Source organism: Nomia melanderi, chromosome 8 (assembly GCF_051020985.1).
Source record: "Nomia melanderi isolate GNS246 chromosome 8, iyNomMela1, whole genome shotgun sequence".
Taxonomy (NCBI): Eukaryota; Metazoa; Arthropoda; class Insecta; order Hymenoptera; family Halictidae; genus Nomia; species Nomia melanderi.
The window spans coordinates 14,191,048-14,479,405 of NC_135006.1; the positions used below are offsets into that span (position 1 = coordinate 14,191,048).

The 288,358-nt window shown below is 42.2% G+C and overlaps 9 protein-coding genes and 1 long non-coding RNA gene across 35 annotated transcripts in view; 3 read left to right on the plus strand and 7 right to left on the minus strand.

Annotated features, from left to right (window-relative positions):
• Positions 1-4,922: 4,922 nt before the first annotated feature.
• Tnpo (transportin 1) lies at positions 4,923-20,551 on the minus strand. Of its 4 annotated transcripts, none has more exons than XM_076369612.1 (15): positions 20,371-20,551; positions 19,187-19,262; positions 18,928-19,107; positions 18,499-18,847; positions 18,228-18,429; positions 17,754-18,147; positions 17,353-17,664; positions 17,054-17,291; positions 16,687-16,976; positions 16,486-16,584; positions 16,300-16,395; positions 14,709-14,784; positions 13,379-13,553; positions 13,163-13,289; positions 4,923-6,688 (listed from the first exon to the last, which is right to left on the minus strand). In XM_076369612.1, the coding sequence occupies exons 1-14, from the start codon at positions 20,473-20,475 to the stop codon at positions 13,182-13,184; spliced, it is 2,700 nt and encodes an 899-aa protein (XP_076225727.1). In that variant the 5' UTR covers positions 20,476-20,551; the 3' UTR covers positions 4,923-6,688; positions 13,163-13,181. The 4 variants fall into 4 exon arrangements, with proteins under 4 accessions (XP_076225727.1, XP_076225726.1, XP_076225725.1 ...); XM_076369611.1 differs by lacking the exon at positions 4,923-6,688 and adding an exon at positions 12,257-12,472; XM_076369610.1 differs by lacking the exon at positions 4,923-6,688 and adding an exon at positions 12,257-12,475.
• A 422-nt stretch (positions 20,552-20,973) lies between these two features.
• Positions 20,974-23,948, minus strand: LOC116423802 (F-box/WD repeat-containing protein 9). Of its 6 annotated transcripts, none has more exons than XM_031969408.2 (7): positions 23,637-23,948; positions 22,839-22,998; positions 22,434-22,576; positions 22,136-22,365; positions 21,591-21,840; positions 21,246-21,521; positions 20,974-21,181 (listed from the first exon to the last, which is right to left on the minus strand). In XM_031969408.2, exons 1-7 carry the CDS (start codon positions 23,718-23,720, stop codon positions 21,113-21,115), a joined length of 1,212 nt encoding a protein of 403 aa, XP_031825268.1. In that variant the 5' UTR covers positions 23,721-23,948; the 3' UTR covers positions 20,974-21,112. The 6 variants fall into 6 exon arrangements, with proteins under 6 accessions (XP_031825268.1, XP_031825271.1, XP_031825269.1 ...); XM_031969411.2 differs by lacking the exon at positions 23,637-23,948 and adding an exon at positions 23,429-23,602; XM_031969409.2 differs by lacking the exon at positions 23,637-23,948 and adding an exon at positions 23,313-23,420.
• Positions 23,949-24,079: 131 nt separating this feature from the next.
• Positions 24,080-26,415, minus strand: LOC116423800 (solute carrier family 52, riboflavin transporter, member 3-A). The gene is made up of 2 exons (XM_031969406.2): positions 26,265-26,415; positions 24,080-26,178 (listed from the first exon to the last, which is right to left on the minus strand). Exon 2 carries the CDS (start codon positions 26,133-26,135, stop codon positions 24,792-24,794), a length of 1,344 nt encoding a protein of 447 aa, XP_031825266.1. The 5' UTR covers positions 26,136-26,178; positions 26,265-26,415; the 3' UTR covers positions 24,080-24,791.
• Positions 26,416-27,161: 746 nt separating this feature from the next.
• On the minus strand, positions 27,162-28,543 carry LOC116423801 (solute carrier family 52, riboflavin transporter, member 3-B). The gene is made up of 2 exons (XM_031969407.2): positions 28,320-28,543; positions 27,162-28,246 (listed from the first exon to the last, which is right to left on the minus strand). The coding sequence occupies exons 1-2, from the start codon at positions 28,529-28,531 to the stop codon at positions 27,163-27,165; spliced, it is 1,296 nt and encodes a 431-aa protein (XP_031825267.1). The 5' UTR covers positions 28,532-28,543; the 3' UTR covers position 27,162.
• A 426-nt stretch (positions 28,544-28,969) lies between these two features.
• On the plus strand, positions 28,970-37,693 carry LOC116423803 (uncharacterized). Of its 11 annotated transcripts, none has more exons than XR_012999276.1 (5): positions 28,970-29,196; positions 30,257-30,470; positions 30,549-37,003; positions 37,074-37,196; positions 37,556-37,693. It is a non-coding gene; the product is annotated as an uncharacterized LOC116423803 (long non-coding RNA). The 11 variants fall into 11 exon arrangements; XR_012999283.1 differs by lacking the exon at positions 37,556-37,693 and having other exon boundaries at positions 30,549-32,918; positions 34,718-34,798; positions 35,610-37,269; XR_012999285.1 differs by lacking the exon at positions 37,556-37,693 and having other exon boundaries at positions 30,549-32,901; positions 34,718-34,798; positions 35,610-37,269.
• On the minus strand, positions 37,200-38,934 carry LOC116423832 (uncharacterized). The gene is made up of 2 exons (XM_076370377.1): positions 38,615-38,934; positions 37,200-38,521 (listed from the first exon to the last, which is right to left on the minus strand). Exons 1-2 carry the CDS (start codon positions 38,932-38,934, stop codon positions 38,482-38,484), a joined length of 360 nt encoding a protein of 119 aa, XP_076226492.1. The 3' UTR covers positions 37,200-38,481.
• On the minus strand, positions 37,200-198,693 carry LOC143174153 (uncharacterized). Of its 2 annotated transcripts, XM_031969468.2 has the most exons (5): positions 198,457-198,693; positions 141,256-141,288; positions 41,635-41,889; positions 39,787-40,598; positions 37,200-39,421 (listed from the first exon to the last, which is right to left on the minus strand). In XM_031969468.2, exons 3-5 carry the CDS (start codon positions 41,800-41,802, stop codon positions 38,947-38,949), a joined length of 1,455 nt encoding a protein of 484 aa, XP_031825328.1. In that variant the 5' UTR covers positions 41,803-41,889; positions 141,256-141,288; positions 198,457-198,693; the 3' UTR covers positions 37,200-38,946. The 2 variants fall into 2 exon arrangements, with proteins under 2 accessions (XP_031825328.1, XP_031825331.1); XM_031969471.2 differs by lacking the exons at positions 141,256-141,288; positions 198,457-198,693 and adding an exon at positions 102,113-102,879.
• On the plus strand, positions 44,183-49,807 carry LOC116423825 (outer dynein arm-docking complex subunit 4-like). The gene is made up of 5 exons (XM_076370021.1): positions 44,183-44,420; positions 45,178-45,456; positions 47,080-47,506; positions 48,209-48,472; positions 49,180-49,807. Exons 1-5 carry the CDS (start codon positions 44,183-44,185, stop codon positions 49,805-49,807), a joined length of 1,836 nt encoding a protein of 611 aa, XP_076226136.1.
• Positions 198,694-232,506: 33,813 nt separating the features above from the next.
• kcc (solute carrier family 12 member kcc) overlaps positions 232,507-288,358 on the plus strand; it is a 209,700-nt gene continuing 153,848 nt past the window's right edge. For 3 of the 4 annotated variants that reach the window (XM_076370242.1, XM_031969492.2, XM_031969494.2), the window contains exons 1-4: positions 232,507-232,621; positions 233,171-233,250; positions 245,993-247,335; positions 268,497-268,559. In XM_076370242.1, coding sequence (XP_076226357.1) covers positions 247,260-247,335; positions 268,497-268,559 — 139 coding nt within the window. In that variant the 5' untranslated portion in view covers positions 232,507-232,621; positions 233,171-233,250; positions 245,993-247,259. The remainder of the gene's footprint in view (positions 232,622-233,170; positions 233,251-245,992; positions 247,336-268,496; positions 268,560-288,358) is intronic. The other variant, XM_031969516.2, reaches the window with a different exon arrangement.
• Positions 233,332-240,128, minus strand: Brd7-9 (Bromodomain containing 7/9). Of its 4 annotated transcripts, none has more exons than XM_031969520.2 (4): positions 239,592-240,126; positions 237,415-237,525; positions 234,880-236,577; positions 233,332-234,802 (listed from the first exon to the last, which is right to left on the minus strand). In XM_031969520.2, exons 3-4 carry the CDS (start codon positions 236,468-236,470, stop codon positions 234,156-234,158), a joined length of 2,238 nt encoding a protein of 745 aa, XP_031825380.1. In that variant the 5' UTR covers positions 236,471-236,577; positions 237,415-237,525; positions 239,592-240,126; the 3' UTR covers positions 233,332-234,155. The 4 variants fall into 4 exon arrangements, with proteins under 4 accessions (XP_031825380.1, XP_031825379.1, XP_031825381.1 ...); XM_031969519.2 differs by lacking the exon at positions 239,592-240,126 and adding an exon at positions 238,221-238,482; XM_031969521.2 differs by lacking the exon at positions 237,415-237,525 and having other exon boundaries at positions 239,592-240,128.

The following is a 288,358-nucleotide window of genomic DNA, read 5'->3' on the forward strand; positions in this document are numbered from 1 at the left end:
TATTCATCTTCACGACGACATTGAGAGACACAACTATCGAAAATAATCAAAATTCAATCGAGCTACGACAGTTTATTGTATTTCGTCGTTACATTCGAAGAACATAGATCGCATGGATCAAGTATAAAAGAAAGCAGTTGATGATCGTCCTTTCGGGAACCGTATGAAACATGAGGTACAATGTTTGTCTAAACAATTCACTAAAATGTACAGACCTCGCGGCTACGAGCTACTAGTACCACTAGCCCATCCATCAGGATAAATTCCTTGGGGTTCGAAGTCCGTTTATACACAGCCATGGAATAATTAATCGTTCACCGTAATCACAAGTTGGAAATCCCACTCGAATGACACACGATGCGTATTGCTGTGAATATTATTCGTTTCTTTTTAATAATAATCAAACAACAAGCTATCGTAATTGAGAATATACACTGGTTCCGTTGATACACGTCATCATATATATGTATATATGTATATAAGTAGCTAAATATATAAATATATATTCACAAATGTGTCGGTCTAAACGCAAAACAAAAATAAAGAAAAGTTGTACAAGCGCTGATAGATTAATTTCTTATCTATGTGCGTAAGACATAAACATAAACATAAACACTCCACGCATTCGATTCATCGACGCAATCTTCATAAAATAAATAAAAATCAAGTAACCACCATAGTTTATTAAATGGTTTGTTAACGACGACCGTATCTCACGAAAGTTTCGTACCGTCGTCTATCGACAACAGTAGTTAAAGGATTAATGATAAAACGATGAGTGGATTTGTTGTGTATTAGGCAGTTGTTTCGTGATGTGGAGTGAAATAGTGGATGAAGGATTGTAGTTGAATTAGACAGATAAACGGAAGATAGAATTCGTTCTTGTTGGAAAAATTGAATTTATTAGATCGCATGTTGTATTAGTTTTACAGTATAATGGATGAGAGGAATAGTGTAACATAAAGTTGTCATAATTAGCCTCGCGTATACGCGCGTAAAGTACATTGAACAGATTCGAGGGGAATCTTGCATTCATCGGTAATTGTCCCAGAAGTTCGCTGGCTGCTGAGAATCGAGAGCAAGCGTAGCGCGGGCGGATTCTTGAACTACCCGGTTCTACATCGGTGTAAATAATTTACCGTCACGCGGCGGCTCTTAATGAAAAATACCGTGTTACCCTGGAACTACGTGGCACAAATTAAAACACCGTTCCATGCTTTACAGCTCCGTTGCAGCTATAATTCGTTTAAATCGTTAGATTACACCGGATAATCAATGGAGCTGAACTCGCAGTACTCTGCTGTTGTTCTTTAACAAATTGGTAGATCAATCTTAGGAGTTTCAAGATGCGTATCACGTTCCTCGACAGAAGGGACCTTCGCGCTTTATCCTCTAAAGTAATCTATTATCATTTTCAACGAATTAAATTCGAATTGAATTGAAATCTAAGTTCGGAACATCTTCCTATATTCTTCCTTTAATTACGTACACTATCGGAGAGCGTGTATAAACGAATTTTGTACAAAAACACTCGATTTACCGGTCAAATCAAAATCAATCTCCCTTTTAGGATTATCGAGAACACGAACAGTTTTCGAAACTGTTTAGTAAAAACTGCACGGGTAGTTCTAGTGTTAAATTTCCAGGAGTATATAGCAACCAGCAAGTTGATTCTATAACCGTGATTTATTCCCATTGTTGAGCGTGTTCACAAGACCATAAGTCGATTACAAGCGCGAAACAATGGAACCACGAGCGGCGAAGATTAAAACGCAGGTTCGACTCGGTCCGGCAGAGCGGTAACTGCGATATAATGTCCCGCGAAAACCGGCGAGCATCATCAATTATCTACCCTACGGCGAAAAGTCGACGAGTCGAGCGTAGAATGATCACGCAGGGAATGAGAATGGATCGGCGCGGTTTTGCGGGCCCCTTATGGTTGATCAGGATTTATGTAACGCGACATCGTTACGCCGAGAGTCATCGTTGACTCGCAGTCGTATCTAATTACAAAATAATTCGATTAGAACGCAATCAGATTCGTTCGAGAAGAAACCAGTCAACGGAGAAATCTTCTCGTTCTCCCGTTGAGAAGTTCCCTTTAAATTTTATAATTTAAATCCTGCTCCGCGAAGCGAGATCAATAATCGACTGGAAAGTTTTTTCCCCGTTCTTCGTTCATTACTCGAAAATTCCGTTTGCAGAGAGATGAACGTTCAAACAGGGAAGCGGCGTTCCCAGCGGTAAAAGCGGATTTTTCCGATTTTCCGCGGGAAAGTCTGCGAGAGTTAATAAATTAACGGGACAAATTAATCGTCAGACCAATAATTCCTGATTCGATATCGCAGCGACGTCGGCGGCGCGCTGGCCGCGCCTCGATTTCGTTTCCGTCGACACTGGAAATAATTACCTACCTGCCGGGCCCGGTGCAGGGCGTCCGGCAACCGACCTACTCCGCCCCGGTTAAATCGACTATTTACCCGGATACATCGACGCACGCCGGGCAGGATAATCAATCGGTTAACCGAGCAGCCCATGAACACGTAATGAGCAACAATTCGGTTTGTCGGCTCGAATGAATTATTCAAATTACACCGTCGATTAACTCGATCGCGCGACTCCATTTTCGGCGACGCGGCGAAGATGATAAAGCAATTGTATCGACGGCTTTCGTGCTTCGGCCTAACGAGACGTTTCGCTTGACAATTCGATGGACATCGACTTTCCCCTGACCTTCCTCTAATCAACGAACAATTATCGAGCTACAAACGTTACAAGTATTGATAATCGAAACCGATAGAGATCGACAAAAGTATTATCCTTATCGTCGACTAACACAGTAGACTTTTACCTCGATCGTGTAAAATCGAAGAAACACAGGGAAAACCCGGGACAAAATGTTACGGTTATCAAGTCGCGAGGATTGATAAATAGCGAGGCCGCGCGATATCGCGATTTACCGGAAGGCGAACCCGTACCCGACCGTGATGCATTAAATAATAATGCCAGTGATTGCGAGAAACTCGCCGGTAGACCGTGCGATAGGTACGCCGAGGGGCGGCGGAACGGACGGACGGGCTGGCGGCGCGCGGAGAGGGCGAATGGACCGAGGGGTGCGAGAGGGAAGACGGTGCCTCCACACCCCCACCAGATATATCATCGCCTGGCAGTTATGTGTGTCATGAATTTTAGATTATCCTTGGATTAGATTAAGGGGCGGGGAGGTGGGGGGCTGCCGGTGGCGGCGGATGCAGCAGAGGCAACCAACCAGCCCCTTGGTCCGCTCTAGCCAGTGCCGTAGCTTGAATAGCGACGTTCTCGCGTGAATTATTTTCCGGTCCTCTAACATCCCTTCCGCTTCACTCTTCCGCGCAGCTATGGACGATTGGTTTCTTGCTTCTCGCCTGGCCTCTTCAACCCTCGCAGCGTTCCGCTGGTCGTTCGTAGTTGGCCGAAGGAAGTATCTGGTTCGTTGTCTTCTATGTCTCACTTTTTCGTGGACTAGATTCAGTTTAGTTTTAACACGCTGTAGCAATGGGAAACTTAATGTTTTCAAATAGCACTGAGGGTGAATGTTAAAATATAGTCTTTAATAAAGTGGCTAAAATGTTTATAGAATTTCGGGTACGAGAAGCTACGAGGAAACGATATAAAGGACAATATCACTGACGAGGGATCAACATTGAGAGGTAGTTTTATTAGATAGGTAAAAGACGGATCTTGACTGATCTACGTAATTGAACTTAATCGGGCGAATGCAATCTCTAAAAGTTACCATTACTGTCTCCTGTTGTCCCTTTAAAATTAAGATCGCCAGGCAACTCCATCGTCGTCAATGACAAGAAGCAAGGGTCCATAAAAATTGACAGAGAACGGAGCGTTCCGAGCGAAACAATGATAGCATCGGTTAAACGAGCAGTGGACGCTGGGAATGGCAGACCGGTAGCACGGGGAGAGCGGAATAGAGAGGCGGGCAGTTCAGAGTGGAAGAAACGAGGAGCTAAACGGTGTTTCCTCCCTCCAGGTCCGATGCCGAATCAATTCGCGTAATAGTCTCGAGGGCTCCGGGCTGGTGGTGGGACGGCAGGGGTTAAATCGACTGCAACTAGCTCTCCGCAGCCCCTTCCGGGTCCGGGACGAGGGCTCGGCTCGGATACGGGCCATTACCGCACCTGTCCCTCAAGTTTTGCTCCGAGGAGGATCAGTTCGAACGGAACGAGCCGGCCTCTAATGAAGAGAAGCAATCACTTAAGCTGGCCGTTAGACCGATCGGACGTGGGAACGCGTTTTATCGGGGCTTTTATGCGATACTACGAGGAAACGTTCGCAGGGCCGCCTCCGGTATGCGAACGGGAACGGGACACGCCAGACGGGGCAGTTACTCGCGCGACTCCATGCAACTCGCGTGTCCTTCGTCGGAAAAGCCTATAAAATCGGACTGCATCGAGGCTAATTCCATTCATCTTGATCCTCGTCGATCGTTTCATCCGGATGGATCCCGCGCGTCTTTACGGCCGCCGGCAGGTTCGTCCCTTGGAACTGAAATAACGAGAGAGAAAGAGACACCGCCGTTCGCTTTCGCAACAAAGTTTTATTTTATTTATTTTTCTTCTTTTTTAGAAAACAATTCGGTCGATCGGTCGGTAATTGGTATACTTACGGAAGGTAGGTACACACCTGGTTATCGCACACCAACGAACGTGGCTAAGTTCTAAAATCAGTCAGATAGAAAATCAATAGAAAAATATGTCCACGGTACGGTGGTGAAGTTGAGAAAACTGTTTTAACGTTATATCTCTTTGTTGATTTCGCTTCCCTTTTTGGTTTTGATCGTTATACTTACTACGGCACGTCGAGATTCGCTAACGGATTAACTTATAATGCTGCGTGTTTAACGGAATGGAAAATGAATGATCGACGGAGAAGCTGGAAAGAAGAAGACTCGCACGGTTTAGCGTTACACGCTGCGTTATTCCTCATGATTTATTTCGGATTGTTTCGAGTCACGGATTGTTTGGTACACACAGAGAGCCAACGGCGAACGGCGTGGACGCGGATCGGCGTAATTGTGCGCATGCTCTATGTGCACCGTGTGTACTGGCGTCGGTGCTGAACCGGAAGTCATCGGCATCGAAGACGACGAGAGAGTCCGTTCACTCGAGATCGTGAACGACAGCGTTGTACACACGATGGGGCTTAATACTATGACAGAGAAGAGAGGAAAGGGCCAACCCTTGTTCTCTCTTAGTAGCCGGACAATTGAAGTATAAAGGTCTAACGGAACTACTCGAACACTCGAAACATTCAGTTTTAATTAGAACGACGAAGCAACAAATAGTTTCTCTACTTTTGAATCTCTACAATGAATTCTCAATAATCAACACTAGGTTTACGGGCATTTATTGTACAGTTTATTCTATTGTTCCCGGAGAAGATATTCGTTCATTTAGATTTTGGAAATCGTAGATGTAGAAACAGACGATCAGGATTCATATTCGCGTAATTGGATCAACGAAAACCGATTGAAACATTTACCAAATAATGTTTATAAAATTCAATCTGCGTCAGATTGACGGGTTCCGTGAACCTAGTGTTAACTGTCATTCATAAAGATACAGTTTCGAACAGTTAGACTCGGAAATTTTGTACGATTTGCGAATGCTTTGTCGAACGTTCGAATAGTTCCACGGGATCCGCAGCTCGGTCGCCGGAAGTCCTCCCCCAATTGGTCTCTGTGTGCTTGTACATGACTTTCCTCTTTCTTCGAGTCTTTGATTGTTGTTCTCGTTTACAATAAAAAGCTGATTCGTTCGATCATGGGATCCCGAGGATCGCAATTCCTATCGGTGGTAATGAGCAGAAGTATCTCGACGCGGTAGCGCCTCCTCCATCTATCAATTACAACAACAACAACAATAATAATAATAATAATAATAATAGTAATAATATTAATAATAAAAAATTGTCAACCGACAGCGTAAAATAAATTCAGTGATCACAATGAGACGGTTGCCAGAAGCTTATACCGATATACAATACTGAATAGCGGCCTTGTCCTTTAAATTCAGCTTCGTCCCCTGCATCCTTCCCATCTCTCCGCCTCCGTCAAGCTTTTATCCGCGTTTCGCCGCTTCGCCGTTATTCGTAACCGACGAACGCCGTTGCTCCGAGCGACGATGCAACAAAAAAATCACGATTCGCTCTCGAACGTCGTTCAACTCTCTCTCGTCACGCTTTAGTAGGATCGCGTACGTTCACGCGGATTCGAACGATTCGGAAGCTAACTCCGGGCAGAAAACGGAATTCAACGGAAACTTCTCTCTTCGGCTACAAGCTCTCTTTAAACCTAAAATTAAAGGAACAAGTTCGTTAAACGTCCGACGTAAATGCATAAAATTCACAGTCTAGCGATGAGTTTGCGTGAGAACAGTGCTGTCCAAATGTACAGATTGATTCCAAATAAATTAAGCGATTCCGAATATGGAATCCATTTTCTTTTCTCAGTCCCATTCCTTCCATTCATCGTGGTACTCCCTCGCTGCCTGTCACTCGAATGGAATCACCGTCGAGCCTATATCGAGAGGCGTCCCCCTTTTCCGTACCCTTACGATCGCCGGTTCTTGCGACCTAACGCGTGTCCAAGACGAACATCCAACGAGGGAGTACCGCGATCTCATCGCGGACAGCACTGGAAAAGAAAGAATAAAGATCGTTAAGTACCTCTTTGCCTGTGGAGCACTTCCTTTCTCGTATGCTTTCATTCGTTCTCTCTCTCTCTCTCTTTTCTCCTATCGTGCTCAAGCAACTTACTTTGCGATCGGCGGGCGTGTGGAGACGTCTTAGAATCATCTAGGTGCGCGCGTGCTTAATTAAATGCTAGGCAGTCAAGGTGGTATGCGACAATAAAAAAGAACAACGTGTTATTTTTCATTCCTTTTACGTTTTTCTCTATACCGAGTGTGGAGACACTGGACAGAGGGATTTCGCTGGCGCTTGCGAGACGCTCGCTCGAGAGAACAGAGAGCTCCGGTGTTTCGAGATGGTAGTGGCGACGGTAGCTCGACGGACCGCTCGGGAAAGAGCGTATATTTTTCGTTCGTGCCGCAAGGATAGGATAATCAGGTACTAGGAACAGCCCCACGAGGTTTCCCATCCTTTGAGCGAACATAGAGGATAACATCGCTTTCGTTGCATGCTCCAATCGAGAAGAACTATCTGTCTTTTCTTTTTCGATAATCACAGTCGCCGTCGTCGCGACGCGCCGAGGTCGCGAATGAAACTTTCAAGGTGTAACCTAATGATTCTGGACTGACGTTGCTGAACTTCCAAGATCGCGTCTCTGTCGACTCGCTTATTCTGTCGCTTCAAACGCGTTTAACGCTTGAACGATTTCACGAGCCTCGTTACATCTCGACGACGTCTATGCTAAAAAATGTGAAGCTCTGATCACGCGTCGTTGCACGCGGCTTTGAAGATCGACGTCGAAAGGATACAGTATCAAAAGTACTAGAATTCGAGCGAATAGCATTTGAATCCCCGAACAAGGCTCCTATTGAATTCGAAAGCCACGCGAAATTTCCCTGTTCCCGCGCACGCGAATCTCATCGGGTTTCGAGTGCTTCTCGATTGGCGTGACCCGGGAACACGTAGATTACGTATACATACGTACATTCATACACAGATAGACACACGCGCGTTTACATACGTATATAACTGTATGTACGAATTAATTGTATCATACAATTCGGAGAGAGTCGTGAGACTCTCTGGTAAAAAGCAGCATTCAAATCGCGTCCCTGACCTTTCTCGTTTTGATCTCTTTCTAAATTGACCTACGATCCTACGGCCGCCGTTCCGGTGTAGAACGTGAAAGCGTTCAGATTAAAAGAAAGATACCGGTACGAACGATTTAAGAGTCTACTCACGTTTTTTCGGAATGTCAAAGGACGGGACCTCGCTCCTAACACTGCCTGCACGAAACGTTACGATTAAATATAATACACACCGTATAATAATTACAATAATATAGTATTAATTAAGAAATATTATGTTAATAGTTATTATTTAACCACGTGTATGGCTCAGTCTATTACGCTAGTCTCATGCAACAACAACAATAAAGATACAACAATATATTTACTTCGTGTGTTTGTCATTTAATTCTTCACTCTGTGTCTGTGTGTGTGTGTGTGTGTGTGTGTTTTTGTTCCTTTCTCAACCCCCCCTTTTTTTCTCTCGTCTGTTTGCAATTGTTCCGTGTGTTCCTCCTATACACTCGCATGCACACCCCTTTCGCACTCCCACGCACAGAGACACACGCCGACGTTCTCGCCATTCGCACGCATTCTCTCCCCCTCGGTCACGCTAGGCCTTTCACTCAATAGAAAAAACTTGGAAATTTGTCAAATATCAATCAACTTCGTTTCACCGTCGTTATATAATTATTATATATTGTATAAATAGATGATTCTTTATGTTTACGTTCATTTATAAATTTATTTTCATTCTTATCTTGACTGAGAGCTCCGAGCATAATAAATAATTGCGAGCCACGTGAAATCCCGACGGACGCTTTCGGGCCACCATGTTTGAACGTCACCCGGCCGGCACCCGTTTTGCTTTTCTGTATGAGCGCGCGTATGTTCGTGTTTGCGTGCACGGCTTATCTACACGCCGTTCAATTGAAATTATATTTACAATGATAAGGAGGACGCGTACGGAACGTTCTTTTATGCGTGATTCACGATCGTAGGAAATTCAACGCGATAACCGGAGTACTACGGGCACGGAGTCGCACCGCTGAAAAACATTCTTGCTTAGGAACTATTTAAAATGCACGTACAAGATGCCGTTTTTAATCGACGAACATGAATGACGCCCGTTACTCTCTCTCTCTCTGTTCTAAAACAGACGAAAAATATTCAACAATTTCCGTTTCACCTGTGGAAACGCTGCCGCGTTTTTCATCGATTTACTTAAAACGAGGAATCGTACGAAAAAAATTACGATTCGGGAACATTCTTTGTTTATCCCGTTACGATCAATTTTGACGCCTCGTATACATCGCGTACAAATGTCTTTTAAACACTAGTCAATTCTGCGATAAAGTGAGACAATGATCTTACCCGTTAATTATTTACACATGAGATATTTATATATATATATATATATATAAAAAAAGAAACAGTCAGTGCGAGAAAGTAATACACGTGACAATATTGCTCTGACGAACTTGATTATTTTTTTTCTCCCGTGGAAGGCCCTATGCGTGAGGGGATCGCGCGTGGCTCAATTTTCTATTTTCATCCAAGCCCTTAAGTAATTATAAAAAATAGTAATATCACAAAAATGGCGCAGGCAGGGCAAGGAAAGGACCAAAGTATTGGGATTAAAATGTAATGGCAATGGATCGTTGCCAATTGACGTGCATGGATCGAGTCAAGGAGCGGCCACGAACCGTTCTTGTCTTCCTGTTCCCCGTACGCGGTTCCGCCCCGAGTGTGTTCTTCGCCACGAGAACAAACAGGGCTTGCCCGGAAACGCGCGCGCATCGTTGCAACGGCGTGCGTCTTTCTCTCTTTTCTCTCTTTCGTTATCGTTTCTTTTGTTTTTGTTTTTTTTTTCTAGAAATAGAAGAACGGTAAAATAATCATCTTTCGCGTGTCGTAGTCTACGGATTAACGTTAAAAAAATATTCTCGGATCCTATTTTATAACTCACTCGAGAATTTGTCTCGCGCCGTGTTCGCGTCGCGAACATTCGCCTTTTTCACTTTTCTCTCTCTCGTGCTATGTTTTTTTGTTGTTGTTGTTCTTTTTCCTTTTTTTGGTCGAAACGAAATTCAACGGCGGTACACACCACTATCCCCGATTCCTCTCGCGTCTCTCTATCTCGCCCGCGCTAGTTCATCCCGCCAGCTCTTTCGTTCTTTTTCGTTTTTTTTTTGTTTTTTTTTTATTAATAAACTTCAAACGTTTGATTGACAACAGTGACTTAAACGACGCTCAGCACGACCTCCGCGATTCAACGTATCTCCCCTGGTTTTGAGCTTCTACACTTTTTCTTTTTCTTTTCCTCACGGTTTCAACATTTATGCCTCTACGATCGTTTCGTTTCACCGCGCTTTCGCGAGAACAGAATGCGAGCAGAACGTAACGTAAACATGAAAAATTACGAGAAAAAAAAGAGAAAAAAGAAACAACAAAAGCTTGATACGTCGCAGGAGTTCCTAAGGAATCGTTTCGGCCGACTTTTACAATGCTTTCGCGGTCGCGATTACATCAATACATTCGCACGGTTTTTGAGGTGTTGTTGTTTTTTTTGTTTGTATTATTCATTTTTTTTCCGCTTTTCTCCTATTTTCTTTCGCACGTTCTTATCTTGTTTCTGCCCCGCCCCGGTTCGCTCTCATCGTGTCCGAATATACGGGAGGCGCAATCTTGGTTACGATTAATGTATAGTGCTCGCCTTTCGGACTGGCCCAGAGAGAAACAAAGACGATTGGAATGACAACGCGCAGTCTGCGCTCGGATTTTCGAACACGAATGAATGCGAAACGGAGCGAGTTTGTTCGAAGAAAATCGGCGCACGGTGTTTGTGGCGCGTAGAAAGAAATTCGTTTCTCGCCTGTCGTTTTCAACCCCCTTTCACCCCCTCACACTCTCTCTCTCTATCTTCTCACCCCTAGCGTTTCCCCTGTCGCAATAGATTTCACGTCATAGATTCGGAAACTCTGTGGAATCGTTTCCCCGGAAAGTCACAGCTACTACAATGTGCTTTTCCCCCGTCTCGTTAAATAACAATTAAACCCCGAAGAGATGGTACAAAGCGAATTTGACACGTTCACCCTAATAACTCTCGATGTGGATAACAAAAACGTCCGCTCTAAAAAAAGTTGTTCATTATCTATTTACACTAATAATGCTAACATGATCCTAATTTAATACCTTTAACAAAAAAAAAAAAATAAAAAAAAAATAAGAGAGAAAAAAAGGAAGAGAAAAAGTGATCACAAAAAGATGGTCTGTCGGTTAAAACATCGTTATCCTCGATTATACATTAATATTAATAACAGTAATATATATGTACACACGCGCACGATATGTACGTATATATTAAATATAAGTATTTGAAATATTTATGTTCCGCGTACACGACGGCAAGAAGGCTTGCCGTATAACCTAATATCACAATGTCAGCGCGCAAGGTAGAGAAGAAAATCGTGAAAGCAAGCAGATTAAAAAAAATAAGAGAAAGATTAAAAAGAAAAAAAAATATAAAAAAAAAACAAATGTGAATTTTGGTTCGTAACCGAACGGAATGGCACTTTCTGCGTTTTCATTGTACTCGACTGTGTCCCTGTGTTGTGTAATGTGTATCCTCAGTGTGTATCTCTCAACGTATAAAAATACATTATTCTCAAAAACCTTCTGTACACTATGAAATTTCTAATAACATACTCTCTATTCTGTAGCTCTATCAAATAAGTAGTCTATTCTTTGTCCTTTTCTAAAGCTCCACGCAAACTCATTGTATGACAGGAGTTAGTGTCTCCTCTTGCACACCTCTCTCGAACAAATTAATACTCTACAATATTATTTAATAGAAATTTTTGATCACAGCAGTTTAGCAACCTCTATAACGTGAGATCTACGCTAGTTTCCTTCCCTCCATTCCCCCTTCGTTCACGTTCTTGTTACTGATATCGGTTTTCGGTTCTCTCACCCCTATACAATAACCCCCCCCCCCATCCCTTTTAGTTTTTCTTTGCTTTTTTTGTTTTCTTAAATACGTTTTAATTCTTGTTTCTATCGCGCGTCTTCCTGTACACCTGACCAGGAAGAATTATCGGATGGTGATCGCGATAAACAAGGCTGGTCTAACGTCGACGATCGCCCAGCATCTTCTTCTTTTTCTTCTTCTTCTTCTTGTCACGTTTCGATACGCGAGAATTAAACACTTAAAAGTGTTACACAGCGCTAATGGAAACGGAGTGTACAGCGTGTAGGTATTGCTACGTTAAGGTATCATTTGTTTTCGTTTAATGCGGTTCAGCGTTGAAGTACGATACCTTCGCTTTAAAGTGGTCGGTGACCCCAACACAATTCCTCCCTCCCTTCCCTCCCTCCCGCCCGCCCCCCTACCCGCCCACCCACGCGTTACGTTTCGGCCCATCACGTTTATTTTGTCGTTCTCATATATGTACGTGTATGTTCTTTTGTCTGGTTCTTCAGACCATTCTTCACTTTGATATTACTTTTTTCTTTTTTTTTTCTTTTTTTTATTTCCGCTTTTATAGCATGCCCGCTGCATAGCTAATGACGCGATTAGTTCCCCCGGGAGCCTAACGATGACCATAACACGGTAACGACAACGATGTTGATGAGAAGAGGCCGTGGTTTCACCCACCCACCCTGTCCACCCATAGTTCTGTTTCCCGCCCAACCCCGTTCGGCCTGCCCCGTTAAGCGGCCTTCTGAAATAGACGAGATTACTTCGTGTTATCTTCACATTCAACTTAAACGAACAAGGTAGAAACATTTTTCTCATTGTAAGATTCAAGAAGAGTTCGACATGGAAAGTTCTACTACTACAACCCCCGTAATTTCCTTGATTCGCAGCATAAAGTGTTTCAGTATCTAATCATTCTTTAGAATTTTCGTGTACAGATTAACATTAAGTTTGTTTCACATTTGGTAAAAGAACTGGAGCATTTATTATTTTGTTAATATTCTATGTAAATATCTTCAACTTCTCGCAACGTTGTTCTGTTTTCAACACTTTATAGAAGGTCACTTTTTATTGGAAGATCGTGATCGGAGTAATATGTATGCAAATCATTTCTTCAGCGGTCACGTTCATGATCTTTAACATTTTTCAGTACAGAGGTGGTACTAGAGAAATGCTGACCGAGTCGATCCCTTCTTTTATATTAGATAGCGTTAATGGGGAGAAGATACGGAGAAGTTGTTTCTTAATTAACGGTAACTCTTTAGTGTGAATGAATAGCTGATAAGATAAATAGATAGAACGTATAGGGAGATCGATATTGGGAAATACATTGTAGTTTCTTGCGTTTCCTAACTGTGTGTTCTGAGTAAATTTCAGTGGAATGGATCCTATTGTGTATGATTATCTTAGTAATGTTTTTATGTAAACTTACCGCATTTAGGGAGGGCTGCTCAGACACCATACATGTTATGGAGTCGTTCACTGAGCTGTGGTGGGAATTGATCTGAAAATCGTTTCCAATTTTCCGCACCAACCTGATTTTTAAACCCATGTAGTATCTGTTGGATAGAAATATACAGATATTAAATTGAAGAGACAAAGTAGCTGATGGAGGTCACTGACTTCAATAATTGGTTTTTCTCTGTACCTTTTGAAACATGTCTTTAAGATCTTCTCTAGGTGTGACCCAAGACGCGACAGCATCACAAAAGAAGACAAAGTCTTGCACAACTCCTGCTGGGTTCACCGTTATCATCTGACACATACCTCTGAAAGCCGAGTCCTTCTCTTCATTGTCTCTTATGCTCCGCAGGGAAGTACACCTAACAAAACGTTTGTACACATTATTCGGTTCTGATGGCCCACATTTAAGGTAGAAGGTATACTCATTGTAAACGAATAAAACAATACGCGTTATGCGTAACATTTAAGTACAGCGATTCTCTGAAATTTTTGAATGAAATATATTTCCATTAATGAATATTTTATAAACAATGAGTATACCTCCTTCCTACTTAGTATAATTGGTTACATTCATAAGAATGTGATTATGGTAACAATGACAGCTAGTCACTTCGTATAATATTCATTCCCACAAGTTATACAGAAATAGATTCTTATAACTAACATTTAATGAGGCAAAACTTGGCTTTATTGAAGGCCAGTCCTATATTTGCTTCCTATAATTGATTCTTTTCTGAGAGTCAACTAATTAAAGAAAATAAATTAGTATTACAAAAATTTTACGAACAGTACTAATATTGAATCTTACTTAGTAAAACCTCACTCTATGTTGACGATTCTCTTAAGGTTTGGTTTACATTTGACATCTCTTTTTATCTTTTTAATCTCTTTATAATCGCAAGAAAAGAAGGTATTAGATTACAGCAAGAATATAACTAAGAGAGTGTATCTGATTAATATTAATACTGTGTTATTGCTGACATGCAAAGGACACTTCTGACTGAAACTACCTATACACAGTGAAAGTATGTGGAAAAAAAAAAGAGAAAGGTATGTTTCTAGTTTTCAATGCAAGGCAATAATACATAGGCGAAAAATAGTACATAGACCTAAAAAGTGACAAATGTAAACCTACCCTAGTCTCTCGAACTGCATAATTAAAGAGCCCATAACATACTTGCACGGTGGTAAATGAAGGTAAATATATTGTATAAACAATTGAATGTAAAACCTTCAAAGTACTGCAAACAACTATTGGGCAAGTTTAGTAGAGGTCACAAGTCAGTATCATTTAAAATCTGTTTTTTTGAATTTTGTAAAAAAAAAATCAAATTCCTTATGGACTCAATTACATAGATCATGAATGCTATGGCAATATCCTTGCGCAAAAGTTCTCAGCAGCCCCTGATGCAATGTACTGAATAATCGGGATAAATATATAATAATAAAGTGCTAATAAAAATAGAAGGTAATATAATAATTAATAGAATATAATAATAAAGAAATTTACACACCACTGTCGGACAAACTGCTGTAACATGGGGGCGACGTCGTGGGGACACACATAACCTAGGCGACCGATCGTTATGGCTACGGTTTCATTTTCATTTCGGTAAGTAGACAAGTGAAGTGTAGTGAAGTGACCGGAAACACAAACAATAAGACAAACTGATAGCGAACCAACGATATCAACTCAGGCGAACATGTTGTCGTTTATAACTTTCAATTAACTTGTAATTAATCATTTAATCAATAATAATCAATTTAATATCAACAATCAATAGAGACAGTGGGAACAGAGGTGAGAACATATGAGATACCGACAATGAACATAGGCAATACCGTGCTATTATAGCTGCTGAAACAATAATAAAAATTAGATAGCAGCGTGCGAGCCCATGATTCGATAAAAACCATCATGAGTATGATATCTCTACCAATATATATATATATGTATATATATGTATACAGAGTGTTTTCGAATATGCAAACATAACTTTACTGGCATACTTAACACACTAAAATAATGCTATGCCTGATGTGACCTTGCTTTCCGAGATGTAACCAAATTTCAAACTAATCCCATGTATCATGTACAGTAGTATAAACATTTTATAACATTACAATGTTTTACTGCGAAACGGTAGATATGCACAAAATGTATTGTCTTATTGAATGTAACGTTGTATTGGCAGTCGCTTGGAGTAATTTCAACGAAAGGAGATAAATAATTAAGATAACATAAAAACAGTCGTATCTCGGAAACAAGGTCGTATCGGGCATGTTTATATAAACGTTTTTTCCCCTATTTTACTGTAATGAATACACCAGTGAAGTTAAGCCTGCGTATTCTTAAACATCCTATATATTTAAATAATGTTAATACAAATAAGACAACCAAGAAACACAAAACGAAAATTTTTGGTCGTGAATTTAAGGCCAATTTAAATATAACACTGGTTGAAAAAATATCTGGGGCTTATAGATGCAAGCAAATAGTATAATACTGAATCGCAGTACGTTTTCATGGCAGTAACAGCCATATAAAGCCTGCAGGCAATCGCACACCACTAAATTAGGTCCAATGTACAGATACTAATTATTTAACCCGCTGATAAAACGTGCAAGCGTGGCCATGTGAAGAACCACCCGAAGTCGTCAATCTGTGTGGTCATTACCTTTGATAATAATCATTTACAAGAAAATGCACCTAAACTTAAAATGCCACCGAATGCTGAATCTAACGTGAGGACTTTTCTTTTGTTCATATATTTCGGAGACTTCTCATTGGAAAGTTATTGTTTCTTGCCTAAAATGCATGGCTAAGATCTATACATGTACTTTTCTTCGTAATATACCGCGAACGTAGGTGTAAAACAAGATGCCACAAATGAAAAGTTTCCCCTCATGTGCAGAGCATACTTCTAAGAAAAGGTATATTACTTCTACGATATGGGTGAACAGTAATAACGTAGTCGATGTTATTGCATTACTTAAAAAATGAAACTTTACTACTCATTACCCCCTACCATTTAAAAGTATGCTCCATATGCTATGCTGTATAAAAGAGACTATACGTTTTGGGTATATAGCAGAACTACTCACCCGTATTTTCCAATAGTGTTTTTGGCGTATTTAGTCTATTGATTATGTCGATCAGATGAGTCAAAATTAATGGAATATATACACTTGTGTCAGATCCTGCGAAGCAGAAACCAAATATGTTATTATAGCAAGCCAATGGTAAGAAGTGTTTTCAAATATTTCAAAGAAATTCCAAATGATATTTACCGAGCTTTATAGCTATTTCACCGATAGCCCATGTTGCATTATTACATACTGATATAAATTCTGGATTTAAGTTCTGTCCAAGTATAGGCATAAATTCCGCTACAATCAAATAAAAAGAATGTTAGTTTAAACCATACCGTGAAAGCTACTGCAATGTTATAAAATACAAATTAACTTTATAAACAATTGCGCAATACTCACGTATACATGGGAGAACATGTTGGAAACACGCTTTCGTAAGATCTCCTAGCAAGGCGAAGCTACTCTGTCTAACTTCAGGCATAACGTCTTGCATACACTGATACAATAGTTGCATTACATTGCTGTTCATTACTAAGCGTTCCATGTGACCATCCAATCCTTCTGCTAAGCCACTAAGTAGGTCTAATGCAACAATCATAAAATCTTTGTCAGGCGCCTCAAACTGTTCTGGACTCTGAGTACTTGCTATATGTTGATTTAGCGTCTGCTCTACGAGAGATACGCATCGCCTAGTGAAAAATAAATGCACATAAGCGCTTCAAATACATCGAGATACAAATCCTGATAGATCGACGGAAAAACTCACCTATACACGGGTTCGCAGTAAGGAAGGAAACCTGATCGCAATGCAGTTGCAATAGAAGAAAGACATTCTAACAATGGAAAGAGATCTTTGTCTTCGTCTTTCAATACGTTCCATTTATTAATTAGCGGTGGCATAAGAAGGTTAATGTAGTCTGGTTTATTAAGATGATGTCCCACTGAATCAGCAAGCGTACCAATTGCGTCGTACAATATTAAAAGATTTTTATGTTGATATTTGCCTAAAAGCATCACTTCAGTTAATAACGAAAATCAAAGCTATGATATTAAGTTACCACTTACCGAAAGCAAAAACAAGCGTTTCAAGAATAAATCCAAGGTAAGGGACTAATTCCGTGCATGCTTCTTCTTCAAGCGTTGCGAAAGCAGAACACGCGGCTTCTTGAACTCGTTTATTGCCATCAAGTATTCTTTTGAGTAATTCAGTCATTAATGGCTTCAAATGTGTATCGTGTGGTTGCGCACAAACCCAATGTGCGTAACGACTTAGTGTCCAGCATGTAATAGCCCGTACTAGTGCCTTTTTGTCGCTCAAGCAATTAATTAGATATGGAATTAATTCGGACAAATGTGGAATCATTCCACCCATACAACCTGTAATAAGAAATGAAAGATTAGATCAGAATTTCGGGTTGCATAACAACAAATTTTCTATCACGAAAACTAACGAGAATAGGATTTACCTTCAGCAATAGCGCCTAACGCTAATATTCCAGATTCTTTGATTTCCCAACCTTGATGGAAAAGTGTTTCTTTTAAAATTGGTATTAGAACGGGTAACAACTCTTCTCTGAATACATTTGCTAACATATCTAGGGCAGCTGCAGAACACTTTCTCAAATTCCAATCACTAAGCGTTGAATCGTCGTCACATCCGTCTTCGGGTTCTACGTCGTCTTCGTCGCAACCACCATTCTCGTCTCCATGTTTAGTCATAGTAGTATGGTGTGAATGGTGTGTTTTTGATTTGTGAAATCTTGGCCTGATATCTTCATCCCGATCTGGGATCATTTCATCTTCTTCTACGTCTCCTTTTAGGAGTATTATATCAATTTCGGAGTATTTCATTCCTCTCACCTAAAAGGCAGAATTACAGAATTATAGGTACAGGGTATCACATAAATATGTTATGTTTTTTTTTCACACTGATCACTTACTAATATAGGTACTAAATGAGTTAAATGTGGTGCAAGTGCATCTTTACAAATTGGTTGCTCTGCTAGAGAAAGCCAAAATTCACAAGCTTCTAAAGCAACTCCTTCATCTGGATCCTGAGTCCTCATTAACATATATTCTATTATATTGTGCATATGTGGTATTAATCTATCCATTCGAACTTCAAGCAACATAACCAAAGCTCTGCAATGAATAATACATAATAAAAATTATAATTTACAATCCCACTATATTATTTTATTGATGTAATACCTGCAAACATTTTTTCTAACTTCAGAATCGTCATCATTAGCTAAATGGAAGAGATTCTCCAGGAAGCTATCTATGTGAATCATAAGAGCCTGTGCGCGGTTAACAATGAATTGATTAACACAGGCAATAGCATGTGATCTAATTTTAGGGCTTGAATGTCTGAAAAATTGCAGGAACTTCGGGATCAGAACATTTAAAGGTCGATTGAGTGCATCCGAATCTAAAATTTCTGCAGAATCTTCACAAATCTTTTGAAGAGCACCGAATGCACCTTCACAAACATTTAAATCTTGCGAATCCAACATTTGGCAAAGTGCAGGCAGTAGCTCTGGCCATGTTGTCAATTCACCTGTTCAAAAATGAAATTCGTATTAGGATCATGAATATTTAGTAATCGGTCATTATTATATTGTCTTTTAAAGTATATACCTCTGGATGCAACTGTAGTTATTAAAATACCAACAGTCGCACGGATCAGAGGTGATGGGTCTCCAACAGCTGATAAACATTCTTGCTTGATAAAATTTGTAACTTCTGGTAAAAATTTATGAAAATGAGCTTTCACGTTATTCTTCAATATCAGTCCACTAAGAGACCTCGTGGGTTCATCTTAAAATATAAAAACACGATTAACAATTAATCCTGTATAATTGACACATCACAGCATATTGTTATTTAAAATACATACCCTCTGATGTGAGCTTTGTTAAAACAAAAATAAGATAGTTGTTGAAGTCTGGAAATTTATTTAATTCTTCCAATTTCTAAAAAAGTGTAGTTAAGGAAAAATTGCGAAAGAAATACGCGTAGCTTAGTAATAGATCGTGTACTTCTTAATAACGAAAAAAAAAACAATTTGTCATTTATATAACACGTCTATAATTATTTATAGCAACTTTCGTTATTATGTAATAAATATAGACAACATTATTAATATACAACATATTAAACACAAAAAAGTTTCAATATGCAACATGAAAATTATAGGCGAATAAATCTTTCTAATAAACAATATAAATTTACATAAACATAAAAACAACATCATCCTCGTGTAAGGAATCATACGTACAAATACAATACAAATACAAAAAGAGAGAAAGAGAGAGAAAAAGAAAAAGTGTGTATGTAAAAAAATTTAAGTTCTTCTAACTGTACATTCTTGTGCCAGCTGTAATCCGCAACAAACACATTTTAATCGTGAGTGTGTTTGCGCGCATCGTTACTCGGAGCCTGTTTAATTAACATTACGGCCGCGACTATACGCAAAATTTATCGATTCCATTGTCAAGAAAAACAAACTCGACGTTAACGGCATTTCGGACGCGGTCCGCGACAGCGATCACGGGTATCGTTCACATATTTCTTGGCGCTTGAGTACAGCTCACGTGTTATTCGAGAAAAAGCTGTGAACTTCTGTCGGTCTTTTCCCACTAGCTCTACCATTAGGCCGAATGATAAGGCCACGGAAAAATTCGCGAGAACCGTCATAATGTAATACGTTCGCGTATATACAAAATTTATGTTTCCCGTGAAACGGTGTCCTAACAGCTTTTCAATCGAACCATAGACGACAAAAAAGAGGGCCCGTGACAGGCTGCGCAAAAGCGCGCCGAACGTTTCTATGCCCTGGACTTTACGAAACGGCTTGGTAGCCTTGGGACAATTTTTAATGTCGATCCTCGTATTTCTTCGTGAAATATAAGGCCCCTGATCGAAATGGCGAGCTTCCATGGGGAAAAGCACGCCCCTCGATCGACCTATTCTACCCGCTTCACTTGTGTTACCGCGTCGCGGGTGTACTCACCGGGAACAAAACCTACGGACGTATTTTTCAGAACACGAAACTATTTCAGCTTGATCGGAAAAGGATACTTGTTGCACAGTCCGTTGAATAGCCGTATCCGGGCTCTGGGACTCCTTGAGGAGCGTTAAGATTTGTCTAAGTCCTTCCTCTTGCGGTTGCCACGCCATTTTCATCGTGTTTTTCAACAGCACCACTGAACGCAGCCAGCCTTCTCTGACCTCGCAGATAAACGGAAACTCCCCACGGTTACCCCCACCACCGCGCCACGAAAGCATTGGAATACCGGCTAACGACAACCAGGATAGTTCAATTGCTTTTTGTCAAATCGCGCCACACGACACGGATTTAATCTTTGAGGGCTATTTCGTGGATATTAAGCATCATTTCGGAGCGATATATCGTTTTTCCATAATTCATACGGACGGACAATTGAATGTTTTTCAGGCTTAGCAGACGAACACTTCCGGCGACGGCAGAGACATCGATCGGCTTATGGCTACGAACTCAGACTCGAGTGAAATTTGAAATACAGCGGGGATACTCTTATGAATAATGAACGTTAAAGTATTTTTAAATGCCGCAAACAGATTCCGGAATGAGAATAACTTTTCTCTGAGTGATCATGAATGTTTTAAGGTATCTTGAAATTAAATATTTTTGTATAGGTAACCTCAGAAATGTAATTTATTTTATGTGGAAAATTTTTAGAAATTAAATGTAATACCAAGGTATAATGTATACATGAATTGTTTTTTTTTTTATTAAGCCTAGTAATTTGTTATTGACATTTTAGCAGTTGTTTATCAAAATTTATTTGGGTCTCCAAATTTCAATTCCCTCTGTACCAGAAACAGCCAGTACTTCATTTGAATAATCAATCTGTGGAGTGAAATAAATTGTAGGAAGATATTTTATATAAATCAATGTTTTCTTGAATACTTACACTAGCTATTTCGCCATAGTTAGAGTCTAAAGTAACAAGGTGTCGCGGAGGATCTGTGGGAGTAGCGATTCTAACTGTCCCATCCGTGGAACTGGTGATCAAACATCCTGGTGCAACATGTACACCACTAATAGCTTTTCTATGTCCAGTGGGGTACCACTTCACCACTTTAAAATCTTTTTTTGGGTCCAGTATGTGCAAATATGACCTATTGTCTCCTACATAAACTATGTCTTTTTGCATAAATATACGCATGGGGAATCTTGTGTGCGAAATCTGTAATATATTCGTGTAAATCATTAAATTACTCTTGCCTAAGATGATTTCTTTAAATTCATATCTTACAGTAATGTTGTTTATAGTCTTTCTTGCTCTTTGATCCCATACAGATACTGTCTTGTCTTCACTGGCAGATAGAATAAACTGGGAGTTCATGGCCAATGTAACAACAGCCATTTTATGCGGTTCGTACCTTGCAATCGGGCTGTAACCCCTTCTTGCGTCGTATACTAATACACTTTTACAAGATGATCCTGTAGCGAAGAGGTCTAAATCCGGGCACGATGTGATACACAATAGGGCGCCAGTGACGATCCTAAAAATATTCATTGCTCATGTAAAACGTTATAATCTTCAAGAACAATACATCTCTTCGCATAATGATTTCTGGCAGAGCGAACGAAAGCATGCAAAAAGTGCTAAGCCGTTTTCCTGCATAATTTCGATTTGATTTAAGAAGCTTTAAAAAATAGTACCTGCCGTTTAGCAATAATAATGTTCTAATAGTATATTATTAGACAGCTATTTGTTAAAAACAAACACTCATGCCTTCCTCGCTCGACCTTTCCATAACGAGAGCAGCGAAAATAACCACATTAGTTTTCATGTACATGTCATAAGTCATGAACTTGACAAGACCAGTGTTTGTAAGTCTCCACGCTTTAACACTTTGGTCCCAACCGCAACTGTAAACTATATTATCTATTGATGTTAAGTCCCAAATCCATCCATCGTGAGCTAAGTCTACCCGTGTAACATTTTCTTTTTCACTGCCTTCTCCAGGAAGCTTCCAACATACTAAAGATCGATCTCTTGCTCCAGATATACAAATACTTCCATTCTACATACAAAGAAATCAATAATTATTTACCATACAATCATAGGAATCATATAAAATAGCCTACTGACCTGCATTAATAGCAAACCATCAATAGTACTATACTGTACATTGCTAAGAGACAGTTTTTCTATGGAATCTTCTTTCCTCCATAATGAAGTTTGTTTTTCCAATGCGACACAGGATAACTTCCAAAACAGTTCATTATCTTCATCTGAAAAAAAAAGTAAATAATACAGTTCAATCAGAAGTACAAACATTATTGATACTATTAGTAAGAATTATCAATGTGTACATTCTAAGTAGTGGTGTGAGATTAGATTTCTTGTTAAATTTCTGGAAAGTAGATAAATATATTTGATACATAAAACATGTTAAAGGATGTCTAATTATTTTGTACTATAATAGATGGAATTTTATTTATTTACAGAATAATTGGTCATGCAAAGCTCGAGGTGCTATCAATTTGAGCTAACCAGGAGACAAAATTGGGTAATCCGTATATGGACACATGTGGCTAATTCTCACTTTCCATAGTGAGTCGTCCTTTAAAACATCATTAAATTGTTTACAAACTAAGCTCAAACCATGTACTAAGGTAGATGCATCTAGGAAGGAGCAGATATGGAGAAATATCTGAAATAATAATAATACAGTCATGTTAATTTTATTTTGTCATGACTTTCTAAAGAAAAACATGAATTATTTTAAAATACTTGTACTTGAATTCATATATTATTTTATTAAAAATATGACGACTAAAATTGCAATGCGTATAAAACTATTTAAAAAATTTTTTAAATGGACTCATCATCATATGATTGAATGTGCTATATAAAAAATGGCGACCGTGTTCCACTGACGTTGCGATGAAATTCTCGAGATGTTCTACTTGCTTTAATAGTATAACGTTACAGTTCACTGCCTACAGAGTTTATTCAACTTCATACTTTTACTTTGGATATATTTCTTCGTTTATTGTTCATGAAAACGTTAATCATACGAATGCGCTACAACTTCAATGACAGATATTCCATTGTTTGTAAACACGTAACATTGTACTTACTGTATCTATAAATCTACTTTGGTGATTGAATAGAATCGGTAAAATTTCTTAAAAATTAAAACCGGTGAAAGTTAATTGAATAAACTTTGATATTAGAAGCTTCTTGACAGGTATTGAAGTATAATATACTGTTAGTTCTATTTGTGCAATCGATAAAACTTTCACACGTACGTATTAGTAAATAATGAAAAGAATTGACAATACAAACCTCGATTGGAAGATCCAATAAAGACAATCGAAAGTCAGTTTGATCATCTTCAACTTGATCACAACTTTGTCCTTCATCACACATTTTAATCGAGGATGGCCAATATCGAATGTTATACTTTTAAACAATATCATTCAATTTACACTTAAGCGATACGATGATTCAACGTGCAGTAAGAATGATAAGAGATCACTGTTGTTTTTTTACTGACGTTATTATTTACTGTTTTGGTCCTCGTGCGCGATGCGGCCTTGCATGGGCACATGACTCACTTACGATCTCCGTTTAGCGCACTTGAGGACCAACTCCCAAGTAGCAGGGCTGACAACAAGAGCTACATAAAATTTGAAATAAATGTACAATTCGAAATGCAATAAATTTTAATCGAAATAGACTTTTATTTCAATTATACAATAATAAGAAAGTAAATAAAGCTAAAGATGTCTTTTTAAATAATAAATCAGTTTATTAAATTATAAATCAATGTGCAACATTGTTTCATATCAGAATAATAGAGCAGGCAATTTGGAATTTTAAAATCAATTCTTTTATCTCACTGGTACAACAATTGACAAAACGTAATTAATAACTATAATACAAAATATATGCTCCTGACACCAGGAAATATAGTTTCATATTCACAATATTACATACTATTTTCAAAGTAACATTTTTTACATTTGTTTTACATACATGGCAATAAGGAGATACCATCATTCATTATGAAGAAGCAATTTTAAGTTAGTCAGTGTATAAAATCTTAAGTACATTGCATTTGGAAGGCAATACTTAAAGAGAAATAAGATAATGATCAGACCAGATTGTACAGCATTATCGTAAAATATTTCTCTCCATATATATTGTGGTAACACTTGGTTAATATTTATATATTGTCGTTACTATGTTGTTTATTTATCTCTGATTACAGCAACTTTATTCGTAAATGCAAACACTTGTGTACAAATACAAAAATATATTTTTGAACAAAATATATCTGGGTATCTCACTTTTTAATACAATGGTATTATCATGATTTGTAATAATTACATTTTTGTACACAAATGAATGTATTAAGTAGACGATTTGTCAACAATGTTATAGCAATCACCAGTTTTCGTACAAAGTATACAAAGATATCATAACTGCAATATGATTTCATGGATTACAATTGAATGTTTTGAAATAATTTGTAAAGTTAATTATCAAAAATGAAAATATAGCCCCACTTGCAGACCCTATTTGCATAAATGCACCTGCCCTTAAGAGCATTGCTGGTAGCATTGTATTTTTAAGTACTGATACAATGGTCAGTTTTAAGTAGGAAATAAAAGCTACCAGACTTGTCCATGCTATCACAATTAGAAAAACACCCAGTGTTGTTTCTTGCAATGGTGGATCAGGTGACATTAATGCTAAATATGTAACATAACTTCCAATAGCTAAGCATACTATAGATAAATAAGTAATATGTTTTACGTCAGATACCACAAACCAGTATGCTAATAAACAAACTAATGGATTTGCAAACTGGGCAAATGTAACTGACAATTTGTATGCTATGTTTCCATAAGGTAAGCAAGAGTAAGACTGTATGCTAGGAAAAAATCCGTTGCTGAAAAAGCAGCAAATAGTTAACAGTATAAATAAATAATATTGCATTTGCGGTATCAGGCCGTTCGCATTATTGTTACATAGATCCGAGACCTTGTTAGTTTCTTTTGCGTGGTTTATACTTCGCCTATTGTCCAATTCGTTAGAAATGCATGTAGGTGTTTCGTTAGACAGTGTATCGTCAGACTTATCAACATTTGTTGTACTTTGTACTAATGACGAATACTCTAAAATGATAAACGCAGTTAACGATAAAAACAAGACGATAAAAATAAAAAGAAAATACTCGCTCGAAGAAAATTTTAAATTCATTTTAGAAGAATCTGTAGTATTCTTATTATAAGTTGTACATTCAGAACTATCTGCAACTCCCTGAATTAAGGCAACTATACTTGGCAGTACTCCACTTAATCCTTCACCAATGAAGAATGATACTAAGTAATTTTTCTTAAAATTTCGGAGGTATGGCATAAATAATACAGAACTAAAACAGCCCACTAAAGCATTGAAGAATGTTAAAATAAATAAATTCAAACTATATTCAACTCCATTTATAACTGTCTTCTCAGAATGGAAAAACGTTAGAAAACCCATCGCGCAACTGCCTAAAAACAACAGACATAATATCCACCAAGATTCATTTATCTTCCATTGAAAATGTTGCAAAATCAGATAAAGCAAAGGTCCAACATTTGCAGATTGTACCACCAGCACTAGATAAGATGGTAAAGTCCAACCTTCAGGCGAGGTACTGATAAGCACTGGTAGTTGCACATATATCCCATTGATACCAATCCAAGTAGATATACCAAATATAGTTATAAGAAGATGTACAATGATGCTACTTTTTCTCTTGCGTCTTTCTGAACCTTGCAAAACATTTGTCATGTTGCCATTTATATGTAAAGAAAAACGAAACGTGGACTTGTTCCTGAATAATAATTAAGAAGAAATTGAATGTACAATTAAATAAATTTGTCTTTTAAGAATTACACGTATAACCAATAATACTCTCACCTAAGTATGTTTACAAAGTTATTTAAGTGATATAATTTTCAAGACAATCTCACTAACAGTATCACTTCATATTATGCCTATGCATGTAATAATTCTCGAGGTACTAAATTGTTGATTGTAGTTCTACTACATAGTACACTCTTGCCAGAGAAACTGATGTGATGAAATCGTATTACCTATGTCTTCAACTGTTGCTTAATCTGTACAATAAAATTTATCAGATAAAATACAAAGTTTGACTAACTCAAATTGACAAAATGACAGTTAAATTTACAATGATATATGGTTACATACTTTGTAGCTAGATATAAATTCACATAATCGAAATTTTGATTAAACTGCTACAGAACTGATGACTGCAAAACACTAGTGTTTCTTTAGACATGTATACACATGGCAAAATTGCACATTTTCAGCTGAGACATTTGAAAATATAATTTACAATTATGTATAAAATATTTATGTTTAAATATATAAAGCCTTTTTAAGTCAATTTTCTACTAAATCAAATTGAATTTCTCTACACTATTGATTTAAAATTTAAGTAAAAATGCATTATATATGTATGCATATATCTTGAATTTAGTACTATTTCTGTATATTTTTTTATAAGTTACTTTTTACCCTGATGTCTTCTATTGTACGCAATTATAATACCAATAATGTATGTATATAAGCCAACACTGTACTTGAAATGAATTTATTAGAACTAAATCCACCTATGTTTATGTAAGTCAACTATTTCTCACTATACTGTTTCTTTCCTTTACACAATACTCACTAACATCAGAAACCAAAAGCAGTGACAATGTTTTATCTTTTCAACTAACTGTTCAGAATTCTTTGCATAATTATGTAACATTTATATCATTAAATTGTTCAGTTATCATACAAGCTGTCAGTGTCCGTCAAGTACTGAACATGGAGAATAAGAATGAAATACCTTTACATGATTAACCAAGACAAATGTAGCTACTGCTCCAATTAATGAGCCAACTTGTGTTGCCACACCAGTGTAATACAGACCTCTGCCTGGATCAGGTCTGAATAATGTAGTAATACTCAATTTTATGAATCCTATTAAACCATTAATTAAAATCCAAGATAACACAACTAAAAATTCACCAACCCATGAATTCTGTAAAGGTGGGGTAGGTGATGCAGCGGCTAAAAAGCACACAAAACCAGACAGTAATAAAAGAACAGTCGTTAAAACACTAAGAAGGCTTACTTTTGGTACTTTAATAACAAAACCTAAACACATTGCTAATGGTCCAGCCATTGAAGACAATGTAACAGTTAAATGGTATGCAACATTTCCATATGGTAAACAAGAATACGATTGAATACTTGGTAATGTACCATTACCTAAGAAACAAACAAGTGCCATCATAACTAATAAGTATGAGTACACCTGTCTAGACATCGTCCAACCAGAGTTTGTTTTATAACTTGGTGGTGCTCTTGTGTCTGTTGGTAATGTCTCCATGCTTCCTGGCGGCTTAACACGCTCTCCAATAGCAACAGACAGGTTATTTAATCCTAAGAAGGACAAATAACTCAGGAACAATAAGCTACCAATGAAAATAAAGAATGCTTGACACGAAAATCTAGGTTCTGGATAGACAGAGGAAAATTTCAGATTCAGTGAGTCTGATGTAGTAGTGTTCATGCACTCTGGATTTCCACCAACACCTTGGATTAATGCTACCACACTAGGTACAAATCCACTAAGTCCTTCTCCTACAAGATACGATATCAAATAAATTTCTCTGTAGTTCCTCATATAAGGCATGAATAGAACTGAACTCGTACATCCAACAAAAGCCGTTACAAACATTAGTGACAAAAGGGCAGTGGAATGCTCATTGCCAAATATGACTGATGTTTTCTGATATACGAAAGCCAATATAAAAGTGGCTAACGATGCTGCCGCTAACAGCATATAAGTAATATATTTATCACATGCCCACGCACTATACCTGTAATATAAAATCACATTTATATCACTACTATTATAAAATTCATAAATTTTATATTATATCCAATACTTACTTTATATATAACGTGTAAAGTATTGGTCCCAAGTTGGCAAATTGTACTAATATTACCATGTGTGCTGGAAGACGCCATCCTTCAGGAGCATTATTTACTAGAAGAGGTAGTTGAACATATATACCGTTGACACCAATCCATGCACCAAGACCAAACATTAGTGCAAACAGGTCAACCAGCAACCTTCTGTTGCTTAATCTTTGACTTAACATTTTTGGTGCTTTTTCATGTATTAACAGTGGATCTACATAGGTTGACCGACCTTGTCGGTAAGTTTTATCCTGTTCTTTCGCCGTTTTTCTTTTTTGTTGAAATAAAAATTGGCAAATGATACACCTTAAACAAGGTAATGCGGTAGGCAGTAAAAACGTATGTCAAACGTTCCTTCCTTATATTCACTATTCTTCGAATTGTCTTACGCAACGACAGTCTAATTAAAATATGTGTCAAAAGGAAAAAAGTGTATTTTCTTTGATATATCAGCTATCTAGATAATTATTCAATACTGCTTCGGTGTTGCAACACAGCACTTGTAGTTGGTGTTTCTTCTTTCCACGTAGGCACTTTACGGGTTTATTCATCTGGCTCAAACACGTTCCGTATTTATTTAACAGCGTTTCAAGACATTTTTCTGCCGTTTTCTTGCGTCAAACATAACCTATCAAACGTTACGGGACATAAGATAACCCTCAACGAATTCAACGAATTCCGTGGACGCGCATGTACGTTTGAAATTCGCGGCTGCGTGTACTAGATTAACGGGAAACCGTTAGAAACAACATGAAACTACGACACGACGACAACGTACATGCAAATTGTATGACGGTTGCCACACAATTGCCGTTTCCGATGATTAATCGTGACTCGGAACTGTTTCGTAAGTAAATACTGAAATTGTTACCGTTTTAGTTTCTTTGACGGGGTTATCAATATATTGGCAGATATATCGGGCTATACGTAATTAAACGACGATCCTACTCAATCCCAATCGAGAAGACGAGCACATTGTCCTATTTAATAAAGTTGATTGCCATGTGACTTTCTATACCAGCTCTAATTGTTACACAGTTTAATCCACGTCTTTAACGGATTCGTTGCGGTTCTTGTGGTATCTATCTTTTTCAATGGATCAAGATAATATTTTTTATTTCGCGGGTGCAGTGTAAAGTAATTTATCACTATCTACGTTCACTCTGACGAGTGCAATAATTTGCACGCTGAATTTTTTGCTGACCTATTCAACGGTTTCATATTTCATCGATAAATGTAGCATTGAAGAAGGTAACGATTCATTTGCTTTAAATGCTTGATAGAACGATAGATCTGGTAGAAGTGCTAATGCGAATAATATGAGAAAATAAATGCAACAATATTTAATTAAATTCTCAATTTATTCTGAACTACTCAAAGCCTCTAATAAAAAAAATAATACTATATTTATTCAACTTTCTAGAACAACAAAGAAAGGTTTGAGACATAAAAATAAAATCGCGAGCTACTTCAAACGGATATTCATAATTGACTTTGAAAAAAAAACCATTTATTGACTTTCTTTATTGTGTGTGTTCGGTAGTCCGTTACAGAACATTCCTGTTGAAATGGTAGTGGTGAAAGTTTCGACGAAGTGTAACGTGAATCAACGTCGGATTAACTTACAAAACACATAACAGCCCGACGCGGTACACATACAGTACATAAGTCACTATATAATTGAATGTAAACATTTATTTATTGAGTTACAAGTGGATAGGGGAGGAAAAAGTAAGAACCACCATCAATTGAATATAGCAAGAACTTTATAAAAGACGAGGCAGACTCACAGATGGTTTAAGTACATTAGTATATATAATATATAATATATCCTCAAAACTCTTTGGGAAACATGTGACGGTTGCGATCGCATATATTTTTTTGTTTTGTTTGTTTCTTCTGAATAGATCACACGGATGAAAAGAGGGGGTCTGTCGTTTGCGTTAAGTAGGTGCGTTACATCGTGCGTAAAAAGTTTACGAACATACATCAATCGAAAAAGAGTCGTCACGAGGGTTAGAAGCTTGAAAAAGGAAACACCGGACTCCCTCTGGTCGTAGGTGCCATTAATTACCGTCAAGGAAGGAACGCATTTGTAGCATCGTCGAATCATGATTGATCGTAAGTCACCGACTTAATCGTACGCGGGATACAAATGACAATAAAATGTTTATATTTCCTTTTCTTTTTCTTGTTTAGTTCTTTCGCAACGTCGAGTCGTTTATCATCGAAGTTTGCGGCGAGGCTACTGCCTTTCCCGTTTCTCTTTCGACTGACGATAAAATAATGGCGGTCGGGCGATACGTCACCGGAAGCGGCGGCGCTCGTACACGAAAGAGGAAGTCCTCGTGTCGATAAGAAAGAACGTGTATGCCCGAACCGGCGTCAAGAACACGGAGAAAACATACTTTGCGATAAAATTCGCCGCGATTCAAATGATCACGAAGTGGTAAATCGTGTCTCGGACGATCGAACTAACGTGGGCGGACGTCACCGTGAAAATAGCTAAAGGGACCGTTTTATTGTTTCATGGTGTCGCCGTCTGCCAGCGCGCATATGATATTACATATTATCTTGTAAACCGTTGAATTTCGTTACTTTTTCTATTTTTTTGTTCGTCCTCTTTCTCTCTTTTTTTGATAGAAACATTCGATGGGAGTGATGGACCGGCTTCGATGATTCGATCGGAATGCCATCGATCGGTTATCATCGTTCGCCAAGCGTCGGATTATGGAATTTCTCCCGAACACGATCGAAGCTAGAAGAAGCGTGAATAGAAGAATCTCTTCGCGCTGTTAATTAACACACTCGCAGCCGGCAATTCTGTCTCGTTCCGCGAAGGATGTAAGAAGACCCGGTGTTACGTCAACGGCTGCGAATGTGTTCGCCATTCAAGTCGCTCGAGGAATGCAGAAGTTATGTAAAATCGCAACGGGAAAGGAAATGGCGGAGCGAGCGTCTGTTTCGCGACCGAATATTCTATCCACTTTATGATATGAATTCTGCAGGGCTGCTCCCCCCGTTCCACCCGTTCGCTGTATGCCGATAGTTATGCCCTCCATATTTCGGATCTCGATTTTAAGGAAAAACCGATAACCCGGAGCCGGAGCGGCGATATTAACGTCCGTCTCCCTCGAACCCTGAAAAGAGTTACAGACGCGGAATATCGATGGACAGAAATTAATTATGCGACGTCTGGAGTGGGGGATAGCAATATCGGGCCTGGCCCGTAGAATCAGGTCTGGGTTAGAGGCCAGATATTTACATAGCCGAACAAAACCCTTTCGTACTTTTATCCGGCCGGATCGAAGCGTTTTAACATCGCACGGCGCTGTTTAAACGTCTGCAGCCCCCGAAATTATTTAGCAACTTTGTTTGACTGACAACAAAAACTTGAAACCGCGAACTATCGGCTAGCGAATCGAGTCTAATGTCTCTTGAACCATCGAATGACGATGTTTAGAAAGATCGGCTCGTTTAGAAGTATTTCAAAGGCATATCTAAAAGGATCGATGAGTAACGGGTGCGACTGGACTTTGGCATGGCCTCTCGCGCAGTCGTCAGAGACGTCTGTCCTTCGAGGGTTAACACGATTCGGAACAGTTCTTCACGATTTCAAGTGATCGTGGTAATAATCAATTACCTCGAAGGCCAATCTGCTACGAGAGGCTGACGTAAGTAAATGGGATCGCGTGGCGGTTGTCGTTTCGTCTCCCTCCCGTATAAATCTCCGCGTGGTTGCGAGGCAGCGGGAATGCTCGAGCGATAAGACGCGGGAGGAGAAGCTGGATCGGCAAGATAAGGGGAAATGGACGAAAGATGGGATCAGATAGGACACCGGGATACAGGACTCCTTGACCCGACTGGCATGGCGATCCGTCTGATAAATCCCGAACGTGTCCATTCCGCTTCGTGTTCTGCGTTCCTAGGCGACGTTTGCCCACGCTCGGCCCTCGTGAGAGTGAATTTAATTGACTGAAGTGCCGAGCCGAATCGCGGGCACGAGGATCGCGAACGCGCGACCTCCTTAACTCGCCGGCACAACACATGGAAGCAGAGACGCGTTTCATTTCGGTCCAATTCTGGCCGCGTTCGTTTGTCATCTCGAGAGCGCCCACGGTTAGCTACGTTCGATCCCGCATGAATTTTGATTACGGGAGTGTAATGGTCCGATCATGATCAGAATAATCTCGACGGACGCGCGTTCGTCGTGGCTAACGTTTCTCGTGTTTCCAGGTGTTGCGCGGAGATCCGGAACCGAATCCCACCTATCAACATCGCGACGAGACTCCGAGCGGAACTCCGTGTGGATCGTCGCGCTGACAGACTTTCAATTGTTTCTTCCTTGATCGGATTGGATGCGATTGTCAGAGCTGCTGTCACGCCTGCCGCAAAGCGTATCGATAGAACATTTCTGGGAGTTTTGAAATCGTGAGGCGGATGGTTGTTCGTCGGACTGACGGGGGCTTGGGTGCGGGCATGGTAACACTTCCGTCTTGCTCGCGGAGGAACGGCGCGGAAAGAAAACCGAGCTTGGCGGGACGCTGTCGCGGTACGCTTCGTTCGCAAGTACGATCGATAAAATCTGACAAATTACACAACGATACAATTACATTAGATACAATCGGGCCTGGTCGCCGACGATTCCGCGAACTCGGCTCGCTCGGCGTCGGCACGTGCGGCTATCATCGGAGCCGAGTTCGAGGATCGTCGCGTTTTGAAATCGGAGACAAGCTTCGGAGACGCATTGATGCTCACGCGCGCATCGTCGTACAATAAGACGAGAAAGTTTTGAATCGAGGACAATGCGATAAGTGCGGTCTCTGAGCCGTGGACCGCCTCCTCTACGTTTCCTTTCCTTTTAAACGTCTGCGGGTCCTCGGCCATCGTCGTAAGCATAGGAGTAACCGTCGAGGATCGGAAGATCGATCTCCTTTCCGCGATTTTCTCGCCTTTGATCGCGGTGAACCCAGAAAGATTCAATTTTTCTCTAATCTTCTCAACGCGGGCGACTTTGCGGCCCTTTGTCGCCGCGGCACGGCGGGGAAAACGTAATCTTCGCGGCGATATGAATTTAACCGACCGCCATATTAAAATGGAAATAAGACGTCGCGCGAGTCTCTCTCTCTCTCTTTCTCTCTCTTGCTCGGCCGGAATTGAATAAATTCCCGCTGACTCGAAAAGTGAGTTCTCCGGCGACGGGAAGATCATTCTGCGGGGATAATTACGGCCGAGGTGCTATTTGTTAGCTTTATCTCGCGAGTTACGTTTCCTCGGGCACCTCGGGGAAACCCCGAGTCCGACCCACAAACTATGATTAGGATATCGTTAGCGCGACACCGCGGACTATTATTCTTTTGCGATTAGAATATCAGTGCGTTAACGTATTTCGTTTGCCGAGCAAGAGGGCAACAAGCTTAAAGCAGAAATTATGGGCGACGTTACGGCGGCGAGTTGCAACACATAGCAGATAGGATAATTATATCCGAAATAGTGGCGCGAACTGTTACGCGATATCTTAACGCGGCTCGCTGGAAACACGTTGAAGTTCCAAGGGTAATGCATATTTAGGCGGGCAACCGAGGAGTCGAGGGACATAACGAAAATGGCGGCCGACCGATCGTTCGCGGCGAACGGAAAGGAGACTTGACCGTGCCGATCCTCGTCAGATCACACTATGCTTTGCACACGTATATAGGCACAACTCTCGTAATCTTCTTTCGTAAATCTTCAACAGTTTAGTACAGTTATATACAAAGTATACAGACTCCGCTACATCAGAGGAGGGATAAAACTTTCATGCAGTGTATTCGTGTCCCGCGGTGCGCTGGCGCATTAACATCACCGATGGGAGGCATGATTTATCGCTGAAGTGTCCACTTTGTTGACTCGGTGCCTCCTCTTTGTAACACTTGAGACGATATCGGATCGATACAAATTCGTTCGAGTACCGAAGATGACTGAGTGGGCGAAACATAAACTTGTAGTCAATCGCTTACGTATACTACGGCGCTCGGTGTTGCGCTGGAGATTAATCTTTATAGTACGATATCAAACAAGATGGTTTCAGATAAATCGCCCGTTGATTAATTTCTGTTTGCGGTATTTCTACTATGTCTGATAACAAGATTTGCGTTTCAAAGAAAAATACGATCGCGTAGCACGATTACGCGTAGATCGGATGTTTACTTTCGCTTTAGATAGAACAGTATTTGGACTCTGTGTCGAAGTTCCGTGATATTACCTCGAAACGTTCTGTCTGAAGTTTAATAGTAGATAACGCAGAAAGAATTGAAATAACGAGTCATGAAAAATTCAATAAAATCAGAGACACTTTGAAACAATTTAATCGAGATGTACGATTCTAGGATGGATGGGTGTCATCAGCTTCCAGCATCGAATGCTTGCAGCCAGCCACCGCGGGACTCGACGAGTCTCGCGTGATACAGGTGCGCACGAATCACCTGCGGGCACACGTGTGCCGTACACGACGAAGACGACGACGACGACGACGACTTATGGTGGTCAATTAAACCACCGCGTACACGGTTCTGGACTGACGGTGCCGTATCGATCGTTAGCTACCGATGTGGCGGACCTGCACACTGGCGTCGCACGTATTGCGCCCGTACACGTGTCGCAGTGTGTGGCGTCGCTCGTGAGTACGATTAGAGAGAAACGGAGAAAGGTAACGCTAGAAGGACCGCTCTCTCGGAACGGGAACGGAGCCTTTAACGGGACGCCATGTTGGAATCTCTGAAACGCGTTGGAGGACCGTTGAGAGGATACTCCCGAGTACTTCGACCCTTTCAGTTAAGATGCTTGTCGCACTGTCGCACTCAATCATTTCCGAGACTTCTTCTACTCGTGTCCTGCATTTTAAATCGCGAGTCCGATTCGTTCGTAACGAACATCAATTGTAGATGAAGCAACTTATACGCTCGCGTAATCGGTCTTAACGACCTTCCCTTAAAATATACTTCTACGAGGCTAGAAGGAATCCTTTGTTGTCGGTTGCGAAAGGATAAATGTCAAAGATTCCGGCAATGTTTCCAGTATTCGAGTCGATTCGTCTCCGTGAACAGGGCCACGCAGTCATTCGGAAAGGGTTTCGCGATTGCATCGGCACGTTGCATCGCGGTGATCGATACCGGGAGGAGGATGGGCTCGAGTTGTAGAAATCTCACAGTGTCGAATGTCGGAATTGAGTTGTACAGTTGCTTCTCGAAACGAGACAAAGATTGATTTTGTTATTTTCAGGTAAACGCGCGCGCGCAGTTAGCGTACGAGACGCGGACCAGCGGTTCCTGAACTTACCTTCGCTCGAATCACTTCACGGCGAATCGATTCAGCGGGGAAACGGGGGAACGTAAACGTGGAGAGCCGCGTGTATACACCTCTAAATAAAACATTCTTGGAGAGCTCGAGCTTCTCGAAGATTAGACAAGATAGGATCCTCTCGCGAACAGCTTCTTCGAGATCGAAGTGGGAAAGGGTCCCTCGAATACTAAGAAAACAAGATGCAGAGGAATTCGGGAGCAGCTGGAGGATCGAGAAACCAGGAAATGGGATGCGGGATTTTTCGAAGAAGTTCTGAAGATTCTTCGAGGGGCTCTCGGGAAGCTGCGGGTCAAGGTTCGCGAGACGTTCAGGAGCCTCTGGTACAGATTCGTGTCCCGATTTCGCTTCGACGAAATGAAGTGTTAATTGGTGCGCTTCCGTCGGGCGAACGAGTCAGGGGAAAAAAGAGAATCTCGACGGGCGGTCCGTACGGTAGCCAGACAGCGAGACTAAAGTTAACATCGAAACGTCGATCCCGGAGTGCTCGGCGGTATGGGACGAGCAGGAAATTAGGTGACAAGCATCGCGACCCTAAGGTTCAAAGCGCAATATCGTTCCGAGGCCCTGCGCGTGTTCACACGGCGGAGAACGTCGTCTGGTTCTCGCCGGGTAAAACAAGTGAAGCTACCTTCGACGAGCAATAAATTGGCTGGCTCTTCGATCTAGGTCTTACACGTGACGCGCCGTTCGTGTCTCTATGGTCTGCACGGGGGATATTTATTAATTTCGTTGTATCCGACCGCGTCTATTTCGTTCCTTTGAAACTTCCATCTCAAGACAGGGGTAGTATCACGAACAGGCTATCCTGGACTTTATGTAATTATGATAGAGTTCTTTAGCCTCAATTCAAACTCGATACTGCGAATAATGCTTCGCAACAGGCGTTGCTAAAGTTAATAGCGATACTTTCCAACAGCTATTGAACGCATGTTCATTTCAATGTAATTCATTATTTACGTTCCCGTAAGTTTCATCGTGTACGTTTTGTTTCAAGGGCGTTGAATTCGTCGTTCATGGAAAGAAATATTCATCGGGCTTCGTAATATGGGTAACTGTCGCTGATTAGAAAGAAAAAAAAAACGGTAACAGTCGAGTTAGAATATTGGATTGGCCCGTGCAGACGGCGAATCGAACGCGTGTTTCGCCACGTTTTTCACCTAGATCTTTCGGCGTGCATCGAGGAAACTAATGGCCGCATCTAGCCGAACACCGACGCGCTGCTCGTGCACCACGTTAATTGCTCCGCAACGAGATCGAACAACGCCCCTCCGGTTCGCCTACTTTCGGTTTATGTAACATCGACTGTACTCTATGTATTTATTTTATCATTTTTTTTTCCCTCTGTTTTTCTCCGTTTTTTCAATGTTCTTTAATTCGTTTTAGGATGTGTACGTAACTACGATAAATTTACGCTGCTTACGAGTTCGCGGCGACTACGCCGCACGGATCCATTATTATCAAAGAAGTCGCAGACGATAGGTGAAAAAAGTCTTTAGAGGAAAATAGGTATTCTTGTTTGTTTGCTCCATTTTTTTTTCATCGTTTTTCTTTTTTAGTAAATTGACAAGTAGATAGAATCGTTATCCGTGTTTAAACGTGTAGAATCGAAATCGAGGGTGGACGAGACCGTTCTTTCCGTGTTCCGCTTCCATTCCCGTATGTGTTCAGCCGTCGAAACCCTCCTTGGTTCCTACTCTCTGTGTTCTGTGTGTGGTTGGTACGTGTGTACATGCGTGTCTGTCTCTGCGCGAACTTCGACCGGACTTCCAAATCGATTATCGACGCCCAGAGCCATCCTGGTTCCGTCTTCCGTTGGTTTCCCAAGCACGAACAGTTCCGTTCAAAGTTTCTTGGTTCCTTTTCAGCCGGGCTATCGTCGTCGAAGGACAAGACGCTGTCGCGATCCTTTTTTCGTCGTTCACCTTCTTGGACTCCGTCAGCGGAAAAATGGACGAAAGTGTGTGATCAACCGGCTGTCCCCGTTAGTGAAACCATTCCAAGCGGTACGATGCGTCATCAACATCATCATTATCATATCTCCGTTCTTCGTCGCTCCCAGTCGCCATATTGTCGATATCATCAGAATAATCTGGTTGGCGGGCGTATATATATATAGCGCCCGTGCAAGAAAAGAAACACCTTTGTATGCCACTGAACATCATGTTAGGGGGAGCTTCTTTCGGTAGCATCATCGACAGCCAGGGTCGTGACGTAGCGCGACCGACGATCCGACCAGCCCTCTACGAAAACATGTAACATCGTTCCGCGGCGTTTGTTTTAACCGGCTACCGTATACGTACACACACACACACATATATACATATACATATACACACATAGATATATATGTGTATATATACACACACATATATACACATATACATATACGCGTGAGTCGGGTTCCATGTATACATATATAGTAAATATATATACTCGCGTCCGTCGTCGCAAAAAATGGGAATCATCGACGAACTGGTTCGGGTGCGCGGGATCATCGTATAGCCCCTCTCTCTCTGCGTGTGTGTACGTGTGTGTGCGCGCTTGTGTGTGTGTGGTCGACGCGGGTCACAGGCATGCACCGCGAGAAAAATAGAATCCGGTCGACGGGCGAGCGGACGATTTCCTTTTGGTACTCTCCGTGTCACTCCGTGTGTCACACACGATCACAAATTGGTCACTGGGTGCATGTGCGTGTGCGTGTGCGCCGTGTGCGCGAGCTCGCGAGTTCCCGTTCCGGTTCGCGGATTCCCGGACTCGCGTCGGTCCGCTGGTCCGTCGCGTACGCGATTCTTCAGAGCGGCTCGCCCCGTCTGGTGGCCATCTTGGCAGCCCTGGAAGCCAAAGCGCCCAATGAGCACACGAGACCCGTCAGGGTCTCCCAGAAAGTGGTCCTACGTCTTTTGTGCGCTGCCTGACCGACGTACCCCAAATAATAGCCGGCGTAACGGTCTGTCCCGCGGTCCGACGCGCTGTCCGATCTGCCGACGCTGGAACGCGCCGACTTCGGCTGCTGCACGATGCTCCGCCGATGCTCCTGATGATCGACGCTCTGCCTCGGCGATCCGTCCCCGTACCTTTGCTGGTAGTACTGGTTGTCGTCCGTCTCGTAGAGGTGTTGCTGCAGCTGGACGTTGCTCAGCCGCCGGTCCATCATCCTGACGAGATTCTGGTGGACTCGGCGGTCGTTTTCCTGCACGATCGGCAACTGCCGTCTGCAACCGCCGGCCCCCGGCAGCTCGTTCATCTGTTCTACTTGTCAGGCATATTCGGTGTCGGTCGACGCGGACCTTTCCAGGTGCGGCTGATGGCCGGCGTGGTGCTGCTGGTTTTGGTTTTGCTGTTGCTGCTGCTGCTGCGCTTGGGCGTACGCCAGGCTCTTCTGGTAGCTGAACAGCTGCCTTTCCAGGCTGTAGTTCTCCGCCTGGAGGGAGGCGATCTCGCGTCGCATTTGCTGATTGTGGATGCGGCACACGTCGTCGTACTTGTGGTAGGTCGCCTGGAACAGCAAGTGGCTCTCGTTCCATTCCAAACGGATCCTCAGTTGCCCTTTGTCCGTGAGGAACAGGGACTGGTTGTCCTTCACCTCGTTCGTATCGAGGTTCGTCTCCATGATTATGCCCTCGTCCACGGGCTCTTGAGAGTAATACCGACTGAACGGGCCGCCGGGCAGGCTGATCGCGACGGTGTTCGGCTCCTCGTCCCGGAGTAGGTAGGCCGACCAGCTGACGTACCTGGTGACAGATCAAGTTACCACTGGTTAAAGAACTTCCGTGTCTCCATCATTGAATCCGTTTACGAGCATTTAGAAATCGATGTCTCTAAAATCGTCTACCCTAGACTCGCCTGAGTACGGTTTCGAATCGACAGGTCTCATAAGTATTGCATACATTCAGGCGTCCAACTCATTAGTCTTAAATATCTAATACGCAGCGAGTGGTAAGTGAACTACTGTACAATCTACATAAATGATTAACTACAATTATCGCTGCCTTCCCCAAAGTTAACGATGCAAACATTGAATAATCTTCTATGTATCCTTACAGAACCCACCCATCATCGACAGACTTCAAACGTGGTACGTTCGATCGGTACAAACCTCAAATGGTTCCGCGGAACGTTATGAATATCCTTGTACACCAAGTGCAGCCTGACAGTGTCCGAGTGCAGATCAGCGCGGAGCGTCCAAGCTTGCTTGTCCCGATCGTAGCAGGGTATGGTAGGCAAAGTCGCGGGTCCCCGGGCTAACACGGCGACTTCGCAGATCGTCCTCGCCTCGACCAGCTCGAGAGACACCCTGACCACACCTTTATGAGCGATGTCCGACCACCTGACGCGCGGATGCCAGCCGAAGCTGCAACCCTCCACGTCGGACAGGTCCTCTATCTGGCCGGAGTCTATCCTGCGATCTCCTTCGCCGAGGGCGACGCTGTATCGCACCCTGCACCGATGATCGAAACCGGTCAGCCTCATCAGGTAGACGCTGACGCAGCTCTCGTGGCCCCGGTAACTCTCCGACTCCTTGTTCCCGTACGGATAGACGACCAGGTTCCAGTCGCAGCCACCGAATGCGAAGTAGTCGGTCTCCAGCTTGTTCGGCTTCGACTTGCCCGCGGAGAACGTGCTGCTCGCCACTTTAAGCTCGGTCATGTAGACGGTCCTCACGTTCGACATGGTCAGCTCCAGCTGGAACTCGCCGTTCGTGTCGGCGAAGTTTCGGTTGTAGAGGTCCGAGACCGGTATGTAGTTCCGGTTCCCCTGGGCGGGCGCCTCGTACGTGAACTTGACGCGTTTGCCCGAGAAGCCCTCGTTCATCGAGAAGTGCTCCCGGTTCAGCAGGGTGAACGTGAAGTCCACGTAGACACGCAGGTTCCTCGAGGCACCTCGCCATACCAGGTACGCGCCCAACACCTTCGCAGAGCAGAGACAAGCGTTGTTTCTTTGATCGATTTTATTGGTTCTGTTCTGGGCGATTGTGACAGGGAAGTCGTGTCGAACTCACGACCGCTGGATTCGTGACTTTCGTCTTAGACGTGTGTCTTTCTTAGGCTTTTACCATGTTGGGATACGTTTACAGAGCTACGATCCGAGTGAAATGGAGGATGAAATGGAGATGTCACGGCGTATCATTGTACTTGTAGGAAGGAAGGGAAGAGAAAATGATACTTGACGGTTTGTTTGGTTATTGACTCGGTACTGTATTCAATACTACAGAGTAAGATTCTGTCTCAGGAGCTTTAATCGCATTCTCGTCGTCTCATTATTAATGTATCCAGTTTCAAATATTTAAATAAAGTTGCAGTTAGGACCCTCTTTTTAAGATAATTCCATTCAATATTCCTGCCAAGATCTCGCGATTTTATTCCCGACGGCGCTCGCAAATGCTATCCTCGATATCGCATTATCACCGGCGGGTTCATTAATTCCCCGATACGATCGTTATTCAATTACCGAGATAATCGTCGCATATTTCGTTGCGCGCGCCGCGCCCCTCCTCCCTTGGTATTTACAAAAGTAATCCGGCAGTCGTTAATTGAATTTCAGCCGCGTCACGGCCGACTGACTTGATGATTTATAATTCAACAAACGTTTTCTTTTATGAACTCATCAATCAATGGTCGGGTCTCGAAGCAACGGCGGACGAGAATTCTTTAAGCTTCTGAACATCTGAATTATGCATCGGAGTTTTAAATATTAGGGAAAAGGAAATGGTATAAACCCGTCGTTATTTGATTAATCGAATGATCCGTTTGCAGTTTTCAATTTTATATGTCACAGCTCGAAGTTGCCATTAATGTGTCATTCGATCGCATAGGATTAAGCTTTGCCTTTCTTAGCGAGGATATCTCTTTCCCGAGCGAAATTTAGTAGTTGGATTTATTCCGAATATTCGCGCTAGTTCAATGGTTTCGTCCGAATCTATCAGGTCGAGTGACCAATGCGTTACCTTGTTGCCTCGCGAGAACGCGACGGACCATCGCTGGAAGCCGCAGACGAGCTCCTTGCTGGTGACGTCTCTTTCGGGGTCGCGTATCACGCTCCTGGTGACGATGAACGAGAAGACCCGCGTGCCACTGCTGTCAGGCAGCTGCGCGAATCTGTTTAGCAGAGCCATCACCGCATCTCGAGGGTACAGCTAGATCCAATGGCCCACGATTGTTCGACTGGTGTGCTCCGTTAAATGCTTATAGCTGACTGCCCCCTGCAACACCAACGAAAAGGTTGCGCCAGTGAATACGTATTCTCTATCCCGGGCATTGTTCAGAGGTGAAAGCCTCTTGCGGGCCATTATCCTGTTCTCCCCTTTGCGATACATCGCTCGCTCTGAATTGCGGGGGTGACAATTTGGTAATGAATATAGTGTATCGTATAGTGTGTATACAGAACTAATGAACAATGCATCGAACCAATGAATAATATAGTACACTAATGAACAATGTTGTAAATACAGAGAAGTAATTAATAGTACAGCGTACGAACGAACAATGTATCGAATATACAGAGGCAATGAATAATACAGTGAATGTATAGAAGTAATGAATAATATAGTGAATATATAGAAACACTGAATAATATAGCGGACTAACGAACAATGTAGCGAGTAGAAAGAAACGAAGGACAATATTGTGAGTAGGCATAGCGAACTAATGATTATACGGTACAGAGGAAACCGCGGAAACCGTTTTTGAAGAGATTACAGGATTTCCCAACGCTACGCGCGTTGACCATTTTATTCCGCTTACGAGAATGCTCTTGTCCAGCGGCCGCCGCGCGGCGCTGCTCTTAAAATTCGCTTTCAGCGAAATATTAACGCATTTCGTGTCCTCCACGTGAATGCGTTCCTCGGACTATTACTTAACCGTCGGTTACGAGCGAAGCTGCTCGTACGCTTTGCATACTTTATTAGATTCCGTTGTTACATTTCCGTGGATATATTCAATTTCCCCTTGCGTAGCGCAGTATCAGCTCGAATTCCACGTGGAAACGTTAAGTACGGTCTCATCGGCGACCTCGTATAGTCGGAGTCCACGATGGCACAAAATGTCCCCACGAACTTTTCAGTGTGATTAAATTACGAGGATTATTACATATTTCCAGTTGGCTTTCATAAATGTGCCACGCCATTAGAGCCATCGGCGTTGATCGTCTTATAATCAATTACAAAAGTGCTCTCTTAATTAACCAACTGCCGTTAATGGTCACCACCGGTGTACTATTTAATAACACGAAAGGGAGATGAGAATTAAAAACGTCGGATCGTTGCGTCGTCCATTAGAAGATTCACTCTTGGCAACGGAATTTGTAAGCAGAAATTGATTTGGTGGACATCGACGTATCGTTCCATCGCGCGCGAAACGGAAGATTCAGCGATTCGATGGAAAATAAATCCACCGACGGCAAAATGTTTCGAGAGCACTCCATCCCGGGGAAGATAGAGCTTCGCGATGCAGCGCATTCGCTTCAGTCGTTTCAATATAATCCTCCCCGGTGCGTGACAATTAATGCCACAAGGAGCTTTACGCTGCGCGACAGTATTTTCGAGTTGAAAGCGGATTAAGCCCAGCCCGCTAGATCTCGAGGCACGCTCAAAGAACCTCTGCGGTAGCACGCCGTTCTTCCTCTAAATACTTTGCCAATATTGTACTCCGGGACTTGCGAAAGGCTAATTAAGCGCAGCAACAATTTCCCTCGCGATGCAGGCTTGTCGTTTGCACCCGCTCTATTCGTCATTAGCTATCTCGGGATTTCGAAAATTCTCTACTCAAGGTAACGACCGCGGAACACCTTCATCCATCAAACTACGGATTGAAGCGTGGAAAATATACCGTCGACAGATATAAATGATTCCCGCGTTCAATAGAGTAGAAAATATTCTCATTCTTTACCTTTTCGAGGCTCTTTAAATGATTATTTATTAGAAACCTCGATACGATCGTAACTCATAATTTTCTTTCGATTTAACGTACAATCACTCGCATTGATATCTTGACAGTTGGAAATATATCGCTTGGAATTTACAAAAGCGAAAGGTAGTGATCGAAAGAGGGAGTAATAATTCAATCGAGATTCACGGAAACACTCCAGGAATAGCTGGATAAAATTTGTTCTTCCGCTTCTCTGAAACTTGGCGGACCTCCCGAAAATTTCAAGCGAAACCGGCCTCTACAAGCTTCAGACTTCAGGTCAGTAAACACGAACACGTCGGCGTTGTTATTCGTGTCGGAGACGTCGGATCGTCGGACAATCGCGTCACGGATCTCCGTGTCGATCAAAGAGGTCGACAGTTTACGGTGAAGATGTGACCATAAAGGGATTCGGTTCCGGCGGCCAAGGTGCAAAATTCATGAGTGCAGGGCAGCCTCTGATCTCCTCGGGGGTATCTTCTCGACCTGCTGAATTATATATCCGCTCCCACGTGGCCGGTTAACCGCGACCACGACAGGAGAAATTTTCCGAATAATTTTTCCCTTTCGCGCGAGACGCCGGGCATCGAAATGGCGGCCTCGAAGGACGTGCCACCCTTGTTCTTCAGGGACGGCACGGTGTACAGGGAATGGGGATATTACTTGGCCAGGTTGAACAAGTTCAACCTCGCGGAAACTTATTTCAACAAGGCGATCCAACAAGGCCAGGACGCTGACCTCAGGACTTATCTAGGCCTTTGCAGGACGCAGGTCGATTACGCAAGATATACCAGGGCGGCGGAGACTACTGAGCAATGCATGAAGATAGGTGGGTTCTAATTCTTTCCTTTTTAGGACTTTTTAGATATTTGCTTTTACAGAAAAGTCGTGTCTTTTCGTTTTTGGCATGGAATAAGTGATTTGTAGATTTGTAGATTTGCAGATTTGTAGATTTGTAGATTTGTAGATTTGTAGATTTGTAGATTTGTAGATTTGTAGATTTGTAGATTCGTTGATCTTTAGATTTCTAGGTTTCTAAACTTCTAGACTTCTAAATTCCTAGATTTCTAGATTTCTAGATCTATAGGTTTCTAGACTTCTAGATTTCTAGATTTCTAGACTTATAGATTCCTAAATTTAAAGATTTATAGATTTCTAGACTAAACAGACTTTTAGACTTTTAGACTTCTAGACTGCTAGATCCCTAAATTTAAAGATTTCTATATTTCTAAACTTCTAGATCCCTAAATTTCTAGATTTCTAGATTTCTAGATTTCTAGATTACTACATTAGCAAAAAACCCTAATTTAACGAAGTGAAACAGCTGTCTCCTAGAAAACCAAGTATCACTGATTTTACCAACAATCCTACGTATTTACAACGTAGACAATCGTAACGTAGAATCGACTAAAGTTCTACGATGTTTTTGTTTGATCGGTGACAGCTAAACAGAACTTCGAAGAGTAATAACGGCCTGTATTTGCATAAACATCCACAGTTTAATTAAGTCGAACTGCTATCCCTTCGGTCTCGGTGAATTGGTCGAATCAGGGGCCGCGTTCACGGGAAACGCCGTTCATTTTCAGACCCGACCTACTCTCACGTGAAGCAAATGCAACTGCTGACCCTGTTCCACGTCGGCGAGTTCGAGTACAGTCTGGTCCACGCCCATCAGGGCTTCAGGAGGCACCGTAGGACCGCGTTGGAACACGGGATCCTGCAAGGCAACGAGATCGTCGAGGACTGTGTGGGTAGGAACACTCACCCCAAAGCGTTGCAGCTACTTTCACCGTGGATACGGAACCTCGAGGAACACCGGAAGCTCATGATCGAGAAGCTCAAAGAGGAAGTGGACGAGCTGGCCGGTAAAACTCCGAAATTTTTTAACCGGTTTAACTGTGGAACTTCGTTTGAAAAATCTCTCGTGTACTGTATTACTCACGTTTTACTAATTTTTCTACTATTTCCTTTCATTACATCAACTAATGACGAATATACACGTCGAACGCGAGGAAAATGCGCTATACATTCAAATAAGAAACTAAAGCAAAATAAAACATACCATGTTTATTTGAAGAAGTTAATTGTTGAACATATTAGCATTCTTTTGGGTTCTAAAATGACGGATATATTCGTTACGGTTATTGATGATCATAGGGGATAGTCCTAGCGAAAGGTAGGGCAGTTTCATCTAGAATTTGCTAGTGGGCTCGTCAGTATCACTTCCCTACGGTTAACTTTGCCAAATAGCAGTTAGCACTCTAGTTTTCATATCAAATACTTGAGTGTTTGATGTTCGATATTAAATTTCGAGTACCGCGATAGTAAGCGAAATATCGATGTACGAAACATTGGAAGCGTCGAAATTAATCACTCGGCGTTTACGTACAATTTTTCCTCGTGTCATTGGGAAAAGTGTAATCGATGTTTCGTCGGAAAAGTCTTGCAGTCTTTAGATTTTAACGGCAAGATCTCTTTCGTGCACAAAGGGTGAACTTCAAAGAAATTTCTGTTTATACGGTGAAAATAACGGGGGAAGAATTCCAGTCGGGATTTTCGCGAACTGCCCAATTCATTTTCCGATTCGTCGAGCACCATACATTTTCCTCTGGAAAAATGAACCGGCGGTAAACTAATTTCTAAGTCCCGGACTGAACTTTCTGATATACCGATTTTCATTTTCCGGTGGATCCAGCCTCGCGGAAACTGAGTTAGTTCCGTCACCGTTTGGAACTTTCTGTTTCCGCGCGGACTAATTGGACTGTAACTCGACGTCCCGGTTACGGGGACAGACTCGCCGCGAAAAAGCTCGTTACAACTTAATGTTGTCCGTTACATGCTTTAATCTTCCAGCGTGGCTGCAATCTGCTTCGGGGGTGTTGTTCGTAAATACTGTACGATGGGTTTTTTTACTGGATACTGTTTCATTGGAGTCTCGATTCTTGTCGAGCACTGTAGCTAAAAAAAAGACGAAACATTAAATTTGTGACTTTCCGAACGAAACGTTGATTACTTTTCGATTGCACTTGTAACCAAAAGAAAAGCACTCGCGTAATTTCTGCGTGAATTTATTACCGGAAGCGTAGATATGGAAATGTTCTGTGATCCAAGCATTTAACGAAACGCAAACCGAAGAATGGAAGTTCATCGGTAATTTCAAGAAATTCCCTTCCTTCGTCAATCAGGTCGTTGAACGGCATTAAGTCTTATAATTCACAGTTTTTCCAAGACTTTCACGAAGCTCCGCAGTCGAGTGATTACTCTTTCAATAAAAAGATTAACCTCGCACTCGGAGTGTAAATATTTCGAAAAAGGCAAGATCACGGGAAACTCGAGGGAGTTGCTCGAGTAAGAGCGATATTTTTCTTATTTCCAAAGTTTATTAAATGTAAATGAAACTCGGAGGATTTAGCTGAGTTTCGATGTTTACCGTCGCCTCCGGGACGGTTTTTCGAAGAGAAGTCAGCGGTGGTTAACCGGTTTCACAGGTATAGACGAGGAGCAGGCCAGATTTAAGGTGAACGACCCGGAAGCGAAAGCGGAGAACGGTTTCCGAAAGCTGCAGAAGGTGATCGCGAAACTCTACCTGGGACATTTGGCCTGCGACAAGAGTTTCCTGCAACGTTTGTCAGAGCAGGCGGAACTGTTCGAACATCCGTGCAAGAAATCGGCCGAGATACTGCATTATCACGCGTCGAAGAATTATCAGAGGGCGTTGAAGAGGTTGCAGATCCTGCGAATGCGCAAGCCACTGTACACGATACTTTTCGAGAAGAGGGCGGTGCCGAAGGGGCATAAAACGATGATCGAGGCGGAGAAGAAGCTGAAAAGGGACCTCATCATAATCGAAGCGGACTTTTTGTTGCGTCGCTTGCATCACGTCAGGATGAAGAAAGATTATGTCACGTTCTTCCAGTGAGTATACGAATTTTATGCTCTTTTCTATATAAAATACATAACATTAACCATTCGCGCGCCGTTCACTCCTAAATGTGATCTTAATAGTTGTGAAATGAGAACACGTGGAGTTTAACGTTTAAAGTTTCAAGATTCAACAGTTCCATGTTCAAAATTTCAAAATTTCAAAATTTCAAAATTTCAACAGTTCAATAGTTCAACAGTTCCATGTTCAAAATTTCAACAGTTCAACAATTCAACAGTTCCATGTTCAAAATTTCAATATTTCAACAGTTCAACGTCCAACAGTTGCATATTCAAAATTTTAAAATTTCAACAGTTCAACAGTTCAACAGTTCAATAGTTCAACAGTTCCACGTTCAAAATTTCAACAGTTCAACAATTCAACAGTTTCATGTTCAAAATTTCAAAATTTCAACAGTTTAACGTCCAACAGTACAATATTCAAAATTTCAAAATTTCTACAGTTCAACAGTTCCATGTTCAAAATTTCAATACTTCAACAATTCAACAGTACCATGTTCAAAATTTCAAAATTTCAACAGTTCAACGTCCAGCAGTACAACATTCAACAGTTCAACGTCCAACACTTCAACGTTCAAAACTAGAACGTCCAACACTTCAACGTTCAAAACTTGAACGTCCAACAGTTCAAAGATTATACACTTGGTCTATTACCCTTCCAATTTCTCTTCCAAGGATGGTCGACCGAGTGAAAGACAAGTTCGACAGCTACCCCCCGAAAATGTTCCCATTGAAGCACAAGTGTTTGGACGCGGTGTACAATATGGTCGCGTGGGCGTACATCGACACGCGGAATTTGAGGCGGCTGCGGTCCAGCGAGCTGAGGAAAACATACCTCAAGCATCACCTCGGAATACGAGTAGCGGAATTGCCTCGCGATTGCGATATCGGTTGGGTGCACGCGCGCAGCGGAAAAGAAGCACTTAGGATTTTCCGCAAGTAAGATCGCCGAACGCCGGAAGCGTTCGCAAGTCGACGGTGTCCACTAAAGCTACGGCTTCGGTGGATTTAGCTTTAGAGACGCACCGCGAAGCTCTCGGGAAGACGTTTCCGGGGTTCTAAACTGGGTCGGGATTTTTGGCAGCCATAATTCTCGCGTTAAAATTCATCCCCGTTGCTTGCTCCACGTGAATTTCGTCACAGCTAACTCGTCGTTACGGCCACGACGGGAAGCGGTTCCAAGGGGACCACATTTCTGAACAAAGAAATGAAATATCAGCCTGTCGAGCGAGATATTGTTATATATTTTTCCGGATCCCTATCTTCTCAGGCCAATTTACGAAATGTTACCAGGGAATGTTGTGCTGTCGCTTGATTCACCCGTTTCATCGCTTGTTCGGCGATGCTTGAATTTGTTTATTTTTTAGTAGAATGAATTGTATGCCGGTGTTTGAAACTTTGTTTTACGAAAGCTGCTGCTATCTTTCTTTATCGGTATTTGAGAGCTTAGAAGGGTCTCAAGTTTCCGGAAAATAGTCGCGACACTTGTGAACAAGTGTTTGAACTGTAATAAGAAGACAATTATTTAAAAGATATATTTAACGTTATATACAATATATTACAATATAAACAGATACATTTAACAATTATATAAACTATATTATACCGAGAATTATCTACATTTATTCTTTTAACTCCTGTAACAGGAGGCTAGCAATGGCGTCCGAGCCACTCGAGCTCGCTTGGCTGTTCCACGAGCTGTGCAAATTCCTGATCGACATCCGCCGCTACGACCTAGCTAGATTTTACGGGAAGAAGGCGCGCGACATGAGCGAGGAGGCGGATAGTGAGCAATGGACCCTAAACGTCCACCATCTAATCCTCAGGATCGAGATCAGCCAGAACTACCGGAACGAGGCGAAAGAAGCGGCAGTGCTGGCTCTGGGCAGCGCGAAGAAGCTCGGCCTCGACTTCCTGACTGACTTTTACGTCTGGATTCTGGACATGATCGACGAGACCGACATGGAGAAGATGTCGGATCAGGATCCGATCGCTACCAGGCAGCAGCTGATCCTGGACCTGATGCCCGAAGACATGAAGCCAGAGGTGGACTACCTTTGGAGGAGCATGGACGCAGTGCCAGCTAAACGCAGGCTATCCGTGATGCCCGGTTGCAAACCAGTCGACAAGAAATTCAAATTCCCGTGTAAACGAGTCAGCATCCTGCCGGTAGCTGCGAAGGACCCTCACAAGGAAGCGAGAAAGGCGTTCCTGGCGAAGTACGAGCTGGCAAAGGAGCGGCCGGGTTACATCGACTTCAACGAGTTCGATTGATACGATACTTTTTCGACTACTGCTCCTCCGGATCGCAGTTTGATGCATCGATGAAGAATTTAGTATCAAAAGCTGTACTAATCGATGAAAGTCAAACGAAGGATAATGCCGGAACACTTGAAGAATCATCAAGGATGTTCAACGAAGGATGCTGGGAATCATTACTGCAGCGTGAACCATCTTTACAGCCTTCTTCCTGACAGTCGATTTCCACTGTAATTGAAGTTGCGCTCCATCTATCATCAATCTCTCTTACGTTCACCTCCAATCCTAGCCGCCGGATTGAGCCTGTTTTTAAACTTCCAAAGATTCAACAGCTAACCCGGGATCCGAAGACGGAGATCCTTAATACTGATCGAAGGAAACATCCGGTTGCATTAACTCCAAAGGGGAATCTCCAGTTTCGTCTTAGCTGTGTACAGCCGCTGGCTATCCCCTGCTGCTGATGGGTGTTTGATGGGGTAGCGGAAGGAACCACTTCGCGCTTGCAACGAACAGCCGGCGATCTCAAGCCCGGACTGCCGAAGTTGCCTCGGGGAAGTTTTATGCGTCGAGCAATTAAACTTTTAGGGCGGGTCTCCAGCTTGTTGACCCGGCAGCTTTCGGGCTGACATCGCGGAGGACGCGTCTCTTTCGTCTCCCGGCGACGACGACTTCGCAGCTTGGACTGGATTTATCGGCTGGAAGAACGCCGACGAGATATTCTATCTTATTCACTTTTTGACACGCCGAACGGACGCCGGACGCTCTATCGGCCCCTCGAAAATCTCTTCTAATGGGATAACTTGGCCGTCGCCTGCCCGAGCGCCGTTAAATCGAAAGTTCACCGGCTGGCCGGTCCCCTCACCCCCGAGGAGACTGCGTTACCGAATTCGTCTAAGAAGTTCGCGAGGAAATTAGATTCGCTTCTATCGGAAAAGTCCGAGGCCTCGGCCGGCTTGTTTTCTAATTAGTCTTCGTGCGTGCTGCGCAATTTTCTTTACGATCGCGCGACAATCCGTTGAACTAGCTCGGTATCCGATTTTATGGGACTCGATTTTTGTTTTAGATCAACGGGACACTTCGATAGGGGAAATATTTAATGTTTAATAATTCGTTTCTAATACGTTTGTTTGGAACTAAATGTATCGCGTTTTATACGGTCGAGAACCTTGTACGCAATCGATACGTGGAGGCAAAACTTCTGGACATTGTTGTTCATGTAAATGTTTGTACCTGAAGTACAGGACGCGTCGTGTTTCCAAGTTTGAGTTCTTATTGTTGAAACGGTTCTTCTTCTACGGTCTTCAAGATTAAGGAGCAAAGTTTCAGGGAAGAAACTTCCGTTTCTTAAATAGTTTACTGCCGGACGCTAGCAATGTCGAAGGCGGTATGCAGCAAAAGAGATCACTGTATTCCGGTTGTAAGCGCGCATTAATTTATAATCCGTTTCAGTACTCAATTGAAACTAGTTTTTCATTCCGATCGCATTCTCATCATTCAATTGAATCGAACAACACTTTGCTTCAATCATAATCGCTGTTCCTTCCAGACAAATTTTCCTACTCCTTATCATTCCTAGATAGCCTTTCCACTGAAACGTCTCTAACCCTAAAAAAGACGTTTCCCTCTCCACTTTCCCGTCAGCACACTGAATAACCTTTCATTTAACAGATTAAAACCGAGGAACCCAACGCTACGTTCCATTAACACGAATGGCACGATATTAAGCTGCAGAGTCTGCTAAATGAAAAAGATACAATATTAAATTATTTCATTGTGTCATTATCGCAAGTTTGTTCTGCTAAATGTCGCCGCATTAGGTAGCGTTATTTACAGTATAGTAACGTTTTCAAATATTCATCGCATCAATCGAGGGAATTACGGTAATTGAACTTGGACGGGGGTCACCGGCGACCCCCGTGGTACCCGACGTGTCAAATATTTCCATCGAAGCCATAGCGAGTCGTGAAAGTGTGGAACGCGAAGAAGCTCCGTTTGATGCTCGACGGCTCTCGAATCGGGAGAAAGCTTCACGGCGAAGTTCAGGCAGGCGCGACGTCAGTGCGTGCCGAAGCCACGAAAATCGATGGCTGTCCTCGCGAGCGGAGGGCCCAAGGACGAGCTGCGCGGTCTGAACGAGGTGAGGAAGGCAGTGGAACACGCGGAAATCCGCGCCCGTTCCGGGCAGAGGAGGAACCAGGCGAAATCCGGCCGAAAAACCGGTCGGGACCTGGCGGCGGCCATTCATCGCGAAGCCGATCAGCTCTATCTGAGGCAAGATACACTGGCACTCCACCAGCAAACTATTTAGACAACATTGTTGTATGCTAATTGGCATAATCCGAAACCGTACACGCCGCATTGAGCCTCGTGATGTTACGTTTATGCAAAGTGCGCTTTGCCCGCTGACTGTCAGCGCCCGGCATCGATAATCGATCATGAATTGCTTGAAATCAATAACAGTGTGTATATAGGACGATCGGTGTCGAATAGAAACGGTTAATCGAGTAGGTAACGAGATAATAGTGTGAGAATTGTACTAATTATGTTGCGGATCCTCATGCGGATTCAAATGTTTCATTGTGTCGTTGGAAAGTAGGATTTCTATAGAAAATGGATTTTTCCAAGGAAGGTTCTAAAGGGTACTGTGCAATTCTGCAGTTTCAAATTTACCGTAAATGCGTGGAAGTTTATAATATAGTCAATAACAAACCATTTGTTACATCGTTCACAGTTCTCAGCAGTCGACGCAACAAATAATGTACGCGGCAGTATCACGAACATTCTCTCTCAGCGATTCTGTTTCTCGATAAATCCGGAGGCTAATCCGACGCCGCGATCTTGCGCCATTCGATTTTTATTCCTTGCCTTTTTGGGTCCAGATAGGAGTTCCCGTTTTCTCCTGCTCGCGAAAGCTTCCGTGAACTAGTAGGATCTCGGGTAATCTCCTCGTAGGATACAAAGGCTGCGTTTAAAACTGTTTGAGATTCCTTTTCCGAGGATCGCAGAGCGAATATCATAACAATAAGAAGCTTTTCTGCCACGCAAAAATCCGTCGTCTTGAATATTCAACGTGAACAGCGTGGATTGCCAAGAATCTTCTCATGACAATCCCTAGAGCCACATATTTATCCCTCAACCCTTCACATCTTTTCTCCCAGTAGAGTGTCTTTCTTATATTTTATCAATATTTCAATCCTCCCTCGTTCCTCGTACATTCGCATTACTAATTACTCTACGTTCGACATATCGCGAAACCGTCTGGTTCCCGATTTCTCTAACGCTCCCGAATAAAATAAAAATTCGAACGTTCGAAACGTTAAAGCGTCGAGCACGTCGAACATTTCGGTCGGCCATAAATGGGAGGGCACGCTAATACGATTCCGCAGTATTTCAAGTGAAAAGAGTGCAGTTGTTGCGATAGTGATCCCGCAATTCCGATGGAAAATAATATTATCGCCGGCAATTGAACCGCGTCGCGCGGCGTACGCTCGCAGCGAGTGGGCGTTGGTATTGTTCCGGCGCGGTTTTAATGATTTGATCAGCGGAATTAATTTATTCCTTTGGAGCGGCGGGTTCAATTATTCGACCGACCGTACGGTATCGTTTAATCACTTTTGCATAGGTAATTACAGAACCGTCCGGCCACTCTGCTCGCCGTCCAGCGGCGCGCGATTCGATAGACGACACGCGAATCTGAATAACTTCCTGCAAAGTAATTCCGATGTCGCTGCAACAATTTCGTTTCGCATTCGATTAACCCGGCCCGCGGCGGTTCCGCGCGACGAGCTCGCCCGCGGTTTGATTATTATTTACAAAACGTCGTTCCCGGAGTGTCATTAACGCGCCGAGCGCGATGACACACTTTTCGTTTCGAATTAAACGTTAATTCGTGTAACGAACTGCGCCCGCGGTATGGAATGAATTTGGTCGGAATCGACGGGTTAATACACACGATGATTTTACACTTCGAGCGAGACAGCGTTCGGGGAATGGAATAAATTTAGTTGTGATCAATGGATTGGCGCGCAACGAGTTTGCATTTTGAATGAAGCACGCGCTCGATATTATCTGACACGTGAATTTCGGTTGAAACGGAGCTCGTCCCTGTTAGACAATTAATTGAAAGAGATACAGAAATAGAATTCTCCGATGGAGAATCGGATGGAATCTACCTTCGATCAATCTGCGCGCCAAAGAGGGGAACAAAGCGAACGGTGGAATAAAAGAGAAATCCTTTGGACGAATTCACAGGGAAACGAGAGATTCGCTGTCGGCTTCCGTTGTCGCGACGACAGCTGGGAAGCTGGGGTGCCGGAGTTTTCGAAATCGTTCGTTAATTGTAGAATTCTATGGACGTTGTACGTTCCTCGCGAGCAAATCCATTTCCCGGCCGGTTAATCGGCCGTTTGAATCGTCAGGCTGCCGAACTAACCCCCTGTCAACTATATTTCATCGTCGGAATTATACAGACGGAATTATCGCTCGCTATTGCCCGGTCCTTCTCGCGCCCGTCGACATCATTAACGTCGCCGTTTCATACAACCTGTCCACCAATTGGACGGCTGTGTTCAGCGGCCGTGCGAGTTTCGCGGAACAAGCGATTGTGCCACCCGCCGCGACCTATCGAGCATAACTGAAGCAAAACCGCGGGATTATGGTCCCAGCTGTGTTGTTTAGATTCTTCACCCGTGAATATAATCCAATGGAAACGTAATGGCTTCGGAATTTCCGGAAACGACCGCTTGACGCTAATTGCACCGCGGACCGGTCAGTTCACTGGCTTCAACCTTAGATGATTAAACATTCGTCTAAGTAGTCTACCGACTTCCGACACTTTTGCGAACTCGAACGCGGCAGCATCAAGAGTATGAACATTCATTTTGTACGATTTTCTATTTTCTAGTTAAATTCTAGTAATACGTATTTTAAGCGGTGCTACTTTGTTGGAAATTCTGTGTTTTCTTGTTAAACTTCATCTCAATTCCTATATCGTCCGACTCAATCAGTTCTTCAATTTTCGTCTTTCCTTTTATTTCTATCTCTACTGAGAAAATTGTATCTAATTTGTTTATCTTTATTCTGCAGCTAGTTGCTTGGGAAACAGTTATTTAGAAATATTCGAAGTTTTCATCAATTCAAGTACATTGTTGAAGAATTAATTATCGCTTGGTATGTTGACTTTCAGGGTATATTTACTTTCATTACGATTCGGAAACGATGTCTAAGCGAGCGTTTTTCGTCACGGTAAATTCGAGTAGCTCGAAAGATACCTTGCGAACGTAAGATTTAATCTTCGCACCTATTTGTCAGACGTAGCTCGAAATTCTCGAACGTAACGATATATACACAAGATATTCTCGAAAACGAACCAATTTCTGTTACCGTTCGTTCCTTATCGCGAAACTCTCCGCGAGATTTCCTCGGGTGTCGGTAAATCGTGTTTCCCTTAGTTCAACGAAAACAGGCGTTCCGCGGGAACCGTTCCAGTTAATTGCTTCCCGTTTCGGAGTTCCCTCAAAAGGAGGTATTTGGTCGACCATAATTAATCGCCGGTTCATTTCGCGGCTGCCATCACTTAGCTGGACGAAAAGCATCAAATTCTCGCAAATTGCAGCGGTGATTACGAGTCAGCGCTGGTGCTGTACCATCGAGCAGCGAATTTGTTCCCGCGCGATAGCAGTCACAAGGTGGCAGTGATGAGGGCAACATCTACGATAAGCTCCTGTAACGATCCGCCGAAAGCTCCGCGGAGAACATCGACGAGTAACGAATCCGAGGAGAATTTGGTGGCGAGCCTGTGTCCCGAGACCGCCGCCATTTTGGCGAACGAGAAACTCAAGAAGACACCGAATCCTGCTTCTGTTACCGAAGTTCTGAGGTATACGCATCATTATAATAATCAATTATTATTATCAAAGTAAGAGAATTCCAATTTTCTCACTGCAGTTTGTAACTGTAGCTTTAAAGTCTACACTATAGTTTCGAAGTTTCCATTGCTTCCTATGGTTACGCTGTAGTTTCCAAGATGATTATACTTACCAGGTTCAGACAGAATCGGAGGCAGACTAGGAACACTCTAAATTCCTAAACTTATACTTCGTTACTACCACAGATACATAAATGCCCATTATAGTTCCTGCGAAACAGGACTCGGGTTCTGCAAGCCTTTGATACTGTTGCAAAACAGTATCCAAGGATCTTTAGGCAAGGATTAAACTACTCTAAGCGACAAATCTAGCAGCTCTGGACATACAACTACGGCTTATAGTTTCAACCGGTTTCGGTAAGACTGTACACGTAAAGCCTTAGGATCGAATATATTTATTCGAACGGTAGACTTGACTCAGATCCTATACATGAAAACAGTTGCATGGGTGAGAGAGTCTTTATATTCCAAGAGTTACTGGATGTAACTTATATTGTTACAAACTTTCATCCGTACACTTCAAGTTAGAACATAATTATAAAATCTCATGCTTACAGTACAATGTATTATACATATGAACATCCGAATACTTTCTTGAGTTGTGTATAGAAACGTGTACTAGGTTCAGTAGAAACGAGAAAAGAATTAGGTTCACCGTCTCAGTCCTCTAACATTGAACGCGAGAGGGGCCAGCTCGATCTGATTCCTCGAGACTAATCCAACGGGCGTCCCCTGAAATTCCTCGTGTCCCATAGAATTTCGGACGCTGTCCCTTTAATCCTGCCCACGCGAGTTCTCGAGTCGTCCCAGTTCTCAAAGGATCCTTCTCCGTGGCTCTCGTTTGCAGCTACTTTGACAATCACAAGAGGTTCTGGAAGACTCTGCCTAGCCCACGACCCACGAACACTCGGCTGGCGCGATCTAAATTGATGCTGCGCCAACTGAGCAACGCAGCCGACAGGTATCTCGCGGATCTAGAGTCTGCCTTCAATGCCGGCAAGATGGCCGCCTCGGCGAAGGTTGCCCAGGAGCTGCTGACGGTGTCCGAGGCCCTGGAGGACCCGAGTCGTTACCAGATCGCCTCCTATCATTATTTATCCCTGATCCACGTGGCCCTGAAGAGGCACGACCTGGCAGTTTGCAGCGCGTCGCGTCTGATACGCCTGTCGAAGAGCACCGGCGACCTCGTGCAGTTCTGCAGAGCGCTGGTCACGCTCGGCAAGGTGCACCTCAGCTTCGGACACCTGAACGCGGCTGCGAAAGCTTGGGAACACTTGGCTGTTCACCTCGAAGAGCCGATACCCGCCGCTTGGATCAGGCACGAGATCGGCCGGTGTTACTTGGAGACCGGCAAGTACCCGCAGGCGATGAACATGGCGGCGGGATGCGTGCAGGCTGCGGAGGAGGCGAATTGCGGCAAGTGGCTGCTTCACGGGAAGCTCTTGCTAGGAAAGTATCGATCTTGGTTCTGCGTTGCGGTTGTAAATTGAATTCATCAATTGAACTCCGTTGTCTTCCAAAGGCCAAAGTCTAGCCAAGCTGGGGAGGTTCGCGGAGGCGTCGCGGGAGCTACGGATAGCCGCGAGGATCACCGAGGAGGAAGGCGACACTCCGATGCAGTCTTACATCCGCGATCTCATTGCTCGCGTGACGAGCGCTCTAAATAGAGCCGAAGAATCGAAGATTCGATCCTCGAGAAGCGACGAAGTCACCGACCAGCGTCTCGGACGATGCAGCCGGCTCGTCGATAGAACGGAGACTGTAATCACTTACTCGCAGAAGAGGATAATCACGGAATACAAGGGCGACGGGTCTAGCAGCGAAGCGTCGGTCGATGGAGAGACAACGGCGCGGCTCGAGCACTCAACGAGATCTGATCTGGACGAAGAGAATTCAGCTTCTCGCGGCGACGGCACTTTCAGAGTCGAGGAACCAACGAAGACATCCAAAGACGAGGAAGACGTATCCTCTGTCTGCAGCGAACAGTCTTCTTCAGCTGCTTCTTCGGCTTCCTATGAACTGGAAGAAACGGGAAACCTTGGAGAGGACTCGGACGAAGTTTCGGAGGTGCGCGCAGCTGAGACTGATGGAGCAAAGGGTGTACCGAAGCGCCAGACGAGCGGAACGTCGATGAAGACCGTGAACACCGACGCTACCTACGTGATAGAGGATCGAGATGATGACGGCGTGTCAGGGAGAATGGGGACAGACGACGTCTGCGGGAGGACGGCGGCTCGTAAAGAGGACGACGCGACGGTAAGCAGCGTCCGGATGATCGAACAGCTGGCTATGGAAGATCCCGAGCTGCTCAAGATGGCGAGGAACCTGCTGATGATGTCGGGAACCGGTGATCGATCGCGCGATTCCGGGGACGCGGAGCGCTTCGGGATTTTCTGGGCCGGGGCTGGGCGGGACTAGGTCGGGCAAATTATGCCGCCCGGCGAGACGCTGATCGAGATTGCTGGGAGACTGCGAAGAGACTTATCGCTGCACCGTCGATGAGGGTATAATGGAGTGTAACTGCTCTCTTCTAGATAGAATCTTAACGAGATTTTAACTTCCTTTGTGATATCTCTTCTGTCCAGTGAAAAGTTCACGTGGAATGTCCTCGTCGTATTGAACATTTCGATCTTTCGAATTAAACTATTCTATTGCTTGTATCCTGCCACTGAAGATCGAATTACAGCTACTCGGGAGAATGCGAGTAATCTTTGAATCTTCTAGAAACTTTCCACCTCGGAACTACAAACTTTTACGAACTTCGATAAAACACAAGACGACTGTGAACAGCTTCACTGTCGCTCTGCACGAAGAGCAGACTATAGCTACCGGTCAACGCTGTCTCCTGTACCGCAGAGTAGTCATCGAACAGTAGTTGGGTTCTACAAATTGCGGGCGACGATCGGCGAGTAGAAAACCAATGGTAACCCGGCCGTTAGGCCTCCATATTTCATCGTCAGCGTAGAACGAAGAGGGATGAGGGGGGGATGAAGGCAATCGAGTAAACCGCGATCCTCCCGGAATCCTCTTTCAGCGCCGCGGATCCCGGCTATTTCGAGCGCGAGGGATTATCAGTTATCAGGCGGGCTCCGACGGTCGATTGAATATTCATTCGCGTTCCCCGTTGCCCGAATAACGGATTTCGACGGGCGTGCCCGGGCATCCGTGAAACGTCAAGGAGGGCAGCTGCCAGGGCTTTTTTCTCCGCTCGTCCCAGATCGCGCTTGTTCCGCACGAATTCGCCGGGCCGGGCGGGAATGAATCGCGGCCGGCTGCTTATTTAATCACGTCGGACCTCGACAAATCCCCTGGTCAGGCTGCCGATAATCGAGCACCGAGGGAAATTTTTTGAAAATTCGCAGAAGGAACGGAGCTCGAGTCTCCCTCCGACAACGTGCGTCGCCCATCGAACGTTAACCCTTCGCACTCGAGAGGTCAGCCTAGCATTCCATTCCACGTAAGTAAATTCTAATGAGAATCAACATTAACACTTCGGTTATATTTTCCTTATAAGGCACATTGACTGTTTAACCCTTTGCGGTCCGAAGTGCTCTTGGTTTCTCACTTCGAGGTTCACGTCGACGTTAGTTCATTCACTCACAGCTTAATACGACGATCTATTTATTTATTCAAGAATATTCGGGAGTGATCGAAGTGTTACCTTTAAATTGTAGAATTGTGATACTACAAAGAAATACAGAAAAAATTGTTAGCAGGTAGAGGTTGCAATAAAATAGAATGTCGAGTCTGCCTCGACATAGGACTGCTAAGGGTTAAATGATAGATTAAGTTACATTCGAGCTTTTGCTGGCTTTTAATATATTTTGATATATCTTCACGTTTTTATTGCTTCACGACGTGTACCATTGTTCTTTGACACATGTCACAAAAACTGTTTCCTTACAAAAATTTACAGATGAAACATTGAAGTAACATTGGTCTGTCTCTTTATACATTTAAGATTCTTCTTCGTGTGAATTGAGAATAATTTCATGAGTAATGAGAGTTTACAATGAAAAACATTGTCGAAGGATTAAGTCTTCAAGTCCTGCGTTATACAGGATGTTAATCACTTCACTTCATCCCACGGGCAGTGTAACATCGAAGAGTTTTGTTCAAAATTTGCATTTTCGATGAAGCTAAACGCACTTGTCACGAACGTATAAAGGTTCGTCAATTGATTCGCGACCGCGTGGAATCGTTAGACGAGACCGTTCTAGAATAATTAGTATCGAATTGCAAGATAACAATTTCGTATATCTCGTAGACCCTTCGATTATTTAAATCGAACCGATTTCAATCCACTCTTCTCAATTTCCGTAAAGATATTTCCACTATTTTTAGCTGTTCGAGGGCTGACGCATCGCTGCCATGTTTTCGGCTGTATCGAACCGGAAGTTCTGAGCGTGGAGAATTACCGCGGCGGCAGTTGCGTGGGAAAATGTCAATTCCAGGGTGGGATGTGCGTGCGTAGACACGAGGGAGGCTTGTCGAGCATAAAAGGAGCGCGGGCCGGGAACAGGGGGACGGGGGAAGGCACTTTCCGAGCTACCTGTTGAGCTACCTATGCGTTCTCGACAGGCCTCTTTTGTATGGTCATCAAGTCAGTGGTAATGGCCTTCTTCGCGGATGGATTTCCAAGTAATGCATCCTGGCCAACGTCTGGACGACGACCGCTTCAATTACCATTGTCTCGTGCTCAGCCACTCTCGACGCACCTGACACTCTTCTCGTGAAACGTGTTTGTTCTGTCCCGCGTCTCCTTGCGCGGGCACACTTTATCAGAGGAAATGACGCTCGCAGCCCACGCCTTCGTAATTAAAGTTATTTCAGTATACTCTGAAGAGAGAGTACTTTGTTCGTGAAATTTTCGGATATTTCATGTATCGGGATTATTGATGCAAAGAATTTGTCGTTTTGGCGGCTCAAAAGTGTCTCCTTCGAAATAGGTAATGACAATGTGAGTAATTAATGAATATATTTGGAGTCAACGGTGAAGCGCTTGATTAAACCGCTAGTCGATCGCGTCGAACATCGAATGAATGAAGTTGATTTTGCGGAGCAAATGTACAAAGTAGGAAAATTTATATCAAATTATTTCATTGAATTGCGTTATCGTTGTTGCACGGTTACTTTACTAAACGTCATCGCCTTAGGTTGCACCGTTTCCAGTATGGGACAGTTTCTAAATAATCATCGTTTAACCGAGTGAATTACAGTAATTCGATTTGATATTAACATTCAACGTGTTAATATCAAATTAATAATAAATATCCAAGTAAGAAATTCTGAAATTTATAGAAAGATCGGTGCTAGTGAATATTTAGGCTACGAGATCTCGCGAGATGGAATGCAAGCTTGACACTAAACGTACCGGCACAACTACCGATTACATTGTTGCAAGAGGAATGTAGGTGATCGATGATTTAATACGGAATCAATGCACAGAGTAACTGTTGGATAAGAAGAAAAAGATTATACATGTTTTCATCTGTTTCTAACGGGAAAGGGAAACCAGAGATGCACTTTTTTTTATATCACAGTACCGGTCATTTACCGGGTACGTTTAGTGTAAACATACATCACCGAATCGGAACGATCGAATTTATTAACATTTTCATTTTATTCTACAATACGTTCCAATTTTCGCTCGGAAATTGTTCAACGACCCCCGCGTTCACCGGCTACGCGTGAAGTTTCGAGCGGTCCGCAACAAAACACGCATTTCCATGCGACGAGTGTTCCCAGAAACTCAGGCGAACGCGTTTAAATGGCGGCAACTTTCCCGAGAAACAATAGGCAGAAGTTCAGACGGTCCCTTGCGGTGAAATCATCGCGGGGAGAGTCGGGTGGCGCGCTCCGCGCTGGGAACCGAGGATCGCGGTCGGTTTCATTTCAAGCGTTTTCTTGTGTCTCGCAAATTACCTGTTTAGCGGGACAGTTGGGCGCGAGCGGCGGATAATATCGATCCCGGAAACCGGAGAGAGACTTCCGAGCTACAGTTTCGGTAAAACAAAGGGGAGTTTCCGGAGAGCCAAGGAGAAAGAAGAAAGTACTTCACTTTCCTCTTACGAAGTAAGTGTTCGTTGGTTAACACTTTGACCGCCGCGGCGGTCACCGATGACCGGAGACTTCAAATGACAAGAAAATAATTATTACTTGGAGGACAATTGATTTCTAATGCTAATTTTCTATAACGTAAATGAATAGATAATAGGGTAATATAAGAATTTTCGTATCAAAGAATTAATAATTCTTGCTTTGTATCTTTGCTGTAGAATGGATGATACATAAAACACTGATGTTTCTCGTGGCAGTCAACGCGTTAACACCAGAACTGCCGTACCAGTCGAAATGACTGGTTTCGATTTTTTCGTTTAGCAATTATCGATATCTTCGAAGCATTGAATATTCGAAATGATTTTGAAAATAAATAGTCTCATTTCAGTACTATAATGAAGTCTGAAGAAACTGAGAATAATCTTTTGTTACAATTTTTATAGGAATTGCGTATTAATCATATTAAATGCTCGGTAGTTCTAGTGTTAAGGAACTGTGCTGGATAAAATTACTTCATTGGTAACGATTAATCAGACAGTGAAACGAATTCGATATTTATTCTACGTCCACGTTTACTCTGAAGGTTAAGGATTGATAATAGGACGTTAATATATAGTTTGTTCAATGGGTTAATTATTCTGTATTAGAACACCAGACGATTCCGAGTAAGATTGAGTAGCAAAAAGCAATGCAGGAAGTTAATGTTATTATGCAATCGAATTAAGGTTGATCGGTTTTGTAGTTAGTACATAATAATCGCTCTTTGTTCGTTACTCGATTTGAATTTCAGAAAAATCGGGAACTTTTTTGCAATATCTTCGACGACTACTTTCCATGCAAATGCCTGTAATCTCATTAATCCGAGCTTAATAAGTAAAATACACCGCGAAAATTTGACTGTCACTTCGCCGGTGTCAAAGGTATCGGAGCCGCCATTTTGCGCCGTGCCGCGGGTTCATTAAAATTCAAACGGGACCGCGGCTGTGCCGGGTATCGTCACGTCGGCCGTCATCGGTTAATTATTTTCGCGCCGTGATTCGATAAAAGTTGACTCGTTCGTGACTCTCGCGTTAATCGAATACGAATCACGTTCTCCGAGTGAAACACCGTTCGTTAAACCCGCCGACGTTTCAATTAGCACGCCATTCTATCGCAACGACAGATAATTATCATTTTTTTGTTGGGGAATTAGGTGCTGACTCGCGTGTACCGCGCGACGACGTTAACGGAAATCTAGATCGCGCGTCCAATGAGACAGAGAAATCGTTCGACGAACAATTCCCCAATCATGAATTCAGCAAATATTTATTCGATTATTCCCATTTACCGATTCAAATTCAACAATCAATATATAACAAAATTAAAACGGACAACACATTCTCTCCGAATAATTCTATGCAATCACCGATATTCAGAACATTGAACAATTATTCCTAAAAATCCTGATTCACAACCAACGCACTCAAGTCTCAAGTTTTTCGAACATTTTAGTTAGAAATCTCAATCTCTGTTCATCCAGTTCACTTTTCGTAAACTGTTTCACTAACAATCTCAACTGATCCGTTGATATAGTTTTATATAATTTTATATAGTTTTATATATTATTACACCTTTTTATATTGTTTTATACAGTATTATATAGTTCTAGAAAGTTTTATATAGTATTTCTGTGTTAACCACTTGCGTTGGAAAGACGTGCACGCAAAATTCTGTTACAAAATTCTCAATTATCTTTCGCACATTGACAATCTCGTTGCGTTACATCTATTAGATTGTTTCGAGATGTATCACTATACAGAATGATTAACAAACAAAATTGGTGTACATATCCGCGTAAAATGTGTAAAAGCAAAATTCATCGCGCGAGACTGCCAAATATCTGAATTCATTTCCAGCGCAAGTGGTTACAGAAACAATTTTCACGATGTTACATAAAGGCTCCACGAGACAAGGCACCCGTTTCCGATTTCGTATCTCCGTGTATCGCTTTCCACGATTTCAGATCGAGGCAGACCGCGGCGTCCGACCAGCGATCAAGGATCTTTCAGTTAGAAACTCGTTCCCGAGTGTCCTTTGTTTTCGCATCGGGATCCTTCGCGATATAATAGGAGCAGAGTTCGTCGAAGGAGCGGGACGCGGCTTCCCGTCGACGGAAAAAGCGTCTCGTTACGCTCTCGCCGTGAACGAGCGCCTTTCACGGGACAAGAAACACGATCCCCGTTACTCATCGTTATTACCGCCGCCCTTGCTTACGGCTCGCAGCTTCATCGTTCGAAGCGCATTTCGGTCTATCCGTGTTTTTAAAACCTCCTTTTCCCTCTTAGAATAATCGGCGGATGGGAGGCAGTCGAATCAACTCGCGGAAACTGGTTCACGATCCCCGTCCTTCGTCTCTTCTTCGAGATCGATACCTCAAGTTACCGATTTCCCAGCAATATCACTATTTCCCTCGAACTCAATGGCTTCCTCTTTATACCAATACACTCCTGCATTAGTACAGACCTTGTAATTATAGAAACATCAACCCTTTACGGACGAAGATTCTGTCAAATATGCGAAACCTTCAGCAGATAGCTGAATGATACATCAGTTGCTAATAACAGTAAAGAAAGGAAACTACGTGCTCTCGTTGCTCGAACATTAAAATATTCGTTTGCGACAGTCCTCCATATGAAAATTTCATCTTGCCGACATGTCGACATTCGTTCGCAAGGGGTTAATATTGCAACGCGTCGAAGATTTCCGTGCGAATTTAAGATTGCAGTTAGAATTTAAGTAGCGGAGAGAAGCAACATTAGATGAAACGCGAGCTGTTCGTTCAATGGAACTTTATTCTTTCGTGCAGTAGCATCCAGTGCAAGAATCCATACAATAAACGAATTTCTCCGTCACATTGTTTTAAGTTTCTTATAAACAACGCGTGTAGAAACGTTATAACGGCGGAGCAAGGTGTTCCGCGGCGAACGGCAGCGAACGTATAAATCCGTCGTTTCGTTGACATTTAATATTTCCGCTTCGAGTATCTTCGCGCGTGTGTCGCGGAAGGGAGCAACGAGGCTCCGGGATAATTGAAATCCGCGAACAGCCCGGAATTCGGTAAGCGACGAGTCTCCGCCGAGGATTTGTCTCTCGGCCGCCTCGGCGCTGTTGTTTTTTCAGCGGATCGAACGCACTTAGCTTCCCGTCCCTATCAGCGTTCGGGGAATTTTCATTGATTGTTTTCAATTCCCGTAGCGAATCTCCTTGATCGGCTGGCAAAGCCTGGGAAAGATTCCGGATTATTCGGAAATGGCGGAATAAAACGGGTGTACGTAGCCGGGATTCACCTCGAATCGGATCGAACGAGGCGAATCCTCGTAAAAGTTCATTTTTCAGCGATTCCTGCCGACGAAACTACAGCCCGAATGCTCGAATCATCTTTCTATTCTCGCCTCCTTATTATACGAGTCGTCTGGCAACCGCATAATACAAATATTCGACGATAACGTGGATCATTGAATATTTTATAACCGGACCGTGGATTTTTATGCATTTATGGGGAATCCGGAGGCGCAGGATCGCACGCGGTGCACGCGATACGGAATATACGAAATGTTTAAACTCTAATGCTCTTCGCGGTGTCTGTTAAGGAAATCTATGGTTATTCTATTTTTATAATTATCTTAGACATTTGAATTTTCCGTCGGTATACTTAAATTCTTATGTCTACGGTTTGTCGCTTTGTTCGTGACAATTTGGTGCTAACGCTTCGAGATCTTCGTTTATCGAATACTTGCATATCGGTTTGTGCTTTAATAATAATAAGGTGAATGCATAAATATCGTAATCATCGATTTTCATGAAACTGGAATAGTTTCGTCGGAATTTTAGCCACTCTCTCGCGAATCAACGTTGTATTTTATGATGCTAGAACGTTAATGTTTGGAGGGAACTCGTCAAAGAAACTCTCGAAACAATTTTTTCCTCTCTATTTAGCCGGCGAGCTCGCTCGCGTTGGATTACCCGCGAACTTCCCCGTATCCGGTTACCAGAATCACGGCGGCTCGTAAATTTTCCAGCGATATTCACTCTCGACTCCGGACCCTGTAATTACGTTACGCGGCGCGATCAAATTTTCAAAAACTCCCGTTTCATGCGTGCTTTCTGTATGGCTTTTTGGCACTGCTGAGTCCATTGTTTAATGGTGGTATCGTCGAAAGCGATTTCAATAGTAGAACTACCGAACGATGAATTGACTGTTCCATGTTTTATTCGGTCTCTATAAAAAATGCATTTATTGGAATTTCCATTCACTTATATTTTCGTTTAAACGCCACTAAATCAATTTATTTAATATTTTATCAATATAGTAGCTGTACTTTTTGTTAAAAATGATCATGATAGAAGGGAAACGAGATATTTTGTAACATCCAGTAGCTACACGTGTGGACTTTCGTGTCGCCAAGCGATTGTCGCAGTCTGTAACACGAGAAATTGCGAGAAAAATCTTCGAGCAGTAGTCAGACACCAACTACAATGCAGTATTTTACGAAACTCCTCTAAAAGATTGTCTGAAAGTTTCCACAATTTATCGTCGATTCTGTGGAAAAGATAAAAAGCACCAAGTATAAAAGACCAGTTATGGTCAGACGTATTTTACGCTGCGCCGAGATTCTTCGTAAGCGACCCTCATTTAGAATATTCTACATAAGTTTCCTGCAATTAGCATCTTGGGTAATTTTAAATAATATATTCTTTCTTCCGAAGGTTTTTAACAATTCCGTGGTATTATCTGTTTTATCTCAATTCGAACAAGAAATTGATATATCAAATTCTCAATTATTATTTCAAGAGAAATAAAAGGCAAATTCATATTGGTATTATCAGTCTTATCTCAATTCGAACAATAAGATTATATATAAAATTCTCAAGTATTATTTCCAGAGAAATAAAGGCAAATTCATATTTGTATTATCAATCTCTCAATTCGAACAATAAATTAATATACCAAATTCTCAATTATTATTCCAAGAGAAATAAAGGCAAATTCGTAATCAAATTGTTTTCGGTTTGGTACGGTTCACAGTTCAACTATTCAAACGAGACACGCAAGCTGCTGCTTGATTATTTTCAATAAACAATGGAAAAAGGATAATATTTCCCAACCATACTTACAAAACCTTCTCACCGATATTTACCAGACTGCATTGCGCCCCGTTCGCAGAAACGACCTGATAATTCCATTGGAATTTACGTGTCGCGCGTTTTTGGACACGTTGGAACAAGCGCGTTTCGTTCCGAAAATCCTCGTTCGTTTACCGGAGCAGGCTGAACCGCGTCGCGTTCCGCGGCGACATAATGGCGGACCGAGCCCGGCAGAGAACAGAGCAAATATTATTGCGGAACGGTGTCGCGAGCGTTCGACCGATTATTCCATTAACTGATCGAGCGCGTGGAATCGTTCTTCTCGCAACAAAAGGAAAAAAGAGAAAAAACGGGTAAAAATAAAACGAGCGGTAACATCGCGATGGCGATATCGCGAATTCAAAAAACCTCGAATTCGCTGTTATCGGATTGCGCTTCCATTCTGTTCCGTTTCATCGTTATCATATACAATCATTGAAAGTACTATTAATCAACAAAATACATATACAATGATTTAAAATATCAATTTTAATCCATTGCGTACGAGGATTTTTTGAAGTATTGGAAACCATTCGCAGAGGAAGTTAAATTGTACAAATTTCTGAATATCGGAGACAGAAAACTAATCACTGATTTCTTGTTATCCGAATGAATGAATTGTTCGTTCAGAACTTCGTATTCTAAATATGAAAGCTCGATGTCGCCAAAATGACGCCATCAAAGGGTAAACCTCTGTATCTCAAAATTGAAATTTAACCTTTACATTCGCAAGTGGCTTCACATTTCGAAAGTTTCTTAGGATCAATGTTGTTTCGATGAAAGTTTGACGAAATTCCTTTGGATGACCGTTTCTCAAGCACGTCTGCGTCGACGTTCGTTTCAAGAGTACAAAGGTTGCGTGAAAATATCGCAGTAATAAAACTCGTGTAAATAGAGATTATATTTCGGTGTCCGACGCGAGAGTTAAGCCGCGCGGCCATCGATGTCGAGCAGCGATACGATCATCGAATAAATCGCAGTCGCGAGAAATTACGGCGACCGGCTGTAATTGTTTGCGTTGCTCGGCCGAGTGGCCGGCAATTTTTTCCGGTGCTTTTGTCTCGCGGCGCGGCGCCCTCTCCGAGTGCTCGTGTTAAATTTATCGCCCGGCGCGAGACCATCCCGCCCTCCTCGAGTTAATGGCAGTTTCATTTTGCAAGCGTAATCGTTCGCTTAACAACGCTCGTCTCGGCGAGTAAACCATCCGCCGCGGGAATCAATCTGGCACGTTCTTTCCCGGCATGCGACTCGTCTCGCCGGTTTCACGCGGCCGCTTTTCAATCCTGTCTCGGCCAACGATGCTCCGCGGAAAAACGGACTCTGATTCTTCGACGGAATGACCCGCTGACACTTCGCGAGCGAGGATTTATTCGTACAGCGAGAACATTTTGTGCAAAACGTGGAATGATGCGTGGAAACACTTAACACTGGATTTACGGAACGATCAATGACTCATAGTGAGTTTTATAAACATTTGGTAAATGATGTAGCTGTATAAATATGTATTTTAATTATTTACTAAAAGAAACTCTGATTCTTCGACGGAATGACCCGCTGACACTTCGCGAGCGAGGATTCTTTCGAACAGCGAGAACATTTTGTGCAAAACGTGGAATGATGCGTGGAAACACTTAACACTGGATTTACGGAACGATCAATGACTCATAGTGAGTTTTATAAACATTTGGTAAATGATGTAGCTGTATAAATATGTATTTTAATTATTTACTAAAAGAAACTCTGATTCTTCGACGGAATGACCCGCTGACACTTCGCGAGCGAGGATTCTTTCGAACAGCGAGAACATTTTGTGCAAAACGTGGAATGATGCGTGGAAACACTTAACACTAGATTTACGGAACGATCAATGACTCATATTGAGTTTTATAAACATTTGGTAAATGATGCAGCTGTATAAATATGTGTTCTAATTATATACTCTCAAATCTCTAATTTCTAAGATCCAAATGAAGTATCGATATTTCAGGAAATGACAGATCAAACTGTTCAGTAAATTTCCGTAAATCTAGCGTTAAATATTGACTTAAATATTGACGAACGAGGCTGTTTAATTTCAATATTTCTCAAATTCATGCATTATACGGGGTATAATATTAAATAACAAATTTCATAGTTTTACTGTATGAAATCGAATGGTGAGTGAGAGGCGTCTCCCGAGTGCAGAGGGTTAACCATAAAGAAATATATTTTTTCGGAGTGAACCGTAAACGATCGTCGAGGAGCACGAATTTTCTGATGGACCGTCGCCTCTCCCCTCCGCCCTTCCCAATTCCGTCGCTTTGAAAGGAAAGCGTCTTATTTGCCGAGTCCCGGGACATTAGAAGCTTTAGCGGAATTGGGATTCAAATAGGGAATAGGCAAATACTTCCTTTGTTCGGCTCCGCGGGCGGACGCCGCGCGCCGTTCCCTCTGCTCGATATTCGTCGGAGGAAATCGAGGAAAATAATGGACGCTCGAGAAGTTCCACGGAGGACATTAAATGCTTTATAGTCTACCGCCGCTCGGAAAAGTTATTACACCGAGAATTTTGTTTGCGCGATCTTCGCCGGGCGACCCGCTTCGCGTCCTCGGTCGTTGTACCTGTTTTTTTCAGAAAAGTATCCTTCGCCTGCAGGGAAATAATACGCGAAGAATTCGCTTTTATATGTAAAAGAAAGTTTACTCTCGCGCTTCGCCGATCCTTTGTAACGAGACAGAATTCTTACGAAATTCGATGAATCCCGAGAATGCGAAGAGAAGGGATGCGAAGAAAATGATTTTGATCTCGCGGAGTTTGTCGAAGCGAGAACAAGTGAAAATATTCGGTTAGTTTTAGTGTGATAGACTACTTAGAAATTGGATTTGATGGTTTAGAATACCTTGAACTTGAATTTAATTATTTGATCAGTATTTTTCTATCGTTGATTATTTTTACTGTTTCCTTTCGAGTTGTGGATTATTTATGATAACGTTGAAGATTGTTTCATGAGATGTGTAAATAATTAGTGGTTCGAGAAATTGTGTTTCGGTGTATTCCAGTGAAACATTTTACGTGTTTTTCGGTTACCTATACGGTCTCCGTCGCGTCTGGCGTATCTGCATCTCGACCGCAAAGCCCGCCTATCGATTTCTGCGTAACGTTATCCGGGTACAGGACCGCCGACAGGGGAACTAAGGACTGCAGCCGTACGGTGCATGCATTTTAACCCTTTGCACTCGAGAGCTGACTCAGTCACCACCTGATCTGATGAAGTAAAATTGTAAAATTTGATATTTGATATTGGATGTATAATGCATCGGCGCGTGAAATATTGGGATAAAAGAGCTTCGTTTCTCAATTTACTTGTGATTTATATTATAATTGAGTAATTTGGTATATTATTTATGATTAATTTGAAATACTTCCGAGTGCAAAGGTTAAGTTCGTTAAGAACACATTTTTCGTCACTCGCAACAGCAGTGGAATCTCTCTATTCTTTCGATTAATTTATCTTGTTAGTAGTGTACGAGTCATTCATTTGTCTAATGGACTCAATTAATTTTCTCGTGCATATGATTTCATTAAATTTTACTATTTCTCATCTTGAGTCCATTACTGGGATATTCTACTCATAATTATATGTGTCATTAAAACCGATTAGTTTCACTGTTTTAATGGTTAGAAATATCAGTGCTAAATGAGTTAATTATTTTTCTCGTGCATACAATTCCATTAAATTTTACTATTTCTCATCTTGATCCATTACTGGGATATTCTACTCATAATTATATGTGTCATTAAAACCGATTAGTTTCACTGTTTTAATGGTTAGAAATATCAGTGCTAAATGAGTTAATTATTTTTCTCGTGCATATAATTTCACTAAATTTTACTATTTTTCATCTTAACTCATTTAGCAGTGATATTTGTAACCATTAAAACAGTGAAACAAATCGGTTTGAGTGATACGTATAATTATAAGTAGAATACCCCAGTAATGGTCAGACACAAAGGTAATTTCCAACGTATAACGCAGTTCTAGTGTTAACGACAATGATCACGATAATAGCACTATTTTCAAGTGCATAATGTTTGCAACAGAAACATGAAAAATTATGGGAAGAAAAATACAGGATTATGAATAAGTTTCTCTCTCACCGTTCTGGAACTTTCATAGAAGTTGCATGAAGTCTTCCACGGGCAGGCATCATCTATAAGGATTCTCCTGACAGTGAAAGAGGATCTTGCAGTGCTTTAGAGAGTGTCTGATCATTACTGGCAGATTTCCCTTCGACCTTCTGAGTCTCCTTAATGAATACTCTTTGGATAACGTTACTGAGATAAATTGTGCGATGCAACTTTCTTTATGCGAATCTTTCCATTGTTATGCGTTAGAAATTTCCTTTGTGTCTGGCCATCACTGGGATATTCTACTTATAATTATACGTATCATTCAAACCGATTAGTTTCACTGTTTTAACGGTTCCAAATATCAGCGCTAAATGAGTTCATTAATTTTCTCGTGCACATTTCATTAAATTTTAATATTTTCCATCTTCAGCCAATTAGACAAATGACTCGTATACTACTAATAAGATAAATTAATCGAAAGTATAGAGAGATTCCACTGCTGTTGCGAGTGACGAAAAATGTGTTCTTAACGAACTTAACCCTTTGCACTCGGAGGTATTTCAAATTAATCATAAATAATATATCAAATTACTCAATTATAATATAAATCACGAGTAAATTGAGAAACGAAGCTCTTTTATCGCAATATTTCACGCGCCGATGCATTATACATGCAATATCAAATATCAAATTTTATAATTTCACTTCATCAAATCAACTGGTGATTGAGAATCACCTCCCGAGTGCGAACGGTTAATAATGAATATTTTTCGATTCGTAATTACAGATACCGGTTAATACGAATTCCTGTTGATGAAGTGCCATCATTATTACGTTGTTAGCGTGACGAACGAAGGAATCGATAATCGATTCATCGCCGTGAACGGAATAGCGGAGTCGTTATTGTTGCTATAAACCAACCGGAGAACTGACAGTTCGTGACGACTGACGCAGCCAATTTTTCCTCCTCGTCGGACGGTTTCTGGAACGACAGCGGCGGCGGTTGACAGCCGTAACCGGAAGCGTGACGGGTTTATTGAGGTCCCGCAACTCCCGTGATTCGAGAAATCGAATGTTTATATTCGCCCCCTTTTTCCCGCGCGGTGAATCATTGTCTCCTTGGGCGATACGGAGCTCGCGGGACCGTGACCGAGGCCGGAAATAACGTCGATGTATCATTCCGTTGTCTTAATTCCCTGGCGTGAGAGGCGACGTGGATAAAATTGTGGTCGTCGCCACTGTGGAACTTAAGAGAACGAAAGACCATCGAAGAACGTGTGTATTTGTTTTATCCGGGTCTCCTCCATTCGTGTTCTGTCAGAAGTTTAAAGTACACCATCTTACTTGTTCCTTTTGTCGAGAGACAAGTAGCTTTTAAGCGAGTAATATATAAGACAGACAGATAATAAAAATTGAAACAAGTTGAGGAAACAGATCAAATGACCTGATATCTTCTTTTCGCAATTATTAGAAAGGCAACAAACGTTTCTACGAGAATTGATTAAATTCATTTACCACTACGCAAATTGAATTCTAAATCAATCAAAGTCCGATGCACTCTTGTAGTTTCTATAGCGAAATTTTCAAAAGTCTGAACTGCTCGGTAGTTTTAGCGTCAAATCCTTCGTTCAAACTTCGAAAACCTGAGTATTCTCATTATTTAATAGAAAGAATCAAGATCGCTTTGGTCTGAGAGTAACAGAACTAATTTAAACCGAGAATCACTAACCCCCAAAGACGTAAAACGTTCAAGTCTCAGAAACCATCATGGAAATGTTGATATAAAATATTTCCGCAAAGAGATAACACTGATCTGACACCGGTGGAAAAACTCGGGTAACTCGAGAACCACTGTTCCAGCTCGAATAATACATTCCGTTTCCCGGTTCATGATCCTCATATTTGCTGGAAGCTGCTTTTATCCCACGAAGATACACGAACCGGGAGAAATCGTTGGAAAGGTGATTCGATTTATGCAGGTAGTTTTTTCTCAAGACACCCCGTAAATGCTGTTTCTGACGGATCTTTTCTAAGGGAATCCAGATTCGAGAGAGAAACATTGGAAGGAACTGGGTGGCAGGATTTATTCGACGCGAGGTTTAAGTAGTAACGGCCCGATATGGTCAGACGCCGTTCGAACTTCCAAATTTATTTTCAACCGTCGCGCCCCGTACGCGTCGAGAATATTCCCGAAAAATCTCTGGGACGTCCCGGCTCGTTCCTGGAGGGAATATACGTAGTCGTGAGTACAAGGGATCGCGAATTGCCAGACGATACAACGTACAATACAATACAATCTTCTTTAACTTTCCTAGGACTTCTTATACTTGATCCCCGCTGTACGTACCGTGCACGGGTTGCCCGAGGATTCTCGTAAAATAAATAATACCGCTCCTGTTCCATTTACCGAGGATTTATTCGTCATACACTTCCATACATTTTTAAGTGGAAATAAAACGGTACGGCCAGGCTCGCTGCGAGTATACGAAATCGGAGGAAAATTTCAGGGAGACGTGACACGCTGATGCTTTGACGTACAAGCCACCTGTGATTTGCGAAATGTTACGCTGTATGGTTCGTGAAAAAATTCAGCGAGGACTGTGAATAATGTAATATTGACGGTTGATTAACCCTTTGCGGACGAATGTCGATATTTCGAGATGAAACGTTCATATTTGGAGGACCGAGTCGCAGGCGAATGATTTAATTGCTCGGACAGCAAGAGATTAGCATGTAGCTTCTGTGTTTGCTATTATTTAAGCGATCAATATATAATTTAGCTTCATCTGTTGAAGGTTTTCTACATTTCAAAGAATCTTCGTTCGCAAAGGATTAATATTATCACTTTCACCGTATTCAACTGTAGGTTTGTTTGACTGAAATATACGGTACTGCTTAGCCCTTTGCAGTCCTTTTTCATTAGAAATACTCAACACAAGGATTACAAAGTATCAAGTAGCAATTTCGATCAAGCGCATAGCACTAGAGTCAAAGTCCACTTCACCTCGTACTCATTTCTAAGTTTTGTTCCCGATCTTATCGGGTGGTCCTTCGAGACATAAGTTTATTAGTCGGCACACCACGTGCAGACGCCTACAAAGCTCGACCGCCATTACGGTAACCACGAGTACCTAACAGATGCATTGTACAAAGTTTGATATTAAATATCAAAGTTTACAGTTTTCCTGTGTCGAATCATTTGGTGACTTAGAGACGCCTCTGGAGTGCAAAGGGTTAATTATCGAGAAATAGTCTCCAATCTTTAATCCTTCGATCTAAAACATCAATTAATAAAGACACTCCTAAATCAATCTAAAATCAGAAAGCATCGGTGAACTAAAACTGCAAGTGTCTCGATGGAAAAAGAGATTGAAAGGCTGAAAGCTGCGTGGGAAAGAGGTCTCGGTCCCTTTTCCTTTGACACACCCGGTGAATACCGAGTCCGCGATAGACCGAGTCCGCCCACGAAAGCGAAAGACGGCCGAACTGGAAACGAAAAGTTACAGGAAGAAGTTTATCCGGTAAAAGGAAGAGCGGCCCGGTTTCCCGGGGAGTAAAACGGCGAAACGGGAAGGAAGTTCGCTATTGGTCCAGCGAAAGGCGTCGTTATCGGCCGGGCTGAGTGCTTGTCGGGCAACTATAGAAATGCATTACGGCGTGCGCGCTCCGGCCAAGCGACGCGACGTATGGCTCGATAAGCATCGTTAAGGTCGTTGTTGCTCATGCTCGGCTCTCGGCCCTCCGGATAACTAATTAACATTGCCGAGGCGCGGCGGACCCTTTTGTTCGGCTTCGAGACCCGTCGAAGTTGCCACGTGCTACCAATTAATACGTTGAACTGTATGCATGCGGGATATCGGGTTGTTTCATGGTGGAACGGCACGATACAATTGTTTTAACCAATCGCCTCCTATAAGAAATTACTCCTTTGTAGCATTTAGAATTCTTAGCGTAGGTTATGTCATTAGTTCGTTTGAAATAGTGTCTACGCCTCGTCGGAAAGTGTCGAATGCTTCCAGTGAAAAGCTTTCAAGGGTTTCCCATCGCACCAGTCATGCATTCCACATTCAATGTGCGTTGCGTTTCTAGCTACGTATAAATGATTTTTATACCTTTGGGATGGAGTGGTAAAGAAGTAGTCAAGCTGGGGTTGTTGATGAAATATCGTGAATAAGTGTCTACGGAAATGTGACTAAAAGTGCAATATACATGATTAAAGCTACTATAAATTAGTAAAATTACTGCGAAACAGCGTTTAGGTTAGTGCTTCTTATAGAATATTGTAGGATCTAGAATTGTTAGCGTAGGCCACGGCACGCGGGGCCATGGAACACAAGGGAAATTACGTGTAACACATTCTTTGACTGATAATTGTTGTCTTTTCGTTATCTGTACTATAGTAACGCTGTACTCTTAATTTTAGGAAAACGATTTCTTTCTATTGAGAACGTTTTCGAGGAATAATGTATTTAAGCTTTTTAGTCACTAAATTTAGTTAATGAATAAGTGTACCAATGTGAATGCAACTTGAATATTTGCGATAAAGAATTAGTGGCATTTGGAAAAATGTGGCATTATGAGTTAAGAATTGAAAATTTGAGATTGTAAATTGTGAAGAGAGGATTGCTGAGTATATTGGTTGGAATGTATTAGAATGTATTTGTGCAGAATATTTAATAGGAATGATTGAAGCTAAGGGAGATGAAGAGAGATTTCTAATTAGAAGCAATTATAATATATTGGAAGTATATTACTTGTATCGTGTGGAATGATTGATAGAAATCGTTGAAATATGTTTCAGTAATTATAGTGTCCTTGAGAAAATTGATACAGAAACTTAATTAGTCCTCATTAATATTATACACGACTTGTATACCCCATAAATGTCTAATGATCCGTAGACTCATTACACTCACCTCGTTCTTTTTCGAATCGATACACGATTCCTTCACGGTCGAGTCATCAATTATCCACCCGACTATCGATATACCTCAATGTATCGATTTCCCTTCACACCGGAGGTATTATTTTTCAACAATAGCGTCGGAAATGAATGGTTATGTAACGTACTATCTCCTCACACTATGTACTACATCGCGATAACAAAACTTTGATTTTCCATGTAAATTTCTAACGGTAAAAAATTCAAAATAGAATCACTCGAGCTGATAACGCCACGGCGATCACCGATGCTTCCAAATTGCTTCGGAGTAATTATAACAAAAATACTGTCGAATGAAAATATTTAGTAACGCGAGTAACTAGACAACAATCTATCGTAAGATCTCCGACACCACTTTCCTAATAATTAATTCCAATGCCATTAATCTTCGCTATAAAAGAATAATATTATACATTAATCTAGAGTCAGGCGTTGAGATTAACAATGTTCAACACTCAAAGTCAATAACAAAATAATAACAAAAACAGTTTATCAATAGCTGTAACGAAGACTACACAAAACAATATTACACTTTCACCCTTCTCACTCTAACCTTTCGTCCATAGTCAAAATTCACGCAGTCACGTGCAATTTCATTTCCACGGTCCCAAACACTCTTCTCCGCACTTCTCCAGTCATTCGGCTATTCCTCACGCAATCTTCCTCATTTTCAAACAAACAATCTACAACCCGTCGCAAAACGACACCAACAACCCACAAACGCGCTCAACCATCTATTCCCACGTTAATATTCGGCTAGTAAATAACAATATTGCACGAAACTGAAGAATCTCGTATCAGTGAACGCGTTAAGCACCGAACAATAGGCGTAGAAGGCAGCCGACCGAAAAGCAAACCGGGATCCACTCAGCTTAATTGGCCGGCAGGACTGCACGAAAGGCTTTGTAGAATAAACAGTGATCAGAAGTGAATGGCGGTTCCGATATCAGCAATTTCGTCGACCGTTTAGCCGTAGAAACGAACGGCTGGGACCGGCGGCAAAGGAAAACGGTGAAAAACACACACGCGCGCGCGCCCAGGCACTGATACGAAAAGAAAAAAGAACGAAAACGAACGATCGTACGGAGGACAGATCGAACGCGCGTGGCTCTCGCGATGGAACTCTGCCGCAGCAATGGCGGCGGGATCGTCGATCGCCGATGCTCGTTTCGGCGTCCCCGATTCCCGAAGCTCTATTGTTTCCCGCGCAAATATTTAGTTTCCGGCGTTTTCGTTTCCCCTGATTTCCGGGATCGCGGCTCGTTCACATGGAACTGGAAGCTGGGCAGGAAATGCGGGAGCATTCCTGGGAAACAGGAATTTCTGGGATACTTGCATTTTCAGGGGTTTTCGAGTTTCCTTGGGTACCGGGCTCGTTTGGCTCGTTTTAACGAGTTAAGTGTGGAATTCAGTTCGAAAAATCTCTCATTGTGCGCGCAATAAAATCAAATAATGAAACGTGTACTCGTTAGATGCAGGCCGAATGCACTTGAAACATATCCTAACGAGAAACTGAAGCGAAACGAGGAGGAATTACATGTTTGCCTCAAAAAATAGATAATCCATCGTTGAAACAGTTAGCACCATACTCGTCGAACACGGTTAACTGGTTAAGTAGCTTAGAGTTGTTTCGAATTTGAGGAATGTACGAGATATTATTTTGATGTTTCGAGTGTCTGGATCGACTCGAGAACTAGGAAAGTGAAGTATTAACCCTTTGCTGACGAATCTGGACATTTCGCCAACAAATGACCTAATTATTCAAACAGCAAGAGATCAGCGCGTACTTTCTGGTTTTTCTATTATTTAAGCAATTGGTATATAATTTAGCTTCATCTGCTGACAGTTTTGTATATTTCAAAGAATCTTCGTCCGCAAAGGGTTAATACGAAATCAAATTACTATAGTTCATTCAATTGAAAGACGATTATTTGACATTTCTATATTATAAACAATACTGCCGAATGCAGTGACATTGAGCAAGATCAGCGTGCAACAATGCAATTCAATCAAATGACTTAACATTATATTTTCTCCATTTTGTGTATTTTGCTCTATGAAATCGCGTTCAACGTGTTAAACTTGGAAAAACACTTGTAGGATTTCTATGTTGATAATGACCAACGTTGAATGTAACTCGAAAAATTCGAGTCGGATTCGTAAATAGGAAGTTTGACGAATGTCTCTCTAATGATTCCCAAGAAGCCACGGTAAAATATTAACTCCTTGACGTAATATTTATTTTCGGTACTAAGCTCGTAACATTTTACTATTTTACTATTCTAGTTATCTTTTTTACTATTCTAATTTAGAAGAAAAGCAGCAAAATTTTCCATTCTACTTCAAGCGGAAGTTTCACTCGAAGATAATACATTCATAATAGGGAAACAGTTATGTGCTTTGATCCGTGGATAACGAGCAACATTGATTGTTGCCAAATTAGTCTGGAAATCTTCATCGCGAGTCTCGCTCGTCATTGTACGGTAAAACATCAACTCGCCTGTCACTTTCGCGTGTAATGCGTCTATCGCGACAGCGAAACGGAAAGTTTCAATTTACGGGGAACACGACGAGGAGCACGGTTCCCGTAAGCCACGGGGATAAACGAGAAAATTCGCGCGACTAATCGGAATTTTAATTGCGCGCGGGATCATCGATATTCTCCGTGCCGGAATTTTATTGAAGTTCGCCGGCGAGCGGGCCTCGGTAATGTCTAAAAATTGAGTTTCCCACGCGCGCGGGTATCGCGATATTTATTGAACAACGTCGGTGATGTTCGTCACTCGGTTCCCCAGAAATTCGGTTGCCGCTGTTATAACTCGGGCCATCGGCGAATACGGGCGTGTATTATTTAAAAGTTTCCGGTGCAGTTGGATTCCGCGACAGCGCCGGCAATGTTCTCGACAAAGCTACTCGTTGTTCCGATGCTAAACCATTGATCAGGTTAAAGGTGAATCTAATGTATCAATTTCACACAAATCTGCTCCGATAATCGTCGGTACAGATAAATTCCGTGGTACGATCGAATCGAAGGGAAACGAACCACGAAATATGAAGTAAGTAACTTCGAATTGATAAGAAAATTGATAGGAAAATTGATAGGAAGGCTATAGTAACTCGTAAGACACACTTTTAGTTTGAATTACTTTGTAAGATATAAACAGTTTGTTGTCATTTAATGAGAGAGTAATTCAAACTAAAAATGTGTCTTACGAATTACTATAGCCTTCGTATCAATTTTCTTATCAATTGAATTACTTTGTAAGATGTAAACAGCTTGTTGTCATTTAATGAGAGAGTAATTCAAACTAAAAATGTGTCTTACAAATTACTATAGCCTTCTCATCAATTTTCCAGTGAATCTCCGAACAATTTCGATTCCCCAACCCCCGAACAATTCAGAAATACTCTCAATGCTGCGTTAAAAAATTTCGCCGACGACGCGACCCCGGCTATCTATGGAATTTATCGAAAATTACTTGGATTAAGTGGAGGATCGTCACGCGCGAATAATTGATGGCGGATCTGGTGCAGCTTTTAAGGGCGGGACGGTATTAATCGTACGTATTCAATCTTTCGCGTTAATATGCCGAGGTCACAGAGCCGTTCGTGTCGCGACGGCAATGGGGAAGATCGGAAAGAGACGGAGGACGGCGTTGTATACGGACAGGAAGGACGGGAGACGAGGAAAAAAGAATCCGCTCGGGGGTGGAGCGAAAAAAGGGGAGCGGATCATTTATTAAAGGACGGCCGGGAGCCGGTGGACACGGGTCACGAAAATATTTTTCCGTGGGAACGTTTTTAACAAGACACAGTTTATTCCGGCCGGTTACAAGCGACGGCTTAATCCCCTGTAATCGATGAGCTTCCCGATGCTGTCGATTTCCGCGCGAATTAAACTGCGTTCCTATTCGTTATCGGATTTCCCCCCGGACGGAGGATATTTTGTGATTTGCTATTCATGGTATTCTGGTTAATTTCGAAGAAATTGAGCGCGACTCGTAACTTTCGATCGGGAAGGTGGGGTGGGGAAGATGGAGAATGTTCATTGTCGGTGTTTTCGTTTTTCCGTCTCTTTAGCTTTATCGTCGCGTCGCTGGAATATTTTTAGGGAGAGACGGTGTTTCGAAATGTTTATTTTAAGATGAGGGTAGGAATTAGAATTTTGTAGTTTTGAGGAACTATTGGAATTCTAAGGACTGTAGGGATTGTAAGGGTTATGAAAATTATGATGGTTGTAGGAATTATAGGAATTATAGGAATTATGAGAATTATGAGAATTATGAGAATTATGAGAATTATAAGAATTATAAGAGTTATAAGGATTATAAGATTTATAAGGATTATAAGAATTATGAGGATTATAATAGTTATAAGGATTATAAGGATTATAAGAATTATAAGAATTATAAGAATTATAAGAATTATAAGAATTATAAGAATTATAAGAATTATAAGAATTATAAGAATTATAAGAATTATAAGAATTATCAGAATTATAAGAATTATAAGAATCATAAGAATTATCAGAATTATCAGAATTATCAGAATTATAAGAATTATCAGAATTATCAGAATTATAAGAATTACAAAGGTTGTTAGAATTATAATAACTACACCACTTCTAACTCTCCCCTTTAAACAGAGTCAAACCAATTACTACGAACAACCAAAATCGAGAGATAAAGCTTCAAATTCTAAAGAATTCCACTATTTCCAAACGAGTGAAGCGTTCCAAAGCGATAAACGTTTCACAGATAAACATTACTACATCGCAATTAAAAGGGCAGTCGCTGCGTCGACAGGGTAATCACTGCTAAAAGCAAAAGTACCGGAGCCATTATTCTCAAAAATAATATACGATAAACACAAGCGGAAACTTCCGAAGCGTTCGGAACTTTCCAGCGAGACAGCGTACACAATCGAAAGAGAATTTCGCTCGTTTAATTAAAATTTTCCCGGGGATTTGCATTGAAGGCGTACAACGGGAGAGCGTTTAACTCGCGTTACAAGCTTTTTACCATTGAACGGGGCGCGAGTTACAACGGCGAGTCGTGCAGAAACGGACGAACAAGGCTGTCGTCCTTTCCCCTCCGTTCCTGACGGAAACTTTCTGTCGTTTAACGTCACCGGCTCGCGCTCCCAACTTTCCCGGCGAAAAAATATGTCCCGCGCGCATTTGCATTAAACACGCGGGCCGCATTTACATCGAGTGGCGTGCTCGAGACACTTTAATCCCCGGGGACCCTGCTGGGTCCGTTTGGACCCGTATTTTCGAGAACTCGTGAAAAATGTGAATTTAATCGTAATAATTGTCAAATGCTAGAAAATGCATCTATAAGCGTGTAAAATATATTTTCGAGTATTACATTATTTTATGAAACAAAGTAAACAGCTTTTATTTATATTTTATTAATATAAATAGGTTGAGAAAAATATAGATACGTAGATTAAATAAAACATAATTTCCTTCGTTTCCTTCGTCAATTTTCTCTGTTTAACTTTATTCGTTCGAGAAAGAAATTCCAGAGCTAAATATCAATTCTAATAAGCAAAAGGGTCACGATAAGAATAAAATAACGGAAAGATTTTTTTCCCTTTTCTCCCGATAGTTACACAGTAGTCGGTTCCTCGATCGAGGTCCTGGCCGAGGCTCGAATTGGAATTTTCGCGACCGAAACTCGATTACCAGTCGAATTTCCGTGGGGCGCGGCGCGAGAATAAATACCTTACTTTCTCGTGGAAGTGTGCCACGTTTTAATCTTCGAACGGCCACTGAAAAATCGACGAGACCGTTTTTCGAGCGCGCTCGACTCTGTCGCGGTCCCGATTGTGTCCGCACGTTCGGAACGTTGCGCCGCCGCATTGGTACGTTGGCTCGCGTTCGGTGAAATTGGAAAAAATATTTATCCTCTTTCAGCCCGTCTTTTTGTCAAAACGATTCCTAAATGGTCCGCTACATACTTCACAGAAGAGGAGACCTTAGAAGATTCTTTTCAGACGTTCCGTGCGCATTGTCCTCGCCGGATCGATCGTAACCGTCGGTTCCAACGACAATTTTCGATTTTAATTCCTTTCTCGTTCTCCTTGCGGAAACGTAGTGCTACACGGAATTCCGAGGAGATTTAATTCACCAGTCGATAGTAATAATAATAACAATAGAATGTACACAAAAGTAATATAGACCTTCGGAAATTCGAAATTTCGGGTAGGAAGTAGCTACGTTCCCTCGAAACCTTTTACTCAAATTGTACCGTTGTTTATCGCTAACGATTCCGAGCTGTTCAACGTTTTTCCATTAACTTGATTACACGCCGGCCTGATCGATGCGTTTAATCGGCCGGCGTATTAATTATGGGTCATTGACCTCTGTCACGCGAACGTGTCCTCGTCGCTCCATTTTATCGGTAATAATGTAATCTAACCCGGCGGAAACATCGATGAAAGGATGCGTTTCGAGTACTCAGGAAATCGAACGAATTAGGAGGATTAAATTCTTCGATGAACATCATCTTGCCCTTAATAAAATCACCGAAGTGTCAACTGTTTGCCTAAAGTCGAGTCAGAGTCGGAATAACATGAACATCGAAATGAATACATCAAATGTAAATATTATCAATTTTCGATGAGAATAAAATACTCTTTACGCTTCTTTTATTAATGTTTAATATTTACTTGCAGCAAATATAACTTATATTGATAAGGTACAGTTTATCAGTGCTGTTTTCAGTAAAACATCCAAGATAACGTTGGCACGACAAACAAGCTGCGAAAGAAGTTGCGCGGAAAGGGTCTCGAGAATACATCAAATATAAATATTATCAATTTTCGATGAGAATAAAATTCTCTTTACACTTCTTTTATTAATATTTAATATTTACTTGCAGCAAATACAGCTTATATTGATAAAGTACAGTTTATCAGTGCTGTTTTCAGTAAAATATCCAAGATAACGCTGGCACGGCAAACAAGCTGCGAAAGAAGTTGCGCGGAAAGGGTCGGTGTCTCGAGAACAGTGAATAGCGAAACGAAGACGAAACCTTTGGATGGGAGACACAATATCCCTATCGACAGAGGGTACTCGAAATTGTTTATGTCAACGTGGAAGCAGCCTGCGGATGACAAGGGCAGAGTGTGCAGCGTCTTGTCAGCTCCTTCCGGAACGAGCCGGGTTGAAGCGGCGCGGCGTCGCGTCGGGGCTCATTCGAGGCGAGGATTGCGCGTAGGCACGTCGGGGCGACGTTATTCCGTCGCCGTTTTCCACGAAAATATTCTATTAACCGTGTCAACACCTTCCTCAGACCCGGGATCATAATATTTGCTCTGCTCCCGAGGCTGGAATTTACGTTCTCCGAGGTAACGCGGATCAACGGTTTGCTCGAGTCCCCTTCCAGTTATTATTTTTACGCCGAATTAAGCATTTCTTCGGGCAAAGTAAACATTGAGGCATAAAGTTGCCAAACAACGTCAAATGCGGAAATTATTGGAAGATAATTAATGCGTGTGACAGTTGTAGATATGAGAGAAAATTCAGTGGATATGGTTCGAGGAATGGGAAAGTAACGATTATAAGTTAATTAAACGTACGTGTTTGTTTCACCGATTAATATTAGAAGTACAAATTTTATATTGATGTTATAGTATTAGAAGTGTAGGACAGTTAGTGGAAATAAATTTTAAGCGATGATATGCATGATTTCTATGATTCATATCTATGATTTCCTTTCGACTAATTTTTACGTTTTCGCCGCTGTAAGCCTGCGCAACATTTTCCTCTAAATTAACGTACGAATGTCGGTTAAAAGGGTGCAACGTTAAGCCGAAATTGCGACGTGTACCGTAGGCAATTATGAATATTTTATTCGAGGCTTCGCAGTTTCTGGGATTTTGTTGCATTTGCGGGACATGCTCTATACGTACTCGTTTAATTCCCGTTTTAGCCGAATGTTGTCCGCGGATGTGACGCGCATCGTTTAGAAGGGCAAACCAGGTCGATATCAATGAAAATTATGTAATTGTCCGAATAAAGCTGCCCGTGTAATAGCGCAGGGAAATTACCGTCCGGATTCAATTTGTCGGAACGTCAATTTGTCTAAACTGGTTGGTGTTTATCGTACAGATACAATTTACTCTGTTAATAGAAATTATATATTATTATATTATACATTGTAACGTAACGTGACCGAATTATTCAAATTAATTCGAAAAAGATCAACGTCTTAAACTTAACCTACAACCGTAGAAACTGTTTTATCGACTGGTAACGTTGACACCGCCATTTTGTATCTTTCTCTCAATCCGACTGAAATATTTGCGATTCCAACGTTGGAACGTCAAAAATAACAACGAAATCTATTCTAAAGATCTAACTATCTCAAAGAATAGTTGATAAACCGTACAGATTACCCGTATTTTAATATTTACGAGTTACGTGTCGATTTCTTCCACCGATTGTCTCTCAGTCAGGAATGCAAGAATTCTTGGTATCTGAAAAATGCTTTCTCGTGTTCCCGCGATTCCTGCATTTCTGCGGAGAACGCGAACACAGCAATACGATACGCATACCGGAACCGCTACAAATTAAACGGCAGTTGCGCGGCAAAAATATGAAACGAATACCGGAAACGACGTTGGAACACGTCGCGTGCCGTGCGGATGTTTGGAACGCTTTGACGTGGATCGGCGCGCGATTGGAATAAACGACGAGAGGGCATTCCAGCGGCCGAGGAACGAAAACAATCCGGCGGACGTCCCGATGAATGGCTGTCGCGCCCTTTGTCCTCCGCCAGCGAAAATATTTATTCGCGGCGCGGCGTAGAAAAAAAGCGACGGACCCAACCGAAAAGAAAACGAGCGGACAAAATGATCCTGGCGGAAAACGAAATGTAAAGTATCGAAACAAAAGCGTCACCCTGCCGCCGGCGGAAAAATGCGAGAGGAGAAAATATGAAATTCGGAGGTCGCGCTCGTTGGAATTTGAGCAATCGTTAATCGAACGCTGCCGATCGAAAATCGATGGTCGAACGGTTGAAATTTTTCTACGCGCGAAACGCGTGTAATTGCCGCTTCCGTTCTGTTTGTATAAAAACAAACATCGACAGGACGTCTGTAAGCTTCGAAACGTTTCCCCGCGCTCGGCATTTGTAATTTGTGCGCCGTGTATTTATTTACTCCGGTACATAATGATTTCCCTTTGTTCTCAGTTTCGGAACTAAAATCGAGCGGATAGAACGAACGTAACGATGCGAGGGAAATGGAAATGTTATCCGATTGATATCGTTATAATATTATTCCATCGAGAAGCAACCTAGATATAATATTTACTTATTCTTCCATATCAAAGGTAAATAGTAGATATTCGGAATAATTGCTAACCATTTGGTACCACGATTCCATCCCTCCACTATCCAATTACGCTCTTTACTAAATATTTCTATCGTCAATCTTCTTACTCCCATTCCAATCCAAATATCAACAAACTCCGACGTCGTTGCAAACATCAAAAAGCATTCAAAGCTCTACAACATCCAACCGAAACTACCCCCAAGAAAACAAACCAATTATTTGCCAAACACGAAATTCCAGAACAAACCTTCACCTACAAAATCCTACTCTAATAAATACAAATCCTCCGAATCAACTTGACACAATGCGCACCGGTAACGAGAAATCTCGTTTTTATATGAAGACACTTAGCTATGCAACTTCGCTAATTACCGCAGCATTGGAAAAATATAAAATTTGATTCGAATCTATTATCTATTTAGCACTCCAGAGGCTAAGTCACCAAATGATTTGACACAGCAAAACTGTAAACCTTGATATTTAATATGAAACTTTGTATAATGCATCGATGCACGAAATATTGAAAGAGAATACTTCTCCCTCGATGCACGTGAGATTTCTCAATTCAAATTAAGAAAATGTCTGTACCTCATTAGAAAATATTGAATATTTCCGGTGAAAAACTTCTGGAGTGCAAAGGGTTAACCCTTTGCGGACGAATGTCGACACTTCGCCGAGATCTAACGTTCACGTTTGTAATATTAAGTAACAAACAATTAAACTACTCAAACAGTAAGAAATCAGTACATAACTTCCTTATTCCATATTATCTCGACATTCGACGTGTGATTTGTAATCTACAAAAGGTTTTATATACTCCAGAGAATCTTCCGCGAAGGGTTAAAGATCCCAACGTCTGCCGATGTCCGCATTATCCGAAAAAGCGTCGACCAATCGTGTTCCACCCGACGCAGGACACTCTCCTGAGGGATGCACGCAAACCTGCGCAGTGCGTGTGTGCACCTGCGGCCGGCCGGCCATCCGAGCCGCGTGTATATACGTCAGTCAGGTGAGTATTGATCGTCGCGGCGCGGCCGTGCAGGGACGAGCAGGGAAGGAACGGACGAGCAGAAGCTTCCGCGCGGCAATGCCCGGGCGGAAACGCCGCGGGCGTGGGAGCGGGAGTCGCATCCGCGGACGGAAATCGAGGACGCTCCGCTCTGCCTGTCGTCTTCGCTGCAGCCGGAGCAACAGGCTTCGCGGAAGCGGAACAGACTCGCAGCGTTCCTCTCGCGTGTCTCGGCTGTGAAGTCAACCTTATCAGTCCTTTCCGGCACAGAGTGAGCTTGAGTCATCGCGCAATCATCGTCTCCTGACGAAAATCCACTCGATCGATCGATTCCACGTGCAGATATTATTTACCCATAGCGATTTCGCCACAGATTGCCATCGAGATCGTTCTCGTATCCGATGTCAAGGTTTGTTTACTATGAAAGTTGCGCTATAGGGTCAAGCTCGTCGTTCGTTTGAAGCGTCTCGCGCACCCCGGAGACGCCGTATTCAATGATGCAAGGGTTAGAAACCGTAAAGAAGATTCCGCCCGTGCGTTCCTCATGTTTATGGTGATGCAAGACAAGTTTGAGCGGCGCTGGTTGATGCAACGCGCGAACGGATTTCAACGCGATGAAGATAGATCCTCGGCAGATCTAGATCCCGGCCATTTCTCGCGCGGCGGCGGTCGCGTTCACGGGCCGCGATGTTTTATTCAGAGCGGCGCGAGGCTTTTAAATTGGCCGTCGGACGCTGGCTGACCCTGACGATGCTAGGAGTATCGATTCCGAAGTTACGTCGCCCGGAGACACTGAATAAAAGGATCAAGGCTGTCCCAGTAACGCCACGCAGGAGCGATTCGGGTCAGCGACGCTCCTAAGTATAGTCGCGTCGATCGCGACCGTCTTCCTTCTCTCGATCGTTCTATTTTTACATCCGATTCCTCCATTTTTTTCTCCTTCTCTCCCCCTTGTCGCCCCCTTTGTTCCCCTTTATCCGCCGCTGCACGGAATTCCGCTCGCCCTTTCAAGGGAGAGAAAATGGAGGAGCCGCGGATCCTTTGATCCTCGCAGAACGTTCCGTTTGCCAGCCTCGGAAGGGCGGAGGAAATTAATGGTAATCCGATATTCCTTTAATTTCGCCATTCGTTTGTAGTCTTTCTTAATAGACCGCGGAGACCCGATGCATTTATAATAGTACCTTGAAAAATTCTTCCCCGGAAGTTCGGGGAATAATTCTCAATGTGATTTCATTTCTCAGTTTCTTCTGGCGGAGAATTTCCCTTCTCTCGATGTATAAATGTTAGAATTGAGATCGTTCGTTGAGACTTGACGCAATCGTAATTGCCGTACTCGTAGAAATGCATTAATATACTTTACAGGCTCTTATAAAAGTCTTTGTGATTTTGCTGATGGTAGATGGAAATTTTCAAGTGATAGTTGAATAGTTGCAGTGTGAACCCTTTGTATTCTGGAAGTTTTTCACTGGAAATAATTAATATTTCCTAATCGGATGCAGATGTTTTCTGGAATTGACGAAGCGAGACGTCGAACGTATATTGAGAAAACTATTTTCTTCTAATGCTTCACGTATTAAATATCGAACTTGACAGTATGAAACATCGAGCTTCACAATGTTAAACATCAAATTTTTCAATACGAAATATCAAGCATTACGATGTTTCATGCTGTAAAGATTGATGTTTAATATTGTAAAGCTTGATATTTCGTATTGAAAAGTTTACAATATTAAATATCAAATTTTTTAATACGAAATATCAAGCTTTACAATATTAAACATCAAACTTTTCAATACGAAGTATCAAGCTTTAGAATATTAAACTTGAATCTTTACAGCATGAAACATCAAGCTTTATAATACTAAATATCAAACTTTACAATACGAAATATCAAGCATCACAATATTAAACATCAAACTTTACAGCATGAAACATCAAGCTTTACAATATTAAATATCAAATTTTACAGTATGAAAAATCAAGCTTTATAATATTAAATATCAAACTTTACAGTACGAAACATCAATCTTTACAATATTAAATATCAAACTTTACAACACGAAATATCAAGCTTTCGAATATTAAATATCAAACTGTACAGTTTTAAATATTAGACTTTACAATATTAAACATCCACCTTTACTATTTCGCTATGTCGAATCAGTTAACGAATGAGAGGCGCCGGAGTGCAAAGGATGCACCGATTACAACTTCCCTCAGCGAAACAGCAACACCTACAAAGAGCGTACGGCCAATAAAACTGCATTCCGCCCTAAGTAAAAATCTTTGGAATTTTCGCAGCCGTGAAAAGGCGCCCTGAAAATCGCTGATCCCGAAAGGGTTAACGGACGCTGGGTCGTGGGGTCGGTCGATCGGCGGGGTCGCGACAGAACTGGAACTTCCGGCGCAGCGGCGCGAACCGATGGGCGGTCCGACGAAGGAGCCACGCTCCGAAGGAGCTAGAATCAATTAACTGATAAGAGGGAGAGACTAGCCTCGCGTGATCGAGAGTATTACCCCGAGCGGGGGGTTCGGTCACGAGCCCGGGGAACTTCGAAGAAGATTAAAATCACTTTAATATCGCGGACCCCGTCTGAATAAACAGATGAGACCGGGGATCGCGTGATCGTGGGAAGCCCAATTAATCTTTTGACGTATAATATCGAGCCAATCTCGCGGAGAACACTCTTGCATCGCATTTAACCCTTTCGCGACGACCTGTACCATTCTTCGCTACTTTTCGCAACAGTGCGACTGATCGTACTTTGTCGTTGTTAGGTACTCGTGGTTACCGTAATGGCGGTCGAGCTTTGTAGGCGTTTGCACGTGGTGTGCCGACTAATAAACTTGTATGTCTCGAAGGACCACCCGATATGATCGGGAACAAAACTTAGAAATGAGTAGGAGGTGAAGCGGACTTTGACTCTAGTGCTACGCGCTTGATCGAAATTGCTACTTGACACTTTGTAATCCTTACTTCCTACTCCGTACTCTGTGCTATGTACTATGCGAGTTGATACTTGTCTAACTATGTGTTTCCAACTTGTGTTTCTAACTATGAGTATCAACTGTGTGTATCAACTCACCGGGCCTCCCAGAATCGTCTTCGATGACACCTCCGCAATGTCGTCTTCGCGGGGTGAAGACGTTCTGGTTGGCCCTTTTAGATCTAGATGGTTGTGGAAGGGAGACACAGTCCCCTCCCTTCTTGGGTCTTCCAAGTTGCTAATGTTAATAACTAATTCGTCCCGTTTGCGATCGTCGACCGTGGCAGGTAAAAGCAAGAAACGCTTTGGCCTTAATAACACATGCTAACAGACGGGCTAGAGAGTTAAAAATGCTGGTGACTGGACGTCAGATGTGAACAATAGACAAGGAAAATCTACAGCAAGAATCGCGGGCCTTATGGGTTCAGGGATTCATGGCTGCCACGGTCCCTTCTCGTAATACGTAAGGACGATTGCAAGTTGCGGCGGGACGAAGGCTCTTATTGTTACGAAAAACTACCAAATGTACAATAAGTCTTAGAAAAAATAAAAAGTGTATACAAATTAAAACTACGGTGGTTTAAGGACTCGAACGAAACGATAAGGCTATAAGTGGCCTTATATGCTCCAATGTATTTATAGCTTTATTTTGAGTTCGCCACTGAAATAAAATAATAATATTATAGTGGCGGCTGTTATTATTATAGATATCGAAAAGGTGGATCTTCAGTAATCGAGAACTAGGAATAAATATATGTGTTCAATGAAAGGATTGAACAGTTATTTCAGAAATGAACAAAATTGCAATGGAACTATAGTTTCTGAATCAGCAATCGATTGTTAGGTAAAGCTCATGAATATTTAAATTGAAATGATAGGTGTTCGTAGCATTAACCCTTTCCAGTATGTTTTAATTATGAAAAATTATGCATGAGCATTTATGTGTGATTATGCATGATCAAGAAGTTTATTCTCAATTAGGAGCTGCATAACTTTTGTGCATTCGAAAACGTGTTACCTGTAAGAGGTTAAACTGTCACGTAGAGGAAGATGTTCAATAAACAGTGTAAATGAAAGTATATGAATAAATTATTCCCTCGCGACTTTCGAATTCTCCTACGAATAGGTGTTCAGCAGTTCACGCAGGTATTATGCGCGGGTCAAAGTTATCCAGCGACAGCGGCCGTCCTCCGTGTGCTCAAGAATGTATTCAGCGATTCCAGACGAAATTGGCTCGGGTCCCGGTGAAATATGGAATAATCGATCCGGCGCGGGACGTAATTCATTCGTTCCGTGACGCGGAAGCCGATATACGATTAGATACTAAATCACAATGCGGTGCACGCCGAAGGGGCATCAGCTGCAGGGAAGACGCATCGGAATAAAAACGCATCCGCCGCGGATGTAGCTATTACCTGGCCGCCCCATAAATACCTAACATCACCGGTTCCATCTCGAAGCTGGTAGCGCCGCTACTTTTCATTCCGCCGCGATCAGTTGAATACTCAGTAATCCTGTATTGTAGAGTTGATGAACGTTAACATTGAGGAATTTTTATCTTTTGGGTTGTACGGAGAGAGTTCCAGGAAAGGAGTTGCGCAGTATGTTTCATTTACATTGCAGCTTCTATAAATTTTGGAGATGCTACTTTTTATTATACTTTGAGTATAATAAAATTTTTTTATCTTGAGTATAATAGAATTTTTATTTTTTGGGTTGTATAGAGAGAATTCGAGAAGAAAAGTTGCACAGTATGTTTCCTTTATGTTGCAGCTTCTATAAATTTGGAACTGCTACTTTTTGTTATACTTTGAGCAGTTGAATACTTAGTAATCCTGTATTGTAGAGTTGATGAATGTTAACATTGAGGAATCTTTATCTTTTGGGTTGTATGGAGAGAGTTCCAGGAAAGGAGTTGCACAGTATGTTTCATTTACATTGCAGCTTCTATAAATTTTGGAGCTGCTATTTTTTATTATACTTTGAGTATAATAAAATTTGTTTATCTTGAGTATAATAGAATTTTTATTTTTTGGGTTGTATGGAGAGAGTTCGAGAAGAAAAGTTGTACAGTATGTTTCCTTTATATTTCAGCTTCTATAAATTTTGGAATTGCTACTTTTTGTTATATTAGATTGGTGTATATGAAACGTCGGTTTTTCTTTACATATGAACGTTTGTCTTCCTGTTTTCGTTATGTTTTTGTTTTTGGCATAACCTCGCTCATAGTCGCACTGTCCATTGCCAGAGTCACATTTCAACAAAGAAAACTTTCTCAAAAGTGTTCCCTTTTGTTATTTGTTTTGAATCTTATACCGATATGAATCCAACTGATATTCGTGTAATTTGTTTATACGAGTATAAACTTGGTAATAATGCTGCAAAAACTGCACGCAATATAAACCAGGCATTTAGGGAGAATACTGTTAACGATCGAAAAGTGCAGCGTTGGTTTGAAAATTTTCTGTCTGGTGATTTTTCCCTACAAAATGAACCGCGTGGAAGACCCAAAATGACTGTGAAAAATGATACTCTGAAAGCATTGGCGGAAATGAATCGAACTGTATCTACCAGGAATTTCCTAACAGAATGAAAGTTAATCATACAACAATAATTGCGAAACCTTTCTGTAATTGGCAAGGTGAAAAAAATATAATATTTCACAAACAATCGAAGATGAAAAAAATATAACATTTCACCTTGCCAATTTCAGAAAGGTTTCGCAATTATTGTACGGTCAACTTTCATTCTGGTAGCAAGTTCCCTCGTAGACACAGTTGGATTCGTTCCCAGCAATTCGTTATGCCAAAAACAAAAGCACAACGAAAACAGGAAGACGAACGTTCGCATGTAAAGAAAAACCGACATTTCACATGCACCGACCGAATACTTTAAGCGGTTGAATGCTCAGTAATTTCGTATTGTAGAGTTGACGAACGTTACTGCCAAGTACCTATCGAAACGTGGGTTCCATAGATAGAACAAGAGTAGAAACAGAATGCAAAAGCATCCTTTCTATTGCTCCTATAAATAGCAACATCGCTACTTATTCCTGCGTTCCGATCAATCCAATATTCAATTTTGCATTGAAAAATTGACAAATATTAACCATTCAAAATACATGCACAAGAGTTCAACTACATTTCTCTCCCGTCGGAGTTTCAATAAAAATCAATCGTCGCTTGTCAAATCATTGATAAATTATTCCACGAGGTACAATACATACTCCCGCGCCTCTTGTATCGGTATATTTCGAATGATTTCACGGATCAACCGACGATTTGCCGCGCCGTTAAAGTGAACTGCCGCGGATTCGCTCGCGAGATTCCGAGCGGAATATAAAAGAGCGATCGTTCGCGGCCGTAAAACGGCGCGATCGCGTCGTTCGGCCGTTCCTAAAGGAATTAAGAGTGTTCTCGATGGTTCTCGATGCTCCTCAACTGTTGCACCGTAAACAGCGGCGGCAGCAACAGGCGTCGTCGTCCGCCGGGCTGTCGCGAGGCTCGCGCCGCGACGTTGCATATTGCATGCTGGACAAGCAGCACCGGTGTCAATCACGGGGATCGATCGCGTTTACTTTCCCTCTAATCGACAGAGGCCCATTCTTAATTCATCCGACCGCCTGTCGGCCGGCCGACCGATATTGCTCCGTTATTTCCGTGGACAACCGCCGCGAGCCCCGTCGAATATTCATGCGGATCCTCGAGGAGTATTCGCGCGACGTGAAAAAAGGGAAGCTTGGAATCTCATTTTCGATCTAATAACCTCCCCATTTCCCTCGCATCGTTTCCTCGGGTTACTCGAGAGTATTACGATATCATTATTGCTTTGTTTTCACGGTTTTTGCTCGGTTTTGATAGCTAGTGTGGATGTACCTTTAACCGTTTGGATGCTAAACAACTTCTGTGGATATTTACCAAAAATACGGAAGTGATTGGGTGAGTATGCAAAAGAATTAATGAGAGTACTTATTTAATGAGATGACAAATATTGTGTTACTACAAAAAAATGTCAAGAAATGACATTTATTCAAATAAATATACTTTGATTTATATCTTGAAGAATATAGTAAGAAAATATAATTATATAATATAATATAATAATATATAATATAATATAATTATATTTTCTTACTATATTCTTCAAGAAATAAATCAAAGTATATTTATTTGAATAAATGTCATTTCTTGACATTTTTTGTAGATATATTATATAATAGATATATTATTATTATTATTATTATTATTATATATTATATATTATATATTATATATTATATAATATAATTATATAATTATGATTGATTAAAAATTGAATCAATCTTAATCGCGTGAGTTGTGAAGCATTAACACATTGAACGCCGCATGATTTCATTCGGCAAAATACTCAAAACGAAGAACATACAATATTAAATCATTTGATTGAATTGTATTGTCATTATTGCTTTCATTATTTATAATACAGAAATGTTTTCAAATAATCATTCAATTGAGTGAAGTATAATTCGATTTACTTTATTGAGTATTCAATTACTGAGTGAATTATAATTCGATTTACTTTATTGAGTATTCAATTATTGAGTGAATTATAATTTGATTTACTTGATCGAGTATTCAATTATTGAGTGAATTACAATTCGATTCACTTGATTGAGTATTCAATTATTGAGTGAATTATAATTTGATTTACTTGATCGAGTATTCAATTATTGAGTGAATTACAATTCGATTCACTTGATTGAGTATTCAATTATTGAATGAATTATAATACGATTTACTTGATGAGCATTCAGTTATTGAGTGAATTATAATTTGATTTACTTGATCGAGTATTCAATTATTGAGTGAATTATAATTTGATTTACTTGATCGAGTATTCAATTATTGAGTGAATTACAATTCGATTCACTTGATTGAGTATTCAATTATTGAGTGAATTATAATTCGATTTATTTTATTGAGTATTCAATTATTGAGTGAATTATAGTTCGATTGAGTGAACTACAATTCAACGTGTTAACGATCGATTAAAAATCTAAAAATGGAACACACTGAAAAGACATTATAATACTTTGAATTTCCCCAAACGTACCTACGCTTTTCGAAACGTAGAATCCAGAACATCTTCCCAACCCCTCACCGTCAACCCTTCAACGATCCCCGGACAACTGTTAGCGCAACTCGGCCGAAGTTTCCCTATTTTTTCCACAGCGGCCGTCACGTTTCCCTGTAAACACAGCTCCTCGACGGATCCCCTAAATCTTCGCGCAACAAAGAGCCCGTTCTCCGCGAAGCGATCCTCGAACTTCTCCGGGAACTTTCACCCCGAGCTATCGTTGCCCCCGTTTCTGGTTCTCCGCGTTGCCGGGGATTTCTCTGGGTGCTCTTCCAGCGGTCGCTCGCCGGTATCCTTTGGAAAATATTGTTTTTCTCGTCGACGCACAGGACGTTCGAAATTTTGACGAACAAAGATCTCGCGGAACGTTTCCCTCCACGCGAAGAACCGGCCGGAGAAAGACGAAGAAAGTTTCTTCGTTCGCGAGACCCTCGTTCCCCCGGGGGAACAGAATCCCGAAGTTCGTCGGTCGCGCGTGTGTAATACGTCAGTATTAGGTTGGCCGAAAACTTTCGTCGCATTTCGTCGATAAAGTTTCATGAAAAATTCCGCTGCGTGGAATTGGACTTCGTCGAACTGTTTGTTGTACGGTTTGCTCGACAGCTTCCTTTTGTCTTTCGATTCATTTATTCGCGGTGTTTGCTGGTGTATATTGTAATGTTTGTCCGTGACGTATAATGGGAATGCAATATAGAAAAGGGAAACGAAGAGACTCATTAACTATGAAACTATGAAGTTGAATATTTAATATTTCGAATTAAACTTTGCATTGCTACGTGAAATATTTAAATAAAATAGCTTTGATGCTTGATTTATCTATGAATTATCGTTGAATTAGTTTCAAACAATATCGTCTATATCTCGTTGGAAAATTTTGGATATTTCTAGTGAAAAACTTTCGAGTGCAAAGGGTTGAATGTTAACAAGTTCCGTGCCATGGAAATTTTGATTATATTTTGCCTATGTATTGTTTCTTTTAATGAGATATTAACTTATACTCAAGTTTTCGATGATTTTTATGTATTTTGATATTGTCCCTTTATGTTCTCACTGCTTCGTAACGCATACGTGACCAATATGTCCCTTAACCCTTTGCACTCGAAAGCTTTGCACTAGAAGTGTTCGAAATTTTCCTATGAAATATGGACGACATTCTTCGAAATTTGAACATTGCATATGTATGGGTGTAGCGTGCGTGTATGCGTTGTTTTGAATAAACGCGAAAAAAAGAAATGACATTAAAAAACGAAGTTTCTGTTGACAACGAAAAATATATAAATTGTCATCGTTTAAATCAACGTCTATTCAAGCTGTTTTATTTCAATATTTCACGTATCGTTGCATTATATAAAGCTTAAAATTCTATATAAGACCTTTCGAGTTTATTATATCGAATCACGTGGCGAGTGAGAGTCACCTCTCGAGTGCTAAGGGTTAACTATAGATCGACCGTCCGGAAATCACGAAGTTCCGATGGAAATCGTTTAACTCTTTCTTCTTGGATATCGATTCTTGCACGTGGAACAGCCTTCTATCTAAACGCGTTCATTAAGGACACCTGGTGCATGGGAGGGAAACGTTACCCACAAATCCGTCCCCCGATCACGTGAATACTTGCTTGATGAATCGACGTGGAATTTCGATATGCGCGATAGGAAACGCGTGGGATTTAACATATAGATCCGTCAAGCCCGCAGAATTCCCGACAAGTTCCCCGGGGAAACAGAGGGAACGAGAAAACTGTGTACGCGTATAAAATTACAGCACTATATCGCGATAATCGATTGCAAAATAGAACTTTCCAATGTGTAGACCATGGAGGATTGAAAAATAAATTCTTACACCAATGCGAGTCCAAAAATATGTCTAATCTCGTAAACTTTTGAGAGTCCTTGCTCGAAAATACATAAATTTGTGTATTATACAGAATGAAATATTATATATAAACAAGTTTCTTAAAAATATGTCTAATCTCGTAAACTTTTGAGTCATTGTTCGAAAATACATAAATTCGTGTATTATACAGAACAAAATATTATATAAAGTTTCTTGAAAATATGTTTAATCTCGTAAACTTTTGAGAGTCATTGTTCGAAAACGCATAAATTCATATATTATACAGAATGAAATATTATACACACAGTTTCATATGCGTCGTGTCTTCTAGATAAAACAAAGCCGAGCATTTATTTACGTTTCTGTCGGCAATAAAAATGCAACTTATTGGGGTACGAATAAAGAAGAAGAGAAACGTTCGCGCAGCAACGTGCGCGTTCCCACGGTTTCAGCAATTGTCGCGACGTTTTAGATGGATCGCGTTTAATGACATCGTTTGTGCCGCGGCTCGTAGCGGAGTCCTCGACTATCGGCTCCTAATGAACGAGCCGGGCATCGCGGCGCACCTCCTCTGCATTCGCCCTCTGTTCACTCCGACCTTAATCGATCCTTATCGCGTTCGATAGCTTTGCGGCCCTCGAACTTCCAAAGTGCCGCGCCTCGCGGTCCTTCTTCGGAAGTTCTCCGATTGGGCTGGAGACCCACGCTGGACCTTAATAGCGACTGATTGGCTCGGGGCGGGGGTGTTTCTGCCGAGTCAATTAACTCGTCGCTGTGGCCACTTGTTTCTTGGTCCGTTACTTCTGAATATTCATTGTTTTTCGAGTATATCGTATTGTTTCTTCGGCTATTCGTTAATCGTTTCGTACGTCGTTTGTTTCTGTGCTTTTCTTATTATTGCACTTCACCTTTCCGAATATCGCGTTTATTAGGTAGCACTATTTATTATATAAATATTTATATATTAATGTATATTAAATATCATCTACATCGTCATTGAATTGTTTTGTTATTATTGCACTTTACCTTTTCGAATATCGCAGTTATTAGGTGGCACTATTTATAATATAACAATTTTTGCGAATGACCATCGTTTAATTGAGAAAATTATACTAATTCGATTTGATTAGGAGGCATCTAACGTGTTAAATATCATTTACACCGTCATTGAATCGTTTAGGTAGCATTACTTATAACAATTTTTGCGAATGACCATCGTTTAATTGACTAAATTATAGTAATTCAAATTGATTAGGAGGCATTCAACCTGTTAAATATCATCCACTCCGTCATCGAATTTATTATTGCACTTTACCTTCTCGAATATCGCCGCAATAAGGCAGCACTATTTATAAAAATTCTCGCAAATCGTTTAACTGCCTAAAATTCTACTAATTCGATTTGATCAGGAGGCATCCAACCTGTTAAATATCATCCACTCCGTCATTGAACCTATTATTTACAAAAATTCTCGCAAATCGTTTAACTAAATTATACTAATTCGATTCGATATCCATCAACCGATCCATCGCACTGCGTAGAATCGCCTAAACAGATGAATAAACGATCAGACACGCGACAATTCGCCACCGGGTCGAAACGACCCAGCATTCGTAGTTGCAGGCTCGGTACCCGGCAGTTATCCCCCTCAGGATTCTGTGCCGCGTTTCCGCGAGCTACGTGCGCCCGTTTACGGTGACCTACGTGTACACACGCGCGCGTTATACTTTACACACCGGCGACCATTATGCGGCCGCTAAAGCTCGAGCAGCGGCAGCGGCGTGCGCGCACAAACGAGAGCCTCGGAGGTCGGTTCTTCAAGGGCCGCGCGACCTTGACACGCCGCGCACACGAGCAAGCGCGCCTCGTCGGCGCAAAAGCTCAGCCATTCGCGATACAAGCTGCGAGTTCTTCGCGGCCGTGCCGCAAACCCGCTGAATTATACATGGCGGGACGCGGCTCAGGACCGCGATACGCCCGTACGCATCGAACGCGCGACTGGGGAAATGAAATCGTTGCGGCAGAATCGCAGATCACGCCTGCAGTTACCTCTGCGCCGTACCCTGCTCGACCCGCTCCCCTTTTCGAGGTTGAACTTTGTTGGAGCCGAAGAATCGCGGACAGAACTTTAGCTTCGTTTCGCTGGTTACCTTCGGGGACCATCGGGCGAGGATGTTATTGCGAGCGGATGCTCGAGGATTAACAATAGATTTTTAGAGACGTTTATCCGATACTTTATTGTATTGGTTATAGGTAACTATGGTATTTGTAGTTTCGTAGTTATTGGTTAGATCGTTTTTGGGGATTACTTAGATAATAGACTTTAACCCTCTATGGGCCGACTTTTTGTTCGTGATTATAACAAAATCTATGCAGTGGAAAATTAATAAGTATCCACGTATGAATACGAGTTAACAATGTATTGAATGGTTCTAATAATTTTATCGAACGAGTATATTTTGTAGCTTGAAAGCTACAATGACGCGAAACTTTCACGCCTGAGCGTATAAAAGTTTAGATTGATTGATTACTTAATTTTACTCACCACTTTGAGTGCAACATGAAATAAATTGACAAGATAAGGAGTTTTTGTTATTGTGGTATGTAAAGGATGTTATGTGGGAGGATTCTGTGGAGATCAATGGCATCTTTGTACAAATGTTTTTAGATATCAATATTGTACTGACAATATGTATTGTAATATAATTATAATATTAATAATATTACAATATAATTATAAGATTAATAATATTTAATATACTTTAATACTAATGATATTTATTATAATACAATTTTTTTTTGTAAATATTATATAATGAAATATTATTACTACTATTTTTTTTTTTAAAACACTACTATTACATTCATGTTACATAAAATTCATTATATTATATGATAATAACTTTTGAGCACGGCAATTTAGTTATTTTTTAAATACACTACTATGAACTTAACTTCATTTCAATAAACGTTATTTTCTAATACTTTTTGCAATAACACAATATTTGTGATCTCATTACATAAGTACTCTTATTAATTTTTTTGTACGCACACCCAATCACTTCCGTATTTTTGTTTATGAGTATCAACCATAATTTTCTTACTATGTTCTTCAAGAAATAAATCAAAGTAACTTCATTCGAATAAACGTTATTTTCTGATATTTTTTGTAATAACACAATATTTGTGATCTCATTACATAAGTACTCTTATTCATTTTTTTGTATGAACACCCAATCACTTCCGCATTTGTGGTAAACATCCACAAAAGTTGTTTAGCATCCAAATGATTAAACTCATTCTATCGAAGAATTCCAAAAACGATTTGACCGAGAATTTTTGAACGCTACTGTGCGATACTCCAGGTTCTTTACGTCACATTGACATCGGAGTCGTTAAATTGGTGAACATGTTTCAAGGCGGAATTATTTCCCCGGAGTGGTTTCCAGTTTATACGTCAGCTGCTCCCTTTTGCAGAAACGTGAACGTGCGTCGCCGAATAATTTATCCGTAAGCCACAACAGTGAATAGTGCACACGTCGCGTCGCGTCGCGTGGCACACGTAGACGTCGCGGCAACTATACCTTGATTACAATCGTCCACGGTTTCTCGTGTGTAATTTTCTCCAGATAGAGCTGGTAACACACTTGCAGGGACCGTTTACGGTATATTTAGAATAATGATAGTCTTTCCAGCATATTATAGTAAGAACTGGAAAGGTAATTAAGGTAGAAGGTAAATGAAAATCAAAGGAATGTGATCGTTAAATAGTATGTAGAGCTCTAGCGATCAATTCAACGTGTGCATGTTCATATTCAGCGGTTCTGAGCTTCTAAGCTGCTTCTCGGACTTTAGAACTCTCGTTGTTTCAATTATTCACTGTGCTATAGTTAAACTACTTTTCTAAATCTATAAATTTCATCAGCTTCAAATTGTTTCGTGGTATTACATTATTTATTCCATTTTCAACCCATTTGCTTTATTTTCTAAATTTCATCACTTTAAAATTATTTCGTAAGATTACATCATTTACTGTGTCATTTTCAACCCGTTTTCTTTATTCTATAAATTTCTTCATTTCAAAATTCTTTCATAAGATTAAATTATTTACTGTGTCATTTTCAACCCGTTTTCTTTATTCTCTAAATTTCTTCATTTCAAAATTCTTTCATAAGATTAAATTATTTACTGTCATTTTCAACCCATTTTCCTTATTTTCTAAATTTCATCATTCCAAAATTCTTTCATAAGATTAAATTATTTACTGTGTCATTTTCAACCCATTTTTCTGAGTTTCTAAATTTCATCATTCCAAAACTCTTTCATAAGATTAAATTATTTACTGTGCCATTTTCAACCCATTTTCCTTATTTTCTAAATTTCATCACTTAAAATTCTTTCATACGATTACATTATTTACAGTGCCATTTTTAAGCTATTCTCCTAACGTTTCATCCATCATTTCAAAATTATCTCATACGATCCATTAATCAGTTTATCTATTATATTATTTCCAAGTTCCGACAGTCAACGTGTCCCAGAATAGAAAAAGGAAAGTCTAAAGTTTCGATTCTCGAATAGATTAACCGAAGATCCTCAACAGCCCTGAAACGGATCTCGTGATTTCATCGACACCGTCTAGCATCCAACTTCCGTAAGAATATTAATCGCATTTTTAAGTCCGCCAAACTTGCCAGGATTCGATCGAATTTGAAACTGTCAAGGAGAGGATCGAGAACTTTCCATTGCCGTGCAACCTATTTTCGATTCTCACGGGCGTGTCTGTCCAGCGATTTAATAACTCGCTGTCTATTCCGCTCGTCTGACCATGAACGGGTCTGCTCCACTCGCTACTTTTCCCGAATCCACTTAACGTCCCACGTAATCGTCTAGCCTATTTATAAAGACACTTAAAAACTTTCCGTAGCCTCTTTCGCTTTACGTTCCTCCTTCTGCATATTAATTCGCCTACGAGTTATAAGAACAGTCGCAGGAATATTCAACTTTTTCTCGTCAGGAAATACGGTAGAGCCACAATTTTTCAGAAACAACGTCAATTAACTGCAACTATTAGCAACCTATTCTTCGGTCCATGGAAATCACTGAAACTTCGTATTCAATATCGCGTTTATTCGGAAAGAATTTCAAAGTAGTCGCGTAGGTTAATATTGATGACTTCATGGATGTCGTGTATATGTATGAGTGTACCGTGCGTGTATACGTTTTGAGTAAACGCGAAAAAAAAGATATTAAAAAAACGAAGTTAATGTTGACAACGGAAAATAATAAATTATCATCGTTTAAATCAACGTCTGTAAAAGGTTCAATTAGTAATTATTTATTCAAGATATAACAATAGTAAAATAGAAACACAACAATAGTAAAAGAAACAAGACTAAAAAATCTGATGAAATCATAGAGTTCCATAAATCAATATCAATTCCTCCAAAAATTAATCTATTTCTCCAAAGTTCCCCAAACAATCAATTCTCGAAAACCCGAAGTTTCCTCAGTTTTTATTCCAACGAAAAGCAAGAAAATATTCTCACAATTCGAAATTATACAGGGTGGGTCAATAACTCTTAGCACCTCAGATATCTTCGAAATTATAAGCTTCACAGAAATATTTGCTGAAATAAAATTGCAATTGATAATAGTTATTTGCAGGTGGAGGTACTTCGTATTTGAAAGTCACCTCCATTTTTTTAAATGGATCGGTATGTTTCTGCTTCCGTATCATGATAGAGGATCTTAAAACGAATTCAACGACCTATTGCATAAGGTCATTGAAGGCCATAGAAAGTAGAGAAAAGCGATAATACTCACGGTTTCAGTAGTAAATGAAATATACGTTTATAGTAGTTCGAAATGATGATCATCACTGTCGTTGGATTGGCGATCCAATATTGTGGCCAGCTCGTTCAGAATTTATTTTATTTTATTTCACCAAATATTTCTGTAAAACTTACAATTTCGAAGATATCTGCGGTACTAATATTACCCCACCCTCTATAGCACCTCCGACGTAAATTCTCAATGCAGCACAGCCAACCACAAAGTGCAAAGGATTAAAAACAAAAGCACTATACAACACCATATTTTCCCCTATCTCCTCTATCACTTTTGTCCAAGCTTCGACGAATCCGCGGAGAACGACTACTCTCGCGCTCAAAGATCCCATTGTTCCTCGGCAGTAACATGATTTATTTTAGATCGGGCCGCGCGTTTCGATCAAAACCGAGGATAAATTCGATTTGTCCGTCGGATCGGCGGAAACGTTTCCTGGATCGTTGCCTGTTGGCAGCGAAGGACCTCGACGATTCCTTCCGTCCCGAGGAGCCGCTTCCGCTCGAGCGGAGGTGTCCCAGGCTGTTAAGGTCCGAGCCCGGAAATAACGGCGGCCGAACAAAAGCGCGGCTGCCCGCGGACGCGGAACGCTTCGTTAAGAATTGGCAATCCACCGCGGGATCCTTTTAACTCGACTTCCGGGGACTCCGACGTGATTGCGATCCGTCGGCCAATCACGGAAGGAGACCGGCGCGGCGCGGACGGCCGTCTGTTTGCTCGGGGACGCCCGGTTGTTGTTTGCCCACCGGTTGTGTGTACTGATAATTATTATACACAACCGCGTTACGTAAATATCGCGCGAACCGCCGACGGCGGCGTGTAATTCGCCGTTCCGACGGAGGCGAAGGTCAGCTTGGTTGTTGCGGGAATAGCGATACAGTGTTCGTCGAATTAGAATTAGAATGGATGACATAAACGAGGTTTTGTAAGCACTTTTGCTTACTGGATTTAAATATGAGAATGATTCAGCTTGGTTGTTTGAAGAATAATGATTCAATGTTCGTCGAACTAGAATTAGAATGGATGAGATAAATGAAAGGAATAAACGAGGTTTTCTACGCAATATTGTTTACTCGATTTAAATACGAAAGTGATTCGCATATCTCCCATTTTTTGTTTGAGTTAAACGTAAAATAATAGAATATACATTTTAGTGAATATTAAAGTTATTATTACGGTAAGATCATGCGGCCTTATAAGTAAATACTCGTTTCATATAAAATATTATAATATAAGCTAATTTTATTATTATTATCCTGCTGTTATGGCATTAGTTATGCAAAACCATTGTGTTAACGATATTCCTATGAAAATTTCCGTAATAAATGCAATATGAATCAGCTTGTTGAATATTCCCTTAATTAGAATATTAAACATTGAATACTCATTAGCGTACAGCTGCAACGTAAAATAGTCTAATAATATAAAACAATCTAAAACGGTTTAAGAAAGAACACAGACCTTCGAACCCATGTAACAAGATATTCCTTTGAAAATTCTAAATCGCATCCGGAACGCTACCGATAAATGTTAATTCCATCTGAGCTTAAACTTCTTATTCCATCCTCATAAATTGAGCAATTTATTAAACCGTTGCATTACTCGATGAACCCACGCTCGGCGAGATAGCCGAGGTAACTAGGGGCGTCACGGTGAATTGACCTTTAACGCGAACTCGAACGAAAGGTCGAATATTCTCTACTTTTTGCCTCGGTAAGAACTGTTCCGGCACGGTTTATTTGCTTCAGACACAGCCGTCGGTACGCAAAGATTTGCGGTATGACCAATTCTGCTCGGTCATGTCTGAACACTGTCCAAGTAAATTTTGGAAGCGTTTTATTGCTAGCTACAGTTTTACATCCGATGTCATAAATGACCAGCAGCTGACATGTCATAAAAAACGGCAGCTCAATCACTTAAACTATATATATATATATAGTTATACTTATAAATATATTAGTTATAGTTATACTTATATAGCTATATATATAGCGCGAGACACATCGAGATATCGAGATAGACATGGAGACAGACATATAGACAACACAAGATCATTACTAATCACGCTGTATTCACTGGAAAACACACACACTTCAACTTTGTGTACACATACACACTCCTTTCACTCATTATTCAACAAATGCAGCCCACTTTCGAACGAGAAAAGGGGAAGCCTTTTTTCATCGTCACAACTACTTCACACAAGGTTAACCCTCTGTGGCCCCATGTAACTTTGAAGTCACATATCAGTATATTGGCATCTTGTCGAGTTATTTCATTTTGCGCTCAAAGTGGCGAATGAAATGAGGTAATCGGTTAACTGCAACTTTTACATGCTCAGGCGTGAAAGTTTGTCACTGTAACTTGAAAGTTACGAAATATGTTCGATTGATAATTTCAATTATGGGAACTATTGAATACATTGTTAATTCGTATTCATATGATATTTATTAATTTCGTACTGCACAGATTTTGTTATAATCGTGAACAAAAATTCGGCGTGTGAAAGTGTTACGCCACGTCCGCTAATATTGCCCGGACACCGTGCACGAACAAGAACGATGCATCGGAACTTTTCTGTTCTCGTCGTCTCCTTCCGCTTTCTTCGTCCGTGTTTCTGGCGTCGTGAAATACACGCTGCCGAATCGTCGCTCGCGAGAAGCTCGCGGATCGCTGTCTCCGGGGATCGTTTCATCGCGAGGAGATAAATTCCGAGGAAATTCGCTCGTTCCCGGCGCCGTTCCACCGAAAGAAAACTCCGCGTTCGCGAAGTTTCGCAGCGGATCCTCGATTTCCGTGCTGCCCGTCGAATCTCGCCCTCGGAACGATCGTGAAAAGAACGATCGACCTACCGACGTCGGACAGCAACAGGCTATTCTTCCGACGAGCGTCTCGAATTTCTCCCTCATCCGCGGAAAACTCGTTTCGACGGAGTCCTGCTGGATTGCTCTTGTTTTTGTTCCTTCTCGTTACGTGCTCTGAATTCTGGCTTCTGCGGCTGGGGCACGGACTCCTCGCGGCTCTGCGGGGATCGTGATTGTAGATCGGGAGAGATCATTCTTTTGACACTTTGACTGCCACGTCACTCGAATACGGGTGACACCATTTTTAACGTAATCTTGATTATTTTCTTGATGACGCATCGAACGAAGTTTCGTTGAATGTGTGAGATATAAGGAGAGTAATGCAATCGTTACGAAGAACCTTGATCCTTTGGTTTTTGTTTTATTGAGAGAACCGTTTCGATTGCATGGGAGTTTTGGTGGTTATTTACTTGGCAGTGAAAGTGTTAAGAATTTTCTTTGAGTGAATATTCTAGGTGGCTGACTAGTGGAGGGGCTATACTACTTGTTTGTGGTTGTAGTTGCGTGGATTTTGATACGGATGATTGAGGAGATTTTACTATTTGTTTTATTAGTCACGAACTTGTGCTAGTTGTCTGACAAATGGTACACCTATACTACTTACTAGGTTACTGAAGTACTAACAATTTGATTCCACTTGTATTTGTGGTTCGATATGTCAAGTTTCGTACTACTTATCTAGTCAATAGCAGATTTGTATTGCTCGTCTGACCAATGGTAGCCTTTACTACTTACAGAATCGACGATAGAAATAGTGTTCAGTCTAAAATCGCAAACATCTGAAATTCAATTGAGTATGATTAGTGATTAAGTTGAGAGAATAATGTTAAGTTAAAATTTGAAAGGGTGCTTTTGACACCTTATAATGTAATATAATATACTGTATTATATTGTATTACATTAAATTATATTATACTATATTATATTGTATTACATTAAATTGTATTGTACTATATTATACTGTATCACATTAAATTATATTATACTATATTATACTGTATTACATTAAATTATATTATATTATGTTATAAGGTGTCAAAAAACATCCTTCCAAATTTTAACTTAAAATTATTTTCCCAGCTTAATCATTGCTCAATTGAACGTCGAACATTCGGAGCTTTAAACTTGACACCTCCGACAAAAATAGCAATAAGAGGCATCTGTCATCGTCTCCCAAGGGCCAGGATCAGAGTGCACCGACCAATTGCAAGAATCGAAGCGACGGACGCTGCAGCGAATCAGGGAATGAGGCTCGCAGAGCAGCGTGGCAGCTTCCAGTTGGAAGTCGGCCGAGTCCCCGCTGGGAATCGCATCCACGAACGTAATCGGCGGCTTAGCGCTGTCGTAGATCGCGGATTAACTTCCGCAGCTGGCCCCCGGCGACTCGGGCAGGAATTAAGATCTCCCGCGGAGACAACTTTTCTTAGACGTACTTTCGACCGGTTCCTAACGTTAATCCCCGACATAACGTTCCGTCGTCCATCTTTCCAAAGAAAGCCATTCGATCCGCCGTGCCCGACAATTCCTCGTCGCCGAAGCGTGCACGGAAACACGACAAATCTCTCGCGCCGATAAAAGGAAATTAATCTCACCGTTCGAACACTTTTCATCATGATCGATCCCGTCTCTCGCGGAGACGTTTGATATATTGGATTTTAATTATTCGATCATTACTGGGTATTATAATATTGAATGCCAGAAGTTTTGCCGGTGGTTCCACGGTTCAGTGCGAAGGAAATTTTGTATTGGGTATATTTGGCATTGCTATTATTAGAAATTAATTCTTTTCTAGTATTAGTTATTAGTTTATCATTAATAGAAATTATAGATCTCTTTCTATTCGATCACTAGTGAGTATTATAATATAGAATTCCGGAAGTTTTGCCGGTGGTTCCACGGTTCAGTGTGAAGGAAATTTTGTATTGGGTGTATTAGGGATTGCTATTATTAGAAATTAATTCTTTCTTAGTATTAGTTATTAGTTTATCTTCAATTATAGATCTCTGTCGATTATTAGTGTCAGTCACTAGTTTACTGTTAACCGAAATTATAGATTGTTTTCTATTACTAGCTCAATATTATTAAAAATTATATTTCTCTTTCTATTATTATTAGTAGACACTAATTTACGGTACGACCAGAAATTCTCATTCTGTATATCGTAAGTCAACCTCTTACGCTGGAAATGACTTCAGAAATTTAGCGAAGTGTCGCGAGTAGACTGATTTTCTAATCATTTTGTATAGAGTGATACATTTCAATATAATCTTCGCATAGGTAACAACGAAACTATCGATATGTATAACACATCATTTTCAATTTTCGAATAAAAACGTCTCGACGTGCCTGGTGCGTGTTTGCAGCGCAAGAGGTTAACGTTGAATCATCGAATGACTAACGACTACTAGCACAGTTAAGCCAGTATAGATAAGCCCAATATTCTACATAACAAGAAGCTACATATAGAAATTATTTAACTGGGCCATAATAAATTACCAGTAACCGTTGTTTCTAGCCTCCCAGAATTCCAGGAGATTCTCCAGTTGCCTCCATCGATCAGAGTTTCCTTTTCAGACCTCTCTCGCCTCCTGGAAGCCTGGAAAGACGAGCCCGTGGCTTCCAGAAAACGAAAATAAATGCGTGGTCCCCGAGGTGCATACGAATACGGTTCAACGGCGATTTCTAGCCGGCTTGATGGGATAAAAGTCCCGTCTGCTGACGTTCTCGATGTCTCCTAGCTGTCCTCCATAATAATCGGGCAGGCCCGGGCAGCTGCAGCCCGAGAACTTTCCGCGGATAAAGACTTCTCTAACTTCGGGCTTCGGTGCCGGGATAGAGTCACCGGAGGTTTCGAAAATCGCGACTGAATAATCCTGAACAATCCTGTTTCTCGTTGAGAATGCCATGGAAACTTTAGTCTTGGAGACTTTGGGGATGGACGCGGCGGAAGTAGGTGACCGAGGTTGATGCCTGCTGGAACGATCATTGGTCTTTGTCTTCCTATTCTGTGATAACTTATCACTTGTGACTATCGCGAAGCGTTGAATACTAGTAACTATTTCATCTGTTTGTATTATACAACAAAATGAAGGATTTTATGATATTATTAAACTTTAACTTTAACTAAACTAAGGTTGATGCCTGCTGGAACGATCATTGGTCTTTGTCTTCCTATTCTGTGATAACTTATCACTTGTGACTATCGCGGAGCGTTGAATACTGGAGACTATTTCATTTGTTTGTGTCATATATCAATATGAAGGATTTTATAATATTGTTAAACTTTAACTAAACGAAGGTTGATTGCTGGAACGATCATTGGTCTTTGTCTTCCGATTCTGTGAAAACTTATCACGTGTGATTATCGCGAAGCGTTGAATACTGGAGACTATTTCATCTGTTTGTGTCATATATCAATATGAAGGATTTTATAACATTGTTAAACTTTAACTTTAACTAAACTAAGGTTGATGCCTGCTGAAACGATCATTGGTCTTTTTCTTCTTATTCTGTGAAAACTTATCACTCGTGATTATCGCGAAGCGTTGAATACTGGAGACTATTTCATATCTTTGTGTCATATGACAAAATGAAGGATTTTGTAATATTGTTAAACTTTGTTGTTTGAATTACAGTGGAATAATTGATGTGTAGAAGTATCTACATTGTTGAAATATAAAATAGTAATAATATAGTAAATTATGATAGTAATGTAACGAATGTAGATTGATTATTCATTGACGATCTAATTGAGCTGAAAATAATCTATTCTCACAACTTTTCTACGATTATAGGTCAATCATATTAATCCTATCAACATACGAAGCTAAATTATATATCAATTGCCTAATTGACAGAAAAAAAGAAAGCTACATGCTGATCTTTTACTGTTCGACTAATTAGATCATTTTTCCACGAATTAGTCTTCCAAATCTGAACATTTCATCTGATCGAATTGCCAGCATCCGCCCGCAAAGGATTAAACAGCCGCCGGTTGTAGCATCGAAGGTAGGCTCGTTCGATCGCAATTACGCGCGGAGACATTCGAAACGGTTTCGTTCCGAGGGAACGGTGGACCGGATCACAGCCACGGAAAACCAACAAACGGCGGACGTGACGCAGCCGTAAATCGGTTGCCGCGTGCCGGAAAGCTCCATCGTCCCGCGAGAAGATTGTCGCGATTCCGGACGGGAATTGCCCCGGTCGCAATTACCCGCTGGGATTGTTGCCACGGCTCGCGTTTTTCAGGCTGCCGTCGCGCCGACACCGACGGCGAACGCGGTCACGTTTTCCACGGACTCTCCCTTCGGCCTTATTCGGGCTTTTTATTCGTTACGAACGTATTCTCGTCATCGATTTTTTTTATTCGACGTATGCTCGTGGAACTTCTTTTAGGGTTTATCTTACGCGTTATCATTGATCATTGTCATTGATCATTGTCATTGATCCATTTGGGGTGTTGTCGAATAGTAAGACAAGGGATCTTTGTATTTTATGGTATTTTGTAGTCTCTGGGCTTGGTTCTACAGTGTTCTTTTCCGTTGGCGTTCGAGGGAATGGGGAAAGTGTTGTAAGAAGTAGTGGTAATGGTTAGAGAAAGATGGAAGGAGGGAAAGATGGAAAGATAGTAAGGTGGAAAAATAGAAAAATGGAAAAATAGAAAGGTAGAAAAGTAGCAAAATAGAAAAAGGTAGAAAGGTAGAAAGGTAGAAAGGTAGGAAGGTAGGAAGGTAGGAAGGTAGGAAGGTAGGAAGATAGAAAGGTAGAAAGGTAGAAGGGTAGAAAGGTAGAAGGTAGAAAGGTAGAAAGGTAGAAAGGTAGAAAGGTAGAAAGGTAGAAAGGTAGAAAGGTAGAAAAATACAAAGACAGAAAGACAGAAAGATGGAAGGAGGGAAAGATGGAAAGGTGGAAAAATAGAAAGATAGAAACGTAGCAAAATAGAAAAAGGTAGAAAGGTAGAAAGGTAGAAAAATACGAAGATAGAAAAACAGAAAGACAGAAATTAAGTCGAGAAAACTCCGGAGAAGGCAACAGAACAAATTTTTATCACGTTCAAGGCGTCAAAAAACTAGAAAAAGTGCTAGAAGTAATAACCACGACACGAATTCTACGTGTAACACGTGGAAGAAGTTATTCAGGGATGATCGAACCGAGACTACGAGTTGCTGACGAAACTGTTTGACAAGCTCCCTTAGTTGTAACGGAGATGACGGCTCTGGGCTTGGTCTGTGTACATACGTGCACGACGTGGTTCGATGGACGCTCGATTATTCCGTGGGATGGGTAAACGGTCGTTCTAATTTTGTTGCCCGCGTCGGGTTTCTTGAATCTGAGACGAGCGCGGAATATAATCCGATTAATGGATCGTAGATTTTCATTGATTCATTATTAAAAAGTTACGAAATTATCGAGAACAAATAAACCACTTCGAAAGGCTAATCTCAACCCTTGTACAAGAGCTAATAAACTATACATAATAAAGAGAGTATTATTATAAATATTTTATGTAGAACTCTTAGTAACTATGAATACTTTACTTCTCCTCTACTCCTTTCCTGGTTCGTCTTAAGAACAAGCTTCGCCTGCTATTTTATTCCCTTTCATCCCTCGCATCAATTCTACATTCAAATCTCTGTATTCCATGTGAACCTTCCCTAAAACGAGAACTATAACATTTGAACGTCTTACAGAGACTAGAACTACTAGAAAGCGAAATAATCTCGATGATACATTTAGAGAATATATAAATAGATAAGAATAGATAAGAATATATTTTATACTAAACAAAATGTTCATTGGTGCTGATTGATAATTGAAGGAAATATTGAAATATGAAATACAGGATTATTTCTAGGATGACTCGATGCTTCTAGGTGGCTCGAAAAGCATTCGGGCGAGAATTGTTTCGGTTATCGAATCTCGGGAGACAGAATTATCCCGCAAGACGATTCCGGAGCGAAATGTCCGTGGCTAGGTGAATGCGAGAGCCAGGCGACGCGCGTTTCGATTCAACCTTTCAGCGAGGAAAACTTCTGAATCGCGAGGTTTCCAACTTCCTCGAAGTTCCCTTCGAGCAGGCTTCCGTTGATCGAAGCCCTATTCGTCCGAAGTTTTTGACCTCGGGCGGTCCCGGAGTCGCTTAACCCAACAGAAGACCGCCATATTGAAGAAATCGCCGATTGCCACTTTCCTCTGCAGTACATTTCTCTTTGCAATCCGGCGCACCTCGAGTTCTCTACGTTTACGATATATCGGTAATGTAAGCAATCTTGTACAACGTTTACAATGTTTCGTTCAAGCTGCCAATTGATTTGAAATTCACTGGAATCTCTTCGTAAAATGAATAATTCATTTTAATTTTTGAGAGGTAATTCGTAAAAGTTAATATTTCATGTTTGTTGAGTGTTCACAGTTTTATATGTATCATAGAATCTTTTGTGTTATTATTGCATTTTTACTTGTGCTATTACTTGTACTTTACATTATTCACTTGTAATAGTTTTACTTGTAATATTTATTGCATTTTACATTATTCATTTGTAATAAATTTACTTGTACTACTATTTATACTTTACATTATTAATTTATAATAGTTTTACTTGTACTATTTATTATACTTTATATTTTTCACTTGTAATAATCTTACTTGTACTATTACTTATACTTCACATTATTAACTTGCAATAATATTACTTGTACTATTACTTATACTTTACATTATTCACTTGTAATAATCTTACTTGCACTATCTAACCCGTTAACTGTCTTTGACAAGTATACACGTCATCGCAAAGCTCGACACGATACCAATTCTTTCAGCGATGAATTCTCTATTTTATCACAGAAACATGTAACTCCTCTTTGTTCCGCTTTCTTTCATGAAAATATATTCCACGTGCATTCGTCCTTCGACGAGTACACGCTCCATTTCTTATTTTATCCCACTGAACGAGAGCTTCTTCCAACTAAATTCCACAGTTAACTGATTATACTTCACATTATTCACTTGTAATACTTTCACTTGTACTATTTATTACACTTCACATTATTCACTTATAATAATTTTACTCATACTACTACTTATATTTCATATTATTACTTACACCGGTTCATCAATCATTTCTCACAAAAGAATACAATCGTTACTCAACGGGACGTTCTTCGACGGAACAATGTCAACGGGATGAACGCGTTAAATAATTGTACATCCACTTCTCGCGTAATTCCAAAGGATCGCGCCTCTCCTCGCGTCCACGCCGGTTTTGCCGCTTTAAAGGATTTATAAGGAGATCGTTGCGCGGAGCAACGCGAATAAGTTTCCCCCGCTGAACCGTCCCGGACGGGCGTTTTTATCCACTGCCAGCGAAGTTACCTAAAGCGTCTGGCTTTGTCGAGGCGGAAGAATTTACGTAATTATTTGCGCAAGCCGGACGGGAACGGGCGAAGAAGAAAAAAACTGGAACGAACGAGCGAGGGAGAATCGCACGGAGAAATGTCGTTCCGTGTTCGATGATTAATAAGGGACAACGGAGAAGAAGAAGTAATATCGCAGGGGAAACGGAGAAGAAAACGATTCGCGGCTCCCGGGGAATTACCGGTTCGGTTTAAACGTCTTCCCCCGACTCCGAATGTGGCGTCCGTGTCGGTAATTGCGCTTGCATTGTGCAATAAAGCGGATGATAATAATCACCGGCACGGAAAAATAATTAAGGGCCGTTGAAAGGAGAGTCCGTTTGAACGGCTCTCGCCGTTTCCTTCGCTTCAATCGAGTTAGCTCGAGGATCGGATCGAATTGCAATCGGAAGATGAATTTTTTCCATGGAATTCACTGACAATTTGCAACATGAATTTTAATGTAATAAGTAGAACTTCCGAAGGTGAGATTATTCATTCTGAAATTAAAGCTTCTTTGAGAAGTCAGACGCTGCGAGAATTATGAGTTAGTCTCGTTAGATGTGACTGTCTTTTAAGGATTTTATGGGATAATTTAACTTTGACTGGTCGGTGGCTCTAGCGTTAAGATATTTACTTGATTTGTCACTTAATTTAGCGACAGTAATCAAATTATAAGTAAACCTTAGTAGATGTATCTATCTTTCAATAATTTTATGGGAAAACTCAACTTCGACTGGTCGGTGGTTCTGGCGCCAAGATTTGCCATTGATTTGTCACTTAATTTAGCGACAGGCCGGCGGGTTCAAAGACAACGTGACATTAAATCGGTCGCCGCACGCGTCTTCCGCAAGGTTGGTTTCGCCTTTCGTTTACACGAGATGAGGGGCCGGGTCAAGGCTGGATCTCCGTCCTCGTCGACGCGCGACCCGTTACTGGTCGGCTTCCCATGGTTTTATGGGACCCGTGGAACGGTAATAGGCCATCAAAGCGTTTCACTGCCCGACGCGAGCACCGCGAACAGCGTGTCGCGTAATTTTCAACGGTCATTCCTAAGTTCAGGAGGTTAACTGCCAATCGTGAGGCTATCCACATTGCGAATGCACCAGGGCTTCTCGAAAATAAATTTGAAAAATAATTTTCTTATGGGAATCACGGTATTTACATTTGAAACATGATAAATGTATTTGAAAAGTGGAAATCCGGTAAGAAAGGATATAAAATATATATGATAAAAGTGATTACTAGACTGATCACTATTTCTTAATGTTTGAAGATGTAATTGAAATAGGAGTTACAATGGAAAATGATTTCGTCATGATCAGTCTACGCAATTGATCACTTTTCAAATTTCTGATGTATAAAAATCTTCAATTCAGCGATCACTATCCGTTCCATGTTTGTATTAGACGTATTAAAATGTTATTTATTATTTATCGAAGAATCTTTTATTCGTTCCGTTGAACGATAGAGATCTATGGTGACTCGACGTTAACATATCAGCGGCACCACACGTTTCACGCGTCAATTACACAATCTCGCCAGCGAATTAAGAAGCGAACGAGATCCGCAGTGCTCGTTACTTAACAAGGAAACGTGTGACGCCATGTTCAAAGCTTCAATTGGGTTTCCCTCTGACATCCCTTAACGCTTTTTCCTTCACAAAGAGCCGCCTCACTTCCGGCTGCACGGTCGTTACCGCGCCGCGCCGCAAATAATGGCGTCCAAGAGAATGGAGTCTGGCGATCGATATTTTAAGGACCGCCATTTCTACGCTTCCCGCGACTCGCGATCGAAAAAACGTTCGCCCCGCGCAATCGGATCGTTTTCTGCTCGACCTGTTGCGTTTAATTAATAATTAGAGTCTTCCCGTCTTCTCCGTGACACTTCATTAATATTTCGAACGCTTCGATCAACGGAAGAACTTTGATTTAAGACGTTCGTTGGCTATCGAATTTATTCTACTACACTAATTTCCTGTAACGATACTAATCAGTCAATTAACAACACTTCGACGCTAACGTCAGTTTTACGGTAGACTTTGATAGATGCAGTTGCACATGTATTCGTTTAAATAATCTGTTGCATCAATTTTTCTAAGAACAGCAGAACAAAGCGTACACATCCGTGAACTTAGCGTTGGATTAGACTCAGTTAAATTTTCTGTAATACTGTTCGATGTCAGCTGTTTAGTTTGTTGCACAACGAGAACGAGAATAAACGGAGACAACGGAAATACACGTAGATCGATGCATTCGCGATGGATCGACGAATGGCCGCGCGACAATGCGCGCAACGCAGCCGAAGAACCGTTCACCGTTCGAAAATGGCGGAAGATGCGACAGAGACCGGTGCCAACTGAATCGGACGTTGATTCGAGCGGAGTTTCGACGCGAGGCGACCGGTTTGTCTGCGGTTCTCTCGTTTGCGGACTCCGGAAGTTAGACAGTGGACAACGAATCGTTAGAGCGAGAATTTAGAGAGTCCGAAGCTACAGCGTGCGGTCTGGTCGCTTTAAGTTCGCCGAAAGGGCGTTTGAAGATGTTGGAACTGTCTACGGCGATTAACATGAATTATAAACGTGTTAGGAGTAAGTTATTGTCAATGGAAATGACAAACTGAAAGTGGAATGCGTTTGTAGTCAATTCTGAGAGATACCGTCGGGATGCCCGAATTAATTGAATAATGGGAATTCGGTGTTGCTTTCGGATAATTCAAAGTGGATCAGATGCGTTTGACGTCTGTTGGCTTTACTTGGTAGTGGGAAGTTTAATTTGAACACGAACTTCGCAGGTTATTACTGGACACGACTAATGACAGGGAGAGACGCGAGGTTGACAATTAACCGATAAGTTTAAGAACCCCGAATCAAAGGGATTTAGCACGGATGTCGGCATTTCGGTGAGATGAAGTCTTCGGATTTGGAAGACTAAGTCGTGCGAAAATGATCTAATTAGTCGAACTGACGGGACGAGACGATTTATGTCTTCGATCTTATTGTTTCGAATAATTAAGCTTCGAAAGTTATGTAATAATTTGAATATAATTCTTATTCTGTTATCGAAGTGGATGTAAAAGTTTACTCGGTCTATTATTATAATTAATTGTCAATTATTATTAATCATTGATTAACTCTGTGGATGTCGGCATTTCGGTGAGATGAAATCCTCGGATTCCGAAGACTGCTCAGCGCGCACAATGAATTTTTAAACTCTAAATTTTAAAGTTAATTATACGTACGCTTCGAGTAGCAAATTAATGGCACTCGAATATTTGGGGTTGGTGCAAATCAGTCCACAGTTAATTTTAAAAATAAAATTTAATATCAAACTTAATATTTTGGTACAGTATTGTTGCACGAGCGTTCGTTTGATGCTTACCGCTCGACGAATTTGCAAGAACTGGTGAGCGTCGAAAAAATATTCCTGGCGGGACTTCTCGCGATCCCTTTGTCGAACGTCTCGAAGGTTCGCGAGCCTGTTCGGTTATCCCTCCTTGGAATATGGATCTCGTGATAGAGGGAATGGAAAGCTGACGAGGCGATCACGCGGACAACAGCGAGCGGGGGCCGAGTATCGGCGCGAAAGCTCGGTACTTCCGTCTCTCATTGTTCCGCGATTTTTGTCGCGTGTTCGGCGGACCGCGAGCGAATCGAATCGAATCGAATCATGGCGAAGGAAGAGGAACAAAGAGGGAGTCGAAGCGAGAGGAAGTAAGAGAGGGATCCGTTGTACGAAGAATGTAGCCTTTGAAGCCTGCTTTCGATCCGAAACGAGAGCGCCCTCGTTCGGCCAAGGAGCGGTTCGGTCAGTTAATTAAGGGATGGTCACTCGAAAGGGTTGAACGTTTTGGTCAGCTGAGCATCTAGCCAGTTAATCAATTAAATATCTTTCAGCGGAACGTATAACGTGATTTCTGTTGACCCTTTATGGATGAGGATTCTCTGAAGCGTCGAGAATCTTTAGCTGGGGAAGCTGTGTTACGTTGAGAATTATTTAACCCTTTGCACTCGAAAGTTCTTCACTTGTAATATTTTATACTTCCTAATTAGATGTGGATAAGATTCTTTAAAATGAACTTAACGAATCATACATAAATTATTTTTCTATTTTTAAAATTTGTTTGTCAAGACAATGTTCTAAATTGTGTTTTTTTACATAAAAAAAATTGATCTTTTTTGGCCGGTTTTGTTAAAAAAAATGTGCGTTAAGGGGTTAAAAGCTGTTTTCTTTTAATATTTCACGTATCGATGCAGTATGCAAAGGTTAATGGTGAATTACAAAGTTTATAATTTTTCTGTGTCAAATCGTCTGTTGATTAGGGGTCGCCTCTCGAGTGCAAAGGGTTAATATTGGAGGAAGGGAGAAATGTGTAGTAATTCTTTGTTGTTCGAGTAATAAGATTGAAGGAGAAATAATTCGATTGTTCAACTTTTAGTATTGGTGACATGGGGTTCTTTTGTTTGAAATTAGTTACGAGCAATTAGAGTCGAGCTTCTTTTGTTACTTCAGTATTTATGAGATGAACTTTGATTAGTTTGAATTTAAACGATATTTTAGACAAAAACATTTGGTATGCAGAAGAATATAAGTATTCCGAAGAAAAGAAATTTACAGAAGACCACGGAATAATTGCTGATATGTTGGTGAAGTATGTTAACATTGAATGGGGAACAGGATATTGCGTAAAAACCTTCCATGAATGTATTTTATCCATGGCGGAACGAGCTTGCGACGGAAAAAGAAGAAAAATGGAACACAACGGGTTTTCAGCGATACACGGTGGATTTTATCAGACGCGGACCGTGACCGTCGCGATAATCGCGGACCGATAAAAGCCGAGGACACGCTCTGTGGCGGCGGGAAAGAGAATGGCGAACGGACGAGAAGAATACGGTATAAACGTAAAGCTATAGAAACAAATATTTCTCGCACTTTTTTACTTTCTACATGTTCAGTTTCTACGCACAGAATTTCTACGCTTTGAGTTCCTTCACGCTGAATTTTTACGCTTCAAATCTTCACGCGTCGAATTTCTACGATTCAAATTTCTACGCTTCGAATTTCTACGGTCCAACTTTCTACGCTTCGAATTTCTACGGTCCAACTTTCTACGCTTCGAATTTCTACTCTCAAAATTTCTACGCTTCGAATTTCTACGGTCCAACTTTCTACGCTTCGAATTTCTACTCTGAAAATTTCTACGCTTCGAATTTCTATGGTCCATATTTCTACGGTCCAAATTTCTACGCTTCATATTTCTACGGTTCAAATTTCTACGCTTCGAATTTCCACGGTCCAAATTTCTACGATTCAAATTTCTACGGTCCAAATTTCTACGATCTAAATTTCTACGGTCCAAATTTCTACGCTTTGAATTTCTACAATACGTGTCGGCTTTCTACGCTTTGACTTTCTTCACCCCGAATTTCTACACTTCAAATCTCAACGTGTCGAATTTCTACGCGTTGATCTTGTACACTTTGACTTTCTTCACGCCGAATTTCTACACTCCAAATCTCCACGTGTCAAATTTCAGCGCGCCGAATTTCGACGCGTGAAACGTAATTCACTACGTTTCATCTAGTAAGATCACCATATGTCTACACCCCTAATTACCGCAGATATAACATAAATCCAACAGCGGCCTCCTCCGCGCCACCGCGATAATAAAGTTCCAACCACGAGCCGGCGATCGATCGAACCCTCTCGCCATCCCCGCGAGCCGGCCAGGCGTTCACGGATGAACGAGTCTTGTAACACGAGGGACAGGAACGGTTCTCGTCGCGTAATCGTAATTCTCCGGGAACCGTTACCTGACCGGCCGTCGTACGCTAATTAAATCGTTTAATTAAACTATGAGGAGGTCATGTGTAACACGCCGCCACGCGTTTCACACCGCGCCGACCGAGGCCCGCGGACTCGTTGGAATTTAATTATGCGTTCAACCGGCCGCGAACACCGCTGCACGTGAAACATGAGCTTCGAATCGCGGAAAAAGACGAGACCGATTGTTACGTCACGGATCCGGCTCGAAGGACCAAAAATGTGACGTCGCAGATTTAATTCCTCGGCTGGGGTTGTAAATCCCAGCTTTGACTTTATGTCTCGTTAATACTCGCTTCGATTTCCAAATTTCTTTAGAAATCGACTGATTCGATTCTAATCTCCGGATGATCGAGATCAGATCACCGGTTTCTCGCGATACTGAGAAGCCGTTTTGATGTTGCGCGTTTAGAGACGAACGAATTCTCGAATTTCGAATTAGATGCTTCTTCGGAGTGAGAGTGAGAATCTGATCGGTATCTGCTTGGTGTCTGAATGACTGTTCTGATGAGTTACTGCGTTAACTGATAACTCACTGATTTAACTGTTTGCCCCGAACGATGGACCGAATGTTTTTCTGTTTCATAACTACTCGTTTCTGACTCGTTAACTGATTTGTTCGTCCCGAACGATGGACTTAACTGAATGTGTGAATGAATGAACGATATCTCGTTACTCCGAACGGTTGAGTATCTGAGAATATTGTCACTCCGAACGGTTCAGTGATTCTGAACTATTCTGACTGATGTTAACTGCGTAACTGATTTTCTGATAACTCACTGATTTAACTGTTCGTCCCGAACGATGTAAAAAGTCCAAACTGTTGTCTGGACATGCGCGGATTAACTAAATGATTTCATCATGGTTTATTTTTTCCATTTTGTGTACTTTGCTCTATGAAATCGTGCGGCGTTCAACGTGTTCATGTTCCCCGGTATATTATAAATATAGGCTTCATTCATAGATACTTAGAATCACGGATAATTACCTCATTATTTAATTCTTAATTAATTAATTGTCGAGTCACAGTACTATAAACTGTTCCTACGGATTCTCAGAGAATCGAAACAATTCGTTCGACGGAATAGAAACTTCAGTTTTATCATAGCTATAAAGCAATTTACTGCGAGATCTCGCGTGAAAGGAGATTGCGTTTTAATTAAAAAATACGTCCAATAAAACGAGCCGCGATCGACGTCTCGTTTTCCGCGTCGGGCATCGTCCGTCCTTTTTCTCGTTCGCACCGACGTCGGCTCGTCGTTATGAATCGCGAGCGTTCGAGCGGACCCCTCCGATCGACCGTACTCTCGCACGCTAATGAAGCTGTAAAAGACCGAATTGATTGTTATTTCGTCGCGTCCCGGTTTACGGGGACTAATTGCGCCATTGTTTCTTTAACGGCTTCGTTGAACCGGAGGCGAATATCAACGCGGCACGCGCGCACGCCGCTGGAAGGAACGATAACGACGGCGATTGTTGTTCGTCGCGTTCTCGAGTGTATAAATACAAGGTTTCTAATTTCGTCGGCCTTTAGAACGCGATTTTTCCTTGTTCCCGATAATGAAAGCGGTTAATTAACGCGACGATTTCTCGTGTCGCGTTACGTACGCGGCAGACTCGCGTGTAATGCGATTAATTCGTTGTATGAAATCGCGTCACGGGCAACCGTGCTTGGTCACGCTGAGCTTCCGCGTTGAATTTTTACCTGTTGAATTTCTACGCGTCAACATTCTACGCGACGAATTTCGCAGCGAATTTCCACGCGTCGGATTTTTGGCTGTTGAACTTTTACGTGTCAACATTCTGTGTGCCGAATTATAGAGCGTCAGATCTTCACGCGTAGAGTTTCTACGCGTTGAATATTTAGTTGTTGAAGTTCTGTGCGTCAACATTCTATGTGCCGAATTTCGGAGCGTTAAATTTCTACGCGTTGAATTTTTAGTTGTTGAACTTCTATGCGTCAATATTCTATTTGCCGAATTATAGATCGCTAAATTTCTACGCGTTGAATTTTTAGTTGCTGAACTTCTACGTATCAACATTCTATTTGCCGAATTTGGGAGCGTTGAATTTTTAGTTGCTGAACTTCTACGTATCAACATTCTATTTGCCGAATTTGGGAGCGTTGAATTTTTAGTTGCTGAACTTCTACGTATCAACATTCTATTTGCCGAATTTGGGAGCGTTAAATTTCTACGCACTGAGTTTCTACGCGTTGAATTTTTAGTTCTTGAACTCCTATGTATCAACGTTCTACGCCTCGAATTTCGGAGCAAATTTCGATGCATCGAATTTTTGTCTGTTGAACTTGTACGCGTCAACATTGTGTCTGCCGAATTTTAGAGCGTTACATTTCCACGCACTGAGTTTCTACACGTTGAATTTTTAGTTGTTGAACTCCTATGTACCAGTGTTCTATCCGCCGAATTTCGAAGCGTTAAATCTTCACGCCTATAATTTCTACGCGTCGGATCTTCGCTTATTGAATTTCTACGTGTCGGATTTTCGCCCGTTAAATTTCTACGCGTCAACATTCTATCTGCTTAATTATGGGGTGTTAAATTTTCACACGTAGTTTCCACGCGTCGAATTTCTACGCGTCAACATTCCATCTGCCGAATTGCAGAGTTAAATTTCCACGCGTAGTTCGTACGCGTTGAATTTCCTCTCGTCGAGTTTCTATTCCTCATATTTCAATGCCTCAAGTTTCTACATGTGAAACCTCTGCGTATAGAAACGTAATACGTGTAATATATCTCCATGATTATGAATTCAAATGAAAATTGACAGCTTACAACTCAATAGCGCATCTTTGATATATCAACATTGTAAAAACCCTCGTGTAACGAGGTGAAAAAACGTACGGTTCCATTAAAGTGTACGATCGTTAAATTTGTATGTTTAATAAGGTTCGTGTAACACGATTTCGAGTAACACGAAACCAATTAACCGTGTTATTCGAGTGTTGACTACGTTATCAAAATTCCTCGCGCGCGGAGGACGCAGTTTTATCATTGCGCCGTAGCGTTTCCGGCCCGCCGCGAAATCCCATTAATATTCCTCATCGCGAAAACTAAACAAGAACTTCATTCCGCATTCATTGCCGTCCGCCATTACTCGTGGCGCGATACACACGGTTGCCGCGACCAGCGAGCTTTAAAGAATTTTAGATGCCGCTCCGTTGACGCTTTTCGTCAGTCGAAAACACTCAGCCAGCTGGGAGATGTTAAGGACTTTTGTGACTCGAAATTGTTTTCACTGAGCAGGTATTTGAATTTTAAAGAAATTAAAAATTCTGATGAATAGAATGCCTGAAAAATATACTTTTAATGCTGATTCTTCTCGTTTTAATGCGAACGTGAAATTTTTACTTTAAATTATTTTCTCTGTTTAATCATTGTTCCATTGAATTTTGGACATTTTCTTTAGTTGATTTTACAATCAAACTAATTTTCATATAAGAATTGAAAAGGAATCTCTTATCTTAATTATTTTCTCAGTTTAATAATTGTTCCATTGAATTTTGTACATTTCCTTTAGTTGACTTTACAATCATTGGAAAAGTCCAAAAGTCACTTCAGAATATACTAAACTTGGAAACTAATTTTCAGATAAAGATTCAAAAGGTCTCTCTTACCTTAAGTATTATCTCAATTTAATCATTGCTCAATTGAATTTTGTACATTTCCTTTAGTTGACCTTACAATCATTAGAAAAATCCAAAAGTCACTTCAGAATATACTAAACTTGGAAACTAATTTTCAGATAAAGGTTCAAAAAAATTCTCTTAACACCTTAAGTATTATCTCAATTTAATCATTGCTCAATTGAATTTTGAACATTTCCTTTAGTTGACTTTACAATCATTAGAAAAATCCAAAAATCACTTCAGAATATACTAAACTTGGAAACTAATTTTCAGATGAAGATTCAGAAGGTGCCTCTTACCTTAATTATTTTCTCAGTTTAAGAACTGCTCAATTGAATTTTGTACATTTCCTTTAGTTGACCTTACAATCATTAGAAAAATCCAAAAGTCACTTCAGAATATACTAAACTTGGAAATTAATTTTCAGATGAAGATTCAGAAGGTGTCTCTTACCTTAATTATTTTCTCAGTTTAACAACTGCTCAATTGAATTTTGTACATTTCCTTTAGTTGATCTCACAATCATTAGAAAAATCCAAAAGTCACTTCAGAATATACTAAACTTGGAAACTAATTTTCAGATAAATATTCAGTCCTTTAACAGTCCGTTGACGATAAGACTAAATGGTCCGGGGGCGTTGAAGTAAGGAACGATCGAGTTACCAGACAAGTAACCAGAGAACGATATTCGCGTACAGGGAAGGCGGGCGTTGCGAAGGCTCCGATGACCGAATTATGTACCGTTCACATCGACGTCACTCCGCCAGACAGGCTGTTACACAAATGCTCCCACGCTATTGACGTTACGTTATCTCGATAATAAATCACGTTCCACGCGGCGGCGGTATCTTCGCGGAACGTCAGCGTGCCAGTCGTCCGGCTATATTCGAAACACGTTGCTGCCACGCTTCGAATTCGTATTTCCCATCTCCAAACAAATTCACTGATCTGATAGAATCACCTATCAGTTTCTCGTTCACCTACACATGCGCGATAATAGACTCGCCAGACGCTGAGTAGATCATCTTTGACGATCTCCTTATCAATTTTTAGTTCTTATAAATTTCGAAATGAACTTCTCATTTGAATTATCAATGTTTCAATCGATATTTGAATATTTAAATGATAAGCTTCGATTGTTTAACATTGAGCGCGGCAATTTTCCTATCAAGTAGTTAACACGTTGAATGAGGGTCAACGGTGACCCCAAGAAAATCGGATTACTGTAGTTAAACTGTGATTATTTGAAAAGATTTATGTATTATAAATAATAGATAGATCGATTGATAATAGATAGATTATATGTACACAATGATATGCAATAAATAAAAATATAAAATAAAAATATAAATAATAGATAGATAGATAGATTGATAGATAATAGATAGATTATATAAATACATAATAATATGCAATAATAATGCAATTCGATCAAATTTAACATTTCTTCGATTTGAGTATTTTGCTCTATGAAACAGGCATTCAACGTGTTAAATAACTGAATACAAAATAGAGATAAATTAGATGATACATTTTCTAGTGGAAATAATAATAAAAGGAAGGATGAAGATTGCAAAACTGATTAATCAGAGAATATAGTAATTAATAGAAAATCAAATGAACAAAGAGAACGCAGAACTGTGAATCCCATTCGATGACCGTTACGAATGACACTTTTCATAGAATAGCCCTTGAAGCGTATATTGGGAGGTTTCCTACTTTGTTCAGTTGTTCGAACAATACGGCACATTGTTCGTTTAATGTTCCGTTGTTTCCGCTCCACGGTTATTTCGATTCATCGGCTGTCTGCCAATTGTTCACGGGTTAATGCAGAAATGAATAGAAACGACGTTGACGGTACGTTTAGACGACGTAAGGGGGAGACACGGGTGTCCGTTATTGTTGCTAATCGCGCGTTAAACGTTCCCATAAATTCCGCCCTTTAAATTTCGGCGGGCAGCGACTCGTAAGGTACTTCGGTCGTCCGTAATTCACGGGATGAATAATTTCGTTTAATCGTCCCGCGTGACAATGGCCGGGAGTAATTGATTGTCTAACTCGTCGATAGGTGTACCCTGAAAACTGCTTCGCGTAAGGGAAAATTGGATCGAGGTGGGACGGTATTTCACCCGCGAGACATTGTTGGCAACGACAGTGTTGAGGAACTGACGGGACGAGACGATTTATGTCTTCGATCTTATTGTTTCGAGTAATTAAGCTCCGAAAGTTACGTAACAATATGAATGTGATTCTTATTCTGTTATCGAAGTGGATTGAATAGTTTACTTGGTCTATTATTATAATTAATTGTCGATTATGATTAACCATTGATTATGTCGGCGTTTCGGTGAGATGAACGGACGAGACGATTTATGTCTTCGATCTTATTGTTTCGAGTAATTAAGCTCCGAAAGTTACGTAACAATATGAATGTAATTCTTATTCTGTTATCGAAGTGGATTGAATAGTTTACTTGGTCTATTATTATAATTAATTGTCGATTATGATTAATCATTGATTATGTCGGCATCTCGGTGAGATGAAATGTTCAGATTTGGAAGACTAAGTCGTGGAAATGTGATGTAATTAGTCGAACAACAAGAGATCAGCACGTATTTTTTTATCGTAATAATAATAATTAACGTAATAATAATGATTTCATAGAGCAAAATACTCAAATCGAAAAAATATAATATTAAATCAATTTGATTGAACTGCATTATCATTATTGCATATTGTTATGTATTTATATAATCTATCTATTATCTATCAATCTATCTATCTATCATTTATATTTTTATTTTATATTTTTATTTATTGCATATTATTATGTATATATAATCTATCTATTACCAATCTATCGTACTTTTCTTTTTTCCTATTAATTAAGCAATCGACATATAATGTAGCTTCATGTGTTGAAGGTTTCGTATGTTTCGAAGAATCTTCGTTAATTAACGGTTAATAACTATTGACAATTTTTTTCTTCCAATATTTGTCTGATACATTGTACGTAACGTACTGTGAACGTAATAATAATTTATGTTACTTGAGTACAGTGGAAGTTACGTCGTTTGTTTGCGCAGACACTGACTCATACTACTGGTTTGACAGATTTACGACACTACGTGTCTGGCAACAACATTGCAGTAAACTACCAGTCTGATATGACACTGATCCTTGCTACTTGTTAGGCAAGACACGAGTATGCAACTTGTTGAGGACGATGATGTTCTGTACAAACTGCTTCGACATTGTAGAACTGATAGCAGTTGCGTGACAATATACCTACATGTACTACTAGCTTGTCGTGACGTTGGTCCTTATTTATTTAACACGACAGTGTCATCTTTGTACAATCATAGAATATCGTGTGTATCACTGGTCTGATACATCATCTACTACTCGTCTGATGTAATATTGTTTATTCTACTTGTCTGACAATATACCTACATGTACTACTAGCTTGTCACGACATTGGTCCTTATTTATTTAACACGACAGTGTCATCTTTGTACAATCATAGAATATCGTGTGTATCACTGGTCTGATACATCATCTACTACTCGTCTGATATAACATTGTTTATTCTACTTGTATGACATAGCATCTATTATACCACTGGTCTGATACAACATCGTCTGTTCTACTTACCTTACGAAGCGTGATTTATATTTCTTGCCTGATGTTACATCGAATGTTTCACTCGGCTGATATAACATCATTCACACTACTTATCGAATACGTAACCTACTGTTACATTCCTCCTACGAAGCAGCTACATTATAATTATCCTTCGCGACACTGTCACGGAACTCCATGCATTCAGCTCGTCCGACGCGACACCGTCCTATACTACTTGTCTCATACACTATTAAATTCCCTACCCAGCTGACGCTACAGTTCATTTGCCAAAGTGATCAACTCTATATTACCTCCGACATAAGAACTATAAAAACGTAATCGAATTATCCACATAAAGAATCCATCAAATAATTATTAAAATTTGACATCTAACCGTTTGCACTGGAGAGACTCTCAGTCTGCACAGGGTCAACAATATTATTTGCAACTTAGGTAAAGAAACATCTGCAAATTATGGAGCACAATTGTATTTCTATAGTTCATGTGTTAATATTATCCTAAATTTTATATTGAATTTTTCATATAATCTTGCGTTCAATCAAATGATTGAAACTTGTCTTCAATTGCAAAGGGTTAATTATGTTATTTCTATAATTCACATTTTAATATCTTATTCTAAATTTTATATTGAATTTTTCATATAACCTTGCGTTCAATCAAATGATTGAAACTTGTCTTCAATTGCAAAGGGTTAATTATGTTGTTTCTATAGTTCACGTTTTAATATTATTCTAAATTTTACATTGAATTTTTCATATAATCTTGCGTTCAATCAAATGATTGAAACTCGCCTTCGACAGCAAATGGTTAAAAAACAAACTCAATCAACTATGCACATCTTTCCATACTGTCCATCCAATTTAACAGTGTCTAACAATACCTAACGAACAACATTCCCCAGCATCGGATAACAATAACCGACAAGACAGAAATAAAACAGCGGAAAGATCGTGGTCGGCTCGCTGACAAATGGAATACAATATTCGGGGTTACAAAAGCTACATGGGGTTAACCAAAATGGCGTGTCCCGTATCGATGGCGGCCGTTTCGAGCCGGCTGTCCGTCATCCACCCTCCGGCGCAAACGGGGCCACGTTTTTCCGCCGTAAATACTCGTTAGCCGAGCCTCGGCCAGGCTTCCAGGAGCCACTGGGATAATCTAAACGATCGGCCGGATAAATTGTTGCCCGGTCGCCGGCTAGCATTGCGGCAGCCGACTTCCGAAGGCGCGTGACCTTTCCTTAACGGCCACACGCCCCCGCGATGACACACGATATTAATCTGTACTAACCTCACGCTGGCTACGGTGGGCACTTTGTACTCACGTTGTCACGTTTTCTATAGCTTTCTTTATTAATTAGTTTTTATAGGGTTCGGACAAATGTGTTATTAACGAGGTGTTATCGAGGAACATCTATTTATTTCGACCAGGTTGTTTTGTGACATTGTTACTTTCTCTGTAGCTTTCTTTATTGATTAATTTTTATAGAGTTTGGACGAATGAGTTATTAGGTTGTCTTGTGGCATTGTCACATTTTCTATAGCTTTCTTTATTAATTAATTTTTATAGAGTTTGGACAAATGTGTTATTAGGTTGTTTTGTGGCATTGTCACATTTTCTATAGCTTTCTTTATTGATTAATTTTTATAGAGTTTGGACGAATGTGTTATTAATGCGTTATTATCGAAGAACATCTGTTTATTTCGATCAGGTTGTTTTGTGCATTGTCACGTTTTCTATAGCTTTCTTTATTAATTAATTTTTAGAGATTTTAGACGAATGACTTATTAGGTTGTTTTGTGGCATTGTCACGTTTTCTATAGCTTTCTTTCTATTAATTAATTTTTATAGGGTTTGGACAAAGGTGTTATTAACGCGTTATTATCGAGGAAGATCGATTTATTTCGACCAAGTTGTTTCCTGGCACCTTTACGTTCTTTTCTGTTTTTCTCTAGTTTTATTAGATCGTGTGAAGTTGAGTTGTAGGAAATAAAGCATCATTGCAATAGAATCGTTCAATATTAAATCTATCCATCAGTTAAATAGACTTTTCGAAATTGTATAGAAACTTCAAAAGTGCGTCTATTGAGTCTTTGATTCGTCATTCAGTTCGCGCATTGCTAAATCAATTTCTTTAATCGCTTCTCAGAGAAACATTCGTTATCTTTTAACAATACGGTTGATATTCTTGATTTGGAAAAGAATGCAAGTTGCAAATAAAAGGTCTTCCATATATATTTTGTTCCAGTACGTTTTAAATGCTTTATTCCTTGATGGACTCTGTTTAAATATGTAAACATTTAAATTTAACGTAGCTTTCGTCGACGCGTAAATTATTCGTTGAACTTTCAGAGATACTCGCCGTCTAAGTAGGTCTCCAAATTACACATTCACGTTTCCGTTGGTATCTTCATTAATTTCTCATCCTTTTTGCCCAATTCTGGAATACAGCTCAGCCTAAATGCGCCATAATAAATTCACTATGGTTCAATCTCCGCGCGGAGGTTGATACTCGAGCTTAATATCGAGTTTCCAGTCACGAAACAGTAATTTCGCAGCGAGGAAAATGGAAGACTGATACACGGCTGGCCGGCCCGTTTCAGATTTCACGAAAATAGTGGGCCGTGTTACGTAAGGCGCGTGTCGCCGGCTGCAATCTTTTATCCGCAAACGCCGGCACGCGAGATGAAAGGTTAATTGGCCGATCCGATCGGTTTATGCAAGCAATCGATGGAATCACCATACGGGGACGAAGTAAATGAGGTTGCGAGTCCAGAGATACTCTTTTCATCATAATTTCGAAAAGCGAACAGAATTATGCATGATTTGTTCGGCAGTTATTCTGGAATAGTTATTTTTGGTTCTTCCATCGTTCTTTCTCTTGATTCGCCATTGTTTGCACATTTCAGCGTGTCTCTCGAGTTGTTCTTATTAAAACACCGCGAAAGTAAATGAAAACTTCCATTTTAACGTGAGAATTTGACGTTGGGACCACCAGCCATCGAAATAAATCCTGCTTCCTATTTTATTAGGTTCCATGTAGTAGCTTTGGACATTCTTCAGAATTAGAAATTTCTAAACGTACAAAAATTTATCAAAGTTTCTGAAACTTCATAGATATTCTACACAAGTTTACAAAAGTTTCTAGAACCTCCGAGACATTCTACGTAAACTTGTAACAATTCCTAGAAACGCCTAGACATTCTACGCAATATAATAAAAATTTTTAGAACCTCCTAGACATTCTACAGAATGTAATAAAAATTCCTAGAACCTCCTAGAGATTCCACCTAAACTTATAACAATTCCAAGAAACTCCTAGACATTCTACGCAATATAATAAAAATTTCTAGAACCTTGTTAACATTCTACCTAAACTTATAACAATTCTTAGAAACTCCTAGGCATATCTAGAAATTCCTACAACACAAATTCGTCGAAATCAGCTTTCCTCGAATCGCAAAGGAGCAACCGAACTCAAAACACAAAAGTTCACAACGGAAACGAGGAGGAGCTCGAGGCAGACCTCTTTCTTTCCCTTCGGAATTTCGATTCCGGTTATTAAATAAGTTTACCTGGAGTAAAACGCCTGACCCATCTCTTTTCCTTCCGAATTCCGATTCCAGTGAGCGGACGATCGGGAGGCCGTGCCCGTTGTAGCGTTAATTCGAAGCAGTTCGCGGCGATCCGAGGAATTCGTCGCAGCCATCGCAGTATCCGGTTTCGGAGAGGTGGCAACGGTTCGGGGGATACGGTTGAAAAATTTCATAAAACAGAGAGACGGGAGTGGGAGGTCCCGCGATCCGGAGCGATGAAAATCCGCTTGCGTCGGTTTAATCCGCCGGACAATAAGGTCCCGGGGCCGGAGGACACGCCGCGCGGGCCGGGCGAATGAAAAATTTCAAGCAAAGAGGGGAATTCGATAAAGGCGGGCGGCGCGCGCGTTGACGAGCAAGTCTGGAATTCCGCGGAGTCCGCGGGCCGGGCGTGCCGGAGATATTAATAGAGATTAATTTACAAGGGGCGACGAGGAACACCGGCGGCGCGCGCGATCGATGCGTTACTCGCGTTCTTCAAGGGCTACGCGATGGAGTTGGCCGAAATGTAATCCGATTACGTGTTAACGCGGCGTTCGCTGGACGAGCAACGCGCGTCTGTGAAATTCGAGACTTCGCGCGGACTGTTGTGGACGAAACTGGAAAATTCGACTCTTCGTGTGACGAAAGTTGGAGGTTACCAATGTGCTAAGTAGTTGATTTTTCGGAGATATTTTGCGAGGATAAATTCGGTTTCTATGGTTATCTGACGTTGGAGTCGGAATAGAAGATACATTGTTATTAACGTCGTGATATAATGTAAAGAAATATAATCATCGTATGTTTTGGTTTGTATGTTTCAACTTTTGTATGAAGCATTTGTTTGACGAAGCCCGAAAATTCGACTCTTCGTGTGACGAAAGTTGGAGGTTACCAATGTGCTAAGTAGTTGATTTTTCGGAGATATTTTGCGAGGATAAATTCGGTTTCTGTGGTTATCTGACGTTGGAATCGAAATAGAAGATACATTGTTATTAACTTCGTGATATAATGTAAAGAAATATAATCATCGTATGTTTTGATTTGTATGTTTCAACTTTTGTATGAAGCATTTGTTTGTATCACTAGTACTTTCGAAGTTCATTTTTTCCTGTCCACCAGAAAGTTCAGTTACGAGTTGAAATGAAACGAAGCAGTTTTAATGAATCTGTTAATACTCACTGAACACAGTTTTTATTGTTACCAGTATCTTCTTGCTGGACGGTAATTTGCATTTAGAACTCACCTTTGGAAACCTGTGACGTATCGGATAGAATAACTCCTATAGATTATTAGGAAAATTGTAAACTGTCCATCGATCAATTTTTCATACAGTTATTCGTAACGTTACAATTACATCGTGTAGAAATAAAATTTCAACGTTCCCCGAGTGTTCTCGAATGAGTTACCGAAGTGATGTATTAATGCAATCCCCGGAACAAAAGGATTCTCCTCGTAAATAACGGGACGGCGCGGAGAAAATGAAAAACGAGTCTCAAATGTAAACACTTGACGCGGCACTTAAACGCGCGATTTCGAACGCGATAAACGAGATTACATCTAGATGAAATCGGATTACGTTTCAGCCGATTCCGCTCCGGAAGCGGCCCGCTCCCGGCTTTCACGCGCAGAATTCGCGCCGCGCGACCAGCCGACGGTCCATTATCGATCTCGTTAACGGCACGCTCGGATCTGCTCGAATTCGTCGCCGTGAATACAGGAACGCGAACGTTCTGCTCTCGCTACGTTCGAGATGCGGGCGGTTAATTAAGCCTCCAGGCGCGCCGAATGCCGCGTTCCTTCGCAGCGCCGCTGCCGAGGATCGCGCGATCGTATTCAGATCAGTGGCGGAGCGCGAGGAGTTTAACGCACTGCGGGAAATCTCGTTTTTATATAAAGACACTTAGCTATGCAACTTTGCTAATTACTGTAGTACTTAGAAAAATATGAAATTCGATTAGGATCGATTATCCGTTTAACACGTTGAACGCCGCATGACTTCATGGAGCAGAGTACACAAAACGGAGAAAATATAATATCAAATCATTAGACTGAATTGTATTGTTACCACTGCACGTTCATCGAACTGAATGTCACCGCAATGGGTAGGATTATTTATAATATAGAAATGTTTGTAAACGTTTGTGATTCGATTTGGTTGGTCACCGCTGACCACTATGGCATTCAAAGTGTTAAAATACTGTAGGGTTTATTTATTGAAAATTGAATGCCGCACGATCTCATAGAGCAAAATACAAGAAATGGAAAAAATATAATATTCAATCATTTGATTGAATTGCGTTATTATCATTGCACATTCATCTAGCTGAACATCGCGACATTAAGCAGCGTTATTTATAACATAGGAATATTTTAAAATAATCGTCGTTTAATTGATTGAATTACAGAAACTGCGAGTATTAATAAATAAATTTGGAATTGGAATGAACCAAAACAAGGTTTAAAATAATTTTGATTTAACTTTAACTTATAATTGCTGCTCTTTCTCGCAATATTCGCAATACCCGCTTTGTTCTCGCCAGCTCGCAATTCTCACAAAAGACTGTCCTTTCCTCGTGCATCCTCTCCACAATCTCGCACAAAATGTTCCTCGCGCACGCATCTTTGGTCCATAGTCCATAGTCAAAATTCACGTACACGCTTTTCTCACGGTCCAGTCGCTCGGTTCCAGACACTGTTCCTCGCATTCTTTCAGCCACCCAAGATTTTCCAAACGCTTAATTAACGGCTTAACTTCCTGCATAAATTTACTGATGTATTTCCATATGTCGGTACTCTGATACATGCACAGTACCCCCATCCTACTTGCACGATCACGTACGATCAGTTCCTGGTATTCGAACAGACACGACCCCCATTTTCTCTGTCCGGCCACTAACAGGTTTATTCTACTTGTTTGGCCAAAGACAACACCGCTCCACTCTTCATCGTTTATCTGCGATCTAATTAACGCGCTCGTTCGCTTCGCTACCTTGTTCCCCGAGTTCCGTTATCTCGGCCGTACGACCCTAACCTCTGCAGCTCGATCTACAACACAATAATCATAATCCTATCTGTATCCCTATGCTCTGAATCTTTAGTCCTCAGATTTCTCGTTACTGTGGGAAGTTACGCCGTTAAAGTCAAAACGGCAGTTAGAAACGAATAAAAGAAACACCAACACTAGCTGTCGTTAGGGCTGCCGATCAGCTGTCGGTCATCCGAAAAATAAACAAGCGTGACTGACCGAGAGAGTGTGACCGAAAGAGTGAGTGACCGAGAGAGCGAGTGAAAGAGAGTGCGAATGAAAATCAGAGCGAGAGCGAGATATTAGGGGCGACAACCGCAAAATTCGTGTATGTGAGAATGTGAGTGAGTGATTAGTATATTAGGAAGGATGCATGAGGAAAAGGGTCTTTTGTGAGAATTGCGAGTCGGAGCGAACGAAGTAATAGAGATAGTGTTGAGAGAGTATTGCGAGTATTCAATTATAAGTTAAAATTAAACTTGAAATTTACTTTAAATCTTGCCCTTGATTCATTACAATCCCACATTACCATTACCTCGTTATTTCTTATTAGAGAATTTTGAGTATTTCTTAACCGACCAGGTCATAAACTCGGAATTTTCGAACGACATTTCGGCATTTCGGTGGGATAAAATGTTCAGATTTGGAGTACTAAGTCGTGGACAAATGATCTAATTAGTCGAACAGTAGAAGATCAGCACGTAGCTTCCTCTTTTTCTATCAGTTAAGCAATTGATATATAATTTAGATTCATACGTTAAAGATTTTCTATGTTTCGAAGTATCTTCGTTCGCAAAGGGTTGAAACCCAGAGAGTATACTTATTACAGCTCTCCTACACAGTACACACATCGAAAATCCTACAACAACAATTATCAGTCGAAGAATGTGTTACACGTAATTTCCCTTGTGTTCCATGGCCGCGCGTGCCGTTCTCGATCCGCATTCGCTACACGTTCCCTTCCACCGGTATCCGGGAACGCGGTCTCTTTTCGAGACGACGCTGGAAGAACGCCGACAGGAAGTGAATACGGTGGAGCACGGTGGAATATCGAATTTCCGTGGAACTTCGTTCGACGTATTTACGACGGGTACTCGCGGGTTCGTTCCTCGGGATATTCTTCGCGGAAATTTCGATACCGGCAGCGTTGGAACTTCATTATTTATTTATGCGGTATTAATGGTATTTTAAATATGTTTTATCTTGAAAAACACAGGAATAGATAATTGAATAAAATACAAATACATAGTGTTAAATACTCGTGGTTACCGTAATGGTGGTCGAGCTTTGTAGGCGTCTGCACGTGGTGTGCCGACAATGACAATGTATTCAATAGTTCCCATAATTTCATCAAACGAACGTATTTCGTAACTGTCAAGTTACAGTGACGTTAAACTTTCACGCCTGAGCATGTAAAAGTTGCAGTTAACCGATTACCTCATTGTTAGGTACTCGTGGTTACCGTAATGGCGGTGGAGCTTTGTAGGCGTCTGCACGTGGTGTGCCGACTAATAAACTTATGTCTCGAAGGACCACCCGATAAGATCGGGAACAAAACTTAGAAATGAGTAGGAGGTGAAGCGTACTTTGACTCTAGTGCTATGCGCTTGATCGAAATTGCTACTTGATACTTTGTAATCCTTACTTCCTACTCCGTACTCTGTGCGATGTACTATGCGAGTTGATACTTGTCTAACTATGTGTTTCCAACTTGTGTTTCTAACTATGCGTATCCAACTGTGTGTATCAACTCACCGGGCCTCCCAGAATCATCTTCGACGTCACCTCCGCAACGTCGTCTTCGCGGGGGTGAAGACGTTCTGGTTGGCCCTTTTAGATCTAGATGGTTGTGGAAGGGAGACACAGTCCCCTCCCTTCTTGGGTCTTCCAAGTTGCTAATGTCAATAACTAATTCCTCCCGTTTGCAATCGTCGACCGTGGCAGGTAAAAGCAAGAAACGCTTTGGCCTTAATAACACATGCTAACGGACGGGCTAGAGAGTTAAAAATGCTGGCGACTGGACGCCAGATGTGAACAATAGACAAGGAAAATCTACAGCAAGAATCGCGGGCCTTATGGGTTCAGGGATTCATGGCTGCCACGGTCCCTCCTCGTAATACGTAAGGACGATTGCAAGTTGCGAGCGGGACGAAGGCTCTTATTGTTACGAAGAACTACCAAATGTACGATAAGTCTTAGAAAAGATAAAAAGTGTATAGAAGCTAAAATGGTTTAAGGGCTCGAACGAAACGGTAAGGCTATAAGTGGCCTTAACAACACTGTTGTATCAAATCAAATATTGAGCGAGAGTCACCTTTCGAGTCACCATTGACCGAGAGAGAGAAAAACCGCCTCGTTTCGTTAGCCGAGGCTTAATAGGTTAATCAGCGAGGGTGGGGAAAGAGGGATCAGCCGATGTCGGAGAATCGAGCGGCAGGAATTAGTGGGAAGTTCGTTCGAGTGGCCCCGGCGAATGATCCTCGAGTTACGGCCGCCTCCTCCGGATGATTCCCGCGCCGCGGGAATATTAATAAGCCCCGAACCTGTCGGCGGGCTCGGATATCCTCGAAACTTCGGATCTCGCGACGCGCGTCGATTCCGCGACCGGCAGCGCAGCGAGCGAGCGACGCCGTAATCCTCGGCGCGCGGCGCGGGGACAGCTGCGCGGCTGCTCGGGAAATTGAAGTTCGCCTAATCTTTCGCCGCCGACAGACAGCCTATTATAAACCGTGGTTACCGCGTCGGCGTTATGCTTGTTGTTGTTCCGGTAACTTTGCAATTAGGGACCGCGCGGGGAACTTTCGTTCGCGACGGTAATCTCGTGCTGCTCGTCGACCGAGAGAAACGTGTTTCGGGAATGTTTCTTTGCGGAATAAGTGGCGCGCCGTGTGATTGGCCAGCCGCGGTGAAATCGGAGTTATTCGGTTAACGTCCGGCGCAACGTGTGGGATACGGTGTTGGGTAGTCGCTGCCGCGGCTCACCGGTGACCCCAACCGGATCGAATGTCTACATGGATTATTTATAAACATTTCTATATTATACATTCATTGGTTGTCGAGAGAATAAGATTGATTTGTAGAATTCCGTTTGACGAATCGCGGGCGAATTCTCTTGTGTGTTTAGAGAAGCTTTCGGATTAATATTTTCTGCGGGTTTATTTTAAGCGGTAAGTCAATGGAATGATGATTGGTGGTGGGTACTCGTAAATTAATCATTCTAAGACAAGAATGATTTAGAAATTAGGGGAACAGATAAAGCGATTAGATTTAAAATCAACAATTATCATTTACCAGATTTCAATATAGTATATTAGTTTGATGTTCACAAAATATCTTATCATTAGTTAAGAAATTAATCATTCTAAGACAAGAGTGACTTAGAAATTAGGGAAACGGATAAGTTAGCGATTAGACTTAAAATCAACAATTATCATTCACCAGATATTCTTGAATATAGTATATTAGTTTGATGTTTACAATATATATTATCATTAGCTAAGAAATTAAATATACTAAGACAGCAGTGACTTAGAAATTAGGGAAACATAAGTTAGCGATTAGACTTAAAATCAACAATTATCATTCACCAGATATTCTTGAATATAATATATTAGTTTGATGTTTACAATGTATATTATCATTAGCTAAGAAATTAATAATTCTAAGACAGCAGTGGCTTAGAAATTAGGGAAACATAAGTTGGTGATTAGACTTAAAATCAACAATTATCATTCACCAGATTTCAATATACTACATTAATTTGATGTTCACAAAATGTCTTATAATTAGCTAAGAAATTAATAATTCTAAGACAAGAGTGACTCAGAAATCAGGGAAACATAAGTTAGCCATCCGAGGTAAGGATGGAAATGTCCGGAAGTTCCGGTGCATCATCGGACACGTTAATAAGGCACGGTCCGACGGGAAAACGGCCGGGTGAATTCCGCGGGTGCGTTCGACTTCCGGGTTTAAAGGTCGAGCTCGTACATATCGGCGTTAAACCGTAATAGAGCGTTAGCTGCGGCGGAAGTCGTGAAATTAACGGCGAAACCGCGTCACAACGGCACGGGATACCGGGCGATCGAGTCAAACACCGTGATTCGGCGTTACGGGACGCGTCACAAAGCTCGGGACTCGACGGGAATCCGGATTAAAGGAGCAACCGGCTCGATTAATTACAAGGACATCGGCTGCGCGCTTCCGGGATAGTCGCATTAACGGATCACGCCCTGTTCCCTTTCAACTCGATTCCCAAACGTAGACTCCACGAGTGGCTCCTTTAGCCGCCTAAAAAATGACCGAAGATCCTTAACCCTTCGCCGTGCAATGACGAGTGAGACTCGCGATGAAGATTTCTAGAGCAATTTTACAAGCAATGTTGTTCGTTACTCGGATCAAAGCGAACTGTTTTGCTCATATCAATGTATCATCTCCAAATGAAATTTCTACGTGTGTCGTTTCCATATTTTATTAAATACATATATATAGTGATCCCGGACGAGCCTCCAAGTTTATAGTGGGGCTACTATTATTATAATGTGTAATGTGTTGTGAAGCTAAGCCGTCCTTTGTGTATTGAAAATGTCTTAATTCGTTTTTTATGGCGTGTCGAATGGTTAGGGTTTTATTTAATGTGTTCGGGCCTTTTTCTCTGTCGTTGTAAAAATTAAGTGTTCCTTGACTATAGGAATGCAAACGGGACGGTAAGGGTTGTTGCTTAATTGTATGTATTCTTAATAGTCACACTATTTTCCAAACATCTCGGCGCCGGTCCGTCGCGATACGACTTGGTCGCCCTTACGCACGCACAACGAACCATTCGTCCTACATAAGTTTGTCGAAATAGAAATATTGAATTAGATCGCCGGGGACGATACGAAAGGTCAATGCAGAGGTAAGACAGGTACATGGAAAAAGTTTCCGTAATGCGAGAGGCAAGTTCGTCGAACCGAGTTCTCGCAAGGCTGGGTGGTTGAGAATCCCGGCTACGAGCCGCGACGCCGCGGATCTCAGAAATTTCGGTCACGGTGCCATTCCGCTCGAATCTAATTCCGCGGGAACGCGTTCGCGGAGGTCTACTTAATTCCGGTCCCTCTGGTGAAGTTTGCTTAATGCCTGCCACATGCGATCTCCATATTCGAGCGTTCGCGGAACGTCAGTTAGGAATTGACCCCGTCATGCGCCTCGATTCGTCTGCACGTTTCAAATATTACTGGAAATCTCGACGCATGTGCATGTGTCCGAAACCTTCGGCAGGTGAAGTTAAATTATATATCGATTGCTCGATTAATAGGGAAAAAGGAAACTACCTGCTGATCTCTCAACCTCTTGGCCTATGATCTCTGCGTTACTGTAATAGACCATTCACTAACAAAATGAATTTCGCCAATTACATTCTTAATTACATTCTCTAGTAAATATAATTTAGCTATGGTTTCTCACGAAAGAATTCTACAACTTCTATACCGAATACTTCCATGTCTGATTAGCAATCTTAACCCATTGACCTATGATTTCTTTCTCAACTCTGATCACGGCTACTTTGTCGTTAATAATTTATTGGGAAGAGAGAAAAATTCTAAGCATATGTTACGCCTATATTTCCTTTTGAGTGTAATAGTTGATTACGGAGGAATAATGTTTACTTCGAATAAACTGAGCAATACATGTATTTGTTGAATCGTGTTGAAGATCTTCACCACGAGTCTGACTCGTACGACAAGGGGTTAAGTAAAACATAATTATTTCTATTAATACCACGTATATTATTCACGATTTCTTTGCACCGTTCGCAAAATGAAACAGTTTTCGTGCGAACGAGAACGGTGAAGTGGAAGACCGAATCGATTTAATGACGCTAGGACAATGAAAAGGTGAAAACAGAGATTGAAATCTGAAGAATGTTTTGAGAATAGTTTCGTCCGTTTCGGGGGTGAAGTCTAAATTTCGTGGCGCTAAGAAAATGATCCTTTCTTCGCGTCGAGGTTTTGTAACCTAGCGCGCACTTTGAACTACAGGTCGAGTGGAATCTCAATAAATCCTCGAAGAAAGTTGGCTTTATTTTGGCACATGAACCACGATATACTGGATGTCGCTCGATCAAATAACTGGCAACGAACTTGCCGAATTCTTGGCACCCGCTGATTTCCGGCGTTCGTGACGTACAATGGGAACTTCTGGCACGCGAGGGGACTGTGAATTTTTTAATTAGCTCGGGAAACGATACGGAGGATCTCCGAACTTTCTAACCGAGTATGGCGGCGCTGTTTTTCTTGGGATAAGGGGTTGATCGTCTTGATAGCAGAAGAGAGAGCATAGTTGGACACTTTTTTTTTAATAAGATTCTTTCTTTCTATTTTTCTTGTTTAACGTTATCGTTTTCTATGTCTGTTTATCTTTGTATTACATCGCTTTGCGTGTTGATCATCGATTTGCGTGAGCCTGTTACACGATTAATTATGTAATCAGTTATATTGCTATGGTGACATGTATATTTAGATATTTAGATATTCAGATATTCAGATATTCAGATATTCAGACATTCAGATATTCAGATATTCAGATATCTATATATTTAGATACTTAGATATTCAGATATTCAAATATTCAGATATTCAGATATTCAGATATTCTGATATTGAGATATTCAAATATTCAGACATTCGGACATTCAGGTATTCAGACATTCAGAAATCCAGATATTCAGATATTCAGACATTCAGATATTTAAACATTCAGACATTCAAATATTCAAATATTTAGATATTCAGATATTTATATTGAACAGTACATCTAATTATTCCATTCCATAGAAATACTGCGCACAACTGCAACCTAAGTTATTAACAATTCCCCGAATTCCCTATGTTCTCGTAATACGAAACCACCGCAGCCACGAGCAAACACGACCACGTAGAGAACAGAATCGCGCGACTACGCTCGAAGATCACAGCGTAATCAGCCGGGTTCTCCGAGTGATTAACAAATCGGGGACACTCGTCGACTCGTGGTCTCCGACGAGGCGATAGAGGATCTCGCGACGAAGCTCCTCGAAGCTTAAAAAGCGACCGGGTCCGGTTTCCCAGCGAGCCTTTCAAGAAAAAAGGAAAAGGGAGCTTCCCCCTCGGTTTCCCTCGCTCTCGAATCTAATTACAAGTGCACTCCGCCGGAGTATCGCCGCGTTCGACTTTCCAATTCCGTTCCGCGTCAAAGGACCGATAGGATTAAGCTCTCTAACCTTTTCTCTCTCTCTCTCTATCTCTTTCTCTCCTTTCCTAACGAAACAACAGGAAGTTCGGAAATTTTCTCGCCGTTGAGCACTGGACTATTTATTGTTATTAATTCGACGTGCCTCGTCGTAAGTTCTCTTATTCTGATCCATCGGCTATTGATATACACGAATTGTTCTGTTTTAATGTGTACGTGCAATTATTCTCTGAACTGATCGGTACTCGAAGGGATGTTTCAAATATTTTTGTAATTCTTTTGACTGTTCAGGTTCCACATGAGCGCAGTTTAATTTAGTTGGTTCGTTTGTAGTTCTGTGATTTTGTATACATTGATTTTGCAATGTTGTTATTCTTGCACCGATTGATGCAATATTGAAACTTTCATACACCGATCGATGCAATATCGAAATTTTCACGCACCAATCTGTACAATATTGTACCGTTTGATACATTCATCGATAGAATATTATGACTTTTGACGCATTTATGACATAACATTGTAATTCTTGCATTGGTCGATGAAATATTGAAATTTTCAAGCATCGATCGATGGAATATTAAAATTTCCACACACCGATCGATGCAGTATTGCAATTTTTATGCACCGATCAATGGAATATTGAAATTTTCACGCACCAATCGATGGAATATTAAAATTTCCACACACCGATCGATGCAGTATTGCAATTTTCACGCACCGATCGATGCAGTATTGCCACTTTCATTCACCAATCGATGGAATATTGAAATGTTCACGCGCCAATGTATACAATATACCTTTCGATACACTCATCGATACAATATTACAACCTTCGACTCGTTTTTGACACAACATTATAATTCTTGCATCGACCGATGCATTCCCACCACAAAAACTAAATTTTAAAATACACCTCGATCATAAGTATTCAATACGAATAAACCCCCCACTAAGAAATCCTTGACAAACAAACAAATAAACAAACAAACAAACAAACAAACAGTTACTATGCCCACCAATAAATCGTTCGATCCACGACCCGCATCTGACGCATTGCAAAACGGACCTTGATAACGCGAGTCGCGTTCGTGACGGGATTCCGTCCCCCCACGGGATAATCTGGATCGATGACTGGATGTACGGCGCAGATAACACGGCACCGAAGTGGATACGCGACGAGTTCAGAAAAATCGCAGGAAGGCCGGATTCTACGCGGACGCGCTCGCATTTGCGGCCGGAGTCCAGGAAATTTGCAGCTGCGCGCCGCTGTGCCCTCCAGGAATTGGTATTCATGAACCCGAGCTCGGAAAAATGCTCGATAATAAAACGAGCGGCGATGGATCGTGCCGCGCATGCGGCCACCGCGGGCCGTTTTTTCGGCTACAATTACGAGAATCTGGTTAACACGTTTTTCGAAGACTTTCCGTTCAGGCCGCGTGGGGCGTATATGCCTTACAATAATTAAAATAGTGCAAAAATCATAATATAGTAATTTGCACTATATATTTATAGTAATATGTATATTTATAGATAGTAATATGTATAGTAGCATATATTTATATATAGTAATATATATATAGTAGTATTTATTTATATATAGTAGTATATATAGTAGTATATACAGTAGTATATATTTATATATAATAATATATGTATATATAGTAGTATATATTTATATATAGTCATATATATAGTAGTATATATATTTATAGTAATTTATACTTTTTGTTTGATTGTTTTCACGGTATCATTATGTGTTGCCAAGCGAGTATAATTATTTAGGAAATGTTTGCATGAAATAATTATTTTTTAGTGTATTTCATATTATTTCGCTAGTGCATTTAAGTTTCAAGTTGGTGGTTCAGTGGATCTAGCAATATTTTACGGCGATGCTTAACCGAGCCAGAGATCGGAGAGTTGCGGAGTTTCTCTTACCTTGCTGCTGAGTAGATTTGCGGGTACCGGTATCTAAAAACAAAGAAGAGATTTATTGGTCATTAAATGTGTCTTCATTAATTACCGGCATCGCGGCATTGTTCGCGCAAACGTTTCGAAGTATTGTATCAGCGAATTCTGGGTATCCGACTACTCTTAATGGACTATTTGAACCTCGCATAGAGTTCCGGCTAATGAATTATGAATTCGCCGTGTTAAAGTACAGTTAAGCAAATGAGAATTCGACGAATGTCCGTTGAACGCGTTAACACTTTGACTATTGTATTATTCATACGCGGATGACAGAAATTGTTAGCCTGACAACTGAAAGATTGATTATTATATAATGTACTGAAAGCAAATTCCATCAGTATACAGTGCGAAGTAGTAGAAATACTAGTAACAATGCAAAAACAATAGTAACTGTTCTAAATAGCAATGTAGTAAAAACGCAAAAATACTTGTAAATGCTGTGTAACTAACATAAATAACATAAAAACAGTAACAACCATCGTAACACTAAGACAGTAACAATAGTAATCAACAAAAAATACTACTGAAAACAGTAGTGACTATTCCAACAATAACACTAACCCTACAAAAATACTAATAACCATTCCAACAGTGACAATAGTAATAACCAACAAAAAATACTGCTAAAAACAGTAGTAACTATTCCAACAAGAACACTAACACCACAAAAATGCTAATAACCATTCCAACGGTAACAATACCAATACCTACTATCAAAAACCTCAACCCTACGACTTTCATAAACCACACCCTCAGTTTCATAAAGATTTCCACAAACACACGTTCAACAGTGAACGTGTTAACCGGTTAACTGCGTTTGACGAGTACACACGTCATCTTTTTAGTTAAGTAGCATTATTTATGATATAGAAATATTTCAAAATAATCCTCGTTTAATCGATTGAATTACAGAAACTCGATTTGCTAGGGGGTCACCGGTGGCATATTAACCCTTTGCCCTACGAGTGAGACTCGTGGTGAAGATCTTCAACATGATTCAACAAACATACACATTACTCAGTTCATTCGAATCGAAAGTAAATATTATTCTTCTATAATCAACTGTTACACTTAAAAGGAAATACAGGCAAAGCATATGCTTAGGATTTTTCTCTTTTCCCAATAAATTATTAACGACAAAGTCGCCTTATCGATCAGAGTTGAGAAAGAAATCACAGGCCAAGGGGTTCAACGAAGGATCCATTCGAGTCTGCGACGCGGATCAACCCGCAAGATTCGCGTATTGTCGGCGGCGCGCATCCATTCCGGTCCATCTGCCACAAACGGGTTTCCGGTTCGCTTGGCTGCCACGTCGAGCGACCCGCGACCTGCGACCCGCGAATAGGACACGTGCAGGCGCGTCTCGACGCCCCGCGGAATGTCGAATTGAATTCTCGCCGCGCGGACGGGGCTTCGGTCGCCTTTGCTCCCCGCGGATAAAAGCGGCGTTGCACTTTCCACCCTGACCCGCTTCGCTCGCCGTGCACCTTATTGAAATTGAGTGCTCGGGCTGCGCTGAACGGGGCACCGGCGGATCGGGGACTCGGCATTGCCTCTCCACAGCCTCGGATAGGAGTCCGATGGCGCGATTGTGCCGGCGCCGCGGGATCGGAATTGCATCGATTCGATTGGTTAACTCTTACTCCCCGCAACGAGTGCTTCGCGCTTGTTAATGACACGCGTGGGACTGAACAGAGTGTGATCGGTGGATCGCGTTGTAAGAGGAAGTGATTGTAGCGAGAGGATTTTTATGGGGTTCTCAGTGAATCTTGTTATTCTGCGTTTAACACGTTGAATGCCAAGCACATCGAATTATTGTAATTCACTCAATTGAACGATTATTCGCAAACGTTTCTATATTATAAATAATGCTACGGATTGGTAGCGTGACTTCAATTGCGTCGATGGGAAGCTAATGGGTTAAGTGGGTTTTTTGTTTTCCGATTGTTAAATTTTAGAGGAGTTAATGATATTCTAGAGCCTACTCTTTAAAGGCTTCATATACTTTTCTGATCGGTAAACTAAATTTTGGAAACCAATGTATTAACACTTAGCCAATGGATCTACCAGTTTTCAGTTAGCAACGTGTCTTTTATTCTGTTCACCTTTCCTTTTGTTATTCAGTAAGTCTTGAAGGGATTATTTGCAACTTGTCAAATACTGTTCTTGTCTGAAATACATTGATTTTCTTCATTATTGTTTACTGGACTTTATCGGATTGGTTTCCTTGATTCTTCGTTTAACGTCGTCGAAAAGTGAAATAATGGAAGAGACGAAATCACAGGAAGATAGAACTTACTCGGATATTCGTCTGCAACTCCTCTTTGTCCTTAACAAACCGCCACTTAATCAACGAGTCGCGTGATTCTTCCAACCGCGTAGCGAACACACGAGAAGCACAATTCAACACTCGCTACTCGATAAATCCTTATCAACGTTCTTTAGAGCGACTGCCGAGCGAATTATCCTCCATCATGAAAGTCGCGATCGTAAAGTCCCATGACCCTCCATTGCCGCCGAGCACGAACCAAGTAACGGACAGCAGTCGACGCAGAAACGTTGCTACCGTTAATAATTATCGATCGTAGGTGTCAGGAGTTAAACGAGTGACCGGCGACGTCCCTGAGCAGCTACGTGCTCGACGAATCGGATCAATCCGATCCCGTCCAAAGCACCGCGACAGACGTTTTTATTCCAAATAATTTCTATCAAACGAATATTGAATAATTATAGAACTAACTTGCTATTGAATCTAATTCTTCATTTGAACTCTGAAAGTTGCAATTTGCTCTTAACTATGTAATTTTATACGGACGATGAAACTGTTGAATTAGAATTCACCTACGTCTGATCTAAGACAGCTTCTTTTAACTTAACTCGTTAACCCCTTGACCTACAATATCAGAATTCGACAAACCTAAGTGTCGTTCCTTTGGTTTGAATATAAATTAAACATCACTTCTCTATTATCCATCACGAAGCTTTGTAATCCTAGGCATAAAATAGCACCACAATTTTCTTTTTCTAATATGTTGTTAATAAAGTAAATCTATCGATGACGGTTAAGAAACCAACCACAGGGCAAAGTGTTAAAATAATAAATCAACAGAAACGTTCGCAAACGCACTTTCTATAGAAAAATCATGTTTCCATCAGTGCCCACAGAAAAATCAAGAGTAACGGTTTCTATCGATGACAGTTAAGAAACCAATCACAGGACAAAGTGTTAAAATAATAAATCAACAGAAACGTTCGCAAATGCACTTTCTATAGAAAAATCTAGTTTCCATCAGTGTACACAGAAAAATCAGGAGTAACGGATTCTCTAAAGCGAGTTCTCTGGTTCCAGAGTTCTCTAAAGCGAGAACTTCGCTCGGCCCGTCAAACACGGCGGTCGCAGAGACGTAATATTCGCGGATCGGTTCGCAACGAGCTTACCAGCCGTATTCTGCGAGCGATACTCGACGCTTTGACGGGCCGCGAGTCTATTGCGATCAAGAAGCACCGGGCAGAAGGGACGGCAAACTCGAGCGGTGTACACGCGGGCTTTGCGGCCGGCGAAACGGAAGCCGAGTCCCTTTCCGTTAACTCAAAATATCCCGTGCGTCTCGCGATATTAGCCGGCGCAATATCTGGCCGGCGAGCCGGGTTGCGCGCACACGTCGCGCCGCCGACTGTTTCCTGAACGAGCTCGCTGACAATCGCGTTCCTTTGGGAGCCGCGAGCCAACCGTGCGCGAAAACTCGATTTATTCGAGCAACTCAAATTCCAAGTTAAACGAGCCGCACGCTGGCCAGCTCGGGAACTCCGCGAAACAAAAAGCGGGAAGTGAGGCGAACTAAATGGAAGTAGACGATCGCGGAATGTACTTTACCTCATTAGTATGCGTGTAGTCTCAGTCGAACGATTATAAAATAACGTGGTTTTCAAGTAACCTCTGTCGTTGGCACGATTTTCATATGAACCGGAGAATGTTTGTTGAAAGTTGACAGTAGTTTCAATACGAGAAGTTGAGATTGAAATTGAACGAGGAAATTTCGAGAAATTAAAAAGGGCCAACGATTTGGCCAGTGACTCTCGTGAAACTTTGTTTTAGCGAGAGGTAAATTTAGCGAAATGTGAAGTACGGTTGAATTTGACGTTGTCAGCGCAGTGCTAATGAATTGAAAATATCGACAGGCGTTTGAAAACAAGGACGCATGGGAGGTAAGCTTTTCCATAATTTCCATGCCTGCTGACCATGGAAGGACACTTTCATTTTGCGCGTGAATCGGACGCGCGAGTATCACGTGTTCCCAGATAAGTTCGTTAGCGGCGACATTAGCGCGGCGCCGGTTATCGACGGCATCGCTGTCATTTTTCGCCGTCGTTCGTCGATGTACCGCGCGACAAACATGCCCGTAGCGACACGACGAGCGACACCGTCGCTGCAATCTCGCGTTGTTATCGGGACGAGGTAGACTGGAACGGGTCGGACCGGTCCCGTCGTCTTTCGGATGGAAAATCGATCAACGTCGAGCGAAATTTTGCGTCGCGCGCGACTAAAATTCAATTCTCCGCCGGCAACCGAATAAACAACTTTCCCCGCCTTTCGCTTTATTATTTAACGAAGTGTCCGGCGTTCCAATTTGCGTTCGAACAATTATTCGCAAAGCGTTACCTCGTTATCCGTTAGACCTTTGCCGGTTATTCGTACGATACTCTTCTATACAGAATTCGATAATTAATTTTATATCGCAAATGTCAGGTTCCGAAGTCTAATTAACCTTTGGGAAATTCGTTGAGCGCGCATGATACAGCCGGACAGCGTGTCCACGGGCGCCGAGTGGAATGCGTCGGCGTGTTATATCGAAGCTATGCGGCGAACGCTCGCCTCGGATAATTCTCGTTGATACATTCGAGTAAATAAGGATGAATTACCGGAACAAATGGATCGAATAATTCACCGGGAAGACTGGCTAATCTCGTCCGCACGTAATCCGAGCAATGAGAATTCGTTCCCGCTAATTATCCTGGATAAATATTGATTCGAGCCGGAGAACGCTCGACTGCGGGATCGGTCTGTCGAGAGGCGTCGCGGCTTCCCGACAAGATGGCGGCTCCGCGGAGTTGGAACGCACACGCTGGTAAATAAAAGAGAATCTAGGTACGAGGGAAGGAAACGGTTGAATAAATGATCGAACAAATGGACGAAAGATTGATGTGGGACGTGGATAAGGAACGAATGAAATAAAAGAGCGTGTAGAGATGCGCCGGTAAAAGTTTGTTGGTCTCTCCTTAAACAATTGAGAAATGTTAATATGATTTTTCAATAACTCACCGCTGTATGCTTATATATTTTTCAATTACTTATTCGTTAATACTATACTATTTGATTGATGCAGATCTAAAATCTAAATCTTAATTGTATAATTCAAATTAGACATTCGTCATTGGAACTAACAATACGATCGTCTCGAATTTTCTTAGCGATTTATTAGCGAACATTCTCAGAGTGTTTTCAGAGTTTCACGTGGTACTCGGAGAAATAATAAATTCGAACGGTGTGTATTCTTTTAACGAAGTGGAACGAATATCTTTCACCGTTCCGCGTGTAACGGTGACATTATTCCACCGCTGTCTCTCTTCCCGATTTCCTCTGTGTATTTTTGAAAATTGCGCTTTCGAAACGGAAATTAACTCGCGGTTAAATCGAGCTCTCGAATGGTAAACGGTCCACGCGAAGGAAAGAATAGATGTTGAAGGGAGATTGAATGTACGGCGCAGCTGTAACGTTGTTACGGTTGGAACGCGATTAAATCGGAATAAATCTTAATTGGACGCTACATCGCCGCGGAACAGTGCCGTGTAAACATCCGTTGACTAAACTTCACATTGAAAACAGTATTGTTAATTAGGAGCTATAGTAAGCTGAGTATGTTTAAAGTTTGCGCGTGCAGCGGCGCGGCGTGGCCTTCGAAGTTCCCTCGGCGGTGTTCGCTAATTAAGACGGAAGGAATGCAAATGCTAGACACTGGAATTGAAGTGATAATTAAAATAGAATTTGTGCAAATAATCAATGTAACTTCATTCTGTAGGGAACATTTCCAGCTGGCAATAAAACTGGATTAAAAACGGAAAAGAAAGTTTCGACTACTGCACGCTTTTCACTCTTCCCTTTTACTTCACCCTTTATTCAACCCTAAGTTCCGAAATAATATCAATGATAAGGTCAAAGGTTCTAAATATCGAAAGGTATAAATTTCATTCTACTTTTTCCTAAAGGTAGATAAAGGTAACGATCCATATTATTAAATCACAACATCTGTAACAGTGAAAGGAAAAACTCGAACAATCGAAAGGAGTTCAAACTGAATACAGAAAAGGTTACGATCGCCATCTCCATTGTACACTCCGAATGCTCCAATTAATCGAGAATAAAGTTTCCAAAGGGAAGATAAACGGAACGCGTAATGAAACGAAAACCCCTTAGGGTTCGAGGGAAAGCGACGTGTCATCGAAATCACGCGCGCTTATTAATCTTCCCGGTAACGACAGAGCGGAGGGAAAGAGCGTGCTCGCGAGGAGGCACTCGAATTGGAAATAAAATCGCGAGAGGCCGGGGAGACGAGTGCGCCGCGCGTTCCGCGGAAAGGAAAATGGAGGAGAAAAGCGCAGCGGCCGCGTTTCCACGGTTCCAGAAAGCGGGCCCGGCGGAATAACCGGGGGAAAGGTCATTACCATACGTTATTCTCCTCGCTGGTTCCCTTGTTTCCCCGCTCGACCCTCGCCGCGCCTCGGTCTACGCGACAAAAATAGAGGAAACCGACTTTGGCGCTAATGCACCTCCGACATTCGAAAGAAACAGATGAAACTCGTATATTCGGGACAACCGTGTCGTGACCGTTCGATGGAAATTGGAATTTTCATTAGCGAAGGTTGCCAAAGGAAATTATTTCTGCGTATAATTTCCTTTGATAATCTTCGGCGATTAGAATACTAATTTTCTTTCTGCAGATAATCACGCGAAAGAAGCGAGGGAATGCTTTGTTGTATAACGGTCTTTGACATTATGATCTTGTTCTTGAATAGCATCGTCGGGGATTGTTAGAGACACTCGCCATTGTGTTAAGCTTTAAACATGCTACGCAAATTGTAGCTTCTAATTAGCGATGCTGTGTGTGGAACGAAACGCGGTGGGAGATTGTTTACTTTACGTTTGCTTGTGCAACGATGCAGCTCGCCGTTCGGATTTATTCCGAAGCTATTGTTTGCTTGTGCAACGATGCAGCTCGCCGTTTAGATTTATTCTGAGGATATTGTACTTTGATAAGTACCTAATCCATTAAGTTCATTTCGGAACTGACCTTCGAGGTGTAAGAGAAATTTAGTGTTGGTCTGTCTAGGGTATTTGAAATTTAGTAAGAATTTGTTCTAAATCTAATACACCTACAATCGAAATTTATTCTGCATCTTTCTGGAATAACAAATGTGAGAGAAATTTATTGTAGATCTTCCTGCAATATCTAGAATATAATAATAATTTGTTTTAGATCTTCTACAACATCTAAAATGCAATAAAAATTTATTCGGCACTTTTCTGCAATAACAAATGTAAGAGAAATTTATTGTAGATCTTCCTACAATATCTAGAATACAATAATAATTTATTCTAGATCTTCCTACAATGTCTATAACATAATAACAATTTATTCTAGATCCACATCTAGAAGGCAATAAAAATTTATTCTGTACTTTTCTGTAATAACAAGTGTGAGAGAAATTTATTCTAGATCTTCCTACAATATCTAGAACAAAATAACAATTTATCCTAGATCCACAACATCTAGAAGGCAATAAAAATTTATTCTGCACTTCTCTGTAATAACAAGTGTGAGAGAAATTTATTCTAGATCTCCCTACAATATCTAGAACATAATAACAATTTATTCTAGATCCAGAACATCTAGAATGTAATAAAAATTTATTCCGCTCTTCCTGTAATAACAAGTGTGAGAGAAATTTATTCTAGATCCTCCTACAATATCTAGAATGTAATAATTTATTCTAAACCTTTCTAGAATAGATCTTCCTCTATAAAGATTCCTTTATAACGTCTCCCCGAACCTTTCTCCCCAGTAACACTCGCATTTGAACGCGCGACGCGCGCGAGCAAGCGGTTTCCATCATAAAATTGAAACTCGCCGACGAGTGGGAACGAATCGGGGAACATTCCCGAATTCCAGGGAATCCGGGGTCGGTCTCGAAATAAGAATCGGCATCGATGTTGTTCGAATATTCGCCGGGATTTATTCCTGCTGTCCGCATAACCTTCTCCCCTTCTGTCTTCCTCGTTCCCTCCGCTTCTCCCTGTTCCCGCTTATGTGTCCGAGTGCGTTTCGCCATAGATCGATAAGAGGATTTCGTTGAAACCCCGTCGGACGTATTGTAACGTATTTCGAGCGTTTCGACGGGCGCGGCCTACGTTCGCGCAGCGGCTAGTCGAAAATCCGACGCCAGGATCAATTCTGCACGGTGTTGGATCTTGGACGCTTGCGGATGCTCGTCGGAGTCTGCAGGATTACGGGACTCGAAGTTCACGGGGATAGGACGGCCAGATATTTAGGGACTTTTCCGGATTCCGTATCGCGATTCGGATATGGACGATCAACCGTTTCAGTGCTGCGGGCTTTTCGCGGAAACTCGATCGTGCTTCCTTCGTTTCGATTCAGAAACTGAACTGCGGTTTCGTATTTTAACCCTTTGCGGTCCGAAGTGCTCTTGGTTTCTTTGAGGTTCACGTCGTTAGTTCGTTCGATTACAGCTTAGCATGACGCTCTATTTATTTATTCAAGAATATTTGGAAGTCATCGAAATGTTACCTTTAAGTGGTACATCGCGATTAACGACTTTCGCCGAAGAACAGCCGTAAAATTCTTGGAACACAGCGAATTATCGGACCTTAAACGACGGACGACGCGGAGCCCATGAATCGCAGATGCGAGAGTGCGGTCCTAAAAATTTCAGGCGGCCAAATGGGAGAGCCGTCGGTGTATTCTTAGGGGCACCGCGTCGCGCATTGAAAATGCCGATACAAAAACACGCCCGTAAATTACACGTCGGAGAGCAGTTAAATCACCAGTGTTCCACGGACCATCGGCGAAAGCTTTGAAACACGGAATCCCGTGGGCGCCGGGAGTCACGTAGGTTGTGAGTAATGGATGACGGCTGTGAAACTTTCAAAGCGGTTTCGAGCCGGAAATACGTACGGGAAACTCCAAAGATTCGGTATCGTCGCGAAACTTCGCGAAGAAGACGGGTTATCGCGTTTATTGTAACGGCAGCCACGATCGACGCTTCGTTTGAAGACAATTGCGAGCGAAAACTGTCCTTTGACTGTAACGCTTCATAATTTCCACCTTGTATAATAATGTAACATGGGAACTACTGTACCAAGTAATCAATTACTTCATGTTCGCCATGGAGGAATAAATAACAATGAAAACGTTCGAAATTCTCTTGACGAGCGAACGCGTCGGAAAGAGGAAAACAGAGCTCGAGCCTCCACTCTGAAGATCATTGTACGCGAGTCGATCGGCTGCAAAACAACGAAGAGGCTCGCGGCGAGCGCGACGCCAATAAAAATCGTTTTTCGCCCGTGAACCGTCGAGACGATCGCAAATATTTGCGTGAAGCTGTCGAGAGGATCCGCGGTAAATTAAACCGACGCGCTGATTCACGATGTAAATGGAAATATTCGATCTTCGCCGGATCGAAGGTTGGCGCGCGGTGTTCCGGCACGCGGACGCGAAAAATTCGATGGATATCGGCGAGCGAATATATCACGGGGCCAATGGAACTCGAATCGAATTGCCGGCCAGCCGCGATTATTCCGTCGACCGTGGAAATTGTCGCGCGCCGCGTGATCGATGTTCTTTTCGCCTCGGTGGAGCTGTCCGGGATGATTGTCATTATTATTATCACTGCTGCGTACGGTAAGGTCATCTGCAACGCGATTAACGCCGCAACTACCAAGTCGAGCTGACTTTTCGAGATTTCTATAGAATCCCAAGAGTGTCGAGACTTCGATCATAATTCAGTTCGCGTATCAGTAAAATAATTTCTTTGGAAATTTTTTAAAGGACTTTTTATGTATTCGATAATTGCAAGGGAGAATTTGTCATTTTGACCCATCTAGTTCCATTGTTAAAGAATTGAAGAAAAATAATTGTGAGACTTTCTGTAGGAACCAATACAAGGAGGATTCGACAGGGGAATTTCAGGCGAAATTTGTGAAACCTTGTAAGGAGGAATATTTTAATTAAGAGGTTCTACTGTATTATTATATTCATGAAGGAATCATAATGTAAAAAGAGTAGATAATGTGTTGATTCTTCGTAAAAATATGAATTGAAGATGGAGAGCGTAATTAAGGGTCATTGGAGGTTTGGTAATTAAAGGATTGAAAATGTTAAACATTGCGTAACAGCTAATTTTCAGAAAACTGAATTATGATAGCAGTTTTCAATGAAATCAACTTATATCACTATACATAGAAAAACTCAGATATATTGTTATGTAACATATTTTAAATAGATAATCAATTCGAATTAAATTTTATATTCTTTCGATACTGTGGTAATTAGCGAAGTTATAGCTAAGTGTCTTCATATAAAAACGAGATTTCTCGTTACCGGTCCGCAATGTGTTAAGGACAGTGTTGAAAAATAGCTTAGAATATATTATGAAGTATAGTTTCGATTGCGATTCGTAGGTAATCTCTCTGATCGTTGGGGACTGTTTCTACTGGTCGTGTAATTAGCAGTTGGAACGTATTATCTCTGATACAACTATTTCGGTTCCGAAGATTTCCTTCTTGAGAATTTCATTTTCATTGTCTCGTAATCGCCACCCCCTCGTAACCTTTCACTCTGAGACTTCATTTATCCAGGCAAGATATTCTTGAGCCGCAGGTCCATTGTACTCGTGCCGAGATTCTATTATTGAAACTATCCTCGCTGCTTTTATTCGACTTGAGCTGTTCGGGCCATACGCCGTCTGACTATGACGAACCCGAACCCCTGAAACTCCCGTTTGAATTACACAGACGTCCCGAGTCTCGCGGCGATCTTATCTTTTCCGTAGATTCAACCGAATGAACTTCGAAATGTCCAACGAATAAAACAGTCTGAGTTATAATATTCGACGAATCATTTACTAGGAACCGAGGAATGATTAATCGACTAGAACTTTTCGGAAGTCGATCAGTTCTTTCATTCTTGCCTTCGGTTTTGTCGAAGTTTTTGATATTGTCATTTCCACCTTCTGCCCTGTTGGAATTAATCACTTCGCCATGTCTGTCTTTAATTTTCTCATTCTTGCCTTCAGTTTTGTCGCTGGAAGATTTTAAGTTGAAGATTTTCACCTTTGTCACTTTTGTCTTTGACTTTGCTTACATTTTTCACTTTTGTGATTTTTGTCTTTGATTCTGTCTATATTGTTCACTTTTGTCTTTGACTCTGTCTATATTGTTCACTTTTGTCTTTGACTCTGTCTATATTGTTCACTTTTGTCTTTGACTTTGCTTTCATTTTTCACTTTTGTCATTTTTGTCTTTGACTCTGTCTACATTGTTCACCTTCGTTACTTTTATCTTTGACTTTGCTTACATCTTTCACTTTTGTCATTTTCATCTTCGACTCTGTCCATATTCTTCACTTTTGTCACTTTTCTCTTTCACTTTGCTTACATCTTTCACTTCTGTCATTTTCGTCTTTGACTCTGTCCACATTGTTCACTCTTATCTCTCCGTCGTCACACGAAAAAAATTTCATTTGCCGAAAACACAGAAGCGACGAAGTTCACCGACAAAGAACGAAAGGGATCGCCTCGATTTCATTCGCCGTGAAAATCGTTCGGCAGTATCTTCCCTCGATTCACGAGGATCGGTGTGAAGGGTCGACGGTCCGCAAACACGAGATAGAATCGGCCGGCTCGCGCTCTCGTTCCCGAAAGAGTCATGATTCATGCTCAAGGAGGCGGGAGAAAGAGAAAGACGACGAACGCCGCCGTTGCGAGACGAAGAGAGATCGCCCGGTCGTATCTTTCACGCTTTCCCGGCGCGAACGCCGACCTACTTTACCTGGAAGGATCCATTTCTCGCCGCCGGGGGAAGCGAAAGATCACGGGGCGCGGATCGTTCTGCTAATAACGCTTTTGTCACCCCTTTCTGCCGCTCGAGTCGAAAGAAACCGACGGGGAACCGAATTGGGGAAGCTCGAGAGGCGAAACACGCGTGAAATTGCCCGGAAACGATATTTTTTTCACCCCAGAAGATGTCGATTCGTTAAATATGTGGGATCAGAAATTAAGATTCATCCCTTTGAAGCTGAATATCACGACGTCGGAGACATCAGAGTTTAGAATGGAAAATTTCAGACGAGTAATTTAATTGTTTAACTAATTATTTAACACTTTGCACTCGGAAGCTTTTCACTAGAAGTATTCGACTCTTCCCGATGAAATTAGGAAACAAAGCTGTTGTATATAAATATTTCATATATTGATGCATTATACGAAACTTAACCCTTTGCACTCGACAATATTTTTCATTAAAAATATTCATTACTTCCTGACTAAATATTAATGATATTTTTCGCAGCTAACACAATTAATTGTGTGATTAACACTTAATCTTGTATAGATTAAGAGACAGAACTATTTTACTTGTATGTTTTATGCGTTGATACATTACTCAAGGTTTAATATTGTACTGAAAGTTCGAGAGTTTGCTGCGTCGAATCAGGCAACTGTAAGGCAAAGGGTTAGTATTATATATAACACTTCGTAATTTTGTTACATTAAATCAAATGGTGAGAGTCACCTCTCGAGTGCAAAGGGTTAAGCGATAATTTAATACTTTAATAATTTAACTGTTATGTAGCACTGCATTGCGGTCCAATTGCAATAGGTTCATCTTTTTTCTAGTAGCCAAGTGCTCAACGCATGGTTCACTTTCCTATGAAAAAGAATTTTTGTGTATTTTTCTATTCACAGTTTCTATTTCGATGAAAAGGAATTTCACGTCTGCCGTTGCAATAAACCGGTGCTACTTCATGCTGCTCGCGTAGTAGCGTTTTCCGAGTGTCTTCAAGATAACCAGGTTCTACCTGGAACTATCGATAACCTCGGTAACACGTTCCACCGTGCACCTCGTAATAATTTTTTTATGCTTATACCGCGTTGGAGTGACACTTTCCTGTTGGGTATAAAAAATGTTGCTGCGCCACGAAATTTGTCATACAGCCGCCGTTCCTTCGGAAAATGCGGTCCTCGGGATGGAATATCTAATATTACTATGATCTAAATCATTAAAATAGACTTTAACATCTTACATCCTGTAATATTAAATATTTCTATTAGAAAAATACATATATCTATTCATAGCTCTCGATTACTCGAGATCCACCCTTTCATTATTTGCACTATAGTAACACTATAATATCAGAGTAAAATAGGTAAAAAGAAAATTCATCGCAGGAGACTTTGCCAAATTTCTGAATTAATTTCCAGCGCAAGTGGTTAACGACTGACTCGATCACGCATCGAATCGAAGAGTGCTTTGCGTGATTCGATCGAATTCGATTCGCATATATTAAATACATATATCTATTCATAGCTCTCGATTACTCGAGATCCACCCTTTCATTATTTACACTATAGTAACACTATAATATGTTAAAATTTTCGATTCATAGTGAATGTGTAACGAAGAAGGGAAAAATTGATCGAATACTAGTAGAAAATGAATTACCTCACGCGGATTCGTTCGCGAAATCTAAATTGTTGGCGCAGTTTCTGTTGGTAAAACGTCGATCGAAGTAATTGGACCTATTTAAGGGTAATTCGAGTCCAATCGTGGGGCTGATCGGGATTTGAAACCGAGACCGCAACAAGGATTCGATCGATGGCCCTAGAAGCGATACGTGTACACGTGTCTCTCGTTCGAGAACGCCGAAATGCAGCGTCCGGGCCAGGGAATGCGAGCGGACCTTCCAGTTCACAAATATCTTCGTTACCGGAGTTACCGGCCACTAGTTTCCCCGCAATTCCGAACATAACCGACTCGCGTCCGTTCCCGGCGTTCCCGGCGAAGTCGGAATATTTCTGGAATCCCCGAAATACGTTCCGTTTCGTTCAGTGATTTAGCCGGCGGACATTAAACGTTGATTCCCGCTCGGTCGCGCTGAGGTTAGTACTTGCAAATCAACGCGTTCCCACTCTCTTCAGGGAAATTAAGAAGTTACTCGTTAGGTTCCCATTGATCAGTTTGTAATATAGATTCCTTCGAAGTTTCTCAATTTTCTAATTTTCGATAGATGTATTAGGATCGTTGAATCGAAAATTGTTGAAGCAGAATACTCGATTCCCTGGAAGTTTCTCAATTTTATAATTTTCGATATATTAGGATCGTTGAATCGAAGATTGTTGAAGCAGAATACTCGATTCCCTCGAAGTTTCTCAATTTTATAATTTTCGATATATTAGGATCGAATTGAAGATCGTTGAAGCAGAATACTTCAATCTTCGAAAATTAGCTAATTCCTTTGATAGCATTTACTGAAATATCGATTCCTTCGAAGTTTCTCAATTTTCTAATTTTCGATATATTAGGATCGTTGAATCGAAGATTGTTGAAGCAGAATACTCGATTCCCTCGAAGTTTCTCAATTTTATAATTTTCGATATATTAGGATCGAATTGAAGATCGTTGAAGCAGAATACTTCAATCTTCGAAAATTAGCTACTTCCTTTAATAGCATATCCTGAAACATAGATTCCTTCGAAGTTTCTCAATGTTATAATTTTCGATATATTAGGATCAAATGGAAGATTATCGAAGCAGAGTACTTCAATCTTCAAAAATTACTCCTTCGATAGCACACTGAAATATAGATCCAATACTTCAAACGTACCTTCCACTAGTAAACAATACAAATCCTCCAACAGACATCAATTTCCAAATATCAAACCATCAATCTCCCTTAAACAATATCAATTACCAACAAACAACGCCAATTTCCCCCTACATCCCCCGAAAAGCTTACACACCAACAGCACCCAATGAAATTTCCATTTCTTCGAAATTAATCCCTTCAGGGTCTAAACGAACATCTTGCAATTCTCATCCCCCGATCCTCGTGTTCCCCGTTGCTCCCCGTTGCTCACCGGCACGGTTGACGATCGATCGTCGATCCCGACGGAACAAGCCTGGATTTGAAATGAGACCGCAGACAAGGTTTGCCGGCGCTCGCTTCTGTCATGATATTGACGTATAGTCGGTGGCGCAGGAACCGCGCTGGATATGCAAACGGGATCGGGACACTTTGGATTGGACAACCGACCCGGACGTCGGACATCCCGCAATACCAGCAAGGATTTTCCCCGCAGCGTGTAACTCGGCCAGCCGCTCGCCGTTCCTTCGCATCCACCGTCTATATACGTCTGTTTGCCGTAGCCGTCGTCCCGTATGTTCCTTTTGTTTCCCCAACCTCCTCTGTTATTGTTATGAGTCCACTATCCCTTACGCTGAACCGGCTACCTTCCCATTGTCCCCGCTTCCAATCCTTCTTCCTCGTTTTGCGGGACCCTAGGCACTTGTTCGGATCCGAACGCGGATGTTTATTCTCCGGCAGCCACTACCTTCGAGTTCCTCTATAGCCAGCCCACGATGAAGAGACTCGCGACGAGCTGGAAGATATTAGGTCCTCCCCAAAGAAGGGAAAACGGGGAGAAAGCTCCGAGCTTCACGGGTTGTACGCGAATTGTCTACCCGAGATTCGGAGCTTCGTTTACCAGTTCGTTAATTTTCTTTCTTTTGGTTTCTCTTTTGGTAATGCTCCTTGCACTGGGGATGTCTTATTCGACTACTGTGCTAATAGTGATTGTAGCGGTACATTCGCATTGCAAGATGTTAGAGTTGACCGCCTGCAGATGTTGGGGTCTAAGGTAATGAAACCTACCCTGACGTTTGCAGGATGGCAAAATTATTTTATTTCCGAAATGACTTTACTCGACCAGAAATTCACGTGAATTGACGGACAATATTTCTTAGATTGATGCATAATATGAAGTATAATATTAAATATCAAACTTTATAGCTTCACTGTAGGAAATCAAGTGGTGACTGAGAGGCAAAGGGTTAGTATTTAACTGTAATAATGCATTCATGTGTGAAATATTGGGACAAAAGCTTTGTTTCTCAATTCATTTGTGATTTCTCTTTGAGTTCCTTTAAAAGAACATCGTCTTTGTCTAGTTAGAAAATGTTAAATACACCTAGCGAAGTACTTCCGAGTGCAAAGGGTTAATTATGAATCACTCGCCAAAGTGTCTTATGTATTTATGTTTAGGAACAAGTGCTTATCGAATATAGATGAATAATCTATTATTACGATGAAAATTCTTTGCGGAGGATCTTAACATAATGAGAGAGGTTATTAGTATCTGGAACTGCAGCTGTTATTTTCAATAGAAGCCTCAGTGAAATTAATTAGGATGAGGATTGCCCGAGGCAATGCGAAAACTGGCAGCTTTTTAACGCAATTCCTCCAGTTCTCCGTTTCCTTATTTCTTGCTTTCTTTCTTCGCGCACCCGCAGTATTTTCCTAGGAGCGTTTCGCTAGGCGAAGACAATTTTTGAAACAATGTTTGCTCGCCCGAAAATTCCCCACGGAGCTCCCCTGATATTCCTCGGCGATATTCCGTTTACTCAGCGACTCGCTTGGAAAAAACATACCGGTCAAAGTGTCGTGACTCCTTTCAATTATTCGCGCGAGCTAGACTGAACGCGAAATTACTTTCACCGCCGCGTCGTATTTCGACACTGTTCCGAGAACGTAATATGAAGGCGACGCTCGCCGGGAACGCAGAAAACGGGACTCTTTCCACCGGAGAACGCGAATGGTTGCCGTATTTTTCGGATCTCGCTGTTCTGTCGCGCATGGACATTGAATAATAATGAAATTCAATTGAACCGTTTGGCGATTGTATCTAGTTCGTTGAGTAAACAGTAATAAATAATAGTAAATTATCTAATAGATCACCCGACTGTCAACAGTAAAGTCTGGTGATTGATAGATTACTAGCAATAGAGCCTAGTAGATTAATAAGTTACCAATCCAGTGACAAACGCTAATACATACTAGCAAATATAATAACACAAGCTAGTACGAAATCAAAAACAATAGTTATTTTCAATTGATCGGAGCTGTTCACCAATGAACAAAAATTTACACTGCTGCTTCCAGAGAGTTTCTCTAGAATTTGCATAAATTTCCCTGGGTTACTCCATAAAACTCTCATCCGTGATAAGAAAAACACTCAGAGGGACAGTTCATCTTCCGAGGATTAAGCCACAATTTCTCGGCTAATAACGCTGGATTACATTTTTACACGCGCTGGCGGAACGGCGAAGGTCACTGTGAAGGGACAGCGAATGCAAATGCTATGCAAACAACGGTACCGGAACAGCTGCGGTCCGCTTTGAACAGGTGACAGCGGCAGGGTTCTCTCCCTTTCTCCTCCTCTTTCTCTCTTTGTGTGTTCCAGGCGAAGCAACGCGACCGAGACCACCGCTCGAAAGCCTTTATCTGCGGCGAAGAGTCGGGAAGAAGCCTTTCAGGACGCGCGGAATAATTCTTCTCCCGCGTTCTTGTTTACGGAGCCCCTATTTTTCTTTCTGCCCGCCCGTTTGATGCAGCGTGACGACGTTTCCTTGTTCCGTTGCGTTCCCCGCCGGTGAACGCCGGCTTCTATTTTATTTTTTAATCTTCCAAATGTTTCGGTGCGCCTTGTTCTTCGTAAGTGGGGGCGGAGAGGCGAGCGAGCGCGTGGGAAAAGCCGAGGTAATGCATCTTTAATGCCGCGTAACGCGGGGAAGAAAAACTACGAGGGCTGAGACGCCGGCGTTCGCGCGCCGATGGGTGCCCCCTTTATGAGCCGTTGTTGGAGAAACTTTCTCTGTTCGAAGTCCCAGGAGTAAAAGCCCACTTCAGGGCTAGTTTTCCCTCGTACGATCTTCAGGAGGAATTCGGAAATTGATATTTTAAACGCACCGTGGAAGTTTCGTCCGAGTCTCAACCCACTTTTGTTTGAATTATCAATATTGGGGTTTATTCAGGAATTTCTCTTTATGACATTTGGAAAGCTCCTTTTCCTTTCGGCTTTCAACTGGGATTTACTTTTGAGAATTTTATTCTCTTTCAGGCAAGTTGTTTTTGTTTACTGTGTTGCTTTCTTTTTTTTATTCCTTTGTCCCTTTGTTTGAATTGGTATTACATAATTTTTTTATATTCCTTACAAAGCTTTTTAAAGCTCTTTGTTTTTGCATTCTTTTTCTTCGTGAGCTTAAATGCATCCATATTATATGGTATTCTGGAGAAACCCCTTTTGAAGAAAATTGGAGAAGGAGAAAGAGAAAAGTTCGCCCTTTACCGTGTACCTTCCCAATTTGTTCCTATAGCTGATTATTTTTTGGGTAAATTCTTATGAAGAGAAGCTTTTCTTTCCCTCTTCCTCCTTCTTCCATTCTTCTTCAAACTTGGGAACTCGGAATCATTTAAATATCTTTTGCTTGAATTCGGAAAAACTTTCTCCCTCTTAGAAACTCCACATTTATCAACCTTTTTCAATTTGGAAACGCGAGCTTATTAATTCATTTATCATCTCATATCCAGTTATAGAACGAAGAAAGTTTGATTTTGTAATCGTAGAAATTTTTTGTTTCCATAGAACTCAAATTTTCTCTTTTCTTTTATAAAACTCTTATTTACCAATTAGGATATATCTATATAATTTAATTTTAAGATCGATCCTTCTCCCCTATTTCCTACTGTAAATGTTAGAGGAAATTTTTATTTTCGTCAGAAAGATCAGACACGTATTCAGAATGATTTCTTTTACAAAACTCTCCTTTTTAACAATTAGGAAAATCTAATTTAATTTTAAGATCGATCCCTTCCTTCCCCTTAATTTCCTATTGTAAATGTTAGAGGAAATTTTTATTTTCATCAGAAAATCAGACACGTTATTCAGAATGATTTCCTTAAGAAAATTTTGGAGAACACGCGAGACGATGTCGGCCGGGAATCGATCCGAGGATCTCAGGATTCGCAGTCGAGCACTCTACCCACTGCGCCACTAACGACTACGATTAATGTACATCGTGCCTAAGTATTTAACGGGGCCGTCTCCATGAGACCTCTGCTTCCAGGAACATTAAAAGGGTCCGTGTCTCCGCCGACTCCATTCTTTCGTTACTCCCCCGCAGTCGACGACTAATTTCACAAACGCCCGGCCTCCACGTAATTCCGCTTTCTGATCACGTTAGCTTCTTTTCACCGAATTTCTAACGATGTCGACGAAGATTTCCCAACTCCTTGTCCCGTTAACACACTTACCATCCCTCTCGCCGTGTTTGCCAAGCGACTGACCCTTTTTAATAATGCACACTGGGACCTGTCCTCGTTCTCGCCTCCTCCGCCGACTCTCGCGACCGTTCCACGTTAAGGACACGAGTTTCTTCGCTCGATTTCGAGACGAGACCAATATCCATCCACCATTTTCACATAATTAATCCCCTTCGCAATCTCGGGCCCCTCACGCTCCGACATCCCCGAGTCTCTTCGACGATCAACCTAAATTTTTTGTGAGTCTCTTCTGCAGAATGTCCCCAAAAAGATTCAGACTCTGCATTGCTTTTAGCCCCTTTCTGCATTCGTCTTTCGACTCTTCAACACCCAGATCGAGCATTACTAACAATATATCAATTCTTTCATTAACCCTTTGCACTCCAGATGGTTTTGTAATCTATCAGCAACTGCAACTAATTTTTATAGTACCTCTAGAGAAAATGAGAAATGCTATAACATTCCTTTGATCTTTTATTTTCCTTTGAGCACAAAATTTGGATGTGTGAAAAATAGAATAATTGTACGGTAGTTTCTTTAAGATTCATTAAAATATCTAATAATATTCCTGGTGCAATATCGGAGCCTACAGAGTTCAAAGGGTCAACCCTTTGCACTCGAGAGGTGACTCTGTCACCGCTGGATTTGATACAGCAAAATTATAATTTTATGTACGACACTGTGCTTCGTACAATGTATCGAAATGCGACATATTGAAATGAAATAGCTATGATTCTTAATTTACGTACGTTTTTCCGTTTAGCGTTGAAGAACGTCGTTTACGTCTCATTGTGAAATATTGCAGATTTCTAGTGAAATTTCGAGTGCAAAGGGTTAACCTGTGATTTAACTTACTGATAATCTTTCAGTTTCAAACTATGATTCGCTTCTTTCGCATAAATAAGAAACTTTTGCTACGAAGAATCGAGTGGTGCTAAGTTTATTTTGATAATCAGTTGCGATTCAGTATTCAACTGAAAATTCATGAATAGCACACGTCGAGAGAACTCGTAAATTTCACTTCAACAGTCAAGCAATTTTCTATCGTTGAATAGACCCTTTCCGAACTTTTCCTGCGACCTGTATTTTCCATTTTCGGATCGAAACTCCTCGAAGAAGGCAACGGGAGCGAAGGATCGATCGTAAGTGCACCGGAAGTCGAAGGGAGAGCCTGCGGGATGTTCGGTGCACTTCTTAGAACGACGTCCCGTCGGCTTTTCGAAATTCTCTCTACTCGTCGTCGTCTCTCGCTGTATTTCGCGTTAAAACGCGTCCACCGTCGTCGGTCTAACGAGAACGTGACTGGAATAACTTAACAGCCACTCGTTGTAACGATGTAAAAATAATTGCGCGAGTTCTGCTTACTATGTGCTACCACGGTTTGTAAAAAACCGATTCGATTGTTGCGATTCGAAATTAATCGTCGGATTGTCTCGTTCTGTAAATATTCTCGAATGAAATATTTTAACCCTCTACGGGCCCATGAAATTTTGAAATCACACATCAGTATATTGGTATCTTTTCGATTTATTTGATTTTGTACTCAAAGTGGCGAATAAAATGAAGTAATCGGTTAACTGTGACTTTCATACGCTCAGGCGTGAAAGTTTGTCATTGTAACTTGATAGTTACGAAATATATTCGTTCGATGAAATTATGGAAACTATTGAATACGTTGTTAATTCGCCTATGTGGATATTTATTAATTTTCTACTGCATAGATTTTGTTATAATCGTGAACAAAAAGTCGGCCAAAAGAGGGTTAATAGTATGCTATTGTTTCATTTGCGATTTCCTCCGACTTTCTCACGCTTTTCTTCCGTTTCCAACGAAGTTTCCGTTTGCTTCGTACGCTGAAAATGTAGATTTTCGTGAAGTTCCGAAGAGAAAACGAGTGTTCTCTTACAGGAAGTCGTAGCTAAAGGTTCAAACCGTTTTACGATCTGCAAAATTTGCCTGACGATCGGTTTCGGGTAAGAATAGTTCGTCGAATGGTCAACGAGCACGCCATTTCTGCGTGAGAAAACGACGATTCAGCGTTTCCGCCTGCGAAGCCGCGAAGCTACTCGCGATTGACAAATAGTTGTCACTTGTTGAGTCCGTGTGACGTGTCCTATGACGTGTCCGATAGAAGCAACAAGTTACGCCATTGTTCGCGTGACGCGAATCGGTTCTTCCCCAACGAGTTTCCGCGATTTCTACGTTTCTTACGAGGTTCGCGGAGAAAAAGAGCCGACCTCTAGACGCTCACGGTGCAACAGTTGAAAGAATATCTTCATTTATCAAGTGTTACTCTTATCAGAGAAATGAGGACCGTCGCGAAAGTCGAGTTATTGGAAATATATAATGTTTATATTTCAGAAACTACAGAGATTGGAGAAATGTTATATTTTCAGCATCGCGTGACTCAAAATCGAATACTGCACTTCCAATTCAACCTCTCGATTTTCCAAGCTCAAAATTTCCCGAACGAATTTCCCAAAATCAAACTTACTTCAATACTCTACAGACGCTGCGACAAGAACAAAACGAAGAAACACATGACTGTCATTTTAACACTAAAACTACTAGACTGACTTCTTCTTTTTGAAATTATTCAAAAGCTAACAGATGATAAAACTACTAGACTGACTTATTCTTTTTGCAATTATTCAAAAGATAACAGATGTTAAAACTACTAGACTGACTTCTTCTTGCAATTGTTCAAAAGCTAACAGATGTTAAAACTACTATACTGACTTCTTCTTTCTGCAATTATTCAAAGACAGATGTTTCTCAAATGATTAACCCTTAGCGGACGAGGATTCTTCGAAATACACAAAATCTTCAGCAGATGAAGCTGAATTACATATCGATTGCTTAAACAATGAAAAAAAGGAAGCCACGTACTAATCTCTTACTGTTTCAATAACTGAATCATCTGTCACTTAGTGCTTCAACTATGAAAATTCGATCTCTCTAATGTCGACGTCCATCCGTAAAGAACTTTCAGCGATACGCAGACTGAATTATAAATCAGTTCAAGCCTCGACAGATGCGTTCTTCTAGTTTCAGAAAGTCGATCTAATTGCTCGATAATTTTAGCGTTAAACGAAAACCTCCACGTTGAAACTGCGCATAGATCATTCAGCGAACCGATCGACGATACAAGAAGCGTTGCGTTGAACGTTCCCCGAGCTGCGAATTTTTCCATAGTTTCCCATGTTCTTCCGACGGCATCTGGCCACTTTTCCAGACACGTTCCCCGAGTTCCCCTATTTTCCTCTCGTTTTTCAGGCTATCAAGCTCGCCGAGCTTCCCCGTGCTCGTCAGACGTTTCTAAACTCTTAAGACCGGCCGATGTTTCCCGGGGAGCGCGCGTAAAGAACCTTAATCGCGTCTGGTGTCGTCGCTGAAACTCGTAATGGAATCAGCGACGCTTTCCCTGCGCGTTTCCGCGAACACCGACGAGTCCTCTCGCGAGCTGGCCTGGTTGCGCGCTGAAAAGGCCGGATGTTTGTCCTCGCGGCCGCGGGTAAGTCTAGAAAATGCTCGCCGACCCGCCCTTTCCTTTGCCTCCAGTTTTCCCGGTGACATTTGCGTCGCGCACGCTAGCGAATATGCCTCTGGAACGGACCTGCGACTTCCGGTTCCTCGTTTAACCTGTTAACCGGCAATGAGAATAATTTTTCTACTACTTTTATTTTGATTCATCTTTAATTGTTCTTCAACTTTATTATTTGTTTATCTAGTGGTTGTGACGCTGGATTTTGCTGCGATGTAAGCGAGAATGTGGATTTAATCCTTTGCACTCGGTTTTTCAATAGAAATATTTGAATATTTTTTGATGAGGCACGGACAATATTTAGTGAAACTTTATTATTTGTTTATCTAGAGGTTACGACGCTGGATTTTGCTGCGATGTAAGCGATAATGTGGATTTAATCCTTTGCGCTCGGTTTTTCACTAGAAATATTTGAATATTTTCTGGCGAGGTACGGAGAATGTTTAGTGAAGCTAACTAGAGAAATTATATTACGTTGAGGTACATTGAGGAACAAAGATGTTTTATTTCAATATTTTTTGAATTGGTCAGTTATGGTATAATATTAAATATGAAATTTTATAGTTTTACTGTTCGAAATCAGGTGGTGACTGAGTCACCTCTCGAGTGCAGAGGGTTAATTATAATTGTAGACACCGTAGACATTCTGGATGAGTTTATTAGCTGCGAATGAAATTCTGGAGATTTCATTCGTTTCTGGATGGAAAAATTCGAGATTTCGAGAATTGTTGAATGCTCAAATATATTCTGACTTAATTACGTACTTAGAAATGCGAAAAGAATTTAGATTCAAGATAATGTTCATTTATTTTCAGGGTTTAATTGAGATACATACGTGTTATTTATTAATGGATTATGATATTCAGATGACTTCATTAACAATTTCACGACGCATCGTCGGATAATTGAAACAGAACATGTTGATTTTATATATTAATTGATCACGATTTCGAATTCCGTGACGTCGCATTGTAACGGCAGCAGTAATTGGATGACACGCATTCCATTACTGACGGATGACAGAACGCGCCTAAAAATATCTCGCTCCCAAGAACACGATCAATTTCAATTGATCTATAGTACCATTTCTATATTATAAACAATGCTACTTAACGCGATGACATTTAACTAGCTGAATTTCCGGTAATAATGAATTCAATTGTATTAACACTAGGTTTACGGAACGCGTCGATTTGACGCAGATCGAATTTTATAAACATTATTTGGTAAACGTTTCAATCGGTTCTATGTTACATCCACAATTTCCAAAATCTAAATGAACGAATATCAACTTCCCCAGGAACAATAGAATAAACTGTACAATAAATGCCCGTAAACCTATTGTTAAATACTACATTATTTTCCATTTCGTGTATTTCGCTCTAAACCGTGCGGCATTCAACGTGTTGATAATCAACAACGGGTGAGACTCGTGGTGAAGAGCTTCAACATGATTCAACAAATATACATATTACTCAGTCCATTCGAATTCAAAGTAAATATCACGCCTCTGTAATCAACTATTATACTTAACAGGAAATATAGGCATAACATATGCTTAGAATTGTTCTCTTTTTCCAATAAATTATTAATGACAAAGTACCAGTATCAATCAGAGTTGAGGAAGAAATCATAAGCCAAGGGGTTAATTCCAACGTTCGACCTTTTACGAGGGAAAAAGTAATATACAAAACCGAGGAAATTCTGATGGCGAGTCAACCTGTTACCGTCACCAGTAAATGCAGAATTCGATCCTCTCGTTAAGTGTTCCGCCGCGCAGAGAATTCCAGTCGCTTTCGGGGGTAGCGGCGGGGGTGGCGAATTCAATTGGAGCCATCTCGACCGGGTGGAAAAAGGACGAGGCGAATGGTCCCCGATGTAAAACCGGTCGGAGGGAAATTTCCGTGGACGTGGACGTTTTTCCCTCGACTATTCCCGTGCTCTCGGGGTTTTTCAACCCCCCACCCCCCATCTTTGTCGCGTCTCGTCGGCTGGCGACCGCGTAAACAACCCCGAGACGGCTGGGAACGGGGGACAGGGGATCCTCGTTGGTAATTCCATCGGATCGATGGGATATTGCCCCATAGAAACTTGTTTACTTTCTTTTATTCTCTTTCCTTGTTTTATTTACTCGCGGGGGTGGAGTGGTTACTCTCGGTGTCATTGGGAAATAGGCTGAACGTGATAAATTCTTCGAAGATCCTTTTCGAGAGATTTCGAAATGGAGAACCCCTTCGCTTACAATATCGTGACGGACTCGTGGAAATTTGAAACTGAATTTCACGAACTTAAGTGTTATTCAGTTTTTTTAATAAACTAAACATTTTTCTAACAATCGTTAACCTCCCTAGTAAACGTAGACGTAGACTAAGCATCGAAAATTGTTTTTTCTTAATGAATGGACAACGATAAAGTTGTATCGATCATAGTTAAAGAAGTCATAGGGCAAGGGGTTAACACGTGACTGCTACGGTCACTGCTTCGAAACTGCTTGGAAGCAATTATGATAAGAAAATTGATATTGAATCAAAATATTTAGTAGCACAAGGAGATAATAGTGTAATACGAGTACTGTAATACCATACATTAATAATTATTTTAAATACTATCAGTATTTATTATAAGGGAATAAATCTTACTATAATAAAACGGTTAAATTCTTCTGGCAGTTGATGTATTAATTTCATTAAGAGACGGATCTCACTATTCAGAATATTGAGAGAGTAAAATGTTCAACATTTCTTCTGTGGTTTAGTCTTCGAAACTGCTTGGAAACAATTCTAATAAGAAAATTGATATTGAATCAAAATATTTGGTAGCACAAGGAGATAATAGGATAATACGAGTACTGTAATACCATACATTAATGATTATTTTAAATACTTTTAGCATTTATTACAAGGGAATAAATCTTACTATAATAAAACGGTTGAAATTCTTCTGGCAGTTGATGTATTAATTTCATTAACCCCTTGACTTACAATGACGAGTGAGTGATGAAAATTTCTAAACTAATTTAACAAGGATCAACGCTGTTCATTGCCCACGGATCAAAGCAAACAACCATTTTGCTATTATCAATGTATTATCTTCAAATGAAATTTCCACCTGAAGTAGAATGGAAAATTTTCTATTTCTTACAAATTGTCGATAGTAAAATATTACACGAGCTTAGTAACGAAAGTGAATAGTACGCCAAGGGGTTAAGGAACGGATCTCGCCATCGAGAATATTGGGAGAGTAAAACATTTCTTCTGTCGTTCAGTCTTCCGATTAGGAATTCAGTATTCTATTTTATTTATTATTCACGTTATTATATTAGGAGCAAACTTGTTTAAGACTAAAGGGGATTGTCTTCGAAGTGGTTCACGCGCCCCTAACAACTTTTCTGATTGCGTGCGGGGAAAACATCGTTCATAGATGACCTCCTTAGAAAACTTAGGCTAAAGGATGATCGTGTTGCATTGTTCTTCTTGCATTATTGATCCCGCCCGCTGCAAAATAATCGATTTTTCATATTCGCGGCGCGCGCTCGCGTGCTAAAGGTGAGTAGCTTACATTCCACGCATTCCATTGTAATCTCGACAGACTGAGTTTTACTTCTCTATTAAACAATACGCTGTTACATTTTACCGTAATGAATGCTTCGTTACGAACACTTTAACGCGTTAACGTGAAACGCACTGAATACTTATAAAATAAATATTAACGAGGCGATCAATCATCCCCTTTGAAAGCAGAAACGGAATTAAACGTAACAATTGGAAAACTGATTATTAGCCGGGAAATATCGGATTTCGCGTTAATTCAATAAACGAGAAAGAACGCAGAATTAAATTTTAAAACCTGTCCAGGTTATGAAAGCTATATGATATAAATTTACGCAGCTTTTATTCGAATCTCGACAAGAGTGGCCGAGGAAGGACAACCTTTTCGTTACTCGCATCAGCGCAGTCGATACATTATTCGGAGAAGATTCCACCTGGAAACCTGCACGAACGTTTATCTATCTCCGAGCTGATCCTCCGCATCCGCACGGACATTGTCGCGGTCGAATCAAATTTATTTCCAGATACCCGCGAAAGAACTCGCTCGACGAGCGAACACGCAAACGAGCCACGCGAAGATAAATGTGTATCCAAAGTACTGGGAAGTGTCGCTTCCAGCATCCTGGAAAGGATCATTCTCGCCTCAGCCTCCTGAAAAGCGTAAACAAGCCCTAATATTTTACCCTTTGCACTCCATAGTCGCCTCCCAGCTGCCACTCGATTTGGTATAGTAAAGTTCTGAAGTATAATATTTAATGTCAATTTTTCGTATGATGCGCTAACCGTTTGAGTGCTGAGGGACGCTATAGCGCTGTTCTTGTATATAATTTTCGCTGTATCGATTATAATTTTCTTACTGTGTTTCTCAAGAACTAAATCAAAGTAAATTTATTTGAATAAATGTTATCTTTTGATAATTATTTTGTAACAACGCAATATTTCTAATCTAATTAGATAACTATTAACCCTTTGCACTCGAAAGATTTTTCCTAGAAATATTCAACACTCTTTGATCAAATCTAGACGCTGCTTGTTGCGACTAATGTAAATAATTTAATCGATAAGTTAAGAGATAAGAGTATTTTACTTTGATACTTCGCGTAGTGACTCATATAAAGTTTAGTATTAAATATCAAACTTTATAATTTCACTGTATCAAACCAAGTGGTGACTGAGGGTCACCTCTCGAGTGCAAAGGGTTAAATGTTATTAACTTCTTCCATAGACACCCAATCACTTCCGTATTTTTCGTGTATATCCACAAAATTTGTTTAGCACTCAAACGATTAATATGTGACATGTTCAAATAAAACAGCCTCTTTCTTTAATTTATATACGATTTCTCGTAAAGTTAGTCTCAAGAAATGTCGACTAGATTTCATTAGTAAGTGTATCGTGTATTTTCGGTAGAAAATAGTGCAAAGGGTCAATTCATTCTTCGTGTCGATTGAAATAATGGAGATAGCTTAGAAGATTGTACATTAGATAGCAGAGATTAACAGCCATAGAACAGAGTTTCTATACGAAGAACAATACCCGCGTGTTCCATGAAATATCGTTTCCACTGTGATTACAACAGTTATGGAATACAATCGTGTTCGTAGGAAAGTTTAATCACACTTCACTGATAGCGCTACATTAATCCAAGATGCTTCGAATGTGCAAGAAGTTCGTCTCTAGAAATTCCACGAATATTTTCTATCGTTAATTTGCTGGGGCTAATCATGTTGTCGAATGAAAGCCTCGTACGCGGCGGTTCGGTGGATTAGCGGGATCATGGAGCATCGTGGCAGAAATTCGTTCGGTCCGTGAGCAAACCATGAGATTACCGTGGCCGATGGGAAGCAAGTTTCCCCGTGAACTATGATAAAGCGGCTTCGCCGATGGAACACATTCGCGGCGAAACGCGGCCCCATCGATCCACGCCGCAGCACGGCTACTTTAGATCGGATCTAACCGAGTTAAGCTGCGCCGGCGATAAGAAGCCCCGTCCCAGCGACCTTGTTTGCTGCCGGGAACGGGCTTTCGGCGCTGGGACGCGGCGAATTAGCGAGCGATCGCTCGCCGATCTTCTCACTTATTCTCGCCTTTTACGTGCCACACCGCGTGCGGTCGTTTTGACGCGGTTCGGCCACTCTGTTTGACGGATAAGGGAGCTCCGATCGGGCTGGCGGGGAAAGCTCCGGGGAAGCTTTGCTGCGATCTTTATCGAAATAACGTATCAAGCTGGTCGTAATGTACGACTAAAAGGGACGCGACTGTACCGGCTAATGGCTGGAAAATTGCGACTTGCTTCGGAAAGTTGGGAATTGATAAGGACGTTACAAAACTTGCCCGGAGATGTAACTATCGTGGACTGGGAATATAGGATGCGTGTATAAGTGGACGTTTGAGCTTTCACTTGTAACACGAATGTATAGATGTTCTAGTTTGGCGGGGAACTTTCGAAGTGAGGGATCTGTTTGGTGATTTTGTTTGAGACTGTGAGACTTGCTCTGTTACTTTGTTACTTCATTGTTCGGTTATTTAATTATTTAATTATTCAATTACTCAATTCGTTATTGAATCACTCAGTTACTCAGTTACTTAGTTACTTAGTTACTCAATTACTCTATTACTGAATTATTCAAATGTTCAGTTACTCAATTACTCTATTACTGAATTATTCAAATATTCAGTTACTCAATTACTCTATTAATGAATTATTCAAATATTCAGTTACTCAATTACTCTATCACTCTATTACTCTATTACTGAATTATTTAATTATTCAATTTCAGTTACTCAGTTACTTAGTTACTCAGTTACTCAGTTACTCAGTTACTCAGTTACTCGATTACTCAGATTAGTCAGTTACTCAGTTACTCATACTCAATTACTCGGTTACTCGATTACTCAATTACTCTATTACTCTATTACACTATTACTGAATTATTTAATTATTACATTATGCATTTATTCAGTTACTCAGTTACTCAGTAACTCGGTTACTCAATTACTCAATTATTCAGTTACTCGATTACTCTATTACTGAATTGTTCAAATATTCAGTTACTCAATTACCCTATCACTCTATTACTCTACCACAAAATTATTCAAATATTCAATTACCCAACTACTCTATCGCTCTATCACCACCACCTCCCTGACCTATTGCTCCATATTCTTGCAACTTACAAAAAGAACAAGCACCTGAACCGGCAGGATTTGTTAAAGCACAAATAAGTCACGACGACCAGAAATTCAATTTTTCCCCCCTTCGGAGGTCCCTTTGTCTCCATGAAGTGGCGCGCAACGACAAATTCAATTCGGCACCGGGAGAGGCAAGTCCACGAAACGTGCTCGCGTCGCTCAATTTCAGTTTTATCGCTCGAGTCTGCACGCGCCGCTAACGAGGACAGAGCTGTCGCGGGGCTGTTAGGCGATGAAACGAACCCTGGCAAATGAACGACGCTTGTTTACGGCCCCTTGGGCTCCGTCGCCGGCCGTTCCTTTCGCTCGCGACGCAACACGCGCGGAGAGTCCGGAGAACTTTCGATCGGTGGAGCTGAATTTCCTCGAGTTTACAATTTCGTTGCTCGAACTCGGTCGGGTCAAAATTTATTGCCAACGTGCGAGCGCCGCGGAAAAGTTCCGGTATACTTTATTCTGGAAATACATTGAATTTCACCGGTGAAATATCACGTCGCGCTCCGTAAGTTAATCATTTTTATATATTTCTATTTCATACGACACCGTCGACGCGGTTAGATTTTTATTTTCAAATGTCACCGGATCGGAGGACCAGTGCACTTTAAATGACAACGATCTTTCCCATATTTCGACGGGTAATAACAGCGTGGGCTGTCGAGAGGTAATTATGAATATTAATGAACCTCCAGCTGTTTAATATACATGGGGACGAGCAGTGAAGTTGTTGAAAAATAATGAACTCTCGTCGTACGCTGTTTCTCGAAGAGTAACCGTAAAAGTCTCGGTAATTATTGGGTTGAACAACGGCGAAAGAATAAATTCTCATTATCCTCGGCGATAGTGAACTCGTAGGCGTTTGATGGATTTTCTTTGCAGCCGCTCGCGAGGGATGGAAATTCTCCGCGTACGTGTAAAGCCGGATACGAAGTTCTTGGTCCTGCTCTTATATCGAAGAATTTCCAGCCTTCATCCACCCCTACGTATGTAAAATGTCGGCTCTTATGTATTCTGTCTACCAGGGAACGTTGAATTCCTGATCTTTCTCCCACGTGCGAGACCTTTAACCCCCGCCTACTGTAAAGGGTGCGAAGTATCAGTGTACACAGCGCATCCGTGCCTCACATAAGGGATGCGGAAGGTCTGAATATATGGAAAATCAACAAATGATAAATTCTTCAAGCTTCCCCTGTACCGAATAATTCAGAGACATTGCACAGGCATGCGCATTGCATTTTAGAATCGATTCCTTGAATATTTGAATATTATTTGCACTTTTAACCCTTTGCACTGGAGAGATAACTATTAATCATCGCTTGGTACAACTATGACGTTGGAGGTTTAGTATTTCAAATGAAACTTTGTATTGATTTGTGGAATATTTAGATAAAATTGTTGCTTAATTTATCTGTAAATTATCGTTAGATTTGTTTCGAACAACGTCTCGTCGGAACACGTTGAATATTTCCAGTCAGAAAGTTTCGAGCGCGAAGGATTAATATGTAACGAACCTTTCGTGTTCAATTAATACTTTATCACTTAGTAAATCAGAATCTCTTCAACTATTTACGGTAATTTCCATGAAACTACAAAATTCGTGGATCTCGAAACGTTTATCAGTCAATTAAAATCCAAATCACATAATATCAACTCATAAAATTGGGTTATTTTTCATATAAATTCATTAACATACAGATCATCATTTCATCAATCAATTAAAATCCAAATAACGTGGCATCGACTCACAAAATTAGTTCATTTTTCATATAAATTCATTAATATACAGATCATCATTTCATCAATCAATTAAAATCCAAATAACATGGCATCGACTCATAAAACTAGTTCATTTTTCATATAAATTCATTAATGTACAAATCATTTTATCAATCAATTAAAATCCAAATCACATAATATCAACTCATAAAACTAGTTCATTTTTCATATAAATTCATTAATATACAGACTATCGTTTCGTCAATGAATCTTCAACCCCCATTCCCTACAAGTCCTCGAAAATATCCGAATCCATGCGGAGCTCGCGAGAGTGAGGTTAGAATCAATGGATCGATGCCTTTATCGCGTCCCCTTTCTCAAAGAATTCTCAGCCCCCGATGCGTCGGAGTCGAACAGCGATCTCCGAGAATGAAATATTTTCGATGCGCGGACAAGGGTGGCGGAGGGACGCCGTGGCGAGGCAAGGAACCGTGGAAAATAAATCGAAGCTCTCGTGACTTCTGCCATTTTTGCCCGGTGGCAGCAACAGGTACAGCTCCCTCGTTCCTTTTCAGACCAGAACGCATTGATAATTGGCGAAGCTGCTGTTGCCAAGAGTGCCGCGCGGAAATTGTTCGCGGACGGGCACGGTAGGACGCCATTTAAATCGGTGAATTGATGGAGCGACAACTTCAGAAACGTCAATCTTAACCGTTTGCCTGCTGACGGATTTTTTCGGACATACGCCAAAATGGCGGCACTAATTGCGCGTGTGTGGGAAAAAATGGAGAACACATTTCATACGATAAACTTATAGTGCACTGCAACAACAAATTTACTTAAATTTGTTTTAATTCATTTTGTGGATAACATTAGTAACATGTTATATACGAATTGCCAAAATTAATTAATTTGTTGTATATATTCCTTATTTATATCTATTTAATTAATATATATTCATCCACCCTCGGCGTTTTGTGAAATAAACGCCTTTCATTCGTTGAATAATACAGAAAGTTTTCGTATCATTGGCTTAGCAATGGTCCAGCGAACAAAAGCTCATTTCACTTGTAGAGCGTCATTAGGAAAATGGGCTGGAGAAAAATGGATTCCACGTAAATACAGTATTCCTCGTGGCGTGCAGCGTCGCCGGCAGTGAATCGAATGAAATATCCGACATCGAACATCGATTCGACGCTCGCGTCCCGCGATGAAATTTACGCGGTAATATTTCCACGGTTAATTAAACCGTGGATAGGCGGCCCAGCGTGCAGCGGTGTAGCGGCGACATCGTAAAGAGAGGATTATCGTCGGCCGGCGATATTTTCTAACACCTGTGCGCGTGCGCGCCATTAGCATGAAACAGAGTTAACGGCCGCAATTACCTCTAATTGCACGGAAAATACAAACCGCCTACAATCGGACCCGGATATCGATAGGCCGCGACAAACCCATCAGACCGGCCAATTTGATGATCGTTTTAATGGCGCGCGCGTGCGTGCCCACCGATCGCCTTTCAGCTCTGCCATTCGTCGCGTTCGGATATCTTGACACAGGTATTTATTAACCCTTCGCACTCGAGAGGTGACTCTCAGTCACCATATGATTCGATACAACAGAAATATGGAGTAGAATATTTAATATTTCAAATTTAAGTTTGCATTGCTACGTGAAATATTTAAATGAAACACCTCTGTTGCTTAATTTATCTATGAATTATCAGTAAATTAGTTGCGAACAATATGATCTACATTTCATCAGGAAATGTTGAATATTTCCACTGAGAAACTTTCGAGTGCAAAGGGTTAACGTAAAATTTCAAAGGGTGTCCTGTGATTTCGCTAGAAATACTGTTAATAATAGGAAAATGATATTGAATTCTTTAACTCAAAATGACCAAAAACTAATTTTAACCCTTCGCACTCGAGAGGTGACTCTCAGTCACCACGTGATTCGATACAACAGAAATATGGAGTAGAATATTTAATATTTCAAATTAAAGTTCGCATTGCTACGTGAAATATTTAAATAAAACACATCTGTGGCTTAATTTATCTATGAATTATCGTTAAATCAGTTTCAAGCAATATGACCTGTAATATGACCAATATAATCTGTAATATGACCTGAAACACGTATTTATTAACCCTTTGAACTCGAGAGGTGACCACTTGATTCGATATAGTAAAATTATAACGTCATATATAATATTAAGCTTTGTATAAAGCATCGATATGTGAAATATTCGAAAATTATTGGTTGGTTTCAAACAACGTCGTCTATATCTTACCGGAAAACGTTGAATCGAAGCTAGAAAAAATAGTGTTACAAGAACTTAACAAATTCGTGCAAAATGCAGATCAACAGGTTGAGAAAATGAAAAAAAGAAGTAGATAGAATTAAAAGGTTATCACCATTCGACCTCATGACGATAGAAGATTATTACATTATTACATATCCTCATAATTTATCGGAAAATGCTTCCGAAGAGAAAAAAGTCCTTAATGATCCGTAACATATGGAAGTTTCACATAGTCCCAATGCAATGTCATTGATAATTTGTCATATGAACAACTGTTATCAAAAACTTTCGTGCACAGGGTTAACGCTGTCGTACACGACAGTGACTCTGTAACAGATTTCGTCTCAGTTGATCGAGCTTTGACGTCGTTAGCGGTAGGGACGCGTCTATTCGCAGAGCCAGCGTCACGTGAATTAACCGAATAGTGGGATCGTAAGTCAGCTGTACGGCGAGACTTAACAATGCGGAACGGGGTTAAGCGTTTCGTTCGTCGGTGGTTAATTCTACCGGAATCGCGCGACCCGCTTCATTCAGCCGAGCCCACGAAGTTCGTAATTTCGCTCGTTCGCCCATATATCGGAACTTTTCAATTACGACAGACCGACGCACGCTCGCGAGCAACAGCGATCCAGCTCGCTGGCTCGAGCAGGAGACTCATACCGAGCGACGTTTTTGTTTATAATAGCTTCGCGCGGAAAGTTGCCTGTGTAACGCACGATCCGCTATTATTAGACGGTTGATCTTCATGTAAATATAGAGTTTTCTACGTCGAAAGGCTACGAGAAGCTGAAACTTCAATGCGATTCAGAATCGCTGTGACATTTATTCCTTTTTTAACCGTCCGTTATGTATAGACTACGCGTATCGTCAGTTTCATATAAACAATGTAAATATAAACTTTGTAACTCCTTGTACTATCGAATCCAGACTTTTCAGTTTTATTTTTTTTAGCCTACTTAAGATTCTTTTCAATTAGAAAAATAATGAGGAGGATCAGAGTTTCCAATGTGAGATTGTAACATGAACATTGTTATAATAAGTTTCGTATAAATCGTATATTTTTACATTTTCTAATTAATATAGCTGCAGAGAAGTTGTTTATTGTTGGAGATGTGTAAGATTTTAACACATTGCGCACCGGTGGCGAGAAATCTCGTTTTTATATGAAGACACTTAGCTGTAACTTCGCTAATTACCACAGTATCGAAAGAATATAAAATTTAATTCGAATTGATTATCTATTTAAAATACGTTACATAACAATATATCTGAGTTTTTCTATGTATAGTGATATAAGTTGACTTCACTGAAAATTGCCATCACAATTCAGTTTTCTGAAAATTAGCCGGTACGCAATGTGTTAACATTATCAATCCTTTAATTACCAAACCTCCAATGACCCTTAATTACGCTCTCCATCTTCGATTCATGTTTTTACGAAGAATCACCTAATCATTCCAACACATTATCTACTCTTTTTACATTATGATTCCTTCGTGAATATAATAATACAGTAGAACCTCTTAATTAAAATATTCCTCCTTACAAGGTTTCACAAATTTCGCCTGAAATTCCCCTGTCGAATCCTCCTTGTATTGGTTCCTATAGAAAATCTCACAATTATTTTTCCTCAATTCTTTAACAATGGAACTAGATGGGTCAAAATGACAAATTCTTCCTTGCAATTATCGAATACATAAAAAGTCCTTTAAAAAATTTCCAAAGAAATTATTTTAGTGATACGCAAACTAAGTTATGATCGAAGTCTCGACACTCTTGGGATTCTATAGAAATCTTGAAAAGTCAACTTGACTTGGTAGTTGCAGTGTTAATCATGTTACAGATGATCTTACTGTACACAGTAGTGATAATAATGACAATCATCCTGGACAGCTCCACCGAGGCGAAAAAAAATTTGGAATGTGTCAGGTTCATTAAAAATACGCAAAGTGCATTCTTCGATGAGTTTCTTGATAGGGAACTCTTAATTTGTGCACGGGCCTATATTCTGTGACCGATGAACCCTTCTAACTCGATTAATTTGGTCGGCCGAACGATCAGAAGAGGCCGGCGTCACCTTTTGGCGAAACATGCGTAAAGAATAGTAAATGTGCGCCAGCCGGCTCACCCTCTGGGATTCCGGGAGCTTGTCCGAGCAGACTCACCGTGAAAATTTTATGGGGTCCAATACTTAGGGGTTTACGACGTCATATCGACCGGACGCGTTTTCGTCTCCCTTCAGCCGTATTTATTCTTTAATAAGGCTTTTATTGAGTCCCCTGTAACGCTCCGCCGTTCTCGAAAGACATTAATGAAGTAGCGAGGTCGTTAAATATTGTTGAAGAAGTTAAATCGCCGTTAATGTATTCCGAAGTTGGTATGTAAGCTGCTGTAGCAGTAAAAGTGTTGCAAATGAAATAAGAAGTTGAGCGAAAGATGAATAGAGAGCAAGCTGGCTGAAGATTTATAACGCTGGAAAAGGTGATTGAAAACTTTGTCAGCTTCTGAATAGGTGAGTAGGAAAACGGGAAGAATGGAAAAATGGAGAAGCGGGAAATAGGAAATGGTGCAATGAGAAATTTAGGAACGATATATCGCGGCAATATGAAAATTGAAAAATCAGGAAAATTGAAAAATTGAAACATTGGAACATAGGAACATATTAGAACATTGAAATATTGAAAAGTACAGAAATTGAAGAATTGAAAGATGGAAAACACGGAAAATAGGAAATGATGCAATGGGAGGTTAGGAACGATATATCGCGGCAATATGAAAATTGAAAAATCAGGAAAATTGAAAAATTGAAACATTGAAACATTGGAACATTAGAACATTGCAATATGGAAAAATATCAAAACTGAAGAATTGAAGAATGGAAAACACGGGAAAAAGAAATGGTGCAATGGGAAAATGGGAAAATAGGGACGATATATCGCGGCAACATGAAAATTGAAAAACCAGCGAAATTGGAAAATTGAAAAATTAAAACACCGATACATTGAAAAATACAAAAATTGAAGAACTGAAGCGTTGTAACGCTAAAACACTGAAACATTGAGAAATACAAAAATTAAAACATTAAAGGATTACGACATTGAAAAATTGAAACACTGGAAAACGGAAAAGAACCTAATCCAATTTATCTTGTCGACTCGACTCCGCGAGTCGTTGAAACGACCGCGACAGAAGTGCTCGAAGTGTATCTATTGTACGCCCGAAGAGAAAAGAACGCGGCGCGCGGCCGGCGAACAGTGAAAAATCGAGACACGGTTAATTGGCCCGATTAATCGGTGTCCCCTTCCGCCGTGACGCGGGACGGGAATTCATTCGCGAAGCGTGCATGCGACGCTTGCACCGGCGTCAAATAGCAACGAAGAAAATCGAACGGCCCCCTTTATAGAAATCGCAAATGTCAAAGCACCCGCGCCACGAAAATGTCAGAGGGCGACCGGTTGGCTTGTCCTTTGATCCCTTCGAGTTCGAAAATTCTGTTCGATTCGCGCGAGCCGCAGGAATATTTTAAATATACAAAGTGTTCGTACTGCAAAAACCATTGAATATTTATACAGTACACAGGACACGGTACACCATTGCCAATACAAGAACCTTAGCGCACGTGGGTTGAAATCCCGAACGCTTTGGATATGTAAATATTTTTATACGCCAACTTGCTCCCTTTTTATTGGGATGCTTGAAAAGCCAAGTATGCTTTTCTATATAGAGGATTTACAGGAATTACGTTATCACATTCAACATGTGTTGGATAATTTGGCAGAGATCTGGCATTTTCGAGAGAATTCGTGATTCTGTAAAATGATTGTGTAAATGTCTTGAATTGATGTTTCAAATATCTTAATTTGTTATTTCAAGTTTTTGATAATTACTGGAAAGCGAATAACAAGTATACTTTGATGTTAACGTATGAAAATGTTTATCTCGGAAATAATTAAAATATTCATGCATCGTGATTCTGTAAGAAATCGTGTAAATGTCTTGAATCGATGTTTCAAATATCTTCATTTGTTATTTCAAGCCTTTGATAATGACTGGAATGCGAATAACAAGTATACTTTGATGTTAACGTATGAAAATGTTTATCTTGGAAATAATTAAAATTTTCATATACGCTTATTAAGATTTTCCATTTAATGTGATGTGTACAAAGCAGGAGAGAGATATTGAATAAATTTCTGAACGCTCTGTACAGTGGAAAACGCTGCCAACGCCTGGATGAATCTGTCGAATTAGAAATTGCTCGTAGCAAGCCGTATTTCAGTTTGTGTTGGGCGCTTAACGGCGGATAATTGAAACGGTACATTGAAATTGGGCGGCGAAGGGAAACAGCGCGAGTGTTGATTTACAGGAAATCATTAGAAGGACGAGATATCCGGTTGTTCTCGCGGAATTCTCATTAACGCAGCGCTACGTTGCTTTCTCGATGCTCTTATTAACCTTTCCAGTATCAGCGAGCCACGGAACTAATCCAAACGACTTATATACAATTAATAATTCCCGATCCTGCATTACACAATTACGTTCTGATCCGTTTAATGAATTCTCACTGAAATGCAAATAATATCTCAATGTTTTTCCGAGCGCGACAACAGCTCAGTAAAGAGTCTTTCTAAGAATATTGTTAACGAGGACATTCTTTGTACTTTATTAGCAGCGAGACCATAATGAGATCCACCCTTAACCTTTCTGGAGTTCAACCTCATAGGCATATTGTGTACGCATTCAATGAAACTTATCTCCGAACTCCCGATTGCCTTATTAAAATAACACGCTCGGCTAATTACGAACACTTGATAATGGAACATTCTAAAAAAATATAAAAATTAAAACATTCTTCCTATACACTCCGAAATAAAAAAAAAAACGCTTTTCATCGTTCGTAGGATATGTTCTAAATCTGACGGGAGTCGCGGAAATATTTTGCATACTTTAATATCGATTGAAGCACTGATTCGATTTGGTAATCGGCGAAGCGAGGAATTAAAAACCGCGCGACGGTTTCAAAGTGAATAAATATAGAAAGTTGCAGGTGCAACGCTTGTTACTTTTAAAACAAGCATCGACCGTGTGCAGTGCTCAGCTGCGTCCGTGCCGCAAGGATTAAACGCGAGCCCTGCGAGAACCTTATTTCTTAATTACTCCGGACGGACCGGCGGCGGAACTGAATTAACTATGAACGAAGGCCCGAGGAGAATCGTCTGACCGTCAGAAAAATCGTGATCGTCGCGGAATCGTCTAGACAGCGCCTCGATTTTAATTAACAGCGTCAGTATTCCGTCTGTGTTTTCGCTCTGCTCTCGAACGATTACAAACGAAGCGTGCGTTTATAAATCCGTAACTAGCTTCTCTGTTTCGAGAATACTACTCGCGCGAGACCTAAAGGGGACCCGGCTTCTTAATCAATCTTGAAAGACTGACCGTAACGAACCCCGAAATTCCAAGGGAAATTACATCAGCGCTAAGGTAACGTTTCTTTGACTTACTTCGCTGAGAAGCTCCGCAGGTATCTCGCGGAAAATCTTTCGGGAAAAACGGATTTCCTTCTTTTCGTTTAATCAAACATTCGAAGAGAGAATTTATAATGGATTTAATATTTCAATTTAAATTTCTGAAAACTGAATTGTAAAGAGAAATGTACGTTTTCTGTTTATCTTTTGTTGATTTGTGGTCTTTGGTGAGTTAAATGTTAATTAGAAGTGAATTGGTTGCATTAATAACTGCGAATTTTCGAATGGTCGTCGAATGATAATTTTGGTAATTAAATGGTTTGGTCGTGAGGAGATTCAAACTTGATTCTGTTTAATTATTGCGTAACTGGATGTACATGCTGAAAGAGACAGAGAGAGAGAGAGAAATCGAGTTTCATTCAGTGTGCAAACGTTGCAGTGTTTGAAACATCTGCTAGACGGAAAACACGTGCGCTGAAAACTGCAATCAGATTCCCCGTGGCCGCGTTTCCGCCTTTTCATTTTCCAGTTTGACACGCGACGGTGCCAGTTTCTTAGATGTTCCGTGAGAAACGACGGATGCATTTTAAACAGTTTACCCCCTCGACGATGCTCGTCGTGCAACAAGTATATAGATACACCTGCCGTACATTCAATTTTCATGCTACCTATGCTCCAGATTTTTGAACCTACTGATTATCCTTTAATCGCTAAGTGTCTCGAGCTTCTCTCCGCTTTTCTCCCGAAGATTCCAGGATTTCAAGATTTGATGATTTGAAGATTTGAAGATTTGAAGATTTGAAGATTTGGAGATTTGAAGATTTGAAGATTTGGAGATTTGAAGATTTGAAGATTTGGAGATTTGAAGATTTGAAGATTTGGATATTTGGAAATTTGAAGATTTGAAGATTTGGTGATTTGAAAATCAAAAAATTTAAAGATTTGAAGATTTATTGATTTGTAGATTTAAAATTTTGAAGCGTTGAAGGTTTAATGACTTGAGGATTTAAAAATTTGAAGATTTCAAGATTTCAAGATTTGGAGACCTACAAGTTGAAAGTCTTCAAGTTTAAAAAACCGAATCTTCGAAAGTTAAAAAATTCGAAGCTTCAGAAATATCAAAATTCCGAAACTTCAGAAAATGTCAAGATTTCAAACCTCCGAAAAGTTCAAACGTTCAACATTCCGAAACGCGAATTCATACAACACTTTGCACCGCCTCTCCCATGAGCAAACTTACAATACCGCGAACAAAATAAAAGAGACTCGAGTCGATATCATCGAGGAACTACCGTCCGCGGAACCCAGCGAGAAGTAAGATCGTTTTCGACGTATATTTTCGGGGCGAGTGATTCGATACGGAAGTTCCGGAACGGCACTCGCGAGACTTGTTGCTGCGTTAATCGGCGGGAACGGCCGCGAGTACTTTTCCCCGTGTATCCTCCTCGAGAGAGGATTTCCCTCGGCCGGTAAATTTCGCTTCGAGTGGCGGGTAATTCGAAAACTTTCGAGACCCTCATCTCGCTCTCCTTCGACTTCCGGAACGTTTCGCGCTCGAAAGAGCACCGATTCCCCATCGATTTCTCCCCGGGACATATTTTCCCGAAACAACTGATCCCGACGTCGCTTCGCGAGCCATTCCCCGATCAATATTCCTTTTCGCGTGACGTTCGCGCTGCACCGAGCCATCGGGCGTCAGTGACGATCATCGATAAGCGTCACCGGCCGATGATGGCCGCCGTTACGAAGATCTATGGCGGCGTTCGAAAAAGAACGAAGCCGAAGTTCGCCGATAAGCGAGAGGCGAAAGGTCCGCGGCAGCTCGTAGCTGGCTCGTAAAGCTTTATCGGCGAAGAGGTTCGGTCCAGGGCGCGTTCTATATCCGTGGATCGTAAAATTTTTCGAAAGTCGCCGCGTCTGGTGCAGAGATTGCCGAACCGTTGGAATTCCGAAACGAACGAAAGAAAGGGGGATACTACGTCTTCCGCTCGGCGGGTTTCACTGGAGGCGAGATCGTTCCCCGGAAGTTCCGAATAAAAATTTCAACGGTCTGGAAGTTTTTCCGAATCGTTTGCACCCTCGCGCGAGCACCTCCTCCCTTTCGATTCCCTTTTCTTCCCGGAACGAACTGAAGGATCTCTTTCCTCGAACGCCCGCCTTAATTCGATTCGACGCTTTCTCCGGCTTGATCCGTAAAAAAACCGATACGCCCTGCCCGGTAATTCGTTTCACCGTCGAAACGGGCGGTGCTGTGAGAAGTTTCTCCTCGGTGGCGTGCGCGCGTGTATCTGTGTGTGCAGCGTCGATGCTTAAAAGGGCCGGTTAAACGATCAGCCGGATGCGATCGCGCTAAAACCGTTAACGTTCCGCGCGCGGAACGGCCGGGTTTACGTCCCGGCCGCGATCAACGCCCGATGGAGGCGCGCCGGCAACCTTTTAAAGTTTTAAACGTCGCTCGGGCTCTCGCCGCGTCACCAGTATGTCCCCGTTGAACGTAATTACACCGTGGAGCATCGGGGGAGGAAAAAAACACCCCATTACCGCGAGCACGGGGTAGCGCGGTCCTCGAGGACGCCTCCGGCGCCTCTAATACGCCGGGAGTGGAACTTCTCCCGGGGAACTTACGGCGATTAATTTGCGAAAGTGGACGAGTCTTTTTTTCCCCCTTTCTTTTCGGAAAGTTCGCTCAATTTTCGAGTTCGATTGGACGGGATCTTAGGGTGCGCTTCTTATCTTTATGCAATCGAAGTGTTCGCGCGGTTAAGTTTCATTGTCCGGAATCGTTTCATACGAATTTCCAATTTTCGAGTATCAATTTCTATTTGTATAAGTGTATTGAATATTAATTTTTGCTTCTATAAGTTTATTTGATAACAAATTTTCAAGTTCTTCGGTTTCAACGTTAAGTGATCAGAGCTTATCCGAAGAAGCTATGGCAAATTCTCAAGAGAATTAGGAAACCCTTTATGCGCCGAATTTTTGTTCATTATTATAACAAAATCTGTGCAGTACAAAATTAATAGATATCCACATAAGAATACGAATTAAAAATGTATTCGATAGTTTCAATAATTTCATCGAACGAATATATTTCGTAACTTTCAAGTTACAATGACGAACTTTCATGCCTGAGCGTATAGAAGTTTAAGTTAACTGTTTACTTCATTTTATTCACCACTTCGAGTGCAAAATGAAGTAAACCAACAAGATGCCAATATACTGATAGGTGACTTTAAAGAATATTTATAGAACACGACATTCTTAACATGCGCGAAGCACGAGACAATCCGACGAGTAATTTCGAATCACGACAATCGAATTGGTTTTTTATAAACCGCGGTAGCACATAGTAAGCAGAACTCGCGCAATTATTTTAGAGGGTTAAGAAGTTGTGTAGACAATAGAAAAATGGAAAGCTAGGTTATTTTCGCTAATTCAACGGCTAGATTTACCGCCATTGCCGCATTAGTCGGCTCGCGTCGTTACCAACGCGTCAAGAATCTTCCACGGGGTCCGCAAGCACGGACTTCCGGGGTCTACACGCACGGATCTTCGAACTCCGCTCGGAAAGACGCTCTCCCCGGAAACCTATCATTCCGTTAAGTTCGTTCCCCCGCACTTCGCTAATCGCTTGGAGTAACGGCAACTCTCGGAGACGTTAAGTAACAGGCTAACTTTCTCTCGTTGGCTCCGCCCGATCGGCAACCATGCGACGAGGCACTGGAAGCTCATCAATTTCTCGTCGCCCGTCGGACTCGTCCCGCGCGAACAGCTTAATACGCGTCAAATATCGGCGAGCGCGAAATGATTTACGGATTCGGGAGCGGCGCTCGTGAATTTACACGGCTCCCTCCGAGAATTTCATTTCTGAGGAGTAACGGGGACGGAATTACGCCCCGGAGAACTAATTATGCGAGCGGGACGCGACGCTCGGCATGTAAATAGAAATTTTCGTCGCGCACGAGCCCCTAACGTCACGACTGTTTTCAAAATCTCCAACCAGACGCTCTTTACTGCGGAATTCCTCCGCCCGACCCTTAAGCTTCAAGGCTCCCGCGAACCGACTCGAGCGACCGACTCTCCTAAAACACTTGTTCGCACTTTAAAACACGTCTAGAGGCGCGACGCGATTAAAATCTCCCATATTTCGGTCGCGCCGTCCATTTCGCGAACGAACATCGCGCTAACGTGTTTGTTCTGGGCTAAACTTCACCAGACGTAAGCGCGCCGCGTCCCATTTTCTGTGTTTTAAGTAGGAAAAGAGGATTCCCGGTTCAGCATGGTATTCCGCGAATTTAATTCTCCGTTTGGAATGTTCATTTTTAACGAGTGCATTGGGAGTATAATGTCTGTTCTCTACTTTGAAAGGGACTCGGTGTAACTGGTTATAAAAGGGGAATCGCATCTCGGTTTAGCGGAAATTATTTTCCAGCGCGTACGCTCTTCTGAAAAGTGAATAAGAATCATTAGCCACCGCGCATCCAACTTCCTGGGAACATTTCGGCGACGAAACGGCGTCGTTCGCCGGATTCTCGAAATCTGAACAGGGTACATTGTTATTTTAACGAGTTTTCGAACAAGTTACCGCGGGTCTCCGGTAGCGGAAAAATTTTGAAACTTCGGAGCTGCGCCGCCGTTGCTGCCGTATCCTCGTTGGATATAATAATGACGATAACAATTCCATTTTAGTGCATATTGAATGCGGGGCTGCGTTGCATCGATAGGAGGGAAGAGATGACATTTCTGAGAATATAGAACATCTTGTATCCGAACATCTATTTTAGGATACCTGCTCCGCCAGTCGAATATTCCGGCGTCGTTTTCTTTCGGAAAGAGGAACACCGCGCGGAAAAATTGGAATACAACGTAGCGTATTCGTTTCTCGTTATATTTAGGTCGCCTTAGCACAGTTCCGTACGCAAAGCATCCAGAAGAATTGTTTCGCGTGAGGAAAGTACGTGCACCTCCGCTTAATGAAATGCGTGGACGCATTCTTTAGATGCGTCATGCTGGTTGCGGAACATATAAACCTGCAGGAAAGTGGAACTTCCTGTGGAATTACATTTTCTCCGCAACAACTTCGTATAATCCGCAGTGAAACGGGGAAATTCCGTTTGCATACAATACAGGGTAATTCTGGAATTCCATCTAAGTTGTCAAATGTTTTCAATTGTCGTCGGTATTATATTAAATCTTGGACAGAGGCCTGTTCAACCCCTTGCCGTACAATGACAAATGAGACTTGTGATGATTTCTAGACTAATTTAACAACAATCGATGTTATTCATCACCCGTGGATCAAAGCAAACAGCTATTTTGCTACTATCATTGTATTATCTTCAAATAAAATTTCCGCTTCAAGTAGAATGGATAATTTTGTATTTCTTACAAATTGTCTGTCAATTGTCGATAGTAAAATATTACACGAGCTTAGTAACGAAAGTAAATAGTACGCCAAAGGGTTAACACGTTCACTGTCATTATTGTTATTCTTATTCTTTTATCACAATGACAAATCTTGCGGTAACACATTCACTGTTATAAAATGTGTCATTTCATTTGTACTTTCAATTTATTTTGCTTTATATTACGACACATTTCAAATACCAAGATTGTACCAAACTGGCAATCTCTTGCTACGAGTATATTCGTGACTCAGTGAATGAGTTAACACGTTCAATGTCACACTATATAGAGCAAAATACAGAAAATGAAAAAAATCTAATGTTTAATCATTCGACGTGTTAATAAGATAACAAATGTTTCTTTGAGAAATTATTGAATTGATTTACCAATACATTGAATTACGAATCGTAGTCCTAATAGAGGCACTTCCGCAAGTATAAATTGTTACTTTATTCAAGATTATAGCGACTGTTCTCCTTACACGTATCTGCTTCGAAAAATACATTTCCCTTCGTTAGGTGTCAGCGCTATTTATCGCGCAACAGATCTTTCAAGAAAACTGCTTCGTCTCCTTTCGGCTCTATTTACAATTCTCGCCAAAAATTTTAATCGATTCCTTTCGAATCCATTAGAATCAATCAAATCTCCCATGGAAGGATCGATTGTTCCATTTGCAATTCGAATAAGGGAAGCTCCGCCATACGTCGATTTAAAATCGTGACTCGGTGAATCGTATTCTTCGCAGGGGAACCGTGCACCGCGATTTCAATAGGAATGATTTCGACGAAAAAACGCGAGCGAAATCAATCTTTCGGCCGGCGAAATTGCTTTCGCGCGAACCTACACGCGTGGCCCGTCGGGCTCTGACTTTCCGACGTCTCGTCGCGCCGCGTCGTTAATCAAACCTCAATGGGAACGCGACCGGTGGCCATAAATCGTCTTCGAGCAAGTTTCCTTTCGAACCTGGAAACGAATGCGTTTCGCATCGCTTCGCGTTTGAATGAACATTCCCATTTAATGCAAACAACAATTTCATTCGCGTGATCCTTCGCGGACGAACATTCGCGAACGCGTAACTAACGACGAATAAAATTAATACGACCATCGAGTGCAATCGATGCGATTTAATGACAGAAAAGTGGTACGAGCGGCGCAAACATCGGTACAACACGGTTTACGCTGACACAGATATCATTGCTCACCGAGAAGCAGTCATTATCGATCGGATAAACACGAACCACTCGTTAACAAAGCTTCCAACCGCATCGCTAATTACCGAGACCATTTTCTTCCAAAATATTCTCTCCTTTCTCAACAGGATAACTCTCAGAACTCGACGTTCAGCTACAATTAGACAGTCTCCTCGAAAAATTACCAAAGTTCTTCGCTCGAGAGAGCTAATAAAACATCCCGAAGCTAATTGAAAATTCCCGGCTGCATCTCGATGTCCCTTTACAGAAGGAGAAATCGCGCAGGAAGATCGCGGAATTATTCATCGAGCCGCGAGACGGCGGACGGCGCGCGTATTAGTATCGGGAATCAATGGCGCGTGTCACGGCAGCTTTCAGAGATGAAATTCTACCGTGCGTCCATCGCGGACATTAAAATTCCGCGCGCCGTCGATGTTCATTCGTATTTTTCACGCGCCGACTAGCGAGAGCGGCTCCCGATCCAGCCCGGCACCCGAGGACGTCGCGTTCGCGCGCGGAAATCAACTGATACGTAATTAATCCGAGTCCCCGGGTCGTCGTTGATTCCATTTTCTTGTTGTTGTTGCTTTCTTCCCTTCGTTTTTCCCCGGTTTTCTTGTCGAATCCGTTCCATGGGTCACGACGACGGCCGCGAGGCAATAAATCTTGACGGAGGTGCAAAGAAAAAGGGAGAAAAGCAGAGCGGCCGGCGGACAGGCGAAGGGGAAGTGGTCCGGATCGATGTTATGGTAAAAACCGACGGTGAATCCAGTCTCCCTGGAACGTGCCGGGAATCCCGCTCCGGCGGATCGCGGAACAGGCCAAAGAAAAGGATAGTTTAGCCAGGATATTAGGGACATTGATTACGGGAGGGACGGGACGAGCCGCGGAACGGAAGTGGCTTCGGTGCGTCTGGTTTCGTTGGCGAACGGTGACAATGGAGGCACGAATGAACACCGCTCATTAACTTTTTTCTAGCTGCAAGTGCACCGATGGCAAAAAATCGGACTGTATCTTTCGGTTGAAGACGCGATGTTGGAGTGAATATGTTTTTGCGGAATTTGTACTTTGTCGTTGGTTTTTTGATCTCGTGATAGGGCCGTTCGTGTGGAAGTCTTATAAATTGTTTTCTTCTTGATTGTTCTTTTGTTTGTTACATTTGCGAAAGCTTGACTTTTCGGCGCGAGTATGCCTTCGCGTATTCGTTCGTGAGAATTGTGAGTTTAGAACGTGTCCGAGTCCTTGGAATCCCGCGTGCGAACGGTTTGATAATCTTTGATTTGCAGCGAATGTCACGATGTCCAATGATAAATAGATTCGTTTTTCCTCAGTTATTAATGTAGTGCGATGATTTGTGATCTCCATGAAAGAACCATCATTGTTCGCGCCGACGGGCGCGGTTAAGCGTCGCGCGATTCAATTTATATTTCCATGAATATTTACCGTGCCCTACAATTAATCACGTCTCGAAGCCACAACGCCTCCATTAATTGCTCCGAATCTCTTGATTTATTAGTCGATGGCGGCTGGGACAGTTCCAAATGAGAAATTCGCGGTGAACTGCCGCGTCCGCTCTTCTCCCGCAATCTTCTTATTCGCTTAGTTAATAATCGACTCTCTCTCTCTCTCTCTCTCTCTCTCTCTCTCTCTCTTTAGGTTCCAGTAGATTTATCCTCATTGGATCACACATAATAGCCTCTTTTCCTGTCCCTTCCGAAGAGACTTTTTTCTTTGATTGCAACATTCGAATTATCAACTAAACATTGCAATACACAAACCTACGACCTTAAGAAATCGAAAAGCGTCAGATGAATAATTAAAAGTTGCAAATTAATATCATTCATTCAGTTTTCATATCACCGCATCTTCCACGTCTAACCTTTCACTCGTTTTCAAAGGATCTTTTTTCCAAAGGCCCTTGGCGTACTATTTACTTTCTAAGCTCGTGTAATATTTTACTATCGACAATTTGTAAGAAATACAAAATTTTCCATTCTACTTCAGGTGGGAATTTCATTTGAAGATGATACATTGATAATAGCCAAATTGCTTGCTTCGATCCGTGGGTAATGAACAACATTCGTGTAACATTTTAGATATGTATAACACAAGTGCAATGTAAAATTTACAAAATTCCTTATTCTCTTCCGTAAGTCAGAAATTCTCGTTTAATCGATGTTTAAAAATGTATCGATACAATCACCGACGCTCCCGTTTCTAGTAGCTGAAATTTAGCCGGCGTTCAATGTGTTAAATTAGTTCAGAAATCTTCATCGCTCACTCGTCATTGTACGGCAAGGGGTCAACGTTAACTTGAAAAATATCAGCGCCGAGTGTAACAATATATTCAATTTCAAACGGTCCCTTTCGGCGTTATATTCATCCGCGAACAATGCTTCCAAACTCTGAGCAGCTCGCCATAGTTTTACTTGCAAATAGACTAATAGCTTTTCGCCGATAGCTACAGGGATTCCAGCAGTTTAACCTCAGCCCTTCGTACACGCTGTCGAACTGCTCCTGCCGCGTCAGGCCGCGAGCCGAAAGTTTTACGCGATGTTTTCGCGCGTGGAGCAAACATTGCCTCGGGATTTTCCGTTTTCGAGCGGAGGGCACGCCCGGACCACCGAAATTTGCGACGTCACAGATATTCACCGCGGATTCAACGGCCATAAATGTTTGTCACGCGAATATAATTCCCGTTGACTATGGTTCGTTTGCCGACATTTATCAGCTCGGGCCGCGAATGTACGCTGCAGATACAGTATGTCGGCCGACCCGCGATCGCAGCGGCGATAAAGTTCCGCGCGGAACGTTCCGCCAGTCGCGAAATCAATTCCGCGATCTGGCCGAATTAATTCCACCGATTGCAAATATTTTTTCAGCTGGCGCATAATCGGTGTACGCTCCAACAGCCGATCCCCGGAATAACTTCACCATGTTACACCATTCCCTCCCGTGAATATTCCAATAAAAAACTCAATTCCCCGTTGATCCGACAGTAAACTTTACAACCGTCGATCCGGTAAAGAGAAAATTCATTCCGGCTATGAACACTTTATTAACAAAACTTCATTAACCGGTTCATCTCCTGCTCCACCCTTCGCAGTGGAAACACACGCTAACGAGCAACGTTCCGCATTCATCAGCTCCGCGGTCCCCAAACTGAATTCGAAAAGTACTCCGAGAGCCTCGTTACGCGACAACCGTTCCTTCGTCGTCTCCCCTCTTCAACGTCAGAACCGGAAGTCTTTTTCCATCGACCTTCCTCGTCCGCCCGCTGTATCCAGAGCCGTCAAGCTTCTGTTTCAACGCGGTCGTCCGAAGTGTCTCGGCGAGCGAAGCCTCCATTAAGCTTTAATCAATTCCGGCATCCTCAAAATTAACCGCAACGTTACAATGACTCGAGAAACCTCTTGGTTGTCCAACTTTATCTCCATCGTTTCCTCCTCAACGTCAAAGCCGCGGGTTCTCCATTAAGGCTCCGCCGTTCGCCGCCCACGAGCCGCGCGGCACGGCGCGGGACTCCAATTTCCCGAGGATATTTTTTAAAAATCGCGTCGGACGCGGGAAATAAATGGCCCCCGAGCACGGCGGAGGCGGCTCCGCGGACGGGAGGGAATTCCGATACGCCGCGGAGACGGCGAGCGGATTAAGGATGACGGCAAACATTCGCCTCACGTCCCTCGGCCATCTCCGCTCGCGTTCTCGCGCGCTTCCTCGAGGCTTAACGCGGCACCGTCGTGTTTATCTTGCGACGGGCTGGGGGACCCGGCCATCCAGGACACTTCCCGGTCCCGGCGAATCGATTGCGCGCGGCTTTATTTGAACGGACGCGACCGACGCCGCGCGGAACGAGCCTCCGCCTCGAATCGCGGCGCGCCTCCTTCGGCTACCAGGCAGAACGCGATTCCAATTAACCGGCGCGTAGGCGAAGGCGTTGCGCAAGCAACGGACATAATAGGAAAATCCTTTTCCGTTTACTCGTGTTACAATAAAATTACAGATGCGAACGAATCTGTTTAGGCAGTGCAGTAGGAACTGAGCACGCAACTGGTTTTTCCTTTGAGCACGACTGTTCGGTGTCCCGAACTGAAACACCGTTACGTCACCGTTCCTCTGAATCTTTCAAGGGATCGTAGCTCGAATAACTTTATGAAGCGACCATTACCTTCGACAACCACCCTCAGCTGTTCGAGGATCAGCATTTTTACATTTTAGATATTCACTCTTTGCATGAGATCTAAATGAAAAGTTCAGTGCATATCCCTGAACAATTGATTTTCGAAATCAATCTTAAGAAACTGAAGAAACTTATGGAATTGATCTTTGAAGATGAGATACCGGTTTCTCGGAATTAACCCTTATTGTCGGTTCTGTGACTGTTATTCTCCTGGCACTTCTATACAACAACAATAATATTGATAAACTAAAGATTCACAAGGGAATCCGATGCACCTAACAACTGTTACGACTTCATTTCAGTTCTCCGCGACATTTTCAGTCGGCGTATCACAGTTTCGAACAATTACCGTCATAACCGTTTCATCGCCTGGTAAAAATGGTCACAGGGTTAAACCCGCGACAGTGAAGGGGTTAAGTTCCCCGGGCGGAGCGCGTCGCGTCGGGTGGATCGCGGCCGGGACGCGGGTTACTTGTTGAATATACAGGAAAACCGGCGGCCGCGCGCGAAACGTGTCCTCGTTGGCTCGGCCAATTCGCGGCGCCTATTACCATATCAATAGGCCGTGTAACGGGAACGCTGTTCCTCTCCGAGATTACCATAAATATTGAAAATCCGCGGCGTTACAGTGCAAACTAGTCCTGCGGGAAACTAACCGTGGAAGATTCGCGAATAGAATTTGGCCCTTTTTGTCTTTGACGGTGATTTAAGCGATTTTCTGGCGTCGGAATCGATCGTAGGTGGAGCGGGTGCTTGGGAAATGTTACTCGATGTTTTTCAACCCCTTGGCGTACTATTTACTTTCGCCACTAAGCTCATGTACCATTTTACTATCGACAAATTGGAAGATATGCAACAAAATTGTCCATCCTACTTCAAGTGGAAATTTCATTTGAAGTAATGATAATAGCAAAATAGTTGTTTGCTTTGATCCGTGGGTATGAATAACATCGATTATTGTTAAATTAGTCTAGAAATCTTCATCACGAGTCTCACTCGTCACTGTACCTCAAGGGGTTAATTAAAGCGGAAAGGTATAATGAACTTTGTACCGCAAAGTCGGAAGCAGTAAACGATAATTCGACTGTTCGTAATAAGAGATTGATAAACGGTTCCCTTCCCTATCACGTAAGACTTCGATGAATAATTCAGTGCTTTACAGAAAAGGTTCATAGAAGTTTCAGAACTCAAAAATGTCCGTCTCACGAAACCGATTGGCTATAGAAGAAATGAAGGAAATCGAATAAAGAAGTTTCTCGATAAGAAACTCACGTCTGTAATTTCATTTTCGTAACAGTTAATGGCAGATTTGTGTACGTGACCCACATTCTCGACGACTGGCTGCACGAGTGAGATTTTGTGAGTCGTCGGTCTCGAGTGTGTTGAATGTACAATCACTTGATATTCGTTCCGGTTCAAATCAACGCGAAGAGAGGGCGGGAGGGTGAGGGAAAAACGAAGAAACGGAGCCGAACGGAACGATTTCGGGGCGCGCGGCTGATTAAATTGTTGGCCGTGCTAATTAGCAAGATCGAGTTGGCGGGTACCGAATAATTGCCAGCGATATTTCCTTCGTGGCACGTAACCACGTTAAATTCGTCCGCGTTGCCGCCCCATATTATCAAACAGACGTCGACGAGTCGCCGGTTAAGCGCGCCATGAATCATCTGTGATCCACGCGGCCGTCGACGGTTTACTGGGATATCGCGCGATCCGTATCGTTTCTGGCCACGTTCCGTTCACGGTGAACACCATTATCGTATCGCGCGATCCGTCCACGATCGATTCATCGATGGACTTTACGCAAAGCTGGCGCACGCTGGAACAGGTTTATCCTTCAGCAACGCGCCGGATCGTAAACTTTGCCGATCGGAGTACGGAAAGCGAATGGAACTATCGGTGACCGTTTACGATCTCGCTCGTTCGTTACGATCTTTCCTCGGGGATGGGTTTCGAATTTTTGAACTTGGATTTTGAATTTGTTAACCGTCAGTGTTTGAACCTTCAATTTTTCAACTTTCAACTGTTGCATATTCTATTCTCGAAAGTTTAATTTTTGAATATGTACTATCTTTGAACTTTCAACGCTCGAACCTTCGATTTTCGATCTTTAAATCTGCAGTTTTTGAATCTTTGGTCGTTGAATTTTCAACTCTAAATAGAGCTTGTCTAAAGAATTGTTAAATAAGAAATAAATTCTGGGCGGAATATGTCAAGTTACTTTTCTATTTGTATAATAACGGCTTACGATCAGTCAGAGAGTCTGTACTTTAATCTGGAAATACTTTATTATCCATAAAAGTTACGAGCGCCGCATCGATCACCGTGAAATTCCTCGGAAAGGCATGATCCCGAGCGAACGAAATTCAAAACGGTACGCTTCCGTTGCACCGTCCGTTCTTGATATTGTTCCGATATCGAAAGGAAATTTTAATAACCGTTCGAACATTTTCCCCCGCGAAGATCGCGGAAAGTTATGCATTAATGTAAAAGCGAAGCGGCCGGATCGGACGCTGTATCCGTGGCCTGTCTTTTAATCGCCAGAAAATCTCCGCGGAAAATATGAATTCGAATTGAATCGCGGCGGACCACAAAGGGCGCGGAAAATTCTGGATGCCCCGTTATGAATATTTCAGACGGCTCCTCAAAAGAATGCTTGGAAATCACGGTCTGTTTGGACGCGGCGCGCGAACGGTTAATCGGCCCTGAATATTTCGAAACTCCTCGTTCCAGAAATTTACATTTCGCCGCGGCCCGCTCCTCGGGACGGAATAATAATAACAATAACAATAACTTCGCGTACCTTTGCCAGCCCTCATGAAAATTCTATTCGGCCGGCCGACGCGGCGGCAGATAAGGGTAACGAATAAAATTGTATTCGGCGTTATTCTATAAATATTCGGCCGGATAATATCGGCTCCTTTTTATATTTACCTTCGCGATTCATACTTCTCTGGAACAACACGATGGAAAATGCATTTCTCTCTGGTAAATCGGTCATTCGCGCGACAAACGATTTTTCATTTGAATACGAAGAATAATATTCCAACGAATACGGCAAATAATCGAAGCATCCATCGTTGAACGAACACCAGTGAATTATCGAAAATAAGGTATGTAAATAAATTCCGGTAATGATTCCCAAAATCGGAGGTGCTTAAATAACGTACGTACATTCAGGTAATTAGCTCACACAAATTCGATTCCGCGGATGTTTAAGTCCTCCCCATACGTCGCGCGTTTCCCTGCGCTAGGATTAGTTTGTTTTCAAAATTGGAAACGCGCGAGTGGACCAAAAGATCGCTCGCAGTCGAGATCAAAGGGACTCGATGTAACCAATCGCAACGAGAATAATCCAGCCGCGATTTTCCCGGTAATTAGCAGATCCTTTGGCGCGTCGTTTGCCCAAAAGTTAACTTCCGCGCCGGTTTACTATATGCGTCGGGCTGCGGTGCACCTGGAGAATCCATCGCTGGCTCCGTTTGATTCCGTTTCATGCGCAGTTCCATCTGTTTTCGAATAATTTGCGGCACGCGCCGACTAGCGCGTTTCGCAGCTGATAATTCGCTTTGTTCAGCGGACCCGCCATTGTTACGCTCCCTCGAACCCCTGGCTCGCGACGATTCGATTTCACGGGTGGAATCGCTGACAATCTTCGTTGACGCTGCTCGATACTTCATCATTCCGTTTTTTTCTCCTTCCGTTGACCGAATGCGATAAGTTAATTCCATGGTAATCGGAATTATCGCGGTAGTATCGATTTAATACCGGATAAACGGTTGGTTAGTCGGTTCGATTGCGCTTCTCAAATCAGTTCCCTTTATTCCCGTCGCTCGAATGTTTTGATTGGGATATTGAAACGGTGAAAGTAACATTTTGGAAAAAATTATTTCATACTTTACAGTATTCAAGATTTGCTTGATATAGAGAATTCGATCTACGTTCGATGGAAATACCTTATCTTCGTTGATCAACGACTTACTTAATAAACGAAGGAATCCAATCTACGTTCCTAAGATACATTTCACCGTCAACGATTAATAATTTACTATATAAAGAAACGCAGTCGATCTGCATTCATCTATTCTAATCGACAACGATCGACGATACAAATGTAATAACGAATCAATGTAAGTTACTCAGGAAGACTGATCGACGTTCGTGTTTATTAAATTCTGTCCGAAATCACCATGCCACGCGACAGTTTCGGGCTGTTAACGGAGCGGCTCGTCCTCGTCGATAATTTTAATCCCAGAAAGTGTCACCTGTTACGCAGAGACGCCGAGCGTACAGGCGCGCGCATAAAATTCCGCGATTCGCCTCGATTAACCGTCGTTCTTCCGCCCAGACGAGACGCGCTCGTATATTCGGTCGACATTAACCCGGCCTGCTCCCGATAAGAGTTATCGTCGGGCTGTTATTGCCCGCGGAGCGAATAAAAACGTCCCGTATGCCCGATCGGGCCAACGAATTCGGCTCGAACTCGCTGCAGCTCGATCGTGATCCGTCGATCCGTCACCGCCGCTAACTCCCGCTACCGATCTTCCCGCTGCTCCTATTCTATTTCTAGATGAGAATTGAATCCTCCACGGAAATCCTTCGATGGACCGATCGAGCTTCGAACTGAGGCACTTTGCGCTGCGATTCGATTAGGTTGATGATCGCATAAAAACGTGTACGTCAATTCATTTTGTAACTTAGTTATCCGTGAATATAGACGAAGGCGGTTACATAGAATTCATTCTGTAATCGGGGAATCTTGGAAATTGTGTAATGGAATCGGATCGTAACGAAATGTAGGTTTCGGGAAGTTAGACTTTGTTTGAGTATTTTCTAATATTTTATTGTTTCGTTACGCATGAGACAACTGTGATTGCGAGATGGGAGTTGAACGAACATTTTGACTGGAATATTTTCAGAATGAGGAAATTGCGAGGTGTAAATATATACAAGCTGCGAGTACTGTTCGTCTTCATTTTTAACAGTCGTTAATGTCGGTGTAAGGTCAGAGTACCATTAGAAAACGAATGTACACGGTAACGAAGAGAAAGAAGGCTAATTTGGTTGAATGAACTGCTGGTACGACCGCGGATTAAGGAATCTGAATGTTTATAAACTGGGGAATTGCGAATAACGCGTTTGTTCTTTTGTTTCGCACGGTAACGATGCCGCGAAGTCCGGTGTACGCTTGAGGAAGCGAGTATATCGAAGGTGGATAAACGTATAACAATGTTTCCCAGCGAATACCGGGCTTTAGGCGGCGAGCAGATGCGCCGTTTATTAATGAGCACAGTGATTTATGTTCTCGGAGAGCGTCTCGTTTACTCTGGTCAAGCATTGTTCCTTTTGCGCCATTCGGAGCGGCAGATAACGAAGTTTTTAAAGACGCGGTTTATCCGTGAATAAATTGCGTGTCTTAACTGTTTTCTGCATTGCTATGATACTGTAACGCTATAACACTATGACGCTATAATACTACAACATAACCAAATTTTTATTCGTTCCAATTTTCCATCGCGTATGGCTAACGATCAGACTATAATTTGATAGAATTTCAGTTACAGTATAACTACTACTTATACTTCAGTAATAAATTTAATTATAATTCAAACATCAGTGACGTGCGAAATTTTTTATACTAGTTTCGTAAGTTTGAGCTATGATGAGGGCTTAATAACATTTCGTAATACCATAAAATTAAATGTACCGTAATTATACGTTAATTTTCCCTTTGCGATAAGGACACTCATAGAAGATAAACGCTTTCAACCGACGACCACGTTCCGAGCGAGTACACTTTCTAATCATCCGCACGGGTAATCGCCGTTTCACCGGTTCGCACCGGGAGAGGATTCTATCAGGATTCTACAGCCGTAAACTCCAACGCAGGGAACCAGCTTCGAAATCGATTGATCTCGAAACTCCGGAACGAGAACTACTTTGTCGGAAACGTAAACAGCCACCTCTGTACGCGTGAGCATACATATGTGCGAAACGGACCGATAAAATCAACGTGCCGAGCGAAGTACGGGAATGCACTCTCGAAATTAGCGGTCCACGGTTCCAGCCGAATCGAATCTATCCGAGCCACCCGGAAAGAATGCAAAACCCAACTCTGATCGATCCTTTCATCCTCTAACGCACACCGAGAAAGCTTTCTAAAATAGTCGACGAAAAGGTCCGACTATTCAATTTTTCCCTCTTTCAATTGGGAAAATTGTGAATGACATTTTGTAAGGAATCACCGAAGAACTTCGTGTGATCTCGATAAACACGTTCCATTATCTTCTGAAACTTAACCTGTCACTTTCACAGCTCGATCTAGCGTGAACGTTAACCGACTGATCACCAAAAATAATTCCCCTCTTAATTATCGTCTCCTCCTCTATTTTCCCTTTAACAGTTATCTCCTCGATCAGAAACCAGTCGATATTGTCACTTTCACTGCTCGGTTCTATCACGACCATTCCCTCAACAACAAGGATTCCCTCCCATATCTCCTAACATCAATCCGAAACCAACGAAAACTTTCACTTTCACTATTCTGTTCCAACATAAGCATGCACCCAAACAAAATTCTCTTAACCATTCCCTCCCTCGAGCCCTAAACAACCCCCTCACCTAAAACCGAATAAGGTTCACCACTTTCACTATTCAATTGCAACATAAACATACATCCAAACAAAATTCCCTCTTAACCATTCCCTTCCTCAACCCCTAAACAACCTCCTTACCCAAAACCAAACGAAGATAATCACTTTCACCATTCAATTCCAACATAAACATGCATCCAAACAAAATTCTCTTAACCATTCCCTTCCTCAACCCCTAAACAACCCCCTCACCTAAAACCAAATAAGGTTCACCACTTTCACTATTCAATTCCAACATAAACATGCATCCAAACAAAATTCCCTTAACCATTTCCTCCCTCAACCCCTAAACAACCTCCTACCCAAAACCAAACGAAGACAATCACTTTCACTATTCAATTCCAACATAAACATGCATCAAAACAAAATTTCCCCTGTTCCCGACATAACCTCCCCGACGAAAGTCAACAAAGACGGCCACTCTCACTGCCCTCACCCCCAGAAATCAGTGTGGTCGAGCCCGAAGGAAAACAGGCCGAAACCGACGGGACACAGAAGCCTCCGTCGCGACGGAGGGTCTCTCGTACCTGTTACGCCGTCGGGACTGCCGTTTCCCGTTGGGTTCCGCAGCTCCGTGGACGCCTCTTGCGGCAGCTCGCTCGCTCGCTCGCGGCCCTCGTGCCCCGACGTAAACACCGACGTGAGAGGGGAACGTGGATCGTTCTCGTGACGGAGTGGCTCACCGGTTCGTGGTACGCGAGTGCACTGACGGACCGGGACGGGGACCGTTCTCGCGTCGCGACGCCGCTCTGACGGACGCCGGCGTCCCGTCGCCTCGACCCGGCCGTACCAGGCCTCGCGCCCTTCGCCCCTCCGCTCCCACTGTATCTCCTCCCTTCGCGGGCGGGCGCAGGCGTGGCGCGAGCGGGCGAGAACGCGGCCACCTACACTCGAAAACTCGCCGGGAACGACGCGACGCGAGCCTACGCGTGTAGGACACCAACGTTCTCGCGCTCTTTCTACTCGGTTCGGTGTTTTGTTACCTGCCTTTCCTCTCTATTGCTGATCAAATGGTTCTTGACCGTTTGTTTCAAGGGATGACCGGGTTTGCGACGTAGGCAGACGCGGTTAGGGTTGTTGGGGGTTGTTGTAGAGCGGTGTTTGGCAGTAGCTGTTGAGTCATGAAGCTTTGACGCGTGTTATTTCGACCTCCTCGATTGGAATATCTTATTCGATCCGATCAATCTTGTAAAGGAAGCATCGAGGAAATAACTGAAACGCGTCATTGGGTTTGGAAATGTACTGTCGTTTGTAACTGGAAACAATGTGTCTATAAGATTCATTTCGTTTTCTTTGTGTAAAATAGGAATGCCAGCTGGTAGCGAACGTGTTAAGGGAAGTTAGATTGTCAAGTTGTATAGTAGTGTCGTCATTGGAGTCGGTTCGTTGGTGTTGGCATTGTAAGTGTATCGTAGGCTGTTGATCGCTGTTGTAATTGGATTGCAGGTTGGCAGTTGGTGTAATTAGTCGGGGGGTCGATTGTTGGTGTATTTAGATTGAGAGTCGATAGTTGGTGTAATTAGATTGGGGGCTGACGATTGCTGTAATTAGATGTGGCTTGTCGATGGTTGATGTAATTAGATGCCGGTTGATAGTTGGTGTAATTAGATCGGGGGCTGTTGATCGTTACTACCTTAATTAGATGTTTATGGGACTCGCGGCCTGGTAATCATGGGAGGCAGACGGAGACTTATGTGGGCGTACTTTGTCGTTAGGTTCGCTCGAGAAGTAGGTTAGGGGTGCTTGGCTATCTGTACGCGCAAAGAAAGTTTTTGCTCGCTGTTAACCCTTGAACTGACAAACTAGATCTTCCCGGAGCACCGAAATGATTATGTCGTCGGACGAAATTTTAGCGGCGCCGTCACGCCGCTCGCATGGGCGATGAATCTGAAAATTAGATGCGAACAATTCGAAGAATTTTCTGTACGCTGCCTTCGGACGGGTGTCATTAGGCGAGAGTTAAATGAGACATAGCTGACGCGGTAGTCGACCAGCGGTGTAATATGAAAGGTTCATAAAACGACCCCTCAGTTAACCAGCAACTAAAGGGAAACAATTACGCCCCCAATGTCGCGCGTTCTACCCTTCATGAAGCCATTCTCGTACCACGTTTACGAGCCTGACCACACTTAAATTCTCGCAATTTCTCCCCGCCTCTGTCCCATCTCTAGTACCGTATAAATCTAAACCCCTAATAAAATTTCGTAGTAGCCAAGCTCGCAGACGCGCCGGACTTAAGGATCCTCTAACGTAACTTAGTTTCCTTGAAACAGCCTGGTCGGGCACATTTCGACCAGTCTCGAGAACGTCTCGCTTACCCTTAAAATTTCATCGGGGAATCCAATGTCCGACTTGTTATCAAAGCCTATGATCACGTAGGCTGACAACATTATCCGCAACGCGCTCGTAATTACGTTCATTCCACATTATCTCCTTCGAATTCTATCTATTTCAACTATGAACGGTACAAGAAACCAGAAAGTAAAATCGTCTTTGTTCATTCACGAGACACTCGCTTTTGAAAAGCTTAATTAACCCTTTGCATTCCAGAGGTTTCTCATTAGAGATACCCAACATTTTTTGATGAAATACCAACGACATTCTTCGAAACTGACTTAACGAGGAATCGTACATAGATTAAAGGAAGAGGCTGTTTTATTTTAATATTTCACATGTCGATGCATTGTACAAAGTTTTATGTTAAATGTCAAACTCTATAATTTTGCTACGGAGTGCAAAGGGTGAAACGGTTCCAACTTATAATTTACTCGGAGTGTTCACTAAGAATGAGTGTTTAACTTCATTTCAACCGACTCACTGCCAAACGTAGTTACATCGAATACAATGTTTCAAGTTTATCCAACATTTAGTATTCTCTTTGAAATTGAACTTTATTTGGAGTAATTAGCCATTCTTGTCTACCGTTACGTATATTTTTAATGCTAACGAATGCAAGCGAGGACGGTTAAAATTAGATTCGTATTAATATCGCTAATTTCGTATTGATCTCAAAAGCGTTCCGTTGATCGTGAAACACGCAGCGACGGGAAAACGGCGGCGTGGGCCGCGATGCGGGCTCGTGTCGCGCCGGTGTCGGCGATCGTATCGCGAAATATTGTTTAAATCGCATAACGGTAACCTTATTTGCGTCCCGATATGCCTACGCACCGGATCATTTGTTTGCCCAGTCGATGCAGCCCATATTTAATGGCACGGTCCACGGTAAATAGTTATTAAACCGTGCACCGCCCACGGCTAGATTAAAATTTCTTCGCGTGCTCCTCAATTAAGCTCACGGACTAATGCACCGACACACTTAATCTACAGTTGCACTCGCAAACGAAGTTTTTGCTCACTACAATCTAAATTTTTTGTTACTCCCTCACGTCGAACAACAATGCTCACTTGTTATATCGGACTGTTGAATAATTTGCGAAAGTGGCACGAAAATCTCGTCGAGGAAATACTTGCAAGATCATTCCTCCTGCAATTAATTTGCGTGAAAAAGCAACATGAAATCTAGATCTTCGGGTTACCTATAAAACTGCACCATACCTCTTTCGCATTCGTGAATAATTTAGCGTTCAACAATAGCGTCGAAAGGAACAGATCTTGCAATCGATGACGCATTTGAATACACACGATTTCCGTGATAATAGAATATTATCATTAAGTGCACGTTCAGAATGAATGATTAATAGAATATCGACTATATTAAACGTTGATTTCTTCTCGTTTCATGCTTCCCTTAGTTTATCTCATTTCATTGAAAAGACGATGTCAGAATGTCATGTAATATTCCACGGACGAGATAATGTACGAGAGAAACCATGCAATAACAGGGTGCGTGCGAAATGCAAACGGGGAGGTTGAAAAGAAAATCTGGCCAGCGGTATTCACACGTTGTAAATGTAAGTACGAAACGTGAATAGCTGATGCCTGCGTTTCAGCCAGCCCGAGCCGCGTTTCCGTCATTTCCATTTTCCCTCTTATTCGAAATGAAAAACCGTGGACCGTCGCCGCGGCTTCTTCGGTCACCGATAAACGGCGAGCGGAGTCAGCGAATTCTTTCCGGTCCCGCGACGAACGTCTCGGGAACTGCTTCATTAAATCTTCCCCCTTTCCCTGGGGTTGTTCCAAGGGAGACCGGCTCCGAACCACTTCCACCCCCTTTTTTCGTTCCTAAAGCACTCAGCCTCTCCTTCATAATACCGAGAAACGTTTCTCCTTCCATGGAACTGTTGTCCTCTGTTGACGAGTCGAGACTCCCGGAGATCTCTAGATTTAGTTATTTATTGCATGTTAGGACTGGGAGACTATTTTGATATTCCTAATAAAACTGCTAGACGGATCTGAATGACTTATTTCTGATTTCTACTTGTTGCGATTATTAACCCCTTGCCGTGCAATGACGAGTGAGACTCGTGATGATTTCTAAACTAATTTAACAAGAAACAATGTTGTTAACGGAGAATAGAGAAGTTAACCCCTTCGCCTACAATATCGTGACAGACTCGTGAAAATTTGAAACTGAATTTCACAGATTTAAGTGTTATTCATTTTTTTTTTAATATAAACTAAACATTATTTTTCTAACAATCGTTAACCTCTCTAGTAAACGTAGACGCAGACTAAGCATCAAAATTTGTTTTTTCCTAATAAATGAACAACGGTCATAGTTAAGAAAGAAGTCATAGGGCAAGTGGTTAACACGTTGACTGCTACGGTCACTGCTTCGAAACCGCTTAGTAGAATAGAAAATTTTCTATTTCTTACAAATTGTCGATAATAAAATATTACACGAGCTTAGTAACGAAAGTAAATAGTACGCCAAGGGGTTAACACGTTCACTGCCATTATTGTTATTCTTATTCTTTTATCGCAATGACAAATCTTGTGGTAACACATTCACTGTTATGAAATGTGTCATTTCATTTGTACTTTCAATTTATTTTGCTTTATGTTACGATACATTTCAAATACCAAGATTGTACCAAACTGGCAATCTCTTGCTACGAGTATATTCGTGACGCAGTGAATGAGTTAACACGTTCAATGTCGCACTTCATAGAGCAAAATACAGAAAATGAGAAAAATCTAATATTTAATCATTCGACGTGTTAATAAAATAACAAATGTTTCTTTGAGAAATTATTGAATTGATTTAGCAATACATTGAATTACGAATCGTAGTCCTAACAGAGGCACTTTCGCAAGTATAAATTGTTACATTATTCAAGATTATAGCAATCATTTATTATTCACCGTTAATAACTCAGTAATCGGTGTCTTTATTAGATAGACGTAATTTTTAGATAATACCAGCGACAAAAGTCGCAGGAGATTAATACCGAGCGACGTTTTCTCGTTAATCTACGGGCGACCGTGAAATGAATCACACGAAGCGATCGCTGTTTTACTGATTTAATTTCTGTCGATGGGAAACACAATCTAGAAAAGTTTTCCCAGGGGAAGCCAGTTTCCTCCTGGCGATGCGTGGATAAAGTTCGCGGTCGGTGGAGAACGAGAGAAAAAAAAGGGTATTTTTAAAGGACGCTTCCTCTTCCAAGGGAAAAATCGAGGAAGTCGGCTGCGCGGGACCTTGTACCCACTTTGTGCCCGGCTTCGATTTAATCCGTGTTGCGCCTCAGAGGTACCATTTTCATTAAAACGCTGCCACGAAGCAAATATTCTTGAATAGAGGAAAATCGTTAATTACAAGCCGAGAGTGATAAGCAACTCTCTCGAAAAACGTTATTTTCGAATTCTGGATCGCGTGTACCGTTAAACTCGCCAGCGACGGTAATTTATTCTAGTTGCTGGAAGTTAATTTTCCGATACAGACACTTTTATTCTCGGAAATTGAATATATAAATTTAATATTAAGTTCCACGAATATTATAATTTCGCGTGAAATATTAACATATAGATCGTACTCTGTACTTTAACCCCTTGCCCTATAATATCGTGTCGTAATGGTAATTTTAAACTGGATCCGACGAATCTATATATTCCTTGCTTCCCTTAAATAGTAATTGAATATTTCTCCTCTGCAATCAATCGTTTGAAGTAAACGTGGCGATTAAAATAACCGAATTCATTTTTCTGATAAATTATTCACGCGGAAGTATTTTCATCGATCTGAGAAAGAAATTATAGAACAATGGTTAATGACAATTAGGAATATATTATTGCTTTCCTTAAATATTAATTGAATATTTCTCCTCTGCAATCAATCGTTTGAAGTAAACGTGGCGATTAAAATAACCGAATTAATTTTTCTGATAAATTATTCACGCGGGAGTATTTTCATCGATCTGAGAAAGAAATTATAGAAGAGGATTTAATGATAATTAGGAATATCCACCAATCTGAGTTCCTAAAGAGAAACCCTTTTCCTATTGATTCTAAAAGGTTGAAGGGGTCGCCGGGGCTCTCCTCGAAATTGTATCACGATCACTTCGGTGGACGGGTTACAGCGCAAAGAACAAGCCTGTAAACTGCAGTCCTCGTGTCCCTCCAGGAAGCCGTCATTATGTCAGCTTTGTGTTCGGTTTATTGCGACCCACGGTGATTGAATTGTATGACCGAGTTATCGCCCACCTGAGGATCACCCTTTAAACTTCCCACGCTGCGGGCGATCGTGATTAACGACAGAATGTTCGACGGGATTGCGGGGGTGGGCGTGGTGGAGATTTCATCGAACCTTTGACACGCCTTTTAATAAGAAAAAAAAACTTAGTTCGCTCCCCTCGCCAATGTTACTTCAGCCCCTTGAGTCTCCTATCTTAACGAGATGATGAATATTCGATGATCGTACCTTCTACTGAGTTGATCTATATATTTGTATATCGTTCAGTTTATTCGAGGGAACGCGCCTTTCAAATAAGTATCGGTCTCGCTAATCTACAGTTTTGTTTTAGAAATAATTCGAGGAGATGTATATCGAAATCTTTTGATAGATATCGATCGCAAGGATACAAGAGTATAGACTCCCTTCGAAAAATTTGATTTTTATGAGTATCCTGAAACTCGTTCCTTTGGTACTCTAGTAGTTACATTAACTCTTTCGATTAATAAATTGGTTCACAACTGTGATTCCTTGTTTTCAAATTTATCACTCGGAATTAAGCTATTAAACAATTCTTAAAATCTAGATATTTATATTACTATCATTATACCCCATCCTTCACCGACTCTCCATAAAATGTACATGTTTTAACCGTTCAGTAGAACCGTATGCGCGAAAGACAGCCGTATCGCTTGAAACAAATATCCCGATAATTTTCGCGGCAATTGCCGGAACACTTCAAAACGAGACACCCTGTACAGTTTCGGGAGAAACCGCCGCTAAAGCCAACGCCAAGTGGGCCAAAGTGGACGCTTTGAAGACGTCTGGCTCGGCGGTTGCGGCGCCGGGTGAGCCGGTCTACGAAAAAAGCTTTCGCGGATACTAGGATAGCCCCGGAACAAGGGGATGTAAAGGGATCCAAAGGGGATGAAGGTTAACACCATCCGCGTTCCCCGTGTTATTCTCGTCTCTGGATTTGCCGGCGTCGTCCGGATATACCCTAATACTCCTCCACTTGTTCGACGTTGCTGTAACTACGTAACTTGGAGAAACTTCGAACCTCCGTGACGTATTTTCCTCTTTCCTTTTTCATCTTTTTTTCCGAGGCGTCGGTTTCCCCGGTTTCGTTCCGTTTCCCCCCGGAATGTACGCGAGAGACACGCGGAAGGGTTCGCCTGGATTTCCCTCGAAGACACGGGAGAGCACGTAGAACCCGGGGAAGGCCGGGCTCTGTCTTCGACAGGCGGACGCCTCGAATGTTTGATGCAATAAAATCGTCCCCCGCGTCGAGTCACGTACCGCTTTGTGTGTTTCTCCTCCGCGGAGGATATGAATAACCCTGGCTCCTTTGAATCGCGTGTACGAATGACGTTACAATCTCCGATGATCACCGCTCGCTCGAGAGCAAACAGTATTCGGTTTGATTCCCGTTCGACTCGCTTGGGACGAATAAACGTTAACCGTTGAACACAGGATATGAATCGCGTCCGGACGTGGTTCTTTCGAGGATTATTTCGTCGGGACGTTCGACGAGTTGAACTTTCCTTCATTTTTACGTCGGAGAGCTACTGTTAATGAATTTTTTATCATTTTCTATTACTATTGGTAGGATTGTTACTATTATCGTTGCTAATATTGTTTCTATTCTAATTATCAATATTACTGTTATTGCTATTATCAATATTACTATTATTACTATTATGAATATTACTGTTATTGCTATTATCAATATTACTATTGTTACTATTATCAATATTACTATAATTACTATTACCAATATTACTATAATTACTATTATCAATATTACTATAATTACTATTATCAATATTACTATAATTTCTATTATCAATATTACTATAATTACTACTACCAATATTACTATAATTACTATTATCAATATTACTATAATTACCATTACCAATATTACTATAATTACTATTATCAATATTACTATAGTTACTATTATCAATATTACTATAGTTACTATTATCAATATTATTACTATTATCCTGGTCAACATTATTACTATCGTCACCATCAATATTACGATTATTACTAGATACCACTCTCATCATTATCGCCATTACCATCATATACCACCATCCCAATTCACCTCGATCCTCCGGAGGATCCAATTTTCCGCCCCGAGAGAGTCACGGTGACACAGGGCATTCAAACGAGGAGTGAAAATTGGCGAGAATGCAAAGAAGACCGTACGCGGAAGAAAATTCCTTAACGCTTATCGCGATACGACGCGGGGAATTCCGCTTTTCAGCTTGTTCCCGGCGCCGACGCTTCGTTCGAACGCTTTTTCACCCCTGACTCCGCGCTATCATCCAGCCGGGAGGCGAACCGGTGAACTCCGCGCGCGGGGTAATTCCGGCCGTACGAAACCGTTTGTTTCTGATATTGGATCCGCTTTCCCGGAGACGTTCCGCCGGCCGTTCACCGGAGGTTAATTAATGGCGGACGACCGAGCGCGCGGTGTATTCCTGTTTGATCGCGTGGGCGGTCCACGTTAATAACGAGAACCCCGATGTCGGCCACCGCCACGAGCGCGCTCATCGATTCTACGCGAGCGAACCTTGCATCGCTTGTCTACCACTTGAAAGCCAAGGAATGCCCGTTTAATTGGTCGGTTCTCATCTCTTTCTTCTTTAAATTCGATTTAATCCGTTCGCTGCCAATCGCGAGTATGCTCGCAGCAAGAGGAGTGTTCATCGCCAACGGTATGTTGGTTGTACTTGAAACGTGTCTTAACCCTTTGCACTCGAAAGTTTTTCACTAGAAATACTCGGCATTCTCCGATGAGATACAGACGATCTTTGAAACTAATTAACGAGAAAACATATAAATTAAGAACACATTACTCCACATATCGATGCATCATGCAAAGCTTGATATTATATAGAAGACTTTATAATTTTGCAAATCAGATCAAGTGGTGACCGAGTCACCTCTCGAGTGCAAAGGGTTAATAGAAAATGAATTGAAAGTACAAATGAGGTTACATGTTTCATGCTAGCGAATGGGTTTGCTAGATTTGTCATTATTACAGAAGTAATATTGTTTAGTCACTAAAATTCGTGACAGTGAACATGTTGACGTATCAGCCGCTACATCATTGTCAGCGATGGTGCGTGGATATGAAGAAGTTTTGTGTCATATATATTGTCTGTTAGCGATAGTTCTTATGTATGTTCATGGTATAAACGATTCTGTTCGATGAAATAATAATATCCGGTAATGCGAGTCTCAGAAGTACACTTCTTCTCACCGTGCATTTATGTAATTGAAATTTTTTTTACTACCACTTGCCCTGTTATCTGAAATTGCAACGTAGTACCACAGGTCCTTGTACTTGGTTCTTTGGAACAATTCCCGGTGGACGACATCAGGGAAGACTAGAAGGGTTCTGATAAAAAAATACGACATCCACCGAAAGGAACGACGCTGACCCTGCTGTCGGTTTAAGGTCGTTGTCTAAAATGAAACTTTTTCTGCTCGACTACGCTATCCAAACGCTGTGCATGGGCGATAAGAGCAGCGTTGCCATATACATGCAACTAAACATTCAACTCAGACTAGAAGTTAAAAACATTCGTACATCCATTCATATATTCCTATTATTTCAAACAAAGTAGCACAGCTTGACGCATACATCATTACGTTTTAATCAGAAAACAGAGAAGCGTACAGAATTAACCCTTTGAACTCTGTAATCTCCAATATTGTACCATAATATTAAATATTTCAATGAATCTTAAAGAAACTACCCTAAAATTATTCGATTTTCAGCACATCCAAATTTTCTACTAAGAACGAAAATAAAAGATCTAAAAAATGTTATAGCATTTTTCATTTTCGATAGGGATATTATAAAAATTAGTTGCAGTTGCTAGGGTTAACCCTTTGAACTCTGTATTCTCCAATACTGCACCAGTTGTAATATTAGATATTTTAATGAATCTTAAAGAAGCTACCCCAAAATTATTCGATTTTTCACACATCGAAATTTTGCAATAAGGAAAATAAAAGATCTAAGGAATGTTATAGCATTTTTCATTTTCGCTATGGCTACTATAAAAATTAGTCGCAGTTGCCGATAGATTAGAAAACTATCTGGAGTGCTAAGGGTTAACATTCGTAGTCTCTGCGGATGTCGAAAATCTGCTGGCGCGTCCGAATTCGCGAAAGTGGCGGAAGTTGGTGGACCATTTAGACCAACGAGTGTTCGCATCTACGGTTAAAGGAAGAAAGTAGTTCAACGTGCAACGTTTCCCGAAGGGTGACCGCGTGTTACCGCAGACGTGTCCGAAAAATTCCACGTTGCACGGCGAGACAGTGGGCCAGTGGGACGTGGACGGGTGCGTCACGTAGATAACTATGACGGCTGCATGGATGCGCACGGCGAGGATCGAGCAGCGGCAGTTCCATTCAGCGGAGCTTATTGCCGCCGTTACACCGTATGAATATTGCATGCAACCGTCCTACACAGCCGCCTATCTCCTCGAGCAGCGGCGCGCACTTTCGCGTCTATTTACGACTGGTAGCCGTGTCGGGCCGGATCGTCAACTGCCTCGGCGGGCCTCGTTTCCAATCGTGATCAGCGATAGGTCCGCGTGGACAGGCTGATTCGATGATAATTACTATGTTCCGCACTTCGGCGCACTTTAGTGCCTGATTTGATGAATTTCTTCGGAGGACACTGATGTTTAACCGTTTGAGTGCCGAGCAGCGCTATAGCGCTCTTCTTGTGTAACATCTTACACATAATCTTACGTGGCTATCCTGAAAGTCTAAAAGTTCTGAATGAATATTTCTGAGATTATTCCGACGCAAGAGGAATTAACCCGAGAGGTGCCTCACTCACCATTTAATTTCATAGAGTAAAACTATGAAACTTGTTATGTAATATTATACCCTGTATAATGCATCGATTCGAGAAATATTGGAATAAAATAGCTTCGTTCCTGTACGTGTGATTTCTCTTCGAGTTAGTTTCAGAAAATGTTGTCTATCTCAGTGGAGATCGAGAAATGTTTCACTTAATTTATGGTCCACCATCGGGCCACGTGCTTTAAGCGCCAGGCGCTCGAATCGAATCTCTTATTGCGACTTCGGAGAGATTGAATGAATTTTCCTATTGTAATTGCTGTTAAAGGAATTTGGAAATCATTGGTCACCACCGTGACAGTGAATGTGTCGGTAGACTGAATGTTGATGCGAATTTTGAAGACTGTGATTATAAAATATAATTGGACAGTGGTTCTTCCTGATTAATGTTACGAAAAGCTCTGATTTTTCGTACCGTGTGGAAAATCGTGTTCAAATTTTGGCCGTGCGAAGACGCGTTCCGAAAAGCGCGGAGGGAGTTTAAATTACAGTCAACAGAACATCGCTCCTTATCGTCTCACGGTGACGTTAATTGCCGAGCGACCGGTAGAGCGGGAAAATCCGACGGAACGTCACGCGGCATAATATCGCGTGCCTAGGAAGTTTAACGATTTCTTAGTTAGCGGGCTTAAGCACACCGCGAAGTGGTTTCCAGTTTTCTAACAGCGTTGAGTGTTTGCGCGGTTTAATTACGGCTAATACCCGTCATCGCGCGAGACGGAACGATGAATATATAGTATCAATTAGAAGTATCGAGATAAAAACGATATCGACACCGTTAAGCGTTAATTTCAAACGTTGAGCGGTAAATGTTAAATATTAGTGATAATATTAACCCTTTGCGGACGAATGTCGGCATTTCGGCGAGATGAAATCTTCATATTTGGAACGCCGAGTCACAAAGAGGTGATTTAGTTACTCGAACAGCAAGAAGTCAGTACGTAGTTTCCTTTTTTCAATTATCTAAGCAATCGATGTATAATTTAGCTTCATTGTTAGTATTGTTCTATATTATTACTAATATTATGTTAAACATTGCTTCGGTACTACACATTATTGCAATCGCAATCTTGTTTCCTTCAAGTTCGATACTGTAGAGTACTGAAGATTTCTCTCCCTATCGTTCCTAGAAGCAGCGTATTTTCTAAACTCGGTATTTCAAACGTCCAAGATTTCTCTGAAATTTTCCGAGCGAAGGGCAAAGAGAAATTCTGGATTTATTCCGGGAGAGATCGCGAAACCGTTCCGCGAAATCACGGGAGAAAATTATTTAATCGCGCGACACATCCGCGTGGAATCCTGTTTCGCGTTATTTCTAATGGACGATCGTCGGAGGGTTCGATAAGGCGGCTATCTTTTATATTGCCGCCGCTGGACCACCGAAATTCCTCGATAAACGTTGTTCTACACGGCACGCTGAAACGACCACGATAAGCCAAGGCGGGCGAGTTACAGGGAAGCGGCGGCGATGTTGGCGAGAGAGAGATACGCCGCCGTTCAAACATATTTCATCGCTCGTCTGACGAACAGCGGATCTTCGAGCGAAACGGACGCTAGCGTGGAACTTTAATACGTCCAACTTTCTAACAGGCTGACCTTTCGTATTGTCGATGACGCAGGGTTTTACTTCGAACTTCGATTAAAAGTTCTCGGAAGGTTCTTCTCGAATCATCGGGAATCAGAGAAATAATTGGAACGGGTGGAAAGTCAACGAGACGCCATGTATATAGCCCTTCACTTTAAAACACCATTCCACAAGAATTCTTACTTCCGAACGAAAGTACTAAGAATAAGGTACTCGTGGCTACCGCGATGGTGATCGAGCTTCGTAGGCGTTCGCACGTGGTACGCCGACTTATGAACTTATACTTCTCGAAAGACGACCCGACTGATCGGGAATGAAACTTAGAAAATGAGTGGGTGCTAGAAACTTGGTTCTTGTGGTGATCGTTACGTTCTAATGTTGTGCTATCTGTGATCTGACTTCCTACTGCCTGAACCTCCCAGAATCGTCTTCGACGATGCCTCGGTAGAGTCGTCCTAGCGGGGGTGAAGACGTTCTGGTTGGTTTTTTAAGTGCAGAGGGTTGCGGAAGGGAGAAAGTTCCCTCCCTTCTTGGGTCTTCCTAGTTGCTAATGTTACTAACTAATTCGTCCCGTTTGCAATCCTCGACCGTGGCAGGTAAAAGCAAGAAACGCTTTGGCCTTAATAACACATGCTAAAACGGACGGACTAGAGAGTTAGAAATGCTGGTGGCTGGACGCTAGATGTGAACAATAGATAAAGCTGCAGTAAGAATCGTGGGCCTTATGGGTTCATGGATCATGGCTGCCACGGTCCCTTCTCGTAATACCGTAAGAACGGTGCAAGTCGCGACGGGACGAAGGATCTTATTGTTAACACGTTAAGCGTCTTGTCAGTCACTGGTGACTGACGCTTCTGAATGACTGAAAACCAATCGTAACATACGAGACAACCGATGTGAAATAAAAATGTTTAACAACGCAACCAAGTCGATAATAGTGTAACGCAAACGTTGCAACGCCAAACAATTCATAATCGTTCCTGCTTTCCCTTGCTACAAAAGACAAACTCTATGGGAAAACGCTTAAGATTTTCGTGGCGCTCAACGTGTTAAAGAAATCTAACGAATGTACGAATAAGTCTTAAGGTAAGATAAAATGTATGCAAATCTAAAGCTACGGTGATCTAAGGACCCGGACGAAAGAAGACTATACGTGGCCTTAACAAATAAGATATACAATTCGACAGCGTGCCACTGGGTACATTGCATTCTTCTATTTCGTGTAGGAGGTATGATTGTTTTAACATTTCAATTGCCATTTCACTCGGATTCAATTCAAAATTAATTCTCCACGTTGAATCTGCGAGGTGTAAGAAGATTGAGAAAGCAATCTCGACGAAGAATCTTGACGTCCCGGTTGCCGTTTCATTAAGAGAACCGTCGAGATTGTTATTGGCTTTCGACGAGTGCCGATTCGTCGGTCAACGCGTTAAACGATCGAACGTTCCCCGCGATCGTTCTCGCGACCAGCGAAATTCCATCTTCGAGAATTTCATTCTCTCGGGAAGCGAAACTCGCGCGGAGAACGGGTCTAATAAGCCTCTTACCCGGGAACAGGACCGTTCCGCGTGTATTTCCGGTGAATAACCGTGCGCCAGACTCGAGGGGGCGACTCCTTTATCGGCCGACTCCCTGTATACTCGTCGTAAAGTCCGCGTTTCCATGTAAATCGGCCGGGGAGGGGAGAAATTGATTGAAAGTATGATAACCGGCTTAGATCGTGGGCTCCCCCTGTCGGATCGAGGCCCTCCGACTCCTCGATGAGGTGAAGGATCAGAAGAGAGCCTCGATATTTATGTCAGGGGTCGATACTAACTTCCGGGAACGAGCTTTAGATGGTGGAGGAGATGGGAGAACGAAGACTGAGCTCGCTGCTTGCGTGTAGATTACACGCTGCGACACTGGGTACTGATATTTGAAGAGTTATCTTTAAATAATCGAGAAATCGCAGTCTGAATAGACTCCGACACTTCCCGGTGTCGCCATTTTGTTTTGTCGGTAGAATATACTTGAGTGACCAGAAGGAGACGAATGGAATTTTTGGTTTCATTCATGAATTCTACAATGTTCCTGATCAATTCTACAATCTTTCATTAATTTTATAAGTATCGAAGGTTTCTAATCGTTGAAACGAATATTTCGAATTGACTTGAAGTGAACTCGAATTGACTTATGTCTTTATGTTGCGTTTGAAATTAAATCAAGCGAAACAAGAAATCGAACCATGTTTCGCTATTTTTATCGAAAATACGTTAGTATTTGCTCCCATGGGAGCAGAAAAGGCGGAAGCACCTTTCCGATACGTTCCAGCGAATAAAGTTTGCAGGTTATGTTCAAGCGGAAGGTAGTTTATAAATCGCGTGGAGGGCTGCGCAAGACTGGAGGGAGCTCGAGAGAGTGGCCGACATGCAAATCCTGTCGTCGACGTCCCTAAATTGAAGCTCATCAATCCGGGCCGGGCCTGAATATTTCCAAGTGTTTCGCGCAGGGAATGGCCACTCGAGGCGCGGCGACAATGGGAATGGCCGACAATGCGCCGAAATGTTAATCTCGCCGGCCGTTCCTCCATTTGCATTCGCGACCGTGCGATTAAGAATGATTCAGGAATGCAATTACGTCGAGCCTGTTCGACGTATTATCGTCGCGCGTCCTTATCGGTTAAATCTCGACGACTTCGCGACGAGAAAGCTTTCGAAACGTTCAACGTAGAAAAGACGACACGTGTCAGCAGGATTTATGTCGTCTGCCAGACAGTTTGAAAGCTTTCTAACAAGAATTCCCTATGGTCTCGTGTTTGTTCTGAAATGTTCGTGAAACGTTGTAATATAAAGGTGAATAAATAAATATTTGACATTTCGTTGTGAATTAAGGTTCGCAGGTAATACGGATTAATGCAATTAAGAATTCAGATTTGAAACGTTGCAACTGAACAATGCAGAGACTAAAGGTTTCGCATCTTGTGTCTGAGTGCTTCAGCGCGCTAAACGGTTTCGTCTGAACGGGACCGAGCACTAACCGTCCCGCGTCTAATCGCGTAATATAAATCAACCTTAAGAGCATCGATACAATGACGAACGGTCCGTGAAACGGGCCGCGCAGAGGAATAGGGGCCATTTTGATCCCTGAACCATGTAACTGCCCGCGGAAGATAATTCCTCTGCATTATCAACGAGGACGCGTTACTCTAGTATGCCAACGGAAGCTTCCGCTCCCATTCTATCCATAAATAAAGCGACCAGTCCATTTGTCCGACGGGAAACGGTGAACGAGAGGACCAGTGAATACTGCTTCCGAATTGATCGTCCCAAATCAACAGCCGCTCGTGTCCTTGAAAAATTGAAGACTCTCATCGGCACCGAAAGCGTTTCTCCACCGTTTGATCTTCTTCTGGAGTTTTTAGCTTTATCCACGACGATCGTCGGAACTAGCCTTTGAGTATGTAACGTTCGTGACTTTCAACTTCGACGATCGTTCTCCTTAGCTGCCATTTTTCAAGGATCTTTCAATTATTTCTTCTTCCGCGTGGATTTATGCCGACAGATTCGAAGTCGTTTAAAGTCTTATCTGGGACTATGCTGGATAAATCCTCGAAATTTAGGGTCGGCGCTCCGAGACTTACAACTATCGATCCTTCCATCCTTCGTCGACTCCTGATGTACGTACATTATTTTTAATACGTCCGAAGTTTCTTTCGAGAAGGCAAAGTATTCGTCTTCGCGATTCAAGCTCGGAATTCCCTGACTACAAACTTCGCTGATTAATCCTCGCATCCTTCGGCTTCCGGGGGTCTTAAAATATTTTCCGCGAGCCGTGTACTTACCTTTGCCCACGGCTTCACGTCGACTACAGGCAGAATATTTCCGAGGGATCTGAAAGTTGTAGCCAGGACTACAAAGGATCCCGTGAAAGTAATCCCGACACGGTTCAGTCTCTTGAACCCGTCCCACGCGTCCCGGGCTCAGTGCTAATATCATTCTGTCGATAATAGACGGTGTTCCGTACGTCGACGCAATAACGCCGTTTCCTTAACGGAGCCCGGCCACCTGATATTGCAACCTGTAAAAGCCCGAGGATCTAGGGCTGAGCAGGGTACGAGTATATTCGGACCTTTACTTGTTAGCTCCGTACCCTCTATAAATATTTCAGAAAACAGAAATGGTATTTCTGAGTAAACCGGAATTCATATGGGAGAGCCTCCACCGTGTCATGGGTAGGCTCGCCAGTAACTATAGTTTCGAGTAGATTCGAATGCAGGTTCGAAGCTTTCGCGAACACTTCATCGGAAATAGTACGAATCAAGTATTATAAATGAAACAGAAGCTTCTATGGAGTTTAAATCTTCGTGTCTTAATGTTTTATTGAAATCTTAACAGCTTTCGGAGCATGTAGAATTGAAAAATTCAGGAGTTGATTGTTTTTGCTCCCAGATTAGCTATCATTGAACATTCATTCAGTTTTCAATGTTTCTCATCTTCTCGATACTTGATCATCGATAGGCTTTAATGTAATCAACCTTCTCAAGGTCAGAATTGACTTACCATACTTGTACATATTTCCCTTTATTATACAACGTCTTTCAAAACAAAATTCATCGTTAAATCCTAACTTTACCAAAAATTCCTCGCGTTTTACAAAACTGATCAAACATTCCCATTGTCCATCATTCCACCATACACCTGCGTATTCTCCCTTTATCCCACATTTTATTCAACTCTACTTTAAAACAAAATTCATTGTTCAGTCCTGATTCTATCAAAAATTCCTCGAGTTTTACTGATCAAACATTCCCATTATCCGTCATCCCACCGTACACCTGCGTATTCTCTCTTTATCCTACATTTTATTCGACTTCAATTTAAAACGAAATTCATCGTTCGATCTCGGTTCTACCTAAAAATTCCTCAAGCTTCGCGAAAGTGACCGAACGTTCCCATTGTCCGCCATTTCAGCATCGAACCAATGGCGGCCAATGTCGAACCTGATTCCTAAACGCACGTCGGACCTCGTCTCGTCCCTGGTCGCCAAGTCACAGCGACACGTGGAAAAGATTCCGTTCCCAGAGCGATGAGACGCGACAGCCAAACGAGCCGACGTCCCGTATACTTTAATATTATTAGCGTGCTCAGCTCGCGGCCGGGGAAAATTGTCTCGTTCCCCGTAACAACGCCTCGTCCCGTGGATCCTAGCCCCGGGACACCCCAGCCGCAAACGTCGGACCGCTGCGGATAATATTTGGATTATTGCGGGACGCGTCGGGGACAGGCCACTGCTCCTCGCATGGTCAGTTCGAGGTGTAATTCAGACAGCAAACGTACCGTCCCTGGCCATTATGGCCGCGGGATATGGTACAGATACACCTGGCCCGGTGTTCGGGGTCAGAATGTCACGGGAAATCTCGGAGCCTCGGACCAGACAGGGATTGGGGACGTGTTTTTTATTTGGCGGAGCCGACGCTGTGGGATTTCGTTGAACGATTACGTAGGATATTTTACACCAGCTCCGCGAAACGCGTTAACCAGTTAACTGTGTTTGACGAGTATAAGCGTCATCGTAAAGCTTGACACGATATTAGCTCTTTCAGCGATGAATTCTTTAGTTTTTCACATAAACAGGTAATTCTTCTTCGTTTCGCTTTGATCTTTCATTAAAATATATTTATTGCGCGCAGAATGAGAGGTTTTTCCAACTAAATTCCACAGTTAACCGGTTAACACGTTCCGATTTCTACAAACGTTACTTAGTAGGTGTTTCCGTCGATTTTGATTGATGCGATAACAGAAATGTGTATTTTCAAACTTTGATCTTTAAACCTCCGGTCCTTGAAATCTGAACGAACGAATATCAGATTGTTTAAGTCCAATAGAACGAAGTGTACGATGCTCGTGAACATAGTGTTGGGTTTCTAGTGAATACTTAAACCTTTGCACTCGAAAGTTTTTTACTGAAAATATTCAAGATTTTCCGACGAGATACAGACGACGTTGTTTGAACCTAATCTAACGATAATTCACAGATAAATTAAGCGACAAAGATATTTTACTTAAATATTTCTCATAACAATACAAAGTTTAATTTAAAGTACTAAATATTTAACTTCATAGTTTTGCTGTATCAAATCATTAAGTTCGCGATACGTTTGACGTGTTGATTTTTAAGATACGGTGAATGGATTGGATATAGAATAACAGAGTTGTAGTTTGAAGTGTTTTTTCGTAGGATGATGTATCAGGTTGATGTTTTGTGTTGATATTTAAGATAAGAAGTATTGAAAATAATTTTGGGAATTGCTTCGAAATGTGGTGCGTCTAATTTCGTGGAATATTTTCTGAAGCGTTCTTTGAATTTCCGTTGAATTTCATATAATGTACAATATTAGAAGAGTAATTCCTTTGTCTCGATACATAAAACACTCATTTAAAGAGCCAATCAAGTCTGTTCATCGATTTTCAAACTAATTCCGTGTACACGGTCGTGCAAAAATCGATCAGATCGCGTATTATTTAATAGAACGACGATTACACTCGTCTCGCGGCGAAGCGTGGTCACCGAGAAACTTGCTAACGAGCTTCCGGTAGTTAAAGTGTCAAGGACCGAATGATCCCACCTAAGTGTCGCCATTGTTCAAGGGTACCGCGTGAAGTTCGGGTCGCCGGTTAACCGGGGGGAAAAGTTTCACGATTGCTTTCGAATCAAGTTGAACCGCACACTCTGTCACGCCGATTAAACCCCTTTGCTTTGTTCGGAAGGATCACGGGGCCACGTGGCTCACGTGGCCGGGTCTCCAGTTTTCCATCGGGCCGCGTGTCTTCGCTCGTGCGTCGGAATTCGCGCGACGTTATCTGCGGGAAACTTTCCGGAACTTCTAAGATGGCGGTTCTTAACCTTCTCAAAGTCACCGAACACTCTCGGTTGTGAGAAAAATTCGATGGAAACTAAAATCACCTGAGACATGAATGTAACGATAAAAGCAGGAATGGATAAATAAATTATTCTGATTTATTTTTAATACATTCTCTGCTAAGGTGATTCCGAGGGAAATAATCTTTCAAACGCATTAACGAAAACTACAAGAATTAGAACACAGGTTTCATCTCTAAACTTGAATTACCTTCTTATAAAACAAAATTGAAATTATAGATGAAAAGATATCAATCGTTGGAAGATAATGGAATTGGATGATCGACTCTCCCAGAATTATCCTACAATTATAGGCACTCGCAGGTGTTACTTTATGAAGAAATTTATAAGCTTGCATAAGCAATAACGAACCTCCATATTTTCTGAGCTGTCTTTGTTAGATACTCGTTCCATAAAACCGTGGATGAGTCGATCTATATACAACCGATCCCCTGTACTCGTGACAAAGGAAAGCTTCTGTTGCCAACAGACGCATTCTTCGCTCAACGGACACGTTTGCAAGGTGAAACGTTCGGACGTTTCTTCAAAGGAAAAATAATTTCATTTCTAGTACACTCCACCCCGTGGACGTAAAACCAGAATTTTTTATTGTTCCAGGGATCTCCCTCCGACCCTCGCCTCGGTTTCCGCGAGCGCCATAAGTTACGTCCCCCGCCTCCGAAATCCAATTACTTTCCCGGCCGTCTCGGCTTAATCGAATACTCGAGCAAGGGAGAAAGAGAGGGAGAAATAAGGGGCGAGAGAGATAGAGGACGGAGCATTTTGTTTAACAAATCGGCCCGCACGATTCCGGTAGCTGCGACGCGCGTTCAATTATCGTCTTCGAATTACGGCCGCGTAATTGTGCCGCACGTGCTCGTCGGGACGTTTCGGTTGCTTTATCGTGTAAACAGATCGCGATAATTGCGTCGTGCGACGTGCCGATCGCGTAAACGACACGACGGAATCGATATTGCTCCACGTGGATCGGATCCAGCGGCGAAACCGTTTCAATATTCAAGGATACGTATCTGAGAATACGTCCCGGGAAACTTGAAACCCTACCCGATGACGTTGCTAATTAATATTTCACGTTTAGTACCGTTAACGGCTGGCATTAACTTATTTATTACAATCGCTCGATAAATATGGTATACGTTTACACGGCCGACACTGATTTGATGAAGTTCGTTCGAGTAGTTCGATGGATAGAATTAAAAGGAGAATATTCGCTTTATTAAGATTGGTGACGTTGAAGTTGGGAATCTTGGAAATGTTGGAAGTTTGAAACTTGGGCGATTGGAATCTTGGAATCCTGGAATTCTAGAATCTTGGAAATTTTGAATTTTCGAATTTTTGATCTTTGGAACTTTGGATCTTTGGATCTTTGGATTTTTGGAACTCTGGAACTTTGAAACTTTGAAACTTTGAAACTTTGAAACTTTGAAACTTTGAAACTTTGAAACTTTGAAACTTTGAAACTTTGAAACTTTGAAACTTTGGAACGTTGAAACTTTGAAACTTTGAAACTTTGAAACGTTGAAACGTTGAAACGTTGAAACGTTGAAACATTGAAACTTTGAAACATTAAAACTTCGAAATTATGAAATTTTGAAATAAAAATTACAAAACAAATGCACCATTAGATTTATATTTACTTCAAAAGATCGATGTGAAAGGGTTCGCCGAAAAACAATAGTGTTGTTTCTCAAAATTGTCCGATCTTCAAAAAAAAAAATCAATCCAGATCTCGTACCTTTCGCGGTGGAACTGAGTGTAAATTACTTCCGATCGCGAAATCACGAGAATAATCTGGTACAGCGACGAGGCACGAATTTGTCGGTGGCCCTTTTTTTCTGGAAATCCGCAGGGATTATCGCGTACCATCGAATCCAGGACGCGGCTCGTTACACCTGCTGCTTCGGTGCCGGTAAAATATTACTGGAGCGGCAGCCACGGTTTTACATCGCTTCCCGGCGCACCCTTGGCAACCATTTATCGCAATTAGCCGGCGGCTTCCGGAAAAAATACGAATTTCTACGTCATTCGTGCCTGACACGATGTTCGCGCCGTGAATTGAACAATTAACATCTATTAACAACGATCGCGCGATTCTAGTGACAGCTGTTCTAATTAATCGTGTACCATGATGAACCATTCCATGATCAACGATATTTACAATTCAATTATTATATAATCGATTAATTGAAACAGTTAAGCACGCTGTTCTAAAAACCGTAGAAAATTGTCACTAGTTCTAGATTCTCTAGGAACAGAACGTACAGTGACCGAATAAAAGACCACAGAAATTGCGGTCGTTAAATTTCGCGTTTTACTTTGAAAATTTAGATCAAAGGAAGCCGTGTCCTCATCACTGCGAAAACAGTTTCCAAAACGCGTATCGCGGAGCGATAAAGGAACGAAAAAGCGTTCGAGTTCGAGTGTCGGTGAACAAAAAAGAGGTCGGTTGTTTCCACTTTTGCGGCCCCGTTTTTCCGCGGCAGTAGAAAAACTCTATTCCCTCGAAAATCCCGACGATTCGTTTTCCTTGCCGATTGATTTAGTCACCGGCCCGGATTTAATCTTCCGTCGCGACGCGTGGCGTGGCGTCGGCAGACGGTTCTCCCCGTTTGATTCCCGTCCACGACCGTCCATAAATATCGTATGCAAACGCGATTACCGCAAATTTTGATAGCGGACCGACAGCTTCGACGATGTTTCCTCGAAAAAATTATACGCCATTGAAATTTACTCGCTATTCAGAGTTTACGATCGATTTATAGGTAAACAGCTCCGCCGAAACTAGCAACGCGTTATTAAATTAAACCGGAGTCGATGGGACGAACGTTCCAAAATTTCTGTCGTTTCGCGACTTATTCTTCCACGAAGAAGTTATTCGAAAATCATTTGGAAAATGTATCTTGTAATTTGTTAAATGGAAAACCCGTCGTTCTAATGTCAGCTTAATAACTCGATACTTTCAGACCGCGCGTACTTCGATCATTTTTATCCGCGTTTCGACGGTTATCATCGCCTAATTAATACTTCATTACTTGATTAACTTCCAGCGAAACGCCGGGAAAAGTTCGAGCAGCCCCGAGCCACGTAAATCGAAGGGAGACGAATGAAATATGAAACCAAGACGCAATCACGAGGCTCGACGTATTCATAATGCAACCGAAATTGGAAAGATCGTGATCGTGAATGCGTCCCCCTTCCATTATTCATTTTAATTATCGATACGACCCAGAATCAAGCCGCAGCGACGTCCGAGGGATCCGGTAGCCGGGAATAAACCGCGTATTAAAGGAAGCGCGGGTTATCGGGGATTTCGTAAGCCAATAACGCGACGTCGATCCCGTTCCCGACGGCGCGGGCCGCGGTTTTTTGCGTGGCCGTCCGACAAGTACACAAACTCGCGGATCGCCGGGAATAAAACCGAGAAGAGTGTGTTCCGCCGGCCGAGATAGCCGGTGTCAGGTGTGCTTAAAGCTGATTCACACCGGCGGTCGATTGTACCGTCAGTTCAAGTGAAATAATTGGTCAGGATCGTTGCCGGTATAATACCTTCACCAAATGATAGTTACAAAGTTAGAAAAATTAGGAAGAATGTTCGGAAACTCAGGAACTTAGAAAGTTTAGAATGTTAGAAAGATAGTTCAAAAGTTGGAAAGCTAAAAAGTTCATAAGTTTGAAAGTTAGAAAATTCAAAAAGTTAGAAAGTTAGAAAATGAATAAATTAGAGAATTATGAAGATAGAAAAGGAACAAATTAAGAAGTTGGAAAGTTAGAAAGTTTGAAAATTAATGAATTAGGAAATTATGAAATTATAAAAGGAACAAGTTAAGAAGTTCGAAAGCTAGAAAGTTCAAAAAGTTAGAAAGTTAGAAAACGAATAAACTAGGAAATTATGAAGTTCGAAAAGGAACAATTTAAAAGTTAGAAAGTTGAAACCAAGACATAAATGAGTAAATAAAAAAAGCTATAGACTCAAAACAAAATAATGTTTCGAGGACGCACAATAACTTTTTATAGTGTCACTTAATTTTGTCTCTGTGTCGTCCCGTCAGTCGACAAGAAACTATTGTCTGGGTTCGAGCGATAATTAGAAGCGTGGTAATTGTTTTTCTCCTTGAATGTGAACGCCTCAGTGAAGTCCTTAACTGTGACCGATCGTGACGCGACTCTACAGTTGATCGTTAATGTGGATCAAGCTTTAAGCGTCCGGCTCGAAAAAAAATTCCCCTCGCCGAGCACGCGGACGCTTTTTGCCCGTGGAACGTGTCCGTGCCACGGAAATCGTACCGCTTATCCGTTACATATCGGCTTAAAACGGTGTCCTTCGGGAAACGCGACGCTCGCCGAACCAATTCCGATACCGCGCGAGTTTCCGATCCTTTCGAATCTCTGTTCTGCGATCGTTGTTCCAGAGTTTGCCGTTAGGAGAAGCCTTTTATACACGTTCGACTGGGGAACATTCTATTCCGCGGCGTCGTTCTATGGAGAATTTTACTTGCTCTTCCTCTGAGCATCGAGACAACGCTCAAATAGTTCCGTTCGGAAGCTAGAGGACGATCGTAGTGCCAAGCAAAAGTAAAATCGAATGTTAAAGCACACCATTGTGAACCGAATTGAAATAAGAATCCAGTCCGCGTTCGTTGCGTGGGAAATTCAATTCCTCACTTTCTGCTTCTCACATTAGAAAGATCTGAAGATTTCACCTTTCATCAACATTCGAATACCCTCATTTCTCTACTGTCAAACAGAAGATAAGCCCTTTTGCGCGTTGCCCAATATACGCAGTGAAATCGACGTTCCACGATTATATAAGCGATTTCTCTTATTTCCGTACCGCGCGTTCGCCATCGAGGTGTATCGCGGATCGCCTTTCGAGATTTCGGGAATTCGAAAAATAATCAGGCCACGGCGAAGCCCCAGGAAGCCGCGCGCTCGTTCGGGAATATTAAAAATATCCCGCGGATCTGTAAATGAATGGGTTCGATCGTAGAATGGAACACGGAATGGAGAACGCGAACAAAGGGGCGCGCGGCCGCATGGAAATCGAAAAAGCAACGAATTCATCGGCGATGCGGAGGGGAAGCCGGTCGGCTGCCGCGAGCCGGGCTATTCAAGACAACGAAATACAATATTCGGCCGTTCGTTTCCGCCACCTCGTTTCCCCTTTGTCGCGGAGCCCGTCCACGGGATTCCGTGATGACTCTCGCGTCCCGTTGACGCACATCCCGGCACGCGCCGCGGGAAGCTTGATATTACTCGATAAAAGTGCCCGCTCGGCCATCGATCAACGACGCGGCTCAAAGGAACGACGCGGGCGTTCCTGTTACAGACAGGGTGTTAAGGATTTCACTCCAGATTTTCAGTGAAATTGATACAACACCGATATTTCATCTCGTCGGTCGGAGAGCTCGCGATTTTAGAATTTCGTGAACCATTTCCCCGCGAAACTATTTTAACTCTTAGTTCACGGGTTTCGATGCGTTTACGGGGAATTTCGGAGTGCACGGTTGCGTGGGATGCTATTGGCAAACGTCAATTATCGGCGATGTTCTTAGAATATTGAATTTGCATGAAGATAATCGAGGTTCGCCGGTTTATGTCGATAGATTAGACGCGCGCAGATTGTCCCAGTGATTCGCGCCGTTCGTAACCAGCTCGATCGGATCAAGTCATGAAAATTCTATGAACGTGAAGTATTCGCTTCGAGCGACAGACTATACAGCTTCTTGCTCCGTTTCGCTCCGATATTCATCGAGCAGTTTCGCTTGTTTCATAAACGACGGTTTCACTCTACTTATCCGACTCCGCAGGTCGTGTTTCTCCGATACGATCGGCGCGTAGCGGGGTATTCGCTCGATCTAGCCAGCCAGAAGTCCATTTTAAAGATTTAACCTGAAGATATTCTCCTGTAAAAGGTCGATTAATTTTCCTCGCTGTGATCCGGCAAATATCCCACTGTGCGACGTAGTAACTTCAACGTTTCCGTGTGCTAACACTAGATTTAGACGCGACACTTTATTCTATTGTCCTTAGAAAAATTGACGTTCGTTCGTTTAGCAGAAATCAGAAGTTCTACAAAGTGCACGATTAGTGTGCATATACTCGTGTACGTGTATGCATCGAAATCGACGAATTCGTTTGGTAAACGTTTGCCAAGTTAATGAAATTCAAACTCAGATTACCTTAAAATTAAGTTTCCGCGAATCGAGTGATAATCCGAACTTCGCTTTCTAGATTCCCCTGTCGTCAATTCTTCGTCGAGCGAGGAAGTTTGCCTCGCAAAGTCGATTCCACGACGGCGCACGCAGAAAACGATCTTCCCAATTAAACTTCCGGAAACAGAAGCGTTTCCGGCACGTCGAAAGTCGGACCATGGGACGTTCGACCCGTGTCCGTGCTCTTTATTAGGAAATCCGAGTAGCCCGGCAGCAGGTAAACGCCCCTGCGATTTATTCTTTCAAGTTTGCTCGATATTAGCCTTTGCCCGGCGACGTGGACGCCTCTTATTGGAATTCCGGCGGATCCGGTTGCAAAAGTTCGACGGAAAATCAAACGGGCCGGGCTGCAAATTCGATCGTTAAAAATGTTCGCGTGGAATCTCCTCTCATCGCGGAGCAAGGAATTTTTGCCCCTCCGCGTCGGGAGGTAAAGTGAAAAATGTACCCGTGTATCATCAAACTTCGATATGTTTGCTGTCACAAGCTATCGCAATAATACGTTCTCCATTTATAATAGTTATATCTTCACTGCTATCAGAATCGCAATGCTGCATTTTTATTAGATTATCCAAACAGTCAAGTTTTTTCGTAGTTTTTCATGGTTCAACAACGTCAACTGTAATAGAGTGAAAGTCTTAATATGTTCTTAACAGGACATAAGACTTTCTAGCCAAATTCATTTAATCAGTTAGTCGGTTCTTGTTAGAATCACTCAGTGGTTTATCATTTTTAATTATAATCACGTATATTCTCAAGGCGATTAAATCTCTACACTCTCTTAATGCGTATTTTATTCGAATTAAATCTCTGAGCTTTCTTAATGTGCACTTAATTCGAATTAAATCTGGAAACTTTTTTAATGCGTTCGCTCCGGCAACGTTTCCTTCGAAATCCCCAAGCCTAGACCGCGCGGTTTCCGCGTGCAAATTTTATTAGCCACTTCCCGGTCTGCGCTGTCGTCCATTATACAACGAATTCGCGGTGAAGATAATTCCGAGCCGCTTTGCATCGCGAACGAGCGTGTTTAGAAGCGGGACTCTCGAATCCGAGGCGGTTGTAGATTCTAATTGCGCGAACCCCGTCGGAAATGATCGCCGGAGCGCGTGGATCACGCGCAGACACCATAAAAGATTGATCGCCGGTGCGTCTCCTCTTTGTAAACGAGACGGCGCGAGTCCTCTATCAATCATAATCCGAGTTACGGCTTGGAAGCCGACTTTAGGACTCGAGGAACCGAGTTCCGGTAATTCCTCGAGCTCGGGACAAATGTTCGAAATTATCCATCGACGCGTCTTTTGGAAATTAAAGACTACAGTTGTATTCAAAAGTTTTGGGGCACTTGCTGGTTTTAAATTATTTTCACTGTGTAAAGATTTGCCGTGTTCTACATATTAATTTTGTGAACTAGGCAACGTTTTTGATATTATATCTGAGTTCAGTATTAAAAGTTTTTCGCTAGAAATATTCAATATTCTTCGATGAGATAGAGACGATGTTCTTTGAAACTAATTAACGAATAAACGTGTATAAATTAAGAAGGAAAGTTATTTTATTTCAATATTTCATATATCGATACATCGTACAAAGCTTAATATTATATATAAGAGTTTATAATTTTGCAAATCAAATCAAGTGGTGACTGAATTTAACTTAGAACAACACTGTAGACAAACACTTTCGAATTTTCCAACGATTTTCGAAATATCTTCATCCATAGTACCTTCAAGCAGCGGCGCAGACATGTGCTGGCCGAGAAACGCGTGCTCGCGCGAGCGCGTAAACAAGGCGACCACAATTTCCTGTTTCGGCGTAACGAGGATATGATTGCTCGCTTTATGGTTGCGTTTCGACTGCAGCCATTTACGAGAAAGGAAAGGTGCTGCCCCGCGATACCGTGAAACGATTCACCCTTCGCTGATCCATTCGCACGCGATATCAACACGTTAATTTCCGCATTGTACTTGTAATTCAGCGACCTGAGTGCGCTCCGTTGGATTGCGCTAACGATTGAAGTATGCGGTAACAAACTGTAACTTCTTAATGAAATAGCCATTTCACTAAAAGACACGAACATCAATCAAACAGCCCATAACATATGTACAACATTGTACAGGCCAGTTTTCCTTCTTTCATGGTCCTCCGCTCACACTGATTCTCGCACTCACACTTCAAAGATACCCTAAAACTACGCTAAATTCTAGACACTACAATAATACACTTGAAACGTTCATCTGCTGAACCTCGTCGTAAAGGAACATTTATCTTTACTTTTATAGAGTGATTAACTTACACGAAGTCAAATAGAAGTTCTAAAAAGATAAATCGATCGTTCCCTCGATTCCGCCCCTACAAATCTTCTTCGCGATTATTCTTCCGCAACGTCGGTTAACCCTTAATTGATGGATCGGCTGGTCGGCCAGTTCAGAGTACCTTAATCGAGTTAGTCCTTCCTGAATTTCGCATAGCGTTAGCAAGCAGCCAACAATTATAAAGTATTTCTGCCCGCGACTTTCCGCGTTCGGATTAATTTCCATCCACGTCCGGTCCGATTAACGAACGCAAGTTTGTCAGGGTCATCGATATTCCCGATGGCAGCCGGATTACGATATTACGGGGCGAACGTGTCGACGCGTAGTAATTGCAAAGCAAATCACCGTTCTATACGCGTGCGTTCTGCCAGCGTCTGACCGGACGCGCTCCCGTTCTACCCTGTCTACACAGGCGCGGCCTATTTCTCGTCCCCGATCGCTGGGAATCGCATTCCGGCTCTCGCCGAATTGGCACGGCATCGTTTCTTCGTGTCCGAATAGGGGACGACCGCGTTCCGGCCTCTCTCACTGCGAAACGAAGCTCATTCTTCCTGGTTGAAGACAATACGTACCAGAGGCTTGATCGGCTCGTCGGTGGCTGCGCTGTTCTACTTTGAACTGGTGAGGCGGTCTTAATACTTCGCCCGTCGGTGCTTGTAGAATGGTTTACTGAACATTTGTGCTCGACCTGCGACGGTTTGTTAATAAGTATTCCAATGGCAAAGTATGGTCTTGAATTTACAAATTTGATCGGTTATTTTCGGAGGATTGTTTGAAGAATTGGAAGCCTCGAAATTTGGAAGTGTAGAAGTCCAGGAGTCTAGAGGTCTAGGGGTCTAAAAGTCTAGAAGTATAGAAGTCTGGAAATCTAGAAATTTGGAAATGTAGAAATCTAGGAGTCTAGGGGTCTAAAACTCTAGAAGTATAGAAGTCTGGAAATCTAGAAATTTGGAAATGTAGAAATCTAGGAGTCTAGAGGTCTAGGGGTCTAAAACTCTAGAAGTATAGAAGTCTGGAAATCTAGAAATTTGGAAATGTAGAAATCTAGGAGTCTAGGGGTCTAAAACTCTAGAAGTATAGAAGTCTGGAAATTTAGAAGTCCAGAAATTTGGAAGTCTACAAATTTAGGAGTCTAGTAGTTTGGAAATCTAGAAATTTGGAAATGTAGAAATCTAGGAGTCTAGAGGTCTAGGGGTCTAAAACTCTAGAAGTATAGAAGTCTGGAAATCTAGAAATTTGGAAATGTAGAAATCTAGGAGTCTAGGGGTCTAAAACTCTAGAAGTATAGAAGTCTGGAAATTTAGAAGTCTAGAAATTTGGAAGTCTACAAATTTAGAAATCTAAAAATTTGGAAATCTAGAAATCCAGGAGCCTAACTGTCTATAATAAAAGCCAGAAATCTAGAAGTCTTGGTCACCTACGGACCTAAAACTCCAGAAGCCTTAAATCATCTGAAAATCTAAGAATCTAGAAGCCTCAATCATCTATCAACAACAGTAAAAGTGTCAAGCAGATCATAGCCTTTCAATTTAACTGTCGTGAGCCGAAACGCACCAGAACCTTTCCGCCCCGTTCACGGTAAGCAGGGAAGCTTACGGGGTCCCGTTCAACGGATTAAACTTTGCCGAACAAACACGCGGCTCTCTTGATTGTAACGCGACCGCTCGCAGCGTATATATTCCCCGCTGTACGAACACTTGATTTGTTTAATCACGACCGGCCGTGATCCGCGGTTAACATTGTCTATTTGTCGTAGGGTGACGTAGCTCGCGACTAGCTGTGCGCCGATTTCACGCGCCGCTGCCATACCGAATCCCGTACACAAACGCCTGGCATTTCTGCGTGCCGGCCGGCCTGCGGAATAATCGTTGGATAATGAAACGCGACACGCGGAGCTCTGGCACGCTCGTTTCTGTAGCAATCAGACATGCCGGTGATCAATTTCAACGGGACCGTCCCTTTGACGGGACGAGACCGCATCGAGTAACGAAATCCTCTCTAATCCCGTAATAATTTGGTGTCGCTATGACCGCTTTGAACATCTGACCGACTGTGTACTTATTAACCATTTGCGGCTAACTCTTAGTTACTTGATTTGTATAATAAAATTTTAATCTTACGTACTATAGTCTAATATCTTATGTTAACCATGTATTATAGTAGTATCTTGATATCATATGCACCAAAGTTTGCATAATGCCTCGATATATGAAATATAGAAATAAAATAGCCTCGTTCGTTAATTTACGTATGTTTTCTCGTTAATTTCGCAGAACGTCGCCTATATCTCGCCGGGAAACGTCGAGTATTTCTACTGAAAAACTTTGAAGTGCAAAGGGCTGGAACTGTCCGCGCACCGCCATTTTTATCGCAGCGCAAACTGTTGCCGCGATTACGAGGGCTCTAACCCAGATATCCGTAGTTACTTTCAGATACCTCTGAATTTTTTGTGATCGTTCGGAATACGAGGGCACGCGGGTTTTGACCTAAATGTACACCTACGTCTCCCATTGTGTTCCTCGTTGTCGGAACAGTGGGACGTTAATTAATTTAATAGTTCGCGTGTGTCGCAATCGATACATCGCGGGCAAGTTTGTTTCCCCTCAGTCGGATATTAATTTGGATCTAAATTTAATCCGCGAAACACAATTCCCGCGGGCGGACCTCCGAATATCTGGATTCGGGCGAAAGTCCCCGAGCCAGCTACGATAATAACATTAAATTATGGAGTCGTAATTATTTTGATGCACCGACGAATTCTGAATCGGTCCGAATTTTCGGGCAGAGACACGGTGAACGGACGCGTTACGTTCGCCGTTGCGACCGGGCAGCCGTAAATCCGTGCTCCCCTTAAGTTTTCAACGGCTTCCGGGAGAAACGCGAAGTACCGGTGAAGTTGGACATAAGAACTACCACGTGAACCGGGTGACGGGACTTTATAAGATGTTCCCGCTCGGTAGAACTAATTCGACGAGCCTGAAATATTGTCCGGACATAACTACTGCGGAATTATGGGCCGTTTCCCTGTAATTGAATCCGTGCCGCGTCGAACGGGACCATCTCGCATTTACGTCGCGGACTGGTTTGCATTCGGCCCCGGTCTACGACATCATCGTTTGATTAAGTCAGGACATTATAAAGGAATCATAAGACAATAAAGTTGTTACGATCGCATCAAACTTTACGCTCATCGTAGAGGCTCTACGCGAGAGATGAGAGAACTTGATTCTCACGTGGCCAGTTCTTGATGGTCATGGCCAAATGTTCTGGATGTAAACTTATCATCTGGAATCTTCGGAGCGACCACTGAAATTAAACGTTAATACATACCCTAACTACGTAATATTCTATCTCAACCCTTTATACCTGAAAGTATTTCACGAGAAGTATTCAGCATTCAACTAATGAGAAAGCGTAGAACTTTATAATTTTGGTATATCGAATCAAGTGGTAACTGAGAACCACCTCACGACTGCAATACTAGTCAACGAACACCTTCCGCAATCCGTGCGAATTCTCCGAATCCCTTCGAGGAACCACCAAGACGGTGCAATGTATATATACATGCGATAAATATTCAAACGCCGGCAAATCCAATGCAATCAGATTCGAATAACTCACGTTCTAATGGCACAGCCGGCAACACAAACGCTCGCAGCGTGAGGCCGCGGAGCGTTTTATTCTGCGCGGGGAGATAAGGAAACATCGAAGCGGAAAGTAGAGCGGGGAAATGGCGCGAACGTTCGTCACTCGGTATCGCGGGCAGATATCAAAGAATGATAATTACTCGGCCCGCGTTCGCCGTAACGAGGTTCCGCTTGAAAGCGAGCGCGGGACGCACGCCATTTCCAGGCGGGCCGCGCGCCCCCGAAAGAACGGAATCGCTGCTTAATTAACCTGTCAGGATGCGGACGGCCCTTCTCGTCGTCGGCGAAACGGCTGAGCATTTTCGGCCGCGCATCGACCGTCCGCTCCGCGATAATTATCGTCCAGACCCGCCGTCATTTGTACGGGAGCGACAACAGGGCAGCGTAACAACGGGCGGAACGAGCGAAATCGAAACCACGATCCACCGAGGATCTCGGTGAACGACTAGAGGATCTACTCCGCGAGATTGCCCGGCCGCCGAATTAAATTTCATCCCAGGAAGGACGCGGGGGACCATCGTTATCGGGATATTTTATTCGCGCCGCGACGGAGCGGAATTTAATCGACGAGCAATTCGATGTCCATTATTCTTTCGACGATTACGGAGAGGTTCCCGCGAGAACGAGGGAAGAAAGAAGCGGCTGTGCGCGCCGACCGAGCGAGGGGCAAGTTTTTAGTTAATGTTGCAAGATTCTGGACCAAAGTGGGTGGTCTGGGGTTTTATCACCCGGAAAAATGGAAGCTTGCAGTGGAACGAATCTCTTAGTCCCGAGATTTCCTTCCAACCCCCGAGCGACTGCAACGTGGTCTAGCGTAAGCGAGTCCATAATGAATATGATGATTAAGAAGAATGAACTGCTTTGTTTCTTGCCCTTCCCTTCAATCTTCCATCGCGCAGAGAATGGACGACAGGTGCTTCCGGGAGGGACCGAGCATCCGGCGAGCGGAGAAACAAGGGTGGAAAGAATGGAAATTGTCCGCGCGTAATGGCTGTTTAACAGGTCTGTTGCGGGCTTCGCGATAATCACGGGCATTTTTTAATTTCCTACCGCGGTCGGCGGGGGATGCTAATGGAATAGTTAGCGGGGCATGCTAATGGCGGGTAGATTCGAGCCGCCATAAACGGCCGACCCTATAATCGAGTTTTCCGTTGTGGCCCGCTCGAACTTGTCTATTTAGTTATAATGATGCAATTACAATGAATTACACTTATCCGGGGCGCATTCGAGGCCCGCGAAATTTCGAAATTAGTCGACGCTTTACCGCCCCTTAATCCTATTATCGGCGAGACCCTGCAGTCGCGTTCAATTCCTATGCACGACCCCCGCGAATATCCGCCTCGCTAGGCGTATAAACAAACAGACCTCCAACAGCATAATACATCGCGAGCCATGTTGCGCTGGCAATTTTAGATAGCTCGGAATCATTTCCTGATCGTCCACGGAAACGACTTCATCGAGGAACATTCATCATCCGTTCTCCGTGACAATCTTTTATCTATCATTTGTTACCCGATCTGCATTGTCGAGGACCGCCGCCATTTTGTTCGAATAATAGATGATAAATGGAACTCGAGCATAAACGTTAAAACGTGTGCTTTATCTTGTTAAACAGGACTGTCCTGGCTGGCTGACGAATAACGAACGACGACTGCTTTATTCCCTTTAAGCGACAGTTTTTATTCGAGTAATAAATCCACTCATCGTAGTCCGCTTGGAATATAAATTTTATCAGGTTCTGTTTTGCTCGAGCTGTATATTGTTTACCTATATTGATTGTATCATTTTTTTTTTGTCCGGCTTTGGACAGGTACGATGCATTATTTAAAGAAGACAATATCGATGTGTTCTCTTTGTGAAATAATGTTGTTAACGTTACCTTGAATACTGTCGAGATGACCTGAATGCGGTATTATTGTTCCCGCCGTTGGATATTCTCATTGTGAGGATTCTTCGACCTACTTTCAAGTGGAATTCGCACCACCGTAACGTAATTGTATTAAAAAACTTTAATTGGACTATTAAAATACCTTCTTGTTTCACAGAACACACAATCAAACGGAGGAACTCTTCTAATTAACCGGGACGATCTTCTGCGGCCTTCCCGCCTTCCAAGAGTTGCCTGCCATATTGCAAATTGGTTAAAGTTCAGGGCGGTATCGTTACAAAACTTTGCGCGTCAATTTTTGAATCGTGCAGATTTCTAATGTCGTTCAATTAATTGGATTTTTCTGTGTTTGAAATTTACTCGAAGACTAGACATTTTAAAAATTGTGGAAAATTAATGCTGACATTTTTTTATTCGCGAGGTGATATTTGCGCAATCAAAATTATAATAATAAAGGAAAATTGTAGAATTAAATTGAAGTGTTCATTTGAATCCGCTACGAAATAGGAACACTAGCGCCACCATACGGTATAGGATAGTACTAGTGTGGATCTTTGGTTTGCAACAGCTCGCGTGCTTCTCCTTCAGTAAATTTGAAATTAATTTAGAATATTCGAGTGATTTATTATAAAAAGTGCCTCATTTGCAAGTTTAACCTACGTGGTAAGTTTTGTGATATTATCAATCAATTTGAACGCGTCTTTTTACTTTAAATTCGATTAATGTTCGCGTCCGCGATACCGATCAACATAGGCTCTATGTTCGGTACTGAAGCCGTACCTTCTTTCCTGACTTTTCATTTTTTCCATTTAAAATACAGTCAGAGCTGTAGAGAATACGATTGCTAAACAATAATATTATCAGCTGTTGCATGAGAATGTTTATTCTACGCGTAATGTAAACTATAACCGTTACCATTTTAAACGAGAATATCGCATCGCGCCATTACGCAACCGTTCCCTTCATACCGTTATAACGGTTGCAACGAATCAACCAATCAGAGGTTGTCAAGCAAGTTTGAACGTGTTTCTAGAATATACTTGTACAGTTTGACTTTTTTACTGTAAGAAAGCATTCCCGACAATATTCTTGTAAAGAATCTTTTTATTTTTCTTAATTAAAGTAATAAAAGAATGTTATCATCGCGAATACTTAATAATAAATTAAGAATCTGTTTTTGCATACATTATAATGATCAATTCACTGTTTCAGGATTGTGTGACTGCAAGAGAGTAATAAATCGTCAGTGTCATCATGACTGGAGAGAAGGACGCCGTGCGAGGTTTCATCGGGTATGTAAATTGTGATTAATATCTTACTATACGTAAAGGCGAAGGATCAGTAGTTTTGTGGATTAAATATTCCTTTCACGATTCAGACAATCGAAGAAATTTAATTTAAAAAATACATTTTATGTATATTTACAGTTCCTTTTAATGTTACACGCTTGAAGTAGCAAGCAAGTACGCGCCAATGTTTTCTGAACAAACAGATCAATTTGGTTTTATGCACATCATTCCCATAACTTCTCTGAATGATTTACGTTTACTCATGAAATATTTCCTCCATGAATACTTATGAGAAGAGAGGGCACAAAAGTATATTTAAATTTCATACTGAACAGAATCAAAGGATTATTTCCCTATAGTATTGTTCTAGCACACTTCTCACTGAAACTCGTTTCTCACCCGAATTAAACACCGTTCAGTGTTACAAGTGTATTTCATGTAAACTTTACAGGCTTCATATAATGCATTCGTTGCGCGATCTTCATAAATAATGCTCATACAAAACAAACACGGCTTCTTCTAACAACAGGATACAGGACGCAATCTTATTTATTATATGTACGCTCGGCAATTAAACCTATCGTTTATACGTAATGAAATGTACAACCTGTCGTAAGAGACATACAGTGAATGAAACAAGTATTCCCACATTCAATATCATTGTCACGATATTACATAAAAAAGTTGCATAACGATACAATGTAAATTCCTAAGTATTCTATTTTTCACAAAAATATGCTGACTTACAAATGTTTCTGCACGAGCATATCATTCCTGCGTATAATAAAATACTAAAAAAATTTAGGTCGCATCCGTATGCTGTTCCTTCACATAAAATCAACGCGCGAATACTCTTTTAAATCACTGTATCGATAAAAAAAAAATCATTAAATCACGGAGTATACACACTAGGACTCGGACAAAATGTCTTCGAGTGTTTTGTCGTCGTGTAAAGGTGAATGCCCTAACGTAGGATCACTCTCTAGGAATTCACGGAGCTCGGTCTCTAGATCAGGAACCGCAGACGTTTCCGTTGTGCTCAGTAGAGACGGAGGTGTCTGGCTGTGCGTCATTCCGATCTGTATTTGGATCGGAGGCTGATTGGTATTGACAATACTAATTGATTGTGTTTGTTGGCTTGTCGGGCTGAGTAAGGTTGCGCTTTGAATCGGTGACGGCGCGGACAAAAGGTTACTATTCGGTTGCGACAACAGATTGTTCTCCGCGACTATCGTCGGGTTGTGTGTGATTGGCTCGACTTCCATTGGTTCTGGACCACCACCTAGGGGTGCTATCCCCATCGCTCTTCGTAGACCATCAACGGGAGCGATAGCCGATGGCGGTAGTTTCTTCGCTATTTCTGTAAGATTGTCCGTAATCTTATCAGCTAATGCAACTTCGTTTTCTGACGGTTTAGGAACATTCGATAGGTGAGCAGGTGGCGGTGCTGATAGGCGATCATGTTGCGCCTGCTTCAGGCGGCCTATCATCTGAGACGTGTCATCCAAACGACTCTGTAGGGCTGCGCGCTCTTTGCTTAGCTTCACTTCGTCCTCTGTAAACAGAAACGACGTTTGATATATTACCGCGATTCGATTAGAAATTCTGGCATAGTATTTTAACTATAATTACCTAGGTTCTCCAAGAAGTTCACGTCAATTCCTAGTTCTGAGAGGGTTTTCAGTTGATCGATATCGACCTTAACGTTGTCCAGGGCTGAAATATTACGATTCACATCTTGCATAGGCTTTTCGAGCAAATGCTTTATCTTCTCCTCTTCTTCTCTGAGCCGACGTTTCTCCTCGAGGAACTTCTTGGTCTTTCTGTGATCTCCACCCGTCAAGATGTCCAACAGATCATCGACCATAGTTAATGTATAATCACAGTCTTTAGCGAAGTCTAAAATGGATTCTGCGTACTGTACAGCAGTTTCATCCCCGTAGGTCTGGTACACTAGGTCTGTTTCTTCTTTTGTCAAGTTAGCAAAAGTAGAGTCATAACTTGGCGCGTAAGAGCCGAAGGCACCATAGTATAAAGGTTTCACTGGCTTAGACATGTTTCTCCTGTCTTCGCGAAATCCTGCTAATGCGCCTGTACCATGATTTAGTTTACCAATGAGCTGACCCAACGACACAGGTCTTTGATTAGTTCCAGGAATCACACCGTCACCTGGTACTATTATTTGCAAGCTAGTAGTTCCGTCTTTCTTCTGCCTGAGGAAGCCCATTTTCGAGTTCAGCCTTTTCAACGATAACTTCTCCGACGCCGCTTTTGCGGCGCTACGTGCTTGCTTTAAGATTTCATCTGGAGTCAAATCATCGGGGATGGCTTCAAATTTACCTAAATTTGCTAATCTCATCTTCCTCTGATTCTCTTTTCTGAGCTCTTCCGCTTCTTCGTTACGTTCCTCCTGTTCTCGTTCACGTTCGATCTGCTCCTCCGTAATCGGTACGTCCGGATTATTTGGGTCCTCCGTTCCTAATTCAAATCCAAGCTCTTCCTTCGAAATATCTTGCATATAGGTCAAAACAGGTCTTAACTGTCTGAGTTTCTCAGGTGTAACCATCTTCAGACCAACGTGCAATAATTTTTTTGCTGCTTTGAAATATATTGTGTCCGGTTGATTATACGTGGTTGCATTGTCACACATTAATTTAAAGTCATCTATAAATTCATTTAAATTTTGATAACTGTTATCATCAATCTTTTGTTTGATGGTACTGAAGTCCATAGGATTAGTAATTATCTGAGAGTATCCAGGCGCAATGCTGTCCGTAACTGGCCAAGCAAAGAATTGTTGCGGGTCACGTTTTTCCATTGACCTAAGAAGGTGTTCTAATAATCGTTGAAGTGGCGTACGTTCCGCAATTTTCCTAAGTACACATGTTCTCGGTTCTCTGTGTGGTGAAAGAGAGCTGATTTGATTGGTAACACCAACTCTATGCTCTCCGGTAGAAGGATGCCTTGGGATGAGTAACTGATGATTAGGAATCTTTTTTGGGACTTCCGCCAAACCTTCATCCGCATCACCAACTGACTCTTGACTGGATTCTTCTCTCCTCCTCTTTTTGTCCTTGTGATGATGTTTGTGTCTCTTATCCTTCTTTTTCTTTTTCTTTTTAAGCTTTTTATGCCCTAAGTACCTATCATATTCAGATTCCTGTGTTACAGAACAGTTGAGACCCAACTGCTGTGGGTAGACACCCAAATGTTGAGACAACATTGTTGCCTGGCTAGGCTCGTTGCCGTATTCAGGTGTGCCACTGCTACCTCCTACTTTTAGAATAAGTTTTAAAGTACGAGGCTTGTCCGTGGTTGAATAGTGCCCTTCTGTTAAAGAGAGAAAAAGAGACAGAAAGTTAATTACAGGCTATTAGAATTGATACTGTTATTATAAAACGTGTATATAAAAAAAAAACTAAAGCATTAAGCTATAAATAATGTCGATTGCAAATCTAACGCATGCAATATAAGTGTCTTGCAGAAAATCATACAAAGGTGCAGAATATTGTTGTAATGTAAATACAGTGCTAGATGTTGCATCGTATAATCTTGCAGGATGATGAGAAGAAGTGTAGTCTTAAATCAATAAAATCTACAGGATATTAACAGAAGGGTAGAAAGAAATATTGACAATAATAATAATAATAACAACAACAATAATAATAATAATAATAACAATAATAAAGATGATTTTATAACAGGATAGTGACCTTGTTTTCACATTCAACAAACTGGAAGCGAGATGGAAGTAGCTTGATTCAAACTAAATAAACCTTGATAGAAGTATGCAGTAAAATAATTCTTGTTTAGAATTATGTTGTATTGTATTGCAGGAATGATCAGGAAGGAGCGATTGTTTAAATCGAAAATACCTCGAAAAGAGGTAAAGCAAAAGCACGGATGGCCACTGATGCCATAATATATAACAGCCAGGGAACTAAATGATTGAAGTGCAACAGACATATCACTAGATCAAAGAATATACAGATCTGTTTGATAAATATTCCAATGTACTCCAAGTGACATAGATCTTGTTGCACTTCAACAAATCTTAACAGACAAAAAAAAATATTGAAAGGGGTTGGGGTATTCGAGTAAATTTTCGGAAGCACAGCTAGTTTCTGTCGTGCAACCAGTCCATGTCCGTTGTTACACGTCACTTACTTCCACGTCGCACCTGTCGCTGTGGAACCTTCGTTTATACTTTTGAATCCACCTCACTTCTACTCCAACCTCACTCTCAGTTTGTCCGTGGTGAAAACGCAGTCAAAATTCCTGTGCATCATTAAACTATGAGTATAAAAAGGATTCCAATGAAAATCTTAAAAGTATCAATCGCATTTCACTCCTACGTTCAGGGTTCAAACCCTCTATTGGAATTAATTACTGTTGTCTCCCACAAGTTATTCTTTTCATTCGAATCCTCGTGCAGTCAACGCAAGCGTTGACAAAAGACGATAACAGTTGTGATATTACGATCAGTGCAATATGTTAACAACAATTGAGATACTTCATCAGCAATAATGATTAATTAACTGGGGGCAGAGTATTCAAGATAAAGCCCGTTAACATGACGCGTTACGCGGCCAGGTATGCAACATCATAAACATACATATATGTATATATATATACACATACATATACATATGTACATATATATCTGTATATGAACAATTCAACGATATTGGAAAACATGGTAGCGGATTATCATCGCGAGTATTCCATCGACAAATTTGGAAAGGATATATCGTGTCAAGACGACTGTTAGAAGGCGCCGTTTAAATTCGAGGCGCGTTCGAACTCATGTGCGGCCACTATGAGCGGCACACAGTGTGAAACGATTATTTATACGGTAGTCATATGATAACGCGACCAACGGTATTCGGACGACGTTAAGGAACTTTCAATATCGGACAAGATACGAGAAGAAGACGATCGAGATGCGCCGAAATCAAGCCCGGTCCCCTCACCTTCGTGCCTCTCGCGCTTGTGCTTTTTATGCTTCTTCGAGCCCATGGTTTGCACTTCAGGCCACAGACTGATGGAATATTCTACCCGGCGAACAGTAAACACTACGTCGTGTAACACCACGGAACGCGGTTTGCGAGTCTACCGCGCTCCGTTACGTGTGTAGACAGTACGGCGGCGGCCATTGAAGACGTCACAGAACTCCAAGCCGTTATGGTGGATGCACGTCTCCGGTTTTCCCCCGTCCGATCCGATTATTCACCAGCTGCACTGTCATGGCGGCGCGTCGCTACAGACTGGCGCGCGATTTAAATTCGCCCCAACATCTATACACTATTTCATACATATACAAACAGAGAGACAAGAGACAAAAACACGTTCACGATACTTTCACTAGTATCAGTGATCTCTTCCATTTGAAGACACAAGATAAAATATAACTACATTCAAAGGTAATCGTTAACTGTTTCAATACAGGTGTATCCAAACAGTTAATACCCAACGAATACTTAATCCAACTAATTTATCATTCAAACGAAGCACACAGCTTTCCATCAGAAACCACCGTCATGGCAGCGCGTCGTCGAAAATTGGCGCGCGATTCAAACGTCCCGACGTTCCAGATCCATACAAGAGACGCCAACGTCCCAGAAAACGAGACTCGACCGAATGTAAATGCACTTGAATCCAGCTTCTAGTTAGCCAACGCATAAACGAGGTTCGCGAGGCTCCAGTAGCAAACGAACATTAAATCCGATATGCAAACGACCCAGGCAGAGCAGTGTCTCGCATAGCAGCTTCCCGGGATCACCATCGCGCGCCCGATGTCATATTTCTGTTGATTCAATGAATTCCGCCCACAGCAACCCGAGCGCATCCAATTAACCTGTTAACCGGCAGATTTTATCGACCATGAGCGTACACAGGCACAGCCCTGCACGCATGAATAAAACCGAAGATGATCGACGACGATCAGAACCAACGTACTCCTCTATAAACGACCCTGTCTACCTCGCCACAAGTATCGCCCCAGTCTCCGAGCAAATTGCTCCTCGCAGAATTCAATGGCAAAGGAAACGACGTCGCGAACTCGCGACTCGCATCTCATCTCGTTAATCCGAACCGAGCGGAAGCTCGGCTGATGCGCCGGGAGTGGGCGAAATCGGATTTCCAATGACGCCGGGGCCCCGGTCGACCCGGGCGACGTCGAAGAGGTCGCGGACACCGGAACCGAATGATCGATGCTGTCCGTCCAAGAACGCGAAACGTACGGACGGCACGACCTAGCCGGGAAGCGGCGTTGTGCACGGAGCTTTAAAGGCGAAAGGCGCTTCCTAACCTACAAAAAGATGCTTCGAGTAGCCAACACTTACCGTGCACCGGAGCGACGGGACACGCTCGGCCGTGTTCGCTGGCAGGCTCCAACGGCGGCACGGCCGTCGAACTTCGCCCGCAGTTTACCGCCCCGCAGAATTTACCAGGGCTGCCGGGAAGGAACCGACGACGGAAGCTTCGCCGCTGCAGCGGCGACGACGACGACGACGACGATCAGGCGAAGTCGCGATGCAATTAAAGGGGCGACGATCAGCTGTTTTGATAAAACGCCGAGAGAGGAAGAGCCGAAGGAGCGAGCGAGAGAAGATGACTCTCGGGGCGTAATGGCCGGGATGCGAGCGCGAAGAGGGAGGGCGGGAGACAGAAGGAGAGAGAAAGAGAGAGAGAGAGAGAAGGAAAAAAAAGGGGAATCCACTGCACCACGAGCGCGACGGAACGCCGAGAGGCGTCTCTCTGTTCACCGCGACGCCTTTGCACCGCACTGCACGGTCCGCACTGGCTGAACGAGTCCTGGCTCCTCCGCGGCCCTTTAAATTCCAAACTGCCAACTAGGGACGCGAGACGCGGGGCACTTGACAATTGCACTGCGGGTTTTGCGCGTTTATTGTACGACGCTCTCAAACTTGATACGGTTAAGGATTCCGGAGTCTGACCAGTCGGTCGTTGAATCGCCATCGAAAGTCTGTGGGATCGAACCGTTTGCACTCGACAGTTTTTCACTTGAAGTATTCTATACTTTCTGACTAGATGTGGACAACATTCTTTGAAATGAATGTAACAAGAAATCATACATAAATTAGGTACCAAAGTTATTTTCTTCCAATGTTTCACGTGTCGATGCTGTATACAAAGGTGAATGGTAAACACCAAAGTTTATAATTTTGCTGTATCAAATCATCTGACTGGAAGTCGCCTCTCGAGTGCACAGGGTGAAATAATGTTGTAGTCAATATGAAAACAGTAGGTTTCTGGGACATTTGGACGTTTTCGAATCCCTTTTCCCGCGGACCATGGGCAAGCTTGTTTATAAGTCCGCGGGCAAGCTCCTCAGAAGGAGCATTTCGTTGTTGGTTATTTATTATTCGTTTCCCTCGAAGAGCTTCCCGCAATCTCATCGACACCGATGAAACGCGGAGTCGTCGACCAGCTGCGGGTCTAGAGAGCGACACGCGAACCTGTCGCGTATCCGAGAATCGAATGGCTGCAGATATTAACGACGTGCATACGTCGCATTGTTCGCCGTAACAAAGGGGATGCCGCGCGACAATGGTCGACTTCAAGGACTGGGATTCCAGCGATACGCGCGGAATCTCGCTCGAACTTCTACGGCCGTGTCTACGAGTGTAGATCCCTGCTATTCGTTTGCCGTTGCAATTGTTGCGTTTGAACGATGGGAGAGTTGGTTGTGCACAGCAGCTTCTTGGGAGAGAAATCCACAGAAGCTTGAACCCTTATTTTTCATAATAAGCTGATCGTAGCACAATGGAGCTAAGGATGACAGTCGCTGGAATACACATGGTCCAGGATTTCTTGTGAAAGCATAGTATCTATTTATCAAAAGTTCTGCATACTTCATAGAGATCGTTTCTTTGCACCGTAACGCATTCCACCATGTGCATTTACATTACTCTTCATATGTTAAAGCGACGATGGTATCCCTTAACCTGAAATGTATCTGCATCACAACTAAAATGTGCAAGAGACTTGGATAATGACTGGCATACAAATATCCCTAGGAACGTGAGACGCTATTCCCAGACCGCGAGAGTAGGTTGCTACCCAGGAGTACTTAGTGCCTCATTACCGATCCATCGTATAAACTGATTTACTCGAGGAAACTGTTCGAAGTGCCGGTTCACCTTCGATTCTGCCTATTGTTAACGACACCTCCGCGAGAAGTATTGTCCAGCAGAGAAATCACGGTGCAGGGTGCCCAATGAAAGAGCTTGCCGGATATCAGCCGCTGGATGGAGTTGTTTTTTACGATCCATCGGTACAGTTATTACCTCCCGTAGGTAGCCCGATGAATTTTTAACAGCCGGAAGCGCGCATACCGTGCTTGTGCATTCGAATCTACGATAAAGCCTTTAGTGTCGCCTTCTCCTCCTCGTTTCTCGGTTATTAAGGACGCTATGGACTCTATTTAGACCGTAATGTACGACGATAATATTCATAATAGTAATATATCTTTCTCTAAAACTGTAACAGAGGGAAATGAATAAAAGGAGTAATATTTAATTTGATGAACTATGGCGTAATACGACGAGAATAATTATGTCGCCATCGAGAGAGATTTAAGGTGCTTTAGATGTTATCGTTGAATAGAAGCTTGACAGGAATGATTACGCCGTTATGTATAATTTATAATAATTTATATAGCGACCCGGATAGCTCGTTCTCCTTATCGTTGTGCACTTAACGCTTGTCGCGGTATCCATGGAATTTTGCATATTGTTTTGCTGGACAGTCTTCGTTCGAGGAAAGAGAAACAACAGTCAATAAGAGACACTGATTTCAGAGTCAATGGAGCGTGTAACGCATGCCATAAGCCTAGAGTTGTAAAGACACGAGGAAGAAGCTGAATGAACGAAACCCGATACTCGATGGCTTTGCGGGCGCTAAAGATCACCGTATCTAATTGAAGCGTAGAGGAGCGGAGGAGAGGAATGTAATTCGAAACGAAATACGCCGAACATTATACTGCGAAATAAACGTACAACGCCGGCTAAAAGTTTTATCTCGGTGAATTCTCTTCCCGCTCGAAGCTGACGCGTTTCGAATTACCGAAACACTCTCGGAACAGTTAAATTTCCGGCGATACAGAGTGTCTGACGAGTTCCTCTGCGAATCTACATCCGAAATCCAGACTGAGCTATAATTCAATGAAGAATCCATGAAAATCGTAAGAAAAATTCGATCTACGGTAATCATTCAATGTCCTATACGCACGACTGCAGCGAGCAACACACGAAACACAACGGTATACCCGTATTCGTTGGAGTTTTAAAAGAGTTCATCAGTTCCCCGTTCCATAACGCTTTCCTTTCATTTATCTTCGCGGGACATTGACAAAGTTCGCGAGCCAATGGCACACCTCGAACGTAAACACGCGCAGCTTCTGCGAGGCGACTGATTCGCGCGCGGACAATAAATTTCGCGCGCGCGACAGATAAGGTTCACGTGATGTAAACACGGAGTTTTGTGATTCACGATCGTGAATCAGCCGATAACGCGTGGGAGGTACCCCGAACACACCGGACAAAGGTGACGGGAAATTATTATTCCCGGTGTCGCGTGCGTGTCCGCCGAGGCGAGCACCCCTTCCGCCCGGGTCCAGCGGGATTTTCCCGCAGGAGACGCCTTCCGTTTCCTGCTGCCACCTAGAACAGGGTCCCGGCAACCGATGAAAGTTTCGCGATCGCTCGTACCGGTGCACGGCCGCGCGCGAACGAAAAACGTACCGCGTGCAGGGACGTGTTTACCGTCTCGGTGCACTGGCGTAACCTTAGAGCGCGGGGGACAGGACTCGTGAATCATGCACGATCCGGGGAAACTTTGGAATCGAAACCCGAGAGCGCGGAGGATTGTATAAATAATTGAAATCTGAATAATAAAGGAATGAAAGATTGAAAACGGAGAGGACACTCTGAGGGGTCACACTAGCGGATTAGATTAAACTTAGATTGTCCGGATATAAGTGATAAGAGAGAACAGAAATCGTGAGGAGACTTTGAAGGGTTGAGATTAGCGAATTAGAGGATTAAACTTAGTTGTAACAGAAGCGATAAGAGACCAAAGTGTCAGAACCCGTGAGACTTTGAGGGGTTGAAGCTAGCGAACTAGATTGAATGAATATCCTGATAAGGGAAAGAAATTATGAGGGGACCGCTTGAAACTAGCGAATCAGGAGATTAAATGTAATTCACCGAGGTAATAAAAGAAGAAACGTTAGAAATCACGAAGAAACTTCCACGGATTCAAACCGAAGAATGAAAAGGTCGAGTGTAAATGCTGAAAATGATAAATACTGAAAGAATAAGAGATCACGAGATTTGAACGCGGATAGAAACGTGTTGCTACGCCTGTCCGTCGCACGAAGATCCAATTGGCAATTACGTGCTCGAGCATTTCGAGGCTCTCGGCACTTAAAGAGATTCCGCGATAATCAATACCTGGACGGCCGGCCCGTTCACTTCGAAAAGTACGTGCAAACGTGCCCTTCCGCGACGGGCTAACGGACACGGACGTTCGTTTGCAATGCAAACGAACCGCCGAATGCGGCACGGACGGACGCCGTGATCCGCTACGCGAAGGGGCGGAGGGCACTACGATCCGCTGGACTCGGAATTAAGGAGTTCTTCGGATCTTTGTTCGGGATCGCTAGGTCTGCGCTGAGTTCCAGGTATAACAGCGCGGTGGCGGGAGAAGATGGGATGTTTACTTAGGTAAATGTATCTGGATGCAATCTGAGAAACGGTGATAACACAATGTCCCTGCGACGACCATAGCGACGCTCGCTTAGCGGAATTGCACATGAATCATTCCTCGTGCTGTTTCAACCCTTCACGAATATTCTTTAGAGTATACGGAACGGTTTGAGTTCAGTGAATGAAGCCAAATTGTATATCGGGTGCCGAGAAATTGTAGAAAGAAACTATGCATTGACCTTTCGCTGTTCTCGGTAAATCATTCGTTCGCTACTTAGTATTCCAAATATGAAAGCTTGATCGAAACGTCGACATTCCTCGCCGAAGGATTAATTCGGAAATTGGGTATAAAAACTAATATACTATTAAGATGAACAACTTATTTTCAAGGTAATTGTATGTACTCATGGCACATAGAATCTTCCAATATCGATTTATGCAGATCTTCGCAGTGGGAGTTACGATTGAAACAAAGATGTCCGACCTTGTAACAGAGTTAAAGAAAGAGTATTGATCTGTGTAACTACATTGTTACGCGAGCAAATCGATCGTGGAAAGTTTAAACTGTGAGAAACTGCTCGAGTGTAAGTGTCCCTTTCGAGTTAGATTGATCCGAGCACAGAGTGGGGGTAAAAAGTACGGTGTAGTAGGCAAGAAGATGTTGAGTGACTCATCTAGACCGGTTTAAGACCCTAAGTTTGTTACGCATATACAGGGTGTTCTGCGATGCGGAGAAACCGCGTAGTCGAAGTCAGCGAACGTTATCCTTAAGGATAAAATAATCGAAATGCTCGTTTATTTCGGGTTGGCGATGATGTTATTGATATTCAGTGGAAACTCGTATAGAGCCGATATCGGTACGTGGTGTATTTGACAAGTTTCACGACGCAGGGGTGTTAGCGAGACGACCGTGACTGCACTCGCAGTCAGATGGCCAGCTTTAGAATCGAGTGTGCAGTCCGTTATCACTCCACGTCGTATCTCGTTCGGCGGTGTGTATATTTATCTCGGTGTAACTTGAATCCGCAGCGAACGGAGCTAATCACGGCCCCGCAAATTCATCTCAACACTGAACTACATTAAGAAACGCGTCCAAACAAACAGAACCCGCTGCTTCAACGCGTTCCTCGTGTATCATAAGAAACTCCTGCGTATGCATTATCGTTGACAGTACATTATAAACACAGTGTATCTTTTATCGTGTAATACTCAGTTTGCCGCAGATACGGTTGCATTATTGGTTACCTTTCATTGAAGTCGCTAAGACGATTATCGTATCGTCGTTGTCACTCGATAATTGGATTTAAATATTGGAACCGAATAAATTGTGAGATATCATTGAGAATATTCTCAGAGGTGCTTCCGCGAATTTGATTCGGGAAAATGTTAAACGGATAGATTTAAGTGTCGAAAGTAAACGGAACACCGAGGAGAGCAGCTGCGATTCGGGATACGAAAAATGGAGTAGAGTGAACAGCCAAATGGCGTCACCGGCAGCGGACGCGCCAAACAATCCACCGTATTATTCATGCTGTCTCTAACCTGCTTCGAAGTCGAGTGCTGACCTGCGAGGCACAAAAACCGTTCTCGCACTATCAGTCCAAAGTCAGCAGTCACAGGGTCGGATCCAGCGACGTATCCAGTTTCGTTCATCGAATATCAACGTTCTCCCTACAAAGCAGCTACCAAAAACAATCGGGAACTCCCACAGGCGTTGGAGGGGCGCGCGATTTCGTTTCGATTTCGTGCACACTGCGATCCCTCGGCACACTCATTCACAGTATCGACCAGTGCCGTGTTTCAATTCTCGCGAGCCTCGGGCATACCATTCGAATCCACACTTTTCACTCGCAGCAAACTGCTCCAACAATTTTCAAGAGTTACCAACTACTTTCCTCCTCGAACTCCATATTCCCCGTCCGACGCGGAACCTGAACAAACTAAAATCACCCACCCTTGGCACTGATCATCGGACATTTCAATCGAAAACACAGCTGTTACTCCGTTTCAAGTTGCCGCATTCGAATCGTCGAGTAACCGGCCTGGATTCCAATCGCAACCGAACGACAACCGAAAAATACGGAACGCAACTCGGAAATCAATACACGTCGCAGCCCCTTACATCCGAATCATCGTCGGCGACGTGTAACCGGATTACACTCCGATCGAGCCACCGGCCGGCGAAATAAACGCAGTCGTATAGTTACGCCCCTGGGGAAAGCCGGTGTGGATGCACGCAGCGACGAGTTAGCTCACGCACACGTGGGTGCCCGGCTGCGTCCGAGCGCGCGGCGCCTATGCCGGTCGTTCGGCAGAAGCGTCGTACCGCCAGGCCCCCAGTGGTATATACATGGGCGTGCACACACAGACGGGGAAGCGCGTGCACGCACACGGACCCGCACACATATAAAACAGCCGATCATGCCGAAGCCACGAGTAGTGCTTGTGACAGCGTTAGCCCAGGAGAGCGCAGCCGGCAGTTCCATAGGCAACGCGGCCACGGTAGCGAGCGTCGGTGTTCTATGTACGCGTTCCGCGTGTCACGCGGACCTGTTCGAAAGACAACGTTCCCAGTGAACGCGAATCGCTTTTCGACGACGTAGCGGCGACGTTCCAACGGAAGCCGACCCGACCGCAGCGGAATATTCACCTGGACCAGGTGATCTCTCTGGCCACTGGTAGCTAACTGGTCACGTGTCGCGGGGATAAGGAGAGAATCTTTTGTGTGTGCTCCCGTGGCAGCGCCAACAAGCGGCTCCTTCGTGCGGCGGTGGCAGCGATAAAGAAAAAGAGACCATCGGAACGGAGACGCACGGTCACCTTTCCACACCAATAGGCGCTCATACCCGCTGAACTCTTTCGCGCTCGCGTCTCCGTTGCACTTACGTGCGTGCATTTAACGGCCGAGCCACGTGCTCCTCTTTCTTTCGCTCGCTCGCCTGCTCGCGCGATCCGTCTCTCGTTTTCTCTCCCCTCTCGCTGTTCACGGTTAGACGTGGTTGTTGTCAGTGGTCTGACTGCAGTCGCAAAAAACTCCCGCGGCTAGAAGAAGCCAGCGACGCGACGCCGCGCCGGCGAATGGAGAACGCGTTCGCCAACCGGGGTAAACGCAAGTGCGCTCCTTCCGCGCGACGCATCCGCGGCACGCATCGTTTGTTTACCTCGTAATCGTCGGGAACGAGACGGTCGAGTTCACGGTGGTGCTTTTTTCTTCGGTGTCTGCGAGACGCGCGTTCGGGATCGGCGGTCGGCTTTTGTTCGACTTGAGGATACTGCAGGATGGACCGGTTCAGAGTCACCCCGGCGAACAGCGCGACCCAGTTCGCGCAGCAACAGCAACAGTCGCTCGATTATGGTGAGTTTGATCGGCGAATCGTGTTCTTTTGTGTACCTCTCTTTGGTGTACCGCTGCCGTTGTTGGACAGTTGAGTGTTTTAGCTTCGAGTTTAATGGTTATCGTCTTTTCGTCGATGAATGTTAAGGGTAGCTTTTTAAGGGTGACGGAGTGCATGCTTTAGTAATTGTACAGTGGTTCGCAGAGAAATGGAAACATGTTTGAACTTTGAGTTTTCTTGCGTTTCACTTGCTTCTCGCGGTTTGGAAACGTTTGAACGCGTCGCATTGTCATCTGTGAACGAATTGGTAACGTTTATTCGTGTATCATGAAAATTTAGGATTGTACGGTGGTTGAGAAACCGATGTATGCAGATCTTGACACAATGAGTAAGATCCTGCGCAACTTTCTCCTTTTCCTTGAAAAGTGAAACACTTGTTCTTACGGTCCGCCAATTAAATTTAGGAATGAGGAAGTTATTAGTGTAATCGCGAATAAAAGCCGCTTTTCTCCGTGAAACGGGATATTATCGCCAGCCATACGATCCTCTATCTCTCCGATTGCCCGAAAATCGAAATATCCGCGAGCCACTCTAATTCTCGCCGTTGCCGAGCGATTCAACAACGAACGGCTCGCGCGCAGGACGAGAAGCCTCCTTGTTACACCGAGTCAGCACACATACTTGCGCACACGAGGCTCGAAAGGCTGGGGCTGGAATAGGTCTACTGAATTAAAGGTTTTCGCGTCAAGGTCGATCGATCCTCGCGGAGGCCCGATGCCAGGAGGCGACGTAATGGGCTTCCAGTTTAGCCCGGCGAAAGTAATCAATTAATAGAATCGGTCGATCCGTTTCCATTAGGCCCGGGGTACAACCCACGAACGGTCTGGACCTGGCGTGCACCTAATTCGCTCGTGAAATTTGTCTGGCCCGGCCTCGGCGAGACTTCTCGCTCGACCGGAAATCGATCCGTTCATTGATCCACTCGTAACACGCACCCGTTGATCCCCCGAGACCCTCGGCAGCTGGATAAATCCCTCCTAAATCGTTTTGATCCTCCAGATTTCTACTCTTGCAAGGAATCTTATTAAAAGGATCATTCGTGAGATAATAGCGGATAATAGTATTGTCTACTAACAAAGTTACGAAACAGATCATCTCCGTGATCGACGTATCTTCAATTTATTCGATACACTGCTAGCCCGGTGTACAATTATCTGAATTTCAGATTCTCTTAATTCGAATCAGTGTTTCCGTTGGAATTCCGATGAAAACGATAGCCTGATTGGCCCTCGAAGCTTTCGAGTCGGCGATCGAGCCAGATCCGTTACAGACAACCGTTCTCGAAGCCAATCGTCGTCTCGCCAATCCCTAAGCAATTTCTTATCGACTAGTCAACCGCCCTGCCAAGTTCGTGAGCTCGCATTTTTATTGATCCACTCGTCGTTATCGATATCGCGTTACCGATCATCGAATCGCGGCTCTCCGAACGAGTCGGCCAGACGATAAAACCGCGAGACGCGCAACGTAATACTGTTTTCTATTCGACGAGAGACCACTCGCTATCGTCACGAGGGTGGTTTGATAAATGTCAGCGTCGCGTTACAAGCTCCCAGATCTTTTCACGCTGACTCGGGAACCTATACGGCTTCCTCTTTTCACGCCGACGTTATTCCACCCTCTGTAAGTCAGTTATTGTTAGAAGACGGACGCTCGCCGATCACTTTGGAAAAATGAGGTAACTTACAAATGTCCATGTTTCTCGATCACGGTGTTGTATCGTTGCTTGACATCGATAGTGGCACAGGTCAAAGTCAAATTTGTTTTTATCGAATACAAGGCTCACGTTATGTTTCCATTTTTCTTATGTAATACAGCGTATTTCTATTTCCATCGGTTTCATATTATACACTGATTCATGATAATAATTAATCAGGCTTATATTTTTTTCAAGACACATTTCGTAAAGTGTTGTTCGATACACGAAGATCGGTTTTATTATATACATTATAATAATCGACTATCCTGCAACGAGTTAAACTTGAACAGTTGTGAAATCTGGTTCGATCAATCGGTATCACCGATCGCGGTCGATCAACACGAGAAATTAGGAGGTTAGTGCAAAGTAGCCGCGGTTTTGCGTCAGCCGCGAGAGCAACTCGGTCGTCGGCGTGCTAAAACTGAGGGGGGGGGGGGGGATTGTTTCCAGCGATGTGTTTACCCTTGATCCGAATTAGCCACGCACTCCTCTTCTGCCGTTTCCCTCGAGATGCTGACGTAGACCGGTGGGTGGTACTCTTGCCGACGTTTCTTTCGCGTTCTGTCTGTGTTGCTTCGACCGATCGAATTCTTTAATTAGAATTAAAATAGGGACACATTGTGACTCAAGATGTACTTACAAATTTTATTGACAATTAACAACTGTGCTGTGGAAGAAATTTGTCTTGAGTATCATAGACAATTTTATTCGTATGGTGAATTATGGGTCTAGTAGATCGATTGCTTTACTAATTGCGGGGGGCACAGCTGGAACCGAAAATAATTAGATAATGAATTCGATTGATCAGTGTCCCCCGTGTACTAGTGACGATTTACTAAAATCACAATCTACATCTTATTTGCGAAGGTCTCGGCGGGTAACACGGTTGCCGATCTGCGAACAAGGATCGTTTAAAAATCTATCGCTCCATCGAAACCCCTTCACGGCCGTGAATATCGCGACGCGCGCGAAGCTGTCAGCGAACACTTGTGAACCGCGATAGTGGCACCGGAGTCACGCGAAACAGCTCGCGCACCCTCGCCCGGCCATTGTTGCGCCCCGGCGATATTCAGTGCAGCCGGTCCAAAAATAAAGTATCGATGTAACGATGCAATTGTCAAGGTCGGCCACCTTGATTCCGCCCGAACCACGGCGATTCGATTGGATCAGTGTCTCTCAACCTCGGAAAGGAAGAAGCTCTTAATTCTTAAACGACTCGGCGTAGAGCTCGTACAATGGCAACAAGAGAACTTAATCGACGCCTAATCTAAATCTTAATTAAACCCGATTCAGGAACAAACTAGATCTGAACCAGATTTAACGCAGATCTGCTTAGATTCGATTAAAACCTCATTCCGACCGAATCCAGCTTCGACCTAGCTCAAACTTGATTCTGACTCGATTTCAACTTAACTTCGACACAATGGAGTCAAGCGAACTCAATCGAAACTTAATCCAGATCCAAATACGAATTCCAGCATTACAGTGTAAAGTGTCCAATAGAATTTTTCCATTATCGCGGCGAGAATAAGGAAAGAATCGGGACGAACTCGAAGCCCATCAGGCGAAAGTTGATTGCCAGCGAGCCCCGCGTCCAATCGGTATCATTTATCGAGGTTCGATCATTAGTCTCACGAGCGAGTCTCGGAGTGGCCGGGATCGAATACATTATCGAGAAAGCTAGTCGGGATTGAAATGGAAACGATCGGAGGTCGCTTGTCGCCGAACTTGTGCATCAGCGTTCGCGAGGCGTCGCGTCCGCTGCAGCGCGAACCATCGTTGACCTAGAAACTGGTCCCCGGATGACGCTGCTCGGACGACACGCGTTCATTAAAGCTGTTTTTTCATGCGCCACCCGCTCGCGGGATCGTCAACCCCGTAAGCTGCCTCATTACTCGCAACATGCGAATAGAAGGACGAGGCTACTCCGCTTGGTACTTCATTCCCACCCCTTTCGAACCCTTGCTACCCCTCTCTCCGTTAATCCTCGAACGTCCTTCTATATCGTATTCATCGCTTTTCGATGAAACATCATTGACATTTCGTTGCGATCAACGTAAACAGGAATTATACACGGATTAACCCTTTGCGGACGAAGATTCTTCGAAACGTGCGAAACCTTCGAATGAGGTTAAATTATATCGGTCGCTCAATTAATAGGAAGAAAGGAAACTACGTGCTGATCTCTTGTTCGCGACTTAGTCTTCCAAATGTGATCTGAAGGGTTAAAGGACAAAAGCATTTTATTTCAATATTTCGTATATTCAATATTCAATATTATTATATCGCATCGAATATCTTTGGAATTTTACAACCGAGTGATGATTTATCGATATTCATCTTCGACGAGAGTTGTCGAATTACTCCGTCAGCAACTCATATCTTTATAGAATTCTAAAAGAATTTAACGAAGATCTCTAATTTCCTAAGTACAAGTCGTATAATTATAATCTCAAGTATTATAAAATTGAAATTAATTTCCAAGGTACTAAGGCGAAAGGTCCTGACTCTCGCAGATTGTACGCGACGGTAATGAATATGTTAATAAGTCAATCCCTGTAACGTCTCGTAACTTTCACCCCTGAAGAAAAAGAGAATCGAGTCGAATTAAAATGGAAATTCTTTTTCCGGGGCTTCTTGGGGTCGAGCGTGAGAACCACTCCGTCAGGTCGGTCCCTCTAGCCAGTCGAAGGCTGAAGTTCGTCGACGAGAAACCAACCCTACTCCGGGCTCGGGCGGTGGGTGAAAGGGGCAGCTGCATCCCCTGCTACAAAAGCCGAGGCGAGCCGAGGGGTCGATAATCATGCAACCCCACCCTACCGCCGTTGTGTATTTCGCCGTGCAGTGTATGCGATCGTGCACGTGGCGGACTTGTGCATCCGACCTCTACCACTCTAACGCCACCCCCGAAAACCTTCGAGCATACGGTGCGCACCGTTGTCTGTCAACGAACGGTCGTTATAATTAGGCGGCGTGAAAAAGAGGCAATGTAATAAAATGTTCCTTAACGAGGTTGTTAATACTATCTCTTAACGGTTTGACGATCTTTAATAGTCCTTTTATATGATGGTATAATTTAATAGAATTTACGTAATTTTCATAGTGTAATTTGATAGCGTAATTTATGCAATTTAATACTATAATTAGTATGATTTAATTTAGGTAATAGTCTTCTAGTACACGCTAAAGTTATTTCATAGTCCCTACATTAACAGTCGAAGGTTCCCCAACGAATTCTGTAATAGCTATTTTAATTAATTAGAATCAGCAAGTTGTCGCGAGTAATATAATGCAATACCTTTTGGTATTATTAATTAAAAGGAAATAAACTTTGTTTTCTACAATCCTTCAGAATCTTATTAACAGGTTATCAGTAGGCAAAGTGTTAATTTCTGATTCTTAAGAGTGTTAACGAACTCGTGCATCACACACTCCGCGCGATCGCGTCCATTTTCTTCGTTTAATGAATCCACCGTGTTGTTTACTAAAGAGAACATCCAATACGGCTTCACGAAGTTAGTCACCTATCCAATGAACTTCACTCGCGTGTCCTCGGTTGACACATTGCTCGAACGAATACTAAAAAGTCAAGATTCCTCGCAGCAGTCCCTCCCTTAATCTCCAATACTCGATGACCCAAGGAAACTCGGTGCATTCGACGGATCAGCGGGAAGATTGGTTATTAGATTCGCCCGAGGAAAATCGTGTCACCTAAATTCGATGGAGGCGTTAACGTGTAACGAATCGTATTCGACGGAAAAGGAGACAGTTGAAATTTCAGCGGGATATTCGTGACGGCGTGGCGCGGCGGCGCAGCTACAATCAGCTCCGTTCTTCTTTCGCTTATGTCACAGTCTAAATAGAAGCGGTTTCGCGCAATATATTGCACCCTTTGTCGGGGTGTCACGCGAGAGACGTGGCGCCCTCAGACGAGCGAAACTGGAGCGTGTACCTTCGGGCGAGGGTAGAAGCCCCTCGCTTTGTCGTGCCACCGAGCCAGCGTTCGTCGTGATGCACAATACGCTCGTCTAAACAATTCTATCTATTACGCTACTCCGTCATTAAAGGACCAGAAGATAATCCTCCCCTCTCCACTCGCCGATTGATCCGATCCTCGTAATTGCGACTCGCAAACATCTCGCACAAAGGACGCAAATCCCTTTTTGTCGCAGGTTTAAATGTCACGCTGCACCACGGAGCGCGGTGTATTTGTTAAAACGGAGTTTCTTTATCGCGCTACTTTCTCATTAGCGAACAGAAAACAGTCTTCCTCTACGTGTTCTCTTTTCCGGATCCCCCGCAGCTGGATTTGTTTTTCTTCCGTGGTCCGGGGATATTGCACTTTCGCCCGCGCGATCGAGATTGTAATTACGAGCGGGGAACATTTTGTTGGACAATTTGTACTATTTTTCAGCGAGTTCGGATTATCTTTCGTCCAACAGAGTTATCGAGATTACTTAGATTTTTAATTGGGATTTAGATAGATTAGATGGTTCGATAGATATTCAGAAGGATATTGACACATTTAGGTAAATATTTAGATGGATATTTAGATAGAAATCTGAGATAGATGCTAACGTGAATATTGAAATAGATATTCAGAAGAATATTGACACATTTCGGTAAATATTTAGATAGATATCTAAGATACCTAAGATAGATGCTAACGTGAATATTGAAATAGATATTCAGAAGAATATTGACACATTTCGGTAAATATTTAGATGGATATTTAGATAGAAATCTGAGATGGATACTAACGTGAATATTGAAATAGATATTCAGCTACATATTCAAATACACATTTAGGTAGATATTTACGAAAACATTCAAACGAATATTTAAATGTTCAGAATATTAGTGTTCTAGATTCTAGATCCTCCTCGCTTCCAGTCTAATTAACGGCCGAAAACGTTCTCGTTAGCGACATCCACGGATGTGTCGTTGAATCGATTCATCCTGGACGCCATCGATCCCCCGTCTTGCCCGGCCAATCGAGCGTGTAATCGCGATATTCGAAAACACCGGAGCGAGCGTTGGAACGCATCCACCTCTCTCTAGGGGCTATCACGAGCCGTTGCTTTTGACCGACCGCTATAATTAATTTGAACTCTGTTCCCTGTGGCAGGGAAACGGGCCGTGGAGCGTGTGCCGCGCGCGGGCTACTTCCGAGCCCCGAGAGTTCACCGTTTAATCCATAACCTGTACAACGCGCCGCGCCGGGTCCCAGACAAGTCTACAGTTAACCACTTTGTCCGTATCCCTTGGCGCGAGTTTCGAGTGTAATGAGTCGGAGGAACGGAACACAGCCGACGATCGCATTGTTTCGCCCTATCCCCGTTGTTGTTTCCACGTATCTTCGGGCTAGTTTCAGGGTAACTCCCTCCCGTCCCGGGACGAGCGTGCATCAGCTTGCGAAACGTGTGTCCCGGCGCTATTGATTAACCCTGAGACCCCTTTGGGTCTTTTTCAACCTAATAACGGTCTCGGTTGCGCGGCACGACGGGTTCGCCATTTTAGACATTTTCCGCCATCCGATTCTCCGCAGGGACTTTCGCGTTTGAGGATAATGGAGCAAATTGATACTTCTGATCTAAGGAAATCAGATGAACGTACTGTTGAATTTAATAAAACTAGGAAGAGGAAATAGCTAATCAAAAGAAACGAATTACAGTAAAGCAGCGTCTCTTCAGTTATCGCTAACAATTCAGAATTCTCCAATACAATCGGTTTAACTATACCACGGAAATCATCTTCAGCAGCGATCGTCTAAAGCAAATACGTTTCACTCGATTCCTAACGAGACTGCGTTCCTCAAAATCCCCGGGATCCATCTTAAACCTACAGAGCCCTATTAATTATAATCCCTGTGACCCGGTAATCCCTAATTCCGGTAATAAATCAGCGCTAATCACCAATTACAAGAGATAATTTCTAATCGAATCAGCCGCATCTGAATCACGGTAACAATGTGTAATCCCGCGTCTCTCCCAGGATCACTCGAGATGCGTCGCGGACAGACAGGAGCCCGAGGCGTCGCGATTTAACAGCCGCGAGCCTGGTAAATAAGAGAAGGCGAGAAGAATCTTCTTCGCCGAGGGGGCGAAGAACGGGGAAAGAAGGCGCGTCGCGAGGGATGAGCGCTCGCGTTTGTAACGCGGACCTTTCGCTTTCGGAGCCGAGGATGGCATTGTGTACACGCCGGTTGAATATGTATTATGCATACGCGTGTCTCTGTCCGGAGACGTATGACGTCCGCGTGTCTACCGTCGCGACCGTGTTACGCCTGTACACAGAGACGTTTCGCCGGGCCTGGCGCGCTGCCAGAGACCAGAGAACCGGGCCTCTCTCTGTTTATCAACAGAGAATCATGCTAACGGGGCCGATCGCGTGAAGCCGGATCCCCATTTGCGTAACGCGTCGCTCCGTGACGCGCGGTCGCGAGGAAATTATTTTCAGAAACTTCTGCTCCCACCGGGATTCTTTTCTCGCCCGTTTCCTTTCATTCCTCTGGCTTTCGATCGTCGTTGGATTTGTGTTTGTTGTACTAAGTTCGGTTGTTTAGTCTTGCGCGGGTATTGTCTGCGGTTAACTCAATGGCAGGGGCGATAGCAGAGTTGATGGTTGACTTTATAATAGATTTCATAGTAAATTTTATGGTAAATTTGATTGTAAATTTGATGGTAAATTTGTAGTCTTGATCGATAGTAGAATTTAACGGATATCCGCAGTTGTATATCAAATTAGGGATTGAAATCGATTTACGTGGATGGATTCGGTTTAGAGCGAAAGTTTACCCTTTGCGCTCGAGAGGTGATCACCACTTGATTTGATACTGCAGAAGTTGAATATTTAGTATTTCGAATTAAATTGTGTATCGCTCTGTGAAATATTTAAATAAAATAGCTTTATTGCTTAATTTACGTGAATTGTCGTTAAATTAGTTTCAAACGATATCGTCTATATCTCGTTGGAAAATGTTAAATATTTCGAGTGCAAAGGGTTAACCTTTCAATATTTAGTAACCTAATTTAGTAAACCTGATGGAATATTTAGTATTTTAAATGAAACTTTGTATTGCTACAGGGAATATTTAAATAAAATTACTTTGTCGCTTAATTTATCTGAGAATTATCGTTGAATTAGTTTCAAGCAATATCGTCTATATCTTGTTGGAAAATGTTGGATATTTCTAATGAAAAATTTTCGAGTGCAAAGGGTTGATTAGCTATGAACTATTGTTCCAGGAAAAGTATATTCTGATTCTAATTATTCTCATGAGAACATACGAACATCTGTAAGACTCGCACTTAATATCAGTCGTTTGTACCGGCAATTGTTCCGTCCTTATCGTGAGAGATCGTTAGAAGCGTTCTTTCTTTCGAAGACTAAAGCTATAGTCTGGAGTGTGTAACGCGTTCGCCAACCGTTGCGAATACGACGCGCATCCGGCGTTCGTTTATTTAGTCACGGCCAGATTATTTTGGGAAACTCGCGATGGAAGTTCGCGGTTCGACTCGACTCGTTTCCTTTGTTCAATGGTAATGGTCTTCAGTCTCGGAGCGCCTCGTCGCATCGATGCCGACGCTTCAACAGAATCAGCACTCGTCGAATCCCGCGCAGCCGAAGCAATTTCCCTGATGAAACGGAAACCGAAAAGTCGACACTTCGAACATTCCATAACAATCCAATTCCAGTGGGACCGTTTCACATAGAAATCGAAAAATTCATTTTCTCCGTGACACTCTGTCGGAACATCTGATGAATGATTTCCGGTAAATCCATGAAATGCGAGTTGAAAAGGTCAATCTCTATGACAAATCTTGATTGCTTCGTTTGAAAAAATTCTTTCGACCGTGTAGAACGTAGACGAGCGGTGATCCGACAGTGAACGCGTTAAAAAAAGCGCGAGCAACGCTCTCCGCGCTGTGTTCTATCTAGGTCGGGTTAGCTTCCGTTTGCCCGGGAAAATTGTTGCGGGAACACTCCGTAGAAACCCGAACGCTGTTATTCCCATTGCCCGTTTCTTGCCAAATACGCAAATCGGTCCTCGGGGTTCCGTTACGCTTGGTTATTTAATCCTCTCAAGACGACGGCTTCTTCTCTCCTTTTTTCTAGGAGAAGTTTACACTCTAAACAACAATTCTCTGATTTACCCTGTTACTCTCGTCTGTACACATTAACGGAAGACAGCGAAGCGTATTATAATTCGCGGTATATTACAGTCACAGAATTTTCACAGAATTTTCACGTAATTTTCACTTTTATCGCTGGACGCGCATATTTACACACAACACGTTAAATGGAGGTAATTATGTTAAAGACGCGAATAATTAAGGTCACCCGCGATGTGTACCTGAAAAACAACCTAAAAGATAAGTCGAAAAATTCCGAGTAACACCGGCACAGTACATTTTATCAGGGACATTCGCGTATTTCATTTTCTGTATTTCCCTTTTTCCCGGAGAAGTGAGGAGAACCGTGGTATACGGCGTTTATCGCATCCCTCCTTCCCGATTTACGAGAGCGCGTTCGTTCAGTACAGGGTGTAAAATTTGAGGAACCTATTTCGGCCGGCATGAATGATAAATAACACGGATATAGGGACGCTCTCCGCGTTCACCGCCGTCGAACGATCAGAAATCGCGTCGAAATGGGACGAGCGGCAGCGTCTGGGGAAGTAGAACGAAGGGAAGAAGAGGGTGAGCAACGAATAGGGGGATGGAGCGAGAGAGAGAGAGGGAAAGAGATTGGTGTCAAGTGTTCCGCTTGCAGAGATATTGGGAATCAAGGTTGCCGATTTACGCGAGGATCGATAAACGCGGCTACCTCGTGATCTATTACGAAATGACCGGTTCCGACGGACAAGCGGAACAACGCTTGTCACCGTAGAATTAAATCTGAGGTATGAATTTTGTAGAAACTCCAACAGTGCATCTATCGAGACTTCAGTTGATTTATAATTGAGTTCGCGCATTGTTGAATCAATGTCTTGAATAATTTCTCAGAGAAATATCTGTTATTCCTTTCACAATTGCAAAAAGAAGAAATCAGGAATGATTTGACTCGTCTGGTAGGTTAAGTGTTAACGTACGTGGAAATTGTGCTAATTCCTAGGTATTTTGTTGCGAGGTTTGATTATAGTGAATATCATAAAATTGGTAGTGAGAGAGTTTCAATATAGTGAAATCACTATTACGAAACTAATAGGAAAGAGGATTTTTAATATAGTGGAATTAATAATACGAAAGGCGATTTGTAATACGGCGAAATGAATAGTACAAATGAAACATTCGCTGTAGTATATTTAACAGTACAAAAGATCTGCAATAGGGTGAAATTAATAGTACAAAAGAGATTTGCGATATGACAAGCTTAATACTATTAAATATTTACGCGACATAATTAGTAGCACAAAACAAGATTTCCAACATAGCGAAATGAGAATTACGAGGTAGCGCAAAATTAATATTACTAATAGTACCAAAATTAATCACCAGATTCCATCCCATAATTCTCTCCAGCCGAACAAAGAATCTTCGACGTCCGAATCGCCCGTGCAGATACACAGCCCGCCATTTTTTCGGGCGGACGGTCGCACGCTGCCGCATTCATCATTCGTGTGGCGGCCGAAGGAAAAAAAAGCGAAATATACGCAGCTTCTGGTCGATATTTCGGTTCCCCAGCCAAAGTGTCCGTAACTCTGGCGACAGCTGTCGCGACACTCGGTATCTGCCGGCCGGATATATTTTTAAGTTTATCGTCGCGCGATGGCTGACCGGAACGGGGGAAAAGTCGCCGGCTGCCGCGGCACGCTGCTCGGCGTAATTCAGATATTAATACGCGGACGGCTCTCCTCGCGAATTCGTGACGTATCCTCGGGAACAAATGTCAATTGACACGCGGGGTCCACGGCGAAACGATGATCTTTCCCACAGCCATCCGCCGAGTGAAACCGCCTCGTCGGTCGCGGCGCGAGCCGATTTCACGCGGACGTTTTCATCCGACGAAAACATTCGTTGGTTTTTACCCGAAAAATAACTTCTCTGAGATTCCTGTATATTCGAAATTTCTTCACTTCTTAGATACTTATACGAAGGTTTATTTCTACAATGCAATAGCACAGAGTGAAATAAAATTGCATCTTCGACTAAGATACACGTTGAAACCTCGGAAGTAAACGAAGCTGTATTATAACGAAGAAACTTGCTGATTATCGAATGACTATTCAGAGGTTTGTTTCTATAATTCGAGATCAGGGGACTAAAGAAAATTGTCAGTTCGAGTGGGATGCAGTTGATAAACTAGAGGAAAGATGGAAACGAAATTACGGCAAAGATCTCTGTGAATCGCTTTATAAGATCTCTCTCTCTGTTTCATTATCGTTTTCGATTGAAATTATGTTAAACCGCCGCATTCCTTTGATGAAAAGTACCGTTGGTGCGGCTGAAAATCACGGGACAGCCTTGAACGTCGCGATCCTCCCGGTCGAGCTGTAGCCGACGGTGCCGCGGCTGTAGGCGAATTAGACGATTCTATTTTCAGCGTTCATTAGACGCGGAATCCCTGAAAAAGACTTATCGGCCGGCCGTGGGAGGTCGCAAACTCTGGAAACGAGGTGTCCATTGACTCGTTGACTCCTCGATTAATCGTTCTGCTCTTTAGTCAGCCGCGTAACCGTGGAACGCGGCGCGCTTTGAAGTCTCCGCAGCCCGGAACCGTGTTCGGATCGATGCGTTTCCAGCGGGCAAACGAACGTGGGAAACGCCTGGAATGCGAATAGTTTTCGCGGAAGGCGTGAACCGGCGCCGTTCGCCGGGAACACGCCCGGGAAAATTAACGGCACGTTGCTAGAATTCTCGAACGCGATCCCGAAGACCGTCTATTAGCCGAATTCTGCTCGGAGGCTCCGAAATTTCGAGCCCCGAGTCGACCCTTTCGACGGTTTATATCGAAATTCATCGTCGATTCCTTCTGCCGTAGTTATAAGTCAGAAACGGCAGCGGAATTCGGCATTTCGTATCATCTTTTTCGAATAGAGAGGTATTACGAAAGAATTACGATAGTTTCCTTCGTTAGAACGGACATTTGAGACTTGAAATTTGAGATGGAAACGATGGTATAATATATTTACAGTATTAAGCGATAGGGAATTGGATGAAATTAGGATGATAGGGAAATAGGTAGAGAAAATAGAGATGTATTTATTCTGATTGCTTCGGAGGAGAGTTATTGAAATATCAATGGCATCCATTTTTAGCGCGCGATATAGCTGAATCGATTGAGCTCTAATAATGGATTTCAATGTGGGTCGGAAGTGTGCTTCTTCTTTTCATTTCGCCATTGGGACGTTCGAAATTCGACGATTATTAAATTCTAGAATAAATTCTGGAATGCAGGAAGAGCGAATTGGGTAATTCTGGATGAGATGGCTCGCTTTCATTGAGATTGTCGATACATATTTCAATTGTTCTTAGTATTCTCAGCACTTTCTTTTAATAAGTGAACCGTCCCTCCTCGACTTGTCCTATTTGAATTAGTGCAATCAGGGATTTCCGTTAATCAGCGAATCTAAAATGATTCGTTGCCATAGGCGCGCTTGTTTACCGACGAGATTCTCGCGAGCTTGTTGAAGACGCAGAACAGGACACGATCCAGACAAAGCGAAGAGGGACATCGCTCGTACGCAACACCCAAGCGCTAACAATTATTTTATTATTGGCCCAATTACGGCGTTATTGTTTTCACACAGACGCGCTCGCGCCACGGATCGTTTAAAGCGGTTCGAGGCGGCTTCTCCTCGCGATCTTACATCGTCAGGGTGATTCAACCGTTTGGATTTTTGCACGCTGTTCGACCGTTCGTCATCGCAGCGACATTTTTCCGCGAGCGGAAATTTCCTTCATTTTATTACCGATTCTTAGTTTATTACCGATTACCGTGAATCGTCGAAAAATCCGCGAGAACTGGGATATCGTGTTAAAGTCAATTTTCCGCAGGATTCTCTTTCGTTCCTTGTAAACTGAAAATTACGCTTCTTTCGATCGCGAACGAAGAATTATAATGGCTAATAACGTTTCTTTGTATTTCGGAAATTCGGAAATATTGCGTAAACATAAAGATTACATGTTTGTCATGAGAATTTAATTCTAATTCCTCCTATATAATTTTCCTTGCGACCAGTTATCATTAGTATGATTCTCGGAGTAATTGTAAAATCTTCGATCCTTATGTTGAATGCAAGGTGCTCCATTTAATAAGGTAATTTATTCTATTAAAAAAAAGGAAACTTGCAAATTTCGCAAAATTTCAATTTTTACAGCAAAGGTAATTAATCTCTCCGCATACCGAGTATACTCGTTAAACCGTTGAAGAGTTAACCCATTAATTCCCAGTAGCATCGCCTCGGAACCACATATTTCAATGTCAGTAGAACGCAAACCAGTGAACCGGTCGTGAATCCGCCAGTATAAAATCGACGTATTAATCGGCATTTATTTTTTTCCAGTTGCAACAGCACCTTTTCTAAAAGTATATACTTCTCTTACAAATGACAAAGCTTTCGTTTGGAACCTAAAAGGTTAACCCTTTGCACTCGGGAGGTGACTCTCACCACTTTGTTTGATACAGTAAAATTATAAAGTTTGACGTTTAACGCTAAACTTTAACGCGTCACTGTGTGAAATATCAAAGTAAAATAGCTTTGTCCTTTAGTTTATGGATTAAATTAAATTAGTCGCAACAAGCACCGTCCATATTTTATCGAAGAGCGTTGAATATTTCTAGTGAAAAACTTTCGAGTGCAAAGGGTTAAAAGATAAAAGGGGGAAGACGCGAATCCATGAACACTTTGACTGCCACGTCGCCCGAATTCGGGTGACATATTTTACAGAAACGTGGACATTAATTTCTTTCGTGACGTATTGAACGAACGGAATTTTATTGAATATATGAGATATAAGAAAGATAGTGGAGCAATTATTAAGAAGAATCTTGATTTCTCAGTTCCTGGTTAATAGAGAAAACTGTTTCGAGTGCATGGGAGTTTTGACGAGCGTTTACGGGACAGTCAAAGTGTTAAATTGGGGACAGATTGTAATCGGGACGCGATATCGAAGGGGATCGAACGCGATCGAGTTTTCGGAGAGACGGGAATTCGGGTCGCGAAGTCGCGGGCGTCGCGGCCGACCGTGGAAAAAGCGTGTCTGGTCCGGAGCTTCTCATCTCCATAAAGCTTTCCTTGTGCAGGCGCGCGGGCCGGGCGTTATCGAGATATTCCTGCATTACACGTAAAGTAAACTCGGGAATCCGGCGGGGATACCTCTAAGTTTCGTGTACCGACGATATTGCTCCTGTATCCGAAAGCAATTTCGACTCTAGCCCCCGGGAGAGCTTCCTCTTCCGGTACGTCAGCCTCGGAACAGAGAGGCGGCTGTCCTTCGTTTCCCGGAAGGCTAATATCGCGCAGCGAATTTTCGGGTTACGGATTTTCAACGAGCCCTCGCGCTCTCGCGACGCCATCCCCTTAGGCGGATGAATATTTAATCGTAATCTCTGAACAGTCATTACTTCTAAATCAATCGTCGTAGAATTCAGTCGTGGCATATTATCCCTTTGAACTCTGCAGGCTCCAATATTGCACCGGTTATAATATTAAATATTCGAATGAGTCTTAAAGAAACTACCCTAAAATTATTCGATTTTCCACACATCCAAATTTCGTACTAACAAGAGAAGTAAAAGATCGAAGAAATAACATTTCTCATTTTCGCTGGGAATACTATAAAAATTAGTTGCAGTTGCTGATAGAGTCTGCATACGTTACATGTAACGTTGACTCGAGACGTAATGGAATAGACAACTGAATAATCGAATATCAAGATACATATTCCGAAATAATATTCCAAGGCAATGATTTCTGGAAGTTTTCGTTCGAAAGTTACTACAAAGATTTGACTACAATAGATAGTTCACGTATTTACCAATGTATCATCGATGGATATATTATTATCAACGCGAAATTTCGGTCAGTGTTCCCATTTTCAAGGAAACGCGAACCATGCAGCTTTCGGTGTTCCTGACGTCAGCCCGTTTCCCACGTTTAACAGGTTCAAAGGTAAAAAGGAAAAGTTACGGAAAGGAGGGGTGAGAACGTATTTAATTGTAAACCGGGAATTTAATATTCGCTGCGAACGGCGAGCAGCGAGTCGCGGAAATTCATCTTCGTGAGTGCAGCGTTCAAGATACGAGGGAGCCAGGGGGAGAGAAAAAACGAGCCGGCGCGACCCATTTCCCGTGTTTTAAATATCCGCGCGCAGTCACAGGGGCGAGCTGCACCGTTTCGCACTGTGGTTTCAATATTCATCAGTACCCGGCCAAGTTTCGTACACTTAGCCCGCCGCCCGGTATATATCCGGGAACCGTTTCGCCCTTCACCCCCTGGGAGATCCTCCTTTACCCGTGACACCTGAAAACTCGGGCATGTGCCTGGTCCAATTCGATCGCCATCTCGCGGGCTGTTTCTTCGTGTCATCTTGATCCCGATTGTTGCGATTCACGCCCTTTTTCATCCGGTGCAAAGACAATTTCGTGGAGATCGCTGCCGGAGCTTCGGTACTACCAGATGGATCAAGAGGATCCATTTCCGAGTTTCTCTGTTGCAGTTATTACAAAGATAGCTGCTTTGAGGAAGCATCGAAGAAGATAGCGACACGCAAAGTGAAATATAAGTGAATCGAAATATTAATGGACTGCTATAATTTCTGTGTAAAATTAAGGAAATCTGATTGGTAGGTAGTTCCAGCGTTGGAGCTTCGAGGACAAATTATATTTCAAACGGAAAATTGCATGCGAGGGAATTAACCCCTATGATATATTTCTCAACTCTGGTTGATACGGCTGCTTTGTCATTAATAATGTTATGCCTATATTTCCTTTTAAGTATAACAGTTGATTACAGGGGAATAATATTTACTTTGAATTCGAATGAACTGAGTAATACACATATTTGTTGAATCACGTTGAAAATCTCCGCGAGTCTAACTCGTTGTAGGATAAGGGTTTAATTCAAACTACAGATTCATCCGTAATTGTCCTGATTTAGAGTTCTATAAGTACCTAATGCTTGAAGAAATCTACAATAGTCTAATTCCGTTACATCTTCATCCCTTACTCGACGCCTGATTCAAAGAGAGAATATATTTCGAACATTTGTACAAGCACTACTTTCTACAAAATCAAATACAAAAACACGAGAACACCGTTTAATCAAGACCGACTGCCATTCCCAATAAAGTTCACCCTTAACAACCCCGAATCCCGCGCACTATCGGTATTTAGCCGGCGCTCCATCAGTGTTGATTCCGTCCCAGGTGGATCTTCCTCTTTCGCTGATCACCTCCGGCAAAGGGGTGAGAGAGCGTGGCCTGGGGGTTGATTTTCGCGCGACGCGTGGACCCCAGGCGCCGCAAATTGCGGAGGATCTGTGTCGTCAGGTGGCTACGGGCAAACAAATCCTCTAATCCCGAAAATCAAAGGGTGGCCATCTTGGCCGCGCGCGTCCGCTCGTGATTGCTTTCACGCGGGCCGATGGATCGCGCGGTTGTCCATCCCCTGTCGTGTCAGCTTCGGCCTCGCAGCGGCTTGTAATCTTGGACACTGGAGAGAGAGAGAGAGAGAGAGAGAGAGAGAGAGAGAGAGAGAGAGAGAGAGAGAGAGAGAGAGAGAGAGAGAGAGAGAGAGAGAGAGAGAGAGAGGACACGCCGATAAAACTGGGAACGCTGACGTAGTTTACGAGTCTACGCGAGTACTCGCCGGCCAGAGTCGCTAGGAAGATTCACCCACTCGCGGCACGGGTGACCTTTCCCTTTGTGAGGGGCGAACGACTTGGACGGGTGCGTTGTAATCTCCGTCAATGTTTCTGGGCTTTCTCTTTGTCTCGAAAGAAAATGAAATTGTAGGAAAGAGGGATTTGAACAAAACTGCGGAGAGCGAGTGGACAAAATTGCGGGACAGAAGGGTTAGACGAGAATGGTTTACGAAGTTATCAATTTTAATCGAGATCTCAACACTAAAACTACCGAGCAGTTAAAGTAACTCTGAAATTCCTCTATAGAAACTCGAAGAGTGCATCTATTGAGGCTTTAATCGATTTACACTTCAGTTTGCGTATCGTTAAGTCGATTTCTTTGATAATTCCTCAGAGATGATTCAAGAATTTGATTTAGCAATACGTGAACTAAATTGTAAAACAATTAGCTTTGATAGGTACGTACTTGGGCCTCCTATGGAGAAATTTCATGAATTTAATTGCTCGGTTTTAGTGTTAATAATATAGCATTACGGTTTCCTCGCGTATTGAGGAGAACGGAATTTCGAACACATTAATATTCAGTATTATTCAATCGTGAACGAACGTGGTTCCTGATTCTTTACGAATTACCGAAGAACCTCAACACCGTGGTAAGGAGAACTGGAATATTTCCATTTTACGATTCAGAGGTAAAACGGAAATGGGGAAGGGAACGTTCTTCTCGGCGCTGGTGCGCCATTGTCTCGGTTTCCCCGTGTTTATCGCCGCGGTCTGCATTTTTTAGGGCGGCAGATTGTAAATAGAGTTTGCGGGGCGATCGATCCGCGGCCATTATCGTTATTGCTGTTATCGCGATCGCGACGGTTCCCCGTTATATTATATTTACGGTCACGCGGCGAAGAAGTTTCTAATATCGCGGAGTGCTCCCCCGACCGGGATAATGTTTTCCCACTCGATATTCACTAACATCGCGTCCCTGCGTAAATTCTCCCCGGTGGAGTGCGTCTCCTATCAAACTCGATTCTCGTTCGGTTTACACACGCTTGCGCGTCGCTGTTTACGGTCGCATGCTGAACCGAAGTGCACATAACATATTAACCATTAGCGCTCCAGATGGTTTTCTAATCTATCAGCAACTGCAACTAATTTTTATGGTATCTCTAGCGGAAATGAAAAATGCTATAACATACCTTCGATCTTTTAATAAAAATAACAGAAAATCTAATAATATCAGGGTAGTTTCTTTAATTCATTAAAATATTTAATATTACAACTGGTGCAATATCGGAGCCTACAGAGTTCAAAGGGTTGATTGAATGTGTGAACTTAACCCTAATCACGTGTTTTTATAACGAATCGTACTACGATGTGACTCAGTCACTCATGAGAATAAAAGGAACGATTAAAATGTTATTGTTTTTGTTTATAGGGCCCAAATTTTAAAAGCCAAAACAAACTTTTGGAAATGCAGTATGAAATAATCAGGAAATTTAAGTAAACAGTTCGAATGTGACTCAAAGTTATCGTGGTTCGATTAGGATTAATTTATTATATTAATTATTAGTTAATTATTGTATTATTCTATTGTTCGTAGAAAGACTGACGTTCGTTAGATCCAGGAAAGATGTTCGCGTATTATTAGGAGACACTTTCGAGTAATTGCGTGAATTAAAATTTGCCAAATAAGGTTTATAAAACTCAATATGAATCGAACTAGGTTGTTCCGTGAGTCTTATGTTAAATAAACCCGTTCCAATGAATATTAGATACTTACGGAATATTTTTATCGATTCTGGGATTACTTTTTTCAATTCCGATTTTATCTGGATTACTTTTATCAGCGTGAACCAAGACGGAATATTCATATTCAAGTTGATAGAGCGATCCGTATCGCAAAGGAGATCAGTTCCGAATAATTTATTTGATTGATTTACGTCAAGAATTTAATGCTACCGTGATATCACAAATTAGGTCGAGTTAGATAGATATATATATATATTATGTATTCTAAGGCGAGTTGCTTCAAACTATTTTTCTTCGTAGTTAATCGCATGTATCGATGTCCAAAGGTTAACAGGCCAAACGCGACCCGAAACGAAATTCCCACCGAACTCCCCGAATGAACGAAAACCGAATTGTTCCCTGCTGCTCTGCTTGTTCGTCGCCCGACTGTGTAAACACCGGTCAACGGTTTCACTCGAAATTGTGCGTGGAGGTGGACAATGTTACGGATTAACATCGCTGGATCATCAAGCACCCCGAATTTCGACCCTGTCCCAGAGGGAAGCTGGCAAATCTACAAACTAAATAACACCTGCTGAACTAACGCTAGCACTCGACCTTTGAACAACGAAAATACTCAGTCACCCAACCATCGAAGCATCTCAACCATTCCAAACGCTCGTCAGTAATCAAATCGAATCAACCTGAAAGAATATCCAAAAAACGTCACTGCACATCTCTATCAAACACATAAAACCCACATACCCAAGCGAAAGAGTTAACCCGTTGACAACATATTCCACTGCAAATATTCATTAATCCCCAATGATACCTTTCAACGATAATCAACGCAAATCAAGGTATAGAACCATTTCATTCCAATCTTCCTTTCGATACACAAAATCGGATTCCACCCCTAATTTCCCTAAACCGAATCGAGCGAGAAGTCGCCCGTCGAATGCAAAGTGTTAATGAAATCGGATCACGTTGTATGCCGCGATTCTCTTCCGCCCAATAGGGAACAAAAGGTGTCCACGGTAGATCGATGGGTCCCCATTGATGCCACGGACGATCCGATCATCGCGATCCGAATCCGGCGAGACCGAGTGGCTGTAGAATCTCCGACTGGTACGTGACGGTTCGTCGGAGTGTATCACGGCCGGCCGAGTGCGCTTGCACACGTTACACGTTGCATAATATATTTTCAGGAGGGTCGTTTAAGGCGGGGTGCACGTACCCCGCTCGTCGGAGGGGTTTCATCGACCGATCGGTGCCGGGGTTGCAGCTCAAGCTGGCCGACGGTGTCAGCACCTCTTCTCTTCTCGCGAAGACCTTCCTCTGTCTCACCTACATTCCGCGCCTCTTGTTTCTCTGCGCCCCCTTCTCACCCTTCGCCTGTTCTATATAAGGTTCAGAGGCATTTCCAAGGCCCTCGTCGATGCCACTGCCGCTGCCGATCAAAATCGCCGATACGACCCTCGGCTCGCTGCTCCCGACGCCCTTTTGGCTACCTTTCGGATGCGACCTGGCGTTAATTCAGCCACTCATTAGCGCAATCATTAGGGTTTTCAATGCTTCCTGTTATATTCGTTCTGTTACAGCCTTTCAATAAATTGTTTCAACAAATTTTAGGTTTTTCTGTGACGTTATTTAGTATCTTATGACAGTATTTTTGAACGGTGTTACTTATTCTTTGCGAAGACGATTGGTATTGGAATTGATTATTGATGAGTTTGTGTTAGTGGTCATGTTACTTTTATTGTTGTTTCGGTTACGTTAGATATTCTTGTTTCACGACGATTTTCTTATTGTAATTGTTTCCGAGGAGTTTGGAAGTTGTTGTTTAGGAAAGTTTAAGGTTACGTTTAATTAACGACGTACTTTTGTTACAGATCCACCGGTGAACGGTACGCAGCTGGAGCACCAGCATCTCGTGCCGAGGTCCATGAGCGAATGTGAGTAATCCAACATTTTCGCCGACAACTTTCGACTTTGAACAACCCGTCCCCCTAATGTCTAATTAATTAAATTGCATCAAAATCAATATCCGAGTTTCAGCTTCGGTGTGTCACCTATCCACATATCCATGTCGCCGAGACTCAATCGACGCTGCTCTCAAAGCGTCAAAGTGAAGTTAGACCGAAATAACCGTCCCAAAGCACACTCCGTAGCATCGTGTAATTAACAAACCCCTATTTATAACAGGAAGGCGGAAGAAAACGTTTTAAGCGATCTGTCAGTCTCCCTTCTCAATTATAAATACCTTTACAACGTAAATTTAAACGATCTTCTCCGTCACGTATCGGACGAACTGAATTTTACCGAATATATAAAACATGAGAAACACAGAAGATCAATCTATACGAAGAATCTTCACTGTTTAATCTCTGCTTTATTAACCCCTTGCCCTTTAATATCCTATCAGGCTCAAGATTTCAAATAAAATTCAACATATCACTAAATTCCTCCGAATTCAAATTAACCATCATTCTTCTCTTACCAATGATACCAAACATTAACATAGAATACACCTAGAATATTTCTCTTATCTCCAATAAACCATTCATAATACAATAGTTAAATCAATAAGAAAGAAATCAAAAGGCGAGGGGTTAAGAAAACTATTTCGACCGCCTGGGAGGTTTAACCCTTTGCACTCGGAAGTATTTCGTTAGAAATACTTAACACTTCCTAACTAGACGAAGACGTTTTCTAAATTAACTCAAAGACAAAGTACAAGTGAATCGAGGAACAAAGCCTTTTTAACAGTTCAATGTTGAATATCGAATTTAACAATTTTATTCCATCGAATCAAGTGAGAGTCACCACTCGAGTGCAAACGGTTAATAAGAGTTTATTCGACAATCAAAGTGTCGAAGCTTTCGAATCGGAGTGGCCCATTAATTTCCAGCTCGATCGGCGATTGATCCACCGACAGGAGAAACACGTCCCGTCCCGTTCAATCCGAAGGTGTCGCGGCCGCCATTATTTCATTCAGGCCTCGTCCCGCCGTTCTCCCCGGCCTTCTATTTCGCCCACAAAAGGAGCCGGGAAGAAAAATATACCTAGTCGACGGCCGATCTATATACCCGGCTCTCGGGGATTTCCACGCGACTTTTCCGTTTCGACTGGCGAGCCCTCGCGAACTTTTTCGCCGCCCTCGCCCCGACCCTTTTCTTCGCGCCTCATTGTCGGGACGAGTTAAAAAGAAACTCCTCCGGCTGCGCGAGGAGCAACGCGAGAGGGAGGCCGATCGATGGGAGAACAGAGGGATTCGTTATCGTTCCATCTAGCCGCATGGTCGTAGCCGACGAGAGGCTGATCATTCCCGTTCGTCGGCCGCCGTGAAATTTTCATCGACCCTTCGTTCCCTTACCACTTGTTGGCATCAATTCCCCATAAGTTTGCCCACTCGACGCGAGATTCCTTCGAAAGACGGTAAGAGATCAATTTTACTTTTCGTATTTCGTTTTACTGTTCGCTCTTTGAAATGCTGACGACTTCGATTGTCAGTTGTATAATCTTGGGCTTTTAACATGAAAATAACGCGGGTTTTAACCTTTTGCAATCGGAAGTTTGTCACTAGACATATTCATTTTTCAGTGAGGTATAAATAGTCTTTGAAAGTAACGAGGAAATGTATAAATCAAGGAACAAAGGTATTTTATTTGAATATTTCACGTGTCGATGCATTATGCAGAATATTCTATATTAGACTATAATTTTGCTATATCAAATCTAGTGGTGACTGAGTCACCTGTCGAGCGCAAAGGGTGTTTCCCCACCTCCAATACTAATGGAATAATCTAGTTTTTAATCACCTTCCGATCTGTCATAATGGCTTTGACGTCTACAAATATAAAACTACGAATGAACGATTTAATTCCTCGAATATGATCACGTTCTTCTATTCTAATCTTTAACCCTTTGCGGACGGTGAGATTTCGGTGAGATGAAAAAGTCAAATAATGAAGTGTATACTCAAATGCAGGCGAAATGCACTTAAAATATATCCTAACGAGAAACTAAAGCGAAACGAAGAACAATTACATGTTTGTCTCAAAAAATAACTAATCCATCGTTGAAACAGCACCATTAAGAGCTTTAAGATAACGTGTACACTCGTCAACACAGTTAACTGGTTAAGCAATTGGTATATAATTTAGCTTCATATATTGAAGAATCTGTTTCGAAGAATCTTCGTCCGCGAAGGGTTAAGACTCCGATACAGAAACTTCTGTGCGGACAAAGTATTTGAAGGTCTAAATTCTCATCGGGGGTTGGCGTCAACATTAGTTCTCCGCGTGCGGGCCATTCCAAGCTTATCGCACGCGCACTTCGCCAGAAAAGAATCATCCGGCACGGCGGAATCCGACTTCCGGGTCACGGGGGTCGCTTTTGACCCGAATCGGCGATTGTTGCTCGGCCGCGAGCGATAAATTCGCGGGTTATATGGGGCGCCGGCGGGGCGGAGTCCCGGAGGGGGTGGGAAACGCGGTATGTCTCCTCGACCCAGTTCCCGGCGGCGGCGGCCGCAGATTATACGCACCCGATACGAGCATTTCGCATCCGGGGTGGCGTGTCGAGTGCCTAAATCGCGGATCCCGGTCTCTCCTACTCGAGCCACCCCCTTCGATAACGAGTCAGCCCCTTTAAATCGTTCATGCGGTTCTTTCGTAACGATCCCGTTGGATATCGATCCCCTCCCGAGTCTTCTGTAACGATCCGCTGGCAATCGCGCTCGACACGATCGATTATAGCGCTTGATAATCATTTATGCGATGACAGACGATGGAGCTACCGTTATTGCTCCGGGAGAAGAATAATTACGAAGGGAGATTTCAACTGGAATTTTTCATTCGATTCCAGAATGGCCATTCTTTAGATAGGAATTTCATTGTCGACGAAGTTTTATTTCGTCTACTTAACCCTTATGTTAACCCTTTGCACTCCGAAGTTCTTCACTAGAAATGTTTCAACATTTTCTGATGAGACGAAGACATTTTGTGAAACCAACTCGAGAAATTCACGCGAATTGACGGGCAAAGGTATTTTACGTGAATGTTTCTCAGATTGATGCATTGTATGAAATATAATATTAAATATCAAACTTACTAGTCACCTCCTGAGTGCAAAGGGTTAAGTATTTTCTAATGAATTATTGTAGATCTATTTCAACATCGAATATTAAAGTTTACTATTAAGTAGTCATACATTCTGCGACTATTGTACTAAAGATATTTCAAAATTCTACATTAGAATTTACAATCACAATTTCACAGTCCAATTCCATCGAACGAATAAAACTCATTCTATTCTCATCTTCTATTCTATTCTTCGGTACTCCTAAATGCTGCAAACATTTGCACATTGTGATTCTATGCTCCGAAATTCTGATATAATGTAATTTCCTGGGATACTCGCATGGTAACTGAAACACCGATGATCGCGTCAGCAATCACAGCGATAAAGCGGAAGCTCGGGGTCGGATAATTGGTTCGAGGCGCGAGATCGGTTTCCGGACAACGTACGAGCCGTGTCGGCGATAATCGCGCGCAGTTTCACGCATAATCGGTGAATAATTTCGTCGCGGCTGTTTCCTTTGTGCCCGCGGCGAACGTTATTAATTACGCGCGTCGGCGAGCGTTGATCAACGAGCGGCTCCGATTAAAGGTCGAAGAAACTACACGCACTTAACCCCGCTCGTTAATGGACCCGGTAATCAGATAAAAGTCGCGACGCGTTGGGAACCTTTATTCCAGCCGCGTTTTGAGAACTCTTTTGTTCGTTACGCAACAGCGTCCCCACGTTCCGCGGGAAAAACAGGACAGTGCCGTTACGTAAAGGTCGGATCGCGAATAGTTTATTAACTAAAGACGAAATGGATTATTGTTTAGCCCTGGGACCACTCGAAACGATGGATTTCAGTCTCCTTGTTTCGTGATTATCGATGTCTCGTAAGTATTAACCCTTTGCACTCGGCAGTTTTTCACTGGAAACATTTTAATATTTGATGATGGGATAAAAACGATATTTTGTGAAATTAATTCGAGGAAAAATCATACATTTGAGGAACAAGGCTATTTTATTTCAATATTTTTCAAATTGACGCGTTGTACTGAGTATAATATTAAATATCGAATTTTATAGTTCACTGCCTGAAATCGAACGGTGAGTGAGAATCACCTCTTGAGTGTGAAGGGTTAATTATTCGAAATGACTATAGACGTCAATAGCTTCATTCGAATAGAATGGATGTGTTAAGTAACCGAGGAATTGTTAAAATTTTTAGATTAAGTTAATCTTATGAAACTATGTAGATTTCCTGAATTTCTTTATTGTAAGGGGTGAACTGTAAATGAATTCGACTCGATTCGTTCGTTTCATGTAGGTTCTATCGCGTGATTATAATTTTCGTTATGAAACTATTTGATAATTGATAGCATTCAAAGTTCATATATATTCAGATATTCTTCCGCTGATTGTAATTTTTGATCGCCTGCCCTTTCAACGCGAATCGATCCGGTCCGGTGTGTTCTACGTATTATACACGATAATTTGGCCGTGTAATTGCCGAGATTCAACAGATTGCAGCCATTAACAGGCACAAGGAGAGCGTGCTGTATTTATCAGCCCGATTGTTTCGCCGGCGAATTAATATTTTTCGTTGAATTCCGTTTTCATCTGTACTTCGAGCTACACGTTCCCATACACGAAAAACTACTCACTATTCCGCAATCAACTAACAATTTTCAAAATATCCAGATGCTTTCATTCGTCGCATTACGACGTAAACAAATTTATAACATAAACAAAATTATTAAAACAGATAAAAAAATCTCCGAAATAATCTCCAGTGCAACAGTCAACACTACACAATCCCATCACACTCTTGAATTTCATAAACATTGAACGCCACACGATTTCATAGAGCAAAATACACAAAATGGAAAAAGTACAATATTAAATCATTCGACTGAATTGGATTATTACTATTGCTCGTTCATCAAACTGAATGTCACCGCAATGGATAGCATTATTTATAATATAAGAACGTGTGCGAATAATCATCGTTTCATTGAGTGAATTACAGTAATTCGATTCGCTTGGGGGTGACCCCCATGGCATTCAACGTGCTAAACCTCTGATTTCCTCTAAACGAATCTTCCAAGACGGATAAAACAGCAACGAATCTAGCGTCCACGCCGTGGCGTCTTCGCGAGAATTCAATCGCATCGAACCGAATCCGATATAAACAACGATAATTGCGCAACTGTTTTAAATCCGTTCGGCTGATTAATTCGCGGCAGGCGCGCGTTCCCTAAATAGCCGGCGGAGCAGCCGTCAGTCAATTACAGTCGAATGTGCCGCGAGCGGAATTTGATTAGGTTAATTCGATAACGAGCTTATTTCGGTAGGTGATTCGCGGCCGAAGCCCTCCCGGCGGCGGTTCGGTGGCCGGGGGTGAACGGGACTGGGCAAGACACGAATCTGCACCACTCGCAGATGCGATATAAACGACTTAGTCCGGGCGGCGGAATGCGGAATGCACATCGGCCGGGAATCCTATTGATTGCTTTGGTTTCGCTGCCGCCGCCCTGCACGGGGTGACGTACGGCCTAAGAATTTGAATGATCGCCCGAGGGATCGTGAGCAGCTTGCGGAACCACCGATTCCCCGCCCCCGAACGATCCACGCAGTCGTGACAGAACGAAACGAAACGAACAGCGAAGAAATCCAGCGAAATGGAAGGAAAAGAAGCTCGAGGGAGTAACTCGGTTAACTCCAGGATGTTTTACCTACTCTCGCTTCTCTCGTTGCATCTTTATCTTCGCGAGACGTCGTTATCGCAGTTCGTTAATGAACGAGGATCGGTTACCGTGGAATAAAGGTTGTCGTTAAACGTGAAGGGAGCGGAGTTTATGTTCGGTTTCATGTTTCTTTTCCGCGAGTTGTGTATTCTTATAGAAAGGAAGAGTTATTTCACTCTTTGGTATAATTTTGAATTTTGCAAGAGATATTTCTGTTTGTGTATCAATAGATTTATTCGATTATACGTTATCTTGGATTTTAAATGTTTCTCGCAATGAGTATCGTTTAGTAACGAGTGCATACATTCGATTCTTCAGTGGAATTGTACGTTTTATGGAAACCATTTCTATTCCGTAATGAATTATACGTCGTTTAAGAACGAACAGGTTTATTTGGTTGTTTGGTATAATCCTAAAGTTTATGGCGAATGTTCGCAAGCTTCGAACAAAATTCTATTCCTCGGTTGTACACGTTGCTGTTCGTCGGTATGTCGCGTCGCGAGCGTTTCAGCGAACGCTGATCGATAAATCCTCGGATCCTGATAGCGGACGCACACCGTCCGCGATCCGATGGCGAACAGGATCGGTGAATCAGGCGATCGCCGACCGTCTTATCGATTCGCCGGTGTCAAGGCCGCTTTCGGTAATCATTTAGCATTATACGGACAGACTGCGTGGGTGTGCGCGGCCCCGGAGCGTGTAATCGCGTTGTAAAGCGCGTAACGTGGACGGTGTTTACAAGCTGGCGAGCCGCGAACAGGAAACGGGAACCGGTTGCCTGTAAACACCTTTTATAGGAAACCCCTTGAAATATCCTCCTCGGATATCCCCGTGTCGAGTCTTTTTTATTTGTTACAGCCGCCGTTTATATCGGAATACTTGTTGTCCTTTCGAACGATTATTCAGCGTTATCCGTAACGTAGATAGCGATAAAAATCGAGATAGAATTTCCGAGCGAAGATAGTAAGTTCGTCGGTAGTTTGAGGTCTCCTCGTTGAATCTGGAATATCTGTAAATATTTTCAACTTCGACTCGAATATTATCTGTATCTGATAATTCTCGCGTGATAAAAGTTTAGATAGATCAATAAATGGTGATTTTCGAGCGACGATAGTAACGTCGTCGGAGTTTCAAGCTTCTCAATTCAATTTTGAATATCACTTCACAATTCAACTAGTATCAGAATGTTCGATATTACTATACCTTTTTAACCATATCTATACCTTGTCATATCGAAACGACTTTAACCTTCTAGACGCACACTTTAACCCTTTGCACTCGACAATATTTTTCATTAAAAATATTCATTACCTTCTGACTAAATATCAACGATATTTTTCGCAACTAACACAATTGATTATCTTGTATAGATTAAGAGACTGAACTATTTTACTTCGATGTTTTATGTGTTGACACATTACACAAGGTTTACTATTGAATTGAAAATTTGAAGGTTTTTAGGATTTTTAATAATCCTACGAATTATAATATTTTATAAATTTTTCTCAAAACAAATCACTATTAAACCACGTTTTACAGTAAAGTGACTGTAACGCAAGTGTCAAATTAGCAGAAATATCCGAAAGTACTTTTCAAACTGCGAAAAGTTAAAAACGCCAGAGAACCACTTATAACTTTCCGTATAAAAATACTACGAAGTCACTTTCTTTCCGTTCACTTACTTACTTAGGTAACTTTAATCGGAAACAGCCTGTACATCGGTAACAGACTTCATACTCAGCTGCACCGGGTAGGAGGACGAGGAATCTTGAAACGTATCAGACTGCAATAAATAAGAATCTTACGTGCGCCGGGCATTTTGCCGTTCCAAGCCTCTTCATACTTACAGCTGACGTTCTCCGATAATGCGCCGGAACAGAACCTCCTCCCTGTACTTACGTGCGCGACTCCAGGACATTTAATATCCTCTCCCCCCTCTTCTCCATTTTCTTTCCCTCTCCATCTCTCTCTCTCTCTCTCTCTCTTGCTGTTTCTCTTTCCAACCCCACTGTAACACGGGAATATTTCATCCGTCCATTATATCGCTGGGAAAGGGAGGAAAAAAAAACTGAGGAGAAATATGAATAGGGTACACGACGTACGCCAACATCCGTCTTCCGCGTTCGGACACGTGGATCGATCGCCGTTTAGCCAATATGTTCGGTCGACAAGTGTGTTCTGAACGATGCGAAGCTGTTCTTTTCTTTAATGGATAATTTAAAATTGCGGAACGATTAAATTGGAATGATATTCGAAAATCGAACGTTGAACATATTTGATCAATCAGTTCGTGTGCAATAGAAAAGTGTGTTCTAAACGAAGAGAAGCTGTTTTCTCCTTTAATGGTTAATTTTAAAATTGCAATGATAATCGAGAATCGAACGTTGAACACATTTGATCAGTCAGTTCGTGTGCAATAGAAAAGTGTGTTCTAAACGACGAGAAGCTGTTTGTTTCTATCGTTAATTTTAACACTGTCAATGAACGTTAGAAGTGTTTGATAGTTTCGTGTACAATAGAGAAAGATTAAACGAAGAAAGTATAATATAAGTATCCTCGTATACGTTTTGGACTGGTTTCAAATCGGGTTCCAATTAATTCTGATTTTTAATTAAGCTTTTCAATTAAGTCGAAAAATTGCACCGCTATCAGCAAGTTCAATTTATCGGACGGCCTTAATGAAGACATTACTGGTCCTCTAAGGTCCCCACCCACGATAAACCTTATTTATGAACGGTGATTATCCCTTCGGGACGGAATCGCGTTTTCTTCCTCGTTTCACGCTAAAAAAATGAAACATTGGCGAGTATTAACTTTCTCGGAGCTCGCAGAGAGTTCCGTTGACTCTTGGCTAACCATTAATAACTCAGTAGCGTTCAACGAGCACATTCTCAAATTTATTCTATACATTGTTTTCTAAAGAAATTAATGCATAACGTGTATAATTTCTATAAGGTAACAATAAGATGCCTAATTTCTTTTAATATAACAATAAAGATTTTCACTGATATACTTGGTGAACAATGCTGATCATCAAAAGCATATCGGATTGCCAAGAGTTAAATTAATTAATAAACATTTTTTATATTATCGTGATTCGACACGGAGTGCAGTAAATATTTAGTAAGAATGATTCACAAGGTGCCTTTCGAATTTAATTGAAAACTTCTTAGCGTCATCATTTTTCTCGGCACCGACGTTGCCAACAAAATTCGCTCCGCAGGATTCGGTTAAGCTCCCGCCGACACGGTACTCGGACTCGCTTATTTGCGTCGCGACAGGAACTTCGACTCAATTAAAATCCGCTGAACAAAGGAGCAATTACGAAGTTCAATTTCCAATGACAACGCTGGACGCACAGTTTCCAGCGCGCTCGAACTTCGCCGGAGTCCCGGGAACGGTTCAGGAAGTAAACTAAGGAAAGTATCGGGAATTCCGGATAATTCGCTCGTCTGAGATCATAATTGTCCCCATGAGTTTCCAGTTCTCCTATTATCGCGGGGTTCCCTGAAAACCGATCGGCATAGCGAGTTCCAGCGATCGTAAATCTTGCGATCAAGGAATTAAGCTTGCCCTCCGATTCTCCCTCGAACTACCGATCCGTTACAAAGATCGGGCAAAGGTCGATAATTCAATTCCCAATCAAGCGAATTCATAGGAAATTCTTAATTCCACTCGATTCGTTCAACATTGATCGCCTTTCAACGTCCGCTACAAGAACATCGAACTTCGATGATCAATGAAGTTCACTCGAAATTCGCGATTTCCGTTCGCTCGAAATCCATCGGAAACTTTCGTCGTTCATCCCTGTCCGAGACATTTCGCCGCGATCGATGCGCTAATTTCAACAGTGTATTTTACGACAGCTGCGAATATAACTCGCGCCCCGTTCCGCAGGGCTTTTTCATTTCAAATCGATGGCGCGCTGGAAGTTTAGAGCCCCGTCCCCGTGAAATTCAAATCAAATAAAGAAGAAATTCAATTCGAACGTAAAATCGAGTGTCGCGGCAGGCCATACACGGCCGGCGGAACCTTCTTCCTCGCGAGCGGCATCCATAATCGATACTCGGATATTGAAATTTGAGTTGTGAATCGATACATATCGAACCCGATTCCGGCCGCGGCCATCGGTGAGTTATCAGATCGCGACGGGAAGTTCGATCGCGATTCGCTGCGCAGCTCCGAAATAGCCCGGCCCCCGGCCGGCCGGGGCGAAGTTCATTGTCTGCGACCTTATTCCGGCTCATATTCCTGAATGCAGGCCTCGGGCTGTTAACTGGAGCGCGGCACGCAATTTCTATCCTAGACCTTCGTGCCTGACGTTTCGTTATCGAGCGATCCTCGGCGATAATTGGCCGGGAACCGACGATCCCGGGACTATATCGGCTTTCGAGCGATCGCCTTCGCTACATTCATTTCGCCTCAATGGCAGGACGATAGCATCGATTAAGATCTTTTTTTCTCTCCTCGAAACTATTCGGGGAATCGCCGTTTGAAGCCTCATTTCCGATTGAAATGAATTTTCTGAATAGTCCGGGGCTGGTTTTCAAAGGAAGTTAAGTGGAACTTTGTTGTCCGCGATAGAGAATGAATGAATATTCGTTGTGTAACGATCGAGGGGAAGTCGATTAGAACTTTGTTCTCTACGACCGACGGGAACTCGGAGAATCTCGAATTTGCTGAAATATTTGTTGAATCGCAGAGATTCGGAGAATATTTAGTAGATATTTCTGGCGAGAGAGAAATCGAGGGAAATTTGTCTGCGGTATTCGATGAAATTTCTGCGCTTCGTCTAAGTGATATTTCTGATTGTTTAACGATCGCTGGTATCACGTATTAATATAATTGATCAGCAGTTAGCATGAAGCTCTCCGCCGTGAACCCGTTCCACCGTAAAAGAAAGTCGCGTAACGATCGTGCTCGTTAATTTAAGGCATCATAAAAATTATTCAAGCAGTTCCACGGTGAACGGCGGCGATTCCACGCGAAGGGGTGCAATTGTCTTAATTAAATTCACGACGGTGCAGCTCGCTGCCGCTGGCAAGTTTTAATGAAACGTTAGTGGAATTTTACGGTCGCGAGAAAAGTCGTCGTTTCCGATCCGCGGAACAATCGACCGTGTTCGTTTCGACTTTTAGTTTCAATCGTAAATAACACAGTGTGCATTAATTACCGAAGTATCGAACGTCTCCTTTTTTATCGCGACTCGATTTTGATTAATCCTTTCTATAAACTGTAACAATAACTCGAGCGATCGCGTTCAGGCGGAGAAAAAGCGGAACAGCGAAAAGCTTCTTGTGTGTACGGTGGATAAAAAATTTCTTCCATTAGCCGGATGCTGGTTATCGCTGAGACGATTTACTCTCCGTGGGATATTCTTTGATATTGTTCTAGCCACTTACCGTGGACACGCGTAGCTCAACGACTACTCGCAGCGTTCCATTTCTTTGAGTAAGAAAATTTTCTCGGCATCCTTAACCCCTTGCCGTACAATTACGAGTGGGACTCGTGATGAAGATTTCTAGACTAATTTAACAACAATCAATGTCGTTCATTACCCTCATATCAATCAAAGGGAACAAATGTTTTGCTTTTATCAATGTATTATCTTCAAATAAAATTTCCACTTGAAGTAGAATGGAAAATTTTGTAGCGAAAGTAAATAGTAAAAAACCGGCGCTGTAATTTCCACTCTTTCCCATCTACCGACTGAATTCTCAAAATTGATAAAAATATTGATCAATAAGTAAATTAATTCTCAACTATATGGCAATGTTTTCTAATTACCAAACCATTTGACCATTTTGTCTAATGAGTTATCAATGGTACACACTGTCTAATGCGATATCTTACTGCAAGCCACCGGTGGTACACGCCTTTAAACACGTTAAAGAAGCATCGACTCGTCTTGATTAAATCTTCATCCCTGTCAATGAAAATTATTAACATCCTACATCATCCTCAGTATCTCAGCTACTTCCGTCTCTCCTAAAATTTGAAAAATTCCCTACACTTTCCTCGAGAACCTCCTAGAAATATTCCAAGCCGCAACTCTTTCAGAGATTCGTAAAATTCTTAACGTCTCGCCTAGCATCCCCATTTTATTTCAGAAATACTGCGAGCATCTTCGATACACTTTCACCCCTCCCAGAGAATGAAAAAATGCCACAGACCGTGGACACATCGGGTCTCGAAGATCTGACAAATTTTCAAGACCTCGATCCCTTTCGAAGATTTCGAAGGTATCCCTCGGGGGCATCGTCACCCTCCTCGGAAATTTCCAAAGTTTCCAAGGCTCTAGTTACCATGTTCGTCCCTCCGGAATATTTTTCAACCCTCAAGGACGACGGCGGCACAGTGTACGCTACTAGTCATTGTGTGCAGCGGAATCTATGATCTAGCGCGTCCTTCGGTTCGGTGGTGTTGATACGATGCCATGGGGGCCACTATAATTCACTCAATCGAAGGTATCAAAAGGCAGAAGTTTTAACTTAAAATTATATTCTTAGCTTAATAATTTCTCCTCAATTTAATTTCCACCATTTCCTGTAGTTAATTTCATAATCGTCGCTGGAAAAGTCGCAAAGTCAATTCGGAGTATACGACTAAACTCGGAAAGTAATGTTAAGATAAAATTTCAGAAGGCGCCATTCGACGCCTTCGGTAGAAATAGTGTTAACCCTTGCACTCGAGAGGCGACTCACCACTTGATTTCATACAGCAGAACTATAAAATTTCATATTTAATATTACATTCCCTACGATGCATCATTCTGAGGAATATTCGAATAAAATAGCTCTGTTCCTCGATGTACGCGTGATTCCTCGACTTAGTTCCACAAAATATTGATTTTATCTCGTCAGAAAATGCTAAAATATTTCCAGCGAAAGACTTCCGAGTGCAAAGTGTTAAGAGACAAAATCGAGGACGCGTTCTCCAGACGAGTTACCGAAAGGACTGCCTGGACGATCAATTTCAACCCCCACCAGATGGTCCGCGAATTGATTGTGCGGCCGGGAGGTCTGTTTTCCCGCGGAACAGGGTGTGGCAGAACCACCCTGACCGACAGCGTCTCCAGCGGCCGGAGGCCCTGAACTGGATCGAGGTTCATTGGCTGTGACCTTAGAACGGCGCGCGTTCAGCGCAGCCTTATTCATAAATGCACGGGTTCGCCGATTGTTAACTGGCGTCGGGCATGCGATCCGTCGCCGGCGCCCTTCTCCCTTCGCGCTCGGGGCTGGCTCGACACGCGTGCCTGCGCGAATACCTCCGCTGGGAGCAGGAACTCGCTTCGACCTTTTCCGCCGCGATTTCGATCAATCGGGAGCAGATCCTTGGAATAGCTTTCGAAGAACCGGCCGTGCGCGGGAAGTCGCTCGCGTCGGGGGGAAGTCGGACGAAGCGCGGTCGGATCGGGTATCGAGATCGGCGATCGAAATGGAATTTCCCGTTCGACGAAGAAACACTAGGTGCGAATAGAATAGGTAATAATTGTTGCTCGCTGGAACTGCGTTGATTCTGCCCGTAGATTCGTGACTGTTCGATGATTGAAACGGAGGCTTCGAATCGATTGCCAGTCGCTGGGTTAATTAGTAATTGGGATTCACTGCAATCGTCCCGGTTTCGATTGTAGATTAGCGACAGTCTGACGACTGAAATGAAGGTTCGGATGGATCGCAACTTACCAGGTTAATCGGCGATCGGGGAATTGCCGTTTCGATCGCAGGTTCAAGATTGTACAAGATTATACGCGAATCTACTATTATATTTGACATTGTGTTCGTCGTAATACGTTTGGCAACGAGTTCTCAGCGGCGATCTGAATAATCTCTTAATTCTAATCCTGCGACACTGAAGGATTCGCTAGAAACGCGAGTACGCGTTATGAATCGGGTAATCAAATGTTCCACGCCCGCGCGCACGTTATTTTGCGAAATTAAATTCCTTCGCAACGAGTTCTGCCCGACAGTTTCGAGCTTCCCGAGTGCGCGTATTAATTTTACAATGCCAGCGACGTCGCCGTTCACGCCGGTGTAAGTATCCCGCTGCCCGGTACCGCCGGACCCGTCCGACAATGTTTCAGCGCGCTTTCATTAAAGCTCGGCCGTTCCCGTAAATTTAATTGGACCGAATTCAGTTCTTAAATTCGTGGTCGCGCGTGCTGCTAGGAGCTGGGCCACATTGCGCCGCGGGGAGACCGGACTGCTCTTCGTAAACCGTAGTAACGAGAATAACAGGCATCCCCGACACACCTGGTGCACTCGGAGAACGAGCTTCCGGTTCCATCGGGACTTCTGTGGGCCCTGAAGACTCGTGGCGTTGATTTCTTACGTCGTGGATTAACGTTGCTTAGAATTCAGCTCTGACGGTGAGTTGACGCGTTCGGTTCCGATGACGTCATTTGGCCACTATAAATATCTATTTATAACAATGAACCTTGTGATTTATTTTTCATTTCCTCAGAAGATGTAACTGCTTATGAATTGTTATATTAATTAATATTGTATTAACCCTGCTAGCTCTGCTATAGAGATATAATTTGCATCAGAGATATATAATTTATTTCTAATTGTAAAATTCTTCCTTTTACTCGAAATGGGCAATAGAAATTGAAATTATTCTCCTTTTCCTACACGAAATTTATGTTCCCGAAAGATCCTCTACAGAAATGAACTATTAACCCTTAGCACTCCAGACGGTTTTGTAATCTATCAGCAACTGCAACTAATGTTTATAGTATCCCTAGCGAAAATGAAAAATGCTATAACATTTCTTAGATCCTTCATTTTCCTTCTTAGTGCAAAATTTGGATGTGTGAAAAATCTAATAATTGTAGGATAGTTTCTTTTTGGTCTATGATTTCTTTCTCAACTCTGATCGATACGACTGCTTTGTCATTAATAATGTATTGGAAAGAAAGAAAAATTCTAAGCATACGTTATGCCTATATTTCCTTTTAAGTACAATAGTTTACAGAGGAATAATATTTACTTTGAATTTAAATGAACCGAGTAATATATAAATTTGTTGAATCATGTTGAAAATCTTCAGGAGTCTCACTCGTTGTAGGGCAAGGGGTTAAAACATTTGATGTTGAATATTGCATCGAAGTATCTTCGAGCGAATTAGTACATCGAACATTCAGTTCATCAATCTGAAAGTTATCTGAAGGGATACAAGTTTCTGTTTCGACTCATTAATATTTATTCAGATTTCACGTTCATTTTCGTACCTGTTCTTTGATACTTATACAAGCGAACACGAATTTCCGGCTAATCTTAACGGGTCATTCTTCACGAGGCTATCAGTTTCGTGCTTTTAATATCCGATTACCGGGGCCAGGAGCTTCCAGCAGCAGCTTTACGCGCCGATAATTCATCATTCTTGTCCGAAGTCTCTCTCGTCGATGAGAACGTTCGGCTGTTCGCGGAACACAAGAAACTAACCCTCGCGGCGAACCAATTCCTCTGTTTACATACAACGTCTTCGGGAGAAGGTTCGCCCGCGTTCGCAAATAAAGTGGATCAGGAAAATATTCGTTCAGCGGGAATCTCTCCTACAAATTCGAGCATAGAAGTTCAACTTGCCGCATAGAAATCAATGTTCCATCGAAATAATTGATTTCGGGCTGCACGATTCTCCGTACTACCATAAAATTCTTAACACCAAGAAGCATTGAAAAGAAAGAACATTACTCCTTTAAATGGACGATTTCATTTAATTATCATTTGTATATGTACCAAGTTAGCCAAAAAGTCTCGTTGCACTCTTAAACGAAGTGCGAAGAAAAATGTCGTGTTAAAAACTTCATCGAACTATGCGTTGCATGTTTTATTAAAAGAATTTTCTGTTGTCTTCCACTTTATCCAGTTGGAATATTCATTAGCACGTTGCGGTACAAACGTCACGGTAAAAAGTAAAACAGAAGTCCGGCTTTTGGCCAGCCTGATAGGAACACTCGCCTTGCCACACCCTGTACACACTTCGGCTTCGTGAATCCTATTGTTCCAGCTTGTTCGTCCTATATGATACGGGAATAAAATCCGGCGAGCAAAGTCCCGTCGACCCATGCGAAGGACGAAGCGTTTTCTCGTGTATCTCCCAGCGTAACCATAAAAAGGGAGCCCATTACAGCGGTTTTATTCGAGACTTTACTGCGAATAATACACCATCGAGAGATGCTCGAAGGTCCGAAAGTGACGGCCGTTAACGATCGTGTCTTTTCGTCCTTCCTAGCCCCCCCACTCGGTCTCCGGTTCCAGCGTAAAGATGGCGGAGACGCTCGGGCTACTCGTCTCCCAGTTTTTCACGAACATCTCTTAACCCCTTGCCATACAATATAGAGTCAGATTGAACGCTATTCTTCTGTTATTAATTGTTACTTAAGAAAGTGAAGTTAAAGACGAATCGGGAATTTTTCTTTGTTTTCTGGTAAATCATTAAGGTTGTTGTCAAGGTTATAAGTATCGTATAACAAAGTCATCTCAACGCAGTTATCGAAGAGACCATAGGTCAAGAGTTTAACGCTGTGATTCGCGCTTTAACTAGAATTCTAGACATCTGAGATATTATCGAAAAAGCAGGGATGCACGGAATCGCGAAGATTTCCCCGTACTCGCGACGAATATGAATGTAAGAACAGGAATTCATCATCGGATCGAATTTGTCCCCGAATCACGGTACCGCTTTGTCTACCTAAAAACTGGAATTTCTCACTGTCCCTGCGATGTTTAAATCTCGGAGCTCCTTCGCGTTTTCGTGCCCGACGTTCATCATTATCTTTCGCCTTGTAACGAGGCCGCCAAGCAAAATGCGCCGGATCCATAGTTGGGTCACGTATAAATGCAGCCACCTGGAGCCTCGACTTCGCGCAAGCTCGTTCACCTTTGTTTTTTGTTTCCTGCTTTTTCCTTCTGCATTCCCGTCTCTCCTCTTCTCGCCCCGCGCGCAGCATAACGAAAACATTTATCGCCGTTAACCCTTTTAATGCTGTTACCCGGACTCTTTAACCTAGAAGACTTTTAATTCTACGAAAGAACTTGCGTGCCGAGCTCGTAGCTGCTACAGGAATTCCTTCGCCGTTGTTACTCGAATCTACGTTTCCTTCGAATTCTTGAAATTCAAACCTAACTCGTACCTGCGCGAATGTTCGTTTAACGAAAAATTGAACCAGCTTCCAACGAGAAACACTCAACGCGTCAAGAGCCGTATCCATCGATAATCAACAACGAACATTCCGTTCAACCGTCATTAATCAATAACCGATATAAAGCGTCCTCCATTTACACAGTATCGAGTAGCGTAAATAGGAAGATAAACGAAATTACCGCTACTTACCGCGTTAAGAGCCGCTGGCGCAGACGAACGACAGGAATCAGCGAATAAAAGGCGAACGGTTCGGTAGTCCGGGTTTAAAACTGTATTCCCGGAATCGGGCTCGTAAGAGGATTCGCCGATAAAGGGATTTAGCATCTGGCCGGTGTGCCGGGATAAAAATAAATACAGGTTCCCTATAACAGCGAGAGCAACAGAGAGAGGAGAGAAATGGCGGTTGTTCTTTTGGATTTCCCTACCGATGCCCCGGCACATTCCGCGAAAATCGTCTCTTTGCTATCATATTTTCTTCCCCGGCCGTTGCCGACGATAACGAGCGCGAAAGTGCACGTCCTTTGGCCGGTCGAGTAATCGGGCCGCGTAAATCGTGGATGTATTTTTAGTAGGGCTTTAGAGGGAATCGGCTGGTTAAATTTCCGGGGCGAGAGAAGGGACGCGATCGCGTGTCGTTAGGCTAAAAGGATAAAATTCGTGGGGTGTGACTCGTTGAACGGCACCCGGCCGGTGTTACGGATCGATCGCTTTGTGGGGCCACCCTATATCTGGCCGCGATTACACGATCGAAACCCGCCGGGGGATGAGAGGCTGTGCCCACATTGTACACACCATTCGGAACGTTTACGCTCGGCCCCTAAACATCCAGAACGGCCTGTAACTGCCTAATCCCTTGACACGTTAGCAAATTTCTCTGTCGATCGTGGAGCCGAGCGTGGTCCTTACGTGCCGCCGTTACACAGGCTAATCGCCGATTTCGCGAACGTTCAGGCCAACCGGGGTTAGCTTCTTCTGGCCGACGGTGTTCGGTGTTGTTCGAAGGTGTTGCGAATTGCCTTTCGAATGATAGGGTGCCGGGGTCGATGATAATGGAAATTGCTTCTCCGAGTAAATAAAGATGAATCGCTTCTCGAAGGTTACAACAGTTTACTCCCTTTCCTCGAACTTCTCAACGATGCTACCGTTGAAGCATTCGAACTCAGAGGGCGTGGCCTTTAGCGGGGGGTTCCTCTAATTAACCGACGAAACTTTAATCCTCTCCGCTCTCGGGCGCTACTTAATTTAATACGGAACTACAAAACGCGGCGTTTAATAGTAAGCTTCGCATAATACGAAATAATTCTCTCCCTTAATTCACGCGGAGCTTCAACTCGAAGGAACGTCGGTTCGTTACGGAACGTTCGGTATTTCTAAAAACCAGCGGTGCGCGCAGTTGACGTTCTCGATGCAGGTTGCAATTTTAATTGGTTGCTCTACTTTATTCCCGTCGTTTCGCGCGAGTGTCATTTGTAACGTACGCTCGTCGATATTCTTATCGAACAATTCAGCTTCCTATCTCGCACACTCGAGTCTTCGACGAACCGTGTACTGGAGACATTCCCCGGAAGCGTGCGACGGTATATCAAAAAAATGGCGTCTTACGCGCCGGTGAGCCCGGTAACACGCGATCTCCGAGCTTCCCCGGAGATAAATCCGCTTAAGCTGCATCCCCGTAACGACATCCGGGCCGCCCTTTAAATCAGCGAACTCGCCGCTCTTCGAAATTTCAGAGAGTACCCGGGACCTCAGCGCGGCCGTTAATTATCGCTCGAATGACCGTAAGTACTTCCGGAGCTCGGATAAAACCGCGCGGGAAGAATAGGCTTTATCGCTCCCGTCCCATGGCCCCGTGGATCATGGAATATGGGTCAGACGCGGCGATCAACCGCGACGGCGAGCAAACACCGAGCGGAGGCGCGGTGCGATTTAATTCCGGACGCGTGCGGTTCGCCCGCCCGCGGCAGCTTCATCCTCGCGGATCGCGCGTTGGCACGCGGTCTTAGAGGCGATACGATTCGGTTTGTTGGAGCGCGACGGTTTCCCCGGGAATCGCCGATGGAAACGATAAATCGAAGGGAGATCGGGGGACTGGGCAGACTGTTCGTCGCTTTAACCACGTCTCGTTCTTCGGACCTTCTTTTAATTCTTTGCCTTTCATCTCCTAACCAGTTTGCTCGTTCTTTCCCGATTTACCCACGATTTCATTTGGAGAGGATACTTCCGAGAGTAGCAAGACAGAATCGTTACTAAACTTTCTTCGGTCTATTCCTACGAACTCGGTGAATTGGAAATATTGAAGTGGCAACGGGGAGATAACTGATAAGGTTTATCTCGAAGTATATTCCGTTCTTTTGGTAACTCGTCCCATTCTAATCGTCCCGCTGTTCTCGGAAAGACAATGGTTTATCTTTCCAGGGGTTTCTAAGTAATCCACTTGACACGTTGAATGCCATGGGGTCACCGGTGAACCAAATCGAATTGCTATAGTTCACTCGATTGAACCGTGATTATCTGAAGACATCTCTATATTATAAATAATGCTAATGTGGTGACTAGCTAGATGAACCTGCAATAACAATGCAATACAATCAAATGATTTAATATTATATCTTTTCCATTTCAAGTATCTTGTACCATGAAATCGTGCGGCGTTCAACGCGTTAACCGAAATCTTCTCCCATTCGAATGCTGCATCCCCATGAACTGGTACTTCAACACTTCAGCCTCACCTACCGGCAACACAGATTTACCTTCTTCTGCTCTCCCTTCGATTCGCAATCTTTTACAACTCTACT

Bases quoted from the DNA above. Each gene is read 5' to 3' on its own strand.
- Tnpo (XM_076369612.1), bottom strand. From the start codon at position 20,475: ATGAAAATGGCGTGGCAACCGCAAGAGGAAGGACTTAGACAAATCTTA. The intron at 19,263-20,370 runs GTATCCTTTTCC...ACACTTTTTTAG, and splicing joins TTCAACGGACTGTGCAACAA to AAATTGGAAGAATTAAATAA. The intron at 16,977-17,053 runs GTGAGTTTTTCC...ATTTTTCACTAG, and splicing joins TACTGCGAACCCGTGTATAG to GCGATGCGTATCTCTCGTAG.
- LOC116423802 (XM_031969408.2), bottom strand. From the start codon at position 23,720: ATGTGTGATGAAGGACAAAGTTGTGATCAAGTTGAAGATGATCAAACT. The intron at 22,366-22,433 runs GTCAGTAGGCTA...CTTTGTATGTAG, and splicing joins ATGGTTTGCTATTAATGCAG to AATGGAAGTATTTGTATATC. The intron at 21,182-21,245 runs GTAAGTATTCAA...TTCACTCCACAG, and splicing joins ACTATGGCGAAATAGCTAGT to ATTGATTATTCAAATGAAGT.
- LOC116423800 (XM_031969406.2), bottom strand. From the start codon at position 26,135: ATGACAAATGTTTTGCAAGGTTCAGAAAGACGCAAGAGAAAAAGTAGC.
- LOC116423801 (XM_031969407.2), bottom strand. From the start codon at position 28,531: ATGTTAAGTCAAAGATTAAGCAACAGAAGGTTGCTGGTTGACCTGTTT. The intron at 28,247-28,319 runs GTAAGTATTGGA...TTTATATTACAG, and splicing joins CTTTACACGTTATATATAAA to GTATAGTGCGTGGGCATGTG.
- LOC116423832 (XM_076370377.1), bottom strand. From the start codon at position 38,934: ATGAACGAGCTGCCGGGGGCCGGCGGTTGCAGACGGCAGTTGCCGATC. The intron at 38,522-38,614 runs GTACGTCGGTCA...TTTGGCTTCCAG, and splicing joins TACGCCGGCTATTATTTGGG to GGCTGCCAAGATGGCCACCA.
- LOC143174153 (XM_031969468.2), bottom strand. From the start codon at position 41,802: ATGGCTCTGCTAAACAGATTCGCGCAGCTGCCTGACAGCAGTGGCACG. The intron at 40,599-41,634 runs GTAACGCATTGG...TGCTCTGCGAAG, and splicing joins CGTTCTCGCGAGGCAACAAG to GTGTTGGGCGCGTACCTGGT. The intron at 39,422-39,786 runs GTTTGTACCGAT...ATCTGTCACCAG, and splicing joins GTTCCGCGGAACCATTTGAG to GTACGTCAGCTGGTCGGCCT.
- LOC116423825 (XM_076370021.1), top strand. From the start codon at position 44,183: ATGGCGGCCTCGAAGGACGTGCCACCCTTGTTCTTCAGGGACGGCACG. The intron at 47,507-48,208 runs GTGAGTATACGA...TTCTCTTCCAAG, and splicing joins GATTATGTCACGTTCTTCCA to GATGGTCGACCGAGTGAAAG. The intron at 48,473-49,179 runs GTAAGATCGCCG...CTCCTGTAACAG, and splicing joins GCACTTAGGATTTTCCGCAA to GAGGCTAGCAATGGCGTCCG.
- Brd7-9 (XM_031969518.2), bottom strand. From the start codon at position 238,266: ATGGGCTCGAAGAAGCATAAAAAGCACAAGCGCGAGAGGCACGAAG. The intron at 236,578-238,220 runs GTGAGGGGACCG...TCTCTTTAACAG, and splicing joins CAAGCGCGAGAGGCACGAAG to AAGGGCACTATTCAACCACG. The intron at 234,803-234,879 runs GTAATTATAGTT...TTCTGTTTACAG, and splicing joins GAACTTCTTGGAGAACCTAG to AGGACGAAGTGAAGCTAAGC.